Source organism: Carassius carassius, chromosome 25, assembly GCF_963082965.1.
Source record: "Carassius carassius chromosome 25, fCarCar2.1, whole genome shotgun sequence".
In the NCBI taxonomy this organism is placed as follows: Eukaryota; Metazoa; Chordata; class Actinopteri; order Cypriniformes; family Cyprinidae; genus Carassius; species Carassius carassius.
This window is the reverse complement of record NC_081779.1, coordinates 7,406,315-7,635,860: the sequence shown is the minus strand read 5'-3', so window position 1 is coordinate 7,635,860 and position 229,546 is coordinate 7,406,315. Positions and strand designations below refer to the sequence as shown.

The 229,546-nt window shown below is 38.2% G+C and overlaps 3 protein-coding genes across 6 annotated transcripts; 1 reads left to right on the top strand and 2 right to left on the bottom strand.

The window, feature by feature from the left end:
- Positions 1-7,974: 7,974 nt before the first annotated feature.
- LOC132104648 (dolichol-phosphate mannosyltransferase subunit 3-like) lies at positions 7,975-9,567 on the top strand. 4 transcript variants are annotated; one of them, XM_059510208.1, is made up of 2 exons: positions 7,975-8,055; positions 8,703-9,567. In XM_059510208.1, exon 2 carries the CDS (start codon positions 8,707-8,709, stop codon positions 8,983-8,985), a length of 279 nt encoding a protein of 92 aa, XP_059366191.1. In that variant the 5' UTR covers positions 7,975-8,055; positions 8,703-8,706; the 3' UTR covers positions 8,986-9,567. The 4 variants fall into 4 exon arrangements, with proteins under 4 accessions (XP_059366191.1, XP_059366192.1, XP_059366190.1 ...); XM_059510209.1 differs by having other exon boundaries at positions 8,696-9,567; XM_059510207.1 differs by having other exon boundaries at positions 8,012-8,103.
- Positions 9,568-16,833: 7,266 nt separating this feature from the next.
- Positions 16,834-32,458, bottom strand: LOC132104039 (ephrin-A1-like). The gene is made up of 5 exons (XM_059509223.1): positions 32,164-32,458; positions 21,608-21,903; positions 20,728-20,793; positions 20,548-20,637; positions 16,834-18,788 (listed from the first exon to the last, which is right to left on the bottom strand). Exons 1-5 carry the CDS (start codon positions 32,259-32,261, stop codon positions 18,664-18,666), a joined length of 675 nt encoding a protein of 224 aa, XP_059365206.1. The 5' UTR covers positions 32,262-32,458; the 3' UTR covers positions 16,834-18,663.
- A 56,289-nt stretch (positions 32,459-88,747) lies between these two features.
- On the bottom strand, positions 88,748-212,225 carry LOC132104043 (ephrin-A3-like). The gene is made up of 5 exons (XM_059509228.1): positions 211,282-212,225; positions 97,106-97,407; positions 94,464-94,529; positions 93,658-93,729; positions 88,748-89,558 (listed from the first exon to the last, which is right to left on the bottom strand). Exons 1-5 carry the CDS (start codon positions 211,389-211,391, stop codon positions 89,440-89,442), a joined length of 669 nt encoding a protein of 222 aa, XP_059365211.1. The 5' UTR covers positions 211,392-212,225; the 3' UTR covers positions 88,748-89,439.
- Positions 212,226-229,546: the final 17,321 nt, after the last annotated feature.

The following is a 229,546-nucleotide window of genomic DNA, read 5'->3' as shown; positions in this document are numbered from 1 at the left end:
CCTTTATATCCTTATTTTTATTGCTATTTACCTGTATTTTATGTGCTTTGTTGGACAGTCGTTTCAGAGAATGTTAAACATGGCAGATTGTAGTTGCTGGTGGAGTAAAGGTGTAACCGCAAACAGACGTCTAATGTGAGCCCATAATTCACTGCGAGCAGGTTAATGCTGTTCCCATGGTGTAAAATAACAGGAATTATTCACTGGTGATCATCTGTTCAAAACTGCATATAGGAACTGATTTTATGATAAGAAATATGTGTGTTTGTGTACTTTTTAGGTAAGAATTAAGGTTGTTGGTTCGATTCCCAGGGAACACATGTTAGGTAAAACCTGTTAGCGTGAATGCACTATAAGGTGCTTTGGATAAAAGTGTCTGCTAAATGCACAAATTAATTAATTATAATATAACATTTATTAATAAAATAAATATAAAAATACATACATTATAATATATAATATTTTTTAGATATAAATACAAATAATATCTAAATAATTATTGCATTTATAATTATTTTTGTGCTAAATAAGTATTAAGAATGCTTTTAAAATATTATCTAGGCAAATGGGTCAGTGTGAAACATGCTGGAGTGATAGTTATTATTTTTTAACATTTTCTACTTATCTTACTGTGAATTTTAGCATTATTCTGAACACTTGTCAAACACACTGTGGCTGTAAAAGTTCCAGATCCCATGAAAAGAGAAAAGGCGAGGCGAGACATTGTCAACAGGGGGTTTGCAGGGAAAACGCATGTTTTCTTTTTAGCGTGCGCCTTCAAGAACAGCTGTGCATACATCACTATAATGAATGGTCACTAAGAGACAGAGGGAATCAGGGACAGAAAGACCAAAAGAGATGTGACAAAAAGAGATAAACAAGTAAACAGTGAGGGCAGAGTGTCAAATGGGCATGTGGGAGGAGACTGGTCCAGGAGAGAAGAACGAAAGGACAGAGAGTGAGACAGATAAACATCAGGACAGGAGAGAGACTGAAAGCAGATGGAGACAGGGATAAGATGAAGCTGGAGAGGTCAGAACAGTTGACCTTTATATAGGAGAGAATATATGAAAGAGAGAGAGAGAAAATAGTGATGGTATCTGTTTCACAGTCAACACATGCATTCGTTTCTCCTCCTTGACACTCCTGTAGGGTTAAAGGCCAAAGGTTGACAGATGCAAGAAGGAGGGAAGTAGAGAAGCCTAGAAAGTCAATACAACTCTAGGGTCAAACATCTACAGGGTGAACTAAGCAAATATTTTTTTTTTTTTTTTACAGATTTGGAATGACAGGAAGGTTTCATTTTTTGGCAAACTACTCCATTTTAATATGACAGAGAATGTATACTTCAACTCCACTGACCTTTTTCATCTTTCATACCACACACAGACGCTTTTGTCCTGAAGGGATGAACAGCTAGTTTAAATTCACACTCAGTACTGTTTACAGAGTCTGGCTATGGCCTCACTGCTAAAGACGCAACATGGCTTCATTTATTAAATGTTTTATATCACTTTGCCATAATTAATGCTTGCTATACTGTTTGTTTTTAATCAGTTTATCGGAGGGCATTTCAGTAACCATGCGGTTCAACACTGGGTCACAGCACCAAAACACTGTTAACCAATCAGATCCCATCATGACAGTAAATCTGTTTCTCAACAGATTTTAAAAAGGTCTTCTTTGTGCCAGTTTTCTTCTGGTCTCAAAGTCAACCATTGGTGAAGTCCTTTGGAGGTCACAATGGTCGTCCTACATTAGCTCATTAAAACTGATGTCTGTTGCGGTCCCGTGCACAAACGCTAGAAATAACAGTCCACCCAGCATGTGCCAATTAGCTATGATGTCAATAGCTGTATTTAAAAGGGCATGAAAAGGAGGCCAGGCTAAATGGGTTTTTGGTACACTGTATATTGGTGCATGCTGTCACTTTGGGTTTGGTAACGAGAGCAAGCTAACTATAAATATAGTTGATGATGGATACGTCTGTACACATTTAAGTGTTTTTATAATACATATTTAATATTCATAATATTGTCATATACACACACACCCAAACACATACGCACACACACACACACACACACACACACACACACACACACACACACACACACACACACACACACACACACGCACACACACACACACACACACACGCACACACACACACACACACACACACATTATATAATTAATATTAAAATAAATACTGAAAACTAAACAAATGAAAAATAAAGTATTAAAAGGTAAAATAATAATTGTTGTTTTTTAATGGACAAATGCCACCCAACACACATTGAAAAATTCCAGACTAGCATATTTTTCTTAATATATTATGGTAAAATATTTTTCTTTTCATTCCTTTTCACTTCTGTTGAACATATTTTCCTAACTTTTCCATTTTAATGTCACTTTCTGGGATGGCGAGAGCTCATGCCAATCAAAACAAGGGGACAGGCCAGAATTGTCCTTGCTAAAATAAACATGACAGTGTCTAGTTTATTGTTTTATAAGAGCAGGCTTTATAACTCTGGACCACACAGACATGGCATGAGTTTTGAGAGGGAACAGAGACCTGGCATGAAACTCACACAGAGCCACTAAGTAATGAAATCAGATGATTGGCCTATCATCTGAGAATGAGATGTTCCTTTTAAAAGGAATATACAAGCCCCGAGCATTTCCTGTCCCAATGTATGTCATATAGGAAGGCTGTAGTTTTGTTCGTTCTGCCTGAAATAACCAGACGAAAAGAGCTCTCAATAGACATGCTGTCATATCGAGTTATATTCAATAACAATAAAATACTGCTCTCTGGGGCATTTTACATGCTCAAGTGACACTCTGGGACTCCTAGAGAGATCAAGTATGCAAACATAGGCTTTCATAGACGTGTTGGTAAGTGCAGAATGACGCAGATTTAAAACATTTGTGACTTCAAAGAGTTTCTAGGGCTCTTCAGTGCTTGAAATACACAAAAGAGTTTCATACTGTCATCTGACTGGTTCAAGTACACCAGTTTTTAAACCATAGCAGTATGACTTAAGCTCATGTAGCACTTATGCACTGACAATAGTTTACAATATAGTACACAGTATGCAAAGTCACTGATTTTTAGTAAGCTACTAAACTGTATTTTGATACCAAACCTACAGATGCCATATCCCTGGATGGATATGCCATTATACTGTCTCTAACACAGTGATTGACCTCAGTTTCACCGAAAACAAACAATAGGAACAATAAAAGTCTCCGAAAGTCCCTGAATGCAGTATTTATCCCAGTATCAAATAATGCACTGCGTGAGGCTTCTTATACACAACATTTGCACCAAACATTTATATATGTTTATAGTTCATCAATTCAATGTCATCTCAGTTCAAAACATAAACTGAAGCATTACAAGAGCTCCAACAATTTTTAATGGAAAAACCAAAACATGCAGTTTTTCTCAAAACGGTTATACTCTTAGAAATTGAACACAGCTCGTTAAAATGAAGCCTTCATAAAAGGTGTTTTTAAATAGTTCACAGAGCAGGAAAAAAATATTGCTGAGACCGATGAATTATTTATGTACAGATGTTGATGGTAAGTCAGCTGTAAAGTTGAACAGAGTAGTAGTTCTTAGTAAATCTTTTGCAACATTTTCTTCACCGTCACTTTTGATCAACTGAATGCATCCTTACTGAATAAAAGTATTTTAAAGATGAATTTAAGAGGAAAAAATTCATAATATGGAAATATGTTGCTTATGATGCAGAATTATTGTAATTGTCCAGAAACAGTTGCATGGTAGGATTCTAAAATAGTCCATTGGACTGCTGTTATGGGGATTGAGAAAACACATTCCTGTTTCCATATGTCTTTCTTTCCAACCTTTTCGTCTCTCTGGTCTTTTTCCACGGCAGAAGCAGAAACAGGTGGACTTTGACAGGAAGGGCACAAATCCCTTGCTTAGAATCGCATACACCTTCTGACTTTGTGTTTAGGCGCATGATGTCAGGTTAGAATTTATGCTGTTTATATTTCCCCCATACTGTGAATATTTATGAGTCCAGCTGTCCCTTGCTCAGTTGTCTTCATTAATGAAGCGTTTGACTTGTATGAAAAACTATCAACAAAATGTCTAAAAACCCACTGCATAGGAGATCAAAGCTCTAAACCGAAAACACACTTCTAAGACATCTCGACCGTCTGTGTCAGGATTTGGCCAGGACTGAGCCTATCTGAGGAATGGTTTTCATACTAAAGACAAGAATAATGGGACTATTCCTCCAACATACACAGATACTGGAAAATTCAGCCAGGTCGACTCTGAATAGTGTAGATACATTCCATCAAAATCACATCTGTGTGGTGTACATATGTTAGATCAGTTAAAAGATTTAAAAATGTAGCGCTGGCCAAACTTAATAAGTGTCACAAATTTGATTTTCACATTTTGAAAGAAAATTTATGGAGTTCTGAGCATGTTGCTATGCAGTTGCTGGGGTGTTATGGATGATTTCTTGAGTCTTTGTTAGTCTATGGGATTTTTCTTCACACATTTAATAATGCGCCGGGTAACAATATTAATTTTAAGCACAATTGCTTAGAAAAGCACACCTCTGCAACTATCCGCACAATCTGTGGCATCACTCATGCAGCTCAAATGGTGTGCAACAAACTAGACACAGAAGTTTAAAGTCAATATTAAATCAAACTGGGCCTTATTTACTTTCTTATTGTATGTTCCTAGTCTTCTTGTAAATGATTAATCAGTGCATGTTATTGCAAAGAAAAATAAATCACATTGACTTGAATTCTTAGGGTTTAGGTGTGTTCAAATCTCTAATCCTAAGTACAATACACCTACTCCTATGATGCATTTCCATTGCCTTTTGATAGATAATGTTATTCCTTCATGCAATTTGTACAACAAAACATAATGTCACTGTATGAACTGTTTGTGTTTGTGTGTGTGTGTGTGTGTGTGTGTGTGTGTGAAAAAGAGTTGACTGAGACTGAGATCTCAGGCACAGGAAACAGAGGGTTCCTGTTTTTTTGAGTCAGGCGCTATTGTCTCCCTCCCTCCCTTTCTCTCTCTCTCTCGCTCATAAACACACTTATCTGCAATTGTTCCCTTTAAATCATATTTTGTCTGCCCCATGCTAGAGGCTCGCACTGGAGCCATGGATTGTCCACAGTGCAGTCTTAAACCCCGAATAAAGGTACATTTTTCTGCAGGTTTTTTTTTTTAATTTTTTTTAAAAAATTTTTTTTTTAACTTTCTATTCATCTTGGAACACAAAATATTAAGCCCCACAACTGTTTACAAAATTTATAATAATTAGAAAGGTTTTTGAGCTCCAAATCGGCATATAAGAATGATTTCTGAAGGATCGTGTGACACTGAAGACTGGAGTACTGATGATGAAAATTCAGCTTTGTCATCACAGGAATAAATTACATTAAAATATAGTCAAATAGAAAACAGTTATTTTAAATTGTGATAATATTTTACATTATAGTTTCACTGTATTAAATAAATGCAACCTTGAGCATAAGAGTTTTCTTTAAAGCGTTTAAAAAATACCCTGTATGTATTTGCTATGTACTTTATCTTTTAACAGTTTTTTTTTTTCCAATTGTGGATGTCCTTGGATGCCCTTAAAATGTCTTTGTCCAATTTAGTGCGCATATGGGAATAATTTTGAACCAAAGTGTTGTTAAGTAAACCTACCCAAACACACACAGACACACAGTCAGACTCAGAGTGCAGATCTTTTCTCGTTGGGTGGTGGCAGGGGACCAGGGTTTAAGCATGTAAGCTATTTAAGCATCTGGGTTTAATGCACCATTAAGGTCAATGGCTGACCAGTCTGCACCTGTAGCGCTCCTCACCAAACGCAGCAGCCCCTCCTCTCATTCAGCTACCAGTGGTCACTATTTCTCCACTTTCTCTCTGTCATTTCAACAAAAAAAGTTTTACAACCTGATGCCACAGCAGAATATGTCCCTGCCCCAAACCTGACCTTCATCTTCTCATCTCATTCTTTAAGTTCTCTCTGCGCTGTTCTCCTCACACCCTCCATCCCCCCTCCGTCTCATGCAGCCTGTTCTGTGGTGTCTGCCAACTGCTCTCTGCTGGATCACAGGTTTCCTGAGCTGGGCAGCCGGGGACTGGCAGTATCAAAAACTGTGAACGGCCAACTTGCTTTTTTCCCACTGCACTTCGTGTATGTTCTGCTCACTGAACACATACTCCTACGCAAACGCCCAAGCAGTAAAGAATCACACAGATTACGAGAAGAATCACAGACATTCTGTGCTGATATAGACAGACAGACAGACAGACAGACAGACAGACAGACAGACAGACAGACAGACAGACAGACAGACAGACAGACAGATAGATAGATAGATAGATAGATAGATAGATAGATAGATAGATAGATAGATAGATAGATAGATAGATAGATAGATAGATAGATAGATAGATAGATAGATAAGATGAGTGGATTACATACATCTGGGCAGAACTACGAATAGATGTCTTTGATACAAATAGATGTATTTTGCATGATTTTCTTCTACATTATTTCCATTTTTATGGACATCTATGCTCTTAAATATCTGGTAATAGTAGTCTTAAAGAAGATAGTGCTGAACAAAACGGTAGTCTAAAAAGCTGCCAAACCACCACCACACAAATGCCCTACTTAGCTACATTTCTTTACAACCACTTGCAGTCTTGAAAGAGACACTCGCGAAGTGAAGTGTAAACATCACTAAGAATAACCTCGCATTTGCTGTGAGGGTGATGGCTTCAGGAGCCTCGGTGCTGTCTGTGAGTCATGTTTATATCTGTTCGGCTGGTGAGGAGGTGTGATGGGTCATGGGGCCTGTACCATGAAGACGGTTTAGCTGGCTAGCCAGGTAAGTTTCAGGTTAGTTTGCACCAATCCTGGGTTTTAGGTACCATGTGGCTTGGCTTTTAGAAGAATTCAATGCTATAGTAACTTACACTCCACGGCTAACCTGCTCCGGGGCAGGTTATGTTATGGGTTAGAGATCTCAAACTGAAGTTGGACCAATCAGATGTGAGAAAAGTGACACTTCTGACACAAAGTCACTCCCACAGTTTATCTTGCTCCAAATTAAAGGTCACTAATGCTAAATAAAATAGATTTATATTATTATAATTCATATTATTATTTATCTATTACACACAAGCAAACAGCTAACTTAACAAGTTTCACTTATCACTGCACTGATAGAGCAAGATTATTTATTTTATTTGTCCTCCATTTTTCATATGACATTTAAATTTGTCATATTCTTCAATCTCTCAACCTTTAGCACAACCTTTAACCTTTAGTTTTGAATCTTGCTGGGTCTCTCCCGAGAAGTAAATCAAACTTGCTTTGTGTTGCAAGGCTAGTGATTGGCTGTTCGCCAGGGATGTCACAAATTCATGTTCACGCGCTCCACAAACTCAGGATCAAAGCCTGAGTTGACAAAGAAAGTTAATGATCAGCATCATGGTACCAACGAAGCTGGTTTGGAGAGGTTTGGTTTTGTCAACTCAAAACTAATCCTGTAACTCTGAATTTGTTCAGCTATCATCATGGTACAGGTTCTCTGTGCTGAATGGGTGGATGTCACCCATGGCATCCAGAAGACACTGAACTGCGCCAAAAGCGCCAGACACAGAGAAACAAAAACAGCTTCAGACTGATATCGAGCTGGCATTTCATTTCCTGCCAGCATTACAGATAAACGACTGAATCCCACTTGGCTTTGTTTAAAGATATTTTAATGGAAAGGCAAAGCATAAATAAATAAATGAATAATTAAAAATACATATTTTGTTAGATTATAATTAACAAACAAACAAAACAAACAAACAAAAAAATAATGAAATAGATTAGTCGAATTTAGACCTATATTACTTTTTGTAGTACAGGACTCTGAAGACTTACACTGCATGTTCCATAATGCTTCTCGGCATCTCACGTCATCAAAGTGCGTTGTTATTCCGACAGTGGTGAGCTGGCTTTTGAGTAGCAAGTGAGAGAGTTTATTTCTGTATTATCAGTGCATTTTTATTGTGCGTATGTGATATTTAGGAGCTGATTATTGTTGCTAAGATGAAATATTGGCTCCGTTTAGCGCTGGTTGTCAGATTTCATTGTGAACACCTGTAATCATTAGCATTTGTGCTAACTTAGCTGTTCAATAAGAGTGAGGATCATTGCTCATTTTAAACAACAGCTGTGTATTCACCATTATTTTTCTGTAGTATTTATAATTTCTTTATCATCCGGTGTCGCCTGTCTCAAGCACTAGCTGTAAAAATTCTATTTATCACTTTTAATTGAATGAATTTCATTAAATTGTTTCTTGATACTATGATCATATATACATACTTATATATATATATATATATATATATATATATATATATATATATATATATATATATATATAAAATGTACATATACGTATACACACACACACACATATATATGTAAATATATAAATACAAACACACACACACACACCTATATATGTGTGTGTGTTTCATACAGTGTTCTATGCATGGCCACTTTGAAATTAATGAAGTTTTACATTTTGTATATGTCACCTACAATACTGCATAATATGTGAAACAGAACTGTCTAACCTTTTCTCCTTCACCTTTCCACAGTCTTCAGCACAATGACCAAGCTCCTCGAGTGGCTTCTTGGTGTGTCGCTGATCAGCATGGTATGGGGACTCGTTACCTTTGACCTCCTTGATTTGCAGTTGCCTCCTCAGTATAGAGAGCTGGCGTGGCCAATGCCTGTGTATCTGCTGGTGGCGTTTGGTTGTTATTCACTGACAACTGTTGGCTACCGTGTGGCCACGTTTAATGACTGTGAGGACGCAGCCAAAGAGTTGCAAGCACAAATAAAAGAAGCCAAAGAGGACTTGAAGAAGAAAGGACTGAAGATGTGAGAATAACAACTTACTGTTTCTCACATGCATCAACTGTTTTGTATTTTGTTTTCATATTACAAATGCAAACATAGTCTAATTGTTTCTGTCTACTTTGTGATGTCTGTACTATATATGCACTCAGAGCTGCAGCTCAAAGCTGTCCAAACTTGGTTCAAGTCTTTTCTTCAACATGATATTAATAATAGTTTTAAATGTAAACACCTGCACGTGTAAATGATCTATTTCCAGCATCATGACAGTCTTATTTAAAACATTACAGTCAGGCACATGCACGTATTGTCAATGTAGAGCGGTGCTATTTCTGTACAACCTCCAGAGTGTGTGTATTTGCACTGGCCTGGGAATGAATATGTTTTTTTTTTTTAACCAGTTGTTTTTAGCGGAGTCAGAATTCTGAGTCAGACTTAGAAACAAACCCACAATGTAGATTTGTGCTTGCACAAGGACAGTGTTTCAGTAAATCAAAATATGTGGAATAGAATTTTGATTTAAAATATGAACCATGGGACTGTGCTAAGGCTCACAAACTTGTCCTTTTTTTAAAACCTTAAATAAGGGTTCTACGCAATTTTTATGGTATCCAAGTAGTTTAAAGCACTTCTTAACAGAAGTGTCTTACATAGGGCTTTTTTAATTAAAAAATAACTTTGTTTGATATTGAGAGCTGTTTGGGGATTATTTTATGACACCAAAATCTCTTTTTTTTACTTTACTTGAGGCTACTGAAAGACTTAAGAGGTAGCATGATGTACCTGTCTAATCTCTCTCTCTCTCTCTCTCTCTCTCTCTCTATATATATATATACACTGTATATAATGTGTATGTATATTAATGTTACAATTTTTGTATTTTTGGACCAGTTTTAAAGTTTTATTAGATTTTTCTTCCTGAAGTCCAACCTTTCTGCTGGGATCAGTATAATCCTGATTTTTTTTTTTTTGGACCAAAGCTATCCGAATCTTACTAAAGAGTTTTGAACAACACAAACTGATGATTTGATCCAGATCAAAACCAAGACTGGATTTTGTGATCTAATCTGATTCCAGAATCTTTTTTTTTTCTTCTTTTGAACAACCCATTTTCAAGATTTGATTCAATTTAATAGCTGAAATCTGATCAGATTACTTAAAAAAAAAACTTGCCCCCGGGGCTAAACACTATCATGTGAAAAACCAGCATACGTGTTGAAAAAGACTAGTTTTTATTGTTTACCATTTTGAAAATTAATGTTTGATACAAATACATATGATTCATTCTCGCTCTCAATTCTTGCTCAGCTGTACTTTGCCTTAGATTCTGTGCACATAAATTCTGAAATGTGATCCACGTCCATGTGTTGGCTCTTAAAACACTAATCCCCAAGCCACTAAGTGCACACGGGCGCTGTATATAGTGCTGAATTAATCTGGTTTTCTTGGCAAGCAAAGCTCATTCGTTGTAACTTTCATTTTTTTAGTCCCCCTTCACCTGTGAACAGGCCTCTACCTGTCTGGAGAACAAGAAAAAAAAGTAGGTTTTTGATAAGTTTGCAGTTTTCCTCTACGACTGCTGATTGGCTCCTGTTCAAATCTCTGATGTCACCCCCTGCAGCCTCTTACAAGCTGTTGTTACTTAAGGCCTGTTTTTCACAAACCCATAGCAAAATATGAGAGAACAGCATCAGCATTTTCTCTACTGAAATCACAGAACGATTAACACCACATTTATGCTTTGAGATGCAGTTTAAACAGCTGAGAAACTAAACAAATGAATTCTGGAGCAGTTTCGAATATAAAAATCTGTGCTTGAACTAAGAAAGATTCAATGATCTGATTCAATGACCCATTATTGAGAAGAAAAAGAGAAAATTACAGGTTTTGCTTTCTGTTCCAAGGTAATTTTCTGATCCTGATCAATAAATGTCTCTGAAATGTAGGCATTGTCAGTCTGTGCATGTTTAAGGCAAACAGGTGAAAAACAAACACATATTCCCTTTTGTGATCCTTTGTGGAACAAAAGTACAGATTTAGTACGACATGGGGGGGGGGGGGGGAAGTACAATTTTTGGGTGAACTGTTTCTTTAAATCAAAAAAATTGATCAAGTTCAACAGCTATTAGATACTTAGTGAAAGTTATTTTGATTGTTGGTTTACAAAGACTGATTATCACTGAATGCAACATTTTGTACAACGTGACTTAAACACAAGCGCATATATCTCCGTTGACCTGTTTCAACTGCCTTCAGGGGTTAGAGACGCCACATTTTGCGAAATATAAGACAGGTCATGGTGCTGTTGTACGTCAAGAGACCTTTATGCCCCATACTTCACATTTGTCTGTTATGCAATGTGATATTACTTCTGGTCGGTTATTGTTGGGAGAATGAACTGTATGTGCCTCATTTTGATTGAATACATGGTTCTAATTCAAACCAACAGTGACCCAAAAACTGATCGGGACACTTGTGAAGAACAATGTATGAATGTTACTGTATTTGATCCTAAAATGGTGTTTAATTGAACAAAAGATTAAAAAAAATAATAATAATACACATAACTAATAAATATAAATTAATAAAAAATGTATATATATACATTAAGTATATACATATGTACATTTAGTATATATTTTTAATATAGTATAGTATATCCTTAGTATATTTTTATTTGCCTTAAACAAAACATTTTCTTTAATATTTTCTCAGATACAGTGTTTAAGTATTTACAGCTATTTTGATATCTGTTAACACTTTCCAGTAGCATGTACAGCCAAAGTTACGTCAGGCAAAATGGAAATTTGTGAGTTATCACATTTTGATTACAAAGATTACCAAGACAAACATTATTTTTCCTTTGGAATAACATGCAGTGATGAATCATACATAATAAAACCAGGAATGTGTATCAATAATGTAAATAGCATCAATATTAATTGCATGTTGTTGACTTGAAATGATATTCAGTAAAACTTCAAAGCACACCAAACATGTGAATGACCTAAAATGTCTGAGTAGTGTGCTGCCAACATATGAACAAAGAGAAATCCTATCTGGAGTGCCAGCTGCCAAACTTTCTCTAGAGCCTTGTTAAAATAAATAGAACTGTGAAAAAGACGGAAAAATGAGTGGAAGTGTAGAGTAATGCCTGAAAACTTGACCTCCTCTGAAGGTATGTATGTCAGTGAGTGTAAACCTTATTGTTTAAGCATATCAGTTTCAGTGACATGTTCTAGCAAGGTGTGTGTGTCAATGAATCCGAGACTGTGGAACTATTCCAGCTTCCTTTCTCCGTGACCCTTAAGTCACTATCCAAATATGCCTTTATTAGAAGAGAAACCAGTAGAGACCATCTAAGATTATGTAGAAGAAGAAAATACGTCCTATGCTCCCAGATGTTGGTGCTCACCACAAGAGTTTGTGTTACATGTTTGACTCAATAGCTTATTAAATTGGCCGTAGGGCTTCACGATTATGACAAAAATCATACTTGTCAATTATTCCCTTGATACTGTAATTGCGATTATTAATTATGATTATCACAAATTACACTGAATGATGTTTATACCATTGTTTGATGCAACTGCCATAGTTTTACATGACAATAAACAAGCTGAAAACACTCGAACTGAAAAACGTTTAGTGCTTTTCTATAGTATATTAAGCCTCAAATGTCAAATATTCATCGGATTGGTTTCTTCTTTAAAGTAAAGTAAAAAATGAATGGTATTATAATGTTATACAACTAAAACAATGGAACAAAAAAAACTTAAGATAACATGTAGAAAGAAAAAAAACAAATCTTAAGCATGCAGAATAAAATTAATGACTTTGAATAATTAATTGCTGCTTTGAACGATTATGTTATTGTGGCATTGATTAGAAATTCAATTAATTGTGCAGCCCTAACTGGCCGATCAAAATCTTGGTAAAGTTTATGGTTTTGGCTTGACTGATTCTGTGAGACCTATTTTCACCTCTTAATCAAAGCCTTTGCTTTGTTTTGATGTTTTTCTAAATTGTAGAATGAATGGTTGAACAGATGTCTGAGATCGGCGGCTCTGTAGGAAAATCTAACTCAGCAGTTTGGTCTGGGCTTTCAAAAGTAGTCTTGTGGTTGATTTCTTTTGAAATTTATGGCAAGCGTAGCTTGAAATTCAATCACATTTTCATTGTCTGAACAAGAATGTATGCCCAGTCCATCAAGGTGAGATAAAATGTAGATGCAGCGGCCCCCGACCCCATTCTGAGAAGTTGCATGACAGTCTTTGTTGTTGAAATGGCTTGATCATAATTACAGGGTTTATGTATTCATATTTCTGATATAGTTGGACTGACACAGTATTTCTCTGGGTTTGGCTTTATGTCCTTGAAATAAGATAAACCATTCAACTGTTTTTTTTTTTTTTATATATATAGTAATGTATTTGTACGGAGCCTGGAGGAATGGCATGCCGGAAAAAAATTGTAGGCTAAATCATGCTCACAATTTACTATTTTGTTCCCTCAATTTATAAATTGTGCGCCCGATTAAATAATTTGTTCCCTCGACTTGCTAAATCATGCACATGATTTATAAATCAAGAAAAAATTAAAAAAATTGTGCACATAATTTATTTATTTTTTCTTGCATGTCATGTGCGGGGCTCCATATATTTGCTTCTTCTCAATAAAGCAAATATATAAAATTCAAGACAGATTACTATGAGGCTATCATAATTTTATTTTCTTTGTTTTGGCAACCATATATGGCTGGAAGTGTACTATGTTTATTCAGGATTCTAATTTAAAGCCAAATGTGGTGAAAAATCAGATTTCCCAATTTCTCCAGTTATCTCGACTTCAACTAAAGATAGAGGTTAGGTGACATTTAGTTGCTACAGGCTTTAACACTGAGAAACTAAAATAACAGAAACCTCGCTGCACAATTTATTGATCAGCTTTTAATCCAATTACAATTGATTATTCAAATGCCATTTCATGCAACAAAAATGGTTCAGAAACAGTGGGCTATTATTTAGAATAATAATAATAATAATAATACAAATAAGTCCAAAGTAATAATTTAGAAAGTAAGTAATTTTCAAAGTTGATCTTTGTTTTAATCCATTTAAAAAAAAAAACTTTTCATGCTTAAAAATACATATTAATACATACTTGCATACATTCTCTGCTTGCTCACTGTCTTTTCAGTACAGAGTTTCTCCAGCTCCTTGTTCATGTTGGATAACAGTATGAGACATATGCTGTCTGAGGAAGACTTGTGTCATATTTCTCTCCCCGTGATGCCCATGCTGCGTCCAGACAAGTAGCTGCTGTTCTCCAACCTGCTTCCTCTACTGATGACTGAATATGAGAAGAAGCAAAAGTGATATTAGCCAAAACACATACATGTACAGTACAGCCTAGATTGACTTCAAAATATACTTCCTGTTACATTTTGTGGCTTTCATCCAAGCTTCCTGTTGTGATTGTATAGTCATTTAAAGAAGAACAAATGAAGTGTGATTATCATCTAATGAATGCTCTTTGTCTTTTACAACACATTTTATCAGAAGAATAACAGAAATGGGATGCAAAGCCACAGTATCTGCCCCAACTTGTGCAAGGATAAAACATACTAAGCATATTTCTTTATTGATGTTGTGTGTGTGTGTAAATGCAGACCATCTCACGACTAGCTCAAGGACAAAAGCTTAACATATTTATCATAAAGCACAGAAACAGATGTGCAAGACCAACATAATGCATTATCTTCCAAATAGAAAATACCGAAGTAGCATTCTCAATCTTTAGGAGACATTTAAAGCTGATAAGAGAGGGCCAACATTTTTCCCAGATGTGAGATGAATAATATGCAGGAAGGAGGGAGAGATCTTGGCATTCTTGGTTTTTTTTAGTCTCTTTGACACTGCAGTTGAAGTTCATCCGATTCAAGTGCAGTTTATTTATTTATTTTATTAAATGCCACCCATTAGCACAGAAAACTATTTTGTCTCATTGGTTCAGTTTTTAAAAAGAAAAAAAAAGAAAAGAAATGTATTTATAATAAAAGACTTACAATGGAAGTCTATGGCAAGACAATAACTTTTAATTAGTAGATATTAGTTATAAATTATTTTATTATTAGTAAAATGTACGTAAATTATATTACTAATTATTTCTAATTTTTCTATGCAAAAAAAAAAACTTTTTTTTTTAATTCATTTTTTACAAAACTTTTTGCTATCTGTACATAAACAGATGTCCTTTTTCCACATCACACTGAGTTCTTTATATCCAGACAATTTTTTATACGACTCCTTTTGTCATCTTTTTTGCCTCGATGTGGTTTCTCTTTAGCAATAATGACTATTTAAAGCAGAAGTCCTCTAGTGAAGTGTCACTTATTCCCTTTAAACTCTCCTAAACTCTTCAGAAGAGGTCAAACGGTTAAGAGAGGGGCTGATTTACAGTCAGACGGTCAAAGCTCTGAAAACACATGGTCAGGGTGTGAGCTGCGAAATCAGTCTGCAGTGTGACAGCTGCTTTTACGGTCACAACAATAAAAAAAAAAAAAAAGAGAAAAGAAAAGAGAGGCCTCTGGAGACGAGCAGGAGGAAGGGAGGAACAATAGTGTGTAGGAGACAGAGACAGACAGAGAGAGATAGAGAGAAAGAGAGCTTTAGAGAAGGTAAACAAAGAACTGAGGCTGAAAGAAATGAAGAGAAAGTGAGAAAATGAGAAGCTGCCGTACAGAAAGAGATGGAGACAATGATAGGTAAATAAAACGAAAGAAGGCCTGAAAGAAAAGGCTACGTCTGAATGTACTATACATGAGTGGGGTATAAAATACAGCCGGTCAGTAAAAAGAGGTGCTTAACCTTCAGATAAGACATATGTTCAGATAAACTATATATCTTTTTCTACTCTTTTTCTGTGACATTTACAAATTTTGTGAATTTGTCATTTTCTTACAATAAAAATATACATTTCAATTTAAGATCAAATGAATATAATGTAGAAATGGGTAACAAGGTGGCAAAATTAATTAAATTAATCGTTCATACTGTCATTTAGTAGAGGGCAGCTAGCAAAAAAAATGTTTTCATGAAACAAATTTTTACACAAACTTAAGAAATATTTAAATGGTTAGAGACAGCGTTATCATAACTAGATCTAAAACAAAAATTAAAATAATAAAAAACATGAATAAAATAACAAATAAAAAATATGTGTATATTTTAAAGGCAACATTTCTCATTGTAATTAAGTTTAACTTGATGTGCTCAAATAACAAAAACTGAAATAAAAAAATTATAAAAACTATATAGACATACCTAAAAAAACAGATTCAAATTTAAATGTAAATAGAATCTCAGTGATACTAAAATAATACTGGTTTGAGCTGATGCAGTTTTTTTTAAACAGGAATGAAACAAATGTGACCTTTTAAAATTAAAACAATAACAGAAGAAGTGTGCATATGTTTACTAAGCCGTCTGGCAAAGACCCAAGTTTAGCCTGAATACAAAGGGAAGAGCCATACTTTAGTGTTATCCTCCTGAAACACACACACACATGGTCAAACTGATGTCTCTGACCTCCGATCATTGTCATGTGTTTCCTGTCACCAGTGAAACATGAACCTTGTCGAGACAAAATACTTCATCCTATTGATACATGCACAGGACAACATGTGCTTTGGCTCAGCTTGGGAATCATCCTTGTTCTAAAAAATTAGACTTGATGCTGAATGAAGAAACAGTTAGAAAAAGTAACCGATATCAATGCCATATTATTTTGCATGCACTAAATAAATACAATCAGGACAACAGGACACAGGAAATGACATCACACATCTCTGCAAAAAATACAAGGACGGCGACAATCGCATTTTCCAAAAATATCATTTATTTTCACATAAGAATCTTCACATTAACTGTTTTTTTTCTTATCAAAGGTCTTTTTCATATAATCCTCTTTATATACATAATATACATTTTACACAATACATATACAAAATAAGAATACGAGAATGAAAAAAGGAAAACAAAATGAATCAGAGTGATCTAACGTTAGTCGTATACAGCTGCGTCAGTCGTATGAACAACTGCCCGGAACTGAGCTTAAACAGCTACATCATGTCAGAGTCAGTGGTGTTTCGTTCATAGTGCTTTAGCTGATTCGTGTCATAAATGTGTGTCCTGTGTATGTAGATTAAATCAAACATAGCAGGCTTATATTCTAGTAACAGACTGATGTATCAGGTAGGTCAATTAATCAGTGGATATTTGGACATTTTGAGATTCATCGGTCAATAACTGTGGCTTTTTTTTTGTGGTGAATATTAATTAAATACTAAGTAAAAATATATGTTATAAATAAATAATTTTTTATTATTTAAACAGTATATATATATACATATATATATATATATATATATATAAAAAATGCAACTTAATGATTTTAAATATCATTTTCTATCATTAATAGAAATTTTATTTTATATTTATATTTGACATGGGCAACCCCATATACTCTATTATCAATATATATTCCAACTACCAACACAGATCAGTTGGGTTGTTTTCTTCCTTTGGCTTCCAGTTGTCCATTTGTGATGTGTAAGTGATTGTATGCCGTCTAAATGCTGAGGGTGCTGATCTGACCACTGTTCTGGGACAGATCAACACATCTCCTCTGCTAACATATACACACACACACACATGAGAGGGATTGTGTGTTTCTGGAAACATCAACATTTCCTGCTTTTCTTTCTGTCTTCCATCTACACATCTACATACACATGAATCCAACAAGTGTCTCCTCTCTTGCGTCTCATTTCCTCTTTCTCTATTACAGAGTAAACATTTGTGCTCAGTATATACAGTCATTTGTTCTGCAGCAAACCTAAGAATTTAATAACTCTTTAAACAACGAACGTACTAAAACAACACAGCATGTGTGAATGGAAGTGTGTCAGTGGGTTTGGTAAACAGTATTGATGCCCCCGTTTTCCGCTGACAGGGTGAGGGCGCCCAATCTGACATCCTCTACTCATTTCCACAGATGTCCCGTCACAGGTACCAGCACCATTTCAGTGGGAAAAGGGGGTTGTGTGTGTTCTGTGCTGCATTTCCAGGTTTAAATAAAGGTACAGCACACAGTCTTATAAAACCATGAGAAAATTGTGAGAATAAAACCCACTGAGTTAATGCTACATGAATTTCTCTGGATCAACAAAACATGAGAAAACAATGAAAGGTTTGATCGCTCTGCTCCTTCGTGAGAAGCTCTGTGGTCTTTGGCTCAATCTTGGCTTGCGTCCCCTCATTATGAAACTCAACTCTGTGGATGTGGACTGTCCACACTTAAAGTATGTGCTATTTCAAATTCTGCATTACTGTTTCAGTTTGTTCTTATCCAGGTATTGTGTAGCCTGGCATTTATATGAGCAAAATTCCCTTTGCATGAACAATATTTCCAGGAGAATACTGACGTCTCGTTTTGTTTCTTTAGAAGTGCCAGAATGTTCAAAGAACTCTTCATTCCAGTTACGCTTCTCCACCTGCACCAGCGGTGTGAGAGAGCTCCACTTTCTGTTCGCGTCTCCCAATGGCCAGCACTGGGATGTAAAGAGCTACCCCTGTGTGCTTCCATCAACACAGGCCGCTGTCATTATAGTCTTTTGTAAGTGTAATTTAGTCCAATGTTCATCTCACTGTAAGACCAGTAATAATAAAATGGGGAGTAAGGTTGTGAGGACAGTCCAGGACGCTATTGAAATGGCAGAGTTTGTCCGCTTGCTTTTCTGTACATCAGGAAGAGCCACAACAGGATCATCTGTAACAAGGAAGTAATAAATATTTAGTTTTTTAGTGGTTGTAGATGGTTTACAAAGATAAGGCCCGAAACCACATTGACTATTCACCATGCATAGTGGCAGTTTTTTACTGATATATAAGATTTTAATAAAGCAATAAAAAAAAGAATGCCTATTAGGGCTGTCACTTTTGTGAAAAATTATTTTAGATTTTTCAGACATAAGTGTTCATTGAATCGATTGTAAAATCGATTTTCCATGTCTAAAAAAAAAAAGACATTTCCTTTTTCAACGTCAAATAACGGAACGTAAAGAGAGCGCTGGAAACGCACACGTCAGCAATATTTCTTATTTATTGGCATGAAGTTTCGTGCAGAATAACAAACAGCAACAGGAGTGCAACATTCTCAAAAAAATATATATGCAGAGGGGACGGCTGCCATAACAAAAGAAAAACATCACTGCAGGCTTCAACCCGGCTGCATTTATGATTTAGACAATTCAAAAATCTCCAAGATTATTTTAAATAATGATTCAATCCATTTCAAACAACTGTTCAAAAAATGAAACTTTAAATGGACTTGAGAACAGGCCATGTGTGTTTTTTTTACTGAACGTAACCGACACTTAGGCTAGGCAGCACTAGGAAGGCATAATGAAATGCGCAAAAAGGCTATGGCCATTACAAATTTATTGGACAGGAAAACAAGTCGATCAACATTTTCGGGGTCCAGAGCAGAGCGTTTTTTATTCACTATATGTCCAGCTGTTGAGAAGACGCGCCCCGACCGCTCTGATGTCCCAGGGACACTCAGGTACAGCTGCTCAAGGTGGGGGTATTACTGCCAATTTTCCACCACAAAAGCCGGTCGCTGTCAGCTTGCAATGGTCCTTTTTATAACTCAGAATCTCCTGTAACTAGATGCGCGAATGAGGCAAATTCGCCTCTACCACGCTGCGAGACCTCCAGACGCGTATAAACGCGTCTTTACATTGACTTATCATTGAAATTATTTGCGCCAGACGCTCTTTTCGCTTTATTCAGCATAAGAGGTCGCCTTCGGCGTCACTGGGTCTTATAGGCGCGTAAAATTCTTTATTTTCTTTTTCTGCTTGTTTGTGAGTTTTGTTATATCTATATTTTTTAATTGCTTAATTCTTTTAAAATTAATAGTGTACATATTTGGTTAAAATCGATTCCCTATTTTTATTTTCGAAACTTTTTTTGGTTGGTCCGATCGATTTTCGAACTTAAAGTGACAGCCCTAATGCCTATTATGCTGTCCAAGGCTTTCAAAAACTGTAATATTGTGAAATTCTGTTACAAATTTAAAGTAATTGCTTTCTGTTTTAAAATATTTTAAAATGTAATTTATTCCTGTGATGGCAAAGCTTAATTTTCAGCATTATTACCCCAGTCTTCAGTATCACATGATCCTTCAGAAATCATTATAATATGCCGATTGGGTGCTCAAGAAACATTTCTTATTATTATCAATGTTAAAAAAACATTCTGCACGAAATGTCATGCCAATAAATAAGAAATATTGCTGGCTTGTGCGTTTCCAGCGCTCTCTTTACGTTCCTCCGTTATTTGACGTTGAAAAAGGAAATGTCTTTTTTTTGGGCAGCTTAATATTTTTGTGGAAAGGCAAAAGTGTGTTAAAATGATGTTGTGTAGAAACATCTGTGTACTTATACTTGGACAGCATACACTGCAACTGTATTCATGACATGTGTAAAATACTTTTTTTTTTTTTTACTCAGTGTGACTGTTACCTGCTGGTAACCGATTAGACGGTGTGTGAGCTCCTCCCGCTGTGCCCACCTTGGCTCCGCCTCCTGTGCCAACCCTGGCTTCTTGAGAACCTGAATGGAAACAAACACCAGTGAATACACAGGTCAACTGAAATTCAAAATATGTGGAGTTTTCAGATTTTTTTAGATTCAGATACTCACCATCATTGGCAACTACATCCACCCGGAGTCTCAGACACTCCTGTCCATGGTGGTGCAGTCGTTTGGCTGCAAGGCGAAAAAAAAAGAAGACTGTCAGGATTGAGGGAGATAAAAGGATAACGGAGAGAGGTAAATGAGTAGCAGAAAGGAGATTTGGTGTTAGATGTGTAGTGCCTAATCCATTTCTCTTTAGCAGCCATCTGGACCTGTGACCTGTCTGATCTCTTTTATTACAGTGGTGCAACTGTGCTCTAAGGTGCCTTGTTTACACTGTATCAGAGCTGCTAAATCCATTGATTTAAACTGCAACAGGGAAAATTGGGTTTAGCTGTGCTTTAGCTGTATTTGTATTTGACTAACTGACATTGATCTTTCCACTCCATCAAAACAGACCTAATGCATTTTTATCCATGAAACGCTCCATCTTTGACTGCACATTGTTTGCACAATTAACTTTTTTTTTAGCAGTATCCTTTCCTAAAACGGTCTAAATTGGGTTGGTTGAATTTCGCCATTCTTAATTCTAGACCTCCATATTCCAGTCTACATGCTGGCTGAATTGTGCTCCTTGTGTTTCCGACTGCCCAAAATCCCCAAGGATAGCCTATGGGGATGCCAGAAAGACACGTAGTAGTTTTGCTGCCAGTTTAGCAATTCACAACATGAATTGAAATGTATTCATTACTGTGGTGCTGAAGGAGGGCTTGAATTTGACTCACAGACTAAGCATTCAGCGCATGGTTTGTGGGGCAATAAATCTATAACGGGTTTTCGGATGTTCAATAGCATTTCCACCACTAACCATTCTTTAAAACGATCCACCATAAATGTTACATTCATAGTTTAAGTGCAAGCTGACTTTTGTAAGGCCTGAACTCACAGATGTAGTAGTAGCTCTCGCCCTGTCTGAACTCTTTTCCCAGAGTGAATGGCGTGAAGCGCTGGAACTTCTCTGAGAACTTCTCGGGTGCGTGTGGGGCGAAAGGGTGGCCGCATTCCCAACGCATCTGATCATAGGATTGTGGACGGCAGGTTTCATAGTCTTCGCGTTCCACCATGTAGAGAACGTAGCGCTCTGCGTCCTGTGACGGCACTTCGCCCAGTGGGTAGTGTGGGCAAACAATGTCCAGGTAGTCGTTCAGGTGTACCTCAACCGCATAGTTGTTCCATCGGAACCTAAAAGAGAATGAGTGATTCCGTAAATATTTTGTATAAAAATATAGCTAATGCTAATATATTAAAAACCTATAAAACTATTTTTTTTTTAGACAAGATCATCTAAGATTTGAGATCTAGCAATCTAGCAATGTCTGTCCCATCGGCGACAAGAATTCTTCATTTAGAGAACTTTCACAGAGAGTCTGACTTGAATGCCAAGCCTGATGCAATCACATTTTCAATTGCCCTCGCATTGATCTACAATACCATCTCAAAGACAAATCACAAAGGGATGGCGCCGGGCAAGAAAAGACAAAAAATGTGAACAATGGAAAGACAGATGAGTATGTTGATTTCTTAGAAGAAGAAGAGCCAAGACAGAAGCATGAATATAGATTATTCTGAACATCAGTTCACTGATCGAACAGGTCAGAGTCTACGAGAATGGCAGGAATATGGATGTGTTTGGCGTGAATTTGTGCATCATATTGATCTCGCTCGCCTTGTGAGAGCAGAGTCTTATTTACGCAAAGGCATTAGCTATGTGTCAGGTTGCATCACCAGTTGATGATTACTGACTATACAGTATGCAGAGACACACACTCATACTCACAAACACAAATGTAGAAATAAATTGGAGTTTCATCAACACTCCCTTACTCATTACAGATAAACACACGCACACTGGTTGACGGAGTCATACACACCCCGTCTACGCCACACTTCTCCCTTTCATTTGACACATGGAAGGAGGCGACAGAGACAGTCTGCCTGTCTGCTCCTCTCCATTCCCTCCCTCTCTCCAGCATTGGCTTTATTCTTGGTTCTGCTCCTGTAGCTCTTTTGCCAGTATTATATCTCTGTTTATGTGCTGCCCACTGATAGAAGAATGCCAGAGGCAGAAAGAATGCCCTTGTTTATTTATTCATCCATCCATCATCGGATGCCACTTTAGCTTCCATACGTTCATTTCTAAGCTCAGCTCAGGTTCAAGCTTTTTCATTATGAGCTCAATATCAGCCAGGCCTAAAACAGCTATATGGTGATTAGGTTTACTTCTTGTCCTCTGAAAATGTGTCTATCTTTTGTGGAGTCAAAGTTTTTTAATGTACTTTTAATGACAAGCTGTATTAGTGAACCTTGTTAATGCTTACTACCCTTTAAAGTTGCAATGAAACAAATGAAGAGAGTAATCATTTCTTTCATACCGTGAAGTACATCCAAAAGGGTATTTGGCTAAATTCAATGGTTGTTGTCTCAAGCTTGTATTCGATTGATAAAAGGGTTTAAGTGGACTAAATGGTTAGAGAATTCCAGCATACGGCACCAGAGAAAAGTCATTGGGAGATTGGTTTTTGACATTTCGATTCAAGATTGAAATATGCATTGTTGAACTGCGAGATCAATAACATGTATTTACAAAAATAGGTAGGGTGAAATTTCATTTGATGCTGACTGCAAAGTATTATTCTATAGTGTGTAATTTGTCTAGCATTGTTTATGCCAAGGATGTGATTGATACCTCAAATTGAGTGGTTTCGAAATATAAAATATCTAGACTTACAATTTCTACCTGGAAAAGTCGCAATTACTTTTAAATAAAGGAGTGACCCAAGGAGCCATATCTAGGGACTAGAATATCATAGAGATTTGGAAATGGACTCTTTTCACTTGGGCTACTAAGTTAACAACAACAAATGCCCTGCCTAGAAGATCCTAGCAACCTCATAGCAACATCTTAGCAACCACCTACAACACCTTATCATTATGGTGGTGGGTCGCGCACAAGCATTCACCACTCATAATTTCTTTAGAATGTTTAATACTCTAGCAAACTGAGTAAATTATCAGTTGACACTGAAACATTGCAGCACAAACTTCTCAAGGGCCTAAGTGAGCGTCATAGACACTAACTGGGATCCTCCTAACTTTCTGGAAAATTTCAGCTTTCCTCCCTGTCTGCCGGAAACAGCAGCTACGTTATTTCCCAGAGTGGGTGTTTGTCGTGTGTGACAACATCCACACTTCTGCTCGATGATCAAAGTCTCCAAAGTCTTTCTCGCTCTCTCTTTTTCTTGTTTGTTGATGGGGGACCACTTGGTCTTAGGACAGACGATCTGGCTCCAGACCTCTTCTAGTCTTACACACACACACAGCCCTTTTAATTGGCCTGCCACTTTCACTCACTGCTGATCCAAACACACACACATACACATAGAGTTACACATAAAGCCAAACCTAGTACTCCCAGTCACACACTTCAATTCTCTGGTGGCCGTGTACTATGGAAGCATACGGGTAGCAATATTCAATTTGGAATGTAATATGCAAAATGACAATGCAATATGTAAAATGGCAATGCATTTCTGTATTTACATTTACATTTTCTAAATACATTTGTGCAATGTTTGGTCCAAAATGAAAATTAAATTACATAATTTTCATTTGCCATTTCACACACTAGTTTTAATATGTAAAATTAATACTCATTTTAACACTTTATAAGTTGCAAAATTAAAATGAAAATGTATTACAGAAATGATTAGATATTAATAAAATGTTCAAGCAAAAACTGTGGCAAAATTATCATTCAAATGCTATTTTTCTTAATTGCATTAACACTCACAGTCAAGACACTTACGACTGCATTTTCATTCAATGTCCCGCAATGAATGTAGCAAAATTCAATGTGCACATTGAAAATGCATTCCGAGCCGATCACGTATCCGCCCCCTCGCGCCATGTCAATCACTGCGTGATTACATTCCAAATTGAATATTGCTACCCGTATGCTTCCATAGTGTACGGGAGTCACACACTGATGCATCTTAGTTTGATGAATGAAGCAAATATACCTCATAGCCAATAATAATTTACATGTCTCACATTCTTTAACTGCTGTCACCAGATGCTTGGGAGTAGTCATCTGGTGCACCAGAACACACACACCCCGTTAAAGCCCTGATTAAAATCTGCTTGTGGTATGGCCCCAATGTGTTCATCAAAAGAGGTTCAGGAGGGGGGGAAATTAAAACACAAAGACTGGAATTAAAGTGGTCCCAGAGGGGGGCAATTATGCTGCTCCCCCCTCAGCCCCTGGGGGCTGGGAGTCAGTGGGGAGGGTGGGAGAAAGCAGTGGGGGATGGACCCCATCTCAATACAGGGGTCAGCGGGTGCTCCCTGTGCTAGTGTCCTTTCAAATGCTACAGTTACTTTATCAATGCCTTTATTCATAGTACAGTAATGCCATTCATCATACATACTGGGCTAAACTTCATCTTGAGCATCCATGAACTTAAATCATTTATGCTTTGTGTTCTGCCTCTGATTTTTTTGTTTGTTTGTTCCAGGCTTTTGTTGGGACTTTAAAACCGAGGTACGTACCGAACCGTGATTTTTGCGTACCGTTACACCCCTAATATATATATATATATATATATATATATATATATATATATATATATATATATATATATATATATATATATATAAATAATTTAAGTAAATAAAATATGAGAATGAATGAATTCTGTGCCTGATTTAAGAACACAGAAACCTGGCAGAAGAATACGGGTGAATACGGTTGCTTGTGAGTCACGTCCGTGCTTACCGTAAAACATGAATAGCTGAAGTGTTTTCATCCTGAACTCATCTTCTTGTAAATATCAATGGAATGCTCAGTAGAAAGAATCGACTTGATGCCAAATGGGTGACTGTAGGGTTAATCTCTGGTCTCCTAATCTTTAGTTCAAAGTTTTGTTTTTGTTGTTCTTTTTTAGCCCTTCTAAGCCTGTCTATCAATTGGTCTCACCTCCCTCTCCCTTTCTCATTTCAACACTCTATCACTCGCTGGAATGTTAGAGGTTACAGAAAGGGGGGATGATCAGTGGGGGGTGAGAGGGTGAGGAAATACTCGGAAGACAGCAGCGCAGACCTTAACACACACTTACACACAGATGCAGAGAAGTTGGTAATACTCCAGAAAGTACACAATTTAACATTCTTTCCACATTCACCCATTTAAAAGGGAAGGTCTGAGGTATTTAAACACCCACCCACCCATACACACACACACACACACACACACACACACACACACACACAGTCACTTGCTCAAACAATAGGTCCGCCAACATCCTTGTCATTCAATCTGTGATCTTTTGTAGCTTTCACCACCTGATACTACAGTCTATATGGTAATTGACAAAATTCTGACCCCGGATCTGTTCAAATATCTATCCTTCACTCTCACCTGCACACCTGCGTTCGCTGGCTAAATCAAGTTTGCCATTAGCCCATGAAACTTCTATTGTTTTAATTCAGCACTAATGCAGCAGGCGTTGTTCCGGGTGACTGGTTCGGAATGCAGTGTGGCAGGATCATTGGGTGTTCTGTGCTCCGGGATTACCCGACATAGGTTGCAGAGGGGCCAGGGGCCTCATTTACTTTAATGCAAGCAGAAAGAGAGAGAGAGATGAGGGGCCCATAGCGAGCGCTTTTATTGTTCTGAAACACAGTTGGAGCGTATCAGTGGAGTGGTTCAGTTGGAAATGCAACAAAGGCTGGTAGGAGACAGAGAGAGCGATAGAATGAAAAAGGGAAAGGAATGGGTGAGATGGTTCGGTTTGGAAGGAAGATTTTGTAAAAAACTGCTTTGTACTGTGCAGGTGTAAGATAGAAAAAGAATGTGAAGAATGGAAAAAAGCAAGGAATCCTTTGATTAACCAGAACGGGTCGCTCTTGTGCTTGTCCTCACCCTGACTCAGTCCAGACCCACTCTTTCATCTTTTCTTCAATCCATCCATCTCTGTCCACTCTCTCGGTTCATCTCTCAGCGCTCAATAAGCCTGTTTGATCCCCCATTCATTCTCCCAGTGACCCCGCCCCCAGGCATTCTCAACCAATCAGAGAGCGGCTCGCTGGAATTCGAGTTATGTTGGTTAGTGACCTACGTTTGTGGACACTAACTCTGGCCCTTTGCGATTGCCATGGCAACCAAATCCAACCAGTTCCCCCATTTGAGAGACTATTCCACACCAGGGTTTTTTTCAATCTATCTTGTGTATAAAGAGTCTTAAAATCTAATTCCTTATTTGTCCAATCTGTCACACTAATTACAGACCTAATCAGTCAACTGTACCAACTGGCTCTGCTCAGCTCTGATGTCCTCTCATAGATAAATGGATTACATAAATAATTAGAAAAATGTGAGCACTCAGTATGAAGGGGAATGAGAAGTACACAAGGCGACTCATATCACTATAAAAATTACCTCAGTAGTTCCTTGCATTCTTTAGGAATTAGCCATCCTGCAGGGGGAGTGGCCTCTCGCACCGTGCCATAATAAAATGTGTGCAATGCACTGTGGGAACGGACCTTCATCTAAAACACCAGTCCATTCAAGAACAGTACAAACAACAAGAGTGTGGAGACAAGACCACATGGGGTTGAGATTGTGACAACAAGATCCTAAGACATTAAACACACTGACACAAACAGCACATCCCTGACAAATACTTAGCTTGTGATTGTAAAGCGCTGTTAAATGTATCTGTGGTCTTAAATATGAGAGGAACGGATTAAACATGAAAGATAAATAAAAGATGTTCAAAAATGAAGAAGGAACAATTCTGGGAATTGTGAAGGAGTTGAAGACTGTGACAGCAGCTGTACGATTAAACAGAAAGATAACAGTATTATTGAAGGTGTAATGAACAAATCATCTTTGAACCAAAGTGCGTGAGAAAGCAATGAGTGCAAGACGGGCTGTAGATAAAACGATCGCTTTCACAAGCCCTTTAACTTGTGTGAATAATATTTCAGAGTATGCTGCATATGAGGAAGTGTGTATCTGAGACTTTTGTAACATGTGGGCCGCTTGCGTGCGCAAGTGTGTGAGAAAGGTTTTGTTAATTGTACACGCAGGATGTGCTGTTTTCCCGGGAAAACACTTGGCCAGGAAACTCACGCCAGACGAGGGAAAAGACCGTCTCCTCAACCTTTGGCAAGAGTTTACTTGAAAATTCACAATATAGTAAATCTCTCAGGACTTGACAAATGTCACATATTTTGCACATTATATAAAGAAAACACTTCTGCCGATAGGGACTGCCTGTAGGAGCTTCAATGAATAAGGTCTGCTGGTGAAGATTATCATGGGTCAGCAATCAGCAAAAAAAAGGAGCCAGATTAAATTCACAAGATGAAAGATTAAGAGCCTGTAGAGCTTTGTGAATGATTTGAATTCTGAAGATATCGGCAGAATACAGACTCAGGGAATGGATGGTATGGGCATGGAGAAGGTGAAAGGGAGGAGAAAAGGGGAGTGAGACAGGCTCTTGTGGTTATGGCTTCCAAACCGGATAAAGAAAGCCAAGGAAAACACCTCTCGTTCTTTCTTCCTTTACAGAGGGAAAGGAAATAAGGACAGGAACTGAATAAAAGGATGAAAAGCGTTGGCGTGTATGGCTGAGATAAAAGGTAGAGGGAATGAAGGAGAAGCCAGATGGGAGATCGGGAGAGAGGTGGGCTCGAGTGGTGGCCTCCCTATTTGAAGACCACCAGAGAAAGTGACAGACTACAGAGAGTGAATGGCACTTCATCACTCACTCTCTCACTGTCAGTCGAACATGCACACACACAGATCTGATGAGTTTAATGCTAAGTGACATGCAGACAAAAGCAAAATGGCACTTTATCACCGGTTTCTATCTCCCCTTCTCGTCTCCGCACACATTTACAGACACTCACAGTGACAGACACACTGCATGAATGCCACTTCTTTTTGGCTGTGAACTCATGGCCTGCAATTGGTCACACTAGCCCCTGGTTTTGTTCCACTGCAGATCGGTGATGGGAGTGTGCTAATTTGGCTGGAACATATAACAAAAAAGCACTTAGTTGGCAAAACCCCACAAGCAAAAAAAAAAAAAAAAGCCCTGTTCCCTGGAAGAAAAACCCCCCACAAGTGAATGGGACATTTTGGGTAGAAAAACAAGAAAGCCCCATTTCTGGCTGAATTAAACCATGTAAAAGGCCTTTTTACAGGGTGAAACAGTAACTCAATGGGGTGATCGCGGACAAGTAGAGAAGAAACAAAAATGTGCGGAGGTCGGAGAGTTTTGGGGTACTGATGGGATAAGGGCAGGGCAAAACGATCGAGGGAAAGAGTTAAAGGAAAAGAAGTGGAGGAGAGGTTGAACTTTTTGGCAGTTAACCATGCGGTACGGGGCACACAGCCAGAGGAAAGGGAGGAGGTTTGGGAAGAACAGGTAGGAGAGAAAGGCCAACAAAAGACAAGAAAGATACAGAAAGGGAAGAAATCTCTATAAGTCTTTGAGTGCTAACAAAATAATAACAGCAACCGTTCCAGAAAAGATTTAGCATCCATAAGTGATATTAAAAGATTAGTTCACCCTAGTCATCATTTACTCACTCTCATGTTGTTCCAAAACCAAATTTTTTTTTCTTTGTGTGGAACATAAAAGGAGAAACTGTGAATAGTGGACTACCTGTTCTTTGCTGTACAATTACAATAAATGAGGGCTTTCGAGCATCAAAAAGCATAAATAAAAGATAATAAAAGTGATTCATATGTGTCAAATTACAATTTTCCTGAAGTCCTGCAGTGGCTTGAGTGACAAACAAAGGGATTTTAAGTTGTTATTAAAAAAACAAAAAACAAAACAAAAAAGATGTATTTGGGACAAGATCATTGAGATGGTAAGTACAAGATTTATGACCGAATCAGTCAGACCAGTTTTCTGAACTGTCTTAAACAATACATTGAAAAAGTTCCATTTAAAAGAATGATTCGTTCTGAATGGGACTTTGTCTTCATCTCATGAACTTTTGTGAAAATGCCAAAGAAAGCTAGGATGGGTGTCACCGTTTTCAGTGAATGATGACGCAGTCTGTTCCTCACACAAAACTATCATGTGAGTTAAGATATCTTGGAATATAGTTTGGAGCTCTTTTAAGATATATAATATGTTATTGGTGCACTGCTTTCTTTCACTTTCTGGTTTCAACAACAAGAGGGTGAATAAATAAAATTTGTAATTTTTGGTGAACTATTACTAGTGGTACTTTCAAATGGTTAAACTTGGAGAAAAACACTCTTCAGGAGCACTCAGAGAATTTAATAGAAAAAGTTTAGTTAATAAATATATGTGTGAGTCAGTGAATCATTAACAAGGGCTTGATTACAACTGCTCACCAGGGCACTCCTTAATCAGCTCACACCTTCCGGTTGATCAACTATCGACTGTGAGTGACACTACAACACGTGTTTCAGCAAGCACACCAAGAACACGCACCAACACATTCAAACATGCACACTTACACGACCTGACTCAGAATCACCTCTCATGCTGAAAAAAAAAAAAACTCAGCTGCAATGATCTATCGACCCTGAAGTCAACCTTCCCCCAAGACTTATATACACACATGCACACACTCTGCTGACGATGTGTGTTGGAGACATCGATGCATATAATGCAACCACATTATTACACTTCATGGACTATATTTAATTCGTGGAATTAAAAGAAAAAAATACAGACAGAACTGCAGAAAGAAAGTAGTGCAAAATGTAATGTGGAATAAAGGCAGAAAGAAAGACATGCAGGAAAAAAAGCATCTCCTCAGCCCCTCTAGTATTTCTATGAAAACAGGATTAGATGACAGAGCGAGGGAGCGAGGGAGAGAGAGAGAGAGAAAGAAAGAGAGATAGAGAGAGAGAGAGAGAGAGAGAGAGAGAGAGAGAGAGAGAGAGTAAGATTATATGGAATGAAATGTGGATTACATAGGTGCTAAAATGACCACTGTTTGGACATTGAAATAATCATTACATCTGCTGGAGGAAACACTTGATGGTTTAAGTGTGTGTGTGTGTGTGTGTGTGTGTAAGTCGATGGTTTAAGTGTGTGTGTGTGTAATTCATCAGTTTTCAGTATGTTATCAATGTTTCTCTGTTTACACTTATACAGTCTTGCTGCCTTTGTTGTCTTTTGTGGTATATTAACATAAATATTCAGAGATGTCAAAATCATTACTGTAACCCCATATGTATGACCCCACCCCTTATCTGTCAAGTTTTGATAAATAGGATTAATTTGCTCAAATAAGTTAATTTCTGTAAACCGGTTCAAAATAGTACTTTATTTTATTGTTTAATCAATATATTTTGTTATGTTATTATTTCATTCAATTACTTTTAGTATTAGCACTCAAAACGATTCTCAGAAGTCCACTCACATTTTTTTGGTAAATATTTTTATGGTTTTATGTTTTTTTTTTTATAGTTGAATACTCCTGAATGTAGTTAAATACACTACAGTTTATGTTTTGCAAAATAACATTTCCTACATGCTCGAAAAAATATGCTAAAAGATAGCACCTCTGAAACAAAGTTCTTCCCTTCAGTCAACCCCAAACGCTCGGTGAATCGGTTCAATCGAATCTATATAAAGATCCAAAAAACGCGTCTGCCTCGAACCAGTTTTGCAATCCAGTCATCTGCTCTGCACGTATCAGTCGGAAAAGTCACTCGACATTCAACACCTATATTTCAACACTTTACTGACTCATAGGCTACACGTCAAAAGAGCAAAACGATCAATTTCTTCCTATTTTTCTGTTTAGTCTTTTGGGTTTTCCCACCATGAATTAACATCACCATGGCAAGACCGCTGCTGAGTTTACATTACATGAATATGGTCATTTAATAGGCTACTACTATTGCTGTGAAGATATGTACGAGAACGAGCATAGTCAGCACACACTCAGCATGCATCACTTCTTCCTAGAAAGAGGCAGATTTGCGCATCACATGTAGCCTACAAATACAGGTAAACAAACATTTCGGTGGTGGGTAGCAGGCAGATTATGACGCAATAAGAGTACCTGAATTATGCAATCTGTTACTGGTAAAGATGTAACAAAATCATAATGTCAAAAAACAACAACACATCTACAATGTAAACAAACACGAGTCTCCAACTCCGCTAGACATTCAAATGCACTGACCATATAACGCCTATTAACACAAACACACACACACACACACACACACACACACACACACACACACACACACACACACACCGTAATATAATTTAATTCAACTCTGAAAAAAGCTATATGATGCTGAAGTTTGCAAAAAGCTACTATAACTAGCAGCGTTTCAGCATAAATTGTTATAATCATTATCAAAATATTAAATTTAAAGGAAAAGAAAAGAGTGGTAAAAAATAAATAAATACATTATTTACTTACTTAGAGTTGGTACTATTCCAGAAAACAGTGTGTCTCTCAGCAGAGGCGAGCAAAGCGCAGAGACTCGCTGCGATGTATAAAAGCCACATCAGATCCATTATAGAGTCTGTGATTCAATCCAAATGAAGAAATTAACCAGCTAGGTAACGTTTCTTCAAAAGCCCTGTTTCCATACAGCTATAACCCGCTCTTGAGCTGGTTACTGGCGTATTTGAACTAAGCGCAGCAAAGATTGCCCATAAATCAAGAAATCCGTATCTTTTATCTTTCTAGTAGGTACTGAATGAAACTTTCTTCACGTCGCATTTTGGTTTTGTGGAAAGACCTTCGTTCAAACCACGCCCCCAAAGCTAAAACAGCCAATCAGCACACAGGCATCGTTCCACACAACGGAGTAGTAGTCGATCGCCCTCTACAGACGCATTGTAGCTCAAACTGAGGTTGGGGAATTGATTGATTAACATATTTTCCTATGTACTGCTTATAGGAATTATTCTTAGAAATCCGACATGGTTATGGAACACCATGATATTAAAAATAAAGGTTCCTTGAGGCCAGTCTGATTGGATTATTCGAGTGAACTGAAGTGTTAAAGGTTTCTTAAAGGCCCCCTTTTAACACTTAGGGTATAAATGCTTTCATCTTCTCCAATCAACAAAAGTTTTTATAAATAACAAGCCATTGACACTTTCACACTTTCAAGTTAGACTAGTCTTTGGTCAATCCAATTTGGTCTGCCTTCATTTGTTCTTTCTAGATTATACAATTGATATTTGATAGCTTAATACAGTTGATTAACCTCCCACAGAGAAGAGTCAAACAAATGACATGCTCCTAATATAAAAGCATATATTGTGGTTAGCATGTTTTCAAAAAATGAATTTGATGAATTTCTTCTTAAACATAACACATTTTTACATACATCTTGGTGTTGTTTTAGAAACAAAGTGTATTTGAACGACCTAAAAAAATGATGATTTTTGCATACTAATGCATATGCATATTCATATTTTGGACAAAGAGATAATGTAATGTACCCCCCCCCCCCCAGATTTAGGAAATCATTTTTATTCTAGAGAATGTCTAGTGTGCATCTCACACTTTCAATCTAGTCCCACTTGCTCACTATCACATACACTTTTTTGAGGTGTCTGGCACAATACACACTGTCTGCTAACAGACTCAAGAACAGCCAGCAGGCATTTTAGCACTATTGTCAAAACAGCAGTTACTTCTGCTGAATGCTAATGTATAATTCAAGCACCTCTCACGGAGCAAATCATGGGGCTCAAGTCTCTTCTCTCCTTTTAATAATGAGACAAACCCAACATCTACTCAACCAACCAAAAAAATAGAAATATATGTAAACTCAGGAAAGATCTTTGAAGTTTTTAATTTCGATACTGGTAAGCATTTCCTAGGCCACCTTTTTTCAGATTCTGTTTGTTATAGTTTGTCAATTGGCCTATGTCAAAACTATAGTTAACATTTGCTATATTTACATCTTGCTCTTACCGTACATAACCTAACCAATTCACTTGCGTAAACCCCTTCAGTCACGTGTTGTCAATTATTTCAGTGCCGTTTCTTTCTTTCCTTTTTGATGTTTACTCTTAAATCATGTTTTATGGTCTGTCAGCTCCTTTTCAAGCCTCCTCTTTAGTTTTATAAAACTTTGCCTCTAATTGGTCTTGATTTGAAAGTGTTGTATGTCTGTATGATTTATTAATTTTTTACAAAAGTTAAACCAAACAAGCAAGAAATAAGCAGTCATATTTCATTTTCAGTGGAATCTTACATTCTATTTTGAGATTTGTTTTACTTTACCGTCAAAATGGCAGGATATAATGAAAAATTCCCACTATTATACTCTAATTTGTCTATTGCATAAACACACTCCAGCTTTCCTCACCACTCTGAAACAGCTGCATGATGCATATCCATCAGGATCTCGTTGGATTTTCGCACCACCTTTAGCCTTCCAGTTCAATCCAGTGAGGAATGTGATGTCTGCAACAGCTGTATGTCCTAACAGGTAAGCAAGCAATAACAATATATCTTAAAAAAACAGACAGCGACTTCCTCATGAGCATTCAATATTGCACAACATAAAGCAAATGAATCATGATCCTGATGTCAACCTCATATAATTAGTCAGTGTTTATGGGAATCGATCAGGGCATGGGCTTTGTGATGGTGTACAGCAAATGTATTTGCTCTCTATCAAAGCCTAGTGAGCAGCATGTGTAGGATGTAATTTAAAGCTGAATAGGTCCTATTTTGATACATAGGATGTTCCAACATTATGCTGTCTTCAAAACTATATTGATTTGGTCAAATTCAAATCCCAGAATGAACTGAGTTAAAAAATAATAATAATTATATATATTGCACAAAATGGGAAAAATATGTAATTCATTTAATACAAAAAAGTATTAATAAAAAACAGTATCAGTAATACACACAGACAGACACACACATTTAATATTTTACCCAAAAATGGCTGTTAGCATATCAACATGATAAAGGCAGTTATTAAAAACAATAGATTCTGTGTACTCTGCTGAAGGAGTGCTTTTCGTGAGACATTTGTGCTGCTTTTTGTCCTGTAAGGCATTCTAAATCGGCCATTTATGAGGTTAGGATGCTGGCTGAATAGGCATTTAACTAGGTTTTGGAAGGGAGCCACTGTAAGCTTGCTGTAACGTGTTTATTTCTTGGGTCTTGTCCTGGTCTTGGCATCTATTAAAGTTAAACATTTCTGAAAATGTTACAGGGAACTGATTTTCCATTTCTTTTCTTCTTCCTCATTTTTTTTTTTTTGAACACCACTCACGTTTATCACAGACAGGCAAAGGGTTTACCACAAATGATATAGTTAGACGTTGGCACAAGTGGCACCAAATTTTAGCATGGATGACATAATAGTCTATATTGCATATTTACATCATTAGATAAAGATGATATGAATACTCCATACATGTTTACATATAATAATGTAATATTCTGACATATATAGAAAGGAAATATACTCTAGGGAGAAATGTTATAAACCTTACTTAAAGAAACAGATTCCTGGAATATAAAAGGTATCCAGATGAGAATGAATGTCAGCAGTGACCTTTAGCCCTGGGCGAAGTTTAATCTGTGAATTGAAAACTTTTATGAGTTGTTAGAATGTACTGTATCTTTTACCAAGATGACTAAAAAGTTACATGTATAGAAGTGCCTGTTTAAAAGTTTCCTTAAACAAAATCTGACAAAAAAAAAACATTCTTTTTTGTTATTAAAGTAAGCACCTTTTTCTCTCCCCCACAAAAATGGGAAGAGACTGCTGAAGCTTGACCTTTTTTCAGAACAGTTGCAGAGAAGGGTTTCGCCTACATTAGGCTTAACGCTGTAAGTGCCTAGACAGGTTCTCCTGGCACTGTCTTTCATCTTTCATTTGTCATTTTTTGGGTAAACTATCCAATAAAACAGAGCGCAAGGCCAGTTTTGTGCCAGTGCACAGCATTGCACAATCTTTTCTTTTGGCTATTCTTTTAGACGATCCTGGCACTTGCTGGATTTTCTTGGATGCCCTGAAGCCTTCTTTACAAGAATTTTTCCTTGAAGTTCTTGATGATCCTATAAATTGTTGATTTAGGTCCAATCTTAGTAGCCACAATATCCTTGCCTGTGAAGCCATGAAGTATTATGGCTTATACTTAATTCTTTTATATTAATTCTTTTGAATGAACATATAGATCACTGTAATTTTAGTATTATTTATACAATAGTTCTTTTTAATATCTTGAATGAGCTTTTATTAATATTTTCCGTTTTCCGTTTACAGGTACAGGCTGTAGGACCTGCCACAAGAGGGTGCAGTACCAAAACAATAACAATCGTGTGGTTTGATGATGCTAAGAAGGAGCGTGGAATGATGGGATTTATTGTCTTCTACCCAACCGCTGACGGCCATCAATCAGACGGAAAGATAAATCATGGATTTAATTGATTACTGTTTAGTCAGATGATATAAAAACGATTACCACTTGTTCAACAAATATATACACTCGTGTACATTCAAACACAATAATTGGGCATACATAGCAAATGCGAGTTCAACGATTTGCCCGAGTAGATTACATACAAAGTCAATGCAAAGACGTGATCAGACTATGGATCAGACGAGTCCTCGCGCGGGTCTAGAGACGCGATGCCCTGCGTTTGGCGTGTATGCCCCATAATACTAATCTTGTTGATCGTTATAATAGCATACGTTTTCTGTAAAGATATGAATCAAAACAACTCACCTGTCGAGTAAAACACAAGCGAGATCGGCATCTCTTTCTAGTTTCTATTTCTAGCTCTTTCCATCTAGAAAATGCAACACCGATATTGATCCTCGCTCTTTCTCTCCTCTTGTCCCAAACTCTTCTTGGGTCATTTTGTTGGCCCGTACGCTTACGTTTACGGGAGCTGTCCTTGTTGACAGAATCAGCGGCAGACGGTAAACCATAATTATGTTCCATAAATAAGTAACACAATCCACCATAAAACGTGGAAGAAGAAGTAAATAAGGAACGGCTTGAAGCAAGCTAGTGGTTTGCTGGACGCTAGACACTACTTCCACATTTGTCCACGACACTGTTGTCATGTGGTTTCTACGTCAGTAAAGGCGGTAACAAAGGGTAACTAATGTCATTGACAGGCGACTGCACTGCCCCGTGTCACTGTTTAGAATGGGAATTTTCTAATGATTTACAAGTGGTTGAAAACATTAGAGATATTGTTAGTAATGAGCTGGACAAAATATATAACACTAGCCTAGTGGTTTTTGGATATTTTACTGCAGATATCTTAAAAATTGTACCTTTAAGTTTGAATAATTTTATGTCTTTTAGTCATTTTTGTTAATTTCCGTCATTTATAAAGGCAACGTTTATAATTTTCATTTCAGTTTTTCATCTTATACGGATTCGGGAGGATTTAATCTTATAATATATAGGATCAAAAACTATCATATATATATATATATATATATATATATATATATATATATATATATATATATATATATATATATATATATATATATATATATATATATATTTATATAGTGACGAGTCAGCTGCCTCCCCGCTCATTATCATCGGCACCCCATCCTAAATCGCCACCCTTCACCAGGCTCCCAACAATCTAATTACTGGAATCTTAAAAAATACTTTTAGTTAACAATAACAACACTGGTAGAAAGAGCAGATAGATATGTCTACATAAAACACATTAGTTAAAATTAACCTATACACAAATGTTCTTAAAAAACAAACTGAACCCAATTGCCTCTAAAGCAGTGTACAATATGACATTATCAAGAAGAGAAGTCATCTAAACACATTGATTTAATCTGCAAAACGTGACCACAAAAGCTCATGCTTTAATCAAACCCATGTGCAATTAGTCCCTCCCATAGAGACTTTTTTTCTTTTTTTTACATTAAACTGCAAATGTAATTTTGGTCAAATGTAATATATATATATATAAAAAAAAAATCACACAACCACAGCTAATTTCTGTTGCTTCAGGAGAAAAAGAGTCAATACTTCAGGGATCTTGCTGATAAGAGCATTACAGTAAAAAATAGAGGAAGCGTATTATGCAGTGGTCTTTGTGGACCCATAAAGAACGCACTCTTGTTGTGTTTCAGAGACAAATTAAACAGAGGCTGGACCACCCGGACAGATACACAAGCATGCTAGCTTCCCAGCTCAGCACAATACCAACAGTCTTTCTAAAATTATAGCATCTCCTGAGCGCCGCTGCAGCATGCCATGCACACACACACACACACAAACACACACACAGATGCACGTCTCGCAGCACCTGGGTCCAGATGTCAGAGATAAGTGGGTTCCTCACTGCACCGTGTCACATATGCCTAAACCTGGTGTCCTCATTAACCCAAACACAGCATCCACACTCTCTGTACGTACATCACGCAGGGCTGTCTAAACCTGTCAAAACCTTTGGCCTCACACAGAGGCTACAATATGATCTGATATATTGTGATTATTAAAAAAATTCCCTGTCCAAATAATACATTTATTTATCAAAAATATAAAATTATTATTCAATATATGTGACATTTTGGTTCAAATTATTGATGATTAATAGTGAATTAATTCTAAAATAAATTAAGAAACTAATACTATTCAGAAAGGATGGATTAAATGTTAGTAAAGACTTCTGTTTTAAATGCTGTTCATTTGAACTTTCTGTTATCAAAAAAAGTGTTTGTGTGACTGTGTCTGTACACACACACACACACACACACACACACACACACACACACACACACACACACACACACACACACACTTTTTCTTGTTATATCTCAAACATTCTCTGATAAATTGTCACTGTAACAGGCTCTTGTGACAGTTTTATTTTTTCTCAAACCTATGTTTTCTGACAAAGGCAATACTCTGACACAGCTTTGGGTTTGTTTTTTATGCTCTAAAAAGTGATTTCATTTCTCCATGGATGTACAAACAAGCCATTTGTAAGCAAGAACTTGTGTCATTTAGAGCAATTGGAGATAGTTTGGGGACAGAACCACAAACTTCCACCACTGGCACAGGATCTATAATGTAATTAGATGCAAGACAGATCACATTTGACATCACTTCCCTCAAAAACTGTATGAATGATGTCATGAAGGAATCATGAGGCATGTTTCTGTTGTGATGACAACCAAACTCTACTAATGTTACCATACTGAAAACCATACGTTACCATATTTTACATGAATTTGGTGCTTGTATGGGCCTAGTGTAGTTTGAATACTTCTATAATATATGACCTATGCAGCGTTTTGAGAGAGATGGATAGACAGACAGACACTCTGAGGTCTTTGTTGATCCTAAGGTGGAGCAAAGTTTGAAGAACCTTTTAGGAGTGGACTTACAGGAGAATCCCTCAACAAAGGCACTTGACTGGCATTACCAGCCAGGTCAAATAAAATGGGTAAATATACACTTGAGAGGTCAGTCCAGTTGTTGTTTTACAGTGTGTGTGTGGTCTAGCCTCCACTATGCCGTGATAAACTGATGGCTGTTGCTCTGCTGGGTTACAATGTTTGCTAATAAAAAGCACTTTAATGGACATTGCCCCTCCTTTCCATCTCTGTGTCCATTCTTTTCCCATCCATACTGGCACACATCTACATTCACTGCTGCTTACTACTCAAGAGAATGAGAGAATACATTTTACTGCCTCAATCCATCACACACTCGGTCAACCCCCTCATCTGCCACACTTCTGCTGATCACTAAATGAACACCACTGTCCTCTCCTCTTCTATCTTTTGAATATCACACAGCTTTATCCTCTGATAAAATACAAGAAGATGGCTAGATAGAAGGGCTTCTGACAACTGAATTCCCTTTAAAATCTTTTGAAAAGACTAGATTTAATGAGTGTTCAGCACCCTGGCAAACGATAGATAGATAGATAGATAGATAGATAGATAGATAGATAGATAGCATAATCGAAGATTTTGTGATTTATCATTTTACTTTGAACATTGCTTCATTAGCTAAAAGTAGGTGATCACTTTAGACAGAAATGTAAAAATCAATTTTATAGCCTTCCTCTCATATATGCAAATTTTTACTATGGATTGGAAAAAGTGAAAGTTTATTGCACCGGTGTCTCCCGCGGCACACTCCACACTTTCTCATCTCTTATTATTTAAGAGAAACCTTTGCATATTACTGCTCTTAAGAGCCCCCCGCTGTGGCACACTTCTGCAGTTACTTCTGTCTACTTTTCTTTTGATTAATCGAAATGGTATCATATTATGTTCTAACAAATGGAATAAATTTACAAGGGGATCTGACCTTAAATAGCTCAAATAACAAGAATAACATCTTTAAAGAAAAATAAATATTATCATATGACAATTTTGTAATACATTTGAAAACTCAGAACTACTTCAAACTCAAGATTTCATTTTCTTTTTTAAAGTGTACCTGATCCTCTTTGTTTGCAGTGGGCCACTATTATTCTTGTCTTTTCCATAGAATACAGCTGTTCACATTTTCTAAGAAAGAACACAAAAATTTATTATTAATGCATACAATTATATTTTTAAATGATAAACTTACATTAAAAAAAATTACCCATGAGCAATGCATTACAAAAACATTTTTGTGGTATGGAGATGGCATATGACAATATTTATTTTCTCAATTATATGTAACAAAACAAAAACAAGAATAACAGATTTCTAAAGAAAATAAATACTATCATTTATGCCAATTTTAACTTAGTAAAATATAGTGCAAAAGTGAGATTACAATGAGATTTTACATAATATACCTATTTCTCTTTCTCTCATCACCCCTCTTTCTGTATTTTTTTAAATTCCTCAGTAATAATACAGATAAAAAAAAAAAATCATAAAAATTGTCAGAACCATACCCCCAAAATTCAACACTTCCTAACATTTCTAAACCACAGGCATTACATTAATCTATACTCAAGAATGAATCCTATCAGGACCTCATGAAGAATGACACATTCTATTTTCCACCTTCAACACATCACTTAAAAGTTGGAGATCAATTTTATAGATTCCTTCTTTCCATCTGCCCCTTCATTCCCTTTCACTCATCTACTCTTTGTAAAGAGGCAGAAAATCCACGAAAGGTCTTCCCTAAAATGAACGTCCCTTTCACAGAGCCTTTAAAGTGGGAAGAGAAATGTGTTAAAAACTCTGCCTCTCCTTCAACCATGGCACATGTCAAACTTCTGCTCTTCTCTGGTCTAGGTTTTTTTTTTTTACTTTAACTTTACAATCCCTCTTCAACCAAAAACAAGAGGAACAAGCCTGAAATCCATCACTATTGTTTCATCCCTTCACCTCAAGAAAAGCTTCAGGGAGATCAATAAAATCCCCTCAATGTTCATTCAAAAACCCACGCAGCATTGCAATCTGCTGTGGTACAAAACCATCAGTCTTCTTCTTTCGTGTGTCGTCATCAAATGTCCAGCTCAGTAGAACTCAGCCACGTTCTCATCTCAGGTCCCACGTCGAAGAGCCCGGCCTCTGATGGTGGTTTATACAGTGGACAGGTGGTGATTATGTGCTCAGCGGTCTGCTCTGGCTCCCCACACTCACACACTGCTCTGTCCTCCAGGCCCCACTTCCTCATCGATGCTTTGTAACGTCCAACCCCAGTTCGCAGGCGGTTTAGCAGAGTCCATTGCCGGCGTGGCAGATCCTCTCCTTCAAGAGCGCCTCCAGGGTCATAGATGTAACGGTGGATTCGTGAGGGCCCTGCTGACTCCCACTCCTGCTTCCAGGCTGCCGCGAGCCATGCCTCTGTAGACAGGTCCTCAGGGATGGACCTGAGCAGGTCTTGTGCCGCCTTGTTGTACGGGTGGCGGGACTTCAGTCTATGAGGAGGCAGTGCTGTTGTGGTGGTATTGTGCAGGATATGCCAGTTGTATCTTTGGGCTTTCCTTGCAAGAGCGAGGGTAGCAGCCTCTCGTTGGAGGCCGGCCGGGGCAATTCCCGCTAGTGTTGGCAGATGGTAGACAGGGGTAGATTTCAGGCAGCCAGTTATAGTCCGAAGGGCGGTGTTTATGGCAATGTCGACTTTCCTGGCGTGTGGGCTTCTGCACCAGGCTGGGGCACAGTATTCAGCTGTGGAGAAGACGAGAGCTACTGTTGATATTCGAAGCACCTTGGCAGTTGCACCCCAGCTAGTACCAGCGAGACGTCGAATTATTGCGACCCTTGATGACACTTTGGCCGTCACTTCTTCAAGGTGTTGTTTGAATGTTAGAGATCTATCCAGGCGTATGCCAAGGTACCGTGGGGCTTGCTGGAACTCAAGGCGCTTGTTTTTAACGAATATGTCCAGTTCCCGTCTGGCCTCACTGTTGTTCAGGTGGTAAGCTGCTGCAACTGTCTTGCCGATGCTGAGCTGTAAACGCCACTCACGCAGGTAGGCTGCCAAGGTGTCCATGTCCTGGTTTAGGCTGGCCTGCATCTGCTCCCATGTTTGTCGTCTCATCATAATGGCCAGGTCGTCAGCGTAACCATATTTCCGGGATGTTGTTTCCGGTAAGTCGTGGATGTAGATATTGAATAACATCGGTGCGAGGACAGAACCCTGCGGAACACCATTCCTCAGCCTTCTGAGCCTGCTGCATCAGTAAAACACCCTCACAACATTACCATACAGGTGCTCTGTCCCTGTGTAAGGCACACTTCTCCTCTGATCTGTTCAGTGTGTGTGTGTTGAGGAGAATTGGGGTCAGCTTTTTCAACACCACCTTCTTTTGGCATTTCAGCAGCACCTGTCACACCATTGTGGAAGTGAGTTTGCCATTCATTCTGTATGTATATAGTCACTTTCTTTATTTCAAACATGAATCCTATATGTACATGTCAATTACCTTTGTAGATAATGCAATGGTAAACATTTCAGGGCTCAAGTGTACAAATGTTTGCGACAAAAAATGAAAACGTGTGACAATAAAAATCTAGTCACCATTAGCAACAGTTGGCACAACTAGATTTGTGTTAATAATCAGTTGCATGAGATCACGCTGTTAGAGCACAGAAAACAAACAGAGCACGAGCGGGTCATGATGTCTGATTCTTTTTAATGAGTCAGTCAAAAAGATTCAGGAAACTTGCTCCTGAATTAGAGGTTTGAATCAGACACTCTTGGGGTGAATTATACCAAATTCCAAATTTACAACCTCTTGAAAGCATGATTAAAAATGAACCATGAAAACCTAAGACTTTAATTCCTTAAATCATGCTGCTTGATAAAATTGGCAAAAACTCACAATGCATTACCAGAGAGAAACTTGCTATAGCTAGATAAAATATTACAAATCGCTTTCAGAAATTAAAATAAAGCTAAAACGGGAATAAAAAAAAAGCTAAACTGAATTATTACTAAAATTACAAAAGCACATAACATTACTAAAACAAACTAAAATCTAATATAATGATACTAAACGAGGGAGATTTGGGTTTATTACACACGTCTTTTTCTATTATTCATTATTATTATTATTATTATTTTAAATCTGTCCTTTGTCAATGTTTACATATATGCCTTTGTATTGTTGCCTTGGCAATATTATATGTAAAAAAAAATGCCAATAAAGTGCTTCAAAACTGATTGACAGTTGATTGACATGCATCTTTTGGCTCAGTGCCTCACAGCACAGCAAAACATATGAAGTTTCATAAGCCGTACACAGTTACACCTTAATATCAGAATGCAATCTGATACACAGATCCCATCACTCCATCTTTATCTCTGGCCTGGAGCAACTCAAGTCTTGATATGTCTACCAGTGAACGCAGACAGTTAAGGTTTCATCTTCAAATGTGGAATTTGCATGTAATATATACTTATGTCAACCCTATAAACCTGATGAACACATACATGGTCTGTATGGAAGATTTTTCTTGAGGTTTTAGGTTTATTGTCTGAACTGGTAGCTTCAGAATACTGTGGAATGGTGGAGAAAGGAATTGTGTGTGTGTGGCTGTTTCTCAGAGATGGAGGCAGATTCTCAGAGACCACAAGCCCTAAACATATCTGCAGGCCAGATGCTAACCACTCCATCTTTCCCTCCTCTTTTTCTCTCTCTGTTAAAGCGTTTCTGTGAATGCTATTCATTAACAGCATCTTAATACTCCCACATACGAAGGAAACTGAAATATAAAATGTTGGTGTGAATGTTATATGCATCTACTGTAATGATTGATTTTTGTCCCATGTGTAAAGTTTTTCAGTATTGCAATGTTTGATTGCTTGTCTGAATAGCCAGTGAATATGATTAAGTGTGTGGTTTGACTGTGTGCATTCAGGAAATGACACAGTCGGTTTCTCATCGGCATTGTGCACAAAAGAGCTGTGATGCTACACATTTCCACTCCATCCACAAGCCATTAGCTGAATTAGGATGTCACTGGTTTGGAATGGGAAGTCTCCCTGCATCTCTCATCCAAAGGTACAGTAAGTGTGCAGGGATATAAGTGAATTTTGAGTCCATACCACCCACACACAATACAGCGGAATAGAATTTCCTCCAACTGGGGAATGGAGAGTGTTGGAGAGAACAGAGAGAAGGAATCTGTGAAGATGTGAAAGAGATATAGTTTCAGGATAACTTCTCTCCAGGCCAGCAGAACCCACTGCCATAGAATATCATTAACGTTTCATTAATGTGAACCTGCACACAATAAGACACCTTCCATCTCAGATATATCAAAACACATTTTCAATATTGCAAAGACAGTTCTGCATATATTCATCAATGCATAATACAAAAACATTACAGAATAAAATAACATTACAAGATCTGCAGTTCCTGAAGAAATTATAAGGCAGCAAAAAGTAGTACATTACATATTATAACTTTATAAAATATATTGAATATATAAATAATATGAATATATATTTACTAAAAATATTAAGCAGCATATTAATATATACAGTAAATATGATAAAATAGTACTATATTATTTTCAATTAATATAAAATTTCAGTTTTACAGTTTCACACAGCCCTGGGATAATCATGAAAAAATAATGAAAAAAAATCATAGTGGTACACACACACACAAAAATCCAAAATTGCTAGTAAATTTAATAAAAGTAACACATTGAATTAAGTATGAAATTGTGAAGAAGAAAGACTGAAAAATTAAATCTGTTTTATTTACAACCTAATATTAATAAAATATTACAATATTTTTTACACTGAAGTGTCCATATAAACAATAAAATATAACATTATAATATCATATATATACTGATCAAGGCATAACATTATGGCCACCGACAGGTGAAGTGAATAACACTGCTTATCTCTTCATCATGGCACCTGTTAGTGGATGGGATATATTAGGGAGCTAGTGAGCATTTTGTCCTCAAAGTTGATGAGTTAGAAGCAGGAATAATGGGAAAGCTATGGATTTGAGCAAGTCTGACAAAGGGCCAAATTGTGATGTCTAGACAACTGGGTCAGAGCAACTCCAAAACTGCAGCTCTTGTGGGGTGTTCCTGGTCTGCAGTGGTCAGTATCTATCAAAAGTGGTCCAAGGAAGGAACAGTAGTAAACTGGTGACAGGGTCATTGGTGGCCAAGGCTCATTGATGCACATGGGGAGTGAAGGCTGACAGTGTGGTCCAATCCAACAGACGAGCTACTGTAGCTCAGATTACTCAGGAAGTTAATGTTGGTTCTGATGGAAAGGTGTCAGAATACACAGATCATCACAGTTTGTTGTGTTTGGAGCTGCATAGCCACAGACCAGTCGGGGTGCCCATGCTGAGTTGCTGACCCCTGTCCACAGCCGAAAGCACCAACAGTGGCCAGGTGAGCATCAGAACTTGACCAAGGAGCAATGGAAGAAGGTGGCCTGGTCTGATGAATCATGTTTTCTTTTACATCACATGGATGGCTGGGTGTGTGGGAACACATGGCACCGGGATGTACTATGAGAAGAAGGCAAGCTGGCAGAGGCAGTGTGATGCTTCGGGAAATGATCTGCTGGAAAACCTTAGTCCTGCCATCCAGGTGGATGTTACTTTGACACGTACCACCTACCTAAGCATTGTTGCAGACCATGTACCCCCTTTCATGGAAACCGTATTCCCTGGTGGCTGTGGCCTCTTTCAGCAGGATAATGTGCCCTGCCACAAAACAAAAATGGTTCAGGAAGGTTTGAGCACAACAATGAATTAGAGGTGTTGACTTAGCCTCCAATTTCCCCAGATAAATGTGTCATTAAGAAAGACTTTCTCAGTTGTGGGATTAAAGTTATTTTATTCTCATAACTTTGCGTATTAACATCAGCCGTCCTAAACACACTGATTTCTTTGCTGCATACAAAATAATAAGTTCCTTAAAATAATCCAGGCCTACACATATGCAAGCACACACTCAAATACTGCTGCGTCGAAGGGAACTTTCCCGCAACTCCACCATTTTGGCTTTCCTGCTCCACGTTTTTGTAGAAAGCTCTACGGAACTCTGCATTTAAAATACTGCCCACAGAGTCAGTCAGCAGACGGCCAATCACACGACAAACACACAGTCCTCCTTCTGCACGCACAATCATTCACTTTCAGTACTCAATACATCCAGTATGTGTGAGTATTACACAGAACAGGGAAATCCAGCCACCTCGATCCACACCTGCACTGTACAGAACTGAATTACACTACAGTACATCAACACAACAGAACCCAGAGGAATATTTATTGCTCAGAGATTGATTGTTTTTATAGCATTGTGGACTTTGTTTCATTACCATCTTTGCCTCAGGTGTTTATCCTAAAATTCAGGTCAAAATTAAGGTAAATAAATAACTGAATAAATACTACTATTGTGCACTACTATTCAATAAATTAGTAAATGTAATAAATAAAATACAAACTACTATTCAAAAGTAGTAAAAAACAAAAAAAAACAAAAAAGAAATTATGACTTATATTTAGCAAAGACGCATTGAATTACAAAAGCCTTTCTGTCATGGAATAAAAACAAAAAAATGTTTTTTTTTTCATTTATATATATGTTGTTGTGACTTTTATATCTTATAATTCAGACTTTTCTTCTCAGAATTGCAATTACATTTGTGAGCTCTAATTTAGTACTCTAAACAAATTCATGAAAAAAAAATATATATATGTACAGTACAGACCAAAAGTTTGGACACCTTCTCATTCAAAGAGTTTTCTTTATTTTCATGACTATGAAAATTGTAGAGTCACACTGAAGGCATCAAGGGCTATTTGACCAAGAAGGAGAGTGATGGGGTGCTGCGCCAGATGACCTGGTCTCCACAGTCACCGGACCTGAACCCAATCAAGATGGTTTTGTCACGATTGGTGTTACAAAGAACCACGGGAGAGATCCAAGTGCAGGTATGTGACTTTATTAAAGGGCAAATCCAAAGGGTAAACAGTCCAGGCAGGGTCAAAACCAGAGAATCCAAACATAAACCAAAACAGATAAGAACACACAGCAAGGGCAAGACAACGGGTTTAACATGAACATTAAACAAGGACTCCGTGACACAGACTCAGACAGACCGGGTATAAATACACAAAAGGATAATGGGGAAACAGGAGACAGGTGGGGAACAATCAATTAACTCAAACAAGGAGGAAGGTGACCAAATAAGGGAACAGGAAGTGGTAAGGTGACAGACACCGTGGAAAAGGAGGACACCTAGTGGAAACCCAGGAAACACAACCCAGACACTGTGACAGTACCCCCCCTGGTCAACGCCAGAGTCCTCCAGGGCGGAGCGGAAGACCACCACAACCTTGTGGTCAACGCCAGAGTCCTCCAGGGCGGAGCGGAAGACCACCACAACCGGGTAGTCAGGGCAAGTGCCCCCCAGGGCGGAGCAGAAGACCACCACGTCCTCGTGGTCGACGCCAGAGTCCCCCAGGGCGGAGCAGAGGACCACCACGTCCTCGTGGTCGATGCCAGAGTCCCGCAGGGCGGAGCAGATGACCACCACGTCCTCGTGGTCGATGCCAGAGTCCCCCAGGCGGAACAGATGACCACCACGTTCTCGTGGTCGATGCCAGAGTCCAACAGGGCGGAGCAGAAGGCCACCCAGTGACTTGACCTGACTCAGAAAGGTCCACGATGACTAGCCTTGTCTCCGGAAAGTCCATGGTACCTAGCCCTGGCTCCGGAGGGTCATCGGTGACTAGCCCTGACTCCGGAGGGTCATCGGTGACTAGCCCTGACTCCGGAGGGTCAGCGGTGACTAGCCCTGACTCCGGAGGATCAGCGGTGACTAGCCCTGACTCCGGAGGATCAGCGGTGACTAGCCCTGACTCCGGAGGATCAGCGGTGACTAGCCCTGACTCCGGAGGATCAGCGGTGACTAGCCCTGACTCCGGAGGATCAGCGGTGACTAGCCCTGACTCTGGAGGGTCCACAAACATCTGACTCGACTCTGGAGGGTCAACTGGAACCTGACTTGATTCAAGAGGAACAACTGGAACATGACTCGACTCTGGATGATCAACAGGAGCTAGCCCTAACTCTAGAGGGTCAACGGTAACTAACCCTGACTCTGGAGGGTCCACAAACATCTGACTCGACTCTGGAGGGTCAACTGGAACCTGACTCGACTCTGGACTGCCTGTGGAGACGTGAGACGCCTCGGCTTCGGGCACCGCCTCGGCCTCCGGAACGGCATCGGGCACCGCCTCGGCCTCCGGAACGGCATCGGGCACCGCCTCGGCCTCCGGAACGGCATCGGGCACCGCCTCGGCCTCCGGAACGGCATCGGGCACCGCACTGATCTTGTGCTGTGGCTCCAAGCTGGCGGCCATCTTGTGCTGTGGCGCTGGGCTGGCGGCCATCTTGTGCTGTGGCGCTGGGCTGGCGGCCATCTTGTGCTGTGGCGCTGGGCTGGCGGCCATCTTGTGCTGTGGCGCTGGGCTGGCAGCCATCTTTGGCCAAGAATCTGGATCGGTGACAGACTTGGGCATTGACGCTGGGTTAGCGGCCATCTTGGCGGAAGAGACAGGAGTGGCTGGGGCATCCCACGGAAGCCTATGCTGCAAGAAGTACACGAATTCCCAGAATTCCAGTGTCTCTAAATGCCCCATCTCCTCCTGAGAAACTGGATCATCCAGCCTGCTGTTGAAATAATCCTTCAGGGCCGCATCGTTGTATCCCATACCCTCGGCCAGGGACCAGAACACCTGTGCCAGGGCACCCACCTCATTGCCCTCTTGGCGGAGGGCGATCAGCCGGAGATACTTAGCTCTCCGCTCCGCCATTTTGGCTGGGGAACGGGAAAAAGACATACCGCTGGATCTCAGTGTGACGGAGTCCTTCTGTCACGATCGGTGTTACAAAGAACCACGGGAGAGATCCAAGTGCAGGTATGTGACATTATTAAAGAGCAAATCCAAAGGGTAAACAGTCCAGGCAGGGTCAAAACCAGAGAATCCAAACATAAACCAAAACAGATAAGAACACACATCAAGGGCAAGACAACGGGTTTAACATGAACATTAAACAAGAACTCCGTGACACAGACTCAGACAGACCGGGTATAAATACACAAAAGGATAATGGGGAAACAGGAGACAGGTGGGGAACAATCAATTAACTCAAACAAGGAGGAAGGTGACCAAATAAGGGAACAGGAAGTGGTAAGGTGACAGACACCGTGGAAAAGGAGGACACCTAGTGGAAACCCAGGAAACACAACCCAGACACTGTGACAGGTTTAGGGGTGAGCTGGACCGCAGACAGAAGGCAAAAGGGCCAACAAGTGCTAAGCATCTCTCGGGGAACTCCTTCAAGACTGTTGGAAGACCATTTCAGGTGACTACCTCTTGAAGCTCATCAAGAGAATGCCAAGAGTGTGCAAAGCAGGAATCAAAGCAAAAGGTGGCTACTTTGAAGAACCTAGAATATGACATATTTTCAGTTGTTTCACACTTTTTTGTTATGTATATAATTCCATATATAATTCCACATGTGTTAATTCATAGTTTTGATGCCTTCAGTGTGAATCTACAATTTTCATAGTCATGAAAATAAAAAAAAACTCTTTGAATGAGAAGGTGTGTCCAAACTTTTGGTCTGTACTGTATATATATATTAGTGCTGTCAATCGATTAAAAACTTTAACTAGATTAATCACACATTTTTTCTGTGATTAATCGCAATTAATCGCAATAAAAAAAGAAATGTTTTTGTACGTTTTTAATATATTTTTTAATGTAATAATTTCACAGTTAATCAAATTAATGTAGAAACAACATAAAGACAGTATATTTTAAATACTTGTTTAAATGGCATCTTTTTTATGAATGAAGGCCAGTATTACTGATATTAATACAGCTACTGATTTTTTATTTTTTATTTTTTTACATTTATTATTAGGCTTCAAAAATATAACAGTTTTTAATTTAAGTAAACTTAAAACAATGCTAACATAAACACATAATAAATGTCATGTTTACTCCTGCCCTTCCTGTCTTAACAGTTAGGAAATATACAGAAATTTAATAAAGTTATCAAAGTTATATGCAGTCTGCACTGCATAAACTATAAATTAAATAGTTAATCCTTATTAAAGCTACAAAAGTTATTTAGTCAAGAGCAGCAAGTCATTTTCTCTGTTCCCTTTGTTCTTTAACTTTACTGACAGGAAGCTTTATTGGCTGCTGTCCCTTTAAGAGCAGATCTCACCGTTTATATACTGTCTATGGATCTTGCCTCATTCTCTCACAACTCTTTTTGTTCATTTTAGACTTTATAAAATCATTTAAGATTGCTCTTATGAGGATAATTGACAAAACTGGCACTTTGGGATGTTTATTGTTAGTTCAAGCGCTTAAGAGAACTGGATTCTGGCGCCCTGTCTATGCATTGTGTGTGTGTGTGTATATGTGTGTGTGTGTGTGTGTGTACGTGTGTATGTGTCACATAAGGGCATTCACAGACAGCGCATTCTCTTTTGTCTTGCCACGCTTGAAATGTTTAAAAGCATTTAAATGAATAAGAGCGTGATCATATAATGTAAAGCTAGCCAACGGATGGCAGAAAATACGGATGCTGCGTTAATTGCGTTAAATATTTTGACACGTTAAACCAGACAAAAATTAATCGCATGCGTTAATGCGTCAATGTTGACAGCACTAATATATATATATATATATATAATTTTTAATTATTATAATTTTTTTTTACAGCGCTGGTGACATATTTCATTCTAAACTTTGTCTCAGAAGTTTCTCCTAAAATTCCTTTGGAGGAATAAAGAGTCACAAATGAGACTTTTGTTCAGATCATTTGGTCTCAGAAGAATTTGATGAGAAATTTTGATGACTTTTGATTGCAGACTTTTGTGTCTTAACAAACTGAGCACAGCTTGAGATCTTTTCTGCAACTCGAGTGGAGACACATGACATTACTGGGGCCTTCATCTCATGAGAAATATCTAAGAAGACTTAAGAGACTTAAGCAAAACATTTGCTTTCCTTTCAGTCTCATTGCAAAAGGGAACTTGTTTGTGATTTTCTTTCTTAAAACAAAGCCAACACGTTTTAAATATAATGAAGGCTGACATTTTCTACATTATTAGTATATCATTCTCTCCAGAAATCAGCAAAACATAACAAGGCATCGGACCACGCTGAAAGAGCTGGAAATATGGCCAGCCTACAGGGAGACATTCTGCCTCCAAGCAGGACCAGAGCAAGTTTGGCCTTGTGACATGATAACTGCAGCCAGGAATGAAGGTGAGAGATCTGATTCCAGATCAGGCCTTTGGGACAGCCTTAGGGTCAGTTGTAGTCAAGATGAACAGACTCGGGGGTCTCAGTGGGGGTCGAGGTCTTACTCTTACACCTTAGAACACTTAGTTTTAATTACTGCTGTTAAACACTCTCAGCTGTCACACACACTCAAACGCAGACATATACATCAACACACAGACACATTTTTGCAGAAAGGCGAGTAAAACTGCAGCGAACTGGCATGAGAGTCGGCAGCATTGGAATCATGTTGCACAAACACTGTTTATTTCAAACTGAAAGCATAACAGCATGGATGTAAGGAAGCTCACTTCTTCCATGCATGAAAAAACATCAGTATACAAGATAGTACCAGTTTATATCTCCCAATTGTAAAAATATACAAAACATAATTCTCAGAATTGCAAGGAAAAAAGTCTGAATCGTGGGATATAAACCCAGAACTGTGAAAAAAGGTCAGAATTATGAAAAAAAGTCCAGAATTGTGAGAAAAAAGTCAGAAATGTGACACACAAACCAAGAATTGCAATAAACAATTCTGAATTATGAGATCAAAATTAGCTATTACCTTTTTTTATTACTATTATTTTTAATCCTGTGGCAGAAACATGCTTCCATTTGGATGTAATTCTCTTAAAGCAAAGCAAATCGAAAAACATTTGAACTTGATAAAGAGACATAAACATGCATTCTTACTGGAAATGGCATAAACTTAGAAAATTGAATTTCTGATGTGCAAACAAAAGCGAACACAATGAATACACACGCACACACACTTGTGCCAAGTATGTCCTCATCCCATTTCAGCAAATACAAGAATATGTGTGTGAGTTTGTCCTCTCAGACAAGACCACAGGCTTGCACAGTTTCCAAGCTCAGCGTCTCCAGAGTGTCAGCATGGTCAAACCTCTCTCTCACCATATCCATTTTTCTCTTACTCCATGTCGCTTTCATTTTTCTGTCTCTCTTTTTTGGCTCTGTCTATTTACAATCTGTCTTTTCTCTTTATAATTTATTCCAGCTCTGCCGTTTCTATTTATTAGCCAAAGACCATATTAAATCACAAATGAAGGGGAATATAACTGGTCTTCATTCCACTGATTTATAATAGAGAATAATATATTTTATAATATATAATACATTTAATTATACATATTTATAATTAAATTACATAGATCGGTGATTATTTCAGAGCTTTTTTGCTCTGTATCTGATTATTTCAGAGCTTTTTTGCTCTGTATCTCACAGGTATAAGGTCAGATTGTGTGAAAACTAAATAATTCTGTATATATATTTATACAGTTTTTAACTGTATAAAAGCAACACTACAGATATTATTTTTTCAATGATTTCCCCCCAATCATCTTGAGTCAACAACCTTGTCATTGATTCATACACATGGTTACATCTCCATGCGTGTTCTTCAAAACTGATGCACTATAGTTTTATCATGTCACATTGTATCACTCACTTACAGTTTAGACATGGCCTAAGTTTGTAGACTGAACTTCTGGCAGATGTTCCTTAAATCAAGGACCCTGCAAAAATGCTGCCCATTATAAAGGCAAAAATAACATTAGCGAGAGTCTGCCAGCTCATCACTGGAACTGAGATGATGCACTCTCCATTTCCACAAGCCATTAACCACATACCATTTTCAAACCACATCAAACTTTATTGATATTACAGAGAATCCTTGAAAAAAGATGACCTGGCTAAATGCATTTTATGGGCTGGACAGGGCTGAGTGGAATCCCAGGAAGCCGATTGATTGGCAACACTTTGTTTAGGGGCAGCGCTTAATGTTTTCCGGATTCACTATGACTCGGTCTAGTAGGGGCATTTCCACAGGACTGACCTCATAGCGAGGGACACAGACAGGGCAAAGCGGACCATGACGCACTGAACCACAAAACCACAACCATCAACTGCTATCAGAAAAACTGAGGGCAAAATCAGGCCAATCTTCTTTTTTTTCTATGGAGCACTGAAATGAGATTTTAATGGACTGCATTTGCACTACCATTCAGCCAAACATACTTTGTTTTTTGCACTATTAGTATAATAGTAAAGGCATGAAATAACAGAAATGGAAGTTCAACAAACAAAACTTATATTCACTGAAACTTACATTAATCTTATATTTGTGCATCTGTTGACTCTAACTCATTTACAGCGACAGATGTGCTACAGAAATGCACTTTAAGGAGCTCCCGCAATCAAACCACTGAACTAAACATGACATTTACAGTCTATGCAAAAAGATTTGGATTCTTATTGAATGCACAGAAGCAGTTTAAATAATAATAAATAAATAACTATAAAAACAGCTTTATGTAATATTAATATTTACACTAATTTAAAAATTTAAATTCTTGAAAAGAATTGGTTTGGAATTTTATTATTATTATTAGAAAAAATAATATTATTGTTTTACTATTTTATATATATATATCCTGAAGCAGATGAGCTACAGCAGCAGAAGACCACACCGGGTGCTGCTCCTGTCAGCTAAGAACAGGAAACAGAGGCTACAATTCACACAGGCTCACCAAAATTGGACAATAGAAGATTGGAAAAACATTGCTCAATTTTTGCTGTGACATTCAGATGGCAGGGTCAGAATTTGGCGTAAAGAACATGAAAGCATGGCTCCATCCTGCCTTGTCTCTATGGTTCAGTCTGGTGGTGGTGGTGCAATGGTGTGGGGGATATTTTGGGCCCCTTAGTACCAATTAAACATCGTTTAAATGCCAAAGCCTACCTGAATATTGTTGCTGACCATGTCCATCCCTTTAAGACTACAGTGTACCCATCTTCTGATGGCTACTCCCAGCAGGATAATGCGCCATGTCACAAAGCTCAAATCATCTCAGACTGGTTTCTTGAACATGACAATGAGTTCACTTTACTCAAATGGTCTCCACAGTCACCAGATCTCAGTCCAATAGAGCAGCTTTGGGATGTGATGTGATGGAACAAGAGATTCACATCATGGATGTGCAGCCGACAAATCTGCAGCTACTGCGTGAAGCTTTCATGTCAATATGGACCAAAATCACTGAGGAATGTTTCCAACACCTTGTTGAATCTATGCCACAAAGAATAACAGCAGTTTTGAAGGCAAAAGGGGGTCCAACCCGGTACTAGTAAGGTGTACCTAATAAAGTGGCCAGTATTATATATATATATATATATATATGTGTTTATAATATTATATATATAACTAAATCAGGTTGAAAAAACAAAACAAAACAATAATGATAAATACCTTGATGAAAATATTTCTAAATAATATTAATATTTAAATATATAAATATACTTTTTACACTTTTATTTAAAATAAATAAATAAATAAATGAAACATATTTTATTGCTTTTAACTCATAATTATACCACTTGACAACATGAATACAATAATTATGTTTATTCAAAACTTGGTATCATTGTTCTTGCAAATGTATAAAACCCACATGAATTGCATAAAAACATTGTAAGGTGCTTAAATATTTAAATTAGCGCTTGTACAGTTAATGCAAAAGGATCTAGATTGTTATTAAATGACAAGCAGTAGCATTAAATGACAGTTCTTTATAAAACACCTTAATCCTGCTTCAGCGTAACAATTAATAGAGGGTCTTTGGGACATATTTCCAGCAGGTATCAATGTCAACAGGTTTAACCCTCTGAATCAACCATCCTGAGAACAAGTCATCTCTGCTGCAGCAGCACACAGGGCACTGTTATTTAAAAGAATGACAAGAATAATAGTTTGGGGAATGAAAATCCTTTTGCAAACACAAACCAGAGGTGAGAGTGAGGAAAGAAACAAAAGAAAGAGGGAAGAATGAAGATCATGTAACATAATTCATTATTCAGATGTAATTTGAGCACTCAATCATTCAAAGCTGGAGAAAGTTCTATGTGGTCACAGTATGTACAGTACTGCGGCCTCAAAGAGTACATGTCTTGAACACTGAACTTGAACATGTCTGAATATCACATTTTAATTCAAATAGCACACCTTTCAAGTAAAATATTCACAAAAAGAAGGAAAAGGAAGTTTTTAGTCATAAACAACAGACTTACAAATCACAACTATGACAGAAGTAATTGCACACTGTCTGGTTCACACATTAAGGTGTGGTCACGCGTCTGTCACCCAAATAAAAGCAAACACAAGGTTTTTTATCTTCTGCTGCATATGTTCAAATTTGGTAACCTATGAATCTGTACAATGAAAAGCTGACCAACATACAATCTAAACATCTCAAATTGATCTCCTGAAATGTATGATTTAAAAAAAAAAAACATGATGGCGATGTGACATCATATCCTGTTGCCAGTATTTATTGCAGAGTCCGAACACATTCTCTAGGCTCAAAGCCAAATAGTTTAATATATTTTGTGACAATGACAGCCACACATTTACAAGTGTCAAGACACTTTTGGAGCCACTTTATGCATTAACAGTCTGTTCATATAAGAATTATTTAATTTATTTTTTACCTTTACTATTATTATTACCTTTATTTAGGAGATTATAAAAAGCCATATTTCATTCCGGAAGGTTATAAAAAAAATACACTAGCATTCAAAATTCAGGAAGATTTTATTTCCTTCCTTCCCTCCCTTCCTTCCCTCTTTCAAAGAAATGAATACTTATTCAGCAAAGATGCTTTTAATAATCTTTTTCAAATAAACGTTGTTCTTTTAAACTTGATATTTATCAAACAATTCTAAAACAATCACTGTTTCTTTAAAAATATTAAGCAGCACTGTTTTCAACAGTGATAATGACCAGTAATATTTCGTGAGCACAACATCATCATATTTAAATGAAAACTAGTTACGATGCTGAAAATTCAGCATTGATCACAGGAATAAATTGCATTCTAAAATATTACAAAATGTAAAACTTATATTTGAATTGTAATATTATGCAAATACTATATTATACACAGTTTTACTCTTTTTAGAGCTTTTTTCTAATATATTTATATGGAAATATTATACAAATACTATCTAAATATGAATACAGAAAGTTGTAAAAGATGTACTGCCCACTAAACCGCCACATCAGTGTTTTTGTAGTTTGTAGTGTTTGTCCTGCTTGTAATCTCTACTTTATACACAGCAGTAAGAAGCACAATAATGAAGGAGATAAAGTGGCTTTCTTGGCTGGGGAGTTGAAACCTGAGCTATAGCAAAAAGAAAAGAACAAAACAACCTCTGTCAAAATATTGACAAAGCAGAGAACGGCAAAGTGATGGAATGCTGTAATCTTGCTGTCACTCGTGAAAGTAAAAAACAGCCTGAGATGTAGTAAAACACATTGTATCTCTGTCAGTCTTTGTCTTACCCGCTTGTGAAGGCAGAGCACAATGGCATCAGATGAAAGTGTGGAGCTGGTCTTGACAGGTTGGGCTGGTGTTCAGAGAAGCGTTGGCCTTTAGGTCCCAAACACATGCTGGAAAACACTTCAACACAAATCATATCAAACCCAGGCTCCCGCGCACATTCAGACCCACAGCGGTCACACCGATTTTCTTGTTTGGGTTGTTCAGGTTGTCAAGAGAAGTCTTGAGCCAACAGAGGTCAACATAAAGAGTCAATAAAGGGATTTGGACAAACTGGATCAAATTAAATGTGCATGCATTATTAACGTATAAAACAAAAAGAAACAACAGCAAAACACATTTAATCCATGTATTTATATATGTATTTAAGTAAATAAATAAACACAATATATTATATTTGAATATTTGAAATGGTTAAAACTGTAATTACTGCCTTCAGTTTTTAAAAACGACTTTATCAGTGACTTGTATAAATCTAATCTGTGCATGAAACCATCATTTATGTTGAGACTGAAGCAGTTTAGGGCCACAGCTACTCACGAGAATGACCTGAGGGGTAGTTAATCAAGTATTAGTTCATGTTGCAAACAGCTGACCCCTCATTTCTACTTGACCCATTTTCTTCATGGCCTGATTCCTGAAGAGGCCAAAGGCATTGGACACCCACAAAGCTTCATTTCACAGAATCTGTCAGTTTTAATATCTTCAAATAAACAGAGTATGTGTTTAACTTGTTGCTCTGGCTTTTTTTTTTTTTTTTAAAGAAACTATCTCAGCACATTTGTGTTCAGATTTAGGTGCACAGAGAAAACAAGATTATAGATATTAAAAGATGAGGTCTTGTGGGTCAGGTTTTTTAAATCTATTAAATTCAATCTTACATATAATATAAAACTGAGTTGCATTTTGAGCCTCACCTATTTCATTGCAATATATAATAGTACAGTATAGTGCAACATTGATGCATTTATATAATTTATGATGCTTTGCAATTCTATGAAAAAAAATCATTACTGATGTAAATATATATATATTTTTAACTACATTTTCTTTTAATTTACCTTGGGTTAAAGTTAACAAATAATTATATTTTTGAAATTGTTTTTTAAAAAGACAATCTTTAGGCTAACCTTTTTCATTGCGAAAGAAATCAGGAAAAGCATGTTGATGTAATCCAGCCAATCATAAGTATAAGCAAAGGTAAACAACTTTCACTTTTGTCCCCATAGTAACATCCGGGGCTGAAGGAGGCATATGAGATACTGTACAGTATATGTTGTGCAGAAAGCCAAGGTGTCCACAGACAGTCTAGCACAGTTTTCATACATTTTGTGAAAACATGATGTTTGAGAGGAAAAGTAAATGTAATTGGACTGCATGGTTTTCAGGAATCCCCCGCAAATAAAACCCGTCTCGGATGAATAGCTGCTATACGTTTGTTAGTTATCCCATTATTTTCACATCGGTCACCCTCTGGCTCTCTGGAATTTGCGTCAGATTTTTGGAAGAGTAGATCTCTATTAAAAAGGGCCGTTTGTTTGCATGCTCAGACTTAGCAGTGGAAACAGCAGAGATCACAGTGGGTGTCAGTGGTTGTCTTGAATGCGATTCAAACATTACATAGGAACCAGAGAGTCCAGCGGTGGTTTTACATGCACCTATAGGTCTAAACAAGATTTAGACACAGCTGATTACAAAGCATCTGTTTTCCTTTCACATAGGCGGAGAGGTCATGTGAATGAATCCTGACAGCAATCGTCAAGCATTTCTAAAGTGTCAGGAGAAGTTAGCTGGTTCAATCTGAACGCCATCTGGATATGATAATTTATTTTTTCAGTGTGTTATTCAGTAACCTAATACAAAAAGACTGTTTCACTATGCACCCAGTTCCCACTGTTTTGGACTGGCACACAAGTTGATCTGCTGAAATCCTCCTCCATAAGAAACAGAGGTCAGGTCTCTTAGACAAAACTGAGGCTCACTGCCATGCCTTTGGTGATGATCTGGACTAAACACGGTGAATGCTGTAAAAACACAACTTAATAGAGCAATGAATTAAAAAATCAGCACCTTCCTTACCTATAACCATGTTTTGTGCCATGCCACCTTTAATCTACTTCATCATACTGGACTCTGGATATGAGAAGCAGCACTGCGAGTAGAAAGAGATTAAGATTGCTTAGAAAGTGAAATGTTACCAGATGGAACAAGTTTCAGTCCAAAAGAAGTGAATTTAGGTGAGAAATGATTGCCAGACTGGTGCAAAGTATAACTTCACACCCGAGCTGTTGAGGAGGTTTTTTAACAGTGAATTCATTGTATTCCACGCATTGAAGAATAACGTAACATGTCACATCAAAGACTATTTTAGCTCAGGTCAAATATCATAACTCAAGCATGAAAGCAAACACAAAAGGGTATGTGCAAGTATTGAAATAACTGAATGGAATTGAAACTGGATGGCGTTTTTGAGAAGTGAGGCACAGAGATTGTTATATATATAAAATAAATAGTATTGAACACCTGTTTTTTTTTTCAAACAGTTTTTGATGAAATATCAATTCATCACTTTCCTAAATGAATATTAGATGCTGAGCTGTAAAAAAATTCTAATGACAGCTGTTTTCTATTGCTTGATAAGCTTAAAGAAAAAAAAACCTTGACATCATTCATAAGAAAAATAGACAATCAATGAATCAATGAAAAAAACATTTAATATAAAAAAAGTAAATCTTTAGGACTTTCTGCAAGTCTTGCCATTTAATCCCGAATATAGATACATGTAGGTACATATATAGGTACATGTTTTTGTTGCAATCCAGTACTCTGTCAGTGTTTAATGCCAAGGTTGTTTATGTACTGTACACACTGCAGTTGTATGATTGTATGTAGTTGACTGACAGGCAACATGCCCCAGACTCACAAACATGTCTAAGGAAATCTTGATATTTCTGAAAGCAGAATTCCAGGTAGAATTCAGTAGCTTTGTGCTCTTCCTGGAAGCTCATATCAAGATCATGACATACAAAACAACCCAAGCTGCATTGATGACTACAAAGAAGTCAGCAACATCTTATTTGAGTAGGTAGAAGCTACTAATGCTGCCAAAAATGGGGAATATATATACATAACATTATGTAATTAACATTTAGTGCTGGGCAACGGGGAAAAAAATCATGGTAATTGCGTTATTGTCTGCGATTAATCGCAATTAATTGCATTGATCTTCTGATCTTCAGATCTTCTGATACGTGCTGCATGATTGCATGAAAAAATATATCCTATTCCCAACATAAGAAATATCCCAATATATTGCCTTGCTGACAGTATCGCAATGTATCGCAACATATCGTATCACAACCCCTGTATCGTGATACACATCGTATCGTCAGATTCTTGGCAATACACAGCCCTAGTGCGATAAAATAATTGACGGCGTCACTCAATTAATGCATTAACACGATAATAACCCGTTAACTTGCCCAGCCCTATTAACATTATATTTTACATTAGTCCCACTTTATATTAAGTGGCCTTAACAACTATGTACTTACATTTACATTTACATTTAGCTGACGCTTTTATCCAAAGCGACTTACAATTGCTATATATGTCAGAGGTCGCACGCCTCTGGAGCAACTAGGGGTTAAGTGTCTTGCTCAGGGACACATTGGTGTCTCACAGTGGATTCGAACCCGGGTCTCTCACGCCAATGGCATGTGTCTTATCCACTGCGCCAACACCACCCCTTTTTAAATTTAAATTAATTTAAATTAATTTTTAAATTAAACATTTAAATTAATAATTTGGTACAATGCACTTATTGTGTACATACATGTTTTTACATTGATTTTATATTTTTTAAATACCTGCATGTAATTCCATTTATAATTACACTGTTGACCCATCCCTGACACCTTAACCCACCCTTAAACCAACCTACCCCATACCACCAAACCTGTCCCTAACCTTACCCTATCCCACCTCAATAGCAGCAAAAGTGTTTGGCAATACAATATGAAGACAATAAATACATTGTACTTATTTTTTTTATTTAAGTGCATAGAAGTTAAGGCCACTTAATTTAAATTATGACAGAATGAATTAACATTTATAGAAATTACATGCTAAAACACTGAAAGTCTTCCTTGATAACTAACACAATGTCAAAACACAAATATTATTTCATCTATACATGGGAAGCTGCAAAATAAATTATACTTTTAAAACCACTGGTATTGTCGGAATGTCATTAGATAGAGACCTGTCTATGTCCCGCTCATCTTATCAGGGTCAATTTCTGTGTCTTTCCTGTGACCCTTGATCTTGTGTGTGTGTGTGTGACTTGCGTGCTGATGAGGACTTTATGTTACTGCATGTCTCCTCCTCTCTCGTTTACCGGCTATTCTGGGGAGTTCCAAATTACAGTCTGTCAGTGTGTGGTTGGGATGTGTGGTTCTCAATCACTGCTTTTCCTCCATCCAGTTTTCCCCTTTTTTTCCTTCGTCCTCCTCTCCCCCAGTCTCACAGGGGTGTCCTCCAACCCTTACCCCACTCATCTGCACATCCAAATCCTTCTTATTTCCTTTTTCCATCACACATTTTACATTCTAATATTTTTGGTCTTCCAATCTGTATTCAGATTCAATAAATATTCCAAACATTCCTTAATTGCTATCTCTAAGAGTTCCGCAGTCCGTTCACAAACCCAACCACAAATGTTTTGAGAATCAGTATACTATGTATGTACATACAGTAACTAAGAACAATTATTTCACTCACAATTTTACATGCAAGTGGCACATTTATGACCTGTGTTTCTGCAGTTCACATTTTTCTGCTATGGTGTGAATGCAGTTCTTGGAAACAGGAAGTGTTCTCAGACAGAAACATCACGGTTCCCTCAGTGTTCCCACATTATCCATAACTATAGTGTATGCACTGCAAACTGGCAGGATGGAGGTCCAACTTAAAGTCACTCAGAGTGAGCCAACCCATTTCCTGTTGACATGTTATGGAAAGAAATACGCAAGATGAAGTGAGTAGCACAGTGTGGCTTAGACTACATTCACACTTTCAGTTCTTGGGATTGACAACCGCATTTACTTATAGGTGTGATTTCCCATTAACACAGCAACTTATAGTAGCATCTCAAATACTGTCTGTATGAATGGGCAGCAGGAGCCAAGCCAATATTCTGTACCAGTAACCATAGCGACAGCAATGTCCAAAATGTCGACGTTCATAAAAAGTCTTATCTTCATTATTTTTATTTTAAATTCAAATAACCAAAGCCTGAACCAAGGAGTTCTTGTGTTTTTGGCAATGCTTTGCATTAAATTATGCCTCGGCCAGGAGTTTTAACATGGTTTTAAAATTTGTGGCCATGCACAGACTAAAACCTCGTCTTAGCTTTCAGAGCGTCCAAGTGTACACACTAACACACACACACACACACACACACACACACACACACACACACACACACACACACACACACACACACACACACACACACACACACACACACACACACACTTGAGTTGTGCTCTATGGACAGGCGAGCCAGTTGAAAGAATGGAGCTTGAGGGCCAAACCCAGAGGAAGTGGCAGAACTAAACTCTGTGTTTTCAACACACATCCAAACATACATACGTAGTGTCTCTCTTTGGGATGTAGCTGGCCTGCCAGTGCTCCCTCGCACCACACAAAGATATGTTTGCTCCAGTGTCATGGTTACTGTCACAAATAAATAATCTCTATGCACTGCAAGTGTCATCTGGTGGGATGAAGAGGTCGACATGGAGAGCAGTTACTCCGCAGTGCCAAAATACTCATTAAAAATCTCCCACAGTCCAAACTTCTTCTTTTGACGTTGGAAGGTCTTTGGCTTTTGACTTCTTTTGGCCATCTCTGATGCTTAAAAAAAAAAACATTCTAAATTAGAGCGTAATATAAATATGGAAATAAAAAGACTAATTGCGAGAATATGACTATAAGGTAACGTGCTTCAAATTTCTCATGCATGAATACCATGCTGTGTCCTCTGCCACTGGGGTAAGGTAGTTTTGATTAAATGTTGAGTACTACCAAACTGCTGAGGTCATGGCCTGTTCTCTGTGTATAATCACAAAAGCAGCACACATATGCAATGAATAAAACTGAACTACTTTAACTAAGACACAGGATAAAGATTTTATGCAGGAGCAATCAACTGAAACCTTTGGCAAATGTAGAGTAAGAGAACAGCATAGAGGTCGTAAAATAAAAGTCCTTCAACATTTGAAATAATATTGTTAATTTTAATATTGCTAATTATCACAATGCAAAGTTCCTTTAAAAATCCAAATCATTTATAGAAACTAACATGCAAAAACAGCCATTCAGATGGTTTCAAAATAATGATGTCACAATAAGTAGAGCTAAGTCAGTCATACAGGAAATTGACATTTTTTAAATGTTTATTAAAGAAGTCTCTTTTGCTCACTAAGTCTGCATTTGTGATAAAAAAATAATAAAATAAAAACAGAAATACAGTTTTACAATTTATGTAAACTATTTTCTATTTGAATATATTTAAAAATGTAATTTATTCCTGTGATGCAAAGCAGTCTTCTGTGTCACGTAATCCTACAGAAATCAATCTAATATGCTGATTTGCTGCTCAAGAAACATTATTATTGTTCTGTTCTGATTATTGTGGAAACTGTCAAATAATTTTTCAGGATTCAGGATGAATAGAAAGTACAAAAGAATAGCATTTATTTGAAATAGAAATATTTTAAAAGTCTTCACTATTGGACATCCTTGCTGGATAATAGCATTCATAATAGTCCCCTCTGTGGGACGCCTACATTTACTTCACTATATTACAAATAAATATAATCTAATCTTGACAAACTATATATCGTTGGAAAGGTCTAGGACTCCCAAATATATATTTTACCAATATTTTTTGTTAAAAATTATGTAGGAAAAGTAATCGATTCATTTATGACAAGAGTGCACCCTCAAAAATCTAAATTATAACAGGAGTTTTGACCTTTGTTTAAAAAAAAAAATACTTCTTTGTTGCCTTTTTCTCTATCACATTTTAGAAATCATCAGAAATAAATGGTACATCAATATCATGTTACAAAATATTTTCATTCATTAATTATAAAAATTTAAGTTTGGATCGTGCACTACAAAGTCAATGTTCAAAAATGTGAGTGACAGTTAAGGGGTTAATAATAATAATAATAATAATAAATAAATAAATAAATAAACCTATATCTATCTATATATATATTCTCTAAATGTACAATGCAGCAGTGTATCTATGCACTAGAAGTACCTCGAAGAGAGTTTTAGCACATACTTCCTGTAATTAAAAATAAACATAAGTGTTCCATTTGAGATGACATTACCCGTCTAAAATGTATACACTAGAGTACAGAGTGTATAGTGTATAGTGAAGTGTACAGTACATCATTCAGATACAACTGCTTTTTGCTGCCTATTTACTTTCACGTCCTGGATTAAATCAGCAATAATAGCACATTGCTTTGTCAGAAGAGGGCTGAATGGTTACAGCAGAAGAGGAAGAGGTTTTGTGAGGTTGGATGATGGGTTTGTTTGGTGCTTTGGCTGTGTCAGTGAAAGCAGTAGGTGGGTCACATGGGTGGCCAAAGGACAAACAGCTGGAGAGAGACACAGAAAGACCGATAGAGGAAAAAGTAATCTGGAATTTTTTTTTTTTTTTTTTTTTATCTATACAAATATCAATGTTTTATTATTGACTATATAGTATTTAATTAATTTATCCCTTAACGGTTCAGTTACATGTATATTATACATAATAACAGCATCTCACATCCTCTCTCTCTTTCTTTCTCTGTGAATAGAGTCTCTATAAATGTAGCAGAATAAAGGGGGTCCAGTGTGAACAATACAACCCAGAGCAGCCTCACCATCTTAGACCTAGAAACAGCACAATAAGAACAAAAGCCTACGGAGTACAGTCCTCACAGAGAGCCACTTCCCCTGCTCTCTTTCTCTTGTTTCATATGTGTGTGTGTGTGTGTGAGTGAATCAGTGTTCCTGTGCAAAACTCTCCACTACGATTATGTCCTTCCTGGAGGACTGTCAGATGTGACATTTATTCATTTCCTTTTCACCATTGAAACTAAAAGTTTCTTTGTGCCAAAAACTCTAGATTTTTCCCATTAACGCCGACTGTCATAGGCGTCCCAGTGAATTTTCCCCGCATATTTTTGCAACATGATCCTCAGATCTAGCAAAATATCTATCCATCCATCCATTTATCCACTCTTGATCCTGATGTCCGTCCATTCATTCATCCTTCATACAAACACCCACCCACCCACCTGTCTATCTATTCATCCATCCATCATTTATCAATCCTGATATGTCTATATTAAATATGTTTTTTGAAAGGGGCAAACAAAAAAATGATGGTCTCTGATCAGATTTTTCTTCTAAAATTCCTACGTTTAAAATATATATTCCTAAAATTAAAAATAGATACAAATGATAATGTTTGTGAAATAGTAAGAATATAATGTTCTTATAAAATTAAAGTGGGTAATGGCAACGTGATCTCATGAGAATACGTGTGTATTTTTACGTTAAATGTGGTTCTACCACACGTACATTTACTTACGTTTTCATGCACATAAAAACATACAACTTAGACGTATTTATAGCAGTAAAACGTACAAATACTTACGTGTTAGCAGCTAAAAAAACGTAAATAATCTAACGTAAAGTGTGAATTTATATGAATTCCCATGTATTAATATTAAAATCGTGGCTTTAATGATTTAAATCTGTTGTATTTAATTGTTTTATTGAATTTATTGAAAGCAGTTTACTCATCTACTTAATAGGAAATAACATTTCTGTGCATGCTGCAACACATAGATACACAAAAGCATAGCATACAATTACAAATCACATCCATTTTATTTGTTTCCTGTACTCCATATCTTTAGAATCCAGATGTTTGCAAGGAACATATCCATATCAATCGATCTTCAATCTTCATTCTCAGCAACAGCGTCCGTCACTGTCAAAGCCCGCGCTCGTTATGATTCGAATTTGAAAATAGCACCAGTGCGCCACAGGAACGTTACGACATGGTTTACGGCACTAATATCGAACTCTCATTGGTTCTCACATAATTCGTCACAGATTGCGACATGTCGTGTTTCAGTTGATAGACATTTGAAATCAGTAGTGATGGGAAGTTCGATTCTTTTCCGCGAACCGGTTCTTTCGGACAGTTCGATTCACTAAAACGGTTGAAAAAACCAGTTCACTGGTTCTTTTATGCTCGACGTAATGACGTCATTTGCGAAAAATGCAATGGCGTCACGTCTATCAAACATTCAAATATATAAAGTCAGTAATCATAACTTTAGTCAGTTAAAAACTTCATAATCATGAAAAGTTTACAATTAAGTTTTGCAACAACGCACCCAAATACACTAACAGCAATAATGTGCATATGAGGATTTAAGTCTTGAAGATATAAAGTAATTAAATTAGGTGTCATCAGCGCAGAAACCACTATACATAAACCATTGCGATGTATTTGTTATTAAATGAACTTACGTTTCGCCAGAATGCCCCTTCATTCAAGCCCTCGGTTTACCCGCGCTCATAACATTAGCACAGAATCAGTTCAGAATCAAATCCCAAAAGAATCAGCTGTGAGTCAGTCGGCTTCACGCTGAATCACGCATGCGCAGTATCATCAGCTCCTCTGTTCTCAAAACGGACACGTCCGAAAGAAACGGTTTTGGTTCAGTGTACTGATGATAAGAAAACCGATGCAACCGGTTCTTGACTCGAGAACGAGAATCACTCTAACTGGCATGTGCTGCAGTTCAGTATCATCAGCTGCTCTACTCGTGTTCATGTTCTGTTTACTACAAACTCAGTTTGTGAATGTGTCATCATTAACTATAAATACAGTACACATATTTCATAAATCATCCCTTATTCCTATTAAACATAGAGTCTTTAGAGTTCTTAATTATTGTCCAACTTCCCTGAAACCCCCTCTGGCCTATACATAATCTACAATATACAGATTAGAAACATTCATCTTAAAAAATAAATAAATAAATAAATAATAATAATAAAAATGTATATAGATCTTTTATCACACTTTCCGAAATACTTTACACGCATGCGCAGTAGCATCAGTTCATCGGTTCTCAAATCGGACGCGTCCGAAAGAAACGGCTTTCGTTCAGTGTACTGGTGATCCGAAAACCGATGCAACCGGTTCTTGACTCGAGAACGAGAATCAGCTCATCGGTTCTCAAATCGGACGCGTCCGACAGAAACGATTCTCAGTTCAGTGTACTGGTGATCCGAAAACCGATGCAACCGGCTCTTGACTCGAGAACGAGAACTGCTCCAGCAGAGGGCGTGTTCGTTCGTCATCTGGCTCGGCTCGGTGTTCATCTTGATCTTCAGTTCGGTCTACACAGCAGTTCAGTCAGTGTACTGTTTGAGTAAATGAATTACTCCGGGATATTGGTTTATTCTGATTCAGAGGGAGTGTCAGTCACGTTAAAAAAGTTAACATCTTAAGTAATTTGTGGATTAATGCTTATTGGAGACGTGAACCGTTTCAAACGATTCAGTTCGATCTGGTGAACTGGTTCAACCGGTTCACTAAGAAGAGCCGGTTAAATTGAATGATTCGTTCACGAATCGGACATCACTAGAAATCAGTACTACTACTGCGCCAGTGCGCCTTTATGGAGAGAAGACAGATTCATAATTTCACGGATTAATAAATTAAATTCTGCTCTGTACCCTATAAAAACTATTACCTCCAGAGAGGACTGCGACTGGAACTCATTATCATTTGAACTACTTTTGGTACCATTTTTGATATTGTTTCGCAAAAAATAAATGATTAACATTATGTTTGTTTGTCTGTTATTTGTTTATTTATAACAGTAACGTTATGTAGTTTTAAGAAATGGTTATGGGTGGGTTTAGGGGTAGGTGTAAGATTAACGTTAGTGGCTCAAAATAACGTTTTAATGTTATATTTTTACTAAAATTGTGTTTTATTATGTTTTTTTCTTTTAACATTCTGTATAAAATTGCTAGGTTTAGGTTCGGGTGAGGTATAGGGATCTTACATTTATCAAAAAAAAATTATAAAAAGGGAAAATATACATAAATATTAAAAAAATTAATCCGATACGCATTGAAAAGCAGCCTCATGAGCAAATTTCTATGGATAACTGACTGGTCAGAGAACACGTTCTATCTGTACGTATTTGAGGTTGTTTTTACGTAAATTTCGATACGTATCGAACCTGTAATTACGTCCAGATAATACGTAAATGACACTGTAAATACGTAAAGGCACATACGTATTGGACAGTTTTAATTTACGTCTAAATATGTACGTTTTGATTGTGAGATCAGCTGGTAATCAGAACATTCAGATGTTGAGCTCATGTTGAAATCTGACTTTTGATTGCAGACTTTGGTAATCTTGGCAAATTGTATCACTGTTTGAAACATTTTAGATATTTCACATGATATTGCATGTGTAAAGACTGCTAATTTTTGCACTATTACAGTCTTTTTCAAAATGGTATGGGGCCAGATAATAAAAATGGACAGCTTCCCACAATGCCATGGTTCAGTCTCAGTGTGCAAACATCCTCCTTTTGGGATGTTGAGAAACACCACTGTGTCCTTGACAAAAGATCTCATTCCCGCAGGGATGATGAAAAATGACTGAATCTTTTGGTCCAACTCACTTATCCTAACATTTAAAAGAAAAATATAAACACTCAAGTGTTTGACGTAGATGGATCATCAGCATTTACCAGACTCATTCCCAAAATGCAATTGCATCAGTTCAGCATAATTGTGATTAAACTGTTACTATTTCCAGTTACTGACAAGACTTTCAATAGAATACCCTTGAGACGATATAAACATTCAGCATTGGATCCACCCTCGTAAAATCCTTCATTCAAGTGCTAGGCTGGATGCTTATCCTCATCCAGTGTGGGGTAAACATCTGGTGATGAACTAACTGCTAAATCTTCCTCCAGTGGGCCTTTGGACTTGAGAAAGGTTTAAGAGCTGGATACTAGCCTTGACTTTCACTACCTTGAGTAAAAAGGGCACAAATCTGAGGTCTCAATAGATCTTTTAGATCAAGAAAATCCTGCAAATGGTGCTATAAAACATTTTAAGAGACATCAAGGAAAACAGAGCAGAATGCAACCTGTATCGTGTTGCCTTGAAGGTCATGTAGCGCAGTACAATTGCAGGATTTCTGGGAAAGATCAACACATGTATACTCGCTCATTAGGTTTTGATCTGTCTCTGGAGTGAGATCAAACGCCTCAGATATACTGCACATAGCTTTAAGTGTGGACAACATGCTAACATAATGGTACATTTTATAATGGCTAGCAAAGAAATAGACCCCCAAGCAGTTTGGGTAAAAATTATGGCTAAAAAAGCTTCATACTTCAAAAAAAGCAGGGTTTCACCACTGCCAAAAGTCTGACTCACTCAAACAGCTAAAAAACACCTCTTTTGGCTTCAACTTCTATGGTAACCTTTATTTAATTATGTTTCCAAATTTTTGGTCTGCTATTCATTAGCCATATAAGGGTGTTTCTTTAACTATGTACACTTTTATGTCCCAGGGGTTGATCTTTTGTGATATAAAGGCTTTGTAAACTTTTTATCATTTATCTGAAATGTTAAGAAATGAAGCCGAAGGAGTCATTTTATTTTTAAATGTCACTTTCAATACAGAAGGTGATTAAACAATACATTTCTTTCTACATTTAATTCATTTTTCCCACTTTTTCAAATTATGTTTTTTAATCATAAAATTTGATTTATATATATATATATATATATATATATATATATATATGTGTGTGTTTTCTAAAGTGAAATTCTGTGATAATTTGAATAAAATAAATAATAAAATAATTGATTTCATAATTAAATAATTTATTGTGCGAAATATACACCTGTGCTTTTATATATACCATCATTGCTCTTTTTACCATTTCACTTCTATTTAAGAGCACATTTATAGCACTGATTCATGGGAATTAATAGTTTGTTCCTTTTGGTGAATCTCAGCGCTTAGAGTTTCGTAATAGGTGTGCGTATGTGTGTGCAAAATTTATGCCATCATATTCTCTCACAATATGAGTGTTTCGTAAGCAGTGTGTATTACAGAGCTCCTCCGGTTGCTCATTACACCATCGAACAGTGCCAGGGTTAATGATCTGGGGAAGGACAATCACTTATGGCAGAGAGAGCCAAACAAGGTCTGCTAATCACACCGCTTCAAACTTATCTCCTATTTTTAAAGAACCATATTTTCATCCTCACAGGCAGAACTTTGGGCAAAAATGGAAGGGAATGAGATGAGCCGAAGAGCCGATGCCATTATCAGTAATCACTGCCTCAGGTAGACGAGAAAGGTGGGTGACAAGGTACAGCCTGTGCTTAAAAAAACTCAAGTAATCACATATAGTGTTCAATTATAGAGGCTAACTGGAGACATCTGTGGGCCTTTGCAAAATCTCCCGGTAATGACCCTGAATTTAAGAGATCAAATATACAAAATTTAAATGAGCAGCTAGGAATCTGTGTCTGGAGAGAATCTGGAGGGGATTTGTTAGGTCTGTAAGTGGATGCTGAAATCCCAGGCCTTACTTGTGATATCTCCATTTTCAGGTTACAAAATCTGCAGAAAAAATTTATTTTCTGCTAAACAACAGTAAAAATGTACTATAACAAACTGAAAATATGAGAAAAAAGGTTGTTTATATTCTAACATGAAGCACAAGTAGTGTAGTCTGATTCATCAACAAACGCCACTTTATGAATGATTTTTTCAACGAATTCACAAGCTACCAGTTTAAATCAGTTTAATGAGTCCTATTTTGGGGAAGTCGTGGCCTAGTGGTTAGAGAGTTTGATTCCTAACCCTAGGGTTGTGGGTTTGAATCTCGGGCTGGCAATAACACGACTTGAGCATGGCATTGAACCCCCAACTGCTCCCCGGGCGCCGCAGCATAAATGGCTGCCCACTGCTTTGGGTGTGTTTTCACAGTGTGTGTGTGTTTACTGCTCTGTGTGTGTGCACTTTGGATGCACTTTGGTTAAATGCAGAGCACGAATTCTGAGTATGGGTTCACCATACTTGGCTGAATGTCACGTCACTTTGAATGATCTGAATGTCAGAATAATTACTAAAAACCAACCAGAACACCTTAAAAAACACAGTCTAACAATGCCCTAGCAACCACTCAAAACACTTAGAAACAATATGACAACACCCTGGAAACCATACAGAACGGTCTAACAATCCCAACTAAAACTATTAAAAATCTTTTCATTAATTTAAATAAAACTGAAATACAATAAAATATAAATACTTGATTAAAAAAAAAAAGTTTGCACTTAATGAAAATTATAAATGCTGCTGAAAAATACTGAAATTACTAAGTTACTGTTTCTTTGCCTTCAGCGATGATGTTGTGCTTTATTGTGGTTAGATGTACAATCTGTAATTGCATGTGTAAACTTAGTGTGTGTAACAGTTTATTAGTGGAACTCTGCCCCCAAAAATATGCCTTTGCACTACCAACACTCCTAGTGACTTCAACTGTACATTTAAACCATATTAAAGGTGCTCTAAGTGATGTCACACATTTTTTAGGCCAAAACATTTTTTGTCACATCCAGCAAACATCTCCTCACTATCCACTAGCTGCTTGTCCCCTGAACACACTGTAAAAAAACGGGGTCTCTCTAGACACCACAGGCTCCACAAACAACAAGAAAAACAAACTGGGCTCACCCGCACCACGAAACATAACAAACTGTAACAGCCAATAACCGACAAGAAAGATTTGGGGGTGGGGTTTGGGGGGTTAGTGCATGGATGAGGAGGAGGGAGGGTCTAGCTAGCCTCCGTTTTGTTTGACAACAATTTGAACGTCAACAAGAAGTTACGACTCCCGGCATTGCTTAGAGCACCTTTAAAGCAAAGCCTTTTCTGACCAAAGCAACAATAGAGTATATTCACCTTAATTCTCCTCTCATGGGAGGAAGTGATGCTATTAACATGAGGACATTTATGGATTATTATGTTCTAATGGTATATTTTATAACAGTGTCTCACACCAAAAATAATGCTGGTGACCTCAGCCAACAATTACATCAGACTGAACACAGGCTAGAAGAGTCCACTGAGACTAACTCAGGGAAGAAAAAGACATTCAGAAAAACACATAAGCAGTCTGCGATGATCATCTCAGGATGACCTCAAATGTCCTCAATTTAAATCTTTGACTCTGTTCATGCCTATATATTCAGACACTGGCATTATGATAATCCATAAAAAAAGCATTTTGTTATACGATGAAGCCACACTATTTACTAATACCTCTTTGGTCAAGATACCTCAAATGAACTCGGTTTGTGAACATTCACACTCTCAGTCATTAGGGTCTAATGGAAAATATTTCAAAAGGGTTTATTTGCTATTTTTGTATATACTTACAATAAACAAATGGCTGGGATAGTCTGCAGTTTGAACTAAGTAGGATCAGCACTTAGTGTCTGCCAGGAATTAGAAGTCTTGTTCTTGTGTTCTTGGACCTTAGATCTCTCAAAACCACATAAATGTGGCTTTGGTCGGGATCTGGGTCTTGGCTAATGGTTTTACACAAGACCACAGTGTATTTCAGGCATTTTGTTGCAGTATCTTATCACAGGGGAAAGAGCCAAGAGGATTTTAGTGCAAACTTCAAATTGTGAAAAAGTGAAAATTAAGTTTAAAAAAATTAAGCACAATTATATTTAAGCACAATTTTATATTTTATATTCAATTTATATATATGCAATGTGTCTAAAATCGCAGAGCACAGATTACGTCTAGTTTGAGACTAGTGATTTTAATCCGGAGCAAAACATTTATTGTCAGGTTGTCTGCAACATTAGATGTAAATTAAATGAGAACAACTAACACACACCATACTAAAACTCATTGTCAAAAGATATATGTGAAATGTTGATACATGATCTACAGTATGTTTGCTTTTCAATCTGAATGGAATTTACGGCAGATCATTTCCCACACTTTTGACATAAAGTACTTTAATTTGACTTGCCCTGGAGGGGCAAATTTTACAAATCACTGACATTCTGTTCTTTATTTCCCTTCATTTCCAAGTGTTTTCCTTTCTTTCAGACCTGTACCATACACAGTCTGTTATATATTTCAGTATTTTTGGCACAACCATGGTAAGGAATTTGTTTCATTAACAATAGCAATTTTTGCAATCAAAAACTTGAATTACCTATAAAATTAAATTATTACCAGAGATGTAACTTTTATAAGGTCATTGCAGGAAAGATGTTAATATTATGAGAATGTATAAGCATAAATGTATGATCTGTCAACCTCTTATTCAATCAGTGCCAAAAATTTCTCTTTAATAGCCCTGTGCTAAGCTTTGCCCTTTTCTGTCTGTCATTCTGGGTTATGTGTGTAACCATCCACTGGTTCTCAAAAGCATTACCCAGATCAGGAATTTCACATCAGATTGTTTTACTGACAGATGGAACAGCCTTCATCTATTGTTTTACCTATATTCCCTGTTCAATGGCACATATCTCTGTTTCGTAACCGAGGTTCTAGCTGCTTTCCATATTTGATGACACTTATTATTCTGCTGTGCTTCAAACCATTACGCGTCCTTCTGGGTTGATCCGTAAATGAGAGTTCATGGATTAAATAAGGCCTTAAGCGAATATTAAACCTTTACAATATGCATATTTCTAAAGTGGATTAGCCTTGGTGAGATTATGACATAGGCCATGTTGTAAAGTTCAGGGGTCTCATTTATAAAACTATGCGTAGGATCTTTACTAAAAGTTTACGTGCGCCCAAAAGCCAAAAATGGCGTACGCCAAAAAATATTCCGATTTATAAAACCGTGCGTACGCACACCTGTAAGCAATGTTCCCTTTATAAATCACAGATCACCCGCAGATGTGCGTACGTGAACCAGCCTCATATCCCGCCCTGTACACGCCCATTTTTAACCATAAATAGTCAATGCAAATCACCTCATGATTGCTGATCAGCATGTAAATGAGAGTGGAATCCCATATATACCTGGAAAACTGGCATGCGACCCGCCAATTAATTAATCCAAGAAAGTGAAAACGTGCATTTCTGTTAGCCTAATTTTAATAATGGCGACAGGTGAGAAAAGAGGAAAAAAACGTAATTTCTCAGATACTGAGATTGAAACACTTGTAGGGGAGGTGGAGGCTCGGAAAACTGTGTTATTTGGTGGCCACAGCAGTGGGGTCACTAATAAAAAGAAGCAGTGCGAGTGGCAAAGTATTGCTTCTGCCGTCAATTGTGTCAGTGGGACAGAACGGACAGTTGCAGAATTAAAGAAAAAATGGTCCGACCTGAAGGTATACAAATTTTTTTTTTACCAACATATTACATTTGTGTTTTATTAGGCTATATACCTATATAAATAGCAATATTGATTTTCAAAAAGTTTTATTTACATGTGCTTACAGTATGCAAAATATGTGAAATAAAGATTCTCATTCATTCAAGGTGGAGGCAAAGAGAAAACTGTCCTCCCACCGCCAGAGCGTGGCTGCAACTGGTGGGGGCCCATGTACAGCTGATCTCACATCAGTGGACAGCAAAATCGCGGCTATAATTGGGGAGGTCAGCGTGTGTGGTATTGTGTCGGAAAAGGAGGGAGACACTGACGTGACTGAAACCACAGAGGAGCAAGGTTAAACCGATTTTTAATCATTAACGCTGTACATTTGAGTGTGTGGGGTGATAAATGGATAAATGTTGCCAATTGTTTGTCCTCCAGTCCTTCCGGAGTCTGAAGCTGTAAATGAACAGGAGGTTCAGGGTGAGGGGTTCTCAGATGCAGATGCACAGCGTCCGGCTCAAAGCAGTGCCCCTTCTGCGTCTGGCACGTCCAAAAGTGGTCGGGTACTCACTGACGCAGTCCTGCAGTTACAGCGAGAGACAATAAACGCTGTCAACAGGGTTGCAGATGAGCTACGGCAGATGAGAGAAGTGATGCAAGAAATTGCACAATCATTAAAAGATGCAGTTAAAACATGAACCTTGAGTTTTGTCTTTCTTTACAAACGCCGCATGACATCCTCACGGATTCTTGCACCTCGTTGATATCCCTCTTGTCGGCCAGGGGGCTGTGGCTCGGGGTCGTAATGCTGGGGTAGAGGGAGATCAGGAGGGAGAGGAATACCGTTTCTCAGTGCTATATTGTGCAAAACACCACACGCCCTGACAATCTTGCACACTTTTGCTGGATGGTATAAAAGTCTGCCACCCGAGGCATCCAGAGCACGCCATCTGCATTTCAGGATGCCGATGGCACGCTCCACAACTGCGCGGGCACGAGAGTGGACCTCGTTATAATGAGTTTCCTCTGCGCTCTGCGGGTTTAAAAATGGGGTGAGGAGCCAGCGTCTCAGGGGGTAGCCACTGTCGCCTGCAGGTTATAATTATATTAAAAACAAAATTGTTACAGTTTCTACTTTTTAATATTGTTAAACTCACCAAGAAGCCAGCCATCACGTACTGCGCCTGCATTTAGTCTGTTCCCTACACTGCTATGTGTCAAGATAAAGGAATCATGTGTTGAACCAGGCCAGCGTGCCACAATGTTTGTGAGGGTCATGTTGGAGTCACATATGATTTGCACATTAATAGAATGCACATGCTTTCTATTAACATAAGCAAATTCATTTTCAGATGGTGCCCTTATAGCAACATGAGTGCAGTCAATTGCGCCGATTACATTTGGGAAACCAGACATTGCTGCAAATTGCGTTTTAATTTCGGCCTGTTCTCGCACAGTGTAGGGGAACCTGATGTATCGACTAACCATATTAAGTATACCATTTAAAACGACAGATATTATGGCACTCAGGGACGGCTGTGATATACCAGACCTATAGGGTGAGATGATAGATTCCAATAGAATTATTTCATATACAAAAAGGTCTTAGAGACAAATTTGAGGATTACTTATAGTTTTTTTATATTATTAATTTACCTGTCTGCCAATTCCCGCTGGAAACAGCCGGTTGCCAAGAACCCCAGAGTGGTGAGGACTTGTATTTGGACTGGGATGGCATGGTTCCGGCGTGTTGCCCTCTCTAATACTGGACCCAATTCAGCACATAGATCCAAGAGCACAGCTCTAGGGAATCTAAATCGGCTTATTAGCCAGTCATCATCATGGGCCAGGAAATCATCATGGTCCCTGAAAACTCGTTCTCTCCTTATTCTGCCATTAGCGTAATCCTCCAACAGTGCCAGGAGTGCCATCATGAAGCATTAGCTACATACCCGGGTCACCGGAGAATTTATATGTTTCTAGCAAATAGACTGATCGTTAACACCTTGACAAAATCACTTAATTAATTTGTGGGCGAAAATTTAAGACGAAAATGTTATAGTGAACACATGCTTCTTGACGGTTTTGTAATGAACACCGTAATAGTTAGGACCGATGATGAGTAGCGATTGTGCTTCATGACTGTATTTGCAGACTTTGACATTTTATGATATAGGCTATGTACATTAAGGAAAATATTTCCTTTTTACACTGTGTTCTGCAGTTCTCTAATAAAAGGGTATTTCATGCTATTCTGTAGGCTATCACATGTATCGCGCCATGTCCTCCTGTGCTCCCGTTGTGGACAATGTGACTGTAAGGCAGCGCTGATTATTATTTTATTTTACTTTTAATACATTTTGAATTACGTTTGGATTTTACTAGATGTATATAGCCTAAAACAATCGGCACAAATAACACTGTTGGATTTAATCTTCATGATAATGTGGATATAACGTATGAAATGGAGTGAAAATTAAATGTCATTCATTCTTATAATCGTTCTTCTCACATTTATTTTCTACAATCTAACTTCAGTTCACGACCTCACCATCGGTGTCGCCAATTCCCTTTGTCTCCAGAATGTGCGTACGCACGGCTCAAAGTTTGCTTAAAGGTGCGCACATTCTCCCGTCAAGTTTGTTTTTTATAGATCACAACCTTTGCGTGGGAACTGGCGTACGTACGTTTCCAGCCCCGTTTTGTGCGTACGCACGCTTTATAAATGAGGCCCCAGAACTGCTCTTCAGAGGACAGATGGCCACAGTATACAGTTTATATTGGGTAAACGGTTTATCCCTATCTGACATTTTAGGATCATTTGGAGTAATAATAATAACATTAAGCGGTTTGGAAAACATTCAGCTCTTAAATCATTGTTATTTGTATCGTGACAGCATTAGTTTCTGCTTTTAGTCTAGCGTGACACAAAGGACCTTTTCAACAATGTTGCCATTTTTGAGTTGATCCTATTCTGTGTGGATGCCAGTCTCTCTGTGTTAGCTTAGTCAATAATCCTGAAAGCTTTTTACCAATACATTTTTAGTATTCTTCCTGGCATAACCACTAGATTTCTCTTAAGTACACGATTTTGCATTTGATTTGTGCTGGATGTTCACCATATTATTGGGGATGTTCCAGGAAACCCAAATCAAACTCAATGGTTTCTGCAAGTTTTATTTAGGTAAATTTGAGACTATTTTAAAGATCTTTTTAAGACTCATTTAAGAAAGTGTAATGAATAAATTAAAAGCAAATTTATGTTATCTAAATGTACATTTCTAAGAACACGATGAGTGGCATTTGCACATAATAGTTGAGAGTTGTATACACTTTGACACGTCATACAGTGGGGCCTAAAATGTATGATTAGACAGAACACCTGGAAATTAAAAAAATAAATAGTGTTATTGATTTTTGAAAAAGATTAAAAAAAAATCATCTCGAGAATTCACATTTCTTTCTTAGTTTGTCCCTTATAGCCAAACATTAGTATTCCCCTAAATACACCTACACCGTTTGAAAAGAAGTTATCAGTACACATGCTACTGTGACCTGTGACAACGGTAAACAATCAAACATGACAGGCAGGTTGAGGTGACTTGAATCATGTCAACCATAACAGCAGTTCAGCATAAAAGGAGCTCTAATGTTCCAGTAAGGAATCTTTATTGACTGCCAGACAACCGTAACAGTCTCCCGTCCAAACTACCCTCCTGAACACAATCTACCCAGGACTGTACCTCAGCCTGCCCCATATCCTGCCAACACTACGTGCTCACCATGTGCACAAAAAATGTCCCATGGGACTAATTTCATCAGCTATTTTGTCTACATCTGGCTTTTTTCACCACCACAGCCATCAAAGGATGTCCTTCATGTTCAAGTCAGAAGGAACAATTTTTTCTCTCTCTCTCTCTCACACACACACACACACACACACACACACACACACACACACACACACACACACACACACACACACTCACACTCACACACACACACACACACACACACACAACTGGTTTTGTTTGGCTCTTCAGAGTTACAGTCACTCTCTATCTTCATTTGGAACAGTAATGAAAGTGCTAAATTGGGATAATTTTTTTTGAATTTCATCCACAGAACAGTCTGTGATGTCGTTGTCCAGGGCACACACGGCAGGGCGTCTCTCTGAAATGCAAACTAATGACTGTCTTACTGCAATCAATTAAACCGCTGCTTTATCTAAAAGCTCCAGGGGGGCTGGCCCGATTGTAGTTAGCCAGAAAATCTACTGAACATCTCCAGCCCTCAAGGATAAGAATTACACTGCCTATGACTCTCTGTGTGTGTGCTAGGATGAGGGCTGGGGAGTTACTAACCAAAAACAACAACGTTACTAACTTAAAGGGACAGTCAACCCAGTAAATAATATTCTGTTGGTTTACTCACCTTCATGTTATTCCAAACTTGTATGACTTTCTTGATAATATAGCGATGTATGAAGCACAGCTCACACAGACACAGCTTTCTGTTGGTCTTTCAAGAACTAATTTTGTGCTCCAGTTACAGAAAACACTGAGGAAATCAATTCTAGATTGTGAATATTGTTCAGTTTTTTGCACAGACCAAGTGTTTTACTTTATAAGACCTCAATATATCATAAGGAACCATGGGTATTTTTTGTTTTGTTTTTCTTGGCTGTAATTTGCATTTTATGAATCACCAAGGAGCACGGTTTCAGCAAAAAATATTAACAGCAAATGTACATTTTTGGGTGAACTATGAACAGTGTAGGACAAAATATTGCTAATTGCTGAAATATATTTTTATTTGTATATTTATATTGTTTCAATTTATTATCATAATCATAAACATTGGCTTGCAGCACAATATTTTACTGTTTGTTATTATTTTAGTCATTTATCTATAGCAGCTAATGAATGGGAAGTCTCACACATAAAAACAGAAATAAAAAAAAACAGAAAAAAAAGCTTACTACCACGTTGCAAAATAAGGTGGATATTTTCGGTAGTTTTTCTAAATGTCAATGCAACTATACTTTAAATGATGACTATATTTCAGCTTGACAAGCTGCAGTTTTGAAGTAGCTCCCGTACACTGGTAAGCATGTGTGCTTAGAGAGCAAAATGTGGACACAACATGTTTACAGGGGTATGTGGGTTACCAGAGGCTTGTGTGTGTGTGTTTACTGGGGTGTGTTCATGTTTGTGTGTTTACAGCGGTGTGTGTGAGCATGTGGGTGTGGATCTTTGTGTAAATTCAGCCCCAGCTGAGCGCAGTACAGATGCGGAAACAAAAATAGCAGATTACAACTAAATATAGGGTAAAAGATGGAGAGAGAAGGAGAGCAGGGTGAAAGAAGAATAGAAGAGGGATGGAGAGGGAAGAAGGGATGACTAAAAAAGAACAAGACACTGAAGGATGGTAATATTAGGAAAACCAAAGGGATGAAAAGGATTAACAGCAGAACAAGGATTAACAGACATTTAAGGGATAGAGAATGAAGAAGAATGACAAGATGAAATGAGACAGAAAGGGTAAAATGAATTCTTAAGTAAAAAACAAACAAAATGGGCATTAACATTTACTGAGAAGGACCGTCAGATTAAGAGAGTGATGACAAGCACTAAAAAAGATCAAAGTTTACAAGAGGCAGTGCAGTGCAAGAGTGTCCTTTTGATGGATTATTTTCTGATTGTGTAAGAGATGTTACTTTTAAAAAACTAATTTGTCACGAATCAAAACCTGATATAATGTTTTAAAAATGTATGCTTTTTGGAGCAAGTGGAGGCGTTTAGTAGAGTGGTGTTGAACTTCTCTTTAATTTAAGGCCAAATGACAATGTATAGTGCAAAGATTATGGCCTGTATAATGAACATATAGCTTAGGAACCACTGCCCTTTATAAAAAAAAATAAAATAAAAATTCATATACTTGTGTATTTTTGGTTCAAGGAAACCAAATCCTATTTGAAGCTTTTGTAAACACAACTGGGACTGGGGCACAACTGCAAAAATATGTATATATATATATTTTTTTTTTTTACATTTTCTGAAGAAATTGTACTGTAAGAGCTGCTCTTATAACTGATTTTAATGAAACTTCTGTCTCTCCTTAAAAAAAAATCTAAGTAATCAAAACTTTAAAGCTCAAAGATTTTGGAAAATGAAACCATATGAATCAATCAGTTTAAATATGGTAAACACAGAAGCTCAAATGTTTGCAGCATATATGATGTGCTTTATATATATATATACATGTAATGCGTGCCAATCATCATTAATATCTGAATAAAAAGCAAAATTAAATTGTTTATTGTATAAAATGAACAAATCTCCTTACAAGATTTAGGGTATATTTACATGACCATGATGTGCTATAAAACGGAAAAGATTTACTTGTTGTGTGATCAGAGATGTACTTGTTTGTTGTGATCAGAATGACTTTGAAGTTTAGTAGTGTTTGATTCTTAGTTGTTTAGTGTATGGTGGCCAGTTTTTCCTCTGTGACTATTCACAAATTCAGTAGTGTATGATGTCTAGCGTTTTAAAATCTTTTCAGACTTTAAAAGTCTAAAAGTTGTAAATAGAAGACTCGCTGCCTTTTTCTTGCTGTAAATTTAGCTCAGTCTCTCATCATAAGAGGTTATTTCTTTTGTTTCTCATGGTTGTCAGCTTGCTGGGCCATGCGAATCACAGAGGCCTGGCTTGGCCTCAAATTAGCGCTTGCTGAAAAACCCTTGAGGAACCAGGAGCTTCATGCTACTCCCGCTCATGCACGCTGACACTTTCCCCACCTCCAGCTGTGCCGCTTTTCAAAAACAAAGACTCTAATTGTGGGTTGCATTCTGACCCGTTTGTGTGCCAGCAGCACATCAACCTCATACCGGCCAGCTGCGATTTTGGACTTTGTGACGTGAATTGATGCAGGTTGCGGTGTGGCCAAGAAACTGAGGAGTACCCTAAATAAGTCAGAACCGAGTTCCGCCTCAGATAAAGTTTTGGATCATGTTTAATCTGTTTAGTTTATGAGGACTATGTACATGAACATTCCAAGAAATAAATACATATGCACAGCATCCAAAAGTATGAAACCACCAATGAAAGTCATTTTTGCAAAAGCTGATGATTATGTTCTCCAGCATGATTTGAGAATGATCCAAAAACATCTGCAAGTGTCTGCAAAAGAGGGCTAATTTCTTATTCATTGTCAATTTTTTTTCAGTTTTTCTTCAAAATCCTTAAAACAAATCATAGATTTTTAAATTGGTCTCACTGTGGTCACACTACTATGTAACATACTAAGTGCTTAGAAGTGAAATACTAAGTGTACAAAAATCTATATATATATAGAGAGAGAGAGAGAGAGAGAGAGAGAGAGAGAGATTTTCAATGTTGTCTCAGACTTTTGGATGCCACTGTATGTTTGACATCGTGTCTATGATTGCTTACCAAGTATGAAATATATGTCAATAACCAACTTACATAAATGTAAAGAAGATTTTTGTGGTAGGTCATGCAGTCATCTGCTATCTACAGCAAATAGATACATGGAAATTGTATCACAAGCAGCTGATGCTTGTTAAGTTGGTGTGTACTCTTAACCTTATTGCGTAATACAAATTGCTGATAAGCATTTGGACAGCGGTTTATATAACATCCGTTACCAAGGGCCTTTGAGTAGGAGATGGCATATGATATGGCGCCCCCTGTGGGCAAAAAACTGACCTGTAATTTAAGCAGTAAACACACTGGGAGCATAACGCACCACTGAAACACACCAGCTCTGCCTCAATATTACGCGTTAAAACATTTGACTTTTTCATTCAATAGATTATTGTACAGAAACCTCATACGTTAACCTATGGGAAAGTTTAATCTCAACTCTGAAAATCAGAAACTTTGATATCCTGCATGAAATAGCTTCCCTCCCAATAACATAAGCCTAATAAAGAATTCATCTGCATGAATTATTCCACAGGAGAATGTGGGAGGAATTTTATGACCCACTCTTTCAAGAACATCAATGTTTGTACTGTATAATACAGATCTAAGGAAAGAAATCCAAAAAGCTAGTCAAAATTCAGTCATAGCCTTAAAACAGAAGGTGTTCATGTGGATTTGGGGTGCTTGAGACTTGCAAGCTGAATACAACTTTCTTTATCTCATTTACATTCTAGAAATAAATTAATAACAGCTGAATGTAAATAGAGCATTTCTATGATGGCATCAGCAACAGAAAACTATTGCCATAATGGCCTTTGCTAGAGCGATGTATGTTGAATGGTGTTACATACAGGTTAAAACACGTATTCTGATAAGAGCCTCATTCAATGTAAGAATTTGAGTTGTTGTTTTTTTGGCTCTTTTATCATCTGACAGAAGCAAATCACAGTATCAGATTAAGTCAGATTTAGTAATAGCACACATCTTCGACAAACTGCTGAGTTTAAAAAATACTTCAGGTGACCTAAAAAACTCCTAACGAGAAGATCATGAGAAATACTGTTGTAAAAATAGCCTTAGAAAGCACTACACTTGATTGAGCTTTAACAAATAGCAATTCTACTGTATAATAAATTTATGATAAGTTTGTTGCTGAAATGTTTGCTGATTAAACTGGAGATCTAAATTCACTGGATTAAATATTATAAATGATCATTTGAAATGATTTGTATTATGAAAAGTGCTATACATATACATTTGACCTGACTTGTATTAATTTCCAGATTTAAAGCCTGGGAGCTCAAAAAGAGCACAATTTTAACAGAATTCACATTTTTAATCTCATCATAGACATTTACTTTGAAAGAAGAACTTACAAGACTCGTTCCAAATAACGTTGCAACTAAATCATTCCTCAAATCACCCATCATCACACTTCCAGTGAAAAAAAAAAATACTGATTGTTTTTACAAGGAAACATCTGAGTGTAATTTGATGACCTGAATACATTTCTACGAAGTTCTGAGGAAACGAGAGAGAGAGAGAAAATAAAGGAAACAGCAGGAGGAAGATAAAAAAGATTTCGAGTTGATGAGAAAAAGAAGACAAACGGATCAGGATGAGATAGAGTGAGAGATATATAGAGACAGATCATGAGATCTGGCCAGCTTTTGGGCTGCATCTGTGATGAGGAATCACATGACCACACACACACACACACACATACACACACAACACACACACACACACACACACACACACACACACACACACACACACACACACACACACACACACACACACACACACTGAATAGAAATAAGAAATAGAAATAAGCTGAAAAAAGGCATTTCTTTACCTTTACATATTAAAAAAATATGTACATATTTATAATATTGATAAAATAACTAAAATAATAATAAAAAAATAAAAAAACTTTTAAGAACGTTGACTAAATATCTTTTATGATTATTCCATATGACAAATTATCATAATTCTAGAACTGATTAAAAAGCACCACCATTTTGGTCCATATGACTGAAATACTATATTCCAAGTGTTCTGAAGTTATGATAACTTTGTACAAATAACAAATTGAAAATGAAGATCAATTGATTGAAAATCTTTCCATCCGCAGAACTTTTTAGAATATTTTGGGTGACGTGTTTCTTTAAAGATGATTTGATTTACAAGATGATCACAACTTCTACCAGACCACAAATCAGACCAGTACCGTACCGTAACTCTAGAAGTGGTCCATATTGTGTTTCTCAAGTGGTGCTCTCAGGCATTGATCTGGGAGGGGTGTCATCTTTAAGCTTATAATGACTGAGGCAGGGAGGAGCAATGGAACACCTGATCCTGATCTGTGGTTTAGAGCCAAGTGTCAGCCAGAGGGAATATAATACTGACACTTTCAGATGGAGTGATCTAGGAGAGACAGAATGGGGTTTATCTTCACCTCAGGAACATGTCAGCAACTACATTCAAACAGATTTACACCTTACATCTTCAATAAGTGATTTCTATTCTCACAAAGAACTATCAGAAAATGTGTTCAGTATAAATGGATTTTGCAGGTTGTTTGACAAAGTCAAATTCCTCAAGACGCCTTCATGAGTTTACTTGTCATTTAGCATGCAATATGAACACTTTGATACTTGTGGTAACCCCTTGCTACCAAAAATCAGACCACACACGATTAGCTAAGACTCTGAGTCAGGCTTAGCTCTTTCTGATTACAACAATAGGACAATAATGGAGGGAAAAAGCTGTGAAAAAACAACTTTAAAGACAACTCTTGTAGCAATAATCAAACAACAATACAGATCAACCCTTTGTTCCCTAAACCTCGTCTGACTGAAAATGTCAAAGCAAAATTAGCATTATGGTTTTGTTTTAGTTCACTACACATTAGCGCCCATATTGCCAACAATCATTGTGGTACCATGTCATTAGCATTTAACATGTACTGAGAAACACAGCATTGCCAAAATCCATATGGACAAAATCTGGCAGCTTGGTGTAATTAGGGCTGCTGCTCCAAATGGGAACTTAATTCATATCTAAATGAACAACAGGATCCCTGTTAGTGGCCATTGGTAGTTGCACCATCTGCCCAAGTGATACATTCTGCAGCAAGCAATATAACGGTGAGATTGTCCCATTAAATGTCAGACATAAGTAGTATTATTGTTGTTAATAGTACAAGATAATATTAAGTTGAAGGCCGCAGATGAACCTGACACCCTCTGGTGGTGCACCACAGACTAATGAAGCTCTCTGAGCCCGGGACAGATGTCAGGCCAAAGACTGAGATCATCAACTCATTCACGGCTGCTGATTACACAACCAGACTTTTAGTTTCAGGAGGGAAGTTTTGAAATGCATTATTGAAAGTTAATAGTAAACCATACTGAAAGGGTCAAAAAACTAAAATTCTGTCACTATTGACTCATTATTGACCCTCATGTTGTTCCAAAGCCATATGCTGTTGTTCCTTTTGACCAAGAAATGAGAATTTAGAAGAATCTTCACACAGTTCTTTAAAAAAATTAAATAAATAAATAAATAGTTGCAAACAGCGATGACGGGCACCCTGGTGGCATCAAGAAAACAGTGCATGGCAGGCACATGCATTTACAGTAACCCTTTAGTTTTAAGGGGTACAGCAATGAAAGGGTTACAGTATAACATGTTACACTGGCACACACTTATATAAAATTGTAGAAAAAATTGGTAACACATTACAGTAATTTTCATGTTAACATTAACTACATTAGTTAACATGGACAGTATAACATTTATTAATGTAAGGGTGTATTCACACCAAGAAAGTGTAAAAAAACACACACACAAAAAAAGAAAGAAAGAAAGAAAGAAAGAGAGAAAGAAAACACAACCAAAGTGGTCCATAACACCATATTTATGAGTCAAAGTGATTTGAAGTCATGAAGTACAGACTGAAATTTAGTCTGTGAAAATCATTCCCTCTTCAACTTATCCTTTCATATATTGTTACTTTTTATTATTTTCTGTTTAATGAATTCCTGTTAACTCTGCAAGACAAAGCCCTCACACTGACTGAGATGACACCACATTCTGGGAGGTCGAGGAGTAGCATATGTGTCACCTGAAGGAAGTCAGCTGTGAGCTCCTTTACACGTGTTGCCTGAAGGCAGATCCACACTGATTGTGAATACCCAACATTCTACACACTTGTGTGTAAGTATCTTACCTACTGTATCAATAATAATGCAGTACTCCTCACCTTAACACATTTTACCATGATTTTACCTTAGCATCGGCGCCAAGTGATGCTTTCACACAGATTCTGTCTGGTCATGCCAGTGATGAGGCCAGAAATTTTAAACTGAATGGACCTGGGAAACCTTTTTTCAGCTATTGTAGCAATCGTAACGCATGCAGGATTTTTCTTCTTTCCTTATTTAATTGGGTGGGCCAGCCATCAGTCTGAGTGGGCCATTGCCACCCTGGTCCTTATGTAGCCTCGCCACTGGGTCATGCTTACAGGCCTCAGAATAGCATCTCATTACCATTACAGCTGTTACTGTGATGGACAAATTGGATCATCCACACAAAATACAAAGCCAATAATGTTTTTTATGAAATGTGCAACCATGTTATTAGTTAGAATGATTATTTGCACAATTACTATATGCAGTTGATTTGAATTGAATCAAAACTGGCCTGGCATGTTTGATGTGAGATTTAATCTTGCTTACCCTTGATCACCCTTGAATCCCGAGGGTGTTGATTATCATTGCTTGTACGTGGAGTGTCCTTGGACCTAAACAACACTTAAGAGACAGAGCAAAACATAACGAAAAAAGAAAGAATAAAAGACAGATGTGTGCAAACACGTTTTGCTCTGAGGCATTTTCTCCTTAGATGGAAGGGCCAAAATTGAGAAGAAAGACTGCATCTTCCCAGGACTGACAATGGGAATGTTTTATGTTGTGTTTGTGAATATGTGTGTATGAGTATGTGTGTGTTGTATAATGATGGGCACCTTGAAGGTTTTGATTTGCGTGTCATAAGAGAAGAAGTGTACATAGGTGCAGGAGTTTCTGAGGTCATATTCTCATCACTGCCACTCATTTTACCTGAGGAGACAGACGTGTGTTTGGTCTAGCTGAATGTGAATGAGTATGTCATACACGGGTGTGAAACAGAGCAGATAAAACAACAGAGACGAAACACAGAACACAGATGGAGAGACAGATGTACCTTCTAGAAACAGACTCAGTCATGAGGACTACATATGTACATGCTACATAATTACTTTGAACATACTAATGGAACCTTATTGTAAAGTGTTACACCATTATATTACAGCTAAACATATAACATTTTATGTTATTAGAATATCTTATAGCAGTCACTATAAAACTGTGCATTATATATTTTCAGTCAACATTCAATCCAAGCTGTCACTCCGGTAGTAAATGTGGACTGACAACCAGAGTACTGTGGAAAAAAGGGATGGCTACAAACAGCATTGCAAAAAATCTCTAAAAGCACAAACAAAATATTTGTTCTCCACATGGATGAGTCAGTTCGAACTCATTTACACAAAACATTATGAGAATCATGTCATGGCAATTTTGTTTCTGAAGTTCTATGAAGGCAACCTGCAGACAATAAAAATAACATTAAGACTGTTTAAATAAGAATGGTTTATTAAGTTTCATTTTGGTAATTGTCGTTCATGATTCGTTTACATGTTTGTTATCACTGTAAGGTAAACACGATTGGTACTGTTGTTTCCAACAATGATAAATGCTTTCGTTCTTGCCCGCCCCATTCCTACAAATTTGTATCTAAATGCATATGAAAATGCCAAAACGCGCACACTTTCATATGATCCCCTGTAAAGTGCACACTCATAAGAAACATACTCAGAAACATTTACATAGACATTCACTCTTGACATTGTCTGCAGCAGTCTGAAGAATGCTTATTCATCAATCTCATTCATTACTGCACTGAAGCCCCGCCCTTTCAAGAAACCCCTCCCTAAAAGCCATCCCATCCCCGCCCACCAATATAGATTACAACAATCTCACACTGTCCTATAATAATCACTCTCCTTATGAAGATAATGCACCTATTTCAACTTAGACCAATGGATGAGATGCCCCTTACCTTTTGTTTTGTATTCTATTCTATTCTATTAAAAAAAAAAAAAAAACCCTAGCTACGTGTACTGCGCTAGAATAACTGAGACTTGTCATGGCACTTGTATACTGCTGTTGTTCTCTCGTTGGTCTGATTGCTTCTTTTGTTCTCAATTGTAATTCACTTTGGATAAAAGCGTCTGCTAAATAATTAAATTTAAATGTAAATTAAAGATTTTTTCTCCAACTATGAGTTGTGACTCAATTTGCTGGCACATAAACAGAAATAAAGGCTATGAAACAAACAAAAACAAACTAAATAATTTGGCATTAGCAAAGATGAGGAAAGATCCCTCAAAAAAGCAGACAAAACTCACAAAGTTTCAAAAAAGGATCAAAAGATCAATAAATAACTCAATAAATTAAGTATATAAAGTAACATACTCAAAGAGCAGTTAAATATGTATCGTACAGTAAAAACTAATTCTGCATTGCAATTCTTCGATATAAAACAGCGAATTGCAGTTTATTACTTGACTGCTCTTACAAAAATGGCCACTATGCTAATCAGTGGCACAGGCCAATCTAGTACCTTCCCATGATTGCACGTACATTCTATAGCAAATAAAAGTCTACTAGCTACCCTTATTCGGTCCGTCTCGATTCTCTTTTGTTATGTGCACTGCTATGATGACCAAACACTTTCGGTCACACAATGAACAAAAGTGATGGTCTCTGACCCATAATCTGCCTCTAGTTTCCAAGTCCAGAAATAATATCCCATTACAGCTCACAAACGAGACTCCAGACCGGCAACTAGCAGAAACAGCAGCCGTGACTTTCTGTGAATGATTCATAAGCCTAACACCTGAACTTAGTGACAGGCAAATGAGTTTTACTGATCTCTGCTGCAACACTATCAATGACTGACACATGTTGCATTCACATAAGTGTGGGTTGTGACAGAATGTTAAGACAGGATCAAAGGTCTCCAATACTCCTCGAGACCCTCAGCTGAGGTCCAGCGGTCAAATCACTGAGCACAATGATGCTTGTCATATCCATTTGAGCTCATGTCAATCTCAAAATGTCCACCTCGAGAGCTGCCCCAGTCTGGATGAGTTCACTGAAGATGAGAACAGACGTACCTAAAGGTAGAGACCTCACTGTCAAACCGGATTTGTTTTTGTTTTTCTCTGCGAGTATGTTTGAGAAGAGTGGACCTTCCATCACAAAGGCAAATTCTGAAAACGATGCATTTCATCCTTAATCGTAAGGTCCAAAATTGTGGAGACAAAGGCCACTATTTGGGTGCGGTAGATCTACATTTAGCTCCCACGTTCAGGGCTCAACTAGTGGTTAATCTGTTCTGATTGGATAGTCTCCCGCACAGGTTTTACAAAAGGCGATCTTTTTTCGGAGAGCTCGGGACTACTGGCTCAGAAATGTCAGAGAGAGGGAGAGACGGTTGCTAGGACACGAGGAGAGCAGCGAGGAGAAGCGTCGCCACAGTGATTAACAGTCGGTCTCCAGACGGACTGCTGCCACTGACGCTCTTCTCCAGTTTAGGGATCTCAGGGTTAAACTCGTCTGAGAGAGAAAGAGAGATCAAAGAAAGAAGGAAAGAAGTTAGTGAGTATCTAAAGACTGAATAAAAAGTATGATGGTTTTCAACAAAATATGAAGCATTGATAATAAGAAGAAATGTCAGCATATTAGACTACTTTCTTAAGGATCGTATGACACTGAACTCTGGACTCCAAACTTTTGAACACTAGTATATAAAATGTGATTTTATTTCTTATTTAAAACTTTCTCACAATTACTGCTTATAAAACTGAAACTGACAACATTTCATTGTTTGATAAGACTACAGAAATATATATCACAAAATGTCCAAACACTGTGACATCATATAGATGTATATACCTATGTAACTTCTCACTGAGCTAACTTAAGCTTTTTATTTCTATTTCTGTCATGTTAGGCTAATCCTGTCAGCAGGGTATTCAAGAAAAGGATTGTAAGTTATTGAAAAAGAGAGTGGGAATGAGAATAGGAATAGGATAGGAACATTACACTAGACTGGAGCTGAACCTGCATACCTAACATGAGCACCATTGTTCAGTGTCAAGACAACACATGCATTTACCATTAAGCAACTGCAACCAAAGGAAAAAAGTTAGACCTTAAAGTTAGATGCATATATAGACACTAAATTATCACCTACTAAACATCAGCAAATGACAAAAGGGAACAAGGGAAATAATGATTCCTCTTCGAGTAATGTCTTTATCCACATCAACTGTAATGGGTTTCCCACAGCCTTCTCCAAATATAAGGAAGATAAAACCATCCATTCATTTTCTATATTATTACTGGCCCCAAAGCTCTATAACATTCTACAAGGGTTATTGATGATGGAAATAATCACTTAGAAAGAGAGAGAGAGACAGGGAAAAGGGGAAATAAAGGCAGCGGAGGAGGAGAGATCGCGAGAGAGAAATCTTGTCTATTAAAACAGGAGATATAATTGTAGAGAGAAGACTGGGAAGGATATCAGACAGAATTAAACAAAGAAAATGTTACATTTCTTATCTGCAGCAGCCACGCTGTATGTTGATAAAAGACGTTTGGGCGGTTAGAGGTTAAACACGCTGCTGTGATAGCAGACGTGATTGAACATACACACAGCTCAATAGATGTTTCAGCAGAGCCGTGTCAACACATCATGCAAAAGTCTGGAATTTGTTATTATTGATGCTCACAGGTAAAAATCCAACTGGACTAGTTCTGCTCTCTGTGTGACAAAGTAGGACGTGTTCCTGGATCAACATCTTTTGTTGATGGTGGTGTTGGTGCAGTGGATAAGACACATGCCTTTGGTGTGAGAGACCCGGGTCCGAATCCACTGTGAGACACCAATGCGCCCCTGAGCAAGACACTTAACCTCTAGTTGCTCCAGAGGTGTGCAACCTCTGACATATATAGCAATTGTAAGTCGCTTTGGATAAAAGCGTCAGCTAAATGTATAATGTAAATGTTGAGCCTGGAATAACATTACTGTCAAACAAATATAGTCTTATACCTTAGTGACTCTTTAGTTTTGCTTAAGGACACAGATTTGACATTGGACAACAAGTGCTGATCCAACACTGTACCAGAATTGTCTAGAGTGCAAAAGTAAACAAAAATGTTTCAGCTGTGAATCCAAGCATCATTGTTATTGTAGCAGCATTGAACTTTTTATGTATTTTTTGCAGAATTATTCTAGCAACCACAGCTGCCCATTTTATTTTGTAAAAACAACAGGATTTTTGTGTGTTTGTGTGTGTGTGTGTAAATGTCATGTGAAAAATTGGCATATATTGCTAATTAAATAAAACAGCACTTCCAACACATTTAAGAGAATTGGCTCTAATATATATATATTAAAAATGTCAATGATAAAAAACAAAACAAAAACAAGCATATCTGCATACTGGTGTTTCCATCCAACATTTTTGTATACAATATCCCAAGATTTGCACAAAAATAAGGAAGCCTGGCTACTGAAATGTATTTAACCATTAGTTGTGGCCTAATGGTTAGAGTCAGACTTGTAACCCGAAGGTTGTGGGTTCGAGTCTCGGGCCTCAGGTGTATGTATGGGTTAAATGCAGAGGACAAATTCAGAGTACGGGTCACCATACTTGGCCACACGTCACTTCACATTCACACACATTCACATTACATTTCCATGACTGAATAACAATATGGAAAATCAATAATGTGGCATAGGCTATATAGGAAATTGTGCTATTTTATAATAGCAGAAGCATAATTTACCAGCGTAAAACTGTAATTAAATGGACTACATGGTGAAAAACTACATTAATACCTCTACTGGAGCCATGGGGCAGTGGTTAGTGCAAGTCACATTACATGTCTCATCTTATGTCATGTAGATTTGAGTCTACTCTGTGACTATGCTGATCCCACTTGCTAGGCCATCCTCTTTTTCTCTGGCTCTTCCAAGTTGTATAACGGCAGTGAATGGTGGCCCTATATAAAGGAATGTCCTGGCCAGTATTGCTAAAATGTCTAAAAAGTCTGATTTTGACTATTTTCCTATTGCTTTTATACTTACTAAAGGTAATGACTGAAAAGTAATTAAAATAGCATTGGCATTGTACATGATAAGGGCATGCAAGAAGGGGGGATCTAAAGAGAATGGTCACAGCAATGCAAACACATAGACTGTAGAGTGCACGTCAATAGGGAAACAAAACCAAAACCCAGACATTTTGAGTAATTTAGAAATCCTGACCAGGATTTATCCAGGAAAAAGAGGCTATATGGTCAATCAATAATTCCACAATCATTTTTAAATATGTCTACAGTAGCCTATTAGTCAAATGAAGAGGGAAAAAGTCAAATATTGCTTTAGCTTTCAGCTGTTTTTTTTGGGGGGGGGGGGGGGGGGGGGGTGGCTTAAATATATATATTTTTAATTAGCCTACAAAAATTCTTATGCATTGCAATCCTTTAATTTGTAATATTTGGCATGTTTGTGTGCTGCTGTGTGTCCCTGTGTTTAATAAGCATCGTGTACGCGCGTTGCGGACCCGCCTATACTAACACGCTCTTTAAATAACAAAGAAAAAACATTGTGCCAGACTTTAGACCAGGTCTATGGGCAGTCTATTTTCAGCTCCTTAAAATAGCATTGCTCCAGCAATGTGCCTGAACACACCTCTTTTTTAGACCAGCACGCCCATGGGCGCACAAATGAGTACAAATGCATTTGCTAATTAAATGACGTGGTGCTGGATGTGAAAATGCGAATGGCGCCGGACTGAAACTAGCAAACACACTTGCGCTGCACCTTGTGTCGCATTGCGCCGAGTGTATTACAGGGCCCCTAATGTGTACTATGCACAGACCTAAACAGAACGAATGTTGTAATGCAGCATCAGCACAAATGATGGTATTATGGAGCTGTTGACATAAAATAAAGTAAAACATATTTTTCAAGACAGCTGCACTTGGATTGACCTGTTAGCAATGTTTTTTTTTTTTTATTAAATATGGTTTGGGAAAGCTAACTGGATGCTGACAGCTTTAGAAGTAGGAGGATCTGGGTACAAATAGAGGATTCATTTGTTCATGTGGTGTATGAGTGTCATAAATGGATACAAGAATCAGTTTCCATTTTACTGCCATCTACTCACACACACACAAATACACAAACAGACATACTGCTAGAGTGCTTTTGGATGCCGAGGGCGGTGTAAAGTGCCAGCTATTTGTTTTGTTATGTGTTTTAGCAAGGGCATGAGGATGATCCTTCCTGTGATCCTGATGTGAACTTGGGTTTCTGGGTATTTGCTGGACATTTGTTTCAGATGCATTTACAGCTCGATTTCTCAGAATAAAAATACCATTTGAGTGAGCATGAGAAGGCAAAAATAGAGAGAATGAATAAATGCATTCATTTGTTTGTTTTAGGCCGTCCCCTGGTTACAGGACATTCCTATCTGGCCAAATGGTTATTCTGGTTTTATGAGGAATTTCAGATGCTTACGAGACAGATTAAAATGGGAAACAGATATATTTCTGAGAGCAGATAAACATTTGTGTTACATACTTTTATAAAGCCAATGTGTGTGCAGGTTTCACATGTTTATGAGTGTATGTGTTCACTCACCAATGTCATGCAGTTTGGGTCTGACAGTGTAGTCAGGTGGACTCTGGTTTGAGTCATCATCTGCATTAGAGACTGTAGCAGAGAAAACACAAGATCTTTGAGCATACAGTGGCCCCAAAAAACTATTTGGACACTTAAAGCATAGTTCACCCAAAAATGAAAATTAGATGAATTTTGCAACAAAAAACAAAAGCATGTCAAAAGCTGATTTTGTGTAATAAATAAATACAATTCTATGTTTATGAACATTTGCGAAACTCATATAGGAAGAATAAGGGTAAATAATTTATTTTCGACTTCCAGATTGTCAGTCTTTTTATATTATATTTATATATAAAAATACTGCTATGGAATAGCATGCTTATGTTTATTGCAAAAATGCATATATTTATTAGTTTAATATAGAGTTTACATTTTAAAATTTAATTCACATTTTCTTGCTATCCCTTATTTAAACACGACTCGTTCAAACTTCAAAAGATAGTTATGTACAGTACGTAAAGCATTTACAAAAATATACACACATATATAACTGAGATATATCAGTGATTAATGCAATTAAAGAGCTGCGTAAGTTACGCTATCAAAATAAGAGAAGGCAAAGAGTGACAAGAGAAACTGAAAGAGAGAGCAGGGAATGAGAGGACCTCTCCACACATGGCTCTGATCAAAGAGGCCAAAGAAAGTGTTCAAACATTAATCGTTTGCTCACACATAAACACACATTAAACCTATCATCATGACCTCTTCTTGTGGTTTGCATGCTTTTTGTGTGTGTGTGTGTGTGTGTGTGTGATGGTGCTCACCTGTAGAACAGCAGACAAACACCCGTAGTCTTAAACAGCTGTGTCCATGGTGATGGATTGGTGTAGCTGCAATAACACATGACCGCACAAACATTAACCTACTGCCACCTACTGGACAATAACATGCACTAACATCACTTTAAGGATCTGAATGTGATACTCCTTTACTACTTCAATGAACACTATGCAGCATATACAGTTTGCAAACTGCTTATTAGTTCTCAATAGTGAGTGAAACTAATAATAATAATAATAATAATAATAATAATAATAATAATAATACAAATAGTATTATTTTTGTAAAAACAGCTAAACAAGCACATAGCATTGTGGGATACAGTAAAATTGTCTGTGCAGTTATAATAAATTGTTTTTTAAATTAAGATAAAACCATCACAAAATAAATAACATTGATCAAAACAGATACGGTGAACGTTTACTAAATTATCAATTTCCACAAGCTGCAGATACCATCTGCGATTGATGAACTGGCCCCAAATGAACTCCCCTGAGCTCAGACACAGATAACGTTTCTTGTTTTCAGGTTGATAAACATATGGGCCACGTTATCATAGAAATGTTTGAGTGTGATGCCATTTTTCAATACCAAATAGTTGTCATACTATCGCTAATAACCTGCCTACAGATTGCACTAATGAAGACGACTATTAGCATTAGCTGGGACATGCATCAGAAAATCATCATTAGCAGTGCTCTATTAACACTCGGTTTACAGCCTGCATTAAAAAGTTTTCAATCAAAATGGGTGCGCTCTAATTGGTAGTGACTGACCCAAATGCCAGAAAGACTGATGATCGGCGGCCGCCCGTAACGTCCATATCCCGATAACAAGCTCCTTTGGATGGCGAAGCTGTCACTATTTGACCAAACAAGGCAGTTTTGAGAGCAAATGGACTGCTGGGAGACATGCATTTGAGCCTGTCCTTGGGAGCTTTCTTTTATTCTCAGCTGTGATTTGGTAAAATTAATGAAACATGGTTGTATTTGAAATAACTGGCTGCCTTGCTTTTAAACTACCGCTTCATAACAATAAAGCCCTTTAAAGATGACCACAGCGGTTGCAAATTGTTTTCTTCACAAGTTTCTTTTGTGTTAACCGCATCTGTATGATTTATCTGTAACCCTCATGCAGAAAGTTCTCACTCTTTTTATTTCCTACTTTAAAAACTCAGGAAGGGCCATGATTGGCTCGGCGGTACAATCGCCATATCACGAAAGGGAGGATCCTGCCAAGGCACTTCTGTTAACAATGTCTGCTTGAACAAAGCACTAAACCTCCATCTGCTCACCAGTATGCCTTTCTCTGTGTAATAACCTTTTCTGTCAGTGGAGTTTAGATAAAGTTAGCTTACTGCAACCTGGAACTTGCCAGCTAGAGAACACTTTAAAGGATTATTATGTTAAATGCAAGTTGGACAGAATCAGTGGCATGCTGTCAATAACCACAGACATAATTTTGACTTGCACCTGAGTTTGTTGACAGAAATCCATTTGTAATTGTGCAACATTTGCCCCAGATACTTCCATTGTTAGCTTGTTTTTACAAACTGAGGAGCATTTTCTGAGTTAGTGTGCTGCCAGCTTTTCCATTCACATGTTCTTATGCAAATATGGCAATGCTGCATTAGAAGTTGTGACTTGAAACATTAAGATTCTATTCTATATGCAGAATTTGAACACAAATGTACACACTAAGTTGAGTATAATGTTTATTTAGTGAGATAACAATGCTCATAAACTACAACTGAAACACAATTACTGAATAAATTAAAGAATGTGTGTCAAAAACTAAAATGTGACTTTGATTTAGTCATGTGACTGATTAATTCACTCAGATAAGTATTACTGTATAATTCACTTAGGCTAGTATCACCTTCCAGAATGTTCTAGCACGTTGTTGTTTAAGGCATTAAGCATCTGCCAAAGATTGCTAGCAAAAATGTAATTCTTCAAAGCATGATTTATTATATTTAATGAAAGTGGTTTCCCCACTGGCTTCAATTTACATTTCTATTTTGAGGTAATTTCCCCAAAAGGGACATTTTTTTCTTCTCTTGAAGGCAATGGAAAAGCTAAAAATTTCATTTCTTTTTCATTTTTTAGCACAAATTCAGTTTTTGTCTTGGATGGACACATAGGTACTAATATTTTTAATTGAGCTTAATTTGAATTTGAAGTAACTAAAACTCAAAAAGTAACTTGTTACTCAAAAAACGAAAACAACAAAATATTAACTGAAATAAACTAAAATAAAATGTTACTTTTACTTCACTTACTTATTTTACTTCAGCTACTAGTCAAAGCAACATTAATGTCAATGTACCATAACAATAATGAACAAAATTACTAAATGTTTAAAACAAATTAAAATAAAAACAAAGTACAAAAAATAAAAACTAATTCTAAATAAATAAATAAATACATAGATACATACATACATAAATATATATATATATATATATATATGTATTTATATACATACATACAAACACATACATATATATATATATATATATATATATATATACATACATACACTTTGTAGATGAAACCTAACAACTAAACAGACGAAAAAAAAAAAACTGTAACAAAAATATCATTAGAAAGCAACAAATACTTACATATATAGTAGTACTCATGACCCACGTTGAATTCATAGCCTAGCGAGAAGGCGCTGTAACGCTGGAATTTCTCTGAGAACTTAATGGGAGCGTGGGGGGCGTGCGGCCGGTTGCACTCCCAGCGTTTGAAGCCCATCTGTGGGTCGCAGGTGCGGTAGCCTCGGTAACTGACCATGTAGAGAACATACTGCTCGGCCACACCGCGCTCTAGCGCCCCCCGCTGGCTCTGGTTGTAGTGTGGACAGTAAATGTCCAGGTAGTCGTTGACACTGACCTGTACAGTGTAGCCCTCTCTCCGCAAGCTGAAAGAAAGACAGAGGAAGGAATGGGAAAAAGAGAACCAAACAAAACATTATTATAAGATTACAGTGTTTTCGTTAATTCGAAATGCATCAGTGTCATATGCTTTAGATTTCCTTATGGGCAGACAGGAAAAAGGAAGAAAATGGAAGATCTCATTGACCTTTTTAAAAACGCATAAGTCCTGCTTGAACGGAAAAGCAGTTATATTTCAATGCTTTGCCACAGCACATTAAACCAGATCATTTTTCATACTTAATGCGTGTGAGACACTGATCAAACAACAGGGGGCAGTATATCATTTTACGGCAGCTCTTCTAATTTGATTGTCTCAACACAAGCTCTTACAGAAGAAAAAAAAAAGTGCCAATACACACACTTGCACGCTTCTAGGTCAGGTCCCATAGGAGATTATTATTCAATTACAAAACGAGGATCAGAAATGTCACCCATTCCTCTTCCGCTAACCCTTCTCCTCAGTTTCTGTCTTTCTTTACACTTCATTTTTCTTTTCTACACACTTTCTGTACTACTACAATTGCATGCTGTTTTTGTTATTTTTTGGTTTCTAAAATGCACATCAGTCACGTGTCTGCTTTACAGCTTCACTCCTCCTTTTTTACTCACTGTATCTGCTTTTTTTTTTGCTACAGCTTTTTTCCTGTATTTTAATCAGTGTCTTTCTTAGCCTTTTATCAATACACAACAGATGGCAATCACATCTTTGAATAGGGCTTTCTCTTTCTCTCGCTCACACACATGCAGACTGAATGAAAGATTTTTGTTATGCAGTGTGTTTTGTGGAGGGATGCTTCAAAGCTGCTATATTTAGGGAGAGGGAGAGGGAGCAGGCAAGGAGAGGAAAAGAGAAAGATAAAGGGAGAAGATGAAAGAGTGAGGAAAGATGAAATGAAAGTGCAGGAAAACAAAGGATGAGATGGGTACAGATAGGCACAGAAATGGGACGCTGTTTTACTTGACACTGCTGAAGATGATGATTTTGAGGGGTGTGAGTGTCTGTGAGTTTGTTGGTCAGGTTTTTACACTGCAGGGACCAAAATGTCCCCAAAAGGTGAGTAAAAACTAAAATAACTAAAATAAGAATTAAGCAAAGCACGACATATTGCATACAAATCAGCGCGAGAGCTTTCCAATATGCGCGCCACTGATTGACGTCTGTACTTCCCGGTCAGAGAGCAACTGTCCATCAAAAGCTCACTATCCAATCAGAGTAGATCACTGTTAAACCCGCCCCCACGAGAGGTTTGTGTCAAAACACCAAACGAAAAACTGTGAAGCATAAGTGAAATCTGTGGCAATGCATTCAGAATCCACGATTAGCGAAAACGAATCTTTGAAAAACATTAACAAAGAATGAAGCATATTTGAAGAGCCTGTTGAATTTGTGCGACTGAGTTAATTTTTTTATTTTAATTGTATTTTTCTTCTTTTGAAATGGCATATTTTTGATAGTTTCTGAAAAAGTTACGTTCAGTTTTATAGTTACGTTCATTTTTTTTAAGCAAATATAATTCCATAGGTGAGCAGATTTCTGGGTGAACTATCCCTTAAAAAATGTATTTGTGATGTAGCACTCACTACATTAAAAGTAACCTACAGTAATGTGCATGTGTCTTCCTAAACAAGTGCAATATGTAACAGTATTATTGTGTCACATTGTGTATTGTTTATGCTCTTTAGTGTACATATTCTATAGATAAAGTGTTACGTAACTATGTGTCTGCCCCATGACACCCACAGACGAGAGGGAGAGAGAGAGAGAGAGAGAGAGAGAGAGAGAGAGAGAGAGAGAGAGACAGAGATGGAGCGATCCCCAGGGACGTGCACATGTATTGAAGTGTGAAAACGGAGTAATGGTTTTCCCTCTTCTTCTCTTTTCTCACTTTCCCATTTCGCTGTCTCATCATCATTTTCTTTTCAGTGGGAAGGAAAACCTTGTTAGAAGGCAAAGCAGGAGGGAGGGAGAGATAGTGATAGGAATTAAACTGATAGATAGAAGCAATATTTCCATGCTAATAATCATTTCAGAATACAATGAACAGCCGTCAGCATAAAATGCTTCAGGGCCAAAATCTTCACACTAACCATTAAAGAAAATCTTCTTTATTCACTGAGACATGTAACTGATATATTCCAGTGATACCACTATCTTTTTTCATCCATCCATGTTTTATCCTTTTTAAAAATAATTTTACTTTTCGTTGTTTTCCGACATATTCCTTTTGATAAAATGAAATAAAAATTCCTGATCTTTTTTTTCCTCCCTCTCTCTTTTTTTATTTTATTTAATAGATGACATACATACAGTAAAATGACATATGTAGAAGTACAAACCTGGTTCCTTATTGTTGATATTTTTTACTCAGCTGTCTGTTAGTTAAATTACACTGCAGTACACTTGCCTGACAAACAAGTACCACATACTATTACATGCTATACAGTTACCAATTACAGTACATACATATTTCATACAGCTGAATGATTAGCACCTTGCCAACCTTTAAAAATGCATTCACCACATCTAACAGCCTTTTAACAGCTCTATAAAAGTTGATAACGCACAGATATCCATCCTGAACTATTTTGTTTAGTCCACGCCAGGCTCCACACATCATTATATGTTCTTATCACACAACTGCAGCTCTGTGCACAGTTTGCTTCTGAGCTTTAAACATTGCAAAAATGGTATCTGACGCAGTCTTGGCTGGCTATTACTGTGATGGATTCCCAGTAAAAGGTTAAAGCTATAACACAGAAAATTCACTCCCGGGGGCAATCCGCTAATGATTCACATGGGTAGATAGAGAGACAATGTGAGAGAGACAGTGAGATAGAGAACGAGAGGGAGATTCTCAAGTATCTACTGTACATAATCTAAAGAATCCAAAAAAAGACACCTCTTCAGTGATAATGGTTGAAACTTGAGAACTGCCTGCTAAAATGCTTTGGGTATAAAGCCAAACACTCCGTTCAAATTTACTTTAAACTGCACCTAAATGTGTTTCAAAGTGTTGGCGTTCACACCTACAGCGATTTGCAGCAACAAAGTGGCCCTTGGTCATTCATTTTCAATGAGAGCTGGTGATTTGAACGATAACAGCATTGTCAATTCAGTGCGGCTGAGTATAACTGAACAGTGTTTAAGTAGTGATGCTATACAGTTACTACCAATGGCAAAAAAACTTGACTACCAATGGGAGACCAATGCACAAAGGTACATCAGACAAGTAGTTGAGTGTAGACAAAAATTGAGACATTAAAAGTAATTCAGAGCAAGTAGACAACCAATATTTGTATCAATATTTACAGTTTTCTACTAAATCAGTTCTTTAATATCAGGTCTACCAATATATGGCACCTTCTGGTGGGTCTCTGAAGAACAGTGCCTGATAATGCCATAAAACAGCTGGGCATTCAACAGGAAACAATAGAAAGAAGGTAAAGTTTATTTAATACATTTTAATTTCATTTAATATTCATTGTTTTCATAATTACTCATTTTATAGCCTTTCATTTTCAAGTGAGAAATCCACTGCATTTCAAGCTTAATAGTAAAAAAAGACAGAAAAAATAAGCCAACAATAAAGCTTTCTCTCGATAAAGTCACTATCATGGGAATGGCACTCTCATTGTCTGAACATTGTCAGATTGGAATAAAAGGACATTATTTTATTCTACATTGAATCCTTCAAAACCGCATTAACAATGCTCCACTTTAGCAGGTTAGTGTGCGTTCACACTTACTTCGGTTCTCTTGTTTCGTTTGGTCCGGACCAAAAAATTAAAACAATACATTTGGTCCTGGTCCGCTGAGCATTCACACTGGCATTTTTTACAGTGAAACTAAAGATACTGAAACTAAAGGCTTAGTAATACATTCACAACCAGATTGGTCGGGTTGTATGATGTATATTTCGTGACTGAACTCACCGAACACGTCAAATCATGTCGCATATCTTCGCATCTTGCCATTACTTCCTGTTTTTGGTTTGTTTATAAGTATTTAGTCCATGTTGCGTTCATATTTCATTCGAACCTCACCAGAGTTCGTTTGGTGCACACCAGGGTTCAGATGGCAGCGTTCACACTTACTCAAATGAACCACATTAACAGAGCAATCGCACCAAACAGGACAAGTGTGAACAAGCCCTTAAAGAATGGCTGTGGCCACTAAATCTAGACTGCATTCATACATTATTCAGAAGACGGGGCTTTAAAGAACTGAAATAGAAGCTCATACTAGTGCTCACATTGGCCACTTAAATAAGTGAATGAGCATAGTTTTCTGATAATACCACCCACTGAACAGACTGAAAGTGTATGTATGTGACCTTTTCATATTTGTTTGTGTGGACGATAACTCAGGCTTCTAATCTCAACATGTTTTGAATCTTAAGAAATGGATGCAGAGCTTTTCATCTCCCAAACCCTCAACCTCTTCCCTTTTTTTCCTCTTAGTGAAACTGAAAAGATCTGCGCGATCCGAGACAGCTTTTCAATAGGATGTATTTCACTTTATATCCAGATGATTTTGTATCTTGTATTTATTTTGAAAAAGAATATAAAGGATCTTATGCTGAACAGTGGATTTCTATGAAAAATGGAAAAATAAATCTTGTATAAGCACATATATATAAATAATTAAATTAAATTCAATAACAAACAAACATCTCATGCAGAAATAAATAAATATAATACCAATTCATGTAGACTAGAGATGTCATTATGAGAACAATTACATGCTAATCAATTGTATCAAACATTTATAAGTTTCTAAATTATTTATGCTTGAGAGATGTCTCATCCCCAGCTGAGCTCTTACAGTAGCACACATACATGTGTCGCACTCCAAGAGCTTTATTTGGCAGACAAATTACAGTAGACCCACTTGTGTCTGTTCAAAGAGCATAGAGTGAGCAGAGCTGTCTTTGAAGTGAACAATGCGATGGGGAGCCGCCACTCTCTTGTTTTAGCTCTCCTCTCCTCTCCTCTCCTCTCCTCTCTTTTAGAATGAGACAGGTGGGGATAGAGAGACAGAGAGACTGCCTGATTTGCATATGTTAAAGACAAGGCGTTATGATGATTCTAACCTCTTGTCCCTGAACAATGTGATTGTTAAGAATGCACTAATATTGAAATATTGTTTTCATGCTACAGCACATATGACACATTCAAATTCTATTTTGCTAAAGTAAAACACACACAAACATTTTAAATGCTACATTTTATATCATTATAAAGTATGAAAATCAGATGAAAATGCTGAAAATGCTGAAATGCTGAAATTACATTAAATTGTTAGTAGTTTCAAAAATGATAGATTTACAGATTTAAAGTTTATGTGAGCATTAGATGAAGGGAAAATTAAAAAGAATAATTAAAAAGTCAATATATATATATTGATATATATCAATATAGATCTCTAATATTAGCAGATAACCATTATCATATCAATATATTGTGCATCCCTATTGACGGTCAAAGTCACACTGGAGGTTGTTGCCATATTTTACTCCAAATGAAAAAGATTTTCCCATATAAATACATGCATTAAAGGAATGAATACAGAAATTTAATAAACAAACGAACAGATGAACAAGGAAATTAAATGAAATTTTTTACTTCTAATTATGTGGTGTGGGTATTTTTTATTTGTTTGGTGTGTGTGCGTGTGATTCACCTATAAATAAATAATTGAACTTCACACTCATTTACAGCCATGGCCTATTGATCGACACATCCTCATGAAAAATAAGGTCTTGGTGGTCACATGGGAGAAGCTGGTTCTATATCTTCAAACTAATTTTCTATATCTTCACCTCTTTAAGCCAATAAGAGGGGAAAATGCCAAAAAAACCTGTTTAAAGTTTCAGCTTAATGACACCAGCAGCACAGAAATTACACACTTGACCTTTAAGAGAGTGTTTAAAACTACAGATTAACATGATTTAAACTAATGCAAAGTAATTCACATTTATCTAATGTGCTTATCCATGGTAAATGACTTTGTTCATGCACACACACACACACACACACACACACACACACACACACACACACTCTTCCACAAATGGGTGCGTCATTGTAAGGCCTCTTCCATCCATTAATATTTGATTGTATCATAAAAATAACCAACCTTTTAAAATAACTGTTCAAACACCCCTGAGCTAGAGCAGCCAGCCAGAAAGCTTGAGTAATTATTTACATTCCGTACACAATAACACAGGCGCATCGTATGTGCACACACGTGTCTGATGATGCTCTGGTGCGAGTCAGACGGTGCAGGAGTATGAGTGCATGAGGGCAGGACACAGCAGCTGCCGCTGCACCAAATAAATAAAAAATTTACAACCATCTCCTACTCCCTCTCTTCACCTCCCTCTCTCTCAGCTCTAGAGAGAATGTACATCTAACTTATATAACTCCCATTACATCAACCTGTCTCCCAAAGGCATTCTGGGAATAGATGTGGGATCTGTCTGCTGGAAATATGGTGCTATCAGGTTCACATCAAATAAGGCCCCCATCAGAAGGTCAGTGACTTCAAGCGAGCGGAGACGGGTAGAGGCTATTTGTTTTAATGACTCTTCAGAGGTAAGAAATGTCAGAGGGTGCAACTGTTCCTCTTAGTTCCCAGCTAAACTGGTAATGGCACTGTAAACTTTGAAATTACGGGGTGTTTTTGGCCACTTTACAACTAGGACGGCTTGAGATGCGAGGCTTCTGAAGACCCTGTGAAATCAAATGAGAGTATCCTAGCTTGATTGCAATGTTGCAGTTAAATGCGAATCCTGTCCTATTATCGTAGATTTCTTTGGACGTATTGGGACATTGTATCTCACAAATGCAATTTTATTTCTCAAAATTAAGACATTCAGATAGTTTAATCTTTCACAATGTAACTGTATATACAATTATTTATACACTACCATTCACAAGTTTGAAGTCATGAGATTTTTTTTATGTTTTTGAAAGAAGGCTCTTCTCAACAAGGCTGCATTTATTTGATCAAAAATATTGTAAAAACAGAAACACTGTGAAATACAATTACAATTTAAAATACGTAAATACTACATATTTTAATATATTTCAAACTTGTAATTTATTACTGTTATGACAAAGCTGAATTTTCCGCATCATTACTCCAGTCTTCAGTGTCACACAATCGTTCAGAAATCTTTATAATACGCGGATTTGATGCACAAGAAACATTTCTAAATGGTTGTGCTGCTTAATGTTTTTGTGGAAAAAGTGATCCCTAGCTTTTGAACAGTAGTGTAGATACATAATATTTTTACTTCACAATTGCAACTTTTAAATTGAATTTAATTATAATAATGATTGGCTGAAATTATTACTTCATATCTCATATTTGCTACTTTTGTTGTTGTTTTGACTTCTTCACAACTTTACCTCGATAGCCTGTACCTTTTCTCTAAATTGTGACTAAATATGTATATACAGTATCTTACACGATGTGAATATTTTAGATTTTAAACTTTCACAATTACTATTATTTTATTCACTCTGGAGGTATATGTACTCTTCCATAGTTTCCTCTCTATTCATTAAAAGAGATAAGACTGGCGGAATCCCTTCGAAGTACATTTGTGATGATTAATGTAACCAACTGTTTTCCTGTGTCAATGTGTGTGAGTGGGAGTCGACAGTGAATCCTCGTCTGGTGTGCTGTCATCCACCCACATCCTAAGGGGAACCTCAGGGGCCGGAGCGTTACTTGCCAGGAGCATTAGCACTAGGAATTTGTAATAAATCAAGCTACTAAACCATAAATGGCCCATAAATTCAGTGACTACTGAAAGCAAACCTCGTTGCTCGCATGGGCCGTTATATACGAGCAGCTGCTGCAATGCGCAATATGTTTGTTTGCTAGTGGCAAATGACTGCCGCCCCCTGAGCACATACGTTCACATCAAACCGCAGCCTCGGTGCACGCAGGGCGTTTGGGATATATTTTGATGACATTTAGACTTTGAGAAAGTGTGTGTGCTCCTATGTGTACAGACATTTATATATACACACACACCCTAGAATCCAGCAAATGGGTTATTAGTTCAGGAGCCAATAGAAACCCCACAGCAATTTGAGTTCAGTCTCTGCTCAAGGGCTAATCAGCGGGTAACTCCAGTAGCAAAAGCCTTTAGAGACCCCTGAGAAGCACACGAGCGGTCCCTGCCAGTTTAAATGAAGAACTGTGAGCCACAGGGTTATAATCACACAGGTGATATGTCCACACAGAAACACATGTAATCTGGCTGCTTTGTGTGTGTGTGGCTGCCTCTGAAGCACTGTATCAGACAGGAAGACATAAATCAATGTACTAGTGGGTTGTTCAGTTAGTGTTGTGCTTGGCTTGGTGTCTTCAAAAAAACAAACAAACAAACAAAAAAACCTCTTCTGTCTGCTCAGCTCCACTGTCAGGATGTAGCTTTGGGTGTCTTTGCAAGTCTAACATCATCTGCTTGCGAGATAGTTTACTCAAAAATAAGCATTCTGTAATCATTACTCACCCTCATGTGGTTCCAAACCTGTATGATTTTTGTTCTTTTTTGGAAAGTCAGAGGCAGCAGACAAGCAAAAACATGTGTTCTAAGAAGTAAAATCAAACAGGTTTGGAAACCAATGAGGTTGAGAACATGATCAAAATATTAATTTTTGGGCAAACTATACCTTTAAGAAATACATTCATTACTTTATGAAAACGTACTCGGTTACTAAACGTAACCTCGGTTCTCTCTAGAAGAGCGAACGAGTACTGCGTCTTAGCTAAGACGCTACGGGAAAAGTCTCTTTTCACGAAATACTGAAGCAAAAAATTATCCTTAATTTTGTATTTTTGTAAAGCGCATTTGCAGCAGTACACAGCCATAGGCGAGACGGCTCGTTCGCTCATTGGCTTGTTCTGCGGCAACTGCACAGCCTTCGCGCCCTTCTTGCCACTTCCCGCCGAAACGGGTGTGGCCCAACCTATAAAAGGAGCTCGAAAAGGCTGACTCACCTGATTTATTTCATCGCCGAAGCGAACCAGAGTGAATCGTACGCACGGCAGAGAACGCAGTACTCGTTCGCTCTTCTAGAGAGAACCGAGGTTACGTTTAGTAACCGAGTACGTTCTCTTACGAGAGCTCTCTCGTACTGCGTCTTAGCTAAGACGCTACGGGAACCCGATGTAAAACGCCGTGCGCGCAGGGATCACACACCGATAAACCTGAAGCAACGCCCAGGATTTACAGTGCACAGTCACCTGAGGGACTCACAGAGAGTCCGGGACAGAAAAAAGGGGGAAAAACCCTCCGTCCCATATCTAGCAGCATCCGTAGATGCGGCAATATGACATCACACAGCCGAGGCAAGGCCTGACCAATGTGGCAATGCGGGTCTTACGCAATACTGCCCATATAACAGTCGGCAGCGCCTAGCGCTCATGAATTCAGAATTCCCCTCAGGGCCCTGATTCTTCTATACCGACAGCAGCCTTGCTTGCAAGGCGGGAACCTCCAGGTTATAGAACCTGATAAATGTAGACGGCGAGGCCCAACCCGCCGCCATACATATATCCTGCAAGGAGATCCCAGTAGACCACGCCCACGACGAGGCGACGCCTCTTGTGGAGTGTGCTCTGACGCCCAACGGGCACTGAAGGCCCCTGGAAGCGTAAGCTAACGCTATGGCGTCAACTATCCATCTGGATAGAGTCTGTCTCGAAACAGCCATTCCTTTGGAACGTCCACCGAACGAGACAAATAGCTGCTCCGTCTGCCGAGAGGCAGCAGAGCGAGACACATAAGCTCTTAAAACCCTGACAGGGCAAAGAAGACTCGAGTCTCCATCCTCCCCTGACACCGGCAGGGCAGACAGGGCAATAACCTGAGCCCGAAACGGTGTGTTGAAGGGATTTCGGCACATAACCGTGCCTAGGTTTGAGTATGACCCTTGAGTCATTGGGCCCAAACTCCAAGCACGACTGGCTCACCGAGAGCGCGTGCAAATCACCCACACGCTTCACAGAAGCGAGAGCCAACAAGAATACTGTCTTGAACGACAGATGCTGAAGGCTAACCGATTGGATAGGCTCAAAAGGGGACCCTTCAAGGCCTCCAAAACCGCCGCGAGGTCCCACATAGGGACTGACGGATGTCTGGGAGGATTCAGCCTCCTAGCTCCTCTGAGGAACCGGATGACTAAATCGTTCCTTCCTATTGACTGACCGGACGCCGTTTCAGAAAACGCCGCGATGGCCGCCACATAAACTTTGAGCGTGGATGGGGCTCTGCCCTTATCCAACAGCTCCTGTAGGAAGGAGAGGACCTCCGTCACCTCACAACTAAGGGGTGAATAACCTCGAGCTGTGCACCAGCTGGAGAACACCGACCACTTCGAGGCATACAGACGTCGTGTCGACGGAGCTCTAGCCTGAGTGATGGTATTTAGCACTCCCCCTGCGAGATCAGCGGGTAACCGTTGAGTGCCCATACATGGAGGGACCACAACTCCGGTCGAGGGTGCCAAATCGAGCCCCTGGCCTGCGAGAGGAGATCTCTCCTCAACGGTACCGGCCATGGGGCGACATCTGCTAATTGCATCAAATCTGGGAACCATGGATGGTTCTTCCAAAGAGGTGCCACAAGCAGTATTGAACATCTCGTTTCTCTCACCCGTTCTATCACCTGCGGAAGGAGGGAGACGGGAGGGAACGCATAAAGCGGGCAGCACGGCCATTTCCGTGACAGCGCGCTTTCGTTCTTGGAAAAGAATGTGGGGCAGTGAGCGTTTCCGTGGGACGCAAAGAGGTCCACCTCCGCCATGCCAAATCTCTCCCACAACAGCCGAACTGTTTGCGGGTGTAGAGACCATTCTCCCGTAGGGACATTGCCTCTGGGCAGCCTGTCTGGACCCAGATTCTGCAGTCCAGGCACATGCACCGCTCTCAGCGAGCGCACGTTGCGTTGAGCCCAAATCAGGAGGCGTTCCGTCAGCCTGTACAGGTTTCGGGACCCGAGACCGCCCTGGCGATTTATGTAGGACACCACGGACATGTTGTCCGAACGGACTACGACGTGGTGATCCTTGATATGGAGACAAAAGCGCGTCAACGCATTCTCCACTGCCAGCATTTCCAGGCAGTTGATATGATGGAGCTTTTCCCGTTCTGACCATAGGCCAAAGGACGGTCTGCCTTCGAGCAGCGCTCCCCATCCCGAAGTGGAGGCGTCCGTCGACACCATTTTCACACTCGGGGAAGTCCCCAGGCTTACACCTGATCGGTACCAGCCGTTCGCTGTCCAAGGTGCTAGAGCCGCAACACAGCTCTGATCGACCTTGAAATGCAGCCGGCCAGACGCCCACGCTCTGCGCGGCACCCGAGCCTTCAGCCAGAACTGCAGGGGGCGCATGCGGAGCAGGCCCAGCCGCAGAACCGGAGATGCTGAGGCCATGAAACCCAGCATCTTTTGACAGTGTTTGAGCGACACAGTCGCGCCACAGCGGAAAGAACTCGCTGCACGCTGAATGTCCATCGCGCGCTGTGGTGACAGCCGCGCCGTCATGGAACACGAGTTCAGAACTATACCCAGAAACAGGATCGTCTGACTGGGGTTCAGCGAACTCTTCACCCAATTGACACTGAGGCCGAGCTTCTCGAGGTGATCGAGTAAAACGGCTCTGTGGTCCATGAGCTCCGCTCATGATCGGGCCAGAACCAGCCAGTCGTCCAAATAATTCAGCACTCGTGTGCCTCTGAGTCTAAGAGGAGCGAGCGCTGCATCCATGCACCTCGTAAGCGTACGAGGAGCTACGGACAAGCCGAATGGCAGGACTGCAAACTAGTATGCCTGGCCCTCGAAGGCGAATCTCAAATATCGCCTGTGGTTTGACGCTATCTGTATTTGAAAATACGCGTCCTTCAGATCTATTGACATGAACCAGTCCCCTCTGCGAATCTGCGCGAGGAGCTTCCTGGTCGTGAACATTTTGAAACTGTGTTTCATCAATGCCTGTTCAGCTGTCTTAGATCCAGTATGGGCCGGAGACCCCCGTCTCTCTTGGGCACCAGAAAGTATCTGCTGTACAGCCCCCCCTCGCTTTGAGACACAGGCTCTACAGCCCCTTTGCTCAACAGTTTTGATATTTCGGCCCGAAGTATGTGTGCTACTTCTGTTTTGACCGTAGTTTCGACGCGCGCTGAAAAGCACGGTGGGCGTCGAGAATACTGTAGCGAGTAGCCTCTCTTTATAATGCCTAGCACCCAATCCGAAACCCCTGGAAGCACTGACCATGCATCTGCATGAATGGCTAAGGGCTGGATGCGAAACGCGCTCTGTTGACTGGGCAACGGCGGCGCTCGAGTGTGCTGCGCATCTGAGGCGGGGAGCGCGCTGATCACAGCGGGCAGATCGCTCTTCCTCGACCCCGTTCCGGCGCTTAACCGACTGGAGGGAGGCTGAGCGGGTCCCGTGGGACTCGATATATCTGCGAGTAACCGTGGGCTGCATGTGTGCACTTTTACCACTTTCAACTCGCTGTCTGCCTGTGCAGAATGTACGTGCACGGGTCTCATTTTTACAGAAGCCCCGCGCCGTATGTGACATAGTGTATGTGGGCACTGGGAAGTGGGCACGTTTACTATGCGGCGCGCTCGACCGATCTGTGTCGATCTTATGTGCGCTAGCCCTGTGTGCAGGGCTGTGCTTACATGTGGAGATGGGCACTGGGTAGTGGGCATCGTCACTGCATTTATAGCACCATCGGCCGTGGCCGGACGAGCATGCACGGGTTTCGTTTTTACAGAAACCACATGACGTGTGTGACATAGTAATTGTGGGCACTGAGGGGTGGGCACGTTTACTATGCAGTGTGCGCGACCGACTTGAGTCGACATTATGGGCGCAGGCCCTGTGTGCAGGGCTATGCTTACATGTGGAGATGGGCACTGAGGAGTGGGCATCGTCACTACATTTATAGCACCATCGGCCGTGGCCGGACGAACGTGCACGGGTTTCGTTTTTACAGAAACCACATGACGCGTGTGACATAGTTATTGTGGGCACTGAGGAGTGGGCACGTCTACTATGTAGTGCGCGTGATCGACTTGAGTCGCTTTTATAGGCGCGAGCCCTGTGTGAAGGGCTGTGCTTATATGCGGAGATGGGCACTGAGCAGTGGGCATCGTCACTACATTTATAGCACCATCGGCCGTGGCCGGGACACCAGAAATTACACCTTTTTCGGGAAATATCTGGGTAGCCGTGATAACGGTTTTCGTGTGCAAGCAAGCGGGCAACCGTACAGGCTTGCGCATTGCAAACAACGCTGAAACAGTCACAATCTCTGGAAACTGAAACAGCGGCGCGCTTCGGTGACAGCCCGGCCGCAGCGGAACTCGTACACCGGCGCTTCGATGAAGCAGCCATCGTGTGTAGTGCCGACGCAGCGTCATGCAGCATGCGTAGATGGCTTTCCCAGGATGGCTTCGGGGCTTCCGGCCTCACCGTAATCCTCTGCCGCGGTCCCCGCGGTGCGGGGCGACGGCCAGTAGAGCGAGAACGGGGGTCTCGAGCTGCGTTGCTGAAGCTGTTGTGATAACGGCTTTTGTGTGCAGGCAAGCGGGCAACTGTGCAGGCTTGCGCATTGCAGAAAACGCTGAGACAGTCACAATTCCTGGAACTGAAACAGCGGCGCGCTTGGGTGAGAGCTCGGCCACAGCGGAACTCGTACACCTGCGCTTCGATGAAGCAACCATCGTTAGTAGTGCTGACGCAGCGTCACACAGGAGGCTTTAGATGGCAACACCGCTTTTGCCGCCGTCCAGCAGAGGGCGGACAAAGGTGCGTCGCTATCGCCTGTTCCACCGGCGGAAGTGAGTGGTAGTTCCTGTTTTTAGCATCATCAGTGTGGAGAATGCTAGTGAGACAGACGAACGAGTTCGTGCTGAATATGGAGCGTTCCAAGCCTTCGCCACCTCTTCGTGAAGCTCAGGAAGAAATGAGGCGGGCTTTGAGAAGTACGCTCATCCGAAAGGGAAATACCATCCAGCCGGGAACGAGAGGGGGGGGCGCTGGTGCAAACCACTCGCGGCCGAGACACATCGCGGCCAACACGAGCATTCGCCCCGGCTCCTTCTCGATGTCAGCTCGTCTGCTGGGCTTCTGAGCAGAAGGCGCGAGATCCTCGGAGCTCGCCCAGCCATCACTGCCCGAAGCCAGCAGAGAGCGCGTGTCCTCTTCCCCCGACGCGGCCCTGAGATCGACTTCCTCGGACGACGCGCCGGCAAACAGCGGGCGCTGCCCACCGGGAAGCGATGCAGGGGGGGGCCGGTGAAGCAGGGCGAACCGGCGAGCTCGGTTGAGCTGAAGACGGTTCCGGAATCCGCTGGAAGCGATGCTTTTACGGCGCCTCAGCGCAGCGGAGAATGCAGGCTCAGAGAAAAAGGCCAGGCGAGTCCTCAGAGTCACCATGGCAACAGCTCGCAGTGGGGGCATCCGCCGTCAGCGAGCGAGCGCTGCATGATCTTCACCCAGGCAGGAGACACAGATGACGTACCGGTCTCCCTCGCTGAGTGGGGCTCTGACGAGCCGCAGGAAGGCATCTTAAAAAAGACGCGAGCTCTTTTACGAGTGTGTGTCGCAGGGCGAACACACACACACACATAAAGAACAGCTTGTATATAACAGGAATGAAAGGATATAGGCGCCGGATAGCGCAGCAGGAACGGCAATGGAAGGCGGCGATGCCAGCAGCTTCAGAATGGCTCGTCCTGCTGATGTGCTTTCTCAGACGGCGCTTGCTTCCTCCGTGATCCAGCGATGCGTGAGCTTCGCTGAAGAGATGAAAAATCAGGTGAGTCAGCCTTTTCGAGCTCCTTTTATAGGTTGGGCCACACCCGTTTCGGCGGGAAGTGGCAAGAAGGGCGCGAAGCGCCCTTATTGGTCTGATGTTGCATCAGCCCGCGCTCGATAGGCTGTGCAGTTGCCGCAGAACAAGCCAATGAGCGAACGAGCCGTCTCGCCTATGGCTGTGTACTGCTGCAAATGCGCTTTACAAAAATACAAAATTAAGGATAATTTTTTGCTTCAGTATTTCGTGAAAAGAGACTTTTCCCGTAGCGTCTTAGCTAAGACGCAGTACGAGAGAGCTCTCGTAAGAGAACTACAAACACACCAAGAAATGAAAAGAAAAAATGAAATAAAAATGACTAAAAGATTTTTAGATATGGTGAACAATTCACTTCCTGCTATTTCTGTTTTCCCTGGCACAGCTATTTCTTACCCCCTTTTCACTTTCACAAAAAATAAACGATAATCCTCACATGCTACACACACACACACAATGTGTGAAAGCATCTTTAGCTCATCTAATCAGTGTTAATTACTCTACTTCCCAATAGTACCACCTGTCAAACCATAGTCTTGTTCAAAACCTAATGTGCTGCCTACCTATACAACATCATAGAGCTCACAACATTAAGACTGTTCCAAAAGCCTTTTAAATGGCACAACCTAAGACAGTGCTACTCAACTGGTTTTGACATCCAAATTAGTTAATGGCATTCAGGTTCAGTTCCTTTCCTCATCCAGTTACTATTACTTTGTCTCTAGTGTACTGTCCAAAAATTTTTTATCAATTATATGTCCTTCTTGCGTTAGAATATTTTGAAGTTTATATGGGTTCCACTAATATACCTGTTGCTGTTTTCACTGACCATAAGCAACTCACATTTTTGTCCTGTATGTACAACAACAACCAGCATCTCTGAACTGGTTGTTATTAGGTCAGAATTATAACAGAGATTTTTCATAAAAAATGTGCAGAAAATGTGGCGGCTGATGCACTTTTTCAATTTAATTAATCTGCTTTGTGGGTATGTGTGTTTTCTTTATTTTTTTACTGTTTTTTTACTGTACTGTTGTTCCTTTTAACAATCATATTGCATGTTTGTTTTTAAGAGTGGGAGGTGTTATGGCCGTGTGTTGTGTTGTTTTCTCCCCCGTCCCTTTCTCTGTTTTTACTTTCACTCTCTTACGGATCTGCCATTGGTTCATTACCCGTCAATCATTCAGTAGGCTGCTGACGTCATTTAACGTCACTTAACGATATCCATCTAACCCCTTCCTTCCTTGTGTGTCAATTAGGGCTGGGATAAACGATTATTTTTTAAACGATTAATCTAGCGATTATTTTTTCGATGCATCGATTAATCTAACGATTAATTTTTTCAGACCGATTCGATTTAGATTATCTCCCCATTAATTGACTACTAACAATTTATACATGTTGATTTACATATCTGAATGAAAAAAACATGAATTCCTTAACATTGCAATATATGTTTATTGCTCTTAAAATTACAAAATAAAAGACTGGCTAAGAATGCATTACTTTGCACTTGTATAGAGCATAGCATTCAATAAAACCTTGAAGCCTAGAAAACACATAGCTTACTGAAACAAGCTTACTGAACACATAGGGCCTAGCTTACTGAAAAAAAGTTCTTCTTTCAGATGAAAATAACAACAACTTGATGTCTAGCATTCAATAAAAAAGTTCACCCAAAAAACTTGTTTAGAGCAATTGAAAGAATACAGTAACCAATGTAAACTTTAGGGCTTTAAGCTAATACAGAGAGTGCTTTTCCAAAAAATAAAAAATAAAAATTAACAGTGGGAGCCAGCAGCCTGTCATGTAGAAAAAAAAAATATCTGAATGCTCCACGTGAAACTTTGGCGTTCCGCCCTTTTTCTATCGTGTCTAATGATTTTGGTTAATATGCACGATGGAGAGAGAGAGAGAGAGCAAGACAGCGCTCGTGTAGTTTGAAGACTGTGAGTGCGCGTGAAACTTGGGTGTTTCGCCCTTTTTCTATCGTGTTTAATGATTTTGATTAATATGCACGAGGGAGAGAGAGAGTAAGAAGCACTCGTGTTGTTTGAAGACTGTGAGTGATTGCCCACAGCCGGGGCTCTCTCTCGTACGCACCCTGTCAGGCGCAGCAGTCATTCTATTCTACATCACTCACCGATCAAATAAGGCTTTGACAGCCGCCAAAAAAAAGATCAATGCAGAAAAACCCCTGGATTGGTTATATAACGTTGGACAGAATGTTGATCCGGCCATCGCGTATATTCAGCGCACATAAGGTAAACGTTTTGCAAACGTTTTTTTAGAGAAATAAAAACAGGTCGACGAATCGATGCGCATATTTTGCGTCGACGTCATCGATGACCTCGACGCGTTGTCCCAGCCCTAGTGTCGATACTCTTAAATATTGTACATATTTCCTTTACATATAAAGGTGCTTCTCAAAAAAGTGAAGTAAAGTAGTTTAAGTCTCTGGTTCTTTTAATTGTGATGATTTCGGCTCACATTTAACAAAAACCCACCAATTCACATCTCAACAAATTAGAATATGGTGACATGCCAATCAGCTAATCAAAACACCTGCAACGGTTTCCTGAGCCTTCAAAATGGTCTCTCGGTTTGGTTTACTAGGCTACACTTTCGTGGGGAAGACTACTGATCTGACAGCCTTATGAGGATTGTCAAGCAAAATCGATTCAAGAATTTGAGTGAACTTCACAAGGAATGGACTGAGGCTGGGGTCCATTCATACAGACGTCAAGGAATTTGGCTACAGTTGTCATATTCCTCTTGTTAAGCCACTCCTGTACCACAGACAACGTCAGAGGCATCTTACCTGGGCTAAAGAGAAGACCTGGACTGTTGCCCAGTGGTCCAAAGTCCTCTTTTCAGATGAGAGCAAGTTTTGGATCTCATTTGGAAATTAGGTCATTAGGTCCTAGAGTCTGGAGGAAGGGTGGAGAAGCTCATAGCCCAAGTTGCTTGAAGTCCAGTGTTAAGTTTCGACAGTCTGTGATGATTTGAGGTGCAATGTCATCTGCTGGTGTTCTTCCATTGTGTGTTTTTTTTTTTTGAAAACCAAAGTCACTGCACCCATTAACCAAGAAGTTTTAGAGCACTTCATGCTTCCTTCTGCAACTTCTATCAGGGCCTACTTATGAGATTTCATTTTAGTTAGATGCTTCCTTAAAAGACAGCTGCCTATGTACTGTAGATGGTAGACCGCAAAGTAGCTCACTAGGTTTTGGAACAGAGCTAAGGAGACCAAGCCAAAGAAAGACTCCTTCTGTGAGAGGGGTGTTGTGTTTGCCTCTGGCTACACTGATATTTATATACAGAGGTGTTTGTTCCAGCCACAGGAAGCTGCTTTTTTCTTGAGTGTTTGTATATTTCTGTGAGTTGCCATGAAGGTTAACCTTTCCCAATCTCTCACTTTACGCATGTGTGTGAGCCTGCAGTCGATGCTCAATCTGTGGGACCTGCAAAATGTGAAATAGTAATCTAAAAATACCCTGACTGCCCAGTGTGCACTGAGGCTACTATGGTTTGATGTGCAACTCTGCTATACTGTTTCTCAAAGAGAGAGATAGAGAGAGAGAAGCACTGACCCGGTCCAACACAGCCATCTCATTACAACGGGGAATACTGGACACAGTAAAGGGACAAGGTGAGAGAGAGAGAGAGAGAGAGAGAGAGAGAGAGAGAGAGAGAGAGAGAGGATGAGAGAGATACAGCAACACAGGGAAACAGCAACTGGGAAAAGACGGGGAAGATGAAGGGATTCAGGGATAAGCCCAGAGATGGATGGAAATGAGGAAGTCAGGGGTAAAAAGAAATAGCTGTGTGTGTCCAGATATAGACAAAACAAATGCAAAGGTGAGGAAAACTGGATGAGAGAAAAGGGAGAAAAGTTAAAGATAACGGTCCTGTGTTTAAACACCGCAAAGCTGGAGGAAAAGGAAAGGGAATTCCAGATAAGGTTCACCAGCCTTTACTCCATGACCAAAGCTAACATTTTATTAAACATAGATGCAAAAATGTATAACTGTATGAATTCAAGATATTACAAATTTTCTTTGTACAGAACACTTTTTGATGAATTTGATGAAATAAAAAATAAAAAGTTTAATAATATAGTTATCATTTAAAAAATCTGTAAAAAATAAAACATTTAAAAAAGTTTTGAATCAGCAAGTTTTTTTTGAACAAAGTCTCATACTCACCAAGTTTGTATTTATTATTATTATTATTTTTTTTGCCTGATTTGGTACTCAAGGACATTTTTAATTTCTACAAGAAATATACAATTATCAATGTTGAATTTTTTTTTCCCAATATGCTAAAAAAATTTTTTCCCACTATTCATTGCAGAATAAAAAGTTTGGTTTCATTTTCGAAACTCGAACCGGCGACCTTTGGGTTACAAGTCCGACTTGTACTTGTAACATTTATAACACTTATCTATTCATTGTTATACCTTTAGAAAATACAATGCATTATTAAAGCACAAGACGAACAAACTTTCAAATATTATAATGCATTTTAACTTCGATTACAATAATTTATGAAAAGACAAAACAGCATCACAATGTACATTATGAATGCCTATACATAAAGGCTTTAAAAGGAAAATTTTACAGAAAGTTCAAAAGAACAGTATTTATTTGAAATAGTATAAATGTAAGGCACCCTTCTTCCATAACGGTAATGAACGATAACCAAAGAAAGTGCCACGTAAGAGAAGGCAATGCCTCTGTCAAAGGTTCAGCACTCAAGAATTGGTCCACAAAACAGCTCGGCCATACAGGTGGGATTACTTGGACTAAACGCTTTAAGAATTGAGAACTCATTCACTCAAACATCATCACTTTCATCCACAAATCAGTATAAACCAAAAGCCTGTCAGAGAGCCGGTTTTGAAGGTGAACACCCTTTCTTGTAAACAAAAGCTGAATCTCTCCTGTCAGGGAGCAGGTTTACAACGACCATTTTGCTTGTATAAATGCTGCATCGGCACATCAATTGTCTTTTGGGCATGGAGTGATAGCTGTTTTAAGTTAAGGGACAACAAAAGAGACAGACTGTCCAGAAGAATGAAGTGAGAAAGGATGAGAACTGAAAACACGAAGACAGAGAGAGCGAAAGTGAGGAGGTGAATGTTGATAATGAACATGTGTGCTATGTAATAGCCATGACCTTCACAAAGATGAGAGTCTGAGAGGTCCTACCAGCATCTTTACTGCTGGTGTATGGAGTGATTAGTATTGCAGAGAGGGAGAGAGGAATGGAAGTAGCGAGAGGCAAAGAAACCAGATCTACTCCTGTATGCAGGAGGGTGTATGAAGTCTAAAGGCACTGATGCATGCAGAGTCACCCCCTGTTTGAGGTTACGTGTCTTATGCTAGATAACACCCATTCATTTTAGTGCATGTGAGGGAGGGAAGGAGAGCTCAGAGTCTGTAAATTGAAACATTAAAACTGAAACGCAGTGAAATGTAACACACTAAATGCTGCGAGCTGGACAGCATGTAATTTCTCTCCAGTGTCACACTATTTTCCTGCTTACAGACTTAATTGGTAAAGATCAGCATTATGACACTGTTTCAAATTGTTTATGGTCCAAAAGTCACACTCGATGAGCATCAAGCGTGAATGGAAATTGGCTTTAGCGAATAAATAAAGCAATTTCCAGCCAGCAGGAATATAAATATAATGGTTTATTTATAATTTTTTTAATCTTACATCAAGTTGACAAATCACAACAAAGATTTGGATTGCAAACACTTTACACTAGTGGTCGACCGATATATCACCAAGGCCGATATTTGCCATTTTTCAAATATGGGCATCGGCCGATAAGTTTTTCTGCTCAGCCGATGTGTTTAATACGGTTAATACTGTCTATTATGGTTAGAAGTCTGTCTAATCAGACAGAATAGTTTAAACCAGTGGTTCCCAACCTTTTTCAACTCACGGCCCACACAACCAAACACATATGTTTGCGCGGCCCCGCTATTGACACCGTTATTGTTGGGTTAATAACTTAGTACTCAGAAGCTAGATTGTTAACTGTATTTATTGAATGAACAAGGGGTGTGCGATATGAAAAAAAAAAAAACCTATAGAGATTTCTTTGATCAATTTTGCGATTTCGATTTTAATCACAATTTTTACACACAGATATGCTTTACAGTCATAAATGCATTCAGGATGAATTTGAAACATATTTCCAAAAGAAAACCAATTAGAGCTTTATCAAAAAGTTGTAACATCTCTAGAACAGACATAAGTCAAAATAATCACTATAGTAAATGTGTAACAAAATTTATAGACTTATGGTAAAAATATATAAATAAATAAATCCCGTGTCCAGTGACTTTTTTTCCTCTTTTGCCATGCATTGTTCATAGAGCTCATTAATTGTAGCGGTGCCTCAGGTGTTGAAAAAGATTTGTTATACATTATACAGGTTCACACGTAGGCCTACTCCATTTGCAGTGCGTATACAGTATGTGTATGCAGTGCAGAAGCAGGAGCGAGAGCGCGTTATTGTAACGCGAAAGCACATTAAAATAATGCATGAGCGCGAATCTCTCTGTTCGCATGCAGATTTCCTTTGCTCCATCACAAAACCAGACGTGCTTGCTCAGATACACGCTGCTCTTGCCCGGAGAGAGTGTGTGCACTTAAAACGTGTCTCCTCTCACTTAAACTGCGCCCTGTGCAATCACAGCTCTCTCTATGCTCATGTGCTAGATATTAATTATTTACCGCGTGCAGTGTGAACGCTCTGATCTGTTAACATGGGCTCGGAAAAAAGGCGCATAACAGAAAGTGTGTGAACCTGGAGTTAGGCATATGCCCAGTCTGTTCTGTTCTCATGCTCCATTTAGGCGCGTTGCATTCTGATTGGATAGGATCGCATACTGCGGGAGGTCAGGGCCACAGAAAATTGTGCTATAAAGCGATTTAGAAATCGTGCACGCTCAAAACGTGATTTTATGACGATTTCGATTAATCACACAGCCCTAGAATGGACTGGAAATGAATAGAAAATAACTCGGGCTGGCACCGCTCAGCAAAACAGGAAAACCAGATCCAGGCAAAGCTCGGCAGCAGGAAAACAGTCAGGAGGGAACACGTTGACAGCCATTTATGTTGACCGTGTTGACAGCCATTTATGCATGTTTGAATTTGTTGTTCTGTAGCATATGCAGCAAAAATATCTAAGATAAATTGGTGGTTTATTCTTAAACCAATCAGCGAGCTCGAATAGTGGAAGCATAGTAATATTTATTTATATATATATATATATATATATATATATATATATATATATAAAATTATGTTGTTATATTATGACTTAGACATTTTTACATATATAAACAATATTATTATTTCTTTTAATAGTAATTGGCGGCCCACAGGTTGAAAACCACTGGTTTAAACAAAGGTATTAAAATGTATACAAAAATAATTATAACGATTACTTTTACAAACCTGATTCCCAAAAAATTGGGATACTGTACAAATTGTGAGTAAAAAAAGGAATGGAATTTACAAATCTTATAAACTTATATTTTATTAACAACAGAATATAGATAACATATCAAATGTTGAAAGTGAGACATTTTGAGACGTTCCGTTTAGCTGTCCCTGGCTCAGTTGGAAGAGGTGTGCAAGAGTGTGGTTCAGTTATAGATCAGTAAATGTGAGCGCTAACCGCTGATTAATGATTGCGTGAATATTTCCAACCCTATCTCACGGCGAATTCATGCTAATTCATACGAAGCAATAGATCTGTAAATCAATATACTGTGAGAGGTACGTGTGTTACCGCGTCCCATATGACGCAAAATAATAAACCACAAAGTTAACAAAACTATTCACTCCACTGTGTTGAGAAAAAAGTGAAAGTGACATTCAGCCAAGTATGGTGACCCATACGCAGAATTTGTGCTCTGCATTTAACCCATCCAAAGTGCACACACACAGAGCAGTGAACACACACACAGCAGTGGGCAGCCATTTATGCTGCGGCACCCAGGGAGCAGTTGGGGGTTCAATGCCTTGCTCAAGGGCACCTAAATTGTGGTATTTCCAGCCTGAGATTCAAACCCACAACCCTAGGGCTAGGAGTCAAACTCTCTAACCACTAGGCCATGACTTCCTGAAAGTGAGAGTGCTTCTATGCTGTCTTCACGTTAATGCACAATAAAATAATTGTCGGCATTAATCAATGAATGCGTTAACATGATAATAACGCGTTAACTTGCCCAGCCCTGATATACACACACACACACACACACACACACACACACACACACACACACACACACACACACACACACACACACACACACACACACACACACACACAAGCTACATATCTGTCCTGAGAAACATTCACTGGAATGAAAGTGTGACAACTTATCCCGGCTTCCCCATAAAGGACAACTGGAGGTTAAATGATTCAAAAACACTTTTATAAAATCAGAAAAGGTGTGATTTGGACGGATATGGTGGCGATCTGGAGTCCATGCTGTGCTAACTGTACACTGTTTTGGCCGACCTCACTCAAACCTAGTTCTTACTTCCAAGTCAGTCAGAGGATTAAAAAAAAAAAAAAAAAAGAAAGAAAGAAAGAACAGGATCCATGAAGGGAAGTGATGGCGATTTGCATTTTCCAGGTGTGCAGATACATTGGGAAATGATTTTTTGCTAATTTAGATGAGGAAAACAATGGTTTAACATCTGGGGCTGTTTGTGATAAGCTGAGTGAATGGAAGCAGCAGCCCAGCTGAGTGGACGGCATCTGTGCCAGCAGACACGCTAACGCCAGGTTTTTACAGAGCTTCATGACCGTGTGATTGTGAGGACAGAACACTGAAAGTCACTACCATTTTAGGAAGATCGTATTCAAGTGCATATGACCATTTATGAACCAAAATGGCATTCCATTTGGTACATAATAAGATTCATATGAAAAGTTACAAAAGCGTAATTGTGATTTATTGATTGGCCTCATCAGTACCTCTTCTTCCAATCTCTCATTATATTCACACATCAAGCAGTGGAACAGGCCACTAATACTGAGATATGCTTCTTATTCCCTAATGTACCATAATACATGTCACAGAGGGTATATGTTTGTCATTGTTTTTCATCAACTGTGAATGGCTTTTTAATACAACATTTTTTTTTCTGCACTTCAAGCCTTATTACTGAGTATTACTTCTACAGGAAAACAGGCATCACGTAACTTATTAAGGTGAGTGCCCCTCTTTTCTGAAACAAATTGAGAGTAATGTAAACCAGCGCTTTATTTAATTGCTTTGTGCTGGGTGCCGGTATCTGTATTTGAGCTCCATCGACTGCAAGAAAATTACTAGAATGTTTCTTTATTATTATTTCTAAAGCAATACTTCACCCTAAATGGAAAATTCAACCAGTATTTACTCACCTTTATGTTATTCCAAAACTATATGATTTTCCTCTGCAGAATAAAAATGAGATAATCTGAAGAACTTACATGCAGGTCTTTTCAGTATACAACAATTCATAGCTATAATGGCTGTTCATTTCTACAAAAAAAAAAAAAACTATTAAAATCACAGTTTAAGAACCATAAATGTACTGAATATGACAATATTATATTCCTGTAGGACTTCCATTTGAAGTCATGAGGAAAATACTTTACTTGAAGTAATTATTTCAACAAGGTCAACAGGTTCAGTGAAAATAACTAGCTCAAAAGAATGATTCACTCACTGATTCAGTTCTTGAGTTCGACTCGTTGACTCAGTTACAGTGGTATGTATTTACTTGGTCACAATTTTAGGCTGTTCCTCACACAAAGACTTCTATTTTAGAGCATGAGTCTTACTGACCACTGTTATGGTGCTTTAGTGTCTTGTCATTATGCTGCATTGTTATTCTAAAAAATAATTATCATATGTTGATACATAGAAAAAAACGAATAGGTTTTGAACAACATGTGAGTAATCATCACTGAATCTTACTTTTTTTTCCTTTTTGGTAAACTATTCCTTTACGCATGGCACTTACACGTGGTGTAAAAAGACACCCACACTCTCTCTTAGCACCTTATTAATTGGTCATTGCTGGCTCAGTGTTTGACAGCTGTCACCTTTCCCTTCAGGTGCATCATAATGCACCAGAGGACGAGAGAAAGAGAGAATGAATGACAGGGATATGGGGAAAGGAAGGATGCAGAGAGTTGTGCATGTGCAGCTGGAGGGATGAAGATAGAGGAGAGGAGGTAGAGAGAGGAGAGATCCCAGGCCTCTCTATCACTCCATGCGATCATCTTTCCACCCTCTTCTTTTCTTCATCCTTCCATCCTGTGCCAGTAACCTTCACCAGGAGGCCACAGCAGAAATGATGAATGGAATCAGAGACAGGAGAGAGGACAGAAGTTTAGGGTGAGAGAGACAGATGAAAAATTACAAACACATGGGGAGAAAAACAGAAAGAGAGAACAAGAAAGAGCAGGAGAAAGCTAAACATAGGGCCAGAAATAAACAGTTTTATAAAAACTAAATTATTTAAAAATATAAAAATATAAACACACACACACACACACACACACACACACACAAACACTACAGGTACATATTATATTCACACACACAAACACAAGTGTATACATACAAAAAAGTATAACTTAATTTAATTTGCTCTTCAAGAGGTTTATGTCGTATTGTCTCTTTTCATGTTACAATAGTACATTTCATGCCCAATTTTTTAATTGTACACACATTTCATTAGACTTGTATTTATTGAATTTACATTTCATTATGCATTTTGTTTACATTATGTAATTATTTCACAATACTATTATGCGCTTAATTTTATTTCAAGGTGCATTTAATTTAGCATTCCATGAAATTCTACTTTTAAGCCATATTTCAGGCAGTATTTTACATCCTTTTTCATGATATGAAGATTACGCTGTATTTTTATTTACAATATTTTAATTTGCAACATTTTACAGCATACTTTATAGTTCCATTATATATTTAATGTAGTTTGTTAAATCACTCCATATTATGTGTATAAAATACATGTAAAATATTTTTTATATTTATGTTATTTTTTTTCATCTCGCTATTGGCAAAGGTGGAAAAAAGAACATTTTGGACCCCAACTGAACATGATTTTTTGAAAAAAACAGTGTCAGCAATAGAGACAAGAGAAATATGGGAAAAGATTATAAGGTGTAATGAGATGGGAAAAATGGGTGAGAGGGCAGAGGGTAAAAGAGAAGATATATATATATATATATATATATATATATATAGAGAGAGAGAGAGAGAGAGAGAGAGAGAGAGAGAGAGAGAGTGAAGGTGACTGTGGGACAGTGAAGGGTGATTCTCCATGAACCTGGTGGACAGGTGATCATGACCAACACAAGATAATAACACTCTCACACACAGCATGCCCTCTGTGCTTCTGCTTCCACATACAAAGAACAATTCTGATTTTAAAGGAATAGTTCAACTCAAAATGAAATCTCTGTCGATCGAAACCCACACGACTTTCTTCTGTGGAACCCAAAAGATGATATTAAAGAGAATATTCATGCAACTTTCTTTCATACAATAAAAAGTGAGCCAAGACACTGTCGAATGACAAAAAAAGCACTATACCATTTTCCACACTCTAGATATTATTGGCATCCCCTTTGTCTTTCAAGGGTCACATTTTCACAAAGACCATTCAGATTTTATTTTCATAAAAAAATGTGCATTCTCATAACTACAACGCAATGCAATAAAATAAAAATAATCAAATGAAAACAAGACTTAATATTAACTTGACTTTAATATTGAAGAAAGAAAAAAAAACAATATATATATATATAAGTAAGTAAATCATAGTACTAAACTCTCTGGTTCCATTAATATATGAATGTATTTTTTATGACCATGTTCCACATTCTATTCTATTTAGTCATAAATATCTCTTTACGTCTATATGTAAATGAGGCCTGCTATGATTGGCTTAACTCCATGCCCTGGCATAGCTCTTATTGTTGTTCATCTGGGTCAGCAAAGTGGTTGAATACTAAATAAGTGTTGATGTGTAAATGTGGGCAGTATGTTAATGTGATTACGGTACTGATGCCAATACCTTGCCAATTTTTGAATGAGTCATTTCTTTAGACATTCATCAATATTATGTATGAACCCTATACACAAAGGGCACATATTAAAGTGTTGTTGTTCTGCCAGCTTTAGTTCATTATAAAAATCTTTATGCATGAGTTCTTCATAGCGCTGTCAACTTTAATCTGACACGTCACACATTTAACTTTCGTATAGTTATTTTGCAGTTATATAGTAGAAATATTGCTATTAGCCAAAGACTGCATGCCAAAGTAGTAAACTGCATATCTCCAACAGAAATGGGCACAATGGCGGTTGTCAAATTCACTCCATTACCAGAAAAGTGCACGTCTAAATAATTCTGAAACCAAAGGGCCGTGCATTTAGTCGTCCGTCCCCCTCTCTTGCTCTGCACAGATGAGTGGAATGACAGACAGAGGAAGGCAGCAGTCCTCCTCCACAGAGAGAGTGAACGCATTCATCCGTACTGATCTTAAAACAACAGCCTCCTCCTCTTCTCCCTCTCCTTTTCACCCCTCGCTTCTTTCCTCCCTTCTCTCTTACATGATTTGCTCGCCCTCCATGAGTTTCCCCTTTTCTCCCCATCAGCTAGTGTATCACCCATGTCTTTCTCCTCGTGTTCCGCTCCTTGTTTCATTCATTCTCTTCATCCATGTCGACTTGTATTCTGTGCCATTTCCTCCCTCCACCAATGCTTTCCAGCTGCTTCTCTGGATTTCTGATAAGCTCTTCCTGCTGTCCTCTCACCTTGGATCAATTGTTGGTCTTCTACATGTTACCGGATTTCATAAACTGTTTAAATTGTACTGTATAAATCACAAAGGGCTAGTACATAACTACACATCTTTATTATGCAAACAATATGAGGTCAAAACTAACTTTTTGTCATACAGTTCCAATCAGATATTTAATGCTGGCTATAAAATTCTATTTCGCACCATTTCATTAAAACATTTTGGTTACAGTGACAATGAAATTGTTCAGCTGCTTCTCCCAGTGAATCTTAGAATGCCTGTCAAGAACTTGTCAGTCATTTCATCCCCAAAAATTGTTTAAATAAGCCCATTTTTAAGGCCATTCAGATTTGATCATGAGAAAAGTCATTATTGCAGTGCAATAAATTAAAATACAAAATAATGAATGAATGATTCAGTGAAAACTGTATTATATGTAGTACTACAAGTATAACTCATTTGAAGTAATGGTGCTTCATATAACATTATCCAGAGAAACAAATGTTAATGATAAATCCCCTGTTATGTTTGTACTGGCTACTGTATACAGGCCACCAGGGCACCATACAGACTTTATTAAAGAGTTTGGTGATTTTACATCCGAGTTAGTTCTGGCTGCAGATAAAGTTTTAATAGTTGGTGATTTTAATATCCATGTTGATAATGAAAAAGATGCATTGGGATCAGCATTTATAGACATTCTGAACTCTATTGGGGTTAGACAACACGTTTCAGGACCTACTCATTGTCGAAATCATACTCTAGATTTAATACTTTCACATGGAATTGATGTTGATAGTGTTGAAATTATGCAGCCAAGTGATGATATCTCAGATCATTATTTAGTTTTGTGCAAACTTCATATAGCCAAAATTGTAAATTCTACTTTATGGAAGAACCATCACTTCTACCACAAAAGACTGCTTTTTAAGTTATCTTCCTGATGTATCCAAATTCCTTAGCATATCCAAAACCTCAGAACAACTTGATGATGTAACAGAAACTATGGACTCTCTCTTTTCTAGCACTTTAAATACAGTTGCTCCTTTACGCTTAAGGAAGGTTAAGGAAAACAGTTTGACACCATGGTATAATGAGCATACTCGCACCCTAAAGAGAGCAGCCCGAAAAATGGAGCGCAGCTGGAGGAAAACAAAACTAGAGGTATTTCGTATTGCTTGGCGGGAAAGTAACCTATCCTACAGAAAAGCATTAAAAACTGCTAGATCTGATTAATTTTTCTTCTCTTTTAGAAGAAAACAAACATAACACCAGGTATTTATTCAATACAGTGGCTAAATTAACGAAAAATAAAGCCTCAACAAGTGTTGACATTTCCCAACATCACAGCAGTAATGATTTTATGAACTACTTTACTTCTAAAATCGATACTATTAGAGATAAAAGTGCAACCATTCAGCCGTCAGCTACAGTCTCACATCAGACAGTGCACTATAGACCCCCTGAGGAACAGTTCCACTCATTCTCTACCATAGGAGAGGAAGAATTGTATAAACTTGTTAAATCATCTAAACCAACAACATGTATGTTAGACCCTATACCATCTAAGCTCCTAAAAGAGGTGCTTCCAGAAGTCATAGATCCTCTTCTGACTATTATTAATTCCTCATTGTCATTAGGATATGTCCCCCAAAACCTTCAAACTGGCTGTTATTGAGCCTCTCATCAAAAAAACCACAACTCGACCCCAAAGAACTAGTTAACTAGTTACAAGGATCCGTCCTACGTCCCCTTATATTTTCAATATACATGTTGCCCCTTGGTAATATTATTAGAAAATACGGAATTAGCTTCCACTGTTATGCTAATGATACTCAGCTATATATCTCAACGAGACCAGATGAAACCTCTAAATTATCTAAGCTAACAGAGTGTGTTAAAAATGTAAAATATTGAATGACCAATAATTTTCTCCAATTAAATTCGGATAAGACAGAGATATTAATTATTGGACCAAAAAACACTACACAGAATCTTTTAGATTACAATCTGCAACTAGACGGATGTACTGTTACTTCTTCTACAGTCAAAAATCTGGGTGTTATATTAGACAGCAACTTGTCTTTTGAAAATCATATTTCCCATGTTAAAAACTACATTTTTCCATCTCAAAAATATATCTAAATTACGGCCTATGCTCTCAATGTCAAATGCAGAAATGTTAATCCATGCATTTATGGTTAGATTATTGTAATGCTAGAACCAGGAAGTATGACCATATTAGCCCGGTCCTGTCAACACTGCACTGGCTCCCTATCAAACATCGTATAGATTTTAAAATATTTCTTATTACTTATAAAGCCCTGAATGGTTTTGCACCTCAGTATTTGAATGAGCTCCTTTTACATTATAATCCTCTACGTCCGCTACGTTCTCAAAACTCAGGCAATTTGATAATACCTAGAATATCAAAATCAACTGCGGGCGGCAGATCCTTTTCCTATTTGGCGCCTTTCTCCCAAGGTTTTTTTCTCCATTCTGTCACCGATGGAGTTTCGGTTCCTTGCTGCTGTCGCCTCTGCAGTGTTGTGCCTGAACGCGTTCATTGAACGATAGTTCATGAACTCGTTCATATTTTGGGGCGAACGTGAACTGAACGTGCTGTATTACTGCCTGATGAACGTTACTGTGAACTCGTTCATTCTGGTGTCTGTGAACGGCACGCTCTCTCAGGTTAACTTCGTTCAATAGGGTGCCAGATTTCTATAGAGCCTTCCAGACGAAAACCTGGCTAAAACACACCGTAAACGGGTCTTAATATGTAGCGGAAAAACACCCAATCTGGCAACACCAGCCACCAGTGTCGCACCGCCGTCCGCCGCATGCATGACGCGTCATCAAAAAAAAAAAAAACAGCAAACGACAGCAGCATGTAGCAAGAAGGCGTATGATCATTTAAAATAATTTTATGATGTTTATGACAAGGTCGGTGAGAATGGGAGACAAAGCATTAAAGCAACAATGGGGAAATGCTGTCCCCTCAATGCTAATGTAAACCCTGGTTGGATAAGGATTCAAAATTGGATATGAAGATGAAATCTGACGCATAGCTTCATTGTTAAAACTGATAAAATAATTGCTGTCTGTATATGGGCTATGGCAATAATTTAGAAAAATAATAGCTCGCAGCAACGTATGGAAAAAAGAACTATGAACTAGTTCATTTTTGGAACTGTGAACTTTAGTTCAAAATTTTGTAGTTTGAACTATGAACTGAACTAGTTCATTTTAAAATTTGTGAATTGAACTTTGAACTAGTTCATGTAGAAAGTGAACTTTCCCAACACTGCGCCTCTGGCTTGCTTAGTTGGGGTCACTTCATCTACAGCGATATCGTTGACTTGATTGCAAATAAATGCACAGACACTATTTAACTGAACAGAGATGACATCACTGAATTCAATGATGAACTGCCTTTAACTATCATTTTTCATTATTGACACTGTTTTCCTAATGAATGTTGTTCAGTTGCTTTGACGCAATGTATTTTGTTTAAAGCGCTATATAAATAAAGGTGACTTGACTTGACTTTAATATATGATTAATTAAAATTAATTTTAATTAATTAATTAATGAGCATTTTTTTGTTCTACAACCTAATTAGAATAATTGTTGAGAAAAATTTGACCATTTAAGACAGTTTGTGCAAAATAGAAATGTGCTTTCAATATAACGCTCAAATATGACCATGGCTTATTCTTGACCAGTTACTCTGGAAACACTGCATGTCATTGTCATTCAAGGCAGCATGCATTGATTTCTCACCACCTGTTATAAAACACTGAAAATTATTTTTATTTTGTTCCTCATGTGTTAGAAATTTGTCTCCAAATGGAGTTCTGCAATTATGAAATTTAAAAATGCCTTTCCTAGTTACATTTATGGTGGCTAAATTTTCAGCTGAGGTAAAAGTCACTGAGTTTCAGTTCTTTTCTTTTTTTTAATTGGGATTTAAAGCCTACATTATGCTGGATCCTTGTATTGCTGCCAGTTGCTGCCTCTGTTTAATTAATTTTATTAGGGCTGCAACTAACGATTATTTTGATAATCGATTAGTTGGATAAAATTCCCTATTTTCTTTATTAAAATTTTACTTACAAAAAATACACTATTCCACATTCTGCCCAATGTCCTTAAAACAAATGTGCCAACTAAATGCTATGAAAACATACAGTGCTTAACAATTTATTAGACCATCTGTCATAAGACAAAACACAAAATTTTAGGAATCTGTCAAAAAAAAAAAAATTATTCTAAATATGTTATTGTACGTTTTGGACAAATATACTGAAACAACTAAATAGTATTTATTCATATAATAACAAAAACGGCCTCCTTTGCCTTTGATAACAACCTCCCATGCTTGCTGGCATTGTTTATGTACTTTTTGACTAATTGGGAATCTGAATAAAAAAACTATAAAGCACTTGAGAATTTTGTTCTGCCTTTCACAGATCACAGCAATAATTTTATTATAGTATTAGAAATAGCTTACTACTGTTACTAAAAAGCTTACGCATATTGGAGGTCTAACCGATACAGAAAGCTGAAAAAAATATTTAGGTAATTACCAATACTGTTAGTTAAGAGCAGCAGTGGCACAAACCTTACAAAACTGGTTAAAAACCTTACATTAATTTTGTTTTAATGAATTTGTAAATCACTGTAGGCTATATAGTTAATATAGTTTAAATCTCTAGGTCAAAAATGAAAACAAAAAAAGATAATAAAGGTGAATAAAATCACAGTAATGCTCTGCAGGAACATGTGTCGTGTGCACTTTGATCGCAGTCAGTCTCCTCTTACCGTCATTTCTTCATCCTGTAAAAGCGTCTGATATTTATATTCAGACAATTACACGATATTGTCCCTTCACAGTAGGGCTGTGCGATATGGACAAAAAAAACCTATCACAAAATTTATCAATTTTGCGATTTCGATTTTAATCACAATTTTGACACACACAGACATGCTTTAGTCATAAATGCATTCAGTATAAATTTTAAACATATTTCCAAAAGAAAACCAATGAGAGCTTTATCAAATGTCTCTAGAACAGACATAAGTCAAAATAATCACTAAGTAAAGACGTCAAACAAAAAGTCTAGACATATGGAAAACATACTACATCTGCAGTGCGTATACAGTAAGTTATGTGTACGCGGTTCAGAAGCAGCAACGAGAGCAAATTATTGTAACGCGAAAGCACATTAAAATAATGCAAAAGCACGAATCTATCCACTCGTACCAGTGATGCGCGGGTCAATGTATTAATAACCCGCACCCGACCGACGTTTTCAACTAACCCGCCCGCAACTCGGACCGCAAAAAAATAAAAAATAAAATATTGTACCCGACCCGCTTCCTGACCCGCATTTTTATAAAGCAGTAAATGCTCATTGTAGTGTCATTGGGCCATAGGAACGTAAGTAAAACTAACTAGGCTAAAACAAAACAAAACAAAAAAATGAATATATTATAATTTTGTCAGTAAGCTCATAATTTGTACTAAAATAGTCTAGTCCGGCTATGTCTATTTGTATGTTTCTGCAAGGTCAGCAGACATTGAGGCTCAGGTTTGTTCCGACCAGAGCTCGTGAGCGGAGAGCGCATTTCTGAATATCCTGATCTGCTCGCTCATTCTGTGGGGTCTCGCTCAACCCAGAATGGCCTGCTGGTTCGAAAATATGCAAGGAGTCATTTTATTGTTTAGTAATACACTGGTTTTTTCTGTGTCGCTGCAAAGATGAAGTTGACGATGCAGACTCGCCATGTACGCCAGAGAGAAATGCACATTTCATATGGATTACATCATCAGAGAGTAGCCCATTTATTTTGGTTTGAATATTTTCGTTTAAAAGAAGACATTTCAAGCTTTCTGTAATATATAGCCTATATTTCTCGCCCTCCACTTCACATGCAATGCAAGTGATCGTGCCGGCGCCATATTACATTGTCTGCTAGGCTATATATTTGCTTCTTATTTATTAAATATGGGCAAATGATTGATAAAAATTAAGATACAATTTATACAAAACGAAAATCTTTTAAAAAGTTTTCTACAAAACAAAACTTAATGAAGTCATCAAAATCTTGTTTTACCATAAACAGCGCCATTACTCCCCATGCAGTCTTCTTTGCCGCCTCCATCTCTACGTGCAGACTGAGCTCGTGCGTCATCTTAATGCCAGTTATTCAGCCAATAAAGTGTAGGCCTGTGTATTTAAAAAATGTGTCTAGTACTATATAAATGACAAAGGTTTAATTGGCATTTTTATTTCAAAGGACCCGACTGACCGCGACCCGAATATCATTACAAATATTTTTGGATGACACGTAACCGCGGACAACCGCAGGTGACTGCAGGCACCCGCTCATTTTGGATCAACCCGCGCATTACTGACTCGCACTCAGATTTCCTTTGCTCTGTGAACAAAACCAGATGCGCGTGCTCAGATCATAGACTGTATAAGGCTCAGATATATGCTACCTTACAACATGTCTCCTCTCGCTCAACCTGTCCTGTGCACTCACAACTCTCTCTGTGCTCACGCGCAAGATATTAAATCTTTTCACATCTTTCTATTTATAAACTTTTCTGTTCTCATCTTTTTACTGCGTGCAGTGTGAACGTTCTGTTCCATTAACATGGGCTCGAAAAAAAAAGGCTACGCATCACAGACCTGAAGTTGAACCTGGAGTTAGGCATGTGCCCAGTCTACTCTGTTCTAGCGCTCCACTTAGGTGCGCTGCATCCTGATTGGTTCAGATAACATACTGCGGGAGGTCAGGGCCACGGAAAATCGTGCTATAAAGCGATTTAGAAATCACACACAATCAAATCGCGATTTTATTTTGATTTCGATTAATCACACAGCCTACTTCACAGTTAATACTCTCATTAATTACTTGCACTGCATGTTGACTTTTTAAATATAAATGTTCAACAACAGATATTTCAGCACAATTAATGTTTTCGCACTGAATATCATCTCCCTCTCCCTCTCTGTGTTCCTCTGTTTAACACGCACTCCCACCGCGCCGGCGCTCTTTCAGTAAAGACTTCAACTTAACACAGACAGGGCCTTTATGCAAAAATAGAAAGGCATTTACAGATAAGGATATGACTAAAAGTTTTTTGCGCCGAGGACGCACACATCTGTAAAAGCGACTGGCAGGCAAGCCATTACGCTGATGCATCAGCTTGAAGCTTAAGATATAAATTGATCATGTTTTGGGCAGCTTGGATCACGTACTTTTTCTGCAGGAGCTCATTCGGTTTCTTCTAATATTTGTAAATGCTTTTGGCTATAGAAATGTGTTATTTAGTGCTAGGGTTGGGAACTTAGAACCAGTTCTTTTTCAGAACCGGTTCTGTTTTTTGAAAATAACAGGAACCGTGAGCAATTTCTAAGTTTCAGTTCCAAAAACTGTTCTGGTGCGACACGTGATCAAGCGCTGTGAGCAGTCGTAAAGGATGTCACAAACCAAATAACAGAAATGCCACCCTGCCTCTTTAATTACGGAGCACATTGTTTCCAATGACGTGCCCTCCACAGATTTGCTGCGCCGCATCGTGTCTTTAACTGCCGTACATGTTTCCCATGACTGTACGGGCACTCATGCTTTTGATAACTGTGCACATCGTTTTGTCTGACTGTGCATGTACCGGCAGCGTGCAGCACCTGCTGCCACTAAATTACATTATATTTGTCCCATATTGTCATTAATATACATACTGACTTCAACTTGGACCACTAAATAAATAGACTGCTATTGTTATAGAATTATGAGGGTTAGATTATTTAGTGTACAGGTAATTTCAAGAGTGATGAACAAAGTGATAGAAAATATTTATTTTCATGCATTTTAAATGTTTCAAAATGTGGAAACCACTCATTGCATCACACCATCTCCTGACTGAATTATTATTTGTAAAATAGGGGCTTTATGAAGTGTGTGTATACTTGGTTATAAGTATAACAGTTTATATTTCATAAATTTAGGGAAATTAACAAATGTCTTTGCCCTCAAGGGACTATTTGGCCAACCAGCTTATTCCTGCTTGGAAAGCAAAATGTTACTGATAGTGTAAAAAACATAAACTTTGAAGCACCTGCTGATTGATGGACTAGCATTACTCAACATTACTTACTACCTTCCAGCAACACTACATTTAGTGAAGGTAAATTTCCTGAACTGCTGTTAAAAAAAAACATAATAATAGTTCATTTAAATGGAACCGGAATCAGTACATGAAAATTTGCATACATTTGTATGAATTTGTTGAATTTTGGCATTAACCAAACTTTAAATTAAGTTACTACTTTTTAAATAGTAGTTTAATTATTTTAATTGAACCAGAACCGGAACTGGAAAATTTCTAACGATTCCCAAACCTATTCAGTGCTGTAATTTGATGCGACCGGCTGCAGTTGTATGTGCACTGTGGGCAGACCAGATTAATCAATAATGAGAATCGTTGTCGATGATTTTCATTATCTATAATAATCAATTTTATCGATTAGTTGTTGCAGGACTAAATTTTATTAGTAAAAATGGTTAACATTCAACAAGTAAAAACTGGTTTTAGTATGTTATTTTCAGATTGAAAATTTGTATATTCAACATTTAGAATAAAATGTGAACAAACTGCAGTAAGCAAGAATTTTATGAAATAACTTTTTGGTCTACATGAAACTGTGGCTGTGTGTCTAATACAGAATGTTCATGCACGCCAAGGGAGAATATTTAAGTCTGCAAAGTCTTAATTTTATTAAAAGTTTATAATAAACTTCTCTTTTCTATCTGGTCCCCTTTGTGGATTGTCTCACAGTGCTCTCTTCTTATCAGTCTCTATAATTCATTTGGGAAATTTTCAAAAGTCACGTCTATTTTTTACATACAAAACAAGAAGGAACTAAATTAAGAGGGGCTTTTAGTAGTTTAAGTCCATGGCCAGAATTAACTAGAAATGGTAAGAAAAAAAAAAACATAACAGAACAATAAACAAATTCACACATTAAAACATGCCCATGGGCTAATATAGAGTAGAATGGCATCCATGCTGAAAGCTATAAAAATGAGCCCAGATAAACTCAGATGCCTACAAAAAGCAATCAGAAGATTAAGAGATTGAACCGGAGGTGGCGAAGGAGGAAGTGCACATCTGCATGCTCTGGGTCTGCTGAAGATGAACAAAAGATTAGCTAATTTACATGAGCAACCCCATGGATTTAGAGACCACGGAGTTTGAAGTTTTCAAAACAAGTAAGCAAATTGAGCAGCTGTGAGGTTTTGCAGTCACCATCTATGTGAGAATTTGGAGGTGACACAGGCAAGACGTGATTGATGTGAAAGCAGACAGGTTTGCGCCACTGCTCTTTCTGAATATTTAATTAAAAGCCCACATACAAAAGCAAGATGATGTGAAAGGTGCACTTCTGTTTTAGGCTTCCTTTGAACCCCGTTTGGTTTGCCAGTTCTCTCTTTATACTCCTTAACTTCACTCCATAGCCCTCCCTCCCCCGTCTTTTGCTTTTTTCTCTACTGATTTCTCTCCGATCAAACTCAATCAGCGGCCTGCATGCTCCGCGCTGGTTGTTATTGTAGCTCACAGATGCTATGGAACCCCTGCTCAGTGGGCCTGACCTCCTCTGCGTTTCTCCTCCACTCTTCTAAAGCCAAATAAAGACATTTTCTTTCCTTCTCTCATCTGCTCTCATGCTTTCACTCTCTCCAGCCCTTCCAACACCAGACAACCATGTCACGTCGCAAACATGCTGTGGACAAGACCCCGAAATTATTCTGTGCTGGACTGCAAGTGTGGCATATATAAGCGTAAAGTAAAATACTTCATTTTTTGTTTTCTATAAAATAGCAGATAATTAATGTTTTAAATTCCTGTTCATTATTGTGATACTAAATCTTGGATAATTCCAAAATGGCACATAAAAACAATCCATTTGTAGTTGGTCACTTTACATGTCTATTTTCTAAGTGGCCTGTTCTTGGGCAGAGTGAGCTAAAATGAAGACCAGACTGTATGCCGTTGGTCATAAGACTAATTCCCATTCATAGTAAGTACACTTCAAAGGGTTGCTCCTCAGGTATTTCCAACCTTCTCCCCTGCAGTGATCCATGAATTGTAAAATCTCAGCCTTATCCTTTCGAATTTTTCTACTAACAAATTCAGTGTTATTCTTTGGTGTAATACTAATAATCTCCCTCGCACACACTCTTCCCTGAAGACACCTTTTCTCCAGATGCACATTGACCCTGCTGCTCGGGGGCTGGTAGGTGGGTTTGTTCCTCAGAGTCACTCCACTGAACATGACTGACATAAACCACAAAGACTGTAGGAAGGAGACAAGCGGGAGAGAGAGAGAGACAGAACAAGCAAGACCTGAGATATTAAATGCTGTAGTTGTGAGAGAGAGCTAAAGCAGAGTGGGTGTAATTTATGATCAATAGCATACCTCAAATTCCATTCTAATTAGAGCTATATTGATTCTTACTGCTGTATGAGTGAAATATGCAATAAACAACACACAGGTCATTACAACTGCACACAAACACACACCCCATTGACAAAGAGATACTAGATACCCTTAAAAACACTACAGACACTGAGCAAGATAAATATAGAGTGAGGAATAGATAGATGGAATGATAGAAAGAATAACAGACAGAATGATACAAAAATGGATAGACAAATCATCCAACCGACAAGACAGAACGATAGAATGACAGAAAGACAAAGAGATTGACAGAACTAGAGAATGACAAAAGGATAGGTAGAATGATAGACAGAATTATCAACAGAAGAACGACAGATAGAAAGAGAGAACAATAAAAATAGCGATAGAATCATTGATAGAACAACAGTAGGACATGATGATAACAACAGATTGATATATAGACATAAATGGATTGACAGATGGATAGACAGAACGACAGAACGATTAAGGACAGAAAAATAATATGGCATATTGACTGAATGATAGAAAGAATGAAAGATTGACAGAACAATAGACAGACAGAATGATAGAACGATAGAAAAGAAAGATAGATAGACAGAACAATAAATGCCCAACACCTACTCGCAGTCTTTCGTGGCAAGGTCAGATTATGTCAGGGTTTGTTGTCATTTGTTGGAAAATCAAAACACACTGCTCAGACATTCCATGACCCAGCTAACGCTGACTGAACATGTTCAGTCAGGTTAAAACAAATTCCAATCAACGGCAACAGACGCCAACAGGGGTAACACACTGATCCGACAAACTCAGACAGACTTGTCTGTTGTTGTTTTTTGCCGTTTGTCTGTGCAGTGTGAATTAGCCTTAAGAGAATGACAACTAGAGACAAACTTATAGAAAGAAGAACAGAATGAGAGAAAGACAGAGAAAGAAAAAACAATAATATGTCAGAACGTCTCGTTACGTATGGTAACCTTTGTTCCCTGAAGGAGGGAATGGAGACGTCACGTCAGTGACCGATGAATTGGGACATCGCTTCGACATCTACTTCGAGTGTAAACTAAATGAGCCAATGCACATTGGCATGCAATTATTGACTCACCATTGTCAAAGCACTACCCACACTAAGTGAGATTGGATAACACTGGAAAAACATACCCATTCCACTGGGAACAGGGATGCTGCGGAAGCCCTATCCTTCACGAAGAAGTTTTCAGAAGCAAATAGACATATACATAGCATCCGTTTAGGTTTATATGGAGAAATTGGAGGTGATTGTAAGCCTCTTGAGAAGGCAGAAGTCTGACGGGGTAAACACAGGCTCTAAGGCTATATTGTAGATTATACACATGAGTACCGCTTAGGGCAGTGGTTCTCAACCCATGTGGCCCGTCACGAATTCAAATGCGGCCTGCCATGCTGAATAAAATTTTTTTTTTTTTTAAACTTTAAGTTTTACAATTATTTTAATTTTTTTACATTAATTAAAAATTTAGGCTACTAATGAAATATAAGCTATAGCTACCCTAATGTTTTTTTGTGAAATTATTTAGTTTTTCATATATTATTTTCAGACATGAGCAGACCTACTCACACAACATTACGCATTTAACGAACACATACAAGCGTGCACTTTGGCAGAATTCAATTCAGATAGTCATCAACAGCCATTAGTTAAGGTAAAATTGGGCATCAGAATGGACAAATTTGTTTTTAAGGGAGAAAAAAAGAAATGTGAAAAATGCCAGCGAATGAACTTGTACAAACAAGAATAGTCGCAGTATCAGTAGTGAAGGAGAAGTGCTGGATTTTCGGTTTTTGCCCCGCAACTCACTTGAAGAAGTTCAGGCAAATAACACCATATACTACGTAGCAATCCTTAATTGAAGAAATGGGGCAAAACATCTCAGGAGAGAACCTCATATTATTAAATTCGAAAGTGCTTTCCATATTTGGATCAACATAGGCTACATTTGTGAACGCACATTTTCTGCAATGTTGCTGGTCAGGGTCATGCTCCCGTGCTCGTCTTACAGACTGCATCTTAAAGCCTCTTTATACTTTCTGCGTCCGCGTGTTTGCTATGGACTGCTAGTTAGGTGTGACGTAAATATCGCCATCGGAGAGTGTGTGTCGAGGCTCTGAGAGGACGACCACGCGGACAGGTGTGCGTGGTCAGTAGGCTTCAAAAGCACAATTGCACATGTGCAGGCAGTGTGAAGAAGCTCATTGCTACTCGAACCTGTGCAATCTGTCAATAAATGAATATAAAGACAGCGATGTGCAATAATTCTGGGCAATTGTTTGTTAACATGTTTGTTACAGAGCGAACCATCAGCCTGCGCATTCAGAAGTATAAATTGAAGTCTGCGTCCGCGCTGGCCGTGTAAGCGTCTGGATTGCTCATCCGTAAAGTATAACACAGGCCTTACAATCGCAATTTCTTTGTGCTGTTACTCCTTTCGAGCTGAATCTCACATAATTGGTTAACTCCCGACAGCATCAGGTGCTTTATTTATGGGGAGTAGAATTATTTATTTATTTCAATGAATGTAATCGATTAGATATCATAATATTTAGGCTATAATATTATAAATCAGGTTGGTTTGTATTGGTGACATAATATGTAAACTATATGCGTGCAGCCCGCGAGACTTGCACTGGACCATAATGTGGCCCACTGGAAAAAAAAAGGTTAAGAACCACTGGCTTAGGGTCTCAATATGATGCCACGGTTCTCACGGATTCATCGTGAAGGCCTGGCGCCGGACGTTCCACCACATCTGGCTGCCGAAGGTGATGGAGGATCTCAACTGGGTCTACAGTACGGACACTCTGGAGCAGTTTTAGCTGACACTAGCCGGGGCCTCTCGGTGCCACTACCCGTTTGAGGTGAGAACACAGGAGGATACCGGCTCTACACGAAAGCTATAGAATCTAGTGAAACATGTTGGAGGTTGCCTAGCCCACAGTTCTACAAATAGCACTACACTCTAGTTGAGCTTGCAACCTGAATGAGCAGGGCACACACTATGACTGATAAGCCAGGGTGATGCCATCCACAATCCAGTGGGCCATCCTCTGCTTAGAGATGGCATTCCCCTTCTGCAGGCCTCCGTGACAGACAAAGAGCTGATCTGAGGTCCTGAAGCTTTTTGTCCAGTCTACGTAGCATCTTAATGCTCGAATGGGACAGAGCAAAGCCAGGGCTGGGTCTGACTCCTCTTGGGGCAGCGCTTGCAGGTCCAACACTTGGTCTTTGAAGGGAGTTGTGGGAGCCTTTTGCACATAGCCGGGCCGTGGACTCAGGACTACCTGGCCCGGAGAGCGAACAGCACGAAGTGACCTCAGGACCTTCTGACTCCAAAGAAGGAGGTGGCAGGCGAGTTGCGACATGTGACGAGAGCACAGACCACCTTGTCGGTTGATGTACACAACGGTCGCTGTGTTGTCCGTTCGGACCAGCACGTGCTTGCTTCATAAGCACCTTCTGAGATGGTTCAAGACAAGGCCTACTGCTAACAACTCTAGATAATTGATGTGCCAATGCAGCTCCGGGCCCGTCCAAACCCCTGAGACTGCATGCCCATTGTACGTGGCCCCCCCAGCCAGAGGTGGAGGCATCTGTGTAAACCACAGCATGCCTGGAGATCTGTTCTAGGGGCATCCCTGCCCGGAGGAACATAAGATCTGACCAAGGGGTGTGGGTTTGGCGACAGACTGGTGTAACTTGGACCTGATGAGTGCAGCGCTTCCACACTCACCTCGGGACTCGGCCATAAAGCCAGTGCTAGAGCGGTCCAATATTTAACAGGCCGAGTGGTATAAGTGCCAGTGTGGTTGCAACCAACTTGACACAGGAATGCTGAACCACGGCTGAAGTGCCATACCGCCAACACCAAAAGCTTCCAAGATGGTGTGCATGTGTGTGTGTGAGAGAGAGAGAGAGAGAGAGCGAGAAAGAGAGACAGAGTAATGGTGTCCACCCTGTCATTGCTGCAGTGTAAGTTTATTACAGTACGATTAACAGCAGTTCAGGAGGCTAATGCCTGCTAATAAATCAGCACTGTTTTTGCCCAACCCAACACTCTCCCAGTCAATACAGAGCCTGAGAAATGGAGAGAGGGCAGCCAACTACAACCACAGACACAGGCAAAGGAGAAAGAAAGGTGTGAGAGTGCTAGGAAAAGATAAGTATAGTACAGAGTATTATGGCACAGTACAAAAGTGTATAGAAGCTGATTGTCAAGCTCCCAAAAAACACAATAAATATCATAAAAATACAACATGCTATACTATTTCTACAGCCATATGATAGCTTTAGTCAACAGTCAACCACATTATTTATTATGCTTCCCAATTAAAATCTAGTTCATTAATTATACATGGCAGAACATTTTTGTTTACATAAGCAAAGCTCATTGATCGTTCTAGACACTATATAAATAGAAGAAGAGACTGTGCAAAGAACTTGTAGGTTTGAATGTGAAAAACTGAAAGAGATTTAAAAATGAATTGGGCATTCACAGAGATACCCCCAATTTCTTATGAACATATCTGATAAACGACTGTGTATTATACCCCAGTATAGCATAGACTACTAGGGATGTAACGATATGAACATTTCTTATCAAGATTATAGTGACCAAAATGATCATGGTTTTAGGGCTGGGCGATATATTGAATATTAGCAATAATATCGGAAAGATTTTGGTGACGATACAAAATTAGAAAATATCGTGAATATTGAATTTTTCACATTCAAGCATACGTTCCCAAAAGAATGAGGCAAATGTCCAAAAAAGGGAACATGTTATTGCGGACAGCTCTACTATGCAAACTCTCATGAGTGTGGTTGCCAGATATCCAGAGTTCAAATCCCAGAATCAGAGCTTTGCTGTTACATAAATACATTTTCTTCCTTTAAACAATCTGGCAACCAAGCGCATGCAAACGCTCGCTCTTCATTGCGGAAGCACTTAAGCAAGCAAATGGCTCCCCATCTGAGAGGGTTTTTATTGGCAGTGGGAACATAGTTTCATGCCACGGAGCTTCTCTTAAACCAGAGACAGTAGACAAACTTGTGTTCTTAGCTAAAAACTTGTAATATATATATATATATATATATATATATATAATATATGTCCGATATGTCCGGATTTTAAATGATAACTTGACTGACAACTGTTTAATAGCATGTTCAAATATCTAATGTATATGTTCAAATAAAGCTATGAAAAAGTTTCATAAAAAGGTAAACCTCACATTTCAGCCTTTAAATAAAGATTAAATAGATTAATCAATTATTATATGTATTTTATCTGCTCCATAAATAATTTTAGATAACTTATCTTAATTGGTTAAAAGTGTAGAATCCACATAAGCTTGTTTTTCATCAACGGGTCAAAATTTACAGAAGGGCATGCAAATTAATTCCGTTTTTGGCCAGACAGAAACTGCACTGAAAACAAAATGCCATCAAATCATTTCTGAAGACAGTCACAACCTTCAGAGGTACATTCATATAATTAATTCATATATTCATTTGAAAAATTCCTTTAACACTCTTTTAAAACCTCCCAGCTTTTCTGCCCTATTTTCACCCAAAATGAAACTACTCTGCGTGCTGTACACATGTGAGTCTATTACTTAAAACTGTGCTTTATGATGGACAGTATTCATTTATCGCTAGTTGATCAAATCGAATTCATAATAATTATAATTAAAATATGAAACGATAATACTAACCATGGGGATATTTATCTTGATTTATCCTCAAACCGATAATTGTTACATCCCTAGCATAGACAAGATCATAGTATCTAGTGACTGTAGTCAACTTAATTCAATCCTTCAAAGGGCCTGTCAAGAACCAAATTGTGCTCACAAAATGACTACAAATACAATTTCCAAGGCGAAGGTTTTAAAAACGGCCATGAATCAAGTACACCTTTTGTTGCATACCAATAAGAAATTAATGGAGTTTCTTCATTTCCACAGTGCAAAGCCTGTAGAGTGGTGTATTGAATCTGGAAAGGAAATGGAAGCCAGTTTTAACTGGATGGACACAGTGGAGTTCAGTATTGATTTTCAAGGGGAGTCTGAACCCTACACAGTAATCCTGGCTCAGGAAAGCATCTAGCATCAGTGGGCCACTGAAGTGTGTGTGTGTGTGTGTGTGTGCACGGGCCCATGGGATCTCTGACCGCAAACATGGGGAGCTCACTCACCATCTGCATGAGTTGCTGGGAAGATTTCTCTGCTTTCTGTCAAAAATGATCCACACAAATTGAATAGTCTAGTTACAATGTTTTCCTCTCTGCTCCCTGGATACTGGAAAGCAAGCACTAAGATTCATTCAGCCAAAAGCTCTATTCGGATGGGAAACATTTTCAGGACACATGTCTGTAAAGCAATAGTTACTGTTGACATATGCTTAATGTCAATTCATCAGGAAGGTTTCTTCAAGCATCTTGGAGATACGACCACAGTTCTTCTGGATTTAGTTTGTCTCAGTTTCATCTGTTTCTTCATGTAATCACAAACAGATTCGATGATGGTGAGACCACATCTACATGTGGAGCACTGGCTGTTTTAAGATTGCTTGTGCATTCAAAAATCTCACTAGATTATTATTAAAATTAATAGCAAAATTAATGTTTGGAAATGTAAACTGATATTTTCTACTGACACACTACAGCAAAAAGATATAAATAACTGGCCGAACACCATTATTTGGGTTGAAAATTCTAACGTGCCTAAGACTTTTGCACAGTAGTGTAGGCTATATATAAAGTAAGTATAATTAAATCAAGTATATTTAAATAAGTATAATTAAAGTATGCGCACATATGTGTTGAGGACTAGATTTTTGCTGGAGGAAACAGCTGTGGTGTGATGAGCGGTGAACGGAGCAAAAACTTTAGAGTAGATGGGAAACCGATTGCTCCCTCGTGACCTTTTGTAAACTGCATTTATGACAGAACCACACAGATACAGATATTCTAACAATCAGTCGTTAAACACACCTTGTGTTCTCTGTTTCTATTTGAGTCAACTCGCGCTGCTCCGCCGCGGTCTGCAGATTGAAGAGTGCACTGAAAGACGCATATGAATATCAAATGAAATTTAAGGGGACTGACTCTGAGCCGATCGCAAATTTGTGTACAGTTTATGGAGCTAAATACTATTGGCCCACTAAAAAAGCCTAGCGATGCCTGTGCTTCTTGTGTACATTTTGGAGAACCAGGACAAACATTTCAATCAATTGCTCAGTCATTTAAGAGGCACTGAAATGATGCACCGAAATCTGCATTCTGATTTGGTTCGGTTCATACCGGTTCCATAGGTACTAGTGTTGTCACGGTACCAAAATTTCAGTATTCGGTACCGATACCAGTGAAAATCACAGTTCTCGGTTCCAATTTCGATACCAAAGCAAAACACAAAAACATGCTAATTAAATTTTTTTATTATACTTTTATTTAATCCAAACTATGTACATATTGAATTAAGGGCTTTTGAATTTTAAAGCCAAGAATAACAACTTAGTTGGCCAGAACTGCTTTTCTGACTGATATGTCACAAACAATGTTAACCATTTGTACATTCTCTAACACGCATATTTTAGATTCACAATTTAGATTCACAATTCAGATTCAAAAAAGCCTCTGGTGTTTAAAAATCTAAAATAGTAAATATCATCATGTCCTCCTGTTTTTTTTACCTTAATAAAAGTTATTAGCGCATTAAATAGTTAAAGAAACTTTATTCTAATGCTCATTATATTAGCGTTAGCCATGCTTATGCTAACGATGAACCACTCTAATACCAACATTAATTTCAATCTGACATCCAATGTAAAATATTTAATAATATTCATAATGGTGTTTCCCACAGCCTTGCACTCTATTTGTGGCCGCATACATGCAAATTCATTCTCTGCCAGCAGGAGGTGCCTATAGAGCAGGAAAGAGAGAGGTTTCTCTGGTAATGGCTGTAATCAAATAAGCGCTGAGCCTGCACTCACAAACGCTGCTCAGGCATTACTGGCAAAATGAAATGAAAATGACATCCATAATTTTCCTTCAGAAATAGTGATATAAAAACACCCGCGCCATTTTTCGACTTTGACACATGCAGTGCTCATGTTTATTCAACAAAGTCAAAGCCTTCTAGAAAATCTATTTGTGGTGGTGAGTTTTGATATTGTGGCGGGCGCCACAAATAAATAAATGTATGGGAAAAACAATAAAACTAACTTGCAAGAACTCTTTCATTTGATTTGGGTGTCTGTCTTTAAAGTATTTTGTTAGTAGGTGTGTTTCCTCCTGTTGATGTTGCCACGTCTCGGTGCTTTTATGGAGAGAGCGCATTTAACGTAATGCACCTTTAGGATAGCGCATCAAGAACCCGGGTAGACCAGGTACTCGATACCACCGGTACTTAAAAAAACCTGGTACCATAACATTTTTCTTTTTTTTGTACCGACTTGGTACCGAAGGACCGGGTCTTTTGACAACACTAATAGGTACCGGTGCCATATTGGCCCAACCCTATTCACAATGAATGGTTTTGTGACATTTATTTAGCTAAATTTGTAAAAAAAAAAAAATACCACTAATAGTTCCCAAGTCTTTTCTAAATTGGTGTCACTCTTTGATCTGCTATTGGTCATATGCCCTAAAACAACACAATTTCAAAATAAATGTATTTTTTCAACTCTTAAATCAACTTAGGTTCAAATTTATACACAATACATTATCTCTTCAATAAAGTGCACTGAGCAACTGCACAAAAACATTTAAATCCTTTATGGGATAGTTAATTTAAAAATGAAAATTCTGTCATAATTTTATGGTGTTCCAAACCTGTAAGACTTGTGTCAAACACAAAAGATATTTTGGAAAAAAAGTTTAAGCTGTTCTGGAACAACATTGATCAACATTGGAACACACTTTTATTTTATGGACAGAAATGATTGAGAAATTCTTCTAAATATCTGCTTTTGTTTCCTGATGTTTTGGAATGACATGAGGGAAATTTGTCCAAATTCCAAATGAGAAAGAAAGCATTCTCTCATCTTTCCAATTTCTGGTGTCAATTCAGATATGACTACTTTTATAGAAGGACAAAAAGTCTTAAAATCACTCACATGGTCAATTTGACCAGAAAAGCTCAGATGATTATTGCATTACCCCATGTTCTATAAAACTAATCCAGTCCGAATAAGACTGAAGATCTTTTTCAGCTTAAATTTAGCTAAATCGTTAAAATGATCAAGAGCTGCCTGAGATGATGACAGACATGACCTGTGAAAGGATTGACCAGAAATAAAAGAACAAACGTAGAAACGTTTTTTCTTAGCCACAATCATCATTGCATCAGTTAGCAAACCGAAAGAAATGGGTCACTGTAATGTACTTTATCAATAATTCTTTCCTTCTCTATTTTCTGCAGCTGATTTTAGAACATCTGTTTTATTTGAAAGCACGACTACTTAATATCAATGAACATTAAGGTAAAGCAAAGAACACACATTTGTGTGTTGCTAATATGAAGCAGTGTGAATAGAGAAGGCTTTTTTTCTCAGAAAGAGCGCAGCCCTATACATTTTTGGTTTTGATCTCTATGTAAAGATACGCAGTAGACCCAAAGAGCACAAAATAAAATTCTTCCAAGAGGAGCCCTGCAGGGACACTTTCTCAACATATAGTTCAAACACATGTTTCTGCCAAGGTTTTTTTTTTTCAATCTCTCAACGTCATAATAGCTCTGCACTATTCCTGCACTGGTTTGGCTTCACTTCCCACACGTTCTCACACTTAATTTGTTTCAGGGGTCTGAGAGAAGCTTTCGCATTAATTTTGGCTTATATATTGAAAGCTGGAGCTTCTTAGAAAAAATGTAACATAAAACAAAAATAAAAAAAATTTATAGTATAGTTTTATCTAAAGGTATGACTTCGAATAATGAGCCCTGTGATCAAATCCCAGGTTTAAAAAAAAAAAAAGACATAAAATAGAGAGAAAAAGAGATGGGTAAAAATAGGTTAAAAGGCCAAATACACAAGAGGCACAGTTAAATTAAATAAAAATGCAATTCTATTAATTTGATTAACTTGACCTCAATTTGATTAACTTGACCTCTGCTACATGGCACAGTTAAATTAAATAAAAACTGCAATTCTATTTATTTGATTAACTTGAACTCTGCTACATGGCACAATTAACATTACCATATATTTCTTCTTTTGGTTTCAAGCTGGTGAGGAGAAAGCAATGAAGATATCAGATCTAGCACAGAATTGCATAGAAATAGGAAATTTTGTGTTCAGCAATTTATCACGAATTAAAAAATAATAATAATACAACTACTACTCATCGTTAAATCATATGACTTACAGTACATCCTGGGAAAAAATGTATGCATCAATTAAATATACTGAAAAAAGCTGATTTTGTCATTATCTTCACTACTATAAAAACTATTTGGGGATGTTACAAATTTATTATTTATTTATTTTATTTTTTTGGACACCTGATTTGCCTTATTGAATTTTTTAAAAGGACATATGTAGATTTAGATTCACAGAATTTAGGGTGTTTGCTATTCCTTTGTAGTCTATCTGTCTTCAACCCCATTGTTTCAATTTTCCGCTTCTTTAGTTTAAGATCACCCCCTACAGTCTAAATTAAATATATTTCATTTGAATCCAAATTGTTTCATTTGGCATGACAATGAATTTCTTTCTTTTCGTCGGCAAGCTGTGAACGCAAACAAACAAATTGAGCAAGGAAACAATGAATAAGAACAATAAGTGGTAATTATGGAAAATAATTATGCAGCTAATCCGATGAATAAGTGTATGACATTTAACGAGGGGAGATGAATGGTTGCATTGAGTAGAGTCATGCGGCCCCGCTGTGAGGTAGGTCATGACAGGTGGCTGGTGAAACAGGCCTGTCATTACAACACACCTCCATACTTCTCTCAGGAGGGGGCAGATTATCGGTAAAACCACACATTTGTTCGCAGTGTGAAAACAGCTAGCAGCGAACAGGTTAGCTGAGCTTCAGTCTGGGAATGCGTGACTGAGCACAGAAAAAAGCAGGTTTTCGTGCATGTTAATGATGAGGGTATCCACTTCCAGCCAAGAGAGACCCACATCAATATGGATGATCCATATGATTCCAACTATATCAACATCAACATGACAACATAACTTAATTTCTGAAAATAACTACTGACAACAAGGCTTATTTCATTAAACTATCAGTGTCAGTGCCTCTTTTTACTGTACAACCAAGCCACAAAAACAGTCAAGGTGTGATGTTCAGGGAAATATCAACATAACTACACCACAAAATACATAAAATCTCACCGAACGCCCACTGCCTCCTGTAAACAAATGAGTGATTTTATTGCACACTCTGCCAAAGACAAATTAAATAAAACAATGCTTGCCATGGGAAAAGACAGCTAACTTCCCTGTTGGAAAAAAGCCCGCATTTGCTGGTTAGGTATTTTTTGAAGCATGACTAATGGTTCTTACCCTTGAAAAGCCAGTGAACTTTAGCGATCTTACTCAGGGCTAGAATCTTGGTGCGGGATTGCACAATATTCTACTGATTCCTGCAGCTTCTGTGCTTGTAACAAAGGAGTGGGAATCACAGGGTACCTCACGATATGATACGAATCATGATACATGGCTCAAGTTTGTTATTTTAAATGTAGATTTAAATGCGCCACCACAAGTCTGGAGGTTTCAGCGTGAAAAATACCCACAACAGATGACGGAATGTATCATTTGCATGTGCTTTTGAGTCTTACAATTTTTTACATTCAAATGCACAATTCATTACTTTTGCTCTCTGTGAGACCCCTTTCTGTTAGCTCACACCCAAAGCACATGCACATAGAGCCGTATCTGAGAGCACGCAAATACAGAATGAAGTAGTGTTGCGTCTTATTGTGTGTAAATGGTCAAAAACATACAAAATTAAGTGCCCGTCTTGTGTATTCATGTAAACGGTCAATTTATACTAAACATTGTTGGTATATAGGCTATTAAGTTAATGTAAACAGTTGAAAAATAAAACTTGTGTAACAGTTAGATCAGTCTTAAAGAAACAGCAACCTAAATAAACCTGCTGCTGTGTTATTGTACCTGAATATTACTGTTAAACTTGACAAACCTAAAGCTAATTAGTTAATTTGAGTTGTATCTTATTATTGTATTTGTTTGTGTCATTGCTTGTCATTTATCTATTCTTATTTTATTACTGACTATTTACTTGTCTTTTTTTAGTTAAATTCAATTCAGAGTTTGAAATCAAAGTTTTTCTTTTTTTTTAGTATCTTCCTCACAATATAAATATGAATCAACAACATTATAAAAAATACACTGGGTGACGAAACATTTAAATACACAAAAAATACACCCCCCATTTTCCAAAACGAAATTCAGGCCTGTTACTAGTCTCAAGGGCCGCTGGTGTAGTTTACCCACTGTTAACCATTCACATACACAAGTCTCAAATTAATCATAAAAATTCATTTTTGTTGTTAATGATAAAACTTTTATGCTTCCTCTTGTGTCCTGTATAGATGTAGGGCAACTGCAAGCATGAACATAAAATGTTGCAGCCTCCCCTGCCATCCTAAGCACAAACAGCTCTATGTTTCCTTTAGTGCTTCTGAAAAGGCAAGAGGCAGCGCTCCGGTAGGTTGGCAGACATTTGTGTTGTGTCAGCCAATGAGAGTGAGATGCAAAATGCTATAGGTGATGAGATTTTTGCCATAGCTAGGGGTTGACAATTGCATGTAATGATTGTGTCATTACAGAAAACCATGTCTCCCCTGTTGTCAGATCAGTGTCAGAAATGCAAAATAAAGGACATCCATTTGGCATTAGATAAATGTTGCCTCCTTTGAAGTTGCTGCTTAAGAGTTTGGAAATTGTTTACAATGTTCAAGAGACTAATAAATACTGCCAACATGGCTTATTTCATTATACCACAGTTCTGTCATGACAACTGTTAGAGAGTTTAGCATGGTAATATACATGACAAAGTTAATTTGATTGGTCTTGGTGGGATAGATCTGCTATGCTGCTACTGCAGCAGATAAAATACCGAAACCTGCTGCTGCCAATGAATCCACAGATATGCTACTGAGAGCATGTAGAAATACTGCTGCTGCATATATAATATATAGGAAATAACCCCCATGTGTAACATATATGAAATTTACCCCATAGCAGATCTATGCAGGTGGAGCTGGGGAAGGCGGAGGCTTTCTGAAGCATACTACAACTGCTACAGCAACCACTAGCCAAGTGTCTGAATGTTGAGCAGCATACTCATTGTATGCTGATGTGAAAAACCAATCAGCAGCACCATATAGTTTCATGACAAAACTTTGTATTATCTGTGTCTCTATTCTACGACTAAAAATAAAATTGTGAAAAGGTTGTATAGTGACTCTCATAGTTCAATGTGGACTGTCCTCATATAACCAGATAAAAGATGCTTAAAACAACATACAAGTTTGAGTTGATGTTGCAGACGAAATAGCGTCATTCATTCACACCGAGACACATAGAAGATCCAGACTTATTAGTGACATGTACTGATTGGCTGTTGTCTTGTTTATTTCTGCTTTGGTAGGCTGATAGATTAATTAATATTAATTCATACAGAGTGAAAATTTCCAGAGCTTATCAACACTAATTGTGATGCAACTTTACTTAAAACTGTCAAAGACCAGTTATAAGAAGTAATAATAATAATAGTAACATTTTACTATTTTACAGCCATAAGATCAGATATCAGATCAGATGAATGTGTAATATGACACATTTGCTTTGAACTATTTTTATTGTAATATCAGTTTGATTATGCTGATGATACACTTTAGACAGCTGTTGATAAGTAACTCTGCAGCTTTATCAACTAGCGGTCATTAGAGTATTAGTGGGTCTGCTACTGTAAATAAATGTATTCTTTTTCTTATTCTATCATACTAGATTCTACCAAAATAAAATGTAACATATAAAACATTGCATTTTTTCAGTTAGAGTATTTAGCGCACATCAATTAATTAACATTAGCTCCACAGGAAACACTCAAATAACACTCAATATCTAACCACTCTCAAGCTGTAGTAAGATACTGTGCAGATCTTAAACAATGTCAAGATATGATACAGTCCATTATACTGTAAGTGAAGTAGATGTAATATGGTGTTCATTGTGTTATAAATAATCATACTCTTAAACTTATAACCAGAAATACATAAGTATTATGATGCATTATAATTATTGTTATGATTATTCATGAGTTGATATAACATATTATAATGTTTTTTTTTATAATGCATTATGCATTCATTATAATGCCTTAAGAATACCCTTATAATGTATTATAAATACGGGCTTCATAGAAAGTGTTACCGAATTTTCTTTTCTGATATTACACATTAATGTAAGCTGAGTATGCGGTGTGTTTAACACAGTCAGGTTCAAATGTGGGTGCAAAAAATCCATTAAAACTCTAGCAGAGGTTTGTCAGAGCGTTGTCATTGTGCTATTGCCTTGTGGGCAAGTGAGAAATTTTAAATAAAGCAACATGGTAAAACGATGAAAATGACTTGATTTCGTTTTTGTACATAAATGTAAGCACTGTGGCAGTAGTAATGCAATATTTAGAAAATGTACTCTTGTACTCTTGATACTCAAGTACTTTTAAAAACAAGTACTTCAGTACTTTTACTTAAGTAAACATCTGACTGTAGTACTTTTACTTGAGTAAAATTTAGCAAGGGGTATCTGTACTTTTACTCAAGTAATGAAGCTGTGTACTCTGTCCACCTCTGTATTTATATAATTACATCACAACTATTGTGAATTCTATGATAGTACTAAGCAATCTCAAATTTTCACCATTATTCATAAAAAAAGTTACTGGGGGAGTAAGAAGTTTCAGTGCTGATTCAACTCGTATTTGGCAAGTTGAACAATTTGAACCAATTTAACTGTCCTGCAGATGGTGTTGCGAGCTTGTACAGCGCTCTCAGGACCATTCCATCCATCATGTATTAGAAATCGTAACCTTTTCATAGTTCATTTAGTTAATTGCTTAAGGCCATTTCACTATTTCAATCATCATGCAGTAACCAGCATCACCCTGAACACTCACCTCCTTCCTAAAAATTTTTTATTACTGATCATCATGATTTTAGGCCGCAATAACCAGAATTTCTGATTAATTTGAAAGAATGACATTACTGGGGATTAAACTCTCAAACCTTTTCTTGGCAGTTCAGATTTTTGAAAGATTAATTATAAAACCTGTCTGACTTTCTTCAGAGGAAAACAAAAGATATGTGCTAACCAAACTTTTCCATGCACTTTCACTGAATGAGCCACAGATATTTCAAGCTATAAAAGGACCCAAAAGCAACATAATGTATCATAAAAGTGGTCCATATAGTTTGCAGACTATATTAAAAGGCATTTAAGTCCACGGATATCAATAATTTTGAAGAGAAAAGTCAATTAAATGGGTTTGGAACATAATGTAAACAATGACTGATATGTGTTTGTGCGTGCGTGTTGTAGCGTATTAGACCCGAACCAGACAAATTAAAGAGTCAATCGGGACCATGGTGGAAACATGAGCCGAATTCCTCAGAAAGGCAACAGGATGTTGTAAATCATTCCAAGTGCCACAAGTCAGAAGCAAGATAGCCAACCAACCAACTCTTTCACAGAACAGCTTTCAACATTAACACCACTAGAACAATTATTGACAATTTCAATTCGGAGAAGAGAATGTCAAATTTGGGGCAAGTAATCAAGTTCCAACGCCGGCCATCACATGTAAACCCATGAGAGTAATAAACAAGATCCTTGGATTGACTCCACCACCCCCCCCCCCCCCTAGCAGAACCATACTGAAATTCCTAAGGGGATCTTTTAACCTCTGGTCTCCACAGAACATCCTTATGTTGGCACAGGAACTGTCTTTTATAGTGAACTCAACGAACTCAAAAGGACTTCTAAAGGAATATCAGTCCATTGCTTAACTCCATATTAGGGCTGGGCGATATGGAGCAAGAAATATATCTCAATATATTTTGCTATATCTCGATATACGATATATATCTCGATATCTTTACAGGAAAAATAACCCCCCAAAAACTACTACAAAAATAATATTACGTTTAGGGCCCTAAGAAATTTTTTATTTTTTCTTTACCATATGTTTTATTGTTGCCTAATTCTGTGTTTTAGCATGTGTAATTATTTAAGTACATAAAAACAACTTAATAAAAATAAAATAAAAAAAATCTTAAAATAGCCTTATGAAAAGTTTTTTCCCCTTCTGAAATTTTGTGTATTTACATTTTTCTGGTTATCAAATGAAGGCATAAAACATTCATTTAATTTATCTTTTAATTATTGAAAATTAAGCAAACTTTATTTTTTGGTAAACAAAGGGAATTTATGTTTTAAAAAATTATGTTCGTTTCATTTTAATAGTAGTAGTAGGCTATGTACATTCTGCTGAACAATAGTAATAGATTTCTGGCAAATACTTGTTTTTAAACTAAACCAGACTTTTATTTTGACGGGTTATCGTACCTTTACAGTTCTGTGTATGTGATACTACAGTCTATGATGTGATATATGATGCTAGTTTTACTCAAATCAAATGGTCAAATACTCATGAGGTGACTCTCAGTGCAGTTCTGGAGATGTTGTTCATGTGTTCATGTCCTCATTTAGTGAGAGGAAAGACGCTGAAATCACAGAGAGCGTCATGCGCGCTTTCGTGTGTGTAATGTTAATGAATGAATCCACACTTCTGCACCATTCATTAACACAGACACGCAGAACATGCAGGATTCATATTTAAATAGACTTTTTCGGCTTAATATTTACAGATATTAGTCCATATCGCGATTTGATGTGAGTGCAATGACATATTTTTGATTAATTAATTCAAAATTTGACAAATTCGGTGACATTCCGCATGAAACTGTAAATTCAATTTTTAGGACTGGATTCCGCGATTCCGTCTGCCTTTTCTGCATCGTGGAAATCATAGGGCCTACAGTAGACATCTGCCTGCTTAAAAACGAAGTATAAAATATTAAAACCAGTTGTCCTTTTTTTTTAGACTAGTTCTGTAGCCTCCGGGCTGGTTGAGGACGCCACCATGTTCATGAGACAACACGCGAGGGGAGGGGGAACAAAGCAAGGAGGTGGGGGCGAACACAGCACAGAGAAGACAAACAGGAAAAGTGGCGGAATCAGAATTAAACATAAACAATATATCGATATATACGATATGTCAAAATCCATATCGTGTTTAAAAAATATCTCTTTATATTTAAAATATCGAGATATCGCCCACCCCTAATTCATATCACTTATGAAACCCACACATTTGACTATCATGTTTCTAATCACTTATTGTGTATGCCTTTTTAATAACTATTGAATAGTTTAAGGATTCATAATCATGTTTAGTATGTATGCGTTTCAATATGCTTGCTTGAAATGTTTCTGACCATCAGTTATTTGTCAAATGTATCATATTCTTGTTATAGAAATCATGTCCAAAATTATACCCTGCAAGAGTGGAAAAAAATTCGGACCACGTGCTTGATAAGATAAAATATGATTTATGATACCCCGAGCAAAGACAATATCTTATTGGTCAAGACAACATTTAAGGTGTGGCCAAAAGGCCAGTTTAAATAATCAAGACACCATCAAATTCTGCTTTTAGCGTTTGCTCCTAGTCATGCTTTTAGTCATCACTTTTAGCATTCTTTGACCGCGGTTCCAGCGTGCTTCGGCCTGCACACCTGCTGCTACTTAGCCACGATGAGAAGAAACACCACCTAGTCTCGTCAAACTTTAGTTCTGTTCTTTTACTTAAGTTTCTATTCTTTTCCGTTGAGAGTTTTGTGTTCTGAGTTAAGTTTTGGAACGCAAAAAAATGCTTCCATTTATGCTATTATTAGTATTATTAATATTAGTTCGAGAATAAAATAAATATATTGGATTGATATCGGAATCGGCAAATAGCCAAAGCTGCAGCATCGGTATCGGAAGTGAAAAAGGGGTATAGGGACATCCCTAGAAATTAGGTGATGCATGAATTGATATGAATGACATTTTTATTAAATAACTACAATCACAGTAGTATATTGACTGATTTGTTGAACTTCCAACCTTGAAAGCAAGTAATAACAAATGATAACAATGACAAATAAGCCTGGTGTAAACATTATACATATGTAATATACAAATCACATAAACTAAAGTAGATTGCAGAAATAAACAAATCTGTTGCTTTACCACACTTTAGGTAATTCAAAGTCACTGTAATAAACACATGTAAACATGTGGACTGCACTTTTTAAACAGTCTATTAACTTTAGACCAGTGGTTCTCAAACATTTTTGGTCTTACCAAATAATTTCACTGAACATTATGAAAAATGTATGTTTTTAAAAACCTACAGGAAAAGAACACCTGCATTACTTGAAACACTGAAAAATAGCATAGAGAGAATAACTGGTATTATTATTATTCTCTCTGTTATTTATTTATTGTGGGTCTTATGCTGTCCGCTAAGGCATAGGACACACACAGGATTTCCTCCTCACCAACGACATTAAACAACATGTCTATAGCGGAAGTGAGCGGCAAAATACAGTAGAACTCAGTGACGCTGTCTACACTGGATGCTGTACAGAACAATAAAACCCAACATTAAACTGATGCCTTATTCTATTTATGATGTACTGACACAAAGTTAAATTATTTGCAATGGTCGCTTTGTTGCGTCCAGTGTACAGTAGAGCTGTTGTGGCTCAACGCGACAACTGTAGCATCCGGTAAAGACACAGTGAGTGAAGCCGAGAGCAAGATATGCCGCATCATTTTTTTTTTGCATTTAGCTTTTGAATGACCAGCATCTGCTTGGGGCTTTGCGACATCACCTATGGCTTTTCTGTTCCCTTTCACAAACCGATCCATCTCCCATTCTAAGTTACATCTTTTGGCTGTTTACGGTTTTATATATTTCTTTCTCTGCCGATGGCCCGTATGCCCACACTTTGAGAACCACTGCTTTAGAAAGACTTTAAATAAATAAGAATATATATTTTACCTTATTATAAATATTATTTTAAGGTCGAAGTCTTCAGTAATGCAATGCACCGTAACACTGTTACTGCTTGAGTAATTTCAGAGTTGCAAACATTTCAGTTCAGTGTTCAAACATTTCCATGTGTAGCGTGCCAAGGTTGACAGGTTTTCTCAACAAAACCCGCGCAATAGCTACTCAAAACTAGCCCAACCGCGTTTTATGGGGGGTCCACTGGTATTTCAGGAGGTAAAGTACATGTTTTATAGAGGGGTTCCCTAAACCGCAAACTTGGCAACACTGTAGCATGCAGACTTGAGGCTTCCTCTGAACACTGCTTAAATGTATTTGACTTGAAGCAGTGCTAATTAGACCGATCGCTGGGTGTCATCAAAGTATTGTGAGAGCTATGTCAGCAGACGTCACCTTTTGCTTTCTCTCACCGTACTTTGATGTCCTACACCGATTGAGTTTTTTTATATCGCGCTATTATCACAAATGCAATTAATCGTTCAGCCCTATTAAATAGTCCATTATAGAATCTTTTAGGGCACTGACACCACCAAGATTGAGCAGACTGAGACGAGCAAGATCGTCTAAGTGAGCAGCTTCAGACTGCATTGTTTTCTTGCGCTCCGTCATCTAACGATGTTGAAGTAAATAAATAAATATATAAATAAAAACTTTGCGTGCAGTAGTTTACACAGGACTGGCGGGAAACACATAGTGATGGCGCGCGAGTGGTGAGCCTTGCATCTTCACTAAACTTTGCCAGATGTATTTGACATTCAAGTGATTAGACGATTGGATGTGTATTATTATATCGAGCTACCATGTTCGCGCAGCTGCATTGTGGCACGAACACTCATATAAACAGTAGCTGTGAAGATCGTACGCACAGAGGAACGCAGAAAATAGCTGTCAGCGCTGTCCTGTGATTTATCACTAAAGTAGCTTAGAATTTAAAAACATGTTATAGCATATTTTTCTACTTTTGAAGGAACTAGGCTATTTACAACCCACAGCTTCACAATAATAGAGATGGTATGACTAATTCACACACACAATCACTCATACTGGTACTGTGCTAATTTATCTTTATCTGATCTTTATTTATCTCTTACACCGAGCAATAATCTGTAAGAAATGTTACAAACATAGATAAAATAACTGATGATAGTGAGCTATGATGTCAGATCGCTCTTTCAATAGGAAAAAATATCCCACCTTTAATAGTCAATCATATTTACAGTACAAACCTTGTCAGTGAACTATGAGGGCAAAAACACAAAACAGAAACAAAATAATCGTTCATTAATCATAATCGAGGTAAAATGTTCAATTAATCTAGGTTTTAATTTTAGGCCATAATCATCCAGCCCTAATATTATAGAATAATAATTGAATGAAGCCCTAATTTTTACAAAAAAATTACATACAACCTTCTCTTAGAATTGCCTGAAAACGTCCCAGCTCGACATCCGACGGATTTTCCCAGATTGCATCACACACACACACACACACACACACACACACACACACACACACACACACACACACACACACACACACACACACACACACACTCACTCACAAAGATTAACAGGGTTAATTGGTCCTACTGCATACACTCACTCACAAAGATTAACAGGGTTAATTGGTCCTACTGCATCCGTCAACTTTTGGTCACACTGTGTTAGATTGACAAGATGTAAAAAATTGCAAAACATAAATGAAATACATATTTTCAATGGTCATATCTATGAATTTATTTGCAACGCTGCTTTTATTTTGCGTGTCAGTCTAGTTTGAGCTTGTGATGCCGTTTTCCCTTTTGTGCTTCACTTTTCTGCGCGTCTCGCTTCGTGGCACTGTTTTGACGTGGGGGTGGAGCCAAGGGATGGGGGCATGTACAACATGCCTCCCTGGAAGTGACGTCATCGACTGTCGTGAGCAGAGGCTTGCGAGTTGATCATTTCTTTTTATTCAGTAGCATTAAAACATGCATGTTTTCATTTTATTTACTTTATTAACAAATGTATATGTGTATTAACAGTGTTTGCTCAAGTTAAAGAAGTTGTCACCATGAACATCTGCTGTTTATTTCTCTCAATGTGCACACTTTTATAGCATTAAAATGTGTATTGTTTCATTTGGTAAACTGCATGTTAACAGTATTTGTTTAAAATCTCTTAACTTGTGGAGGACGCCAGCGCACAGAAGCATTCTTTGTTCACATTAGTTCAGAGTTACTGCTTTCAAATGTGCTATGCTCTACCAGAGTGTGTAATTAGGGGAAGCGCTTCAGTCCACAGATTTTTCTTTCCTAGATGCAAAGCGAGCTGCTCAGCATGTTTTTGGTTTATTCAGGAATCGAGCACGACTGTCTTTTATACTACCCCTCGCTTTGCCTTGTTCTCTGCATGGACATGCATTACAATTCTAGCTTCTAACCTCCTCCTTCCTCTGGCGCTACGGCAATGATTCTTTGATCGCTGAACAGCACCGTGATGGGTAGATTTCACAGCTGGCTCTATTCTTAATTCTGCCATAATTCTTTCAGTTATGTTGTTGTTTTGGTTGATCAGTCCTCTCTGGGGTTTCTCTAATAAGCAGTCAATAGAAATACAGTCTTGAAATACAGATTATTTTAAACTAGCATTGAAAAAGAAACTGCTTTTATACAAATATCATCATGGATCATCGGCACACATTAAGTCTCATTCACTATGCGAATGCACTTGGGTTCAAAATGTGAGCAAATGTTTTTAAGCAATTCATCAGTTTGATTTAAATATTTTATTCAAAATTTAGAGGCTACCCAAACCACATGTACACAAAAATCTGAGAGATTTGGTGGTCTTAGAAACAATGCTGTTTTTATATACATTCAATAATACATGTTGAATACATTTTATAAATAAACACACACATACTGTACATACACACACATAATATCATAATATAAATCCAGACTAATTAACATTAGAATGACAGTAAGAACCATTTCAGGTAAAAACTAATTTATGTACACCACTTACAAATGTGTCAGTTTGTCTGAGAATTTTTTTGAGAACAGAAGTAAGAGCACCTGTACACACTTATTAGTGAATGAGACCCAATGGCTTTATGATTTCTTAATTTCCCCTTAAGTTTCCACTAGCAAACATGGGGAAGGTGCTAATTAGAAGGTTGACTGTCTGAATCCCCAGCGACGCTTGACCATTTTGCCTTTGAACACCCCAGGACACACCAAAAGGACTATAATAAGGGCATTGTAAGTCACTTTGGATACAATTCATCTATTAGAAACAGTCTACTTAACTCTGCATGCGCTAAACCAAGTCAACTACTGTTCTTAAAGATGTCAAAGGTACCATTACTTAAAGATCCACCAAAGTAACTTGAAACGCATAGCATTATTCTATGTGTTGACATAATTTCAACTGAAACAGGAAGACAGGGTGGGACATACTAAGCAGCCCATCCCCTTTTTTTTAATTGTTAGCCAATATGGACTCAATAGCCAATGCAGGACCAAAATATACAAACGTAAAAACCTTTTATAAACAGAGCCCTCCCCTAGTGGACCATCAGTGTGACTCCGAGGGAGGTAAGAATGTATGTGAGGAGAATAAAATAATGGGGGTTTCTGATTAATATAACTATAGGGATACGACACCCATCATAAATCCCCTTATAAGGTTCTTTCAGTCATTATTCAGCAGCTATCGCTTTGCTCAGGAGCTAATCAGCTAATAGGAGCTAACCTCTATCCCCAACTCCTCCTCTCGTCCAGTCAGGACTTGGCATTGGATATTTCTTCTTGAGTCAGACCACTGAATTATGTTGATATATAAAATAATCACTAAGAACATTAATTATATATGCTACATTAATCTTTAATGTTGGTTCTGTTCTGTTTACCCTAGGGGGGTTATTTATGCTCTCCCTGCACAGAGTGTTGCCCAGAACAGAACCATACCCCCAACCTAATCCGTATGCTAATTGTAAGTTGTTTGTGAAGATAGTGGTCCTGACAGAACTAACTGCAAATGTATTATGGTGTTTTATTTTTTAGTGCAGCTGTGCATTTGGGAGAAACATTTTGTATGGGAACTGAATCCTTGACCTTGCCATCCAACGCATAGGAGTCAACTTCTTCAACATGAACTTGTAATAAAGTTATAATAGTGAATATGGATGATATGTTCCAACAGTAAATATTTCAGATCCCCTCGGCTCACATTTCTTTACTTTGAGTGCATTCTTGACATTTTGCGGGAGCTAAACTCAGGCCTGTGGAACACCTATGGGATCGCAGGGGTGATCGCTCTTATTCAAGCGAGCTCTGTCTGCTCTCTGCTCATGTCCGCCTTTGAGTCATGAAGAAAGCCACCCCGCCCCCACCTGACGTCCTCCCATCAGCAATTCCGGCCACTTTTCCTCACACAGTAAGAGCCTTGGCTTTATTAGCATGGCAATGGTGCCCCTGAGCCCTGGCGCTTTTAGAGAAACGGTGGGCAGCGCTAATTCAATTCCGCTCCATTCAGCACTAATAGCTGCCACTGTTTGGAAGGAGTTGAAGAGAAAGGGAGGAATATGAGGGAGGGAGAGAGGTTATTATAGCATGCCAGATAATGTGCCTTGTACTTTTACAGCTACAATCTCACCTTTCATTCTCCCGGCTTTACTGTGTCACTATCAGAGACTATCAGTTTCCATCTGAGAAACTGTAATTGTTCTTTGTTCACTAAATGTTATATATTTATATATATATATATATATATATATATATATATATATATATATATATATATATATATATATATATATATATTTATTGTGATGGGAGGAGCACAAGACAGACACAGTGGGCGTGGCGTCAGGCCTCGGAGAGGCTTTTATTAACAGAAAATCAAATAAAACGGGATAAAGGTGGCCAAAGGGGAAGAGTGTCCAAAATAAACAGGGAATCTGGTGTCCTCGTCGTGCTGTGGGGTTTGTGTGGGTTGGGCAGTGTTCATGAAGGAAGGGTCCAGGGAAGGGGCGGAGTCCGTCGGCCCGTCGGCCGTGTAAACGGGTGCGGTTCTCATCCGGATCGGCAGCGGCTTCCTCTAGCGGCCGCAGCACTCCCGTATGGAAGGGTGCGTTGAGGGACTCCCGCGCCACCAGAGAGATGAGCTGCCGGACCCGCGATCCGGATGAGAACAGCACCCATTTACACGGCCGACAGACCAGGATGCCGGGCCGTCCATCCCCTGCCAGCGCCGAGGCCAACGAGAGTGATGCGGGGAGCGTGTGCGGCTGCTGGACTACGCCCCATACCTGGAACATCCTTCATAACCACTGCCCGACCCACACGAACCCCTGCTCCTCCCGTCACAATATATATATATATATATATATATATCTATCTATATATATCTATCTATCTATATATATATATATATATATATATATAAATCACCATTTTGCTTTACAATGCTTTCAAGTGAGCTACTTGGTTTAGAGATGATACATTTTAATAAAACAAAACTAGTCATTATCATCAAGTTTTAAGTGCAAAGTTCCATCTACAGAGTATTTCTTGGAGGTGGATTCAGCTTTATTGTGCAAAGGCGGTGAGGGATATTACAGTGCATAATATAGTGCATTTGTTTTGCTAGATGCAATGTTCTTCCCTTTGTTATGAGAGAGCTCTAAAATGGCTTTCTTCTGGGCAGGGAGGCTTTTAAAACATTAATCAAAAAGCATCAAGCATAAGGTTAGGATAAAGTCACATTGGAAGGCTGGAGCATTTAAAGTGTTACGATTAGCTTTGCAAATGTCTCGTCTGTTCAGTTAAGTCTTTTAGCTCTTCTTCTCTTCCTCAGTCATAAATGAGTCTGGATTTTGTCAATCATCAAAATGTTCCCACTCTCAATCACTAACTTTTTCCTTTATTGTGTCCAATAGTTCTTAACCCTGTAAAGATTGGCATATGAAATAACACAGAGAATACACACACACACACACACAGGGCCGGCTCTAGCCCTTTGGTTGCCCTAGGCGAGATTGAGTTTTGCGCCCCCCCCAGGCTGAGTATCCCTGGTCTCAGTGGTCTGTGTTTCACTGGGACCTGGAATGCTAAATGTGGCCCCTTCACCTGCAACAGTGGTATTAAATTAAATTGTAACCATGTAGGTTATCAGTGAAGTTACGATTGCTAGTAATACTAGGGTCTGTATAGTTATAAGGTCTGTAAGGTCATGAATAACATGGAAATACCATGCGATTTTAAAATAACAATTTCCAGGCCTAAAAACTTTTCTGAGAGGTACTTTGTGTCACATGGTTTCAATAAATCTCGCAGCTTTCAAGTTTAGAATGAGGGAAATTCCTGCATTTATTCAACATAGCTTGTAGGTTTAAATAATAAAATAAATCCACACAAAGTCTAAGATTAAATCAGTCATTTGAATCCATGAACTCTCTCAGAGCATGCTTCTCATCAGCGCATCAGTGACCTGCACCCTGCGATACAAGACTCACTCGCATTTCGATCGGGACAGCTGACAGAACTGACACTTGACTAATCGGGTCATTGTTGCATTGTCACAAAAATGTATAATAATTTGCACACCTTTTTAAGAATTTTAAGCCATTTGGTACTCACGCGCTCCAAAGGCTGTATTATGTGCCCTCACAGTCACATCCAAAGCTTATAAAGCTTTATATATAAAGTGCGTATAAAGTGTGTATAAAGCTGACTCGCGAGTATTATATAAGAGTTATATTCCGTAGTTTGTTGAGTTTAAGCAACCAAATACAAACAATATGATGTCTGATGGGTGTTGACAAATAAAACAGTTTCATGGCACACTCTACTAAAATACGCGGGGGGGAAAGAAACAATAGGGGGAACAAATCTATAATTACATAACACTGTATCGTCAGTGTTGGTGTTGTATCAGACACTTGCAATTAACATCAGGCTAAATGAAAAACAAGCTCAAATGGAGTTAACAAGGTCTTTGGCCGTCGAATGAGGAGATCTGTGTTTTGTCCGCATCTGAGGAAAGTGCAGCGCATTATATGCCATTATCACCCTTTACAGGTTAGGATATAGCGTTTATTTTTTTAAGTTTTTTTTTTTTTTTTTGCTGTTTAATACACTTGGCCAAAATTTCATGATATAAACGATCAAGCACTTATGCACAGGATATTTTAAACGTACAAAAGTATATTGGCTAGATGGCAAAAAACTACTTCTCCAGTCTTCAAACACACAAAAACAATAGCCTTTACAGACATAGTGTTTGAGTAAAGAAATGCTGTACTATTCAAAGTTATTTGTTTACCCTTGCTTTGCAAATAAGCGGAGATCTGTCTCCTCCAGGCTGTGCGCGGCGCTCAATCTGAGTGGAGGCGGGGTAAGTGACGAGGTTTTGCGAGAGCTTGAGGATCCAATGGCGTTACGAAGTTTTACAAGCTACTTTAAATACTTATCATTGGTTAAATATTTCTAAAAACCCTGTGATTTAAAATAATAATAATGAATTATAATAGAGATATGAATTTTTTTCAACAAAAACCAAAGACTTAAACTACTTCAGTCTGTGTGCATTTATACAATACACGAGTTTCACAATTTGAGTTGAATTACTGAAATAAACTTTTCCACAACATTCTAATTTATTGAGATGCACCTGTAAACACCTCAGTTAAAACAGTGGCGCGATCATCCCTTCCTATTTATTAAGGGTGTCGAAATTAATCGTTTCTTTGATGCATTGCAATGCAGACAAGGACGATTCAGTATATGTATATTGCAGTGTTTCCCACAGCCTTACACTCTATTTGTGGCGGCACTCCCCCACCCCATATATAAATATATACAGTGCTGACCTCACAAATGCTGCTTTAACCAGGCATTAAATGCAAGATTAAATGAAAATGACATTGAAAATTTTCTGAAGATAGTCGGTTTCCTTCTGAAATACAGTGATATAAAAAAAACAACGCCTTTTGATTTTGAAACTTGCAGTGCTCATGTTTATTCAATGAAGTAAAAGCCTTTTGGAAAATCTATTTGTGACGCTCAGTTTTGATATTGTGGCGGCCTGATATGCTATACGATATTGACTTCAGTCTGTAAAATCAATTAGAAAGCATCCCTACAACTTCTGAAGGTGACCAGTAGTGTTTTAGCAATACATAAAAAGTAAATGTCACAAATCAAAAATGTTTATTTTAACATCAATGTGAACTGTTATTATTGAAATCGAAATGAATGCCACATATTATATATTAATGTAACCTTGCTGTAACCTTGAAGCCACGCCGATATTAACTCGCGTTTTATTTCTTTGTTTATCCAAAGACTTTTTGTTCATTGCCTTTTCTTGTACTGTTACTGTCTTCCTTTTTTTGCCTGGTTTGCCTTCACTAACTGCATAGGCCGGTACTGTGAATTTAGCTTGCTGTTTCTCTGCCATTGTTTTGGTAGTATTCCTAGGATCCGTGCCTCTTGAATTCCTCAAATCAAACGTGCGCGCACAAGTGGGCAGGTCATGTGTGGCAAAAGGGTGGTTGCCATGGTTGCGAGAGAGTGACAGTCGCCTAAGCCAATCATATGTTTCGTCCCGAATGGAAATAATGAGCTGTGTTTAATACAGATTAAACGGTCTAGAGTCACTCGATTTTTATACTCTTTTTATCAGAGTACTTACATTTTAATTATGCATTGATATATATAGAAAGTTTAAACAAATTTGGAAGAAAGTTGTTTATACATTTTTTACCTACCCTTCCTTTAAGTTCTTCTTTATATACTACAGCAAAAACTTTAGACTAAGCCTTAGTATGATTAAAGGCAAGTGAACAGTCAATAAAAAAAGAAAAAGAAAAAAAAGAACAAATACACAAATTACAAGCATAAAGTAAACAGTAGTATTCAGATACAGAAAAGTAGTAATTAAGTGTAAAATAACACTGTATAGTTTTCACTGTATGAACTAAACTGATATTAATCTTTGTTATAGCGGTGTTTTGTTGTTTGATTAACATTAGCGAAATGTTCAGCAGCATGTATTTATAGGCTGCTGTCCCTTTAAGACCGACTGCACGGATCCAGTATAATGATATACATCCGATTTCTTCTTAACATTCATTTAAAACATAACTGACTGAGTTGACAAGAATGATTGTCTATAATTGATAATTAGACATAATTTTTACACAACAATGAGTGTATGTGTCTGTTCAAACATAGGGAGATGCGAAAGGCAAATCAACTCGGTGTTCGAAAACTAAAGAGAGCACAAGCTGTCCGAGATGCGGCTTGTGTGCACGCTTCAGGTGTGAGCCAGACAGCAAGACAAAATGGCAAAGAGTTGTTTTCACCAAACGTATTGCACTTAATAACTTTTATATTGGCAAGCAATTCTCTGCTATATGCGTCGACCTAAAACTTTTAAAGGTCCCGTTCTTCGTGATCTCATGTTTTAAACTTTAGTTAGTGTGTAATGTTGTTGTTAGAGTATAAATAATATCTGTAAAATTATAAAGCTCAAAGTTCAATACCAAGCGAGATATTTTATTTAACAGAATTCGCCTACAACGAATGACCCGTTTGGACTACATCCCTCTAGTTCCTGCAGTAATGACGTCACTAAAACAGTTTTTTGACTAACCTCCGCCCACATGAATACACAAACAGGGGGGCGTGGTCTTGTTGCGCTCCGACGGAGAAGAGGAAGAGTTGCGTTTGTGTTTGTCGCCATGTCGTCGAAACGCTGTTATTTTCATCTCGGAGTCCAATCACCTTTGTTTGGGCTTCCCAGGGACGCTGTACTTCGAGATCAATGATTACAATTTATGTTTAACTCGGTTCCCGAAAATTATAATCCACATGTAAAACTATGTGCAGCACATTTTGCTGGGGACAGCTTCGTCAATCTCAATCAGTTTAATGCCGGATTTGCACAAAGATTATTCTTGAAATATGGAGCAGTTCCCTCTTTGTCTGGAGAAGGCGTTGTTTATGGACCACAACTGGTACGTGTATTTTATTATTTAAGTTGGTGCGTTTATCAGTTTCTGTAACTTATTACACAAAGGGCAACGCTGTTTAGCTTTGTTAACTAGATGTTAGGGCTGTGCAAAAAAATCGAATGCGATTTTCATGCGCATCTCGTCAGTAAAAACGCTCCTGTGATTATAAGTACATCTCCAGCAGTTTTCAAAACAAATCCTGCCCACTTGCTTCTCAAAACTAGCCCAATCGCGTTTCCAGGAGGGTAACCTGTGCTAAGCTGGTGTCGAATCACAACACAGGAACTGCTGGCACAATCAGAACTGGTTACATATTTCTGAAGGAGGGACTTTAAAGAACAAGGAAGACATCAGCCCGTTTTTATGACAGTGAAAACAGCGGTATACGGATAGGTGAATTGTGTGAAAAATACTGTTTTTTTTTACACCCGAAACATGAACATGTTATATTGCACACTGTAAACACAATCAAAGCTTCTGGGACCTTTAACTTTTTGCAAAGTTTTGATTGAAGTAGCCTATTATTAAAATGATTCCGATATTCCGATATTTTGATAATTTTGATATATCGTGCAGCCCTAATACACACAAACACACACAGATAGACATCAGCATCCCCATCGACTGCCCAAAAACAATATTAGTCAACCACTATTTATTATCCAAAAATTATTATTATTTTTTTTTATATCTTTATTTTACTTATTTATTCTTCAGTCTCAGGTCATTCAAAAGCTGTATGGCATTCTTCTTGAAAAAAAAAATGAAATGAAAGTGAGAAGATTTTCACACATGGGTGGTGAACTGAGCTTTGGAAAACCTCTGAATTTTCATGATAGAGGAGCTACAAGTCTCTCTCTCATTACGAGATCTTGTCAAATCAGAAGATTTTTTTCTGATTAGTGTCTAAGTGTGGTCAGGCATGTGGTCATCTTGCTGCCTTCAAGTCTTCAGACTTGTGAAATTGTCAGTGTTGGCAGCTAGCATGCTGTGTTGTTACTGTCTTCTCTTCCATCACTGTGTCCCCATCAACCCTCATTACTACACTACCTCGATTTCTAGGACAGATGTCATGTTTACTGGAGGATGCCAGGTGTACTCTAGATGTCATCTTCCCTATCCTCTTCAGCTTCATGTTGCACCTTTTTATGCTTCCTCTTTTTTTGACATCTCTCATGTCTAATGAGAACAGATTATGGTTTGGATTAGTTTTTATTTGCAGTTTAACTCTTTTTAAGATTGTTAAAGACTACAAAAGTACTAGCCTATTTATGTCCCTGCAGTCAAGAAGCTTTTATTCAAGGCAGCTTTCGACCCATATACAGAGTAAATGAATTATGCAATAATGCTGTTAATTCCAATTCCAATTCCTCTCAATTCCAGCTGAAAGGCACAGCAACTTCACAGACCAGAGAAGAAAAGTTTAGAAATGCAAGTAAAGAAAGAGCAGCATTCTGCAAATGACCTGTACAGAGACAAACAGCAAATGTCTAATCCAATCAATTAATTAATTAATGCTCTTAATCTTATTATTCTTGTTTATGCTCTCACAGCCCATTGACTTTCAGGCAGATAAATAAATGCAGCGCAATTCAACCGGGATTTAATTTTCCTATTCCTCTGTTTATCAAGGAAAGTCAATCTGGCTAGTCTACAGTATAATATTGAGCAAATCTCACCCCATGACATAATACAGTCTTCTTCCATTGATAATTATGTTTTCTCATGTGCCTGCACTGGTGGAGATGTAAAAATAAAAAGGTCATACATTCTGCATGGTTTCTACATACATGATAATGAATCAATAATGGCATCACACCCATTCTCAAGATGCTAAGCACTGGCCTCTTTGTCTACTTAACAACCTGTACATCAAATCTCCAGCAAGGTCTCAGCTCACACTTCCTCGAGAATACTGAGAAATATCAATCACGCTGGATCAGCACAGGGCTTGCAAAATTTTAAAATCTCTGATATACCTTCGGCCAGGCATTCTTTAGGTTTTGGTATCCAAAAATGACTAAGTAGCCCGAATGAAAAAAGACATTGGCTGAACCTGTGGACAAATCAGCATTATCAGCAAAAACTAGTAGCAAATGGCAATAAAATTCACGATACAGATTACACAATACAATTTTCTTAGAATTTATTTCCTTTTTTTATTTATTTTATTTCCTTTTTTTTTTTTTTTTTTTTTTACAAAATGAGATTTAAGACAAATTATAAATGAAAAGGTGTCCTTTTATAATTTCTCAGACAAAATGCTGCATATTTCTTTGTTAAATTAAAATTTTAAATAAAAAAATTCTTGAAATTTTACAACTAATCCCAAATAAAAAAAAATAAAAAATTATACAACTAAAAAAAAATCTCTTCATATAAACTTAGGCTTTGCCTGTGCTCTATTTACTACATTTGAATAACTATCCAAGAAAGATGCTAAATAAATGTTGTTTGGATTGTACATTTTCAAAATTTGAAGCAAAAACAGAATGGCCTGATTTTAGCTTTTTGAATGAGACGCAAATGTCACTCTCTGACAGCAGGTGGCACTAATGAAACAGCAGATATTTATAGGCTGCTGCCACTTTAAGATTGCAGGCATGGCTGAAAGTCTGAAATGGGGCTCACTGTGCGTGCTTTGAATGAGTGCGCACAGAAACCAGCACACGTTTTAAAACGCTTGAATGTTTAAATCGGCAAGACTTAGAGAAAACAATCAAACCGTTTCACCCCTACAAGCGAGCGAACAACGCAAATCAAGTTAGGAATTGTATATCACTATTCAAGATAGCCTGTCAGGCAGGGCGGTGATACATTTTGGTAGCCCAACTGGAAAACACAATAGCCCCGGGACGTGGGGCTAGCCATTTTGTGAGCCCTGTAGCACATACTCCTCTTCAGATAGTTTGCATAAAGACCAGCACAGAGCACAACCAATCAATCTATGGACCACTGGATTTGGCCAATTTGTGACGTCATGTGCAGATGGCACAATAATATGCCCCAGCCAGATGAGGCTGTTTTGGAATGAGGACCCTCCTTCAGTACTTATCCTCCCCGTCACAGCAAAAGTGGCCGTCCGTGTCTGTGCCTGACTGTAATTTGGAATTAATGGGATGGTAAAACTTTTAATTCAAAAGTGCCGCCTGGGGGACAAAAGCATTTGCATACAAATGAACACAATTTCCTGTTTGTTCCATATGCAAATGCAGGAAAGGAGATGTTTAACGAGCATGAGAGTGTGTTTATGTATGTGAGGGGGGCGGTGCTTGGCAGCTCAGGCTGAGCAGCATGCAAACGCTCCACTAGACGCCCAACTGAGCACTTCAAAAAATAATAAGAAAGCGAGTTTGAGTTATCAGACCGGGGCAGGAGGTGAGCTAAGCTCATCCCTGAAGAGATGCGGATCCTAGGAGGAGAACTTTTTACCAATGACCTTTCCCTCCGCTGCTCACACCTGAAAACAACAGGAGGGAAGGCTGTTTGTGCTTCCATCCCCTCTTGAATACAATTATAGGCCATGACTCTGGGGTAACGATGGTGCCAAACCAAGGGTAGTGGATGCAGTGTCAAATCGTTCTATAAGAAATCAAAACATTTAGCAGCAGCATTAATATTCCTGTATCATTATCAGTTTGGTGTTGAAGTTTGCCCTTCTCTAAGCATTTGTGGGTCTGTCCTCCTTCCAACAACAGAAAACTGAAATGAAATCAATCACAAACTTTAGCTACTCTTCCTTCAATAGACAGGGTCTACAAAAACTATAATTAGTCAGTAATGAGTCTAGCAGTAAACAAAATATAAATAAATAAATAAAATATTGACCAAATACAGGCAGCCTTGGTGAGCATAAGAGACTTTTTAGGGGTGGAATGGTTTCACAAATCATGGTTCAGTTCGGTACGGGTAATTGGTTATCATAATGTTGGAAATATTTCTGTTTTAAACCATGAAGGCAAATGGATATCACACAAGCAACGTGCAAACTTTGTGCAAGGGTTATGAGGTGAACGTCCTAATCTCAGTCAGTTCTCTATACAAAAAGTGAAAGTTAAAATGGAATGACCGACTTATGACAGAGCTTTCGGTATGTAATGCTGCATATTCTCTCAGAGGGGATGAGATAGACGAATCTACTTCAACATATGCTGATAACGGTACATAGTTAACTGTTATTTTTATTACCATAACATTTCTCTTGTGGCCAGTAACTTACATAATGAGGAAAAAAAACAAAAAAAAAAAGACATGAAACAGGTGTTAAACAGGTTGATTTTTTAAATAGGCTAAAGCTTTTTATTCATGGATTTTTATTAATGACTGCTGAGTTATTTTTTTAATTATAGGTCTATAATTCGTTGTATACACACCTGCTTTAAAATAGATATTTTAATTGGAGAGCATATAGCCTAATCTTTCGTTATCCACGCAGCGCGTCAGTTATGTGGTAAATTTGTGGGGCAAATTTTAATTTTAGTTTAATAATAAAAGTAACTTCATAATAATAATAGGCCTAATGAAAATAAGAATGTAACAGGCCTACATTAATTGGAAATAGCAAATCCTCTTAGTATTGCCAATAATTGATGTTTTTGACAATATCTCTGGCTATCATCGAAATAAGATCATCATCCTTCAACGCACCACAGCAAGGGGAGGTTATCGCAGCACTGTTATAGAGAACACTATATTTCACACACTTTAAGCTCTTTTATTTTTAATGGGATTAGTCCAACGAATCGTTCAGTTTGTAATGCGTTCCGAACCGAAAGCCTCGTACGAATACGAATATCTGTATTGTTACACCCCTTATATATATATATATATATTTGGGATGCACCAAAATGAAAATTCTGGGCCGAAACTGAAAATTCTGAAACTGGAAAACACAAACTGAAACTGTTTTGCAATAATCATTTACCATTTCATTAAATAATATAAAGTCATTTTTAAATAATTTTAAAGACATTTTAATTTAACTAATTTAATTAAATTTAAATTAAATTAAAATTTTTATTATACTTTTTATGATACTGAATAAAAAAAAAAAAAAATAACCACACTTTTATTGAAAGTAACACAGAAAATGTATTAATTTTAAATATCAATATATTATCCTTTTTTTTTTGACTTATCCAAATAATGTAAAGTTCTACAACGCTATTATTATCAGAGCATGTGAGCAGAGCATAGCATCATGGGAGGATAGTGTAATTTTTAGAGCCCTACCAATATGGTTTTTTTGGGGCTAATACCCCCAAAATGCTGATACCGATATATTGGCCGATATTCTTTGTGTATATTATAGTACAGTACCTGTTAAAAGTTTGGACACTTTCCCATTCGTGTGTCCAAACTTTCCCATTCGTGTGTCCAAATCAAATTAGTTTTACTAAAGAGATATGCATGAAAGTTGCATTCGATTTTTTGCCCAGCCCTACTACATAGGCATCCTGTCCGAGGGTTATTTAAGCGGAATTTGCTTTTCCGGTGAACAGGAGTGGTACATGAGCAGAATGCACATTCAAAGAGCGGATTAGTGTTGTCAAAAGACCCTGTACTTCGGTACCAAGTCGGTACTAAAAAATATGAAAGTGTTACGGTACCAGTTTTTTTTTTAAGTACCATTGGTACAGAGTACCCGGTCAACCCAGTTCTTGATGCGCTATCCGAAAGGTGCACAGATGCGCTCTCATCATAAAGCACTGAGACATGGCGACATTAAAAGGAGGAAGCACACCAAACAAACAAAAAACTTTAAAGACAGACACCCAGATCAAATGAAAGAGTAAGGCAAGTTTCATTGTGTTTCCCATACATTGATTTATTTGTGGCGGCCCAACACAATATCAAAACTCACCGCCACAAATAGATTTTCCAAAAGGCTTTGACTTCATTGAATAAACATGATCACTGCACCTGTCACAGTCGAAACCTGGTGCAGGTGTTTTTATATCACTGTATTTCCGAAGGAAACCGACTGTCTTCAGAAAGTTATGGATGTCATTTTTATTTAATCTTGCCTGTAATGCCTGAGCAGCGTTTGTGATCACAGGCTCAGCACTTATTTGATTACAGACGTTAATGGGGAAACCTCTCTCTCTCATGCTCTTCAAGTGCTTCCTGCTGACAAAGAATGAATTTGCACATATGAAACGACAAATACAGTGCAATGTTGTGGGAAACACTATCCTGATTATGTCAGACTTCGTATTCCACTCAATTTCAGTTCGCTTCTGTACTCATTCTGAGATAGCAAACCATCTCCCATATTTCCTCCGGCTCCGCAACAGCCGTCCAATCAACGAACAGAAGGCGGGTTGAGAGCCGTGACGTAGACGCTAAGCGCCGAATTTAAGATTGTAGTTTAGGTTAGGGAAATTGAAAATGACAGCGGATATGGAGACACAGGATGCTATTCGCTCTGTTGTGGAGAATATTCCCGGCATTTGCCAACTAAAGCCAGAACAAGAAGAGTGTTTATTTGACATTTTGAATGGAGGTGTTGTTGTGGCCCTACTCCTGACAGGTTTTGGGAAAAGTTACACTTATCAACTGTTACCGATCATCAGCAAGAAAATGGGGAGGCCAAAGTCCGGCAAGGCGATAATTGTGATTGTGTCCCCCTTGATCAGGTTAAGGAGGCAGCAAAACTTGCTCGATGGTTTTGTTTTCGCAGCATTCCTGTGTTTACAGTGGAAGTTTGAGTGGCTGAGCATGCACATAACCCACATCATAACCAAACGTTTTGTGTTTGGCTTACGGGTACACCAATGATTTTAAACTTCAGACAAGTACCCCCCCCACGAGAAAGTAAACGCTTGTCAGTTATGCCCTTCCAGACTCTGTCTACAGAGTTTGGGATTACCAGGCTAGAGAAACACCACTTCTGTTATGAATATTATTTAATATTTTAATTTAATTTGAAATGTGAACTTTTTTTTATTTAGCTAACTTAGTTGTTATTCTTCCCAATTAAATATCTACAGATACACAGTGAACAAGAGCTAAAGGTTTCACCAAACTATTGCCTTTTTTAAAGTTTTCCCTCAAACTCCATACAATTTGCAAGATTCATTACATTTCGTTCAACAAATCATGTCATCTTTCCATTGTTTTGAGCCTTGCTTTAAGACTACATAAAGTCCATACTACATCCATAAATACAGATGGCACTAAAAGAAGAACTCTCTAAACTGCTTTCACCCATATTCGCAGATGCTCTAAGTCCAGTGTAGTTACATTGGTCTGTCATGATTGATGATCTTACAGAATTGAGGAAGAACCGAAATATGATCTCAACATTCGACTATTTAAAGGACCAGTTCACCCAAAAATCATTTACTCATCCTCACATCGTTTTAAACCCATATGAATCCTACTGCCTAATTTATATTTTATGGTTGACAGAAGAAAATCATAGTTAGAGAGTGAGAAAACACAAACAACTCTTATTTTAGGGTGAAATAATCACTCAACCTTCATTAATGAGACATCCAGAATCCACAAAGGTGACGCTGCACTTTTAGTAGAGACAGAAAGCAAGGGAAAGATGTGCCACCTGGGAGCCATATTTCAAACAGCGATGCAGTTTCTCCTTTGAAAAGCTCACAGACCCTCCGTAACTTGCCACAACTGTTTCTGTGCCATTTCTGTGCTCAATTACAAAGGCTTGTATTCACCGCCTATAATGAAAGATGAGCCGCTCCTTTGTCTTCTCATTGCCAGTTTGGCCGATAATTCAATCGTTTCATTATTTAAATCAAGTATTTGTGTCAACATAGAAATCGTGCTCGTCTCTCTCCTTTTGCATAATCACCCGCTGTGTTTAGATGTGCTAACTCAGGCGAAGAGAGTCAGGCGATAACAATGCTTTATCATTCCCATGCCCCTCTCTACAAAATTAAAGTGTTAGCACAGGTTTTTTTTTTTTTTTTGCTGGAGTAGAGAAAGTGGGAGATTGGATATTGCTTGCTAAATGAATTAGGCTAATTTCCTCTCAGAACTAAAAAAGAGAAAATTACGGAGGTCATTTCCTGGCTGCTCCAGCCATTCAACATTTCAATCATAAAACCCATAATGTTTTCATCCTCCTCTCAGTCTCAGCTATGCACAACTACCGTATTCATCAGTGTAAATCAAAATTTATACTGTTTACTTTGTTAGCACAAATTGCTAGCCTTGAAGTGAACAATTAATCCATGCAGGTTTGTCTTGTCAAATTCTGAATTCTGAATTCTGCGTCCAGAGGAGACAGACTCAAACTGTTGCGGCGTGGCGCGACAACTGTCAGTTCGGTGTAGACATAGTGTTAAATGTATAAGTCTTACTAGTGCTCCATGGCCTAGTGTCCTCCATCTTTCTTCTTACAGTTTGGGAGAGAAGGGGCAGGGTTTTGCATAACATCCACCTGTGAATGCTGACATGATGGCTGGATTTTGTTTACATTACACTGAGATTGAATCACAATGCATCCTCAACTACGTCTGGACCATGACACGCTGATCAGATAACATTCCGATCAGAAGCGTTTATACTTGTCTTTTCAATGTGTATGTGGACAACATCCGGATACAGGTCACATGTTAATGCCAAGTATAAATGCAGCCTTAGTTTGCTGAGAGCGAGAGATGAAGAGGAGGAATGAACCTACTTATTATACCGTTTCAGTTCAGCAACTTCCGGTTAACATGGACTTTAAATTTGAAAAAGACGCTTAAAGTCTCGGAGTACACTTTGATCTGACTGAGATAAAAACCAAAAAAAACAGAACTATGTTTGACAAATCCATCAAATTCATCATACTGTATACAGAATCTGTTATAAGTAATTGTTGTACTTTTAATAATTGATCTTTTTAACAATGGCATTTGTCAAAATATTGTCCGAAACGGTAAAAAAAACAACAAAAAAAAAAAACGTAGAAACAAACAGTGACAGAATCACACACCAACCCGTAATCTCAGCCAGTCGCCGTGGCAAACTGAGCCAGAAAGTCCATGCGGAGGAGTCTGGGGTTACCGTGCAGATCACATTGCGCATTCACCTCCTGAAACACAAGACCTGATTAAATCTATACTTAATTGGATCAAATTTAGTCGTGATTGAGTATTCCCCCTTGCGTTTAACCTGCAGTCCTCTGTCAAGTAAGTCTGAGGAATTAAGAGCTGGAAATAAATACCAATGATAGCTAATGCTAATCAACTCACTTTATAGGTCAGGACCACATGTGCCAGATCTAGGTAAAGAAGAAGTGCAAGGAGAAAGAACCGCAGAGGTCCTTCTGGATTTACACTTACTCATGTATTAGTATATTGCGAGGTACATGCACCTCTTACAATCTGCTTGCAATATGCTATCTGCAGGGAGAGATGATGCAGGTTGATGAAATTCTCAAGCTATGAGTTGTAATTCTTCACCTCTGTGTTCTGCTGCAGGTGGAGAAGGCTTATGTAAAAGTAAGTCTAGAGTTGAGCTGTGGCCTAGATATTAGCGCACATGCTCGCATACATTGGCAGCACAGGTATGAGTGTGACTTGGACTTATCCTGTTTCCTTGTCGTGTACTCACGTTACTGTCCACGTTGTCATTAAAGAGGACAAAAAGGCCAGCAAACTTTTTACCTTCAAAATTAGACTAAATATTTACTTGAAGTATATTCAAACATTTTATTGCGAATTTAGTTGTATTTCAATTAATCGTGCAGACCCATTTCTTTATTTAAATTAAAATTTTACATTTAATTGAATTAATTATTAGCTTTTTTTTTTTTCAAGTCGAGGACCCCCATTTGGGAAACCCTGCTTTTTAGGAATCAACCTACAAATTAAGCTGCCCCTGCATATAACATTTTATCAGGCAAAATATTTTATAATTTACATGCACAACCCATTAATTCGCCCCAAAACTGAAATTCGGTCATCATTTAATTACTTGTGTCATTCCAAACTGAAAATAAAAAATAAAAATAAAAAGTTATTATTCAGTCCATTTAATTTTTAAAGTAGGCCTATATTTTATTTTATTTAGTGGTTGTCTACTTTCAATTCTTTGACTGTAAAAGAGTAGTGTAAATATTTTGCCTTGTGTGTTCCAGTGATTGAAAAAAAAGTCATGTTTGTAACAACCGAAGGGTGAATAAAACATAACAAAATTAAAACTTTTTGAACTAAAATCATAATTGCAAGGATTAGGGCTATTTCTTAACTGTACAACCGTTTTAGTACTGTACAGCCGACTGTAACAGAAAACTATCTTTGGTACCAGAGCTGTGTGGGTTAGCGGAGCATTGTTGTTTGTTGGTATCCAGTCTCCTATTCCCGACATTGATCCACTCAGCCAATCACCAGTCTATCCAGACACTCTCAAAAGGAATGCAATGATTAAAGGTGTGATTGTTAACAGGGTTACCCTGTGGGTCAGTGGAAAGCTGGATAAATAGCTGGATAAATCATTTTGTAACCTGGCAGCTTAGTAAATCTCGCTAAAGGTTGTTTAGAAACATGCATCTTGGAGCCATCAAGCACCTGAGACTAAACCTTGTTGTTATCTATTGGGATTGACTATTTTCTAAATGGAACTGTTGCTCTGGGCTGTAAAATCAGAGCAGACAATGAGCTAATGCCAACCTCCCTTGTGTGGATAGAGAGATAAAGAACAAACCTGCGCTGCCTGCAAAATTTACCAAAACTCCACGCTCATAAATTATCCATGAGACGACTGACTGCTGATGAGATGTCTAATGAGGGCAGAGGGTGGGGCTGCTGACAACAGTTCATTTCGTGTTGGGTTTAAAAAGAGACTACGCAGGCAATCTGTGCAATGGGAATGCTAATATCTCTCCATCGCTCATACTGCACTTTGTCATTACCCACAGGCTAAAAATCAGGGGAAAATATTGCAATTCTGACACTTTAAACTGGGATTTCTGCAAACTCCAGTCATTCAGAAGTAATTTGGAATTTACCTACACTATTTACAGCCAAATGTGAGCCAATTAGTTAATAAAACCAGCCAGTTAAAGCATAATGCCTCAGGTTATCAAATTTTAAAAGGATAATAGATGCACCTTTGGGTAGGTAAGATCTTTGGGCAGTAATGTGGAGAAATGCAAAAAACATGTAAAGTTGACAAAAAGAAACTTTGGATTCCCTGGGAGAGAATGTCCAGAATTGTATGGAATTTTAAATGTGTCAAAATATGTTCAATAGAACTGAGCGTGGTTGACAGAGGGCAGCAAAATTTCTCCGTTCACAAACAAGATGGTGTGATGGCGCATTCACAGCAAATTTCTATTGTTCTCCTTCTGCCCCAGAACAAAATACAGAAGAGCAATCAAATCACTTATTAAAAAAATCTTAAACAAAAAAAGTATTTTGTGGATCTCCAGGGTTTTTCTTTAGCTGTCTGAAAGTTTGATGCAGGGCTGAAACGATTCCTCGAGTAACTCGATCACAAAAAATGATTGAGGCAAATTCCTCTGCCTCGAAGCCTCGTTTAATTTATTTTAAATCTCACGTCAGGTTCTTTCGCAATAATTTTTTCAATGTGACAATGCGTTTACATCACCCACAAAGCGGAAGGAGACGTAACGTAAAGAGAACGTCGTGGCGTGTGTCCATTGCTAGATAGAGCTGGCATACCTAGAGCCCTATGATTCCCGCGATGCAGAAAACGCAGAGGGAATCGCGGAATCCAGTCATAAAAACGGACTAGACTAGAGCCATATGATTCCCGCGATGCAGAAAACGCAGAGGGAATCGCGGAATCCAGTCATAAAAACGGAATTTACAGTTTAACGCATTGCACTTACATCAAATCACGATATGGACTAATATCTGTAAATATTAAGCCGGAACAATCTATTTAAAAAGGAATCCTACATGTTCTGCGTGTCTCTGTTAATGAATGGAGCAGAAGTGCGTCTTCCTTTATCACACACACTGAAGTTCGCGTGACGCTCGCGGTGAATTCAGCATCTGCTGTCTCGCTAAATAAGGACGTGAACACATGAACAACATCTCCAGAACTGCTCTGACAGTCACTTCATGAGCATTTAACCGTTTGATTTGAGTAAAACTAGCGTCATATATCACATCATAGACTGTAGTATCACATACACAGAACTGTAAAGGTACGTCAACCCGTCAAAATAAAAGTTCTGTTTAGTTTAAAGAAAACTATTTTTTATCGCTAGGGTTGGCTCAGAGTTGACACGAAGGACAAATGCTGATATTGTAGCTATCACCAACCGTACAACACTTCATCATGGCTATGAAGTCAGAGTCAATTTTAACTAGTTAGGTAAAAGACTAAATTGACTTCTGCTTTAAACATAATGCTAACAGCTAACAGAATTTAAAGTAATAAAACACAGAAATTAAAAATAAAAACTGCCATAATGACAACCAGTGGTGGACGAAGTACAAAAATCAAGTACTTGAGTAAAAGTACAGATACGTATAATAAAATATTACTCCAGTAAAAGTACTCCTTTTTCAATTTTACTCAAGTAAAAGTACAAAAGTACTTGATTTTTATGTACTTAAAAAAGTACTTAAAGATAGATTTTGCTACTTAAATTTTTATATTAGCACATATTTTTTATAAACCTACTGCTTAATACCTGGGATTTTCCCCAAATAACCACTTTATGGAGTCAAGATATATTTTTGTTGTTGATATGGACTACGTTGACGAGAGTAATGTTTACTGTGAAGCTTACACTGCGATGTACCTGAAAGAAAACAGAGTTGACCATCTGATTTTCACCAGTAAGAAAAAAAGTTTTTTAAAGTTAGGCATGCACGATCAAGATTTTTCATGGTCGATTCCGATACCGATTTTTTACATGCAAACTGGCCAATTCCGTTACCGATTTCCGATTTTTTTTTTATCTTTAAGCAACAAACAAGAAAGAAAGAAAGTGTACATAAACAAGATGTTTATATGGTATTTAATAGGCCAAACTGGCTTTTGGCTATTGAAAACAATAACCGTAACCATCTGACATTAACAGCAGTAACTGCACAGTAAGTAGCCTACATTCAATACAAACATAGATGGTACAGACATCAGCATTTAGCTTTTGTTTTTGAATTGGGTTGAAACTACATAGAACTGGCCTTAAATTAAAAGATTAACTGTAACCATGTGAAATTAAAGGCAATAACTGCGAGATTTCTTTCAGTGACTACGTTTACATGCTGTTAAAATTCGGGTTATGGTCGGGTTAAGGTCACTATTTGGGTTTCTGAAACATTCGGGATAACCCGTTTACATGCGTGAGCAGAGAGAGTTACTCCTGTATGCATGGAATGTGTAATCAGTCGCCAATCCCGATGTAAATGGCGACGCACGGTTAGCGTCTGGACGTACGGACAACAAGACGCAATATGCGTCATTTCCGAATCTTCTTCCTGTATCCAAAGACAACAACAACAACAGCAGCAGCAGGCGGATAATGAATAGTTTGGGGCAGATAGCGATAGTCTTTGTTTGCACTTTGGCGCTGGTACTGATCCACCAGCAGCACTTGACACTACTGTGCCTCTATACTGCACGCGGGGTTTTTTTATGCGCCGTCTCTACTCAAAAGACCAAGATTCCTTGCGAATGGAACATGCGCAGAACACACATTTTGATGGGGATATGCCGAAACGCGTTTACAAGACCAAATATTCGGGTTAGAAAAGGGGTACCCCTGGTATAATATCCCGGTTTTTAAAAACCAGGATATGAGCATATCCGGGTTTTTGCCGGTGTTTACATGGCCGTGCGCGACCGGGTTATTGCTAATATCCCGGTTTTGAACGGGTTATTGGCTGCATGTAAACGCAGTCAGTGATACAGTGTTGAACAGGGGACATTTCCCCACGTGTTCCCTCAACCACAAAAAAATTAATAAATAAATACAAACACAAAAAAAAATACACTATACGAAATACGAAACCTGTTTAGAATATCCCAAAAATGTTTCTGTGCATTAAAAAAGTTCAGTGCAGTGTATCATCCGGTTGGGCTACAGAGTTGAGAGAATGAGCTACTTCAGCAAGAGTAGGCTGTTTCACAACCTAGTAAGCTGCCTAGATAGGCAGCATTTTTGAGCATCACTGAAAGAGAAAATGTCAGTATTTCATTGAGACTTGAGATTAAATAAACTGCTTAAGTATTGTAGATCTTGTAGTATTAATTTTCACATGCAGTTACACATTGTCGGTTAAAAACAAGAAAGTGGCTGGTAGAGAGACCTGATGCGTAGCATTTTAATAAAACTGTTAACATTACGGCATCGTTTTTTTTTTAACCTAAAACATAGAAACACTGATTGAGGAGTCTGCAATGTCTGCATTCAAGGATTTCAGTGGGCTTAAATAGATCACTCTTTACAGCAGATTTAGTTCACAAACAACTGACAGTTTTGACCTAAATATAATTTTCAATTGCAATAATTAATCCTAAATTTCGACATTAATAACTTACTTTTAACACCATCAGACACGCGCGTGCTAACAAGATCTGCCAGAAGATCTCTGAATTTTTTTTTACCACACTGCACTTTTTTTTATTTGATATAAAAAAACATGAAATTATTCCTGGAGCAATCTAGAAAAGTAATAGGTTGGAAGTCACGTCTCATAAGTTTATATTTCAAATCTGAAGAAAATACCATGAAAAAATTAGATTCCTGCAACCATTTTTCTGAGATATTGCTAGAAATTTACAATGAGATTACAAAATATCTTCATGGAATATGATCTTTACTTAATATCCTAATGATTTTTTTAAATAAAAGAAAAAACAATCATTTTGATCCATACAATGTTTTTCTGGCTAATGCTAAAAATATAGACTGGTTTTGTGGTCCAGGGTCATATATGTACATGTGTGTGTATGTGTGTGTGTGTATATATATGTGATAAAGCGAGAACCACCACTCGCTAGGAGATTTGTGAATGTCCGTAAAAGATGTTAAATGATGGCTCAGCCCGCAATAGCACTTATGTGCAAGCGAAATTTATTTACAGTGCCAAAAAATAAATTCAGTCCAATAGTGAAAAAAATATATATACAGGTGCACAAAGTACCAAAGAAACAACAAACAGAAAATAAAGAGGGAATAATCCAAATGAAAAAAGTCAATATATACAATATTGTAAGTATCTACAATATACATGAGTTGGAAAGATCGCTTGAGGCACCACAGTTGCTCTCTCGCTCCGACTTGGTAAACAAGTGATGAGTTTTAATCTGACCTGACCTTATATAGGCCAGACTCCACCCCCTTCACATGGGACTTCTCAAATGGGTAATAACAGACGGTAAAAACCCACTACTTTAGGCATTTTTACTTCTTTTACACAAATAATTAATACTAAACACAAACTCAAACACATAATCAACAAATAAAACATTAAACACAAAAATAATACATTTAACCATTTAATTTATATACACACAAAAACAAGGTACCCCCTACTAATATAAAACAATGGTTTGGCTGGTTTCCGGTGCGCTGCGGCAGGAACCGGAACACCGACCATCGCACGCCCACTTCAATATAACAAACACTGACGAGACCAGACAACATCAAACAATGCGCAGTGTGAGTGTGTGAAATGTCCGGGGTTATGAATATTGACGGATGTGGAGGGGAAGATGAAATAATGTCCAACGCGTATGTGCCATCGGGACCGCGTGTGCACCCGCGCTTCCGACGGCGGAACAGCAGGAGGGAAACGAGCGTGAGTTATTACAAAGGTAAGTATTTCTGCTTAAGTGTAGGTGTGTGTGTGTGTGTGTGTGTGTGTGTGCGTGTGCCAGTGTTGCCCAGCAGTGACAATTAGGTCAGCTTTGTCACTTTACCTCCCCGCTCTCCAAGCCACGCACTGACTGGGAACCGGGACAGGTAGTCGGCGACCACATTCTGTTTGCCAGGTCGATGTCGTATCTTGAAGTTGTATGGTTGCAGGGACAAGTACCATCTTGTAACTCTGGCATTATGGTCTTTCATCGATTGGATCCAGGTCAATGCTCTGTGGTCAGTTTCAAGATCGAATTCTCGCCCAAGGAGGTAGTACCGTAAGCTGTCAAGGGCCCACTTGATGGCAAGACATTCCTTTTCTATGGTAGAGTATCGGGTTTCCCTGGGCAACAGCTTGCGGTTAAGGTAAACAACTGGTTTTTCTTCTCCTGAACTTCCTTGTGCCAACACTGCACAAATTCCTGTCGCTGAAGCATCCACTTGTACCAGGAACCGTTGTGAGAAATCTGGACTCTGTAGGACTGGGCTGGAACACATCTTTTCTTTCAGAGTGTTGAATGCGGTCTCACAATCCTCAGTCCAAGGAACTGGATTGCTTACTGACTTACTCAGTAAGTCCGTCAAGTGTACTGCAATTGAGGCAAAGTTTGGCACAAATCTTCTGTACCAGCCCACTAACCCTAGGAAAGACCTCACCTTCTTCTTTGTTCTGGGTCTTGGGCTCCGCCGAATTGCCTCCACCTTGTCCACTTGTGGTCGCAGCTGGCCATTGCCTAGGTGGTATCCAAGGTATCCAGCTTCTTGACGCGCCCACTCACATTTATTTACATTCAGTATCAACCCAGCTGCCTGTATCTTCTCCAAAGTTTGTCGCACATGCTGAAGATGCTCAGGCCAGGAGTTACTGTGGATCACCACATCGTCCAAATAAGCAGCAGACCATTCCTCGCAGCCCTGGAGAACTCGATCCATTAACCTCTGGAACGTGGCAGGTGCCCCATGCAGGCCAACCCGAAGGACCGTAAACTGGTATAACCCCAGTGGGGTCCGGAACGCTGTGTATGGTCTGGAGGCTGGAACGAGGGGCACCTGCCAGTAGCCCTTGCACAGATCCAAGGTGGTGATAAACTGAGCCTCGTCCAAATGTTCTCCAGAGTAGGCATTCCAGAGGAGATCCTGATAGACCAGGGAACTAACTTCACCTCACGGTTAATGGGGCAACTATACCAGCAGCTGGGTATCAACGCCATCAAGACGACCCCATACCACCCTCAGACAGATGGTCTGGTGGAGCGTTTTAATCAAACCCTTAAGAACATGTTACGTAAGTTTGTTGCCGACACAGGACGGGATTGGGACAAGTGGCTGCCTTTTGTGCTTTTTGTCTACAGAGAAGTACCTCAAGCCTCAACTGGGTTCTCACCATTCAAACTGCTCTATGGATGGCAAGTGCAGGGACCATTGGACCTACTGAGAAGAGGGTGGGAAGACCCTGCCTCCAGAACAGAGGAGAAAAGCATAGTGCAGTATGTTCTAGAGATGAGAGATGAAATAATGTCCAACGCGTATGTGCCATCGGGACCGCGTGTGCACCCGCGCTTCCGACGGCGGAACAGCAGGAGGGAAACGAGCGTGAGTTATTACAAAGGTAAGTATTTCTGCTTAAGTGTAGGTGTGTGCGTGTGTGTGTGTGTGCGTGTGCCAGTGTTGCCCAGCAGTGACAATTAGGTCAGCTTTGTCACAATATATATATTTAATACACACACACACACACACACACAAATAAATGTGTGGAAATGTCAGCATTAAATTCAATAACAAGCACCTTGTAGTTTTACAGCATTGAGCACAAGGCTTGTAATGACAGATAAAACCATCAACCCTGTTAGCTTTCTGATTGCAAAATTGTGTCCCAAGATTAATTGAAATTTATGAGATGGCACAATGTAATTTTATAACACTTAACAACCCTCTACATTGAGAGTAAATAGTTTGCATATGCGACTAAATCTTACTCTGGGTCACTAAATAATGTCTATCATTAGCCACTGGCTAATAAATTATTTGCTAGTAAATTATTTTACTAGTGTGTGTGTAAGAAGCTAATTATAAGTTTAGCATATACATATTTTCAATCGCTGAACATCGACATAGCGATTTAGTTTCACTCTCAGTCAAGCGATCTATGCTATTTTTCAATTCATCTCAATGGTTGTGCAGCGTACCTGTATTTGACATGCCATAAATTCTAGTGTGAAGGTGGATGACTCACTGTTGCTTTACTGAGAGTGCTGCGTTTCTCACACTCAAAGAAAGAGATAGAGTCTTACATAGCACACAAAAATGACTCGCTACATGTAAACCACATTCTTTGTTGTATTTTACTGTCAAAATAACAGAGTTCATGTGGAATTGCTCAGCTTTTAAGAAAAGCAGAACATAAACACATAGAGCATTTAAGTCTTCCCAGTCAAAATTGATCAGCCTTTTAAAATGTGCATGTAAATTTCTTATTATGCTGTATCATCACCAAATCTGGTTTTGTTTTTGTGATCTTGTTTTCTTTCAGTTGGCACAGGTTTTGCATTTCTTTTCCAATTTAATCACAGCATCACTGAACTGAGCTCATGCACTTTAGTTTTTGAGTAAAAAAAAAAAAGCATTATTTGTGGATAATTTTAGCAATGGTTACTCAAAAAGGTGCATAAGTTCAGATCAATGAGGCCTATGATAAAGTAGTTCAGTGTTTTCCACAGACCTACACTATGTGTGGCGACACGTCCCCTGGGGGAAAAATAGGGTGAATATAAAACAGCAGATTGTGTGTGTGTTTGAAACACTGGCTGATTGTTTGAAAATTCAAAATAATTCTCTTCCAGCAGGAGGTGCTTTTGGAGCTGCAGAAATGGTGATTTCCCCAGTAATGACTGTAATCAAAGCAGTGCTCCACTCAAACATTACTTTATCGGGCATTATAGGAAAGATTAAATAAAAAATGGCATTGAAACTTTTCTAAAGACAGTCAGTTCCTTTCAAAGATACGGGGGGGGGGGGTGGCTTATACGCTGTGATACCCTGTGTGAGCAAAGTCATTAAGTTTTAATCCAATGCAATAACACTAACTAGGATCTAGGATTTTCAGGAAGAAAATCTTCTCCGGTCAAAGAACTGGAAAAAGGCATGTTTTCCATAATACCCCAAAGATCTGTGGAACTTCCTGCTGAATTGTACAATAATACAATCCATGTATGTCTACTGATGATTCATAGCATAAGATAATATTGACATTTTATTGTTGAGACCTTCACAGTATTCTTTCCAAAAGTCTTTTTGTTTTGTTTTTAAGTGTAGTATTCCCCATGAAGTGATATCCACATTCCCCCACGTTCCATTATTCTATATTTGCTTTATTCCCCTCTCCTCTATGGATATAACCTTAGGTGTCATTGTCCATTCACACAGCTGTACATTATATGAACAATGAGACACATTCTTTCTCTTCTTACTATCATGAACATCTGAAAATCTCCTTTTTCTTATCCTCCTCTTTCTGTCTCTCTCGCCTCCTATTTCTCCTGCTTGTCTTCTTTATTCTGTCTGTAAGCTGAATGTGCCCAGTGACAGGTCTTGTCAGAGAATTCACAATCTTGACATAGTGTTAACTTGGAAAGCACTTGTAAGAATGGATGTGTGCGTATGTCATAACAAAATTGCGTTTGAGCAGGTTTGCGAGATGGAAGCGTAACAGGTTATAGATGACCATTATGGATGCAACGATTATAGATCTTGTAGGTATGATTATTGTCTGAGAAATAATCATGGTATTACGACTATGACGATTATTATGCATTTATTCATTTCACAAAATTATAAATGTATAAAGTCACATGAAAACTTTTAATGCTGCCTTTTGAAACGGAAATAACACAGTAACCAATAATACAGAACAAAATAATAATGATAAAAGACGAACAAAAGTCCATCTCTCCAACTGGAATTAAAAAGGTGATCTCCACTCTGTAAACATCCATTATTTCAGTATTTCCCTTTTGAAAATAAATAATGAAAATAGACCACAAATGTATTAGTGTTTTCAGTTTGTACATTCTTTACATTTTTTTGGACCTGAGGCAGAGAACTAGAAACATGGTCGGGGAGGGAAAAAAACTTGTTGGTTTTTGACTGAATAAGCTGAACTATTATTTTAATCAACTGTCATGCATACGTATTCGTTTTAATAATTTTTATAATAATTCATATCAATAGATATGAAATCATGTCTATTATTTTGGTTCTCTTACGAGAGCTCTATCGTACTGCGTCTTAGCTAAGACGCTACGGGAAAAGTCTCTTTTCACGAAATACTGAAGCAAAAAATTATCCTTAATTTTGTATTTTTGTAAAGCGCATTTGCAGCAGTACACAGCCATAGGCGAGGCGGCTCGTTCGCTCATTGGCTTGTTCTGCGGCAACTGCACAGCCTATCGAGCGCAGGCTGATGCAACATATCGAGTCCCACGGGACCTGCTCAGCCTTCCCCCAGTCGGTTAAGCGCCGGGACGGGGTCGAGGAGGAGCGATCTGCCCGCTGTGATCAGCGCGCTCCCCGCCTCAAATGCGCAGCACACCCGAGCGCCGCCGTTGCCCAGTCAACAGAGCGCGCTTCGCATCCAGCCCTTAGCCATTCATGCAGATGCATGGTCAACGCTTCCAGGGGTTTCGGATTGGGTGCTAGGCATTATAAAGAGAGGCTACTCGCTACAGTTTTTTTGACGCCCTCCGCGCTTTTCAGCGCGCGTCGACTACTACAGAAGTAGCACACATACTTCGGGCTGAAATATCAAAACTGTTGAGCAAAGGGGCTGTAGAGCCTGTGTCTCAAGCTCAAAGCGAGGGGGGGCTGTACAGCAGATACTTTCTGGTGCCCAAGAGAGACGGGGGTCTCAGGCCCATACTGGATCTAAGACTGAACAAGGCATTGATGAAACGCAGTTTCAAAATGCTTACGACCAGGAAACTCCCCGCGCAGATTCGCAGAGGGGACTGGTTCATGTCAATAGATCTGAGGGACGCGTATTTTCAAATACAGATAGCGTCAAACCACAGGCGATATTTGAGATTCCACTTTACAGTCCTCCGTGGCTCCTCGTACGTTTACGAGGTGCATGGATGCAGCGCTCGCTCCTCTCAGACTCAGAGGCATGCGAGTGCTGGATTATTTGGACGACTGGCTGGTTCTGGCCCGATCACGAGCGGAGCTCGTGGACCACAGGGCCGTTTTACTCGATCACCTCGAGAAGCTCGGCCTCAGTGTCAATTGGGCGAAGAGTTCGCTGAACCCCAGTCAGACGATTCAGTTTCTGGGTATAGTTCTGAACTCGTGCTCCATGACGGCGCGGCTGTCACCACAGCGCGTGATGGGCATTCAGCGTGCAGCGAGTTCTTTCCGCTGCGGCGCGACCGTGTCGCTCAAACACTGTCAGAAGATGCTGGGCCTCATGGCCTCAGCATCTCCGGCTCTGCAGCTGGGCCTGCTCCGCATGCGCCCCCTGCAGTTCTGGCTGAAGACGCGGGTGCCGCGCAGAGCGTGGGCGTCTGGCCGGCGGCATCTCAAGGTCAATCAGAGCTGTGTCACAGCTCTGGCACCTTGGACAGCGAACGGCTGGTACCGATCAGGTGTAAGCCTGGGGACTTCCCCGAATGTGAAGATGGTGTCGACGGACGCCTCCACTTCGGGATGGGGAGCGCTGCTCGATGGCAGACCGTCCTTTGGCCTATGGTCAGAACGGGAAAAGCTCCATCATATCAACTGTCTGGAAATGCTGGCAGTGGAGAACGCGCTGATGCGTTTTTGTCCCCAAATCAAGGATCACCACGTCTTAGTCCGTTCGGGCAACATGTCTGTGGTGTCCTACATAAATCGCCAGGGCGGTCTCGGGTCCTGAAACCTGTACAGGTTAGCGGAACGCCTCCTGGTTTGGGCTCAGCGCAACGTGCGTTCGCTGAGGGCAGTGCATGTGCCTGGGCTACAGAATCTGGGTCCAGACAGGCTGTCCAGAGGCAATGTTCCTACGGGCGAATGGTCTCTACACCCGCAAACAGTCCGGCTGTTGTGGGAGAGATTTGGCAGGGCGGAGGTGGACCTCTTCGCGTCCCACGAAAACGCTCACTGCCCTGCGTTCTTTTCCAAGAACGAAAGCGCGCTGTCACGGGAATGGCCGTGCTGCCCGCTTTATGCTTTCCCTCCCGTCTCCCTCCTTCCGCAGGTGATAGAACGGGTGAGAGAAACGAGATGTTCAATACTGCTTGTAGCACCTCTTTGGATGAACCAACCATGGTTCCCAGATTTGATGCAGTTAGCAGATATCGCCCCGTGGCCGGTACCGTTGAGGAGGGACCTCCTCTCGCAGGCCAGGGGCTCGATTTGGCCCCCTCAACCAGAGTTGTGGTCCCTCCATGTGTGGGCGCTCAACGGTTACCCGCTGATCTCGCAGTGGGAGTGCTAAATACCATCACTCAGGCTAGAGTTCCGTCGACACGACGTCTGTATGCCTCGAAGTGGTCGGTGTTCTCCAGCTGGTGCACAGCTAGAGGTTATTCACCCCTTAGTTGTGAGGTGTCGAAGGTCCTCTCCTTCCTACAGAAGCTGTTGGATAAGGGTAGAGCCCCATCCACGCTCAAAGTTTATGTGGCGGCCATCGCGGCGTTTTCTGAAACGGCGCTCGGTCAGTCAATAGGAAGGAATGATTTAGTCATCCGGTTCCTCAGAGGAGCTAGGAGGCTGAATCCTCCCAGACCTCCGTCAGTCCCTATGTGGGACCTCGCGGCGGTTTTGAAGGCCTTGAAGGGTCCCCCTTTTGAGCCTATCCAATCGGTTAGCCTTCAGCATCTGTCGTTCAAGACAGTATTCTTGTTGGCTCTCGCTTCGGTGAAGCGTGTGGGTGATTTGCACGCACTCTCGGTGAGCCAGTCGTGCTTGGAGTTTGGGCCCAATGACTCAAGGGTCATACTCAAACCTAGGCACGGTTATGAGCCGAAATCCCTCAACACACCGTTTCGGGCTCAGGTTATTGCCCTGTCTGCCCTGCCGGTGTCAGGAGAGCATAGAGACTCGAGTCTTCTTTGCCCTGTCAGGGTTTTAAGAGCTTATGTGTCTCGCTCTGCTGCCTTTCGGCAGACGGAGCAGCTATTTGTCTCGTTCGGTGGACGTTCCAAGGGAATGGCTGTTTCGAGACAGACTCTATCCAGATGGATAGTTGAGGCCATAGCGTTAGCTTACGCTTCCAGGGGCCTTCAGTGCCCGTTGGGCATCAGAGCACACTCCACAAGAGGCGTCGCCTTGTCGTGGGCGTGGTCTACTGGGATCTCCTTGCAGGATATATGTATGGCGCCAGGTTCGCCTCGCCGTCTACATTTATCAGGTTCTATAACCTGGAGGTTCCCGCCTTGCAAGCAAGGCTGCTGTCGGTATAGTCGAATCAGGGCCCTGAGGGGAATTCTGAGTTCACGAGCGCTATGCGCTGCCGACTGTTATATGGGCAGTATTGCGTAAGACCCGCATTGCCACATTGGTCAGGCCTTGCCTCGGCTGTGTGATGTCTTATTGCCGCATCTACGGATGCTGCTAGATATGGGACGGAGGGCTTCCCCCCTTTGAGTCCCTCAGGTGACTGTGCACTGTAAATCCTGGGCGTTGCTTCAGGTTTATTGGTGTGATCCCTGCGCGCACGGCGTTTTACATTGGGTTCCCGTAGCGTCTTAGCTAAGACGCAGTACGAGAGAGCTCTCGTAAGAGTACGTACTCGGTTACTAAACGTAACCTCGGTTCTCTCTAGAAGAGTGAACGAGTACTGCGTTCTCTGCCGTGCGTACGATTCACTTTGGTTCGCTTCGGCGATGAAATAAATCAGATGAGTCAGCCTTTTCGAGCTCCTTTTATAGGTTGGGCCACACCCGTTTCGGCGGGAAGTGGCAAGAAGGGCGCGAAGCGACCTTATTGGTCTGATGTTGCATCAGCCTGCGCTCGATAGGCTGTGCAGTTGCCGCAGAACAAGCCAATGAGCGAACGAGCCGTCTCGCCTATGGCTGTGTACTGCTGCAAATGCGCTTTACAAAAATACAAAATTAAGAATAATTTTTTGCTTCAGTATTTCGTGAAAAGAGACTTTTCCCGTAGCGTCTCAGCTAAGACACAGTACTCGTTCGCTCTTCTAGAGAGAACCGAGGTTACGTTTAGTAACCGAGTACGTTTTTCAGATCGGTGATCGCACTGCGCACACATACAAACATCCAGGAGGACACAAATTTGTTGTGAACCCTGTCCTGCGACTTTTATTAAAAAAAATTGCTTTTGATTCTGAATTGTTACATTATATTCATCAGCAACAAGGGGGTAAAATCACTGTTTATTTAACTAAACACATGCTTGTAGAGAGAAGAGCAGACGCAGGTTCACACACACACACACACACACACACTCTCTCACTCTCGCTTTTTCTCTCACCCGATCGAATAATTAGAGTAGCTAAATGTTATAATCAATTAATTAAAATAAATGTGATCTTACCGCACTATTTCATCTCTGTCTGATCTGAATCGGGCAGAATGTAGCTTCGTGTCAGTCTTGTCTTCACATCGTGCATTGAAATAGTTTAAAGCCATGTATTGGCTCTTTCGCAGCAGTTTTTATGGCAATATTAATAGACCTAAATAGTCCCACACTATCGACTTCAGTCATTTCTCTGATGGAAATAAAGGATCACTGTTTGGTTCCTCTGTCATACTTAATCTAGTGTGTGTAGCCTCCGTGTCTCTGATAAGAACAGCATTTTAAGATGGTGCACCGCTAGTGTAACTTTGTTTTCATTTTGCCCAAGTTGCAACTGTTTCGTTCCATGCAACAGAAACACTCGGTGTAGCTGAGCCTTTACGATTAATTAACTGTGCTGTTTTAAATCACTGCATCCCTAATGACCATCAAGGCTTGATTACAATGATCCACAATCAGTGAAGGGCAGCCAGAGTTGTATATATGCTGATGAATTCAGATTGAAGACTAATATGGTGGTGATGCAACTTAAATATTTCAAAATTGACCATTAGGCAGAGTACGCATTACCGTTAAATGTGTGTGTGTGTGTGTGTGTGTGTGTGCGTGCTCATGGTTTATTCTGCAATGTGAATCTTGCAGGTCTGTCTCTGAATGCATGAGGATAGGTGGCCCTTGTTGTCTGGAGTACTCACAGTGTGTCTCTATGTGTGTGTGTTGTGGATGTCTTGAGGGAGAAATGCTCGTCAGGGTTTCCCATACATTCATTAATTTGTGGCGGCCCGCCCCAATATCAATGCTGACCACCACGGATTGATTAAGATTTTTAAACTATTTAATATGGGTACAATTGTATTTTATTGTAGAGCTGCGCGCTGCTTGCTCCCTCCCTCTCACAAACTGACAACGGAGGCACGCACGACTAGCGCCTCCTCTTCGAACACGATCTGAATCAAAACATGAGCATGCGTTAGTTAGAGGACGGATGGTTGCCGGTGCTTAATGCTTATTCCCCAGCGAAGATTCCAGAATCAATCCGGAGTTGAATGGTTAGTAATGAACACTGTTGTTCAACATAACTCTGAGAAGTTAGTCTATGTTAAGCGCTACCGCATTTCCATTACAGATTCGTGCAAAACGTTTGTGTTTTTTTTCTAAATATCGATAAACAACTATTGCGAAATGACGGCGTTTCCATTAACCGATGTTATGCGACTAAAACGTCATTCTTTTCCTCTCGCGATCAGTCATTCCAAAAATCATGGCAACGGACGTTGGTAGGTTTATATATATCACAGCCACCAGACTAGACATTATATTATTATTATCTCCAGGTTCAGGTTGGTGTGTGTTGGTTTTTGTCCACCTCAATCTCCAGGTTTGTGTGTGTGTGTGTGTGTCAGAGTCTGTGTGTGTCCACCTCCAGGTCCAGTTTGGTATGTGTGTGAGCCTGTGTGTATCTGAGTCTGTGTGTGTGAGTGTGTGTGTGAGTCTTTTTGAATGTTTGAGTGTGTGAGCCTGTGTTTGAGTGTGTCAGTAAGTTTGTGAGTTTGAGTGTGTGTGTGTGTGTGTGTGTGTGTGTGTCCATCTCCAGGTCCAGGTTTGTGTGTGAGCAAAATTTGCAACAAGAAGTCTGTGGAGCAGTCATAGCATAGAAGGTGTAGCAATGGCATAGCAATAGCAATGTCTTTAAAGGGATAGTTCCAAATATCTTCCTTTGTGTTCAACAGAACAAAGAAACTCATACAGGTTTGGAACAACTTGAGGGTGAGTAAATGATGATAGAATTTTCATTTTTGGGTGAACTATCCCTTTAAGGTATCTGACACTAAGTGTTGGCAATGGAATTGTGTACTTGTCACTAAAAATATATGATATATTTATGATATATATTTATATATATTATATATATATATATATATATATATATATATATATATGATATATTAAACTTAATCCCCCACCCCCCCGTTCCCCGGTCCCCGGTCCCCAAACACCACACCACCGCAAATAGAATCTAATTCTGTGGGAAGCACTGCTCGTGGTCTATGAAGAATCTCAACTGTCTGACACAGCATTAATATTCTCACTGTCTGCATTGTCTCTTTCTCTCCCCGCTCTGTCTGTCTCTCCATCAATCTTTGTATCTCCCCTTTATTCCTCTTATTGGAAATCCTACCACCTCCTGCCTCTCATTATTTAAAAAAATGTTTTTATACCCTTTTGTATTCTTTCTTTCAATTTCTCTTTCCCCCTACTTTTATTTATATGTTATTCTGTCTCTCTCACTCCCCCTCTCTCAGGAAGTTTGTTTGAATATTTAAATTGCTGTAAAAGCAAATCTATGCATCATAACCCTGCTTCCCTGCATTTCTGAAATACATTTAAATGCACTGGGTTTGGAATGCCATGCACCCTACTATTTTTGAAAGCAGGTACTAATATGCAATATGCATACTGTGCATGTTATGTAAATGATCTGTATGCATGCAATACCCTGATGAATTAATACGTTCCCCAAAATGTTTAGTAATCAACCTGGGCACACTGCATTGCATACTGAGATATGCAAAGATGTCTTCAATACCAAGAGAAAGCCATCTGATAGCATTCCCATTCTCATCTCAATTTATAAATCCAGAATCTATAATGAATACAAAATTCTGACATAAATAGGGCTGTGCAAAAAATCGAATGCGATCTTCATGCGCATCTCATCAGTAAAGATGCTCCTGTGATTAGAAGTATATCTCCAGCACGTGCGTTCAGATCAGGGTTGCCAGGTTTTCACAACAAATCCTGCCCAGTTGCTTCTTAAAACTAGTCCAAAACTAGCCCAATCGCGTTTCCAGGAGGTTCCCCGATAAAAATTGCTTCCTGGGGTTAAAATATACATTTTTTGGAAGGGTTGCCTTGGTAAAATTCACATTTTAGGGGCTAAATATCACGTTATTTGTATTGGGGTTGCTTCAAAAAATGCGGACATGAAAAACAATCGCAGACTTGGCAACACTGGTTCAGGTGGAGCGGCAGTTACTACACAGAGCCGTAGTCTACCGACAACTAACACAAAATCGTTTTCAAAATCGACAAAGAATCGCCTGCAATTTTAACATCGATTTTGTGTAGATTGTCAGTGAATTACGGCTCGGTGTAGTAAATGCCAACCAGTGTTGCCAAGTCTGTGGTTGTTTTTCATGTCCGCGGGTCGAAGAGACCCCAATACAAATAACGTGATATTTAGCACTTAAAATGCAAATTTGACCAAGGCAACCCTGCTAAAAAACTTATATTGTAAAAATTGCCCGGGAAGCAATTTTTATCGGGGAACCTCCTGAAAGCGCGATTGGACTAGTTTTGGACTAGTTTTGAGAAGCAACTGGGCAGGATTTGTTGTGAAAACCTGGCAACCCTGATCCGAACGCACGTGCTGGAGATATACTTCTAATTACAGGAGCGTCTTTACTGGCAGTTACAAATGGACCAAGCTTACTTGCTTTGACTGCAAAACGCTATTGCTAATTTGATAACTATAATAAAATGTAAAATTCAGAGAAGATATCAGATGATTTTAACATGTAAAACAGTAAGGTCATGAGACAATGTAGCATTGTTTGAAATGTTTTTCCTTGCATAAGGGTTTCACATCTAAGAAAAGTAGACAGGAAAAGAAGAATTCAGTAAGCAGTATATCAGTATACCATTCTGCATGCATGGAAAAGCCAGATTACTTATTTACTAAAACTTACAGGTGTACAAACGAAGCAAACTATGTGGGTTAGTTAGGACCTTATGATTTCAAGAGTTTTCAGTGAACGCGGACGGAATCGTGGAATCCAGTCATGAAACAGAATTCAAAGTTTAATGCAGAATGTCACGGAATTTGTCAAATTTTGAATGAATTAATCAAAGTAGGTCATTACACTTATATCAAATAGTGATATGGACTAGTATCTGTAACTATTAATCCGCAAAAGTTTATTTAAATATGATTCCTGAATGTTCTGCGTGTCTCTGTTAATGAATGGCGCAGACGCGAGGTTTCATTTATTACACATATACTGATGAGAGCGTGATGCTCACTTTGATTTCAGCTTCTGTTGTCTCACTAAATGAGGAAATAAACACATGAACAACATCACAAGGACTGCTCTGAGAGCCTTCATGAACGTTTGATTTGAGTAAAACTAGCGTCATATCACATGCACAGAACTGTAAATGTATTCACGGCAAGTACATACCCTTTGTTTGCCCCAAAAAGTAATTAAATTAATTCAGTAATTAAAAGATAAATGAAATTAATGTTTCATGCCTTGATTTGATAAGAAAAATGTAAATACACAACACAGAATTTTTGAGGGGAAAAAAATAATAAAGATAAAAATTTGGTTGTTTTATGCATTCAAATAATTAGACATGCTAAAACACAGAATTTGGTAACAATAAAAAATATGGTGAGAAAAAAATTAAACATTTCATAGGGCCCTAAATGTATTTTTTATTTTTTTTTAATGTGAAAAAGTAGTTTTCATGGTTTCATTTTTTTTAATCTACAAAATTAAATGAAAATGCAAAATATTTGTATTAATTAACTGAAATAACTTCCTGAATTAAACATAGAATGTTGAAGCAACATGCAACACATCATGAACCGTAGCACACTACAGTCTAAAGCCTTTACTGTTACATATTTTTCAGAAATAGTGCACAGAAGGACAATGATCAAGCATTTCAAACAGTAGTATGCCATACAGTACTTGTTACACTGAAACCACCTTGCATTTGAGTGGCATGCAGTAAGCAGTATGCTAATATTTAATTCCAAACATAGCCTTTGTATTGGCCATTAAAGTCAATTCCCAACACACAAACACTCATAAAATGCACACATCCCACATCTATGCCCTTTCAATGGGACATTCCATTGACGCAGGGCTTCAGCTGTACTAAATTAAATTAAATTAAAAATTAAATTTATGCATTTGGCAGATGCTTTTATCCAAAGCGACTTACAGTGCATTCAGGCTATCAATTTGTACCTATCATGTGTTCCCGGGGAATCGAACCCCCAACCTTGCGCTTGAGAACGCAATGCTCTACCAATTGAGCTACAGGAACACTCTAAAAGGCTGCATAAACCACGTCCTGTCTCTCATACCCACACATAATTGCTGATGTCCAGTATTAAGTGTGTATTTTTTAAATGGGAAACACTCACACATATTTATCTGTGGGCAGCGGACGACTACAAAGACCAAGAGCTCAATGACTCCCTGACATAGCGTACAATCTAACTCACCCACACAGGCTACTGCAAGCACTCAACTTGGTGATGCATCCACCTACTCGCACACCAACACACATCCTGCCTGAGGTACCTACATGGTCTGTGCCTAAATGTGCTTCAAAAATCTACAATAAGCAATAAAATTAACAACAAACCCATGTATGCTGCTAAAACAATGAAACTGCATATGCTACCTATGTGTGAGAATACACAAACACCAACGGACATGCACATGTTCCACTTGCTTTCAGTGGCGGATGAGAAGAGAGCACAGCAGGACATTGATATTCAGAACACCCACACACAGCGTGGTGAGGATCTGAGATCTGGACTCTCCAAGAGTTTCCTAGTTAACACACACATACCACAGTCCTCTGCAGTATCATCATTAAGCAGACTTACTTGCAAAGTACACAAATTTACTCAAGCGCACACAGCATTATTCCCAACCAAACTGCTCTGTCCATTGTAAATACAAACAGGTTTCGCTCCCCCCAGAAAATATTGGGATAAACCCATGAACGATGGATGCTCAATTATGCACCAATTTTGGACCAAACAACCAATTTTTCTGCCATCCACACTGAGATACGCTGTATGCATGCAGCAAGGAATACAAGCTAAATGATTGGTCAGACACGTATGGCAAAGGCGGCATCAATGGAAATAGCAGAGATTAAACCTTGTGAATGTTTGTAAAGGGTAGACAGATGATGCCTAAGCTCATGTATTAACCATAAAGAAATGTACACATCAAGGCAGCCAAATGGATTTCTGATGCAAGCATACACGAGACAAGAGTAAATGATGAAGCTGAAATGTGCAGCGAGCATCGACCGCAACAATCCTGAGCTGCCCATGTCGATGTCGGGAGGGGGGTAGTATCGATCCCCATTTGTGCTTTGTAGTCCAAGTTTAGCCATGAAATGGGGCGACACTGAGAGATTCAAGGCAGCTTGAGCTTAATCAATGGAGATGAAGGTTTCGTTTCCCATTTCGCTCGCTCAAGGATGACACATTGAGGATAATTGCAGTCTTGTTTTTCAATCACCGAACAAATGTATGGCGATAAGAGCAATGAAGTGAGCCCTGATGAAGGCTCCTTAGACCTAAGAAATTAAGTAGGCATTAGTTCCACCAACTTGTCTTTGAGACTTCCTACACTGTTGCCCTTCAGTAGTAACGTTGTATGTAATTTCCTATGTAATGACGTCCCGTCCACACTACTTAATCTGAGGGTCTGCAATCGAACTATATTGAGCCTCATGCGATAATGAAACAGATTCGCTTCACTTGGAAGTTTCCACTGATTTTAACTTTCCTGCATGTTTGAAGCAGTTGCATTTAACTTCTGGTCGCACGCGACTAACACTGAAGGGAAGTCGAATTACATTTTTGCATGAGAGAATGTGCAGAACACTGGAGAGAGATTTCAATTTCCCTCTGATGTTCTCATTACTGTGCTGATGGCAGCCAAAGAGTCTGAGATCTTATAATTACTGCATCAATAGGCAAATTCTCAATTATAACAGAATAACTAATTATTACGTCCAGATTCAAAATAGCGTTTTCTTGATGAATTGTCTAAAGTGCTTCATTTTAACTGCGCTCAAGGGAGAGTCAGAGGTGGTTGTCTCTTTATTAAAATCAAACGTTTTAGACTTCAGGAGAAAGAAAATCTCAGACATGGCACCCAGTGGTATAGTTGTAAAAGTCAAGCTCTGACGATGCAAAAAGATACTCAAGCATGTGAAAGCTCTATATTACAGATAAGCCCAAAAAGCTGATGCCTCACATGCTCCTGATTGAATAGTCACAATATATTTGCAATGATTTTGCTGGTGATGCACAGTAAAGAAAAAAAAGTGATTCTAAATGTACATTTTATTTACCTGTCAAGGATTTCATTTCATAATCCCGTGTCATCTAACGTTAAATCAGAGCTCTCAAAGAAAATATATAAATAATATAAGTGATAATATTACAATTCTGTCTGATAGCGATTTCAAGTTATCAATAAAAACTAAAATCTATTTTAAATGCTACAAGTGATATTAGGCATTAGACCTACATTATAATATATAAAAAAAATAGATATTCACTTTCAGATTAAAAGTTTACACCTATAATTTAATAACACTGTTACATGGACTTAAAGATTAACTTTAAAGGGAAACCCCAGACTACTTATTCTAAGATTATAGCAGAGGTGTTTGTGTTGTACATCATAGAACACAAGGTTAGCATCCGCTAATTTTAACTGTTGGAGAAAATTGGTTAATTTTAAGCTTTTTTGCTCTATTTTCATCTTCCGGATTTAAAATCTACATTGTGTTGACGTCACGATTTGTGACGTGGCAATGGACTATAGTACATTGATGAGCGTCGGTGTCTATTCAATTATTCATGAGATTGCATGTTCTTATCCTATGAGAAGATGATTCGCTTAATTATTCACAACAACATGTGTTGATTTGCTATGACGCATCAGACTGAAATGACATCGCACACATTAACAGAGAAACATTCATGGATCGCAGAAGAGTGTTTTTTCTTTGTAATAAGAGTTTGGCACAAACGCGATTCATTCACTTGGTGAGTGTAACCGTTTTTATAGCTCTGTGACCTAACCTGTCAAAAGGCTTATATAAACGCCACAGAATAATATATATGTCTCATTTGTGAGTCACTTTGAATAAAAGCGTCTGCTAAATGACTGAATGTAAATGTAATATGTTTTCGATGCAGGGTGCAAATGGCTGTGCATTTATTTGTGTTTCTAACTCGATGGTAGCGAAATGAAACTGTCCGAACGCAAAGCTGTGTGTGCTGTCTGTCTTCCCTCTCCCCCCTCCCCCGGACCGCTGCACACCACGCCCACTTTTTTAGCATTTTTTAAAATTGTGGTGAGAATTAACCAGTGCAGAAATGGGGGGTTTCGTGACCCTTTAAGATCGCATTAGATCATAGCAAAGGTAATCTACAACTGAAATGAGCATGCATAGTTAAATACTCAAAAAAAAAAAAAGTAAAATAGTATATATATACAGTATAGACCAAAAGTTTGGACACCTTCTCATTCAAAGAGTTTTCTTTATTTTCATGTCTATGAAAATTGTAGATTCACACTGAATGCATCAAAACTATGAATTAACACATGTGGAATTATATATGGAATTATATACATTACAAAAAAGTGTGACACAACTGAAAATATGTCATATTCTAGGTTCTTCAAAGTAGCCACCTTTTGCTTTGCACGCTCTTGGCATTCTCTTGATGAGCTTCAAGAGGTAGTCACCTGAAATGGTCTTCCACTTCTTGGCCCTTTTGCCTTCTGTCTGTGGTCCAGCTCACCCCTAAACCATCTCGATTGGGTTCAGGTCCGGTGACTGTGGAGGCCAGGTCATCTGGCGCAGCACCCCATCACTCTCCTTCTTGGTCAAATAGCCCTTGATGCCTTCAGTGTGACTCTACAATTTTCATAGTCATGAAAATAAAGAAAACTCTTTGAATGAGAAGGTGTGTCCAAACTTTTGGTCTGTACTATATATATATATATATATATATGAATATTTAACTATGCATGCTCATTTCAGTTATATATATAATTATACATATTACATTCAGAATATTTATAAAATATTACATTGTGTTTTACTCGAGTGAACCTAATCAATTAGACTCCATGTACCGGTCACTTCCATCACATTACAATGTATGAACATTTGCATCTTGAGAACAAAAGCAATTTATCTAGCCAGTGAAAATAATAGGTACCTCTTCAGTGTCGCAGACATACTGTACAACAATGCAATGGGACTTGAAGTTGGGGTGGCTCTCCACTACAGCATTTGCATGCAAATCATTGAGTCTGGAATTGGCTTCACCTGTCAGGAGTGGGAAACTCATCTCTACAGGATTTGGCGCTTTGGTTAAGTGAACACTCCATTACCTTGGAGCTGATGGAATACTAATGGCTTGTGATGGTGAATGAAGTCAAATGTGCATTTGTGTGCACACTCGCTTGCCTGTTCTAGAGAGACACTGCGTTGCTATTCTTCCACCATTAGTGAAAAAGTGAAGTGACATTCAGTGAAGTGACATTCAGCCAAGTATGGTGACCCATACTCAGAATTTGTGCTCTGCATTTAACCCATCCGAAGTGCACACACACAGAGCAGTGAACACACACACACACACACACACACACACACACACACACACACACACACACACACACACACACACACACACACACACACACACACACACACTGTGAACACACACCCGGAGCAGTGGGCAGCCATTTATGCTGCGGCGCCCGGGGAGCAGTTGGGGGTTCGATGCCTTGCTCAAGGGCACCTAAGTCGTGGTATTGAAGGTGGAGAGAGAACTGTACATGCACTCCCCCCACCCACAATTCCTGCCGGCCCGGGACTCGAACTCACAACCTTTCGATTGGGAGTCCGACTCTCTAACCATTAGGCCACGACTTCCCTAAAAACACCATTAACATACAATGGCACATCCTTGTCAGACTTATGAGACTTTTAATTTGTTCCGATCACAACAAACTCAAAAACATGTGCCAAATGAAAACAATGAAAACAATGTGTCCTAAAATCAGCTCAACCTGTCAAATATGTTTGATATCCTCCGACTGAATGGAATCATGACCATCATACACAATGCGATTTTCTAAGGAATTTGTCAACTCCAATCTGCAAACTGACTCTGACTTTCTCCAGACTGTAAATCAGTGGAAAATCGGGGCAAACGGCAATTTGTATGGCTAATTTGTTATTTTGTGGTCACCAAGTTTTTCTACAAGTAATATAATTATGAAAAACAGTAAACAAGTTTCACCCAAATTTAATTTGTCTTATAATTAATGAAATTTAAACACATTTTATTTTTTGGTAAATAAAGGTGATTTGCTATTAAAATTAAAACATGAAAGAAGTTTTACAGTTCAAACAACTTGTAAAAGTGCATGTACCATCCTTAGTCCTTAGGGCTCCTAAAGTAGTTTAACATCCCGAACAAAGCTTATTAAGGAATCTTTCAGAAAATATTTTCACGAAGAATAAGAATAAAACAGAATAAATTTGCAATACATTGCATTTTATTATTTTTTTCCTGTAAACACACAACTTATACCTGGGAAACAGCTTTATAGCTTATGATGTGAAATTGTAAACAATCCTTCGAATAAAGTGCCAGTGGCATGAAACCTGAATGGAACTCACATTTTAAAATAAAATCCATCAGAAGGTTGTCCAGAAAAAAAAAAAAAAATTGGACACACACAAAAAACTGCTGTGTGAAAAAGAGCAGTGAATAGTGAAAAAAAGTGCACTTCAAATACATTTAAACATTTACCTGTCTCATTCAGTCATAATTAGGCTGCAAGACTGAATTATGAACTGGTAAATGACAAACTGATCACAGAAAATGTTTGTAAATCTTTAAATGTTAACTGTTAAAAAGCAATGTTATTAGCTTTTACAACTAAACATTTGCAAACAACATTGTACTGGAGAATCTGCACAAATAAAAGTCTTAAACAGTTCAGTAGTGCAGAGTTTACAGGTTACTCTTCTTTTTTGAAGGCTCAAAGTAAAGTTCTCCCACACTTTGGATGACTTCGTTCGATTAGTTTTATCTTCCACTTTTTTCTTTTTCTTTCTCAAGCTTACTCCACTGCCGTCTGTCTCCACCATCTCGCTGAATGCTGCAGACGCAGTTTGGGAAGCCCGTGACATAAAACGAGACCAGCTATTGGCTATTCGCTACTTCTCCTGCTGTACTGGCTGAATAAAACCTGCGGTGGCTCATTACTGCCACACTTTGGTCATCGCTGATTTAAAATATGCACAAAATGAGCCGCTTACATCAAATAAAAGTTGTTAACAACTAATCGACGACTAAATTAGTTGACAACTATTTTAATAATCGATTTTAATCGATTAAATCGATTAGTTGTTTCAGCTCTAATAAATACAGCAAAATATTGCAGACAACAAAATACTGGCTATGAACCACCAACCACCAACTGTTTGATTACCAGCAATCTTCAAAATATGTTCAACATAAGAAAGCAACTCATACAGGTTTGGAACGATGCAAGGGTGAGTAAATGATGACAGAATTTTCATTTTTGGGTGAACTACCCCTTTAAGCCTGAAAAAATTTCACTCTGTGTGTTAGGTGTGTTAACAAAGTGGATAGCTACAGTGATTATATTAAATGGACTTACACAACTAACTGAAAGCAGCCCTTGAAGTGCTGTGAGGCAAATAAGTCAGGGATGGGCTGCTCCAGTCCTGGAGGGTGTTGATTATGTTTTATTAGGGATGGAGCTAAACTCTGCAGGACAATGATCCTCCAGGACTGAAGCTGCCCACCCCTGATTTAAGCATTACAGAAATCCATAGGCACTATTTAAAGATTAACAAAATGACAGAAATGAAGTGATCACTAGTTTTCCCAAGCACTTAAAGGGTTAGTTCATCGAAAAACCTAAATTATGTCATTAATAACTCACCCTCATGTCGTTCCAAACCCGTGAGACCTCCGTTTATCTTTGGAACACTGTTTAAGATATTTTAGATTTAGTCCGAGAGCTCTCAGTCCCTCCATTGAAGCTGTGTGTACGTATACTGTCCAAGATAAATGGAGGTCTTACTGGTTTCGAACGACATGAGGGTGAGTTATTAATGACATAATTTAGATTTTTGGGTGAACTATCCCTTTAAGATACATCATAAGTCCGGTGAAACTTTTCACACATCAGCAACTGAAATAAGGCTTTGAATTTACTGGTTTAAGACGTTTGCTCAAATCCTTAACCTTAAGTATGAGTAATAGTGATGCTTGACTGGGCAAACAGTCATAATAAATGAAAACAAAGCCTTCATAAAACCTTATTCTTTCAGTACTCCATGAACAAATATTCCACCCCTCCAATGACTTCCATTTGACCGTCATTTTCAGCTATCCATCTCTCATGCATTCTCACTTTCTGTTTCTTAGGTGTCTGAAGGGGGTGACCTCAGGGTAGAGGTCTTCACGGGTCCAAAAATTTGTGCCCGAACCCGAAAGAGACCCGTAATGTACTACACCGAACCGACCCGGACCAGTCTAATATTTCAAAAGCTGGACCCGGACCCGTGTAGATCCGAGAAATGCCTACCCGGACCCGACCTTGACCCGTATATTATTTGAAAGCTGGACCCGAACCCGTCGGGAAGACACAGACCCGACTGGACCCGATTGTCACATATTCCACTTTAAATTGCTATTACAAGTCAATAAACATGTTGCGAAAAAAAAAACCTATATCTTAATTCAAGGAGCCGTAGTCTGTGATGCATTATAATCACATTAAGGAGTACCTGGCTGCCTGTGATGCATTATAATCCTCAGAAAAGAAAGTTATCCATGTTATTCCGCTCGTTATTCCAAGTCCAAGCTTAATCCACTCATTATTTCAGCTTCAAAGTTCCCCTTGATGTCACGGTGACGGATGACAAATGCAACTGTGCACATGTACATTCCGACTCGAGTTAACTCGCATAATAACTTCGACTGTTTGCCCTTTTGAACTATAATAACGAACGCTCCTTCAGTGCCATGGCCGCTTACGCTATCATCTCTGTGCTCTCTGCTCTGCGTCGAGTCCAAGGGTGTAGATTTGGTTTGAACATTGGGGGGGTTGAACGTTGTATGCTGCCCATTATTTTTTTTTCAATTTTTTTTTTTTTATGTGTATTGTTATTGGATAATTTATTTCTTCCTATCTATTTATCTATCTATCTATCTATCTATCTATCTATCTATCTATCTGGCAACATGCTTTAACTGATTACAAATTCAACATATACAAATATGAAAGAGACAACATTTAGACATTTATTTTAAGATTTTTACATTTCACCTTAATGCATTTTATTTTTTTTTTCTAAAGGGAAACACATCTTTAAAACATTAAAGGCATTAATGTATAGCCTAACTTTACAAAACTGCTGTTTTTCTATACTGTTTCCTATTTTATTTTATTTTATTGATTGAATGGTATCTTCTTTACCTGACTACCTGCTCCTCCTCTCCCTCTGCTGACTTTTCTACCCTGCAGCTATATTTACCTCGAATCTGTTATAAAAACATGTTAAGAGATTATACACCTCATAACGTTATGAAATTTGTGTATAATCATCATTCATAAAATTCTAACATAGTAGAGATTATCAAAAGAAAGAAATTAAGTATTGAAACCGCCAGTAGGCGACAGTGTTTCACTGTTTTAATGAGTTAGCCACTTAAATCGTTAATTCATCCAATTCGTTCAAAAGTCAGATTAATTTAGTAAGAAAACAAACACCGATGTGGATACTTTTGTCGTTGATAATTACAGACACTATTGAAAAATATACTAGCAAAACAGACAGCTGCTTTGGTAACTTGTTATACTGATAGTACATAGTACTAAATACAAACATTGCAATGGATTAGCTAGCTAAAATATATGTGGTGTGTACTAAGTATTACACAATATTCTCATACCTCATTCTCAGTACATGCTTTGTTTTTTAAATTTTTTTTGCATCCCTCTCTGACCAGCAGTTAAATATAGTCCGCTGTGCAGCGCTTCTCTTCATTTTTGGCGTTAACATTAACCGTGTGCTCTCCCATTCAAATGCCACTCGCTTGTTTTGGTGAAAGTGCGACTCATTGGTTGGGCGTTACCAATCGGTTCAATGGAGGGGGAGTATTTTTTGTCTGAAATTTTTATGACATACTCATATTTGATTAGGAACAAAATTATTTTTACAAAATAAATGAATTCTATTTTTTCATATTATATTTTTCATTTGATCTACTGTGATTTTCATGTTGAAATATTGGGGGGGTTGTAACTGATGGATTTGAATATTGGGGGGGGTTACCTCCCCCCCATCCCCCCCATAAACTACGCCCCTGGTCGAGTCTGAATCTGACCACTAACACTTTAAGATTAAACGGTTTATTTATATTAGTATAAAAATGGGAGAAAATGTAAAGCGCGGTTTGTCCCTCACTGGTTGCCATAGAAACATGACACGCGCTCGAGACTGCACATGCGTGTTAGCTGGATCATCCTAAAATATGATTTAACACAATTTGAGCATCATAGAAAACATTCATGTGACAGTTCACCTCCGATTTTGTTGCTGATTTGAAATAGATTAAATATGAGTGTGTCAAGTCTGCAATTATTACCGTGCATGCACTTGCATTCTGCGCGCTCTGCTTCTAACGGCAGAGAGAGATCGCTGTTTTTTTTTTTTTTTTGCTCACTCTGTTCTTTTCCTAATTTTACAAGTTGCAAGTTACAAAAAACACAAGCAGTGTCTGATCACGGCCGGGTGTTCTCCGAGTCCGATGACTCCGATCGCACGGGTATTACACACAATGTTAAACAGACCCGGGACCCGAAGTAATAGATTCGGACCCGACCCGGACCCGGCTGATCATTTAAAATATGATCCCGGGCGATGGGTCTCGGGTGCACTGTGAAGACCTCTACCTCAGGGTGGGGAGTTTGACAGAGCCAAGCTTTACACCCCCTTCTCTCAAATTCAAATAAATGCCTCCTCTCTTCCCACTCTCGATTCTAAGTGGTATTTCTAACACGGTCACATTCAAGCAAAAATGAATTTGCACATTGATTATCACAAGGCCTGAAATCAACCATTCTTCAGGCACCAAAGGCCTTGTATTTAATGGTTATAAATTTATTTGGAGGCTAGAGGCCCTTCCTGCATTCAGCCTGGATCGATCACCTTCCCTTTCCTCAATCTGACTTTCCCAAAGGAACACAGAGAAATTACCCAGCCAGCCATTGGTTTTACTTGGCAAAGGCTGTAGGCAGGATTCACACTGTGGCAGGGAATTCACCCCGGGCCTAACAGACTGTCATTCTCCATGCCGAAAATAAAGAAAAAGGAACAGGTCGGACAGATACATCCACCTGAAGCGCTCTGCGTATGCTCTTTCAGACAGCAGAGGCAGTCTTTCTTGTTATGCATGCAGCAGGCACAGGACTAGGGGATGTTAAGCACAGATGTGTCATTTCTATAGGAATGATCCAGCCTTGTTGGGAGCAACGGGAAAACAGGTTATCGTGCTTCCAGCTCATTAAAGATCCACTCAAGTACATCACACATTGATCAGAGTTGCAACTGATTGGGTTTTTTTTAGGAATTTTGATAGTGAGTAGGGCTGCACGATAAATCGCATACAATATTTAATGTGCATCTTGTAAGTAAAGCCAGTTCTGTAATCAGCGGTAAATCTACACGTGCATGATTTCACATTGAGCAGCATTAACTACAAAAAGCCGCTGTTCACTGACAAGCTGCTCCAAACCACAATCATATTTTGCGCATGTTTTGCACAGCTTGTCTGTGAGAAAACAGAATTTGTGCACATACAAATCATTTTAAAAATAGCCATTTCCTACTTCCTCTGTATCTGTAGTAATTCATTGGCAGTGAAGGACTGAATACTGAATGCTGGAATAAGGTTAATTTGATATGCAGAATCAGAGAGACTTTGCCATCATGCCAGGCCAGATGGACAGCCTTGCATGTAATTAGCAGGCAAATCCACTTGTCTTTTTCTTTTCTTGAGAGCATAGCCATCGCATAACGGTGACAGACTAGCACAGCACATGTTCGCTTTCCTCAGTGTACCAATCCACATGACTAAAACCATGTGGTACAATAACTATCCTCAATTTAACCTTCTTTTCCAGGGGTAAAATACCTCTAAACTTCATTCTACAGACCCCATTTCCAATTAATTTTCTAATCTCCACTGTTGCTCCTAATTTGTCTGTGTTAATTAATTTGCCAGTCTCACTTTCTTTTAACAGCTTTTCAATAATTCCTTGCTCCAATAATATTTTTTATTGCTTGGTCTGTTCCATATAAAACTGACTTTCCACTTGTTCTTGAGCAAAAAAAAAAATGTTCAAAGACTGAAATAGATTTTATCTACCTGCACAAATTAAGTCCCTTGGCATGAGGACTGACTTGGGGAGCCCAGGTTTGAATTCATTAATTTTTTTTTACATTCAGTAAGACATTTGAGGGCATAAGAATACACATACATTCTTTTTTGAAATTGCATATGTTAAATCAAAGTTACATCATCCAGATCAGCAGTATTCAACAACAAAAGCAATCATTTACACATATCATAAAAGCACAAATACCCACATTTTTGTAAGTGACAATGATCAGCCATGAAAATACAATAATTGCACAACTTGCATAACATTTCCTTATTAATTTTAGGATTGATTATGTTGCCATTATGTGTGACACTCTGCAGTTTGACTGGTCACAGCTACAGTACATCAACACTCTCTACATGGTGACTTTCAGTCTGGGACAGTCACAGCTCTAAAGACTCAATTTGTTAGTACTTACTGAAGTAAGTGAAGTAAAACTGAACCATTTTAACTTGATACAGTGTCTTTAATATGCAACACCCCTGGTGTAAGAATCTTAAGCCTCCATTTGACGCAAATCTACATTGACCAACAATACAGAAATAGCTCAGGCAGAACTTGCTCTTTTGCCCAACCTCCTACTGCAGCTGATGTATCTGTACAGAAACCAAGCAGTCAAAATTACCGAAGTGAACATCCCTAAAATAATTTTTGTACTCTTCCTCTTAACTACAATTAATCTATTCTCAGCCCATGTCTGAGGGTATTGAAAAGGAAAGCATTCAACAAATATTGACATCTCAAAAGAATGCTTAAGCATTCAAATGACTCAAGAAACTTATTAAGCAAAGCCATAGTTAGAATAACACAAGTGCTCCTATACACTGCATACCAGAGCAGACATTTTAAGTTGTCAGGAACTGTACTCTGCATGTGACCTTGTTTTTCTGTGTGAGTTTTGTCTGTTTTTTTTTTTTCATTAATAGGATGTATGTGACTGTAATGAGCTGCAGGAGGAATACTCCTGCTCGGCTGGTCATTGATCACTCCACCCAATGCCTCCATTTCCCAGGAAAGCCATTTGTCAAGATGATCATTTGCTCTGTAGCACAGAAGATTGTGCACTAAATATAAAAACTTTCCTAGTCTTTTCCACTGGTTTTCCCACCGCCTAGTCCTGTTTCATCTAGTACAAAAGAAGAATACATTTGGACTCGTCTAGCATAAAAGAAACAATCCATAATGGCAGTATCATCGCAGAGTCACCTGAACAAAATAAATCAAAACTTTATGTCTGGAATCATACCACCATTACAGAAAAACATGAGAGCAATGTGGTCACTCAAATACATCAACTGCCAATAGAGTCATCAAGTCTCACAGCTACTTTAAGGGTAAACAATAACAAGAATTAAAATTTAATTTAGCAACATACCACAGATGAGTATAAATTCATTACAGGCAAGTTTCAAATTCGTTTGACAGAGCTCTTAAAGGTAGCAATGTGTTTTAGCCTGTATGTTAAGTTTTTCAGGGCACATTAACATTTCATATTATGTTTCTTCTAAGGTAAATCTCCCCTTACATAAGCCCTTCACTGTTGCCTAGAGCTCTGAGAGCAGGGCTCTCTTTTGTTATCATCATGTTGACAGAGGCTGACCAATTAAAGGGCCCTGCTCTGATACTGGGCCGTGACACCAACCTGGTGCGAGGTGTAAGAGGTCACAGTGCCACAGGAAATGTAACCTATGGCCACCTTGCTCAGCTACACACGTTCCACATCAAACTTTGCTAATTAGCAGAGAATCTGGGGGCAACAATGATGTGTGTGCGACTGTGCGTGTAAAAAGGTTGGATTTTTCCTGTCACATGTGTGCATGATAGCTCTTCTCATTCTTCTTACAAGTCAGCTGATCCACATAAAGTACATTAGTATGCATACTTGTTTGCGAGAGGCTTTGCATGTGCGTTGGACAGAATGCAACTAAATGACTTTGTGTGTGAGTGTGTGTTCCATTAGCTGGGACAGCTGTAATGAGCCTGGGTTGCAGAGCCAGTGCCAGCAGAAGCTGAGAGCATTGCCTCCTAATGGGGCTGTGCAGATGCAATCAAAGCACAGCCGTGTGCTACTGACTCATCCTCGCCATCCGAATCAACACCCCATACGTGTTCATTTTGGTTGTTTATACATATTTCAAGACCCCCATGTGAATTTCAGTCGTATTACACTGGGAGTTGCGTTCTTCCTGACTTCTTCAGATTTGGCATTTTCCCCAGACGCATCATCTCACATGATTGATGATCCTTTATTCACTTGACTTTACAGTGAAATTTCAAACAGACTCGATGAGCAAGGTTTTCTCACAGCATCCATGAAAGCACTTTTATCAGTCTGTGCTTTTATCAGTCTCAGCAATGTGCATCAGGATGCGGCGTGAGAATGAGCCTGGTTACGTTAGCCCACATAAAAATCGATGTCTACTTCAGCTGGACCAAGTGCTAGACTCCCAGATAGAGCAAAAGGAGGGTCTCACCTAGAACTGTGACAACCCACTGGGCCATAAACACTCTCATGCCCTTGAGGGGCTCATGGGAACTGGTTGGTTGGAGATAGTTGCTCCAGTTTGTACCATGTCTGCATGCGCTTCTGAGTAGTGTGTGGCCCGAAGCTTTAAGCCTCTCAGGACTGATCTGGGATCAGCATTCATGCTGGAAGGCCTCAGAGAGTTCCTCAGTTACCTGCAATCTGGGTCAGTTTACGCATTATTTTACAGATGTTATGCATTATTTTACAGATCTTCTCCCAGTGTGGGAGTAGAAATAGACTCTGTACTAACATAGTCATACAGGAACAAACGCTCTGACACGGAGTTCTGAACAAGGACAACTCTTAGAAACATTCATACACAACAATAACAGAAAAACAAAACCACCACTAGTTCTCATAAATATTACTATTTAGGGCCCGTCCAAACGGAGATGCGTTTTGCTGTATACGCATACATTTTCTATCGTATAGGAATTTCGTCCACACAGATCCGGCGTTTTGGTAGAGTGAACCCTTATTTTTTTAAACCGGGTCCCAGAGTGTATAAATTTGAAAACGTCACCTTTGTGTTTTCATGTGGACAGTGAATTTGTATATTTTCTGAAACGATGACATCATCAGCCCACGTCTCACCCGTAGTCAGACACCACTACGTGACGTAACAGCAACAAAAACATGAACACGCTGAACGATTTTCTTTTTATTAAGTAACATTAATACAGATTAATAAATGTATTGTTCCATGTTAGTTTGTATACTGCGCGCAAGGTTTATGCGCATAGTCCAAGTCTTCTTCTTCCATTTTCTCCATCTCTTTGGCAGAATTACAGCGCCACATGCTGGTCTGACATGTATACTACATCAAAACCACAAAACAGTTTTGAGGTTTCATGTGGACGCAGATATTTCTTGAGACAAGGGGAAAATTTCTTGAGACAAAGGAAAAAGACTGGATAGGAAAGCTCTGGCTTCATGTGGCCGTAGCCTAAAAAAAAAAAAAAAAAGGAAAGAAAAGAAAAGAAAAGAAAAAAATCCTTGCACCTGTGAAGTTTCAGGAGTGACAACTGCATTTCAAAACAGGAGTGAATCCCATAAAGTACTCACAGAACTCACACCTGAAATTTCCAAATACTCATGTTCAGTGATTTAAACCAAATCACCATCAACAGGGGTGTTGCATTTTGTTTGTTTTCAGATATTTGCTTCACAGAGCATGTTCTTGCAATTTTGCCACATCTACTTAGACTTTTCCAATTTTTTAAGTAGCCATAAGTTTACGTGTCTTTTGATATGGACCTTTGAGTCTGAAACAAAGTAAAGTGTATCTTTAAGTGTACATGTCCAAATGTATTTGAGCTTGGCTCATAAAGTTGTTAAATTGGGTAGGTTTGGTCTTACTTCCAACATAAAGAATTTGGATTTATTTGTATTTATTGTGGGCTTTTTCTTGCTTGCAGTTTTTTTTTTCTTTTTTTAAAAAAAGACCTGGCAACACAAATGAGTCAAGGCTTGAACCTTGCTCTGTCACTTGCTCACACAGAAGCGAGACATCTTAAAATGGCATTAACAACTATTTGTTCAATTCGGTTCCATCTACAACTGCACAGAATTTCTGTAAATGCGGTTGTCATTACCTACATTTTTCGGGAATTAATTTAATTCAGTTGTAGAATGCAGTTTTCACTCCTAAATTACTGAACTCTGTACAGAACAGGATTATGCACTAAATGGTGAATTGACACCCAGATTCAGCTGCAGTGTACAGTGTAAATTTAGCTATTTTTCATTTATACATGCACAAACCTTTCACTATTTTCCACTTCATATATCATGAACCAAACAATCACCACCGTAACAAAATGGATGAGTTATCTATACAGCCTACTTTTTATCTTGCTGTATAAATGCAGATAAACAGACATCTGTAGACATCGAACCAAAACTTGCGTTCAAACACAAAGGATAATTAAAGGTAATAGATAACAGTATAAACAGAATGTGATATGCAGGGAAATGTGTGACTGCTGTGCACTTTGAAGATGCTGTGGTTAAGATAACAAGGACCTGGGTATTAATGAGGCTCTATTCTCATCTTTTCAACACACAAACCCCCACACACACAAACTCTTTTACACACTTAATTGCTGCTGCAGCTGGTCCATAGTTTGCTCCAAAGGCTTTTGAGTAATGCTAAAGCCATGTTTGAACTGTAATGCTCGCTGAAATTCATGTCACATACTCTGACCCTCAGTTTGAATATGAGTAACATTTCCCTACTATTTCCAACACATGCAATGATGCATATCAATTGCAAGATGAAAGAGGGAAATACAGCAAAAAAAGGACCACTGAAAGCGATACAGAGAGGAGAACGGGTAAGCAGAATATAGCCAGGAGATAAGTGGATGAGATGAATACAAATAGTCGAGAGTGAGGGAGAAGGGAGGAGCTGCTCACCCTCCCTTTTATCAGAGGAAAGATAAATGTAATTAATCTTAAGATAATAACACTAAAGGCACAAGGCTTCTCATTCATCACCACTACAGTTCATGTAATTACAGACAAAAGAAATTAAACTGAAGACAGGCAACAGCATAGAAGCTCTTCTAGACAAGAGAACAGGGCAGCAGAGGAGGAGAAAAAAAACAACATGTACTGTATTGCGAGATATATTAAAAAAGTGAATAAAAGCACACAGATTTTCCTCACAGGTTATTCGGCTATCCAGCCTGGTCTGTCATGTAATGTGAATTATCACCTGCCCATACACAATCAAGTCACGTGACAGCAAAATAAATAAATCAGTCTGGATGCTGAAGCAAACATGTCTCAATCAGGAGCCACTTAATCAACTTCTTCCTCAGAGTCGAAATGTGCAGCACGTGACCAGACAATTGGCCCCTTAATCAAAATTCTCCGGTGAATCCAGCTGTCAGAAACAATTTATTATAATCGTGAAATAATGGTGTGAAAACGTGCAACTTAAGTCAGAATCTGGGATTAAAATTGCTTAATTGCCATTAAAATAATATAACACAAAAAAAATCCTAAATGTGCTTAAAAAGCTTTAAGAAAATACAAAACAAAATTTCATTTTTTTTTTATGAATTATGGCCCGGACATGTATCCGTTATATTCACCGGTCTTTTCTCCCTCGTTCTCTACGCGTTAACCGTCGTACAGGAGCTAGCTAAATCTCCACATATTCGCAATAGAAAACTTATGCACCCACTTACTGGATGTTTGAGCTGTTCCAGTACACGGCGTGACGGTTGTTCCCGAGGACCGGGCGCAAGTTCGTCCAGGCGAGCGCGAGGAGGTAGAGGGAAACCGCCGCGAGAGCCATTATAATATTCCTGCGTTCACGCGCACCTGCTGTGGTCTCTTCGCCTTCTTCGACTCTCAGTCCCCCAGTCCCACGCGACACTAGCGACTTTTACAACATTCCTGCGACTCAGCAAGTGGACAGACAGCCGCAAAGCGTTTATTCCGCGAAGTCGTGCCGCAGTACGGCTAGTTTGTTCAGTCACAGAGCTACGCGCTTTCCCAAAAGCAACTCCATGGCAGACAGACGCGCATCCAAGGCATCCTGAGCAGGTCTGTTGGAATTTGCTGAAACAAGTTACTGAATAATTCCTTTCTGAGAAGAAAGAAGAAAAATGGTACGATAAACTGTTGATGGACAGTAGAGATTGCAAAAAAAAAGACAGAGTAGCCTGCGTCGTCGGCGGCAGGTATCTCTTTGGTTTGGTGATTGGCGTCGACTCGACTAGAGGAAAAAAAACACCGACTCAATAAATGTAAAAGACGATTTTGTCAGTTTACACAGATTAAATATTGCGGTCAGTGAACTTCTGTGAGCTCCTCTATGCGTTCACTGTGGTTTTGTCCAAACGCACACACGATGTCAAACAGTAATATGAAAAGTAAGGCAACCATAGGCGTCTTCACTCACACTCGTTTCTGCTCCCGCCACAGAATATGATTGACAGGTTGCGGGTGTCCAAGTAGTGGCCACGCCCCCACCGCCCACTAACCTAATAGTCACGTATATATGTAATAAATGTACATAATTCTGGGTTGTTTAACCTGTTTGGTAGAGCCGTTTTCAATATTATGAATTAATGTTGCCAATTTTTTTAGCTTTTCTCCTCAACTACATTTCTAGTCAGAGTGTGGATGTGGGTCAATAACAAATGATGATCTGAGATGATAAAAAGGATGAATCTTTGAAAAATCTGGTTTAAAGAGTGCCAATTTCTTAAAAATGTAATATTTGTATCCATGATAGTTTAATACATTATTTACCATTTTCTACAAATACTTGATTTGGTAACAAGACACATTTTCAAATACTGTAAATATTTTAAAAGAAAACCGGAACCCTGTTTTTATATTATAATTTTTTTGTTTGTTTTGTTTTATTTGTTATTTCTGAACAGTTACACCATCAAAACCTTTATTATTATTATTATTTATTGTAAGTCCCACAACAAAATATCAAAAAGACATTTCATTTCATAGTTAGGTTATGCTATATTGTCCCAGTTAGGGAAATCTGTCTTGGACTTATAGCAGCCAATACATAAGTTAACAAACACATACATAAAACATACAAAAACAGCTCCATTTAAAATGAACACAATTTAAAAGGACCTTAAAAAAGGTTTATAGGAACTTATTCAAAAGTATGACTGATGTTGGCACAAAAAAAAAATTGGGACGCTAAACCGTAATCTTGAGAGTAGTTAAAATTCATCCTTCAAAATATCATCATCTACAATTTTATTATTATTATTTATTAATTTACTATTGTTTGTTGTATTCCTCATTGAAGAGGTGTCATCAAGTCATTATTTGTATGATTTTGAAGGCATGGATAAGCATTCAGATCCAATGTTGGCTTAAAACTCTACTAAAATACCTTAACCTGGGGTGCGTTTCCTAAAAGCATCATTAGCTAATTATGGTCACAAGTTGGGATATGCACCCCTGGTTGGTTTCTGAAGACAGAATGCACCTTTATTGCCTATGATATTTTATATGATTTCCAGTGGTTAGAAGAATAAAACTGATCTGTTGAGGTGACTGCAAGAAGAAAATGAAGTTATATGTAAAATTTAAATTTATGATTCTGTTTCTACTGAGAAATGGGTATTGTACTCTTTAAATATTTTCTTGGTTAAATCTCATTTGAATTTGTTGTTAGATCATTAGACACAACGTTACAGTACAGTGACTTATAAGTCAGTCTAGGACTTTTCACACTGTATTTATCCAATCATGGCTGTTGATGAGACCACAAATAAAATGTACAGTGTAAAGCGTCAGATTATGAATACAGAGAATTAATTATTAGTATGCAGTATGCATTGTGAAACAAGACAATCCAGGATTACCTGGAGATTATTATTACCAGCGTAAAATATAAAAAATGTGAAAAGCCCTTCTGTTTTCTTTAGGAGGTACGTGCAAACAAAATGCTTATTGTGTCATATATGTGACCCTGGACCACAAAACCAGTCTTAAATCGCTGGGGTATATTTTAGCAATAGCTAAACAAAAAATTATTTTATGGCAAAATTAATTAGCATATTAAGTAAAGATCATGTTCCATGAAGATATTTCGAAAATTTCCTACAGTAAATATATCAAAACTTAATTTTTGGTTAGTAATATGCATTGCTAAGAATTAATTTGGACAACTAGAAAGGCGTTTTTCATAGTTTTTTTTTTCTGTTTGTTTGTTTGTTTGTTTGTTTTTTTGCACCTTCAGATTACAGATTTTAAAATAGTTGTATCTCGGCTAAATATTGTCCGTTCCTAAAAAACTTACATCAATAGAAACCTTATTTATTCAGCTTTCAGATGATGTATACATCAAAAAAAAAAAAAGACACTTAAGGTTTTGTATTCCAGGGTCACATATGCACTTGAAGTGTGCACTATGTACTATACTGTTTAGTGTATGACATTTAGATGGGTGTTTGATTGGTGTGTGATAGCCAGTCCATCACCTCCACAATATTAAATGTGACCATTAGGTGCATGAAGTGTCCAACATTCCACACTTTTTTAATTTATTTGTTTCAGTTAAATAACAGTGCATCATGTAAGTATTTGAAGTGCACTTTTATTTTTATTTTTAGTGTGATCTCATACTATTTATACTACAAAATGGCATATAATAGTGCATAAGTATGCAAATTGGGATACACCTACACTACTGGACAAAAAATTTGAAAAAAATACGTTTATGTAATAATTAACTCTTTTATCAGTGTCACATGATCATTCAGGAATCATTCTAATTTTGCTTCTCAAGAAACATTTCTTATTATTATAAATGTTGAAAACAGTTTGTTAAGATGCTTAATATTTTTAACCATGATGCACTACCATTAAAAACTTTAGGGTGACATTTGTTTTTATTATTTTATTATTAATACTTTTATTTAACAAGGACTGATAAATTCATCAAATAGTAAAGGCATTTATAATGCTACAACAGGTTTCTGTTTCAATAAATGATATAAAAAGCAGCTAAAACTGTTTTTAACATTTAAATTAATAAGAACCATTATTAATAATTGAGCACCAAATCAGCATAATGGAACGATATCACAACAATAAATTACATTTTAAAATGTACTCAAATAGAAAACAGTTATTTTTAATTACACTACTTCATAATATTATTGTTTTTACTGTAAAAAAAAGGTATTTTACTGACTAGATAGCAAAGACGTACATAAATGCTCATGTGTATACATTGTGAAGGTCTACTTTAATATATTATAGATTTGGACTTTATCAAAAGTTATTTCTGTGCACTTTATACAGTGTCTTTAAATCTCTAGGTTTATGCATTTGAAAATGAACCAGTCATGTATGACTAATTGGTCTATCCTCTTTCTCTCGGTTCTCTATGTTGGCCTATTGTCATTCCCAGCATCTCTCTTTCCCTCTCTGCTTTTCTTTCTTTCTTTCTTTCCTGTGTTCTCACTCTTTCAATCCCTGCTCCTCTTCTCTGTTGTTTTTGTCAGGGATGTTGCCTCTCTTGTGTCCCCTCAAGGCATGTTGCTGTGGTGACAGCAGGAAAGGGGATGAGAGAGAGGGAGAACTATCACTTTTTTAACTCGCTGTATCTACCGTCCTTGCACTTGTCTGTGCATAGTATGCCATGTCAATTGCCTCTGTTGTCAATCATGTTATTTTCCTCCCTCCAGAGTCCATTTCTCATCCAGTATTAAACAGTTTCACTTGCCATAGCCATATCTTTTATCTGAAGACTCACATTACCGTCTTGTTCCAAAATCAAAGTTTCTCTCAAACGTGTGTTTGAGGAATGTCTGCTCTGAGTCTGACTCTTCAAATGGTTTTGGATCTTCTGATAATAAGTAAGCTGTCCTCTTATATGCCATCAGCATTATGTTTGCCATGTGCATGTTTAAATGTCTTTTATGTGTCTTCTGTAATCAGATACTTTTGGCTGGGATTTTGAGTGATGGCGATGTGCTGATGTGCACATTGTGGCTGAGACGTTGCTAGGCAGCAGGAGACATTAGTAAAACTGGGCTGTTTCTGTTTGCTTTCGAGTGCTGGTTGTGATTAATTCATGAGTAGCCCTGCTATGGGCACATTGATTATCCAGATAATCCATTATCATCAATGTGACTAGCTGCAGCCATGTATTCTTGTTTGGTGTTTAATTGCTTTTCCCAAGGTTTTTATTCACGGGGCATGTGAGATCACACAGAGACATGTGCGTTCTGTTCTCTGTTCTCCATCCCCTCCGTTACCCGTCCCTCATCCATCTCATTTTCAATGCAAACTAATTCTTCCTCCCATATTCTCCCCATCTGCTGTCACACCACTTATCTGAATGTTTCAATCTGTCACAAATTTTATTTGCGTCGTCTTATTATTGAAATTATTTATTTATTGTTACAATCTATATGACTCGAATTCAAAAAAGTAAAATCACTTTTAGTCCGTGCAAGACATGTTTTTTTTAAAATAGCAGTTTATTCTTCTGTTTGGTGGTTAGCAAGCCTGTTAAGAGCAGTTTATGATTGCACACACAACACAAGTAACATCACCCTCCTTGCTTATATTTACGTGACAGTAGGTTAAATATGAAAATAATTTTTCCTTGAACTTCTGTTAATGTTATCATCTCTGATGATAATGATAATTACAGAACTTTTTGGAAACAATTTTCCATTGTTGCACATACAGTGTCCACCAAAATTTTGGAAGGGATGGAGTGGTCAAAGTCAGTCCGGGAGTGTGCTGCAGAATTGTGTTCCAACCTTAATAAAAACACCTGCCTGTAGCTTTCTAGTAACCCTTAGACCTAGATTAGCTCATTCTGGTGTGTTTGATTAGGGTTGGAGGAGCTAAACTCTACTGGACACTGGCTGTGTCCGAAAACCAGGAAATGCTGCCTTCGGAGGACACAGTTCAAGGTAAGAAGCCATCAAGGCATGTTCGAATCTAAAGTTAGGTTCACGTCCTGCCTCCTGAGATACCTTCATCAGGTCGATTTTGGAAAGCAGCATAGATATATCCTTCACCACCTTTGATATCCCACAATCCGATGCATTCCATTCTGATTTAGTTGAGATTTAAAAAAATTAAGATGGCTTGAAAAAGTTGCTTTTGGTGGTCAGTTTGTTTATAAATTGTTTCTGACCAACTTTTGATATATTTCAAGTGAGAAATCAGTATATAGTAACTAAACATTTGCTTAGATATCACCAAAACTCATTCTATTTGACTGTAGATCATCAAACCATTATGCTTCCACAGAAGCATGTCCAAAATCAGTTGCATGAGGTTCCATTGTGCGCTGCAAGTCCGCTAAATTTTTGGATGCAGCCTGTGGCTCTGATGACTGATGTTGACCACCCCTGCTCTAGGCAGATTTTGTTTGGTTTTGGACTATATTTTGAAATAAATACTGATATAATGACAAATTCTGATTTTATGATGACTTTGCATTATAAAAAAAAAAAAAAAATTAATGAATTCAGAACATATTCAAGAGAAAAATATTGGAGCGATTTATAAGCCATCTCTATACTGTGCCCTGATTGGTGCATTGTTCTGTCAATCAATCAATAAAGTTATAAAGGTGTGGGGTTGGGGGAAAACCTGGGGCACTATAATTCAGTATTCAGGTGCCATAATCTGACTGTGACATGTATATGTGACGCGTGATACAGTATGTACTTTAATTTTGACGACGTTGGTGAGCAAGTGATGTTATACTAAATTTCTCCAAATCTGTTCCACTGAACAATCTCATTTACATTTTGGATGGCCTGAGGGTAAGTATTTTATAAGTGAGTGAACTATTCTTTAAGGTGTAATTAAAAATAAATCATTATTGCTGGTCTTCAGTGTCAGTTTCTTTAATGCATTCTTGACAAATGATTACAGTATAAGGGACTTCTGTTGTTGACATTGTCCAAAATTTAAGTTTTATTTAATGCATTTCCAAATTTTTGGAGGGCCTTGTACATCTAGAGATTGAGTCAATCTGTAAAGTGTGCAGCCTGAATAGACAGGAAGTGTGTCTAAATACAGGATTCATCCAGTTCATCTACTGTACTATGAGCTAGATTAGAGAGCTGTCCGTGGTCCTGAAACTTCCTTTGTTTTCCATGGTGCTGAACTTTGTGTTGATCTTTGAAGAGTGCTGTTTGGGAGAAACTAAGATAGCTTTTCAGTGCAGCTGAAATGCTATAGACAAAAGGGTTTTCTTTTTCTTCTTCACTCTATCATGCTCAGGGTTACATAAGTGTATTAAACTGAACTGACAGTGCCAACTCGCCAGCTATGTTACATTCATTCCACTTTTTTCTCTCTATCTAATGTTGATTTTCAACCACATTCTCACTCAGCAAGTCTGATATGAGTTAGCAAACATCTGCATGCATGAGTGTGCATATCTAAGCATGTAAATGCACACGTGTTTGAGTATGTGTACTTTTAAGTGAGTCAGGCAGGCCTGTACTCCAGGTGGGCATCTTCTGTTTGTACCCTTGAGCAGCTACTTAACCTGATTTGCTCCAGTGCCTCCCCCGCTGTACTAATGGCAAATGTGATTGTGGAAACCGAGGCCTTGGATGAAGGCATCTGCCAGGCAAATCGCTGGCAATTTTGTGCAATGTCACGACTTAAAGACTGATTTAAAGCATGGAGCGAATGATGAAGAAAGGAAATAGTGAAAAAGAAATATGTAGCGAGATATTAAAAATTTAATTACAAAGATGGATGACAAAGGTGAGTAAAAGGAGAGGTGAAGAAATATACTGCATCTGTAAAAGATAAACAATAAGTAAAGAAGCCAAAATGAATCTTTGGCAGGTTGCTTAGATTATTCAGTATGAGATGACCGAGGCAAAAATGATGATGCAGTGCAATGGGATGTAATTTTTCAATGGTCAGAAGTGCCAGTGCATAAGATAGCAAGGCCAAGAATAAATGCACTTACAAAGACTTGGTATTAAAGATTTTGGAGAAACCAGAGATATATAAACTAAAGGTGTTTGGACTGGCATATCCAAGTGTTTTATATATTCCAGGGAGACTGAAGAGCAATGTTGACACATGAATACAGCCTCATTTTAATTGAAGAGTTCTTAAACATTTTTAATGAGGACTGCATCTGTATGGGGGTTGTATAATGCTTACTCTACAAAATTTTCCAGGAAAAAAGTTTAACCTGTTAAAAATAGCTTTGCAGCTTTTTCTTATTTTGATTGACTGCATTTTAGTTTGGTCATGAGTAGGCTAGGATATAAAAACCTTCTAAATAGCAGTGATGGTTTGCTTGAGATCAACATTAAAGTCATCATGAAATCAAAATCAAATCAGAGCAAAGCAATTACCATATGACAACGATCCAGTCCAATTAATAAATTCTCATTTCTCATTTAAAAAGCTTTTTCACATAGCTATGTCACAACAGGGAAGAAAAGACAATCACAACTTCCATTTCATAAGAATTGCCCACTGAGAATTTGAGGCCACTCCTTTGTTGCCCTGAAAATTTTTAATTCATAGATTTCTGCATCTATTTTAATGCCTTGCAAACTAAATTATAGGTGTTCTATAAGAAACTAAGAACAATTCAGAAATGTTTTTCATCATATGTTATGCTATCATTTTCCAGAGCAAAATGTTATATTGTAGCTGTATAATTCTTACATTACACATTCTTTTTGTTAAGAAAATAACAAGAAAAGAGCTTTCAAGTTATAACCAGAATTACAGAAAAATACTGCAGTAAAAAGAGCTCAATTTTTGTAAGATCCACTTTTAGGAGCATATATAAACATACATTGCTAAATATATATATATATATATATATATATATATATATATATATAGCTTGTGTGTATATTACTAGTGTCCACTCCTATATTTATTTATTTTTGACAGGTTCATAGTTTCACCTATAGATTCCCTATACACCTATAGATGTAGTAGACGGTAACAGTTGCCTGGTCTTATCTATGATCATTCTGGAACTAATTGGAGGTAGATAATTTTGTAAGACTTTTTCTGTTAATCATCGTATTTCTATGACTGTTTTTACAGACCCTTGAATAAGCAACACTCCAAATCTGCTTCATTATGTAGTTCACATGGTGCTGTGTCTTTTCCCCAGCTTCCCTCTAAAGCCATACTGTTTTGTTGTGTACAGCAAAGAAAATGCACAATCAACATGCAGGTCAATAAATGGCCACATACCAGCCATCTCTACTGACCAAGCAGCAACAAGCTTGATCGATTAAGGAAGTAATTAAGTAAGACTCCAAATGAATCCATGGATGGTCATCCTTTTTTTTTTGTAGTTCCTGGTATGTCTTTGTTTTTTCTTTACCTCTTTCATTATCTCTTACAATGAGTTAACACCTTTTGCCTGCATGCTTTGATAAGATAAGCAGAGTAGTCCAAAAGGATTTAAAGGCATTTGATTCTGGCCTCGTCTCAGACACCAGCCTTGTCTGACCTTGTTGAACTTGGCTCAGCATTTAGTCTGAGATGTATTTGAGGGTAACTAACAACTTGCACTGATTGATAAGTTCACACTATTGTACTACTATGCACTAATGTTGATTTGTCAGCTTAGGAAGATGTGAACACTCAAAGGAAAATGTCCTTTGTTGATTACAGACCAAAAGAAGGTCCACCAACTTGATCAAATCGTTTATTTTCAAGTGATTTTTCCTTGATTTTTGAAAGTTTAAAGCTCAGAGCAACACAATATGTGAACCTTAACTAAAGTTAACTCCTGTCTGGTTATTTTTTTCTGTATATGTTCTTGGGCCCTAAAAATGATTGCTGTAGAAATAAAAGTAATATAATTTTTTAAATAGTTTGTACGTATGTACACTCTTAAAGGTTCTTTATTGGCATCAATGGTTTTATGAAGAACCTTTAACATCCAAATAAACCTTTGCATTGAATTAAAGGTCTTAATAGTGGACAAAAAAGTTATTTGTATCATTAAAAAAAAAGTTCACACAAAGAAAAAAAGTTTTTGAAGCTTTAGTTTTAAGAGTATATCTGATTGTATTTAGCTGATTTAGCTGACATGCATTTTCTGTAAAACTGCTTTGAAGAGTCTTGTGAAAAGTGCTATACATTATAGATTTGAATTGAATTGATTTTGGGTCATTTTTAATCATTCTATTAAATCTGAACCAATTTTTTTACAAGTTATGTACGGTATATGTCACAATAATCATGAAAAAAATATTGTACTATTCAATGCAGTTAAATGTTATTATGGCAGGGCTCAATAATGATTTTTTTTTTCTCCGTTGTTATTTAATATTTATTTTGTATTTTTTTAATTAATTAATTATTTAGCCCTGCTAACATTTTTACTGGCCACACCACAAAATAATATATATTTCTTTATTAGTAGTATTGCTTTTTTATGTTTCCTGGAAATATTTAAAATTTTCATAAAATTTCACGTTTTCTGTTTGGTTTCATGTTTTCCATACAAGAAGAAAAAGTAGAGCAAATTAGTAAGTCCGTAATTGTGCTTTTAAAAAACACTTTTGCTAAAAAAAATAAAAAAACTATATGAAACATTACTGAATTATTTGAAATTTTCAACACATTTTTACTGATATTGTGCATTCATTTGTGCATTTTGTGTTTATTACAAAATCAAACAGAATTTGCATATGTACAATGCATCACATAAAACCCAAACATTTATGTTTGCAAGGAATAAAATGAATGTACAGTACAAGATCAATGAATGTACATTTTTCAATGCCAGCACTCTCTCACTGGGCCAAGGCCACAGACCACCCTCTATTGAACTGATAAGATGTTGTACTGACAAAATATAACTTTATAAGCTTTTTCAGTGTTTTATTTTCAATTAAACAAAAAACAAGTTTCAAACCTGATTTCCAATTATATTCAGTGTTACAAAGCAATTGCCAGACCGCACAGTGAGTGTTTGAACTCTTTAGCTTCAGCTTCAAAGCTTCAGTTGGCCTTAACCAATACTGCTCTCTTATTGTTTGCCCTCCCTTCATATTTCACTTTGGTGGATTTTTTATTTTTTTTGCCTTCAGTATAAATGTTATACCAAAGGTTCAGGATAAAATAATGGTGTGGTTGACCTTTTTCCCTGGTATGGATAAATGAAGGCAGAAGGTGGGGAGAGAAAGACTCATACATGAAATGTCACATGGGCGATCACAGAGATGGTTCACTTTATGTGGAAGATGTGTTCTCTTAGACAATACGTTTTCTTCCTTTTTATAAGTTTGAAAGATAATATCAGTGTCTGATTTTGGGTGAACTAGAAATCCCATTTATTCACTTGGCGTGTGTGGTCATTTGGGTGTATTTTCAAGAATTACCTTCAGTCACGCCAAAACATTGTGTGAAGGGCAACTCATCCAGCCTTCCTGAAATTAGTAGGAGAATTCAATATGTGCTGATTGAGGTAGGTATACAGGTTTCCCCCTACTGACTCAATCAGTGTGGGTGTATGTGTGCTTGTACTGTATGTGAATAATCATGGTCACCAGCCTGTGTAACACCTCATATCGACAAGGTATGGCAGCCATTTGGGCTATTGTGGTTTGAAGCCAAGATTAAATGACATTCACAGTCTGTTTTACTTCTGTCAGTAAGCTAGGTCAAGCATGTACTGCAAATAAGTATTACTTAGGGTTTAAAAAACTATATATTTAGTATATTTAGTTTTCAAATATTTAAGGTGCACAGATTTTAGTAAAATTCTAATGTATGAATTAAGTAAAATCCACTTAACTTACAATGCAGGTGCTCCCAGTATGCACTGGGGTATTAATAATTAATAAGGTTGCGTATTTTCAATGTTTTCCAGGTTTATTTGCACTGTTGTTATTGTTAAAGGGGTCATATGATGTTGCTAAACATGTATTTGGTGTAATGAAATGTGTTTATGCACATTACTTATAACACATTATTTTCCACATACTGTACATTATTGTTTCTTCTCTATGCCCCACCTTCGAAACGTGTCGTTTTTGGGTTTGAGATTTTATCCAAAGAAATGGTATATATATATTTTGTTCTTTCTTTGCTTGGGAATCAAACCTATTACCTTGGCATTGCTCTTTTCTAATGTTTCTGTTAAGGTACAGAAATAAAAATTATCCAGTTATTGTTACCGTTATTGAGTTTTGTGCAACAAGTGTAGGTTTCCTAAACTTAGCCTATAGAGAAAAAAATAAATAATAATATTTCACATTTTAACATTCAAACAAACATGTCATTATCAGTTTTGGACATTGTCAGACATTAACAGTATTCTGGACATTATCAGTTTTGTGATGTGTGTTTGTGTGTACTATGTATTATACTTCAGCATCCATTTACATTTTTAATTGAAATGTTTAGGTTATTTTAAGTGTCCGTGCATTAGATTTGCAGGTAAAACTTATTCTTTGAGGTTCTTATAAGTTATATTTAATCTTTCACTTTGTTCAATATTATGTTTAAAATTTAAGTAGACTTTTTACAATTTATGCCACTGAAATTAGCTAAAAACCTTATTGATAATTTCTTTTTATTTTTAAATATTAAAACAACAACAACAGCAGGAATTAAGGTCAGTATTGATTTCATAAGCTCCTGGAACTAATGAAAAATAATTAATTGATTTATCTAGCACATACCAAATCGAATGTTTAATAGCACAATATGAGTATTAGATCTCACTCCACAGTTCCAGAAGATTCTATAAGCTTCCCGATATTTATAGTGAACTCTAGAGACTGGAGACCACCTCAGGAGTTTTCTGTGGCTGGCACATCCGCCGCTGAGGTAAGCACTGGACCAATCATGGATTCTGTTGTTGAGCTCAGCTCACGAGGGTCAGTGGGTCAGTCTGTAGCGTCTCATACCTCTGCACTGTTGGGGCCTAAAGGAGGCAAATGACCCAATTAGCTGTCTGCCTGATAGTCTGTATAAGGTCTAGCAGGGTCATTTATGTGTGTGTGGCTAGTTAAAAGCCTGAAAGAAGTTTATCTCTCTTATCATCAGGTAGGGAGATCATGCCTAATTACTTGTACTTACACTACCAGTCAAAAGTTTTGAATAATAATCAAGATTATATATTTAAAAGGAGTTTCTTATGCGTATATAGTTCTTTTAAATTGTAATAATATTTCACAATGTACTGTTTTACTGAATTTTGCTTAAATAATGCGTTAGAGGGCAAGAGACCTGAAAAACATGTCAGGCTTAGAATTTGACCAAAGGTGCAATGCTTAGTCTACATCAGAAGCTCACTCGATTTTGGAACAGAGCCATGATGTCCACCTCCATTTATATCTCTCTTTCATCCTGGTAGACTGCTTTTGTGTTTGAGAAAGCAGCAGGAGCTATCCAACCGTCCAGGCCTAAGGAAGCATGTCGTGAGTCCATTTTTTAACCTGATTCAGCTTCAGGCTGTGTGGCTGATCCAATTCTGCCTTTTTGGAATCGCACAGAATTTATGGTGTAATATCTCATGGCTTCATTGTTAAAAATTCCTCAGCTTTAGCATCAGAAAAGTAAGCCTACAACCCACCTGTTGAGATAGTCCAGCTTCCCGAGCCATGTCTTTCCCGGGAGTTTTGTTAAAAATTTTGAATCAGATTGTGATTTTAAGATGTGTTTCAAAACCTAGTGTGTGATATGTTTTGAGATACCTTATTTTGGCTGAGGCAGCATTGCATATATATTCTTTGTGGATAAGGAAATGCTACAATGCTCTGTGATAATCTCAGCAAAAATGAGTCCATATATTATTCAATATTAAATGGTATAGTTATGTAATCCAATGTCAAGTATAAAGTTTTGCCCAATATTTATGTGTATATATTTCTGTGTTTCTTGACTCATAAATCTGAAGGGGCGTGCTTGAATTGGCATGACGCTTCTGGTGGTGAGAAAAGCAGCAATTAGGTTGGTGTAATGTTTTGACATTACACTAAATATTAGATTAGTTGCATAACAGAGCTTGTGTGTTTTCCTGAGTGAATTACTGACATTTGCACACTTGTTAGTGCAGCAGGAAAGTTGCAATGTAATGAGGATTCATCCAGAAATACACATTTTGTAATCCATAGGTTCATTCAGTGACATGTCACGTGAAAGGAGGAAGGTTAAAATAGTATACCCTTTAATTTTTCACATAAATTTAAAGAAGATGAGCCACTGTATTTCCCCTTGAAAGCATGATTCTGACCTGGGGTGTTGCTAGACCCATAAAACCCTAGTGAAATACCGTTGTAATTATAGTATAACAATAATTGCATATACAGCTTGTGAATGACTCTCTTTAGGTAAAGACAATTAATATCCAATTATATTACAGTATCCAATATATATATATGTCAATCAATATGTTGGCTCTTTGTGATGGGGGGCCTGTGCCCAAGATGAAAATCTAGAAATGGCCGCTAGCATAAGCAGCATTCAGGCAAACGCTGTTGTGATCCATCATATTGATCACATTGGATTGAGGTGTGAGATCTGTCTCTCTGTAATTAGAAAGCCACATTCTGTATCCATCCTGAATTAGCAAACTATCAATTCCCAGGGTTTTTTTTTTTAAACCCATACATCTCCCACAGCTTTAATGCTTCTTGTGCTGAAATTGTGTGGCTTTATCATTGCCTTCATTGCACTTCCTCTATTGCTTACGCTGCTTATTAGCAGAGCTCTAAACTGTAGGAGTGTCACTAGCCTTATGGGAAATCAATGGCTAATCAGAATGAGGGTCATCCAAATCTACCTCAGTGATTCTGCCATGGCGGCTCCGGAGACAAATGAAAACGCAAAGTAAAGACATAGGGGCTCAGACCTTAATCACATAAAGAGCCAAGGATAAACAGTTCTGCTTAGCAAAGAGGTAATGTGAGAGAAACTGGCCTGGCAGAGACACCTAGAACAATTCAGTTGAGAATTTGGTGTTTGTTTGGGTTTAACGAGTTTTTGAGTGTGGTTTGACACGGGTAAAGTGCTTCTGTTGAGACCGCTTACCTCTGCTTTATCTGAGAGATGGAGAAAAAGCAGCGGAGAGGTGAAGAGTGGAGTAAACTGTAAATCACAAATCGCAAATCGCAACGGATACCTCAGCATTCAGCGTTGTCATAGTGACACATTGTGAAAACAAAATCTGTTTAATTTAACAGAGTGGGTTATGCAGCGGTTACAAAAGCCTCACAATGGCTGCTTATTACTACAAGAAGTGCTCGATGACAGAGAGGAGGACGATGTTTTCCATCGAGCTGAGTCGTACCATTCTATTGATTGGCCTGTGAAGAGGTCCTTGTGCAAGAGAGCTGGTGCTCAGTCCTCCATTATGATAATTGCGTTGTGTATCACATCTGTCACATCAGCCCTGGATTGGCGATGAATAAACAGTGACAGTAATGTCTCTACTTTGTTTAAAACTGTCTTCTGTCCTTTATTAATGCTGATGATGGTGCATTGCAAAAAGATCCAGCAGGTCTAATGGTGCCCTCGGGGCAAATATAAACAGAATTCATTACCAGATAAAAATGCAATTGTTTGATCAGAAACTCTTAAAAATAAATAAATAGATAAAAATGAATCACTGGGGTCAATATCTATGCACAAACAAAAAAAAAAAAAAACATTAAACAGAACATACGAGTACATATAACAAAATTCATTGTCTTCTGAAGTTGTAAGATATTTACTTATACTTTTGCTCTCCCCATATGCTTCAAAAGCTTGGGGTCATTAAGATTTTGTATGTTTTTGAAACAAGTTTCTCATGCTTACCGAGGCTGCATTTATTTGATCAATTATATGTGAAATATTAATACAAATTAAAACAATAATGTAAAAAAAGTTTTCTACTGTAAAATATGTTAGAATTTAATTACTTTTATTATTTTTGACAGCTGAAATTTTCAGCAGCCATTACTCCAGTCATTAGTGTCCGATGATCCTTCAGAAATCACTGTAATATGCTGATTTGGTGTTTCAATTTTTTTTTTAAATTAATATTTTTTTAATATACACCATCACACCTTTTTAGGACCTCATTAAAATAAATAAGAGAAAACTCTAAGATTATGAGAATAAAATAACAATATAAAATAACATTATGAGATTGATGTAAAATAAAGTCAAGTAAAGTAACATCAAAATGTCTGTCTGTTTATTATTATTATTATTATTATTATAACATGACACTAAAATGGTTGGCATGCCAGTATTTTCTCAGTAATATAATTTAGATTTGTCTTTTGATCATTTTGATTATTTTTTGTTATGTAGTATGCAGCAAGCATATATTAAATTGTTTTTTGACCTTTTTTACTGACCTGTTTTGAAGATGAAAAGCAATATTTGGACTACTGAATTTCAGTCATTAACCTTTTTTGTTCCTTATTCCCAAATTTTCATCCTGTGAATTAAACCATTTTGCATTTGATTATCACAAACCGTTTCCAACTAAAAGGTCACACTCAAACATTACTGCAGAAGCAAACATGTAAATAAGGCCAGAGGTGCACAAACACACTTCACGATGAGCACCAATCAGACAGCCGACCTCACTTGGCACTGGGGCTTTTCTCCAGACTCTGTCTGACATGCTGGGCCTGTCCCAGTGGAACCTGCTTTTATAAGGCAAACACTTGGAATTAGCATTTTCACAAAACTGCAGGAAAGACCTCTTGTAAGGATTGTGGAAAGGTCACCAGGTTTCCTGCTGAATCGAGACTCCACGAATGCCGTGATATCACTCCTCTCTGTCAGTCAGCGAAGGCAGCAAAAATTGAGAGATGACTCTGGCTGACATTACAAGGGTCATTTAGCACTCGAGATTGAGAGCCATAATTGGTTATGAGGCTTCGACACTGAAATATGGCCAGTGTCGCCGGCACCATGAAGCATGGACTACATCCACCCAGACACGGTCAGGCAGTGACTCTGGGATATTGACTAGGAGGAAAAACCGAGAGAAGGGGTGCTGAACACACTATTTAGGGAAAATTTTATTTTGAATGGTTGTTTACATACAGTACATTTGTGTCATCCCAATTATGACCGTTTTTTATTTAATAAAATGCAAATTAAGATGTTTATGAAGATAGCGCTGGTAACGCCAATGTGATGAGTTCCATTCCCAGTGAACACATTCTAATAAAATGCACCTTCATTCACCTGAGATAATGAAATATATACAAATTATAATAATATACAGTAATTAATAAGTTATACTAATACATAATACATATACTGTACACTACCATTCAAAAGTATAATTTGGGTTGGTAAGAAGTATCTTATGCTCACCAAGGATTCATTTTAAGAAAAATACAGTAAACAGTAATATGGTAAAATTGTAAGATTTAAAATAACTTTTTAATGTAATTTATTTCTATGAAGCTGAATTTTCAGCGGCCTTTTCTTTAGTCCTCAGTGTCAGAAATCTAATATACTGATGATTTTCTGCTCAAGAAACATTTTTATTATCATTTATTGTTGAAAACAAGTGTTCTGTGTAATATTTTTGTGAAAAACTTAAGGCATTTTCTTTTCAGGATTTTTTGACAAATATAATGTTTCAAAAGATTTCTATTTCAAATAAATGCTGTTCTTTTGAACTTTTTGATAATTTAATGCACATTTGCTGAATAATAGTATTCATTTATTTATTTTAAAAAATTATTATTGCATATTGTTGTAATAAACTTTATACTATTCTGGTAATTATGGTACCTAATTATCATTAATTATACATGTGCATGCAATTATACTGTACATGTGCAGATGTATCTCTTTGGCATCTTTTTTTTAAATAGTTTTTATAAAGTTTTTTATTATTATTATCATTTATTGTGGAAGCTCCCTCTAATTGCTACACTCTTGTGATTTTATAAATATATTTATATCTCTTGACACCAGGCAGTCAAACGGCACAGATTTTTAATAACTTATAAGTCAGTGGAATGCATCCTGATATATTCCTACTATATTATATACCTGCACATATTATGTATCACTATAATGTAGATGTCTCACATCGCTTGCAAATGCATGTCAAATCTCTAATTCCACAGTGTGAGCTACAAGCACAACTCAGCATGGAGCTTCAACATATTAAGTGTATTAGATTTCAGTCTGACATCTGGTCATTATCATCTCCTCTCTCTCTCTCTCTTGCTCTTTCTCTCCCTCTTTCACAAACTTCCATGAACAATTCCATTTGAAAAGCTCTGCTGCTGCTGTCAGGTTCTTACATTTTCCAACATCTCCTCTCACACCCTCCCCCCTCGTTCATCTAGAAGCCTGTACGGCGTACAGGTGAGTAAATCACAGAGATGCTGAGTGTGAGATAACGAGACAATGGGGGATTCCTACTGTTGTAGATGCATCGCCCAAGGCTGAATGGAAGGGTGGAGTAAACATGATGCACCATGATAGGGGTCATGGATACCTGTGAAGACTCTTGGAATCATTGACCTGTTTTTAAAGGTAAAATTGGTAATTTATGCACTACTAGTGTCACAAGATGTAATTGTAAATATAATGGCTTCAAACTGGTTTCCCAAACAGCCCTCATCACATCAACTGCCACTGAACAAATCATCATCAAATAGATAGTCCTGCCATAAACTCATGCTCAATATTGCTGGCCCTGTGACAAATTGCTTATGCTTCTCTATTGTAAGTTGCTTTGAATAAAAACATCTGCTTAATGCATATATGTAAATGTAAACCGAAATGGTCAAGGTTTGTCTGATTAGCACAGACCATAATGTTTCTGCTATAATTTCTGATATAATGCATATAATTTACATTTAGCAGGGTTTTGATATCTAAAGTGACTTACATGTATAGTTCATTACAGGTGCATTTTTTTATCAGAATGTATTGCTCTTAGAGCTGAGATACAGGAACTTGCCTGCATCACACTTGACTGAACTTGACTAT

What these genes read in the sequence shown, in the direction of transcription:
- LOC132104648 (XM_059510208.1), top strand. Translation starts at nt 8,707, where the DNA reads ATGACCAAGCTCCTCGAGTGGCTTCTTGGTGTGTCGCTGATCAGCATG.
- LOC132104043 (XM_059509228.1), bottom strand. Translation starts at nt 211,391, where the DNA reads ATGGCTCTCGCGGCGGTTTCCCTCTACCTCCTCGCGCTCGCCTGGACG. An exon ending in TGGAACAGCTCAAACATCCA is followed by an intron (nt 97,408 to 211,281) that starts GTAAGTGGGTGC and finishes TCTTTCTTTCAG; the next exon opens with CTTGCGGAGAGAGGGCTACA. An exon ending in TCATGAGTACTACTATATAT is followed by an intron (nt 94,530 to 97,105) that starts GTAAGTATTTGT and finishes GTGTTATTGCAG; the next exon opens with CTACACCAATCCATCACCAT.
- LOC132104039 (XM_059509223.1), bottom strand. Translation starts at nt 32,261, where the DNA reads ATGGATCTGATGTGGCTTTTATACATCGCAGCGAGTCTCTGCGCTTTG. An exon ending in TGGAATAGTACCAACTCTAA is followed by an intron (nt 21,904 to 32,163) that starts GTAAGTAAATAA and finishes ATTCTCTTTTAG; the next exon opens with GTTCCGATGGAACAACTATG. An exon ending in GTCTAATCGGTTACCAGCAG is followed by an intron (nt 18,789 to 20,547) that starts GTAACAGTCACA and finishes TCCTTGTTACAG; the next exon opens with ATGATCCTGTTGTGGCTCTT.